Source organism: Ustilaginoidea virens, chromosome 1, assembly GCF_000687475.1.
Source record: "Ustilaginoidea virens chromosome 1, complete sequence".
In the NCBI taxonomy this organism is placed as follows: domain Eukaryota; kingdom Fungi; phylum Ascomycota; class Sordariomycetes; order Hypocreales; family Clavicipitaceae; genus Ustilaginoidea; species Ustilaginoidea virens.
In genome coordinates, this window is record NC_057316.1 from 2,919,325 (window position 1) to 3,164,049 (window position 244,725).

The 244,725-nt window shown below is 54.2% G+C and overlaps 60 protein-coding genes across 60 annotated transcripts; 32 read left to right on the forward strand and 28 right to left on the reverse strand.

Annotated features, from left to right (window-relative positions):
• Positions 1-1,506: 1,506 nt before the first annotated feature.
• Positions 1,507-4,634, forward strand: UV8b_00557 (uncharacterized protein; the record flags this gene model as incomplete). The annotated part of the gene is made up of 2 exons (XM_043138055.1): positions 1,507-1,723; positions 1,834-4,634. 2 exons carry the CDS (start codon positions 1,507-1,509, stop codon positions 4,632-4,634), a joined length of 3,018 nt encoding a protein of 1,005 aa, XP_042993989.1.
• Positions 4,635-5,313: 679 nt separating this feature from the next.
• Positions 5,314-5,952, reverse strand: UV8b_00558 (uncharacterized protein; the record flags this gene model as incomplete). The annotated part of the gene is made up of 1 exon (XM_043138056.1): positions 5,314-5,952. The coding sequence occupies one exon, from the start codon at positions 5,950-5,952 to the stop codon at positions 5,314-5,316; it is 639 nt and encodes a 212-aa protein (XP_042993990.1).
• Positions 5,953-7,134: 1,182 nt separating this feature from the next.
• On the forward strand, positions 7,135-10,419 carry UV8b_00559 (uncharacterized protein; the record flags this gene model as incomplete). Its single annotated transcript, XM_043138057.1, has 4 exons — positions 7,135-7,187; positions 7,256-7,360; positions 7,455-7,804; positions 7,856-10,419. The coding sequence occupies 4 exons, from the start codon at positions 7,135-7,137 to the stop codon at positions 10,417-10,419; spliced, it is 3,072 nt and encodes a 1,023-aa protein (XP_042993991.1).
• An 866-nt stretch (positions 10,420-11,285) lies between these two features.
• Positions 11,286-13,189, reverse strand: UV8b_00560 (uncharacterized protein; the record flags this gene model as incomplete). The annotated part of the gene is made up of 3 exons (XM_043138058.1): positions 11,286-12,526; positions 12,645-12,944; positions 13,105-13,189. 3 exons carry the CDS (start codon positions 13,187-13,189, stop codon positions 11,286-11,288), a joined length of 1,626 nt encoding a protein of 541 aa, XP_042993992.1.
• Positions 13,190-13,600: 411 nt separating this feature from the next.
• Positions 13,601-14,469, forward strand: UV8b_00561 (uncharacterized protein; the record flags this gene model as incomplete). The annotated part of the gene is made up of 4 exons (XM_043138059.1): positions 13,601-13,729; positions 13,831-14,106; positions 14,193-14,239; positions 14,349-14,469. The coding sequence occupies 4 exons, from the start codon at positions 13,601-13,603 to the stop codon at positions 14,467-14,469; spliced, it is 573 nt and encodes a 190-aa protein (XP_042993993.1).
• Positions 14,470-18,840: 4,371 nt separating this feature from the next.
• Positions 18,841-20,231, reverse strand: UV8b_00562 (uncharacterized protein; the record flags this gene model as incomplete). The annotated part of the gene is made up of 2 exons (XM_043138060.1): positions 18,841-20,047; positions 20,185-20,231. The coding sequence occupies 2 exons, from the start codon at positions 20,229-20,231 to the stop codon at positions 18,841-18,843; spliced, it is 1,254 nt and encodes a 417-aa protein (XP_042993994.1).
• A 2,082-nt stretch (positions 20,232-22,313) lies between these two features.
• UV8b_00563 (uncharacterized protein) lies at positions 22,314-24,336 on the reverse strand (the record flags this gene model as incomplete). Its single annotated transcript, XM_043138061.1, has 3 exons — positions 22,314-22,782; positions 22,863-23,867; positions 23,963-24,336. The coding sequence occupies 3 exons, from the start codon at positions 24,334-24,336 to the stop codon at positions 22,314-22,316; spliced, it is 1,848 nt and encodes a 615-aa protein (XP_042993995.1).
• A 9,116-nt stretch (positions 24,337-33,452) lies between these two features.
• On the reverse strand, positions 33,453-33,739 carry UV8b_00564 (uncharacterized protein; the record flags this gene model as incomplete). The annotated part of the gene is made up of 2 exons (XM_043138062.1): positions 33,453-33,498; positions 33,603-33,739. 2 exons carry the CDS (start codon positions 33,737-33,739, stop codon positions 33,453-33,455), a joined length of 183 nt encoding a protein of 60 aa, XP_042993996.1.
• Positions 33,740-38,267: 4,528 nt separating this feature from the next.
• UV8b_00565 (uncharacterized protein) lies at positions 38,268-38,579 on the reverse strand (the record flags this gene model as incomplete). Its single annotated transcript, XM_043138063.1, has 1 exon — positions 38,268-38,579. The coding sequence occupies one exon, from the start codon at positions 38,577-38,579 to the stop codon at positions 38,268-38,270; it is 312 nt and encodes a 103-aa protein (XP_042993997.1).
• Positions 38,580-40,751: 2,172 nt separating this feature from the next.
• UV8b_00566 (uncharacterized protein) lies at positions 40,752-41,354 on the reverse strand (the record flags this gene model as incomplete). The annotated part of the gene is made up of 1 exon (XM_043138064.1): positions 40,752-41,354. The coding sequence occupies one exon, from the start codon at positions 41,352-41,354 to the stop codon at positions 40,752-40,754; it is 603 nt and encodes a 200-aa protein (XP_042993998.1).
• A 2,190-nt stretch (positions 41,355-43,544) lies between these two features.
• UV8b_00567 (uncharacterized protein) lies at positions 43,545-46,531 on the forward strand (the record flags this gene model as incomplete). The annotated part of the gene is made up of 3 exons (XM_043138065.1): positions 43,545-43,640; positions 43,830-46,169; positions 46,328-46,531. The coding sequence occupies 3 exons, from the start codon at positions 43,545-43,547 to the stop codon at positions 46,529-46,531; spliced, it is 2,640 nt and encodes an 879-aa protein (XP_042993999.1).
• Positions 46,532-47,205: 674 nt separating this feature from the next.
• UV8b_00568 (uncharacterized protein) lies at positions 47,206-55,866 on the reverse strand (the record flags this gene model as incomplete). The annotated part of the gene is made up of 2 exons (XM_043138066.1): positions 47,206-52,410; positions 52,504-55,866. 2 exons carry the CDS (start codon positions 55,864-55,866, stop codon positions 47,206-47,208), a joined length of 8,568 nt encoding a protein of 2,855 aa, XP_042994000.1.
• A 2,477-nt stretch (positions 55,867-58,343) lies between these two features.
• Positions 58,344-62,749, reverse strand: UV8b_00569 (uncharacterized protein; the record flags this gene model as incomplete). The annotated part of the gene is made up of 4 exons (XM_043138067.1): positions 58,344-59,099; positions 59,802-60,458; positions 60,519-61,982; positions 62,081-62,749. 4 exons carry the CDS (start codon positions 62,747-62,749, stop codon positions 58,344-58,346), a joined length of 3,546 nt encoding a protein of 1,181 aa, XP_042994001.1.
• Positions 62,750-64,182: 1,433 nt separating this feature from the next.
• UV8b_00570 (uncharacterized protein) lies at positions 64,183-66,700 on the reverse strand (the record flags this gene model as incomplete). Its single annotated transcript, XM_043138068.1, has 2 exons — positions 64,183-66,553; positions 66,687-66,700. 2 exons carry the CDS (start codon positions 66,698-66,700, stop codon positions 64,183-64,185), a joined length of 2,385 nt encoding a protein of 794 aa, XP_042994002.1.
• Positions 66,701-68,368: 1,668 nt separating this feature from the next.
• UV8b_00571 (uncharacterized protein) lies at positions 68,369-71,257 on the forward strand (the record flags this gene model as incomplete). The annotated part of the gene is made up of 4 exons (XM_043138069.1): positions 68,369-68,428; positions 68,490-70,725; positions 70,792-71,162; positions 71,231-71,257. The coding sequence occupies 4 exons, from the start codon at positions 68,369-68,371 to the stop codon at positions 71,255-71,257; spliced, it is 2,694 nt and encodes an 897-aa protein (XP_042994003.1).
• A 1,772-nt stretch (positions 71,258-73,029) lies between these two features.
• On the forward strand, positions 73,030-82,699 carry UV8b_00572 (uncharacterized protein; the record flags this gene model as incomplete). The annotated part of the gene is made up of 2 exons (XM_043138070.1): positions 73,030-79,481; positions 79,549-82,699. The coding sequence occupies 2 exons, from the start codon at positions 73,030-73,032 to the stop codon at positions 82,697-82,699; spliced, it is 9,603 nt and encodes a 3,200-aa protein (XP_042994004.1).
• A 2,635-nt stretch (positions 82,700-85,334) lies between these two features.
• UV8b_00573 (uncharacterized protein) lies at positions 85,335-87,603 on the forward strand (the record flags this gene model as incomplete). The annotated part of the gene is made up of 2 exons (XM_043138071.1): positions 85,335-87,212; positions 87,313-87,603. The coding sequence occupies 2 exons, from the start codon at positions 85,335-85,337 to the stop codon at positions 87,601-87,603; spliced, it is 2,169 nt and encodes a 722-aa protein (XP_042994005.1).
• Positions 87,604-88,908: 1,305 nt separating this feature from the next.
• UV8b_00574 (uncharacterized protein) lies at positions 88,909-90,696 on the forward strand (the record flags this gene model as incomplete). Its single annotated transcript, XM_043138072.1, has 1 exon — positions 88,909-90,696. One exon carries the CDS (start codon positions 88,909-88,911, stop codon positions 90,694-90,696), a length of 1,788 nt encoding a protein of 595 aa, XP_042994006.1.
• A 561-nt stretch (positions 90,697-91,257) lies between these two features.
• Positions 91,258-93,595, reverse strand: UV8b_00575 (uncharacterized protein; the record flags this gene model as incomplete). The annotated part of the gene is made up of 2 exons (XM_043138073.1): positions 91,258-92,639; positions 92,722-93,595. 2 exons carry the CDS (start codon positions 93,593-93,595, stop codon positions 91,258-91,260), a joined length of 2,256 nt encoding a protein of 751 aa, XP_042994007.1.
• Positions 93,596-94,905: 1,310 nt separating this feature from the next.
• On the reverse strand, positions 94,906-97,641 carry UV8b_00576 (uncharacterized protein; the record flags this gene model as incomplete). The annotated part of the gene is made up of 4 exons (XM_043138074.1): positions 94,906-95,487; positions 95,588-97,003; positions 97,145-97,290; positions 97,389-97,641. 4 exons carry the CDS (start codon positions 97,639-97,641, stop codon positions 94,906-94,908), a joined length of 2,397 nt encoding a protein of 798 aa, XP_042994008.1.
• Positions 97,642-102,521: 4,880 nt separating this feature from the next.
• Positions 102,522-103,871, forward strand: UV8b_00577 (uncharacterized protein; the record flags this gene model as incomplete). Its single annotated transcript, XM_043138075.1, has 1 exon — positions 102,522-103,871. The coding sequence occupies one exon, from the start codon at positions 102,522-102,524 to the stop codon at positions 103,869-103,871; it is 1,350 nt and encodes a 449-aa protein (XP_042994009.1).
• A 577-nt stretch (positions 103,872-104,448) lies between these two features.
• On the reverse strand, positions 104,449-106,315 carry UV8b_00578 (uncharacterized protein; the record flags this gene model as incomplete). The annotated part of the gene is made up of 2 exons (XM_043138076.1): positions 104,449-104,794; positions 104,895-106,315. The coding sequence occupies 2 exons, from the start codon at positions 106,313-106,315 to the stop codon at positions 104,449-104,451; spliced, it is 1,767 nt and encodes a 588-aa protein (XP_042994010.1).
• Positions 106,316-107,245: 930 nt separating this feature from the next.
• UV8b_00579 (uncharacterized protein) lies at positions 107,246-108,985 on the reverse strand (the record flags this gene model as incomplete). Its single annotated transcript, XM_043138077.1, has 3 exons — positions 107,246-107,611; positions 107,683-108,792; positions 108,872-108,985. 3 exons carry the CDS (start codon positions 108,983-108,985, stop codon positions 107,246-107,248), a joined length of 1,590 nt encoding a protein of 529 aa, XP_042994011.1.
• Positions 108,986-111,551: 2,566 nt separating this feature from the next.
• Positions 111,552-112,950, forward strand: UV8b_00580 (uncharacterized protein; the record flags this gene model as incomplete). The annotated part of the gene is made up of 2 exons (XM_043138078.1): positions 111,552-112,494; positions 112,607-112,950. 2 exons carry the CDS (start codon positions 111,552-111,554, stop codon positions 112,948-112,950), a joined length of 1,287 nt encoding a protein of 428 aa, XP_042994012.1.
• A 226-nt stretch (positions 112,951-113,176) lies between these two features.
• UV8b_00581 (uncharacterized protein) lies at positions 113,177-113,863 on the reverse strand (the record flags this gene model as incomplete). Its single annotated transcript, XM_043138079.1, has 1 exon — positions 113,177-113,863. One exon carries the CDS (start codon positions 113,861-113,863, stop codon positions 113,177-113,179), a length of 687 nt encoding a protein of 228 aa, XP_042994013.1.
• A 918-nt stretch (positions 113,864-114,781) lies between these two features.
• On the reverse strand, positions 114,782-116,744 carry UV8b_00582 (uncharacterized protein; the record flags this gene model as incomplete). Its single annotated transcript, XM_043138080.1, has 2 exons — positions 114,782-116,150; positions 116,293-116,744. The coding sequence occupies 2 exons, from the start codon at positions 116,742-116,744 to the stop codon at positions 114,782-114,784; spliced, it is 1,821 nt and encodes a 606-aa protein (XP_042994014.1).
• Positions 116,745-118,893: 2,149 nt separating this feature from the next.
• Positions 118,894-119,676, forward strand: UV8b_00583 (uncharacterized protein; the record flags this gene model as incomplete). Its single annotated transcript, XM_043138081.1, has 1 exon — positions 118,894-119,676. One exon carries the CDS (start codon positions 118,894-118,896, stop codon positions 119,674-119,676), a length of 783 nt encoding a protein of 260 aa, XP_042994015.1.
• A 796-nt stretch (positions 119,677-120,472) lies between these two features.
• Positions 120,473-122,278, reverse strand: UV8b_00584 (uncharacterized protein; the record flags this gene model as incomplete). The annotated part of the gene is made up of 4 exons (XM_043138082.1): positions 120,473-121,219; positions 121,328-121,812; positions 121,872-121,907; positions 121,984-122,278. The coding sequence occupies 4 exons, from the start codon at positions 122,276-122,278 to the stop codon at positions 120,473-120,475; spliced, it is 1,563 nt and encodes a 520-aa protein (XP_042994016.1).
• A 1,052-nt stretch (positions 122,279-123,330) lies between these two features.
• UV8b_00585 (uncharacterized protein) lies at positions 123,331-124,959 on the reverse strand (the record flags this gene model as incomplete). Its single annotated transcript, XM_043138083.1, has 2 exons — positions 123,331-124,228; positions 124,280-124,959. The coding sequence occupies 2 exons, from the start codon at positions 124,957-124,959 to the stop codon at positions 123,331-123,333; spliced, it is 1,578 nt and encodes a 525-aa protein (XP_042994017.1).
• Positions 124,960-126,201: 1,242 nt separating this feature from the next.
• UV8b_00586 (uncharacterized protein) lies at positions 126,202-127,103 on the forward strand (the record flags this gene model as incomplete). Its single annotated transcript, XM_043138084.1, has 2 exons — positions 126,202-126,204; positions 126,378-127,103. 2 exons carry the CDS (start codon positions 126,202-126,204, stop codon positions 127,101-127,103), a joined length of 729 nt encoding a protein of 242 aa, XP_042994018.1.
• A 199-nt stretch (positions 127,104-127,302) lies between these two features.
• Positions 127,303-128,273, reverse strand: UV8b_00587 (uncharacterized protein; the record flags this gene model as incomplete). The annotated part of the gene is made up of 3 exons (XM_043138085.1): positions 127,303-127,884; positions 127,946-128,016; positions 128,141-128,273. 3 exons carry the CDS (start codon positions 128,271-128,273, stop codon positions 127,303-127,305), a joined length of 786 nt encoding a protein of 261 aa, XP_042994019.1.
• Positions 128,274-138,104: 9,831 nt separating this feature from the next.
• UV8b_00588 (uncharacterized protein) lies at positions 138,105-139,162 on the forward strand (the record flags this gene model as incomplete). The annotated part of the gene is made up of 3 exons (XM_043138086.1): positions 138,105-138,315; positions 138,419-138,824; positions 138,904-139,162. 3 exons carry the CDS (start codon positions 138,105-138,107, stop codon positions 139,160-139,162), a joined length of 876 nt encoding a protein of 291 aa, XP_042994020.1.
• A 401-nt stretch (positions 139,163-139,563) lies between these two features.
• On the reverse strand, positions 139,564-140,226 carry UV8b_00589 (uncharacterized protein; the record flags this gene model as incomplete). The annotated part of the gene is made up of 2 exons (XM_043138087.1): positions 139,564-140,037; positions 140,092-140,226. 2 exons carry the CDS (start codon positions 140,224-140,226, stop codon positions 139,564-139,566), a joined length of 609 nt encoding a protein of 202 aa, XP_042994021.1.
• A 1,178-nt stretch (positions 140,227-141,404) lies between these two features.
• Positions 141,405-142,722, reverse strand: UV8b_00590 (uncharacterized protein; the record flags this gene model as incomplete). The annotated part of the gene is made up of 2 exons (XM_043138088.1): positions 141,405-142,289; positions 142,348-142,722. 2 exons carry the CDS (start codon positions 142,720-142,722, stop codon positions 141,405-141,407), a joined length of 1,260 nt encoding a protein of 419 aa, XP_042994022.1.
• A 1,565-nt stretch (positions 142,723-144,287) lies between these two features.
• Positions 144,288-146,200, forward strand: UV8b_00591 (uncharacterized protein; the record flags this gene model as incomplete). The annotated part of the gene is made up of 3 exons (XM_043138089.1): positions 144,288-144,484; positions 144,571-144,858; positions 144,949-146,200. 3 exons carry the CDS (start codon positions 144,288-144,290, stop codon positions 146,198-146,200), a joined length of 1,737 nt encoding a protein of 578 aa, XP_042994023.1.
• A 3,910-nt stretch (positions 146,201-150,110) lies between these two features.
• Positions 150,111-151,065, forward strand: UV8b_00592 (uncharacterized protein; the record flags this gene model as incomplete). The annotated part of the gene is made up of 2 exons (XM_043138090.1): positions 150,111-150,896; positions 150,982-151,065. The coding sequence occupies 2 exons, from the start codon at positions 150,111-150,113 to the stop codon at positions 151,063-151,065; spliced, it is 870 nt and encodes a 289-aa protein (XP_042994024.1).
• Positions 151,066-151,522: 457 nt separating this feature from the next.
• UV8b_00593 (uncharacterized protein) lies at positions 151,523-152,777 on the reverse strand (the record flags this gene model as incomplete). The annotated part of the gene is made up of 4 exons (XM_043138091.1): positions 151,523-151,828; positions 151,961-152,130; positions 152,205-152,283; positions 152,373-152,777. The coding sequence occupies 4 exons, from the start codon at positions 152,775-152,777 to the stop codon at positions 151,523-151,525; spliced, it is 960 nt and encodes a 319-aa protein (XP_042994025.1).
• Positions 152,778-153,395: 618 nt separating this feature from the next.
• UV8b_00594 (uncharacterized protein) lies at positions 153,396-155,654 on the reverse strand (the record flags this gene model as incomplete). Its single annotated transcript, XM_043138092.1, has 3 exons — positions 153,396-153,556; positions 153,709-154,667; positions 154,861-155,654. 3 exons carry the CDS (start codon positions 155,652-155,654, stop codon positions 153,396-153,398), a joined length of 1,914 nt encoding a protein of 637 aa, XP_042994026.1.
• Positions 155,655-156,241: 587 nt separating this feature from the next.
• Positions 156,242-156,511, forward strand: UV8b_00595 (uncharacterized protein; the record flags this gene model as incomplete). Its single annotated transcript, XM_043138093.1, has 1 exon — positions 156,242-156,511. The coding sequence occupies one exon, from the start codon at positions 156,242-156,244 to the stop codon at positions 156,509-156,511; it is 270 nt and encodes an 89-aa protein (XP_042994027.1).
• A 3,332-nt stretch (positions 156,512-159,843) lies between these two features.
• UV8b_00596 (uncharacterized protein) lies at positions 159,844-161,490 on the forward strand (the record flags this gene model as incomplete). Its single annotated transcript, XM_043138094.1, has 3 exons — positions 159,844-160,839; positions 160,900-161,019; positions 161,080-161,490. 3 exons carry the CDS (start codon positions 159,844-159,846, stop codon positions 161,488-161,490), a joined length of 1,527 nt encoding a protein of 508 aa, XP_042994028.1.
• A 15,774-nt stretch (positions 161,491-177,264) lies between these two features.
• Positions 177,265-177,983, reverse strand: UV8b_00597 (uncharacterized protein; the record flags this gene model as incomplete). Its single annotated transcript, XM_043138095.1, has 2 exons — positions 177,265-177,538; positions 177,700-177,983. 2 exons carry the CDS (start codon positions 177,981-177,983, stop codon positions 177,265-177,267), a joined length of 558 nt encoding a protein of 185 aa, XP_042994029.1.
• Positions 177,984-179,491: 1,508 nt separating this feature from the next.
• On the forward strand, positions 179,492-181,516 carry UV8b_00598 (uncharacterized protein; the record flags this gene model as incomplete). The annotated part of the gene is made up of 1 exon (XM_043138096.1): positions 179,492-181,516. The coding sequence occupies one exon, from the start codon at positions 179,492-179,494 to the stop codon at positions 181,514-181,516; it is 2,025 nt and encodes a 674-aa protein (XP_042994030.1).
• Positions 181,517-183,191: 1,675 nt separating this feature from the next.
• Positions 183,192-185,046, forward strand: UV8b_00599 (uncharacterized protein; the record flags this gene model as incomplete). Its single annotated transcript, XM_043138097.1, has 2 exons — positions 183,192-183,574; positions 183,723-185,046. The coding sequence occupies 2 exons, from the start codon at positions 183,192-183,194 to the stop codon at positions 185,044-185,046; spliced, it is 1,707 nt and encodes a 568-aa protein (XP_042994031.1).
• A 550-nt stretch (positions 185,047-185,596) lies between these two features.
• UV8b_00600 (uncharacterized protein) lies at positions 185,597-187,255 on the forward strand (the record flags this gene model as incomplete). The annotated part of the gene is made up of 1 exon (XM_043138098.1): positions 185,597-187,255. One exon carries the CDS (start codon positions 185,597-185,599, stop codon positions 187,253-187,255), a length of 1,659 nt encoding a protein of 552 aa, XP_042994032.1.
• A 1,178-nt stretch (positions 187,256-188,433) lies between these two features.
• UV8b_00601 (uncharacterized protein) lies at positions 188,434-192,641 on the forward strand (the record flags this gene model as incomplete). The annotated part of the gene is made up of 3 exons (XM_043138099.1): positions 188,434-188,790; positions 188,871-191,917; positions 192,104-192,641. The coding sequence occupies 3 exons, from the start codon at positions 188,434-188,436 to the stop codon at positions 192,639-192,641; spliced, it is 3,942 nt and encodes a 1,313-aa protein (XP_042994033.1).
• Positions 192,642-193,333: 692 nt separating this feature from the next.
• On the reverse strand, positions 193,334-194,625 carry UV8b_00602 (uncharacterized protein; the record flags this gene model as incomplete). The annotated part of the gene is made up of 3 exons (XM_043138100.1): positions 193,334-194,172; positions 194,386-194,503; positions 194,575-194,625. 3 exons carry the CDS (start codon positions 194,623-194,625, stop codon positions 193,334-193,336), a joined length of 1,008 nt encoding a protein of 335 aa, XP_042994034.1.
• Positions 194,626-195,426: 801 nt separating this feature from the next.
• Positions 195,427-197,088, forward strand: UV8b_00603 (uncharacterized protein; the record flags this gene model as incomplete). Its single annotated transcript, XM_043138101.1, has 1 exon — positions 195,427-197,088. One exon carries the CDS (start codon positions 195,427-195,429, stop codon positions 197,086-197,088), a length of 1,662 nt encoding a protein of 553 aa, XP_042994035.1.
• A 1,755-nt stretch (positions 197,089-198,843) lies between these two features.
• Positions 198,844-200,384, forward strand: UV8b_00604 (uncharacterized protein; the record flags this gene model as incomplete). The annotated part of the gene is made up of 2 exons (XM_043138102.1): positions 198,844-199,290; positions 199,407-200,384. 2 exons carry the CDS (start codon positions 198,844-198,846, stop codon positions 200,382-200,384), a joined length of 1,425 nt encoding a protein of 474 aa, XP_042994036.1.
• A 1,315-nt stretch (positions 200,385-201,699) lies between these two features.
• Positions 201,700-202,794, reverse strand: UV8b_00605 (uncharacterized protein; the record flags this gene model as incomplete). Its single annotated transcript, XM_043138103.1, has 1 exon — positions 201,700-202,794. The coding sequence occupies one exon, from the start codon at positions 202,792-202,794 to the stop codon at positions 201,700-201,702; it is 1,095 nt and encodes a 364-aa protein (XP_042994037.1).
• Positions 202,795-209,327: 6,533 nt separating this feature from the next.
• Positions 209,328-211,076, forward strand: UV8b_00606 (uncharacterized protein; the record flags this gene model as incomplete). Its single annotated transcript, XM_043138104.1, has 1 exon — positions 209,328-211,076. One exon carries the CDS (start codon positions 209,328-209,330, stop codon positions 211,074-211,076), a length of 1,749 nt encoding a protein of 582 aa, XP_042994038.1.
• Positions 211,077-212,324: 1,248 nt separating this feature from the next.
• UV8b_00607 (uncharacterized protein) lies at positions 212,325-213,754 on the forward strand (the record flags this gene model as incomplete). Its single annotated transcript, XM_043138105.1, has 2 exons — positions 212,325-212,442; positions 212,514-213,754. 2 exons carry the CDS (start codon positions 212,325-212,327, stop codon positions 213,752-213,754), a joined length of 1,359 nt encoding a protein of 452 aa, XP_042994039.1.
• Positions 213,755-214,238: 484 nt separating this feature from the next.
• On the forward strand, positions 214,239-215,081 carry UV8b_00608 (uncharacterized protein; the record flags this gene model as incomplete). The annotated part of the gene is made up of 1 exon (XM_043138106.1): positions 214,239-215,081. The coding sequence occupies one exon, from the start codon at positions 214,239-214,241 to the stop codon at positions 215,079-215,081; it is 843 nt and encodes a 280-aa protein (XP_042994040.1).
• Positions 215,082-215,202: 121 nt separating this feature from the next.
• On the forward strand, positions 215,203-216,703 carry UV8b_00609 (uncharacterized protein; the record flags this gene model as incomplete). The annotated part of the gene is made up of 3 exons (XM_043138107.1): positions 215,203-215,683; positions 215,746-216,474; positions 216,576-216,703. 3 exons carry the CDS (start codon positions 215,203-215,205, stop codon positions 216,701-216,703), a joined length of 1,338 nt encoding a protein of 445 aa, XP_042994041.1.
• Positions 216,704-217,404: 701 nt separating this feature from the next.
• Positions 217,405-217,776, forward strand: UV8b_00610 (uncharacterized protein; the record flags this gene model as incomplete). Its single annotated transcript, XM_043138108.1, has 1 exon — positions 217,405-217,776. One exon carries the CDS (start codon positions 217,405-217,407, stop codon positions 217,774-217,776), a length of 372 nt encoding a protein of 123 aa, XP_042994042.1.
• Positions 217,777-219,204: 1,428 nt separating this feature from the next.
• On the forward strand, positions 219,205-220,071 carry UV8b_00611 (uncharacterized protein; the record flags this gene model as incomplete). The annotated part of the gene is made up of 1 exon (XM_043138109.1): positions 219,205-220,071. One exon carries the CDS (start codon positions 219,205-219,207, stop codon positions 220,069-220,071), a length of 867 nt encoding a protein of 288 aa, XP_042994043.1.
• An 883-nt stretch (positions 220,072-220,954) lies between these two features.
• Positions 220,955-223,746, reverse strand: UV8b_00612 (uncharacterized protein; the record flags this gene model as incomplete). Its single annotated transcript, XM_043138110.1, has 5 exons — positions 220,955-221,250; positions 221,375-221,572; positions 221,664-221,818; positions 221,968-223,339; positions 223,515-223,746. 5 exons carry the CDS (start codon positions 223,744-223,746, stop codon positions 220,955-220,957), a joined length of 2,253 nt encoding a protein of 750 aa, XP_042994044.1.
• Positions 223,747-225,643: 1,897 nt separating this feature from the next.
• Positions 225,644-226,113, forward strand: UV8b_00613 (uncharacterized protein; the record flags this gene model as incomplete). Its single annotated transcript, XM_043138111.1, has 2 exons — positions 225,644-225,931; positions 225,994-226,113. The coding sequence occupies 2 exons, from the start codon at positions 225,644-225,646 to the stop codon at positions 226,111-226,113; spliced, it is 408 nt and encodes a 135-aa protein (XP_042994045.1).
• Positions 226,114-226,740: 627 nt separating this feature from the next.
• UV8b_00614 (uncharacterized protein) lies at positions 226,741-227,793 on the reverse strand (the record flags this gene model as incomplete). The annotated part of the gene is made up of 2 exons (XM_043138112.1): positions 226,741-226,835; positions 226,923-227,793. The coding sequence occupies 2 exons, from the start codon at positions 227,791-227,793 to the stop codon at positions 226,741-226,743; spliced, it is 966 nt and encodes a 321-aa protein (XP_042994046.1).
• A 176-nt stretch (positions 227,794-227,969) lies between these two features.
• Positions 227,970-228,341, forward strand: UV8b_00615 (uncharacterized protein; the record flags this gene model as incomplete). The annotated part of the gene is made up of 2 exons (XM_043138113.1): positions 227,970-228,240; positions 228,331-228,341. 2 exons carry the CDS (start codon positions 227,970-227,972, stop codon positions 228,339-228,341), a joined length of 282 nt encoding a protein of 93 aa, XP_042994047.1.
• Positions 228,342-228,481: 140 nt separating this feature from the next.
• Positions 228,482-230,372, forward strand: UV8b_00616 (uncharacterized protein; the record flags this gene model as incomplete). Its single annotated transcript, XM_043138114.1, has 4 exons — positions 228,482-228,585; positions 228,783-229,327; positions 229,415-229,560; positions 229,836-230,372. 4 exons carry the CDS (start codon positions 228,482-228,484, stop codon positions 230,370-230,372), a joined length of 1,332 nt encoding a protein of 443 aa, XP_042994048.1.
• Between the last annotated feature and the right edge of the window lie 14,353 nt (positions 230,373-244,725).

Genomic DNA, 244,725 nt, shown 5'->3' on the forward strand with positions numbered 1-244,725 from the left:
AGCACTGAATAGCGCCAGGCCAGGTTGACGTCTTTGCCAGAGCTGACAACACCAGACAACATTGAAAAGGACCAGACCGACCACAAGCAGGCTGGGCACGCATACAAGGAGGTAGCTGCGACCAGTCTACCGCTACGTCTGTACGGAGTGCTGCACCGTGCCAAGCAAGCAAGCAAGCAAGCAAGCAAGCAAGCTAACAAGGTTCGTTGCTCGGCTTGCTCTTGTACTTTGTCGCGATTGCATTGCCAGTATCGCGTCAGATGGATGGCTCTAACCTTTGGGAAAAGCCTCGACGGAATGCTCCTTGTTTTTTTTGCCCATGTCATCCTGAGAGCAGACCTGGTCACGCCATTCCCCAAACGCTGGGCTCTATTCCGGCCGGGAGTCGCAACGCCGCCTTGTCGTAACCGCGCGGAAACTGGGCGGATTTAATGGCTGCCTCGTGGCAGGCAACCTGGTTAGTAGAGCCAGCTCCGCGACACCGTATGCTTCCTCGGCGACTGGACCGATTAAACAAGTGGCCCGAGGGTATTTGAAACAAGGTCAAGGAGTCGTCGCAAACCGGGAGTGCAGTGACATCCCATCCCCGCCCATGAGAACTGTATACAACCCGTTCTCTGGGTTGTTTTGTTCACGCGTGCAAAGCCGGCTACTGCTTTCATTGCCGCCAAGCTTGAGTGGTTGGAAAGATGTCAGCATTCATTTCGTGCGTCGGAATCAAGGCCGTGGAGGCCCGTTTAAACTTGGGGTTGTAACAGCCGGCCTTGACCAGCAACGCCGTCTTGGACTCTTGTTGGTTCTTTCTAATATCTTGACTTTGGCAGCTCAAGACGTTTTGGAGGTCTGACGCGGGGGGCCGCCACCAATCAGACGCCGCCTCCGTGTCGGCGCCTAACCAGAATCAGTGAAGCACCAAGACGCAACTCGCATGCCGGTCAACTGCCAATCACCTGCCTGCGCCTGCCAGTCCCCCCCCCCCCCCCCTCCCCCCACCTCACCTCTCCTCACCTGTCAAGTCTGGTTGGCTCGCCCTCCCTCGTGCCTCTCTGTCCATGCCAACCTATTGCCATTGTAACCCAACTCCATCAGCTACTTTGCCAAACCGTTGCAGCGCCCCCCCTCCCCCCCCCTCCCTTCCAGACTGCTCAAGGTCTGCCATCGTCAGGACTCAGGACCCGTTGCCATCTCCTAGGGTGAGAGCAGCCACCCGCGCCCGTTGACTCTGCCTCTGCATCGGGGGTCAAGTCACTCGGTCCGCTCCGTTTCCAACTTCGCAGCGTCTAGACTCCCAGAGTCCTCAGCGTACAAACACCGGATCACCGGATCCTGATGCAGCTTCTGACCTTTGGTAGACGGCTGACAGCATTGCCTCGACTCCCGACCTACGCGAGATCAACGTTGGCGAATATTGCCGCCAGCATCTCTCGTTGGCCCCATGGTCTTGATTTCGCATCCAGCCTAAAACATACCAGATCCTAAAACACTTCTCGCCTACCTAGCAAATCAATGTTTGGGCCACGACTCATGGCGAAACACGAGCAGCCGCCGAAGATGGATACCTTCTCTCCAGCTCATCAGCCAGACGAGGGTTATTCGGAAGACCCGTTAAACCCTACCGTTCACTCGAGTTTGGCTGTCGCTTTGGCAGCTTTACAGTCACCTGCTGATCTGCCGTCATGGCTCGCAACCTACGCATCTTTGCTGCCAGTATCGGTCAAAAAGGGTAAGGCGCAAGCATCAACCTGGGGTTTCTCGGAAACTTTTTCTTCTTCTTCTTCTTCTTCTTTTTCTTCCCCTTGTTTTGAAACGAAACTTACTCGAGACTTACGCCAGAACTTACACTCGTACTCCTCAACGACTTGCCCACTTCTGCCATTGCTGAGATTGTTCAACGCCTGAATCCACGACTTTACATCGACTTTGTCCAGTATCTCCCAGTCGAAATCTGCCTTAAAATACTGGGTTATCTGGATCCTGTTTCCCTAGTCCAAGTCGCTCGGACCTGCCGAGCGTGGTGTGAACTTGCGCTGGATCGAAAATTATGGGAGAGGTTGTACTACCTTGAAGGGTGGAAAGCCGTTCCCAGCGAAATCGAATCGTCGGAAAGCAAAATCAACGCAGGCCTCAACGTTTCCATCGGCCATCCCCATCGAATACAGAATGCCGATGGCCAGACCAATAAGATTCGGGCCATCAGCAATGATGACTTTGATCCGTGCCACGGCGGGCAAGACCATGTCGGCCTAGGTGGCAGAAGCATCTTTGGAACGCCCGCCTCGTCCTTCTCCCCAACACGACCTCTCATGTCTCTCAATGGAGGCCATGCTGCCGTGGACGCCGACGCCGACTTTGCGCCAAGTCCTGCGTTGTTCAAAGGCAAAGGCGTCGACAGAAGCTCTTACCCTTCAAATGTGATACGTGTCAAGCGTAAGGAGCCAGGCGGGACTCCAGAGCCGTCTCTCCCTCCCGTGTTACCAACAGACAACCCTAGAATCATGACGCGATCGACGTTGTGGGCTTGGGATGCCAACAGCTCTCGATATCGCATGAACTGGAAGTATCTGTACAGCATGCGGCGACGACTCGAGTCCAATTGGGAGCTCGGAAAATTCACCACGTTTCAACTGCCCCACCCTCACTATCCCGAGGAAGGACATCAGGAATGCGTTTACACTTTGCAGTTCGACGCTGATTACCTAGTGAGCGGCAGCAGGGACCAGACAATGCGCATCTGGAACATCCATACGCGGAGGTTGGCCCGCCCGCCCCTCATCGGACACTGTGGATCAGTTCTCTGTCTTCAATTCGATGCGAGTCCTGAAGAGGACATTCTCGTCTCAGGTAGCAGCGACTCAAACGTTTTCATCTGGAAGTTCTCGACCGGCGAATTGGTCCAACAAATTACCAAGGCGCACCGTGAGTCGGTTCTCAATGTCCGTTTTGACGCAAGGATCCTTGTCACCTCGTCCAAGGACAAGACCATCAAGATCTTCAATCGACGGCCGCTCCGGTTTGGGGAGCTGGGATATACGACGAGCGACTTGGCCTTCAATCCCGCGGGCCAACCTGTCAAATCCTACGGATACGAACCCGATCTCGCGCAGGAGCTGCCTCTTAAGGAGCCTTATACTATAATTGGACGCCTGGAGGGACACAGTGCCGCCGTAAACGCCATTCAAGTCATGGGCCGTACAATCGTTTCCGTGTCGGGAGACAGAAATATCAAGGTCTGGGATTGGCCGGACCAGCTGTGTCTGCAGACCATCCCTGCCCACGACAAGGGCATTGCCTGTGTCGAGTTTGACGGGAGACGCATCGTCAGTGGCAGCAGCGATTATGAAGTATGCATTTTCGACGCCCTGACCGGCTTGAAGGTTGCTCAGCTGCGCGGACATGCCCACTTGGTGAGAACTGTGCAGGCAGGGTTCGGCGACCTGCCGTATAGCAGGTTTGAGGATGAGGCGGTGGCAAAGACTGTGGATTCAGACTACTTCAAGGCTGTCGAGGCCGGAAATATTCTCCAAGGCGCCGAAAGAAGAAATCGGCGTGCCAGGAGGGCTAACGCTGGAAGTTCCAGGCCATCTGATGTGCAAGCGTTTGGGGCCAAGGTGCCTCCGGGCGGCGGTGGCGGACGCAAGTACGGGCGGATAGTCTCCGGTTCATATGACCAGAGCATCATTATTTGGAGACGAGACAAGGAAGGTGTCTGGAAGCCTGTCCACCATCTTCGCCAGGAGGAAGCTGCCGCAGCGGCGCAAAGAGACATGGCCTCGAGAACGCTTCAGCCCACGCCCCAACCCCTCGTGGCTCAGCCCGAGGCCAACATCACGCTGCACCCATCCGTACTGCCTTCCACCGCTGGCTCCTCGTCGTCATTGCCCAGAAGTAGAAGCCAGGCCTCGACCGGCTTTGCTCAGGTTATGCGGGATCCCTACAACGGACCCCAGGGATCTAACGGAATGTACATGCACTTGATCGATCAAATCATCCCGCTAGGCCCGGAAGCACTGGAACAGGCCCTGGCAAGCTGTCCTGCCCTGCTCGGCCATCACAACTACATGCAAACTGTCATTGATCGAGAAGAATCCTCCCTCGTACGCGCCCAGCTCAGAAGAGTGATAGCCGCATCACTGGCATCCGTTCAAACCGGGGCGCAGGTGTCAAGAACACACCCGTCCAGTATCTCGGCTGTGGCAAGCTCATCCGAGGCTGGTCCCTCTGTTGTCACGCCTGGTCCCCGGCCTGGATCAAGGCCCGCGGACAGCGAGCCAGCGAGCGTGGCGTTGGGAGATGGCTCTAGACCAGGAGCTTCGTCAGCTGCTGCTGAACCTACGACAGGGTCAGCGCCGTCTCTGGTGCCGGCAGCCGCGATGCCGACAGCCCCGATCCCTATTCCACCACCCCTACCAACCCCGGTTCCTGCAGCCGCTCAGCCAACTCAACCACTACCGCCTGCACATCATCACCCGCACATAGCGGCGGCTGAAAATGCCCCGGCGAGGGTTTTCAAGCTCCAGTTCGACGCTCACAAGATCGTATGCTGTAGTCAAGCACCTGTCATTGTGGGCTGGGACTTTTGCAACGGAGATGCAGAACTCGAGGAAACAGCACGACTCTTTGGCACAGTGGATTAAAACCCGCTGTACATGGAAAGTCTCTCTTTGGCAAGATACATGTAAGATGCCGTCTTTTTTTTTTCTTCTTTTTCTCCCCCTTCACGGCGCTTGATTCTAGAGAAAGTCTGTTCGACGAAATATATGTAAGATACAGTTCTTTTTCCTTCACGGCACTTGCTTAGGACAGTCAAAGAAACATGACGAAAATGGACCTGAAAACAACGGTACCGCGACATCAGATTGAGTGGCGTTTGTCCTCTTTTCTAGAGCCACACGGGGCATCGAAACTGCCTGCTATTACTTTTACTACTACTCCGTACAGCTACTACTACGGTGGGGGCAGCAGGGGGTTTTCTCCGGGCCTTGTGTTGACCTTGGCGACGCATGGAATATGGAATGGGGATGAGGTCAACGAGACATGGTGACGGGACACAGCACTCACCAGACACCTCATTGCCAGTAGACTCTCTTAACGCATAGTGTATTGAGGCTGATAGCACAGCCTCGCACGCAAACATGGGATAGTGGATGCTATGATGTAAGACATGACCTCTGCACAAGACTATTGCAAAAAAAAAAAAAAAAAAAATCTCCAGCATACGACTGAAGGAATGGAAAAAGTTTGCGGTTATCTAGTGTATATCCATCCATCCACCCGCCCGCCCGTCCGCCCGCCTGCCTGCCTTTGTGCAAAGCTTCAGCCTGCAGCCTCCTTGACCTTATCCTCCATCTGATGCGGCTCGTCCACAAATTCAGGCGCCACTTCATCTTGCAGGAATCCCGGAACGGCGCCGCCCATGTCCATGTCCAGCTCCTGCTCCAAGCCCAAGGCCTCGAGCTCCGCGTCCAGCTCGGCTTCATCCACCTCCTCGGGTACGTCGTAACTTCGGGCCAGGCTCTCCTGAATCTCGTTGCCCACGTCCAGGAGATCAGCCATGTCGTCCTGCAGCCTCTCGATCTTGTCAATGTCGATTTTGCCGTACTGCCTCCTCAGCTCCTTGTTGGTCGTCTTCATGGCGTCCACCTGGGTCATGACGTTTTTCAGGTTATCCTGCATGCTGGAGGCTTGCTCCATGTTCCAGACCTGTCCCTCGAGCTTGTCCTTCTCGGCCTCGTAGGCCTTGCGGCGCTGGAGGACCTTGAGGGCCTTCTGCTTGAGGGCCTGCTTGCCGGGGCCTTCGCGCATTTTGGAGAGCTTCTCCTGGTAGGATGACAGCTCGCCGTTGAGGGCCTTGAGCTTGGTGTCGATGGACGCTATGCGGGTGTCGATGCTGGAAATGGCTCCGGAGAGGGTGGGCTTTGGAGCAGTGGTTCTGGCGCCGAAGAGGCGGTTCATGGTGGCGACGAGGGCGGGATTTCCTTTCTGCGCGCTGGGGGGGGGGAGAGGGGCGGGGGTCTTTGCAGGTATACAAGACGTTTACTTGTTGTTTTGATTTGCGACAGCCTGCTAGGATGATGGAAGGAGAGTTTGATGACGTTGACACCCGACGATGGGGACGTCGGCGTGATACTGCGTACTGGGTACTGCTGCCTGCAGAAGTTCCCTGTGGTCAATGCCCCGCGGCATAGAGACCCCACAGGCACACGCTGGGCCTTTGTGCACCAGGTTAGGTACCTAAGGTACCTGGTAGGGCAGACAGGGATGAGTCAGCTGGGAGGTGCAGCAGCTGGTACGAGGTACCTAGATACATTAGGTAAGGTACGCAGCTGCAGCGTGCAGCGTGGGATGACGATGCTTGGCTTCAATGTTGCTGGCTTCAATGTTGCTGTGACTTGGAGATATGCGCGTCGGCTGGCGAGAGATGAGGCTGACGCGGATGAAACAGAACCAACTTTTGTTTGACAGAGTGGCCCACGACCTTGGCCGAAGCGTCGTCTTATTTCCAATAAGAATCGGATAACCTTGCATCGAGTTAAACCCATCTGGTAGACTGGTGATGGCTTCAGTGACTGCGGCTTGTTGCGGTGAGCCTCGATACCCTCGATACCCTCGATACCCTCGATACCCTCGATACCCTCGATACCCTCGATATCTTACAATAACCCTTTCTCTCCATCAGATCAGACTCTCTCACGGGAGGGGTGGAGGCCGTGAGTCGCGCGCGTATTCACGTATTCACGTATTCACACTTCCATACGGAGGGACGAGGGAGCATGAGAACTTTCCTCTGAAGGGGTGGGGTGAAAGGGAGGGGGTGTGGATGGGGGTGTGCGTGGACGGAGGGGGTGTGTGGTGATTACACGTCTTGGCAGCCTGGCTGGTATAAACAAATGTCCCCGGCTCGCGGCGTTGGCGAGCCTCTTTTTCCCTTTTTCCCTCTGCAAACTACATTTCACCGGCTACGAACAACTTTGCAAGCACTTTCAAACAAACCCAAACGCTTCAGATTTCCATGCTCTTTGCACGGTTGTCGAGAATTTTTGATCAGAGAACTTTTGGCAAGAACAAACTACCCGTATTCAACGCGCATCGCTCGATTTGCTGTCATCGTCTGCTTTGCAGCAACCGCGACTCACCATGGACGCGCCCATTCCCCTGCCCTGGGGACTCGGGCTTGCTCCAAGGATCAGGTATGACTTTCCCGAAACCCAAAAATCATCCGGGGCTCATCGGAAACTAACGAGCAACGCGTCTTTAGAACCCTTCCCCCATCCTTCATCGTCTTCTTTCCCGCATTTCCTGGCGGTCGAGCCTTCTCTGGAAACAATGGATGGAACCTGGCCAACACGCCTCCTATGAATATGTATGAAGCGGCTTGAAGCCTTTTTTTTTTTCTCATTTCTTTAGATGCTATCATCTTGATACGGCGTGGGATATCTGCTAACTTGTCGAAACAGCTCTTGGACCAGCCACTTGGCAGCCCCCAGACCCATTCGACGAGAGCCAGCATGGCATCGCATTGCCACAGAGGCATTTACATCCAAGTATCATGGAGCCTCGACTCGTATTCTCATGAAACGCATTACACATCACTCCCCCCATTTCAATAAACAAACCCCGATTTCAGTGTCCCCTAAATTGTCACCGGAAGATGAAGTGGCCAGATGGACCACGGTAGACAAAGTCGAGCTACCCAACGCCAAGGCTCCAAGGTTGAACTTTTTCAAGGCTTCCAAGGACATGCATCAAACCGCTGGCGGGCCAATGACAGTAGCGGAGATAGCCAGCATGATTATGGAAGCAAAAGGTACGCATCGTCTTTTCTCCATTCAGTCTCGTCCATCTAACTGGGACGTAGTGGCGCTTGTGAATGGCATGCTGCAGCTGGATGAAACCTCCATCACCCGGGAAGTGGACCTTCTCAGATCTCGCAAGTTTTTTCGGCACGTGATTCCCATGAAGAGAAGCATCGACAAGAATGACCGCATCGAGGTCGATGGTCTTCTTGGCGGTCATCGGATCGCATCGTACTTCCAGGTTCTGCACATTTACGCAAAGGCCAAGGCAGACAGGAAAGACTCGACCGACTTGCTCTCTGCATCCATTTCAGAGGTGTCCGTCAACTTTGGCAGATGGAGACGGAAACGCAGCCTGCGTCAGCGGCTCAGCCTTCAGGGCGCCCCTAACCTGTCGGATATCAGTGATCATACTGAGCCTAAGAGCGAGGCATCACCGACCAAGACATCCCCCCCGGCTGCTGAGCCCCTCCAGTCACCTGTCGTGCGCTTGAGCGATAACATGGTCACACTGCCTCCTGCCATTGATCGTGACGTGGAACCTTCTCCAACCAAGTCGCCCGCAACCCCGTCGACGCCTTTCATCACTTCTCCTTGCGGATATTCCGCACAGGCGCCATCCACACCAGGTCTCAAGTCAGAGTCCTTTCAGCCTACTGTTCCTGCTCATGTTTCTCAAATTGAATTCGGACCCATCGCCTCTTTCTTTCAGTCTCCGAGCTGGTTGAACGAAAGTGTCGATACTAGGCCTAGACGGCCTATGGAAAGGACACATCGACGCAGAAGCGAGCCCCTACTTCGCCAAGCTTACAGGCAGCAAGCTTCCCGTCGCCACACTGCCTCTCCGCTTCGGTCTTTTGTCCATGGCCACACTCTGTTCTGCGGCTCCGCTGCTACTGAAACCAATCTTCTTCCGACCAGCCCGGCCACTCTAGCTGGCGAAAACACTGCTCCACCTGATATCGACCGCACACCAGCCAAACCTGCCTCGTCTGATGCTACAACGACCCTGATGACGCCTGCAATCTGCTGGGGCAAGATGACAGGTCGCATGTCTGGCGAAGGTGTTCAAAGCACACCCACTCCTGCGCGGGCCCGCAACACAAGCGGCGTTCGCACCGTCGACATGCGCCAGAATCTTGATATTTTCGGAGCTGCTGCCACGTCTTGCATGCCTTTCGCCAATCCTTTGGCTGGCGCTCATGATCATACTTTCTCTACACCATGCGCTCCCCCTCCTACCGTCCTTCTTGCCGCCACACCTTTGGGTGTGTCTTTTGGTGCGCCTTCTGGTGCGCCTTCTACCTCACCTCTGGCCAACCTCTTGGCCCGTCCTTCGGTCGATCCCCTTTCCACCTCACGCGTCATTGCTCGTACCACGTCTTCCGCGACTCCTGCTGCGGTGGATCGCCTTGCTACTATGGCTCAGGAACGTTGTGACGGCCAGGCCAACGTCCTCGTCACTGAGGAGAACGGACGGCTTTTTGTTCGGTTTAAGCTGCCAACCAAGTATGCGCATCTGTTTCCTAATGGTCGAGGCGTGGACGACTCTCGCTTTACCGTGACACCTTCGGCCATATCAACGTCACCACGCATTACATTCAAATACCACCAACCGATGCTGCCGCCTGTGGATGACCTTGGCGAGGCCCGGCTTCTTCAGATGAGGCCGTATGATGACAGTCCAGGACGAGACTACATGAGGGACTTTATCAAACGGTCAAACAAGAAGCAACTCTCGGCAACAGAAATGGGCTCGCCCATTGCACCAGAACGCAAACGGACTCCTCTTGTGGCTAAGAGCTCCAATACCCCAAGCCCACAAAAATCCAAGCGCAGGGCAGAAAACCTCAGCTCGGGCTCAGACTCCACAGTTGGTGAATTGTCTGAGCCTCTGATGAAAAAAGTCCGTCTACACTCGGAGGACGGGTCTGAGGACGGGTCTGAGGACGGCTTGCCGGACGGCTTGGAGGACCCGAAAGCACGCGCTCAGCATAAAGAGCAAGCAAGCTCTGGGATGTGCAGTGTCCCTACAGTTCCCAACACTACTGCTGCAATTGCAGACCATCAAGAGGACGCTGAAGGATTGGACAAGACTGGCACCCGGCGATCTACCAGATTGCGGAGCCAGAGACTCAACTCTGGAAGCAAATCTTGTATCCCAACCGCCATCATCAGGCTGGGAGCCCGGCCAGGCACCGCACGCGGCGGCTTGGTCTCAAAGACCCGAAATGAGCAGCAAGACGTGTCTCACCAAACTCGTATGAACACTCGCAAGAATAAGGGCAATGCGGAGTATCCTGCGCAGGTCTTGGCTAGGTATCAGGAACAGCGGCGTCGCGAGGGGTCAAGCGAGGGGGGAACCAGTGAATCCGACACAGCTGTCAAGACGAGCGACGGCGGCAAGACGGTGGTGTGGAAAACCCCGCTGGAAGCGCACCAAGAGGGCGGCAAATGCCCCAAGGGGCGGCGCATAGCCGTGCCCAAGAGAAGAAACCCGTTGAAGTTGCCAAGCCCAAAAGAGCAGCACGCGGCCAAAGTTGCAGCAAACCTAGGTATGACTCAGAATGGAACCCCGGCAAAGCCAAGCCGGATCACACGATCATCAGCTCGAGCACGAGCCTAAGCGGCGTTGCTTTTTTTTTTTTTTTCGGTTTTACTCGGTTTAGCACATTCCTCTAAGAGGCAGCGTTTTGGATTTCATTCTGGGAGTCGTCTATCCATCATGGATGCAGCGTTTTGGGCTTGTTGTTGTTTTATTCCCTCATCATGGCAGCGTTTTGGGTTTTTTTTATTTTCTTCTATCCATCATGGATGCAGCGTTTTGGATTTCAATCTTGTTTTATTCCACCATCATGGATGCAGCGTTTTGGATTTCATTCTTGTTTTATTCCATCATGGATGCAGCAGCGGTTTGGATTTGCTTGCTGCTTTCCTTCTTTTGGATCAGCGATGGCGTTGGGATAGGAGTTGCACGGGAACAGCAAAGGCGCGGTTTGGACTGGGCGAGATACCATGGCGATGACACAGATGTCTTGATTGGGAACAATGATGAAAGGGACATGAACATTTGCCTGTGCCGTAGCCGTTGTCTGTGAAGATGCCCATGCGTTTCCTTTCGCCGTTGGGTGTAGTGCCTCATCTCGATGCTGCTCAAACGTTGGCATTCTACTTGTCCGCTCCGTCTCCGTCTCCGTCTCCGTCTCCGTCTCCGTCTCCGTCTCCGTCTCCGTCTCCGTCTACGTCTCCTCCCTTGGCTGCCACCCGACCCAGGTTGCCGGCAGTGCTCTCTCGTTCGGGTAAGAGATGCTGCACTGGAGATGCTGCACTGCCGTAGAGTCATCCATCCATTGCAGATGCAGGCATCTGTTGCAACGCGGACTGCACAAGGGAAGGACAAGAAAAAAAAAAAAAAAGAAGACAAAGGGTGAGTGAGAGGCAGCACAACGCAAAAACATTGTCATGATTGTGTGCGAGGATGCGGCGACAGGACTAGATGACGTCAAACTTTTCCGGCGCGTCCATGTCGTTTGACATGTGGGAGTGTCGCCCCGACGCACCTGATCTTCGTATGGGAACCTGGGCTAGATTGTCCTTGACAGCCTCTACTTTGAGCATCTTGGCGGGCTTGGCGGGCTTGGCGGGCTTGGCGGGCTTGGCGGGCTTGGCGGGCTTGACTGGCTTGACTGGCTTGATGGGCTTGATGGGCCTCGCTGGGTGCGAGGCCGCCTCGAGCTTGACGTCGACTGTTTCTCTTTCCGCCTCCTCTTGCTCCCCTTGCTCCTCGTCGTCTTGACCGTCTTGGTCGACGTCCTCGTCCTCGTCCTCGCCATCTTCCTCGTCGGCTTCCTCTTCCTCGCTAGAGCCTCCTGACCCCTCGCTGTCGCCTTCGCTGCCCGGATCGTAGTCCTCCTCGGCCTCGTCCTCCTCATCCTGCAGCTGCTGCTCGGCTTCCAGACGCGCCTTTTCCAATTCCGTTTGCTCGTCGTCGTCGTCGTCGTCGTCGTCGTCGTCGCCGCCGCCGCCGCCAGCCGCCCCGGGTTCCCCGGGTTCGCATACCTTCTTGGCGCCCCTGTTCTGCGCCAGCTGCAGCTTCGCCTTGCGCTGCTCCGCCATGCTCCGGTCCTGCAGGCCGTTGCGCCTGACGTAGTCGTCTATGCCGCCGTAGTCCTGCTGGTCCAGCATGCCAAACTCGAACTCCTCGTTGGCCTCGCCGTCTCCCGTGAACGTCTCCACGACCATGTTGAACGTGATTTGCAGCACGTTGGTGTAGCTGATGGCGGCGATGCGGTTCAGCGGCATGAACAGGAGGGGCTTTTTGAACCCCCACAGGATGCCGTTTCCCAGGAAGAAGAGGTAGCCGTCCTTGGAGCCGCGGAAGGCGCTCACGTGGACGGCCTTTTCGCGCGGGCGCTGGGTCTGCCGCACGGCGCTGTGGAACTCGGCCGGGTCGGCGGAGACGATGGCCACGGGGTTGCCGGCGGCGCGCAGCCTCGTCCCCAGGGCCCAGTGGAAGAGGGACGGGAGGGCGTCGGACACGGCGGCAGCGGACGGGGCCTCGGAGCCGCCGACAGCGCCGGGCCGGGGTGCCGTGGCGGGGACCGTGAAGACGAGCGGCTCAGCGGCGGAGGCGGGTGGGTTGGACCTCGACGGCAGGCTGGTGCCTCGGGGGAACAGGACGTAGTTGTGCTGCGCGTGCGTCTTTTCCGGCACAGGCAGGAAGAAGGCATACTCTGCGGCGCGGAGCTGTCAGCCCTTTTTCTTCTTTTTCTTCTTCTTCTTCTTCTTCTTCTTCTCCTTCGTCGTCGTCTTTGTTATATATATGTAAATGCATCCCCCCCTGGGTCTTACCGATGTCTCGCCACGCGTACGCAATCTGCGGGACGGGAGCTGCCGCGCCCGGCGCCCGGGCGTACAGGAAGCTCTGGGTCAAGCACAGCTCAAACTTCTTCCGCTGCGGGACCGAGGTCGATATCTCCTGGACGGACAGCAGGACGGGTTCCCGGGAGGCATCGTCGGGCTGGGCGGCAGCGGGCTGGGCGGCAGCGGCTTCGACCTTGCGTCTCTTCAGGGCCGGCTCGCCGCCGCCGTGGAGCTGGGCGTAGACGTGGCTGGCGATGTCGTTGAACAGGGCGATGCGGCTGGGCGAGTCTGCGGGCGGCAGGCACACCAGGTCAGCGGCAAGCAAGGAACAGCAAGCAGGGCCAAGCGCGGCAAACAGAAGCCGGCTGGGCGGGCGCAAGTCCATCGATGGGGGGGACGACGGCCGGGGCCGGGGGCCGGGGGCGGGGGCCGGGGGCGCTGGGCTTACCTGCGGCTCGTTTGATGCCATCGAGTATGTCGGGTCGCGACCGGAAGATGATGTCGAGCGTGTGGGAGTGGAGAGCTGCCGTCATGGCGGACGCCGGCGGAGCGATGAGAGCCGCGGCAGATGCAGTCGGATCGGGATCGGTTTCTCGTCGTGTTGCCTCGCTGCCTCGCTGCGTCTCGCAAACATGATGCATCAAGCATCATCAAGCATCATCAAGCATCTCACACGGGCGGCGCGATAGGCGATTACGTAACATGTCCTGTTTTGGCTCGGGGATTAGTCAGGCGCCCCTGCTACTGCTGCCCAGACCCAGACCCTGGATCGATTAAAGTCCAAAATAACGTCATATTTTAGTGCAACACCCGGCGGCATCGTCGACATTCCTCGGGCTCGGCGTGCCAGCTTCTCCCCGCCTCGAGACTTTCCAACACTCGACGTCGTCGGTTCGCATCCCGCATCCCGCAGGCGGCAACCGGGCGGCAACCGGGCGGCCACAATGGCGGCCACAATGGCGGCCCCGTTTCCCAACCTCTATGTCCACAGGAGGGTTGCCGATGCCGCCGCCAAATCCTGCGACGTGTGCTACAAAACCAGCAGCTCCGTCCTCATAACACCAGACAGCAAGGTAAAGGCCGCCGCCGTCATGTTTATCCCCTGCACTGCACGGCCTGCTGATCTGGACAAACAACCTACCCCTCCCCACCCCCCCTCGGCGCCCGACGGCAGGACTTTTTCTACGTGTGCCCTGCCCATCTAAAGGACACATACTTTTGCACGCCGAGGGTCGACGCCGCGGCCGTCGAGGCAAGGCGGGAAAAGGCGCTCGCCGAGGAAAAAGAGAGGCTGAAGAAGGAGTACGAGGAGAAGCTACGCAAGAAGACGGCCAAGAAGGCCAAGGAGGCCAAGGAGGCCAAGGAGGCCGCGGGCAAGGCGGAGCAGGAGGACGAGGAGGAGGCCAAGGACAAGAATCGCGACGCAAAGGACGTCGAGTCAGCTGCCGAGGTATCATCCATCATCCGTCGTTTTACCGACTTGCCACGGCTCTCTAGAGCGTCATCTTTCAAGACGAGCTTAACCACTGCCGCTAGGGATCCCTTGCTTCGAATGAAGAGCCTCGACTATTTCAACTTGGAAGGTCTGCGCGCTTTGAAACGAACAAGCTCCCGCCCCTGCCCTCCGCTCCCTTTTTGCTGTACTTGCGACCCAACAACCCGTCTTTGGCAGAAGTGCTAACGCCACCTAAGCGCGTTCTATCAGCAACGGCTGCAACGCAAGCGTCAAGCCGAAGCGGCGAGGAGAGACAGGGAGCGCGCTTCCCAGCCTGGATACTTTCCCTCGGTGCCGTCCGAGCCCCCGACCAGATGACATTCATCATACATGCGCGACGAAAGCGTCGCAAGTCTCCCAGCTGGCACAGCTCACACTGCGAGAGAAATCAAACTGCGAGAGCGAGAGAGAGATTGGCTTCTACGAATGGACCGCTGTCGCCACTAGACCATTCCCACTTGGCATGGTGGCATGCGAGCCGATACGTGGCTCTGCCAAGGACATCAACCGTGGTCTGCGGCCACGCGGGCAGCAGAAAACCCTTGATGGGGCGAAAGACAAGGCAGTTTGATTTCAGAGCACCAAGCGAGAAAAGAGCCAGCGTGTCGATGGAGGACGCATCGGGGAATCCATTGCTGTTTGAAGCGAATCTTTCTTCTTGGACTAGGTTTTCTCGTCACGTCCTGGCGGCGGTCGAATATGATGGATGCCAAGGTGTTTGTTGCTCCTTGTACCCTTGTGTGTGTGTGTGTGTGTGTGTGTGTGAGTGTGTGGTTTCGGCGCTGGCGATTCAAGAAAAGGGCATGATGAGATGCTGCAAGCTGCGTGTAAGTAATGTGAAGCAAGGCTGCTGCTGCAACGCCGTCGTCGCTTCGCCGCTTCCCAAGAGTACAACATGGGCTTCGGACGTGGCATGTTCTTGGCGCTAGACCAGGCTGACCAAAGGGCTGTCCTGCCATGGCGAGAGACAACAAGTTGCCCAAGATGGCTTACCAACCCCATGCCGACTAGGACCGACCCCGGCTGCCTGCCATGAGCACCCGACTCTGAACACGCTACATTGGTACGGAGTACGTTCCTGGGTGCAAAGTTAACCGATGTCCACCCTCGCCAAACCTGTTTTATTAGCCACGCCTGTGTATCGATGAGGTTGCGCCAACTGCCGACTTCCGGTAGATTCCATCCGAGGCTCTTCTTCCTCTCCCGGTCGTTATAGGTCCGTCGAGTTCCTCGCAGGACAACTCGGGTTGCGTCCCATTCGACAGTTTGACTGGTCGCCATCTTTCCTGCATTCTTTTGCACCGTCGGGCTGCCAAGCCCAAACCATGACCAGACCTCCAACGGCCCGCTGCCATGGCAGACTCGGACGAATCCCCCCCCCCCCCAAAAAAAAAAAAAAGAAAAAAAAAAAGAAAGAAAGAAAGTTGTCGCGTTTCATTGCATGTTGCCACTTGCAGTCTTCCCGGCTGGGGCAACATGCGGACTCGCCAGCTTGTTGCCAACGCAGCGAGAGAATGGTAGGCGAGGCGGGTTGTTTGCCAAGATGGTGGTATACATGGGGATTGTCTTCTGGCCCCCAATATCAAAATCGAGCCTGACGATTTGAGCCCCCATGTAACTGAGCAGTCCGCATGCAGAGCCCTGTCTTACATGTTACGCAGATGGCAACTCCTATGCGTTTGGCGCAACAAGGGCTCTCCGGCACAGCCTCTCTCTGGTTGTCTTATCGGGTGCGTATTCCAACAGCGACTACCCTGCCGGAGGCGCCTTTGCTGGCATCGCTTTTTCTTGCGCTCTCGATCGGGGCAAAAAAGTAATGGCATGCGGCATGGCCACCACAGCTCTTTTGCTGGATGGATGCCTGTTCGTGTTCGGCTTTCCTCGGGGGCTGTCGATGATCAAACTGGCGTACTAGGTACTGCTTAACCCGCTCGTCTGGCGGTTCTGGCGTTGCCGGCATTCTGGCTGGCTTGAAAATAGAGAGCGAGGGGGGGTAGACAACCCAATCTCTCGAGGGATGGCAAATGATGGCCAATAACCCCCCAGAGGTTTAGGTCGGGCACGGTCTGAACGAGCCGGCACACCATCTTCTTGATGCCGTTTGACTGCATTCAAATGCTTGCTTTTTTTTTTTTTTTTTTTTTTTGGTTTTTTTTCCCGACGCGAAAGCCAAGGCGATTCGTGAGGTAGGGGCGTGCTTGTGGAAAAGCAGCAGCCCTGGCGGTACTCGGGCATAAAGTACCGTCCGCGAGAGTTTGGCTGTGATGCCCCGGTTACATTTCGCGCCGACGACCTGCGCCGACTCTTGGGAAAGAGCCGGCAGCCTTGCTGACATGAAAAGGCGCTTGCCAGACCTTGCCGATGATGGAAGCTTGTCCGTGGATGATGTTTTGTGGCAGGCAGATGGATGTTGGCCGACAGCTGAGCCCAACGCGCATGGCTCCTCGGGGCGGGGAAGAGTGCCCAGTATCCGAGCAGGGCTGCTTACTGCAGGAGATTCGCCGGCCCTTGCTTCTTCTTTCGATAATCTGCTGCGGTTTATTTTTCCTCTTCCCTCCCCCGCCCCCTTGTTTTTTGGGCAAGACTGCACTGCACGTTGTTGAGGCTGCACGTTATTGAGGCTGCGCGTTGTCGAGGCTGCACGGAGTTGGAGGACTGGCATGCTGCTGCTGCTGCTGCTGCTGCTTCTGCTGCGGCCGGATGGCATTAGTTCCACGCTGAGCCAGGCCGCAGTTGACGGTGAAAAAAATGTACGTCCCTCTTCCTTCTCAGCCTCGTCGTGTCTTGCTCCTGCAGAGGTCAGTGGACAGGCACAGCAACGGCAGCGAGGGACATTTGCTTACTACAGCGGAAGGATTGCTGGCACCGCCTCGCGCTTAGAAAGGAAGGCCGTGCCGGACGATCCCTAGTGTTTGTTCACGAGATGAGCTTCTTAAGCGGCCGGGAAATGCCCGTTCCGACCATCGTGCTTGCCGCAGCGGCAGGGGTCTTGATCTGGTCTGGTCCAAGGGGCCCGTCGGTACCCGGCCGTTTCCAAGGCCCCATCGGGACGTTGCGTGTTGGAGATGATGCCCCCCTTTTCCGAAGCAGCCGCATCAGAATCCGCCGGGGAGGCGTCGTAAAAACAACATGCGACGAGAGTCAAACCCAAGCATCCATGAAGCCCGTTTCCGCAGAGGTTTTTCGCCTTCCTTCTGCTGGAAGCAACTACGTCTGATGATGATGACGGATGGAGAGACCCGGCTAGACGGCTGCCTTTTCTTGCTTTTCTCGTCTCGTGCCGTTCCAGGGCAGGCAGCTTACGAGCGATGTGGTTTTCGCCGTTGCTGCTGCCCGGCTTGTTTCCTGTTTCATTCGGGAGGAAAAGAAGGAGAAAAGAAGAACAAAAAAAACAAAAAAACAAAGAGAAAAAAAAACACCTCCACGTCGACCAGATGGGTATCGTACAATACGGGGGATGCGAGGTTGGCCGCCAAGCTTCCTGCGCAAGGGCAAGGCGGTTTCCCCGGCCCAGGCGTGAAATCAGTATCCTCGCGGGCAGCATGGGATGAGGGAGTCGGTGCTGTGCCAAAGATGCCGTTTGGGTACGGAAAGCATTGCCCCAATTCTCGGCAACATCCGATGGCTGCGTCTGACATGACATGAACGAGCTGCCGCCTCCCCTTCCATTCTTTTTAGGTGCATTTTCCTGCATCGATCCCCAGTTGCAAGGCCCTGAGCAAGCAATGCATGAACGGGGAGACTTGGAATGCAAGCCTCAGGAGCGGGACGCGTACACCGGTTTGACAATCCCTGGACAAAGGACTTCAAGGGCCTATTCTTGCATCCCTCGCCCTTCTTCTCCTCCCCCCCCCCAAATACACACACTCGCACCATGTGCCCGCAGCAGCGAACCATGTCCATCGGACGGGAACTGTCTTGCATCGGGCGAGCAAGCAGCAGTGCCGCTGCATTGCCGTGCCGAAGCGTCACGTTGAGTGGGGGAGGGGGGAGCGCCATTCGCCGGGCCCGAAACAAGGCCTGGCATCGCCGGGTGATCCGGGGGCGTGTGCCGTGGTGCAACTCGCGGACGAGCCCGTGGCGAGGCGGCGTCTACCTCTTCTCTCGGCGTAGTAGGGGTTGTCTGAGGAGCAACGAAGCGACGCCAGCGTGTGGCACGTCCAACGTCCACGGGGAAGCGGATGGGGTTTACGGAGTACATCTTGCAGGAAGGAGCATGGCGGTAGCAGGGAGAGACAAAGATCAGAGATGCGTGTCTGAAACGCCCGCTAGAAGACGTCCGCGTCGGTGAACGCAGTCCAAGAAGGACAGTTTTCCCATGATGCCTGCCACGGCCAAAATCAGCCAGCTCTCACAGTGAGCGGCAATCACTGCGACGTGAACGAATGCCATGGAGGTTTTTTTGCCTTTCCTGTTTCATTTCTAGATCCTCTTTTACCTTTTCCTTTTGCCTCGGCTGCCGGTTGCTGGGAAAATGCTGTGCAAAAATCAGGCTTGAACATTTGGACTTTTGAAACTTTGTTTGGACGAGCAAGAAAGTTTCACCGCCTCGAGTAAAATCGACTATTTGAGGGCCTTTTTTGTTCCTTCTTCTCCTACTTGTTGTTGTTGTTGTCGTTGTCGTTGTTGTTTTCTTTTTTTTTTTTTTTGCCCTTTAATGAGCGGCGCTCTTTACTCCAGCATTCGCCTTCACAGGTTCCCGCCTCGTCCCGGAGGCATCCGAATACCCAAGCTCGCAACCTGGGCCTGGCCTACCCCCCCGGCCCTGGGCTTCCTCTCCTCGTCTACTCTCGCCCTTTGCAGCGACAGCCCTGGGGTGACCCAGCCACCGCAGGCGCAGCGGATGCCCTTCCAGTCGTAGCGTCCGACGGCGGCACAGCATCGTTGGTTCGGGCAGCTCAGCCGGCCGTTGAGCTGCCCCTTTTCCAGCTCGCTGCGCATCCAGCCGAGCGGCTCGATGAAGTAGTGCGGACACGGCTGGCCCGGCTGCGACCCAGCAGCAGGTTCGTGTTGGCTGATGAATGGCGACGCGGCCAGCGTCCATCTGCATTTCTTGCACCGCAGAGCGACCTGCGCGTCTCGTCCTGCGGATGAGGGTGGCGGTGATTCTTGCCCGTGCTGCTGAGACGCAGGTGCCGGGGCTGGGGTATCCTGCTCGTCCTCGAACCGTAGCCGGCTGGGGGCTTGTCCCACAGCAACGTGCTGCTCGACCTCGCGCTGATATGCCCATCTTTGGTACAGCCGATGCGACTCGACGTCATCTGGACAGCCCATTTCCCACCACAGTGCGAGCTGCTGCATGAAGCCGTCGTTGGGCTCGGCAATGGCCCGCGTCCTCCGGATCAGGGCCAGGGCTGCCTCGACGGCTTGCCTGGCCGACTCCTTTCGCGACCGTGGTGCTTGCCTGGGGCTGCTGACACCGTACGCCGCGGGTGGCACGGTGTTGGGTTCAAATCGTCGGGGGTATCGCCACAAAAGATAGGCGATGACTACCGACACGGATCGCGACTTGCCAGCGGCGCAGTGCACAAAGACGCCACCACCACCACCACCACCGCTGGTGCTTGTGCTGCTGCCGCCGCCATCCGTCGTTGCATTTCGGGAGTTTGCAGCATCACCCCCGAGGGTGTCTTGTGCGGCTGCCTTGCCCGGCGTGGCACCCGACGCTCCCTGCAGACCCTCGTGGATGAAGCTCACTGCCTTTGGGAGCTCGACTAGCAAATCCGACTCGTCGACGTCGTCGACGTCAATGACATGGTGGCGAAACTGCTTCCCGTACTCCGACCAGGGCTCATCCTTGAAGTTTTTGAGGCTGTCTGGGCTGAAACCCACTACACTGAGAACATGCGTGATTTTCTTTTCTGCGAGCGTGTCCGACCGTCGTAGTGCCCATATCCTGTTGACGAGAGGACGAATCCAAAAAAGGCAAAAAAGGAAAACAAAAAAAAGAAAACAAAAACAAAAACAAAAGAGGAAGCAGTGTGTGAGCAGGCGCAGTAGTGGAGAGGGTGACGAGAGGGAGGAGGGACATACCCCCCGACGTATAGATTATCCTGGCCGTCTATTCTGCTGAGCGCCATTTCCGCAATGCCCGTTCGGGCGGGTTCTTCAGATGTTGCTGATCAAGCTGACGGGCCAGGATTGCTCCCACTGGTGCAGGGGACGGGGTGGTGAGGAGGGACCCAGCTCAAAGAGTGCCCAGATCGGTCAAGGCGGAGGGAGTCCAATCGGGCCACGCATCAAAGTGCCATCTACGTCGGTAGCGAGAGGATGTCGAGGTTGATGACTTGAGCAAACTTGGTGGTGCGGTGTTGAAACTTTTCTGTCGAGGGAAGGGATGAAGAAGGACTGGAGGTACCTGGGTAGTGGCTGTGTAATGCGTGGGTATATATGTACCTGGCCCTTTACATACTTTATCCATCGCCTTGTTGCCCCGCGGCGGCAAGCCCCAGGCGGCAAGCCCCTGCTCCATAGCCCCCAAATGCACCGTCACCGCCACAGCTGCATGCCAACAACCCTCCGTCCGTCCGTCAGAATCTTGTATCGAAAAAAAAAAAGAAGACAAAAAAAAAAAACAAAAAACAAAAAAACAAAAAAACCCAGCAACAAGCGATGCAATCAAGTCCGCACGCACCAGCTGCATGCAATCCGCCTCACCATCCCATCCGTCACCGCAGAGTCGAGTAACACGGCGCGGCCAAGACGCGCAGCCCCCTCCCTCGGCCCCATCCTCAAAATCTTCTCGACGTCGGGCAAGGCAAGCCTCGGCGGCCCCCCCCCCCCCCCCCCCCCCCCCAAAAGAAAAAAAAACATGCCGAATCACGAAGTACACTACCCGTTACAGGATGAACATCGCCGCGGCAAAAGAGTGCCTGTATCGGTGCATCACAGGTAGCCAAGGTAGGAGGTAGGAGGATGTAGGTACCTTGGATACATTGCTGAACGAAGACGTACATCACGTGCTCAGATATCATCTTGCCTGCGGAAAAAAAAAATCAAGCTGTAGACGACAAAAACAAGACGAAAAAAAGACGAAAAAAAGAAGGAAAAAAAAGGGAACAAAAAAGCCTGTTTAAAATTTCCCATTCTCGTGTTGCTCAAGTGACCATGACAAAAAGCAGGCCCTGCTCGCTTGGGTATATACCGCATATATCGTGATGCTCCTTTTTAAAACCTCCGCTCCCCTTATTCAAAATGATGCTGCCTTGTCGACGCCGCTAATACATGACAGGTACGTAGCCCAGGTGCCTGGTTCGCAGTCCGAGTGAAGTACTCCGTAGCGTTCTTGATACTTGCCCCCCCTTCCAAGACCCGTCACCCGACGGACTACGAGAGTAGGTGTGCCTGCTTACCCCGCTGCCTGCCATGCGTGGACCAGGATCAGCGCCTTCAGCCCACCTGCACTGCAACTAACATTGAAGCCACCAGACGCCACGCCACACACACCAGACGCATCGACTTTGGCTTGGCTCAACTGCCAGGAAGGACATCCGGCCCAACTGCCGGCAAATATTTCCATGGATTGCGGAATGCATCAAGTCCTTTGCCTCGCGCCACAAGGCTGACCTTGGCCTGGCTCTGGGGTAGGGCTAGGCAAAGCCTGCTGGCTCTTGCTGTCGGATGATCCAAAAGGAGCCAGCGCCAAAAGTCGCCCCAGGCCTGCTGCTTCTCACCGACTCAACTCTCTCCGGACAGAGAAGTTGAAGGCCTGTCCTTGCCTCCTCCACGTCGTAGAAAGCTTTCTGCTGGGCTGGCCTCCCCATACCATCCTACCGGCCCATGCAAGCAAGCCGAGTTGAATCTGCCAAAAACGAGATGTAACTCATATCAGGAGGCGACCGGGGGGGATGGAAAAGAAAAAGAAGAAAAAAGGCCGCCGAGGACGCGCGCGCGCGCGCGTGTGTGTGTGTGTGTCTAAATGCAGACTACAAACTCCGTTTTGCAGCCCGGCAAGATTTGCTAGCATTTCGTCAAAGCTTAACAAGGAAAAAACCGAAACAAATGTCGTAACTTCGTGCCGTTTCCGTTTCCAACACGTAACTGTGCATGTATCGAATCCCCTTATCCATAACCATCCATTGTCATTAATGATTTGGCGTTGGCAAAGGGCAAAAGACTTTTTCCTCCTTCATCACTCATACGACTTCATGGGGTTTCCCCCTTCATCGGGGTGCAGCGTCTTCCTCCAGCATGCAGGCGTTTTCGAGCATGTTGGTCCACTTGCCGCTGGATCCAGCATGACTGTGTTTTAAATGTTGTCGAAAGTGGTCGGCCCTGTAAAATTTCTTGGATGAGTTGCATTCTCGGAACTTGTGCACCTCTCGAAGATGTCGAATTCGCTCATCCCAGTCTTGATACGTAGCGTGCTTTGGCACGATGCCTCCGCTCAAGGCTCCAGTCCCAGGGCCTTTGCCAGATCGAGAGAACTCGTTACCGCAGTAGCCACACGTATCGGCTTCGCCAGGCTGGCTTGTTGAGTCATGGAATGCTCGGTCATAGCCAGATAAAGCGGAACATGACCACGAATGACGGCGTACATGGAGTGAATTTTGATGTCGCTCCGCCTCGTTCTTATTTTTGAAGCGGTTGCCGCAGAACGAGCATTCATACTGCTTTTCCGCCTCGTGCGCACTAGACGGAAAAGAAGCGCCGGTAAGTATAAACCAGCAAAAAAAAAAACCTGCGTCGTTCGACTTCGTAACCCCACATACCTTAGTTCTCCGGCAGTCTGGAATTTTTTCGGCTTCTTGGGGCAGCATTCGCACATGTAGACGTGCTGCACCTTGGAGCCAGTTGGTTTTTGCATTTCCGACATTTTCCTGGGGCTGGAGCCAGAAACCGTGCGCCCGTGCGCATTGGCCCTGCCTGATATGGAGTTGCGTGGGCTCTGGTTAAGAGATGCAGGCGTAGCATATGGGGAGTTGCAAGACGATGGAGAGATGCCGCCCGGCGAATTGGGAATAGGTGATCTACGGCCGAAAGACTGCGCTGTCGTCGCGCTGCATGGAGTTATGGACATGGTGGAAATGTACGAATTGGATCTTGAAATCGCGGCAGACGACATTGACGACACCGACGAGGCTTGCGGAACAACGGTTAGGCGTAGCGTCGGGGATCCGCGCGAGCCCAAATCTCGGCGACGAGCATCGGTGCTACCGCTGACTTGAGGCACATGACTGCCAGCCAGCGGACTGGCGGCTCTTCTTTTGTGGCCAGTCATGGCATACGCCTCGTCGGCTTGAAGTCTCTTTGGCGATGTAGCCTCGTCAATTTCCATGTCGTCGGCGCCAGAGAATTCGTGCCCGCCGTAGATGGAGGCGTCATCGCTATTGTTCCGGTGCGAGCGACTCCTCGGTGAACGGTCATAATCCGACCCGTCCTTGGGAAACCATGAGTCCGCAGCAAAGTGCCGAAATGTCGCACGTCTGGGAGAAACTGCAGAGAAGACGGCAGTATCAGAAAGCCTGACTGGCGAATCGACCGCGGAACGGCTATGTATAGGCAGTTGAACGGGCATGCTCAGAGTTGTAAGCCGAGGGTCCCCATGCCGTCGGACTTGCTCGCTCAGGGCCGAGACGTTCATCGATCGCGGAGACCTCTCGATTGTGCGGATCGGATCCAACTTCTTCTTCATGCTATCGCCATGCAGGTCGGCAGCTGTCTGGAAGTGGAATTTGCTGTGATGCAGAAACTCGGTGGGTCGGGACTCACGGATCCTATTGCCCAGAGTCAGCCTTTGTTCCTTTTTTTCAAGGTTGAGGAATCGCTGGAACTAAGCAGCGCCGGAGGCCTTTTCTTAGGGCCGACTTACCTTTCAGCCGCGGTATAGCTGGCATAGCCCTCATCGGCATTGTTGCTACTTGCGGTGTCCCTTCTTTTGACACGAGGTCTCTCGTCCGCGACTGAGGAGCACATGCTGCCGTAACCACTGCCAATTGACGGCACGAAATGCCCCAATTCTCGAACCCCCTTGCTGGAGTCTTCAGCATGAGCAGAGTCCAGGAATGGGTGGCGAGGTGGCGGTAATGGGGGAGGAACGTCGTCTTTAGTATCTAGCCCTGGTATCGAGATTGCAGGACTTCCTGAGAACGCCATGTCGTGGTGACGACGGTAGTGTCCTGGACCAGCGGACAGTATGCTCGGCAAGCTAGGAGGCGTTTCCCGGTACTGAGGTGGGAATGCCATTGCGACGTGACGTGGTTGTATTTTGCCTCTGACTCCCGCCCTTGGTTTTTTTCTACTTGTGCTTCTTCTTGTTCTTCTTCTTCTTCTCTGGAAAAAAAAAATACAAATAAAATACAAATAAAAAAAAGTAGGGGGCAAAGAAAAAGGAGGGTAAAATCCTTTGTATGTTTCGACTTAAGGTACTTCTTGTACAGTACGGGGAGCGGAGGCGACTGACAAAGCGGCTGGCTGAGAGCGTAAAGAGGCGGACGAATAGGCTTTTGTGGAGGACCGAATTAACACGGAAGCAATGTCATTGATGAGTGAGAGTGATCCGCCCACGACAGGTGTAGCTGAGTCGTGCTATGTATTGCAAAACCTCGCAACCTATGACTCGGATGGAAGACGAGGCTTTTTAGGTGGCGATGGCAATGGGGTATCCGTTTGGCTGAGGTCCTCGGTTGGGGCTGCTGTGACACGACGGGCCAAAAGTAAGAGCATCGGCGGCGGAAAGGCGAAGACGACAAGGCGGGAAGGCTTTTGGAAAGGCGGGCCAAGCAGAAACAGGTCAACTCAACTTGGAAGGAAGGGTGCAAAGGAGGCAAACCAGAGGTGAATTGATTTAGCGAGGCAATGCGTGGGCAGGAGCACTAAACAAGAGCATTTGCTGCGGCAGGTCACACCAGACTCGAGCCAGAATTCAGTCGACTATGCCGATGCTGATGCTGATGCTGAATGCTGATGCTGAATGCTGATGCTGATGCTGATGCTGATGCTGATGCGGATGCTGATGCTGATGCTGATGCTGATGCCGATGCTGATGCTGATGCTGATTGCTGAAAGGCGTGGGCATAACTAATAAGTAAAGGGACGTACGAGGAACCAAGACAGTAGACAGTACTGTACTGTAGCCAAAGGCGACCCAAGTTGGCCGCCGTGCCGCCGCGGGCTGTCGACAAGTTTTTGTTGCCTCCGTGTCGCATCTGGAGGTCCAGCCTCCACTCCAAAGGCCAGGAAAGCCTAGGGAAAGCCTACCAGGGTGACGAAGACCCCCTCGACGGACAACAACAACCAGACTCCAGGCAAGCTGGGGAGGGGGGGCGTGGGCGCATCCGCCAAAAGGGGACCAGGTGGTGGTCAACCGTCGAGCACGTCGGCCAAGGAGGGTGGGAGGGGAGGGTATCCAAGGGCAAGTACAGGCTACCTCGTACCTCCACGCCCCCCTCCGAGCTTGCTCCTTCCTCCTCATTGCCATGGAGCCTTGGGAAATGGTCAGCGGCATAGTACCGGGCGATACGTACTGCGGGCTGCGGGCTGCGGGCTGCGGCTATGGGGTATAGGCTACGGGCTACGGGCTACGGGCTACGGGCTACGGGCTACGGGCTACGGGCTACGGGCTACGGGCTACGGGCTACGGGCTACGGGCTACGGGCTACAAGCTTCACCGCTACGAGCTACAGGCTGCGGAATACAGCGCTTCGCAGCTTCGTTCAGGACTGGAGGTTTGACTTGCTTATCCTTATCCTGGCGTGGGCCATTGACAAGGCAATTGTTGCTCTTGTTTTAAATTGGCCCTAGTGCACGTGTGGCCAGCCAGCCAATGCGACCCTGGATTCGTTGGACCTTGGTTGCAGCGTTTCGGCGAATTACCCCTCCCAAGTCCCTTGACTCCTTGAGCTCGATGATTGTTGACTGATTCAGTAGTCCGTACGTTTGCCATGAAAGTTGTGCAGTGAAACTTGACCTGTATTCAACCATGGATGGAGACCGAGTTGAAGAATGGACAAGTGGAGGTTTTGTGTCGGTGAATGAATGGCCTGGAAGCCAGCTTGCTGCTGGAAAACTGAACTATGCCTCTGTCGAGCGTCAAGGCGACGGGTGACTCGCAGCTTGCGATTTGCCCGTCCATCTGTGATCTGTCTACCTGAAGAGGAATCAGAAAGCTGTGCTATTGTTGTACAGAAAACACCAGCACGCCGTCTTTCCATCATCGTCGTCGTCTTCATCGCAGGCCGCAGCGTAGGCGGCAATGCGGCGAGGGGGGCATGCAACAAATGCGACACGTATATCAAATCGTACCTTTGATCCCATACTACCGCGTAATGGATCACGGAGCCCACGATGAGCGGATACCCATCATCCACAAGTAATGATACAGCCACGCCTTCGCGGGCACTTGAAGGTTCATCACAAGGTTACTGACTGGTGCAGGGCGATCCCGTCCATGGTCTGGCATGTCCAGAAATCTTGCTCGGGCGTCGTTATTCACCAGGTAACGGACGCTTTTGGGAAACAATTTGACACGAATCGGTTATGCCGTTTTTCGTGTAACGGCAATCAGTATGTTGTGTGTGCGAGGTCGGCAATGGTCTGCAAAAGAAGATTTCCGTCTGCTCTGCTTTGTTCAGCACAGCACTGCACTGCACTGCACTGCACTGCACTGCACGCCAGCCAACCCGCGGCGACGGCGAGAGTTTGGATGGAAAAGAGTCAATTGACCAGACGTCAAGTGTCCAATGCTGCAGTGCAGTGTACGGACTACGAAGGAGCGAGATGGCGGATGCCGTTGAATTTGATGCTTGCCTGCTGTGGCTGGTTGCTTCGTGCTGGCATGGCAGTTGTCTGGCCTACTGGCAGCTGGCAGCTGGCCGTCAAGTCTGGGTCAACCCAGCCAGCTTTGACTGCACCGTGGTGGTTCTTGGCTGTTGCAAGATCAACCCAGCCAGACTTCAACTCAACCGGTGCCCGAGTCAGGAGCAACCAACAACACCAACACCCATTCAGCGAGTGCGCGAGGTCGTGCATTACCCCGAGGCCCGCAATCCTAATGCTAGTGCCACCAACTCAAAATTCCAGGCTGATTTCGAGCATTTACCGCCAAAAGCCGCGCTGGCGTTCCGCTCTTCGTCGGGGTCCCTGACAAGTGCCCCAGCCCAGCCCAGCCCAGCCCAGCCGTGGAAGACGACTCGGTGCCACCTAATCATTCAATGTTTGGTCCTTCAGCCTCGCCTGGCACTTGGTCAACGTTTTCGAATCTCGGCTGCAGCATTTACAAAAGTAAACTCCTGCTCCCCTTGGGCCACGGCTAGGATAACGGCAAGGCGCCCGACGGCCAAGGTACTTGACCAAGCACCCAAGAAAACATGGAAAATACTAAAGAACCTTGTCCCTCGTCCGGGTGCCGGGGCCAGGGACTCGTTCGGTGTCTGAATCTGGGTATCTGGTACCCACGCGAGCCACCCGTGTTTCAGGCCCGATCCTGGGGGTCTTGTAGGCGACTTGGCGACTTGATAGTCGGCCTTGTTACGGAGTACAAGTCGGCCAACTACCAACCCTTCTCGTGCTATGGTTTACAATTACAGCCAAAAAAAAAAAAAAAAAAAAAAAAAAAAAAAAAAAAAAAAAAAAAAATAGAAGGGAGAAGGGCAGTCAAGGCAGTGGTATCCTGCAAGGGATGAAGCAGGCAAGGTACTGTACGTGGTCGGAATAAGTAAGATCGGAAATAGCAAGTGCGCGGTTACTTACTCCCAAGCATGACAGAGGGATGCATCATCTACAGCCGCTATTGCTCCTCCATCAGGACCGTCACGGGCGTTATTTATTTGGATTCCCCATACCCTGACTAACGGTAGAAACAAGGAGCCGGGAGGTGAAGTTGACTTTCCTTCAGCTCGTCATGCCTTCACAGATATCCCCGTTTGCAGCCACAACGAGCAGGCAGTGTTTAATGTCCAGTTTTTGCAGAGCCTAGGCAGGGATTTGAATATTCGAGTATTAGTCTACCCACCGAAGGCCATCAAAACCTAGCAGGGGTATGAAGTATCTACACTTACACTATCGTATAGTATATACCGTATAATCGATAAATCTTTGGGACCTCGTGACCTGCTGGTCCTCTTAATCCTCCTCAGGCTTTCTGTTTCGGCCCGGAAGCTTGGCCATGGTGACGGACGAAATAAGAAGCGTCAAGGCGGTCATCAAGCGACGTAGCCAGCCGGACTCGAACGACCTGGTAAAAAGACAACGGCAGTCGCAAATGCCCTGCAGCCGATGCCGATGCAGAGTCTGGGGTCTGGGCAGGTGCATCGTCAATTCCTCCTATATCCAAGGTGGAAACTCCTTCAAAGGCCTGATCAAGGCTAGCACGAGACGCAGCCATTCCAGCCCGGAAAAGGGGGTCTTCAAGCTCGCTCGGCTTGGTAACCAAGTAGACCCGATTCACCGTCCCAGCATCTCGGGTCCTCGGCTCCTAGGCTCCTCGCGCGTCAACAAACGAGCGGTTGGCACTTGACCCAGCGGTACTCCCATCACAGAGCGTCAGTCACCAGATAATGTTTTCCTATCAGCTGTTTGACACTCGTTAGTTACTGCATCAAATGCGCGGCGTGGAAATCCCGACATGTAGGAAAGGCCCGCCTGGGTTCAAAAGCACTCTTGCGGTAGAGCCAGGGTTCCCCGCGCCATTCACGATCCGAGCTCAACTCAGATTGCCCGCATGGCTGCCCCTTCAAGCTGGCTTTGAAGTTTGAAACAGTCGTTGGCGCACTAGAAGGCGGCCGGCGTCCCCTACAATCATCTCGGCAGCGTTGGGTACTAAGTATTATCGTCGGGTTCATCCTCTCCATATCACCCCCAGCGACGCAATTAGGAGCCACGGTAGCATTCGGTCTCCCGAGCCATGCGGCTATGTAAAACAAGAGGCGACAAGTCCTGCGCCAGGCTCGACAATGGTTGAAGCATCCCATCAAAGCTGCGAATCATGAGCGCCGAGTCAAGGTCTGGCCAAGTCACGAATGGAACATGGCATCAAACGCCAGCCCCGACACAAGTCCCGTGGCTCGTCTTCCCACTTGACTCCCAAGCCGCATCAAGGGTTCGAGGAGCGTCGGATGACCAGACGAGGCCCTTGCGTGGTAACGTTTGGCCACCTCCATTCCAGTGGCAAATGCAAGACGAATGACGATGCAGGGAAACCTGTCATGTGCGCCAGTGTCGACGGGCAACGTACGCCCTGCATCCCGGAAAGCCCAAGTCATAAGCCGCTCTCTGACAGTCTGACCACTGGCATCAAGCGCTGCTGGTGCAGGCTGAAAATCAATAGCTCCCAGCTACAGACCAAGAGGGCGTCCTCGTCGTGGTCGTAGTCGTGGTGTGTGGGAAGATGCTGAAATGGAATGATTGGAGCTTGGTTCCTGCAAGTTTGCTCTTCACTTCAGCGCAGCCCATGCCATTTATCCGCGGACCCGCATGGTACGTGCTCCATGCTCAGCCCTACAATCCAGTCAAGCCCACGAGCTTACTTCACCAGACCTTCTCGCACCCCACTGCCTAAACAGGTCTGGGGCGGGTAACGGCGTGTCCCTATACCTCTGGGCCGGAGCATAACGTACTGGATACCTACCTACCTAGCAGAGTACGGAGTGCCGCGTACAGAAGCCACCTGCCTATGGCGGGTAACCGAGTTACCAAGAGGTACATACCCATGGTTTCGCCTTTTAATATTTGTTTGCTTCGGAAGGAGCGACGCTTTCTACCTACCTACCTTACCTACCTATACAACCAAGCACACCCTTGGCCGCAGAGCAGGGATGAGGCGAAAGGAAGGAGCCACTCTGCTTCTTGCCTCGGAAGAGTAGCATGGTGCGACGAAACGGAACGCAAACCACTCCTCGAGACATGCACAATGACAAAATTATTACTTCGTGTCCACGGAGTTGCCAGCGTTTGGCTCGCCGCCCAAACATGCAGCTGCTCGGCATCGACTTCGCTTCGCTTCGGTCCCACCCAAGGTCAGGTCTGTTATATCGTCCCCCCAACTTCTTGGCGTCATCTGCAATCCCGCGCTTGCATCAAGCCTCCGGGTAGATGGCAAGCATCGCCTGAGCTTTACCAACGATGGTCGTATGTCATGGCAACATCCTGTTTTCTGGGCCGACCACTGGACGGCTAGTGTCAACCCTACCATGCTCCGTGAAGGAATCATTACTACAATACTATCGCCATGGCTGCCAGCCTTGGTAGGTGTCTCAACTCTGGGTTCTGGACTCTGATCGCTTGGCCAGTAAGTACCTGGTTGGGGGGGCCTGGCCACATGGCCATGCAGATATTCGGGCGGCACTAAGGTAAGGCCAAGGCTGCCCTTCCGTCTCTGGGAAAAGTTTTCCCATCCAATAGTGCTGACCACTAGCCGCAGTTAGAGCGCTCGGGCACGGCCTACGTTCCTACGCCTCGTATATTCTGCTAGGCGCCGTCATGTCAGCGTCGACAAACTAGCAAAGAGCCCCCTTGCTACATAAGAGCACGCCGTCTCAGCTGCTGGTTTCCCCATGGTTTTGCGTTTTCAGCCGCCCATGTTGTTGGAGTCTCCACTCCGTAGGATGGATGGGCTATTTTCGCCTCAAATCCCCGCAAGGTAGGTCCGAAACGAAAGGCCATACATACAGTCTTCGTGGTAGTTGGGCATGTGGGTTTTGCTTCGTTCTTTCGGGACCGTCTTGGCTGACACCACCAGATCAAAGTGTTGACTTGATCGCTATTATTGACGCCCGAAGCCCACACCTGGCAATCCTCTCTCCAATCGAGGCTCAGGAATGATGCCTCGAGGCCGGAAGAATTCCTGGTGTCCATAGGCAAACTAGCGGCTACGGCGGACAAGTTGTCCGTCCACCTGTCCGGCCGGCGGCAAAATGGCCGCAACTGACTGGCCGCAACTGACTGGCTGCCACTCATGAGTGGCGTACATAAGCGTGCCAGTTTCATTTCGCCGCCTGTTGCACACTAAAATGTCTTGTGTTTGCAGGCATTGGCCCTCCAGGGTGCTCACTGCGGCCATGTCGGCCGGCGTTTGAGAGCCTGATTTCTGTGAAAGCAGTTGCACAGAGGCTGAAGTTCTGTTGCGCGTGGTCTTCAGCGAATTAGCAAGCACCCCTTGGCTAATAATGGTCGGCCTTGAAACCAGTCCCTTGACAGTCTCAAGATGCACAAATAGAGATTTTGCTTGCCCGGGTCCACGACGGTTGCACTTGTTGCAAAAAGTGTGAAAACTGATGGGGTGTAACCGGGTAGCATGCGATACCGTGCCGGAGGGAAAAATTAACACATGTGAGGTTCATCCGTTCAGCCCCTTGGCTGCTTAAATCCGCCGCGGGAAGGGTTAAGCGGCTGCAGAGCATGCAACATGCAATGGATGCTTCCGTCATAAGCATTCAGTTCAGGCACTGTGCCAGATAGATAGTCTTTGGGCTGGCAACATGGTTGGGAGGTAACGCATCATTCTGTTGCGTTTCTCAGGCGAAAAGGTGCGCTCTTGAGTCTGCATACTGCATGTGCAAGGGCGGCAGGGCTCAAAGCGGTTCGATCCACCGGACAGGTAATGGATTGTGATGCAGTAAGTTCATAGTCCTCCGTGCGCTGACATCTGTCGCATATGTGCACAACTTGCCAGCGTAACAAAGGTGGGTTTTGTCAGCTTACCTTACCGCTGCTGTTGCCAGAAGTTGGAACACGATAGCATCACTAATTCGTTGTCTGATGCAATAAGATCGATCAGCGTTCCTGCGAACGGACTGGTTGGCCTTGACTTGGCACTCTTTAGGCCGGTTCGGTCCCCAACGATCGAAGATTCAACTGACAATAACCTAGTGCGCTAGAAGTCGGAGGAATCTCTAACCAGCAGGCTAGGACAATAATTGGTGTACTACTCCATACTTGCCCGAGAACTTGCAAAGCTTGATGATGGAATAATTCGAACATTGCTCTTCGTTGTACAGGGTACGCAATTGCGGAACAGTCAGCCATGCATGGTGCGATGACCAACTTATCGATTGCTGGCCTCGCAAAAGAGATGGAAACGATCGAACAAAGTCAACTGGGCCGGCTCTGATCTCTTGGTATTCGTACCTAGGAGCCAGCAACGACTTTTTACTTTTGCACCTGCCGCATCGAAAGCCAACACCTCCCTGGGTTCTTGTGGCGCTGCACCATGCAGGTACGTTTGCTTTGGAGGCATCGGAGGCCATCAACGACGCCACGTTTGAAACCGGGACTGGGGGCACGAGCGTCAGCGGCTTGATCCTTGAATCCTTGGTCGCCCTAAGGCGAAGGTCAAGGGCGAGGCATTAGTGGCAAGCTACGCGAACTGATGGCGCAGGAGCTGCCGATATCTGGCCCGAGACAATGCATTGAGCAAAACGCTCTTTTTCTTTCTTCTTCTCCTTTCTTTTTTTGTCCTACGGAGTACGGAGTACCATGACATCCGTTGGGAAAATTTACCCAAGATATTTTCAACGGCAGCTTTGGTAGGGGCGCCTTTCATAGGCGATCGATCCTGGTCTGCACTGAGCAGCCATGGGGGTGACGATCACCGCTAGCCAAACTGGGCGCATCAATAGACGCTTTTGACGACGAAGAGTCGCGGGCCCCATCCCGACAACCCATGACAAACCACGACAAAAACCATGACAAAGAGAGGATCCCTGGCGTGGCTTTTGCGGCTGGCGCTTCGAGCAGCCGCCGAACGGATTGCGGTGGGCGAAACAGATGCCAAACACGCCTGCAGTGCAATGCAGATCGGCTGTGTTGAGGGTGCATCTGCAACCTGGCATCTGCAACCTGGATGCTTGGACGTTCAACATCGCTTGGTTTCCCGCCGCCCCCCCCCCCCCCCCCTACCTTCACCTAGTTTATTTTGCTTTGCCCCCCTCATTTCTTTTTCTCCCTTTCCCGCCTTCTCTCAGGCACACGTCCCTAGCTGCATGCCACCATGGGATTCTCGCGCAAAGCGTAGTACTCCGTAATGAAACTGCCGCTTGAGTACGGAGTACTTGCTCGTCCGTCCTGTCGCAAATGCAGTACGTACCGCAATCTCCATGTGCCGGCGGCAAGATTGACAAGGAATCGAATCTCATTTTCTTGAGCTTCTTTTTATTTCTGCCACCCGACCAAGACCCCGCGTCGATTGGACAGGTCGAAAGGGCCACTGTGGGAACTCTAGCATCAAAATATTTATTTCGGGTTAAATGCAGAGCTAGTAAGCCTGCAGTGTTTGCAGCCGTCTCTCTCCGGACCAGTCTAGAGAGTTTGGCGCGATGCCCGCTTCCGCATGGCCTGGCGGAACTTCCCGTCATCCAAGGCCACATTCACATTGACTGGGGCCCCGGTAGCGAGAAGAAGAGGCTCAAGAGCCTGGCTTCAATGTCAGTGGCCCACCATGCCACGGAGCTGCAAATCACAGCTTGCGTATCTTGCATTTGCCACTGCGCTGATAACGACAACAAGACGCTACTTACTGGCAAGGTGTGGCAAAGGGCCATTGAGAAATCATGATGCCGCCCATTCTGACGGCCATTGTGGGCTCCTGGAGGCGGACCGAAACAAGGCCATGACCAATCTTCAGCCAGCGGTTCAGTTTCCCGTTGGCAGCCATTACATTACATACATGCTAACCTTCCCCCCCCCCCCCCCACCCCCCAAGCCGCCCACAAAAATAAAATAACTTTGCTCTCAGCCTAGCCATGTGCTTTTGCCGTGCGGCGTGCACCTTCCCGGGTCCGCATCCTAGGGGAGAAACAGAGCGCGGGAAAGAATATGCGTCCGACAGTGTCCGCCATTTACTCCCGTCACATGATGCGACGCAGCAATATATCCGACATGCTATGCCCTAGACCGCTTCTTTGGGCAAGCCGCTATAAAGCATGAGCATGCGATATTGTGACGGGTGCAGAGGCAGTTGGTGCAGGCGTTTTTGCGTTTGCTTTTGATTTCGAATCCTCTCGCCGATGTACGGAGTCAGGAGTCGGTCGGTCGGAGCTGCGGATAGACGGGGCTGAGAATCTGATTTTGAGCAACAGCCAAGACGCAAAGCGGGCTTTGACGAAGCGTTTGCCAACCAACCATCCATGACTTCAGCTTGGGGGGAACACGACAGTTGGCTTCCTGATCAGGAAGCCTTCTGGAACTGGAATCTGGAATGCGCATAGATGGACTTGGGAGCCAGCCCAGTCGGTCCTTGACAGCGGGGCCGGTAGACTCTGGCCGGCCCTCTGCCCTGGAGGGGGTGGAGGGGAGGGGAGTGTCGTTAGCGAAGTATAAGAATGACGGGCTGCGCGTCAGGAGCACAGGTCAGGTACCGGGTACTTTGCCCCCTCCCGTCAAGGGACGGACAAGCCGCCCCTCCCCCCAGAGTCACCCACCTGTCAAATCAAAATCATCTTGTCCGCCGCGCTCTCTGCAGCCCGCGCTCTCTCTCTCTGCAGCCTGCCCAATGCTCAATATTAATCAATACGGAGTCACGGCCTGCCTGGTGCGGTGTCGCCCTGTGCGGTGTTGCCCTGTGCGGCGTTGCCCTGTGCGGCGTTGCCCTGTGCGCCCCGCCCCGCCCCGCCCCGCCCCGCCCCGCCCCGCCCCCTTCACCCCCCCCACTTTGTGAAATTGTCTCGGCCGTGGGAAAACTTTCCACTTTGACCCGATCCCTTGATCCTTCCCTTGAAGACCAGTTTCTCCAAGTACGGAGCCACGGGAAAACGGAGTACTGCGTATGCGTCGGTATGCGTCTGTTTTGCGTCGGTATGTGTCGGTATGTGTCGGCATGCGTCGGTAGCAAGGAACGTACTTCACGGTACATGGCATGCTACCCATCCAACGTCGGCGCATGCCTCTTTTCTTCTTTTCTTTTCTTTTCTTTTCTCTCCCTGCGGGCTTCTGGTCTTGTGTTGTCTGTTGTCTGGCTTGGTTCATGGTGGGAGTAAGAGCAAGAAGAGGCTAGCTGGCCGTCATCCTTTTGCGCACATACATAGGACTTGGACTGCTCAGTACGGCGTACTCGGCACTGCTTGGAGAGCGAGCGCCGGGAACTTGAAGGACTCACTCTCACCCTCTCTCTCTCTCTCTCTCTCTCTCTCTCTCTCTCTCTCTCTCCTCCCACTTCCCGGCCGAAGCATGCAATCACACACCCCCCCCCCCCTCCCAACACACCAACAAACAACAACAACAACTTCCCCTTTCCCCCCCTGCTCCGCTGCCCGGGAGCTCGCTCGTCTGCGTTGGCTCTGGGGCCGGCGCTGCGTTAGCAAACGTTGACTCGGGAGTCGGTACCCCCGGTGCGCTCGTTACCGAGCTGAGCTGGAGTGAAATCGTCCCGGGCTGCGTCTGCGCTGCAACCTGCGCTGAATACGGAGTACGGAGTAACAGGGTGAGTACTCCGTACTGACCTGCGCTCTTGGTTTCCCGAACGACAGACGTACGTCCGACCCTGCCCTTTCCCTTGCCTTGCCTTGCCTCGCCTCGCCTCGCCTCGCCTTGCCTTGCCTTCTGCAGCCCTGCGAATGGGCTCACGGGGCGGGGGGGGGGGGGGGGGGGGCTGAATGGCGTGCGCGGCGCGCAGTGCGCAAGTGCCCAGTGCGCATGTCGTGCCACGGCGGCGACCAGGACGATCCGACGTTGCTGTTGGGAGACTATCGCCCTTGCCCTCGCGTCAGATTGCGTGCTCCACGGATGTGCTCGACTGCCCCGTCGGTTCTGGGGTCTTGGTGGCACGGCATCGGAAACGGCGGTCGCCAATTGGCCCTGGCTCCGTGTTTGGGGTATTGGCGGTTTGGCGGTTTGCTTGGGATTAGGGATTACGGCGGCGGGACCTGCGGACAATGTCTTCCGACGCGAGGCGACGTGCTCTGTCTCTGCTCTGTCTGGTGCGTGGCCCGGTCGGGTCCGAAGGGGGGAGTCTGCGGGCGAAGGAGCCTGCGGTGGCGCAGAAGAGGTACCTACCTATCTTGGGGGTAGGGCTACGGACGGATGCATCACGGACGGATGGACGGATGGATGGATGGATGGATGGATTGGGTGTGTTGGTTCCAGCTGGCCCATCCAGCGAGCGCTTGCGCTTGCTTGGCCGCGAGGGGCCTCGATTTCCAGCAGCCTGGGTGAGTTGACCCCGTTTCGTCCCGTGTCCCGTGTCCCGTGTCCCGTGTCCCGTGTCCCGTGTCCCGTCCCTCCTCCTGGGGGGTTATTGTTGTTGTTGTTGTCGTCGTCGTCGTCGTCGTCGTCGTTGTAGTCATTGTCGTTGTAGTCGTTGTTGTTGCTGTTGTTGTTGTTGCCGTCATTTGTTCTGCCGCGGACATGTCAGTTTAGCCTGGGCAAGTTTCAGCTGCCTGCCAGCCCGTCGACTTGCGGAGAATATCGGCCAAATAAGAGGGTTGGGGGGGAGGAGGGGGGGGGGGATTCAGGTCAGCGTGTATCTCGGGCCGCCCATTGGCTCGGCCTGGCCCTGACTAAGTGGTGGTGGTGGCTGCCGGTTGGTCCTCGGGCGTCCTCGGGAGCCTGTTGGTTCACAGGGCACGGGGCACAAGGGCACGGGGCACGGGGCACAGTGCGCGCTGACGACCTGCCCGGGCTGGCACCCAGACACCCAGACACCCAGACACCCACCCCCCGTACGGCAGAGCAGGGGTGGTTGGCTGCATGTCCCATTGTGGCTGGGGGGTTGGGATTCCCGGCCGGTACCGGGGCCATCTGCCCGTCCGGGACCGGGGGCAAGCACCAAGCAAAGCTCGCATTTGCCCACTCGTCTCTCTCTCTTTTTTTTTTTTTTTTTTTTTTTTTTTTTTGTTTTCCTTTCTTGGTCAAAGCTTTGCCCGCAAAGGCTGGCTTTACCTGGCACCAAAATGGCTCGGGGACAAAAGCCGGGCGGTTGCCGACGAGCAAGTCGCCCGGCGAGTTTCAATGCCGTGTCAAACAAAGAAAGTCGCGCGGGGCGCCATTCAAAAGACCGCCGGTACCGGTCGCCCCCCCAAAAACCTTCCCTTGGCCACAAGGCGGCCACAGGAGGCCACAGACGGCCGCAGACGGCCACAGACGGCCACAGACGGCCACAGACGGCCACAGACGAGAAAGCTGATGATGGCTGCGCGCGCGCCAATTTGATGTTTGCGCTGCACCCACGCGCGCGCGCATCGGGCAGCTTCCGGCAGGTGGGGCCGGCCCCTAAGCCCCTAAGCCCTGCTGGGCGAAGCGAACAAAACATGTCGGCCCGGCCAAAAAAAAAAAAAAAAAAAAAAAAAAAAAAAAAAAACGATAACAACAGCAACAAGGCAAGATGCAGGCTCCTTCGCTCTTGCTCAATCTTGCGGTCCCCACCCGAGGTGAGACGCGGTGACGTGCCGGCGGTTACCGTGCACCACCAAAAGTCACTGGTGCTCAGTGCGTGCCCCGAGCCTCAGGCGGCCCGAGCTCGACCGACGACAAGATGAGAGAGAGCCTTTATTGCCGCGATTTAGGCCGATTCCTTTTTTTTTTTTTTTTTTTTTTTTTTTCCGTTTCGCGAACGGCCACGGCTATCACCACCCCTCTCCCCCGCCCCCACCAGCCCCACCAGCCCCACCAACCCCGGTCAGCCCGGCGCGGGATGTGGATAAACGTGTCGGTGCAACGTTGAACAGAATGCGACATTCCGACCTTGTTCGGAGTATATTAATCCATTGCCGGGGTGTTTCTTTTTCTTTTTCTTTTTTTTTTTTTTTCTCCCTGCATCTCCTTCCCCCCCCCCCAAACCCCTTTGGCGGGGCGTGGTTGGGGAAAACGGCCAGTCGCGCTGTCTGTCGTATGACGCCGTCCTTCGTTCTTCGTCCTTCGGGGGTGGATAAAGAAAGTCGTCATGGTGCACGAGGGCAGCCAATCCGGCCTTTTTGTTTGGCGTTTCATGCTCCCCCGGCGGAAGGGGGATGCGGCACATGACAGGAGCAAGCCTGGCAGTGACGACTTCTGTATCTGTAGCCTGCCTGCCTGCCTGCACTTCCGTGCTCCGTACTTCCGTACCAGGGACCGGCTGGCTGCTATCGATGCAGGTTGAGGTGCAAAGTCCGTAATCGTACGGGCAAAACAAAAAAAAAAAAATGAAAAAGAAAAAGAAGCGGCTCGGTGCCCGGTCCTGGCCAAGCCCCATGCCCCATGCCCCATGTGCCCTATGCAACCGCCAAGACGCCCTCGCCTCGCAGGGCTAGCCCAGCCAACCCTGCTGAATGGGAATGAAACCCACAACCCCTGCTGTTCCATCTCTTCTTACGCGGTATAAAGAACCCCTCGTCCCGCAATGTGCAATGTGTCGATAGTTGGTTGCTTGGTGGCAAGAACGAGAAAGCACCGACGGGATACCGCTTCTCGTACAGGGCAGCAACCCCCCATCCCGGGGACGGGCGTGGCGTGGCGTCTCTGCTGGAGTCTGTGAACCTGTGGCCCACGGCCGGGAAGCCGGGGGCCCCAACTCGCCGGGTCATCATCATCACCAAGAAAAACAGAAAAACAGAAAAACATTTGGCAAGGTGGGGGAAAAGAGGGGGGTGGGGGAGGGGAGAGGGGGGCTCCGACGGCCCAAAACGATGGCATCATGCAGCGCGCACGGTCCCCGATCTTTCTTCCCCCCCTTCCTTGGCTGCATCTGGATTCCAAGCAGCCCGTAGATAACTAATCACAGCGGAGGGCCTCGGCCCACGGAGCCAGAGCGGCCAAATACGTACCATGGACCTGGTTCTACCTTTCCGGTGAGGCGAGGTGCAGTTGTGGCGTCTCTGAGGAACCGCGAAGCTGGCAGGCCGGGCGTTTTATTTCATTTCATGGCGTAGTACATATATATATATATATATATAAACTTGCGTGCTTGCTTGCGGGAGAGAGGTCGTGGAGCAGAACCCGCCATCGTGAACAAGACCCGTTGCCGCCAAGCATATCCGTTGGCAGTCATATCCGTTGGCAGTTGCAGATGCAGCATTTGGTCGGATAGTGGGGGAGGGGGCGGGCAAGGTGGGCGTTAGCTGACGGGTGGTTGGCATAGGTTGGCATTATCCGTAGTATGTAGCTGCCACGGATCACACGGCGCATGTTGATCCTTTGTCTGGCCGGCGACGGACCTAGGGGGGACTGTGCCATGTTTCTTGCCGTGGATGCGGCCAGCTGTTGCGCTTCTTTGTTCCCACCGTCGTGAGGCTGGCCCAACAACGTTCACAGGCAGCGTTTGCGAGATTCGAGCGAGATTCGAGCGAGATTCGAGCGTCCCGGTTCCGCAGTAGACTGACTGACTGGCCGCGAGCTCCACCACTACTAGCAACTGGATATCGCCAACACGTTGCCGCGAGTTCTCTTGGTACGATGCTTGGATCCGACCACGTAAAAAAACAACATGCCACGATTCCGTCGGCGGTTGCTTCAGCCTGGCGGGCGGTGTAGGGTATTTCCATCCTGAAGGTGACCTGTTCGAACCGGCGAGTCATGCGGAGCGAACCCGGCCTTGTCAACCAACACCCAGAGAGGCCCTCAAACTGTCTGTCCCCTTGCGTGTTGCGCCAAATCGGGCTCAACCAGCAGCAGCAGCAGCAGCAGCAGCAGCAACAGCAGCAGTAGCCAGCAGAAAATGGCCCGCAAAAGACCAACGAGGCCAACACCAGGCAACTCCTCGAAGCCGTGACCGATCGACCCGGTTCTTCCATGATGGGACCTGGGACCTTGATCATCCGTCCAGACGCCGAGAGTCCGCAAGGTCTGGGAACGAGCATTTGCCGCTCCACCTCTCCCGAGGCCAGGACTGCGAAGCATTGCATGGCAAATTCTCTGTCGCAGCATTGCTGACCCTGCCGGTCACGCCCCGTTAGCCCTGTAGCCCTACGACAACTCGGCTTGCGTTACTGGGAAACCCGGCAGTTGACTACCGTCTGCCGGTTTCCATCTTGCCTTTGCCGCTTTCGCCAGATGACCCCTTCCCCCCCCCAAAAAAAAAAAAAAAAAAAAAAAAAAAACCGTGCCTGCATGGTGGGCCGGAGGCACATTCGCCAGAGTCCAGGTTGTCGATCCTGGTTGTCGAGTTGAGCAAATCACTCCGTACTGCCCCCGACTCACGCCTGCTCGTGGAAGACGGTGTGCCACAAATCTCTCTCCACGTTTTCTATTTAGGTTGGGAGACGAGAAAGCGCATAAACTCAAATTCGATCGACGTGAAACAATGTCTTTGATGTCGAGAATGGCAGGCTTTCTTGCCGGATCCCCTGCTCCGGCCAACATCCCACCGGGAGGGGCAGTGGGCAGCGGGCAGCGGGTGGCGGGCGACAGGCGACAGGCGACAGGCGACAGGCGGCGGGCGGCGGAAGGGAAAAGGGGGGAGGCTGTTTTTCTTTCTCGTCCTGTAGTTGACTCGCCTTGTTCGGTAACCCTGCGAGTGTTTGGTGGAGGAACGGTAGGGTCTTGCGAGGACTAGGCGCGCCTTGCTTGTGGAGACGAGTCGTGTCCAGTGACTTGAGACTGAGGAGACCGAACGTTTTTTTCCGGGTGGGTTCTGGACCCTTTTTTTTTTTTTTTGTTCTTTTTTTCATAACTCTCGAATCATGAAGTGTCGTGGAAAGCGGATGTTACCGGACAGCCTGGCGTGTCGGCCATTCTTCTGGCTCCCATCATCATCATCATCATCTTTGCGGAAGCAATGAAAAAACAAAAAAAAAAAGAGTATGCTCGAGTGGCATCATGTAACGTTGACCGGCGTCTTCCAACGCCCATTCTGCGTAGTAGCATGTTTTCTCCTCGGACCAGTTGGGGCTCCAAGTGTCGTCTTGGCCGTCCCGATTGACCATAGTGATGAAGGAAGGATGACGCTTCGCCATTTCCATCTGCGCATCGAGGGGAAGCCCTCGGGGGCATCCACATGCAGAGTCGGTCCGTCCTTGGCCACGCCAACTTGGGCTGGTCTCGTTTCCCTCTGCTCTAACCCCGGCCACCTTGTTTCCTCGGCCAAGGCAGCCTCGGTGGCGTTCCATGACACTGCTGGGCCGCCCAGGCTGGTTCTCTCGCTGCGTCCCCCCGAGTTGCAAATGCGTGACGGCAAGACCGCCGTTGATGGCGCTGCTCGCTTCCAGAACATGATGTGGGCGTGTTGACTGGGTGATTCTTGTGAATGGGGGAGAAACATGCCGTCCATGCTGTGTTTTGTTTCGCGAGTGTGGTGTCTCGTCAGCCGGAAACGTCCAGGTTTCAACCGCATTGACGCTGATGACGACGAACGCGGAGCCCATTCGTCTGGCCGATTCGCGGAGGGCGAGCCCAAGGCGCTGCTGCTGTCATGCACTCGACGGCACGCGAGCCACGAGCCACGAGCCACGAGCCATGCCGAGCCGTCTGTCCTCGTAGACTTTGGGAGCTGCGATGCTCGAGTTCACAGAGAGCTTCCAGAACACGACGACCCGGACCTCCAATGGACAAGACGCGCCTGAAGGTTGGAAACCGATCATTGATCGCCGCACGGCTTGCGACGCCAACGTGCTTTCGAATGGATGCCGATGGAGGACGGATCAAGTTGCTGTGGATGGACGCGAGGTTGGGCTTGGACTTGGCGGAGCGTCGAGTGCAGTCGGTCCTACTTGAGGAGCTTCAACGCTGAAAGCGGTCACATACGACCATAGCCGCCTGAGAATTCTGGATCCCGTCCGATCTCCGATAGAAAAACAGGCGAGCGCCGGATTAGTAGTTGGGTCGGTGACGACCAGCGAATACCTGGTGTTGTATGTTTCAGCTTTTTTTCCCCTCTTTTCTTTTCTTTTTTTTTTTTTTTTTTTGGATCCTTGCTTTTCGATTTAGGTACCTTTTTTTTGGGGGGGGGGGGTTATTTTCCTTTTTATTTTTTATTCTTATTTTTTTTGCTCGTCCCTTTGTGTCTCCAGCATGTCCCGTGACTCGCAGGCATCCCCGCCAGCAAAAGTCGTATAGGTACGTACCAGACTGCCAAGCCACATGCACCTCACACGCAATTGTTTCCGTGCCGGTTGAGCCGTCTTGGCCTTGGCTAGGTACCTCCTAGTGGGGGTGCTTTGCTGCAGGCTTGGTCAATAAGGCAAAGACGTCTGTCTACTCATGGCAGCCGGCGACTAGCGAGCTTTGTTCGGCCTGGTTTATAGCGCCTGTCCGACAAAAGGACGAGTTCCCCCGAAGATGCTCACCACAGCGGGGCTTCGAGGCTTTGGGCTTCGAACGTGCTGGTCTGTGTGCCGGTCTCTGTGTCGTGAAGCTGTCGGCGACCCACCTGAAGTGAAGACGGACGAGGAGGGATCAATGCCAAGGAACGGGTGGCTTTGCGCTTTGCCTTTACGGGGCAGGCCCTGAATCTCGACGACTGCTGGAGGGTGGGGCGGGTCACTGCCAATCCTGGCGGCCAGTCCGCCAGAGACTACGGAGTAGTGCCAGTTGGCAGACAACTGGTTAGTGGCGCGACTGCCTAGCAATGACTCGTGGGCATCAAGCAAGCCACATGCATCAATCCGTCAACTAGAGACTAGAAATCATCATGCCCGTGCCAATGCGTACGGCTCAGTGCGAGCTTGCCCCGTGCCTGAGCCGGATTACCGCGGCAGAATTGCCACCAGGCCTGGGCCTGTTCAGCGCCTTTGGGCGTGTTGCCGTGTGCGGTGCCGGGTTGCCGCGGTTGCCGCGTGCCCTGTGACGGCCTAGTTGTGGCGTCCTGGCTGTGGCGGCTTGGGGCTGGAGGGGGGGCAGTCTTGGCGCGTTCCAGCTGGAGGCGGCTCCTGGCACCTGCCTGGGCTGGGCCTTTGTGGTCTATGTGGTCCATGTGGCTGGTGGTGACTGTGACTGTGACTGTGACTGTGACTGTGACTGTGACTGTGACTGTGGCTGTGGCTGGTCTGGTGCAGTCTGGTCTGGTGCTAAGCCTGTATAGCCTTTTTTTGCTTGTACTGTATGTAGATTGCCGGCCCCTCCTCTCTCTCTCTCCAATCATCTCTCAATCAATCAATCCCGTCCGGACTTGATTCCCTTCTTCTGCGCCCATCTCGTCCTCCTCCGTCTCCTGATCCGGACCCGGCTTGGCTCGACTCGCCCCCTCTGGAACCCATCCGATCCGACGACGAGGCACCGATCCATCCATCCATCGACAGCGACAGCGACAGCGACATCGACATCAACAGCGACATCGACAGCGACAACGACAGCGACAACGACAACGACAACGACAGCGACAACGACAACGACAACGACAGCGACGACGCCTGCCTCGTCGTCACCACCGGGGTTGGGGTTGCCTTTCCCGTCCAGCAGTGGGACGTCGACACCATTGCGCCCGTCCCGCGAGCCCATCGAGGGGCTTTCCCTCGTCAATCCTTCTCCTTGAAAGGCCGTCGTCTCCGCACTTCTAGGCCGTCGTCGTCGTCGTCGTCGTCGTCGTCGCCGTCGCCGCCGCCGCCGCCGCCGCCGCCATGGCCGTCGAGGAGAAGCCGGGTGCGGCAGAGGCCGCCGACCCCATTTCGCCGTCTCCTTCTGCCGTGCCGAGCGAGAAGCCCAAACGGAATCTGGTAAGAGACGGCCGACGCGCTTGCCATTCGCTGTGATGCTCTCCCTTCCTGCATGCCTGCCGTCGCCATCTCCACGCCTCAACGCCCTGCCCTGCCCTGCCCTGCCCTGCCCTGCCCTGCCCTGCCCTGCCCTGCCCTCTGCGTTGTGCCGAAATGCTGACCCGACCCACGCTTCGTGCCCGCCTGCAGGAACCCTTCACGTACAATGAAGACGACGACGACGCTCTTGGCGCCCATCCCGAGCAGCCGCACACCCCGACCGCCACCGAACACGACCTCAACGTCACCGAGGATGATCTCCTCGAAGCCAAGGAGCTCGCCTCCCAGTACACCCTCGAGCAGGTCCGCGACATCATGATTCACGTCCGACGCATCCACGAAAAGGACCCCAACTTCCCCACCATTGTCATTGAAAAAGTAAAGACGTTTCTCGACAACGAGGCCGTGTTTGAAAACCCCGACCAGCATCAGCACCTCATCCAAGAGATGAAGCTCGAGGCCGCCCTCGTCACCAGCAACAGCCCCTACGCCGAGGTGCGCGCCGTCGTCAGCAACAAGGACGACCCGACCACGCCGTGCTCCACCGTCCGCAGCTGGTCCATCGGCCTCCTCTTCTCCGTCCTGCTCGCCTTCATCAACCAGCTCTTCGACATTCGCCAGCCGGCCATCCGGGTCATGGCAAACGTGGCCCAGCTCCTCGCCTACCCCATCGGCAAGGCCGCCGAGAACTGGCTCCCCGACAGGGGCTTCACCCTCTTGGGCGTCCGGCACTCGCTCAACCCCGGCCCCTTCTCCAAGAAGGAGCACATGCTCATCACCATCATGGCCAACGTCGCCTACAACACCCCGTACACAAACTACATCATCTGGGTGCAGTACCTGCCCCAGTACTTCGACCAGCCCTACGCCTCCCACTTTGCCTACCAGCTCCTCATCGCCCTGGCGACCAACTTTGTCGGCTACGGCATCGCCGGCATCTGCCGCCGCTTCCTCGTCTACCCGTCCTACTGTGTCTGGCCGGCCTCGCTCGTCACCATTGCCCTCAACTCGGCCTTTCACACCGACGTCAACCCGCCCGTGGGCGGGCCCTTCCGCTCCGTCTGGCGCATCTCGCGCATCCGCTTCTTCTACCTCATGTTCGCCGCCATGTTCGTCTGGTTCTGGTTCCCCAACTACATCTGGCAGAGCCTGTCCAAGTTCAACTGGATCAGCTGGATCGCGCCGGGCCACCGGGACCTCAACATCGTCACCGGCATCAACAACGGCCTGGGCCTGAACCCCTTCCCCACCTGGGACTGGAACGTGCTCCTCTGGGACTCGGCCGACCCGCTCATGGTGCCCTTCTTCAGCACGCTCAACCGCTTCATCGGCGTCTTCTGCTCCTTCTGGGTCGTGCTCATCTTCTGGTACAGGAACGTGTACAACACGGGCTACCTGCCCATCAACACGAACCGCGTCTACGACCGCTGGGCCAACCTGTACAACATCTCCCTGGCGACGGACGACCACGGGCTGTTCAACGGGCAAAAGTACGCCGGCTACTCGCCCCCGTACCTCGGGGCCGGCAACGTCGTCATCTACATGTTCTTCTTCGCCATCTACACGTCGACGCTGACGTACGCCGTCCTGTACCACCGCCACGAGATCAGCATGGGCTTCAAGGCCCTCTTCTACAGCCTGCGGCTCAAGAGGAAGCCCGTCAAGGACGAGCGCGACCTGGACGTGCACAACAGGCTGATGAAGGCGTACCCGGAGGTGCCCGAGTGGTGGTACATGGTGTGCCTGGCCTGCGCCATCGCCTTTGGCGTCGTCGGCATCGTCGCGTGGGACACGCACACGTCGCCCGGCGTCGTCTTCTGGGGCCTCGCGCTGTGCGCCATCTTTGTCATACCCGTGGGCATCATCAAGGCCATGACGGGCATCGAGGTGACGCTCAACGTGCTCGCCGAGTTCGTCGGGGGCTCCTGGGTGGACGGCAACGCGCTGGCCATGAACTACTTCAAGTCGTTTGGCTACGTCACCTGCGCCCACGCCATCTGGTTCTGCAGCGACCTGAAGCTGGCGCACTACGTCAAGATCCCCCCGCGCCAGACCTTTTCCGCCCAGATGATTGCCACCTTCCTGAGCACCATTGTGTGCATCGGCGTGCTCAACTTCCAGATGAACAGCATCCAAAACGTCTGCACGCCGCAGGCGCAGTACAAGCTCACCTGCCCCGGCGTCAACACCTTCTTCACCGCGTCCGTGCTGTGGGGCACCGTCGGCCCGGCCAAGGTCTTTGGGCACAAGGGCCAGTACAGCCAGACCCTGGTGGGCTTCCCGCTCGGCGTCATCGTCGTCGTTCTGGTCTGGGGCCTGAACAAGAAGTTCCCCCGGTGGACGTGGGCTCGCCAGCTGCACCCCGTCGTCATGCTGTACGGGGGGATCGTGTGGGCGCCGTACAACATGTCGTACGTCTGGCCCTCCGTGCCCATTGCTTATTTTTCGTGGATCTATCTCAAGACGAGGTTTCTTGGTCTGTGGTCCAAGGTATGTGTTGCGTGTGAAGCCCAACCGGGCCCAAGAAAAGCCGCACCCGTCCCGCTCTTCTCGCCTTCTTCTTGCCACTGCACCTTTTTTGTTGTTTGTTCATGCTTTGCGACTTGGACTTTGTTTACTGACCTGGTCGATCTCCCCCACTCCCCCAGTACAACTTTGTTCTTTCCGCCGCATGGTCGTGCGGCATCGCCATTGCGGGCATCATCATCTTCTTCAGCCTGCAGTACACCGAAACCGACTTTGACTGGTGGGGAAACAACGTGTCGGAGATGGGCTGCGAAGGCAGCGCCTGCGCCCTCAAGACGCTCGCTCCGGGCGAGTCGTTTGGTCCGCAAAAGGGGCAGTTTAGCTGATGTTTACTTTTTTATTTTTTTTTAAATTTTTTTTATACAAAAACAAAAACAGACAAGAAAGAAAGGAGAAGCAGAGAAAAAGTAAAAAAAAAGACAGACGGGGAAAGGAAAAAAATAAGAGCAGTCTGGCACCCGTTTTTTTTTTTTTTGCCATGCTGTTTTCTTGATATGATTTCGCGCAATCACAACATGGTCCGGCATACTAATTAGCTCAAGCGATGATTTGTTATTATTAACCCAACCCTCCCCCAACCCGGCTTTCGGGGCCTGGAGTGATTATTGGGGACTGTATACGGGGGGGAGACGGATTTGCGCTGTGCGTTAGGCATTGCTTTCTTGTTCCCATGTATGCGACATGTTTCTTTGTTTTCTGCGAGACATATTTCTTGTTCCATGTGACATAACATATTTCTTTTGTTTCTGCGAGACATATTCCTTCTTCAATGAGAGAGACATGGGGTAAGACGACGTGGAGACGATGGGAGAGAGATGATGAAAAAGAAGCATATAATATATAGGAAACAGTGGACGGATATCTGTATATAATAAAAATGCAACGATGATGCAAAAAACTCGCAATGATGCAGACACACGCACACACGCACACAAACAACACAACACAACCACATCAAACCAGACGACACTCGCAAAGACAGCACCAAAGACCCGCAGCTTCACTCCCACGGGCCGCCGCGGCAACTCGGGCCAATCTCCACCGCCGCCTCTGGCACCGTGTCGATGCCCCTGCTCTCCTTGCTGGCTGTGGGTGTCTCGTCCCTGCCGACGACGACTGCGCCGCCCGGCTCGTCGTGCGGCGTCGCCACCGCCTCAGCCGCCGCGGAGCTCTTGTCCTTGCTCGGGCTGACGCGGGCCTTGACCCAGTCGCCGGCCCGGTTGGAAAGAAGGTCCTTGACGGACCCGTGGGGCCCGTGGGACCCGTTGCTGGGGCGGAACCGCCGGAGCCCCTTGGCCTTTGCCAGCAGCGCCCAGTTGGACGACGACGCCGACGCCGACGCCGACGCCGACGCCGACGCCGACGGCAGGCTGCCGCCGAGGCCCAGGCCCAGGCCCAGGCCCAGGCCGGTGTGCATGTTGACGGCGACGGGCTTGTTCTTCTTCTTCTTCTTCTTCTTCTTGCGCGGTCCCGCCGGCTTGGAGAGCACGCTGGCGGCGCGCATCTTGCGCGCGACCAGGGCCATTTGCTCCGAGACGGTGGGGTTGGCGATGAGCTCCGCGGCGGTGACGTGCACCGTGTGGATGCCCTCAATGTCCAGCTTGCGGAGGTCGTTGTTGAGGCGCTCGGCAAATAGGTGCGCCGGCAGGACGGTGCCGCCAACGTCGTAGAAGCGCGACGACGAGAGGAGCCTCGCCTCCTGCGAGAGGCTCCGCGTCGACGGCGGCTGCATCTCGGTCCACGCCGACAGCAGGAACTGCTGGAGCGTGGCGCGCTGCTCGCCCGACAGCCAGCTCGTGTAGCAGCTGCCGGGCTCGGCCGCTCCGTCGGGCTGCTCCGTCGTCGTCTCCTGCGCGGGCGTCGCGGCACCGGCGGCGGCAGCAGCACCGGCAGCACCAGCAGCACCAGCAGCACCGGCACCGACCGGCAGCTGCGGCTCCAGGAGCGCATAGTCGCTCGACGAGTGCAGCAGAGGCTGGCTGACCGTCTCGTAGCACGCCAGCGACCGGACCGCGCCGGCCAGCAGCGCCAGCGCCTTTTGCGCAACCTCGTCCGGCACCCGGTCCGGCGGATACTCGATGCACAGCGCCACCCGGTCCGGCGCCGTCATGGTCGAGCCGACAAACAGGTCGGGCGCGTCCCGCACCGGCGGCTGCACCAGGCTGTACGTAAACGTCGTGTCCTGGATGTTGAGCGTCGTGGTCCCGTCCACCGGCACCTGCGACCGATGCCTGACCACGGTGCTGAAGCTCGTCCACTTTGCCCAGTCTGTGCATTCCTGCACAATCTTGCGCGCCCCCATCGCCTCGTACGGCAGCGACGCCGCGCCGTCCCGCTGGATCATCTGCAGCACCTGCAGCGCCGAGCTCTCCACCACGGGGAAGCGCACCCGGGCCGGCACAACGTTCTCCATGGGCCCCGCGATCGACGACACGTCCACGCTCGTCTCCAGCTTGAGCCGCCGGCCCTCGACCACCTCGCCAAAGACGACGTCTGCGCTGGCAGACAGCGTGGCCAGCGCCGTTGCCCACGCGCCCTTGAGCACGCTGTCAAACGTGATGCCCAGGTCCGTCAGCGCCGACACCTTGACGTCCTCCTTGACGGACCTGACCGCTGCCGCGGGCGGTGCTGGCGCCGAGCGGGCAACCACCTGCGTCACGGCCGACTTGTCGAGGCGCCGTCTCCAGTACGCCCGGCTGTCCTCGCAGCGCGCGCCTCTCAGCGCGCGCGTGTAGTCGAAAAAGGATGTGCGCCGGAGCTCCGTGCCTGGGTGCTCGTACAGCTTCACAAAGTCCTGGACGAGCCGCGGCACGGCCGACTCGCTGACCTGCGCGTGGCTGAAGCGCATGATCAGCCTCCCGCCCTGCTGGCCCGCGTCCAGAAAGGTGAACTTGGTGGCCGGCTTTCGGAGCTGCAGCGCTTCCTTCTGGTACCCCTTGACGACCAGGTTCGCCTCGCGGGGCAGCGACGCCGCCGCCGCGACCAGCTTGCGGTCAAACTCTGCGCGAAACGAAGCAATGGCGACCTGGAACAGGTTGGAGTCGTGCACCACGAATGCCGTTCGAAGGCTGGGGTGCACTCGCGTCAGCGCGGCGCAGGCGTCTTGTACTCGATGATGACTGAGGGCGCCGTTCAGCTTCATCACCAGGCAGCGAATGTCGCTTCTTGTTCCGTACACGCCCGTCTCCAGGCTCTGGAGCTGGTACGACGATGCTTCGGCAACGTCCAGGACGTCGCTCCAAGGTATGCCGAGTTGCGGAGCGGCAACGAGCTTGACAAACCCGTGGTCGCATTCGTCCGGTAGCTTATGGCCGGCCCCGCCGGGCTTGGGGGAGCTCTTGGTCCTCGGCGACGCCTTGACTGCAGCAGCCGCAGCCGCAGCCGCAGCCGCAGCCGGTGGCGGGCCGTGTCCGTCGTCTCCTCCGTCGATGGATTGGCAAATCTCTGTCAGGGTCGCTCCTCGCAGGATCCTGGAAATGGGCACGTCGAAACCGTTCTGGCGGCACGACAGGACCAGTCTTGTTGCGAGCAGCCCGTCACCGCCTGCATCGAAGAAGCTGTCGGCTGGCTTGATGTCCGCAACCACGGCGTGCAGGACCGCCGCCCAAATCAGGCGCATCGTCTCCTCCGTCTGCGTCAGGGGCAGCGGCTTGCTCAGGATGCCCGTAAAGTACGGCTGGTTGCTGCAAGCCACGTTGGCCAAGTCGGACAACTCGCTGTGCGAGAACGGCGAGACTAGCTTCTGAAGCTTCCTCCTGTTGATCTTGAGCGAAGAGGACAAGGGAAACCTGCGCACAGGAACAAAGATTGTCGGCATGCACTGCAGAGGCGTTCCCGGCGGGTCCCATCTGGAGCATTGCGCCAACGTCTTTTCCGCCAGCCACTTTGCCGCCGCCAGTTTCGATCTCATGGGCATGGTCAGCTTTTCCAGCTCGGACGGCCCCACGAACTCCTCGTCTCCGAATTCGAGGAACGCCGCCAGGCAGCTGACGGCGTCGCTCGTGGTGATGGGCTCGACAGCCACGTCCACGTCACCACCGAGGCACTGTCGGACTTGCCTTTCCACAGCGGCAGTCCTGACCGGCAGTCCGTTGACCACAACCTCATCCCTCATGGCACCGAGGAAGCGGATGTGTCCGCGATCAAGATAGCGCGCGCGGTGGCCAGTTCTCAAGTATCGCCATTTTCTCTGGCTGCCCGGCTTCTCGAAAGCGGCCGGGTCAATGAGCGACTTACCGTGGACATACCTGTGAGGGGTGACGATGGGGCTGTCAATGGCCAACTCGCCCACGGCTCCGAGCGGCATGAGCTTCTTCGCATCTTCCGGATTGAGAATGAGGAACCTGCCGAGCAGAGGTGGTGCGACGACGTTGGTGTCGCTCTCCCGAGAGACCTTGAACACGGAAATGGCCAGGGGGCATACATCACCAGCTCCGTAGGCGACAAGGACATCCCTGTCGCCCAGCCAAGGCTTGAACGTGTCCTCGTCCAGGGTTCTTGTTCGGAAGCAGATTGTCTGCAGATTCGGCAATGTCGCGGGATTAATCTTTCGCGACAGGGCGGTCGTCATGTAAGTCCAAGTAATGTCCATCCGGACAATGGTGCCCTCCAGATCGTTGATCCTTTCCAAGGCGGACGGGATGCATACGCAACCTCCGTGAAGCAACGTTCCCATAATCTCCACCAGCGCCGTGTCAATGGTGTACGAGGAGAGTTGAAGCACCCTGCTTCCGCTGTGGATCTTCAAGGCCGGCCCCTGCACCGAGAGGATGGAGCACAGGGACTCGTGCGTGAAGAAGATGCCCTTCGGGGTCTGAGCGCCGGGGGCGAGGAAGGCGCAAGCAGCTTGCTGCGGAAGGGGCTCTTGCGTGAAGACGGTGATTTGCGGTGGCAGGGAAGAGAGAAAGGTTTCGTTGACGAGCACGCAGTTTCGGATGAACTGGCTGACGTGCTTCCACGCGCCCTCCGTGACAACCACGAGCTGCGGCTCCACCTGGCTGATGATTGCTTCCACCACGGCCATGTCTTGAGCGTCCAGGCAGACGAAACAGCCGCCGGCCTGCATGACGGCCAACATGACGACGGGCGACCACCGGCTCCTCTCCAGAACAATCGGCACCAACACGCCGGGGCCGACGCCGAGATTGACAAGATAGGTTGCGAGTTTTGTGACGCTCGTCTCGACTTGCTGAAACGACAGCTCGCCATCCCACGCATAGATGGCGGGGGCGTACGGCCGCCCTTGGCATTGCGTCAGGATCAGCTTGTGCAGGCACGCCGGAATCTTGGTGTCGGTTTGGTCCGGCTCCCAGTCCGGGTTCATGATTTGCTGGAAATCATGCTCTGTGAACAGGTCCGTTTGCGAGAGTGGCTGGCCTGGCGTGCTGATGATGATTTGCAGTGCCCGCTGAAAGGTGTTCATGACGTTTTGGAGTTGATCTGGAGAGAGGCACCTGTAGCTCACGTCTGCCTGGATGCGGTCATCGCGAAGCGTCAAGCAAAGCGAAACGTCGCAGTTTCCATCAATCGCGCTGGACAGCAGCACCGGGTCCCAGATATCGCAGTCGGAGTCGGAATCGCTCAGAATAGCGTCGTGGACATCCTGACAGGTGACGCAGGTATTGAAGAGCCTCTGGCCCCGAATGCCAAGCGAGTGCTCGATTTCAGCCAGAGTTGGCACCTCGGTGACGGTCGAATCCATAAACGTCCTCTGCAGTCGCCACAAGGTGTCGAGCACGGTGCCTATGGGGGAAAAGTCGACCATGCAGGGAACAAAGGTGGACGGACTGCTCGCATGTTGTGCCGTGTCTGACACAAGCGCCTGTTTTCTCTCGGCGTACTGATATCCGAAAATGACGCGATTCTCACCGACGTAGGTACGGAGCACAAGCGCCCAAGCCAGCTGAACCACGGTGGATATGTTCAGCTGGCTCTCTGCGCAATACTGTGACAACTGGTTGCGACCTATATCCAAGCTGATGCCTCGAGACTCGAGACGTCCTTGATCCCGTATGATGAGGCGCGGAAAGATGCACGGCGTCGCACCGTCAAGGTTGCCTCTCCATATGTCGAGATTGCGGGAAGAATCGGGAGAAGAAAGGTGCCGATAGTGTCGGCGAGGGAGGGCCTCGGAAACGCTCATGGACACGTTCCTGGCCATGTATAATTGTCTCAACTGGGCGACTAGATTGTGGATACCGTTCAACTAGATTGATCCAACATTATTATGACGTTCTGTTCTCTTCGGAGAGGACGGTGGGGAGCGGCTTGGGTTAGCGGAAATCAAGGAACCACCTACATCACAAAGAGCTTGGCTGCAATCAATCCTCAAATACGTTTTGCGGCGTGATCGGCCAACCGAAATTCTGTGCCGAGGCTGAGATGACGATGTCTTCTTCATTGGCGGCAGAGCGCAGAGCGTCTCCATTGGATCATCTGAATCGATGAACAGCATGGCAGGCGAGACCTTCTTCAGAACAAGCTGGTCGAACAGACCGCTTTCCGAGACACTGTCGATGAAAATGCTGCGCAAACCACTGTGGGAGGAAACAAGGGCCTCCCACGCGGCACAAAGTCTGCCCTGGTCGACCAAACTGCCATCAGGTGTGGCGAGCTCATAGGTGCGGCTGACATGAAAGCAATTTTCGTCAAGAGTTTGCGCCACGAGAATCTCTTGTTGCGTAGCATCGACAGGGTAGATTGTTTCAACGTTATCGACTCCGCTGATGCCAATGTCGACAAACCTTTTCCCCGACAGCTTGAAAAGTTTCTCATAGGTTGTCTCCAGAAGGGGGACATCGGAAAGGGTCAGCTCAGGCTGCATGCTGCCCAAACAGGAGATGGCTGTGACGAGGCAAAGTTCAAAACCGTGCATCCAGGAGACGATGCGGTCCTGATGCTTCGAGTTGACATTGTACAACAAGTCTATTCTGGCCCCATGGCCATCCACAGCAGCAGATACTTCAAAAAGAGCGATGCGTCCAACCGCGGGACCAATGTCAGAAGCGAGGGAGCAAGCGTCACGGCCGGGGGCGGCAATGGGCTCCAAGATGCCATTCTCCCGTTGAAGCAGATCAAGCGTCTCGACGCAGTTGAACATGATTTCAACGGGGACTGGGGTTGCCGGCGCGCCCTCGGCAGCCAATCTGGACTGGAAAAGGGGGATGCCGCCACGGGGGATGGCCTTGCGAGTGTCCTTGACGACCTTGATCAAATGGATCGGGTCATTACCGGCGGAAGCCGGGATGCTGATGGGACACAGGCTGGTGAACAACCCAACCGTCTGCTCAATGTTGAAGTCGCTGTTCTGCTCGCCACGGCCGTGCTCTTGGTTCCAGACGGTAGGGAGGTTGCGCTCAGGAAAGGTTTGCCGGAAGGAGTGAAGCAGGGCTGCGAGGAATATGTGGGCAGACTCGGTTCGAAAAACCTTGTTGCAGCCCTTGCGAAGAGCCAGTGCTGCTTGGGTCGGCAAGGAAAAGGTCAAGCGCTTGGCATCGCGGTACAGGTTGGATTGAGCCTCCAAGCCCCAAAACGCAATGTCCGGTGGGGTGATTGTAAACGGCAGCACGGGATCGACCAGGCGCTGGCTGTTTTCGTAGCTCTGATAGTCAGTCCAGTATGTGAACGGCATTGAAGGGTCGGAAAGCAAGGTTCCTGCACGGAGCAACTCGTCCAGGTCATGCAGGAGAATGCGCCACGAGATCAGGTCGACCACCAGGTGATGGGCGGCCAAGTACAGCAACTGCTGGTTCTTGGCGCTGCGGAGATGCTTGACGGCAAAGACAGGACCCCTGAAAACATTGAGAGTTCGTTGCGCGTCTTCAATGGCAGCCGGCAAGTCATCATGGCCGTCTTCCATGTACTTGTGCTCGAATCTGTAGGCTCGGCTGGATTCTGGCACAATCACCTGTGCCCATCCTTGCGAGGTGAGTCTGAAGCGAGCTCTCAGCATGGAGTGTCTCGACACCAGAACGCTCACTGCTGCTTCAATCTCGGCCAATTGAACATGGGTTTTGATGTTCAAGAGTATGCCCTGGCTGAAGCGGTAATCCCGGCCAGACATGGCAGCTTGGTCCAGGCCGTGACTTAGCGAGGTTCTGAAGAAGAGCTGCTGCATGATGGCCAGAGGGAAGATGTCCTCGTCGGAGCCGCCGCGGACGGGACTTTGAGGCTGCCATTGCTCCTCGTGGTCGTCGCGGTTGTTGGCGTTGGTGTTGGCGTTGGGGTTGGCGCTGCGGTTGGCGCTGCGGTTGGCGTTGCAGTCGACATCGTCATCGTTAGTCTCAAGGATGCTGCCATGAAGCCAAGCTGGGCCGGTCGACGTTTGCGTCAATGGTTGCGTCGATGGTTGCACCATGGACTCTGGTCTGCCCAAGTCATCGGGTGGGGTCTCCCTGGGCTGGCGGACCACGTTGGCGCCGGCAGAGGGCCGGTGGACGTAGACTTGCATGCTCATGATGTCGGCCTCGGCCGTCTCGCCCAGATTTTGCACCCATGTCTGCAGCCTCCTCGCGTCGGGTTCACCATGAGCGTTGGTGGCCATGGACTGGAGCACGATCCAGACATCTGGACGACGGGAATCCGAGCCCCACTCGGCCACGGCGGTTTTCAGCGTGTGTATCTGCTTCCTTGCAGCTTCATGGTCGGCCCGGTCTGCCAACGCGACGTCTGGGTTGTTTGGAAAGGGCACGGCTGTGGCGGTGATCAGTGCGACGAACAGACCCTCGAACGGTCCGGCGCGGGGGCGCACCAGGCACACCTTGGCGACCTTGGTGGTGGACAACAATAGGTTCTCGAGCTGCTGCTCCGGCCAGTTGTTGGCCCAGGCTCTGCCAGGAGGCAACGCCGGGGCGCAGCGCGTAGGGGAGGACGGGCTGGACGGCTCGCTTGACGAGGAAACAAAGACGGCTGCGTCAACGGTCATGTCAGCCAGCAGATGCTGCTCATGGTAGCTACTGTGTCGAGAACTCGGCGTCCAGCGGGGGGCGGCAGCAGCAGCAGCAGATGAGGCGGGTGACGATGGCGGCGACGGTGACGATGGCGACGATGGCGACGATGGCGACGATGGCAACGGTGAGATGGCGTAAGACTGATCGAGAGCTGCGCAGTGAATGCCGTCGCTGTCGGTGCTGGTCTGGATGGAGACAGACTTGAAGAGGGTAGAGGCGGGGGATGAGGAGGACAGAGGGGAGAAGGAAGCTGCTGATGCAACGGAGGAGGTGTGGGTGTCGTCGTACTGCGAGTCCGCGTCGAGGTCGTTGGCGAGGCTCTGCTTTCGAAGCGTGTCTGCCACATTGACCTGCGAGGAGCGGTTCAAATACCTCTCCAGTTCTTTGTGGCTGATGCTCAGATCATGGAACAAATCCGACAGTCGACAGTCTGCGTATCTGCCTCTGCCTCTGCCTCTGCCTTTGCTTTGGCCTCTGCTTCGGCCTCTGCTTCGGCCTCTGCTTCTACCTCTGCTTCTGCCTCTGCGTCTGCAACTGTCTCTCTGGGGGCTTTGCGATGAAACTGATCTGCCGGGGCCGAGGCCGAGGCCGAGGTTGAGGTTGAGCTGCCGCTGTTGTTGGCTGGTCGTATTTGCAAGGCGAGCCAGATTCAGCGGTGCAACGTATGGAAAGTCGCCCGAGCGTGGCCGCTGATGTGCGTGGCCGCCGTCCATGTTGGCATCCTAGAAGTGTTGTGTGTTGTCTGGTCGAGGTCGGCATGAGAAATGAAGCTGACGGCGACGAGATTTTCTTGCTCTCAGCTACTATCTTTCTCTTTCTCTCTCTTCTTTTCCCATGTTTCCTTCTTTCCCCCGTTGGCCCCCCCCCTCCTTTTTCTTTTTTTCTTTCTCTTTTGGGGTCCTTCTTATCCTTCCCTGGTTATTGTGCGCGAGCTTCAAGAAACCTGCCGGCTGTTCATGTTTTAGTATTGTTGGTTATTGTACCAGATCTTGCGGCGGCATTTAACTGCTGCAAGACACTGCGTTGAGAACCTAGGGATCCGGCATTACAGTAATAGATGCAACAATGACAATAGATACGGAAAAGCTCAGACTACAAACCTTGGGAAAAAGAATAATAAAAATAAAGACGAAAAATAAATAAAACCCCTTGCGGGAAAACCACAGCTCGAGTCATGGATATCGAAAGCCAACGACGATCAAGCCCCCCGTGGCCTATTCAAGGAAAGCCCGCAACGGCGCAACGGCGAAACGGCGCAATGGCGCGACGGCCCGCTACTACTCGAGCAGCATGCAACATTGGAGCTGACAGGAGAGGACTCGCGAAAGGCGGCGGATTGGAACCATGAGCTGCACACTGCCGAGCGCGGACCACAGAAAGCCGGATCCGTTACCGGGACCTGGGTAAATCAACAACGGTTCGACATCTAGGGGACCTGGATGAGACGAGGCAAAAAGTAAAGACACTCATCTACCAGAGACTCAGCTTGGTCAACAACGATATATCCGGCCGCCAGCGACCGCTGTGGCTAAAAGGGTTACAAGGTGAGGAGGGTTCATGTAAATTGGCCCTGTTCCCCACAGCTCGATGATCCCCTCTTTTTTTTTTTTTTTTTTTGCACGTAAAACAAGTGCGTGCAAACAGGATCCAGCAAGACAAAGTGTGCTTGCTTGGATTCGTATGGGAAATCCTGCTTCTCTGTGTTGTTGCAGTGGTTGTGGTTGTGGTTGTGATTGTAATTGTTGTGGTTGATGCCTTGAACACTGCAAGATCACGATGGCAGCCAGCAGCAGAAGGAGCTGGAAATGGAAAGAAAGATACCGTCAAGTACTCCGTACCCTGGTACATACAGTAGGTACCAGAGGCAGGTACATAGAGCTACCAGCCAGGGCTTCTCGGCGGCACCGAACGGTAACGTGTACGGAGTTCCCCCCGCACACGGTACTCCGTACTCCGCACATGTGCAAGCAGTTCCCAGTTTCAACTTTCCTCCAGTACTAGCAGATGCTAGTTGACTCTATATTAAGACAAGGCTAGTGAGGTGAGTGGCCGGTCCGCTTTGTTTGCTAGGTTGGTTTACTTAGGTGCCTACCTTAGGTACCTACCTACCTTAGGTACCTACCAGGTAGGTAGGTAGGTACCTGTACTTGCCTTTCTTGCCAGGTACTACTCCGTACAGTTAGTTACCTCAGTCTTCCGAAAGCGGGCCCCCCGCAAAGGTTTGAGCGCGCTGCGCGCCAAGCCGACAGCAACAGCCAGCCAGGTTGCGAAAAGGCGCCCTGACCAACCAGACTGTTCAGGCCATACCGAGTACCCAGCGCCTGGCGTCAACTTGCTGCGCCCCAGCTGCAACCAGACAGACAAGACAGCGGCTGCTTTGCTTGCATGTGGACTCGCAGACTTTGCCCGCCCCGCGCGTCATGCCTTGGCCTCTGTTCTGCTGCCAAGGAAAAAGAAGCTCGGCCAAGGGACCAGCTTGCTTTGCTGGCTGCACGTGGCTCGCTCGCCGGATTAGTTTTACCTGCCTGCCCAGTGCCGACCACGTCGCCGCCGCCCTCTCCGCAGTCCCTTGCTTCGGAGCAACAGCAAATCGATCCTTTGCTGTCACGTTTCACGCTGGCTTGGACGAGTCCTTGAACGCATCCAACACTTTTGGCAACCAGCCAGCCGGCCATTCAGGTGCTCGAGCTACAAGCATGACCGTGCTCCCCTGAGACGGAAGGGGAACTCCGGTCCTCATCAGAGAGTGCGGCGTCTTCTCTTCCCAAGGTTGGTAGTGACCTTGGGCGCCTGCTGCCGACAGTCATTGCCTCCCTGAATTTGCCCAGGAACAAGAAAAGAAGCGAAAGGAATCCCATTGCCGTATATGGTAGTTTTACATAGCAGGTGGTTTGATCTGGTCTGTGGCAGCAACAAGGAACACCTACAGCAGCGGGACTCGCACGGCGGAGAAGGGGGAAAAAAGAAAAAAAGAAACGGCAAAAGGGGCACAAAAATGAAAAGAGGAAAAAAAAAATGAAGAAGAGAAAAAAGCAAAAGAAAAAAAAGGAAAAGAAAAACAAAAAAAAAAAAACGAAAAGAGAAGAAACACCCATTGATAGGATTACACTTTGATATCGTTGATATCAGCCACCATAGCCCAGCCCAACGCAGCCCGTTCCAGAATCCCTCTGAATCCATCTTCAAAAATTCATCTCCCGTCCTGCTTCTTGCCTGCTGCAGCCCCAACACCAACCATAACTTCATCATCATCCGGCTCCTCGATGCTGGTCCTGCTGACTGCCTCCTTCACCTCGATCGCCTTCCTGCCTTCGCGCTGCTTGTCCCCTGCAAACGTCATGTCTTCGATTTTGTGTCCTTCGCTCTCGTGCTCTCGCTTGGCCCGGCTGTCGCTCTTCGAACCAAACGGCCATAAACCACTGAGACCTCTGCTGCTTTCTTTCGCAGGATTGATCGGCAATGGCCTCAACACCAAGCTGTCCGCACTCGCCCCTCCGTCCGTCTTGTTGTCCTCTTCTGCCATGGCAAAGTCCCCAAACTCATCCTCGTCCTCGTCAGCTTCGTCCGAATCGTCTCCTTCGTTGTTCACTTTCTTTCCCACCATGCTTCTCCACCATGACCCACGACTACTGCCTCGGCCAATATTCACCTGGAGCTCATCATCCTCAACATCGTCGTCATCATCGTCGTCGTCGTCAAGGTCGTCATCGCCATCTCTGAACGGATCCACCGTGTTGTCTTCGTCATCTCCACCGCGGTATAGAGCTTCTGACGATGGCTGAAAAGATTGGCTCTTCTTCTGGTGCATCGCCAAACGTGCGGCAAGTTGGAGTCTGGCCCTTGAGGGGGGAATGTTCAACGGTGGCGGCGGCGGAGGCGGCGGAGGGATTGAAGGCGGAGTCATCGACGCACTCGTATTGTTGAGAGGATCTGTGTAGGACCGGAACTGAACAATTGTTCACATTAGCGCTTGAGTCTTGCTTTCTTGACACGTGCAGTCAAGAAGTGTCTGGACTGAATGAAAACAACTTGGGCTTGGGCCCGAGACAACCACGACTGCACACTTTCTATGCATCTCTTCAGCGTGCAAAATGTGTCTTTGCCAATGCACCATTGATCCGTCAATACAACGAGTGTCGTCATCTTGCTGCTTCAAAACAAATCTTTGCTTTGTTACGTCTTCATCGTGATCAAAACCTTGCTTTCGGCGAGAGCTTGACGGAATCGTCAACATCATAATACTCGAATGCTTTTCAACTCAGTGAAGCCCACTTGCTCCATATTGGCACGTGTCCCATGGCAGAGTTGAAAGGTGGCGCTTGCCAAACTTCCCCAAGACAAAAAGAGTCACAAGTCCACATCACTTAATGACGTGGCTCGTTCTCTTGTGATTTCGCCATAAATGCCATTCAGTCGAAAATCGGGCGGGGAGCTTTCTCCCGCCCAGTCTGCATAGTCCATTTCCGATATGAAGCGCACGCACAGCTGACCCAAGAGTGGCATGGCCGTCCACGCTTGACCCTCCTGTTTGCGTTTTGACGGATCCTGGGCAAGTCATAGTGACAATCTGCGGGGGAATCGGAGCTCCTTTTTTTGCGACTGTTTCGGGGGATCCAAAGCTTAAATTATCAAGAGAATCGCCACTCACCTCGGAGTTGACATCCTCCTCCTCCGCATCTCCTTCTTCATCCTCTTCGTCGCTACTGCTTCCAAAGCCCGACATCAAGGTTCCGGCGCTGATGGCGAAAGGACCGATGCTGTTGTTGCTGCCTTCGTTGAGATCTATGCCTCCATTCAGGCCAGCTTCCGCTAAAACGTTGGATGCTGCGGAGGATCCGCCTCCGAGACCAGAGAATCCTACCCCGGCCAGACCGCTTCCACTTCCAATGCTTCCCCGATGTCCAAGAGCAACCTCAGGACGGACACCTCCCAGAATGGCATTGTCTCGCTCGCGCGTCTCTGCTAGAGCACCCTCCACGTAGTTGATCCACTCTTGACTCATCACCTTATCAAGAACCGTTTCGGAAAGTAACTCGGGGGGATGGCGTTCCGTAAACTTGACCACTTCCTCGGCAATGAGAGTCAAGTGGCCCATGTAGCCCATGCGTGTCTTGGCCTTGGCCTGAGACACATCGCTGGCCTGTTGACCGTTGATAATGGCCGTCGTGATGTCTGCAGCCTCGAACAGAGATACGGCCAGGGTTGAGTTATACCCACGGTCCATAGGACCGTTGAATACCTGTTGGACAATGTCATACACCACATTGTGCAGAAAGTTGTTCCATGGATATGAAAAGAAAAATGACTATCCAGATGTCGTTAGCTTGATGGACAACCTTGAGGTGAGATAATGCGTGGATCATACCAAGATTGCTGGCACAACACGATGTTCGACGAACTGCATTTTGAGGTAGTCTCCCACCACGGGTCCTGGTGAAACAATCGTCTGTGGCTGCTCATGTGCCACAGGGATCTCTTCTCTGTCAGTGAAGTCTTTTGACGCTGTTTCTCGCTCTGTTGATGAAATTCCGGGAGCATTGGCCGTTCCTTCAGCCTCGTTCTTTTCGGCGGACTGTTCTGCAGCGGGCGACGCGGCACTGGATGCCGAAAACAGCGGTGCGGGCGTGTCCTCTGGATGAGGTGACAGGCCAGCATGCTGGCTGTCGTTTCTCAACTCGTTTGGGTCTAGCACAGAGGCAGGAACTTTTGCTTCAGCACCGGTAACAGGGGGGATAGAAAGACTGCTTGCATGTTCGCGGGGATTGAGATGCTCATCTATCTCCTTGGCAGCAGAATCCAGATCAGCCAAGATAGCCGTTGCCGTATTGTGCGGCGTTGTAGAGTTTTCCGTCTCGAAAGTTTCGACGCATTTGATTTTGCTGGGAGACAATGGCGCAACAATGAGATCTGGATCCTCAAACTGCTGCTCATTCATCTTGTCAACGCCGACAGAGAGGCGGGGGGAGCTAAGTGGCTCGTCGACAAAGTCGTCTTCGTCCTTATCAAGGAATGACGAGGGAGGGCCTGCCGCGATGTCGTCTTCTGCTTTGACAAACTCGTGCGACGTATCTTCACTCATTTCTTTGCTGGGTTCTACCTCTTCAAAGCCATCATCATCAGCAGGATTGATTACCTCCAAACGTCGTGCCTCATCGTGGGTGCCGTGGGGCATTCGCATGGTAAGATCCTCAGTGCTGGGATTCTCGTCCCTGCGAGGACCGAGCTTCCCTTGGATCCGCAAACGATGACGCTCGGCATCTCTGCTTGCTATCAATTGCTCCGACCCGACTTCGTTGAGAAGTCCCATGTTGCTGCAGTGCAACAATTCTGCCATCAACTCGCAGGTCTTGAATCGGTCAAAACCGAGGGGCTCCAACTTTTCCCCAAACGTAGACTCGAGATCATGTTTTCGCGAAGGCCCATCCATGATGAGGGTCATGAAGTTGGGTACGTTGTCAGCGAAAAGCCGCAGCAACGTGCCCAGGTAAATAGGGTCCCGGCTAGAAGGCACGGGGTTTGCTTCGGAGCCCACGTCGGGATCATAATCGGAGTTGTTTTTTCTGATGACTTCAATGACAATCCCGACGCCGACAGTGAGAGGATTGCCGCCTCGGAGCATGTAACCAATGAGTTGTTCGACGCAGGGTTGCGACACGAGCTGACGGGTGAGTTCGTTGGGACCTATGCACTGCTGTTCGTTTTGCGAGGCATTTGCAGATATGGTGATGATTGCCTTGATGAAATCTCCAGCAGCCGTTTGCATAACCCAGCTGTGCTTGGGATCGAGGCAAGAAAGGAGCGTTGGTATGATGTCTTTGGAGTAGAGCCACTGGATTGAGACGTTTTTGACAGGTTAGTGGCAAGGAACATGAGATGCACAAAAAAAAAAAAAAAAAAAAAAAAAAAAAAAAAGGGCACACCACTGACCTCTACGATGCCTTGACCGCCTTCGTTGCGATCTAGTGCAATGATTTTGAGAAGCAGATCCATAATCATGGGACATTCGACGTGGTTCAGGAGCTGAGGAACCACGGAGGGAATGGTGCGGAAGAGTTCCATCATGTCGTCCGTCTTCTTCTCGAACAAGGACTCATTGACCTTGGTGAAGTAACTGGCTTGAAGAGGGTCGAGGGGGGCGGGCCGGTCGAGAAATTGCCAGAACTTGCGGACCAGTTGACGGTTTTCTGTCAGGGCCTCGTAAATTGACCAGGTGTCGGAGCTCAAGACCTCGGCGGCGACGAGAGCATATCGGTTACGTCGCTTCTCTTGCTCCTCCTCATCATTGTTGGTCAGGTCGGTGGCCCGAGACGAGGCGCGAGGTCGCGAAAAGGGCAACAGGCGACTTTTGCCCTTTGCTTCTTCGTCGGCGGCGTCATCGGGGGTTGCGAAGACTTCGAGTTTGGAGGCGACGACATACTCCAACAGTCTCTCGAGTATCTTGTCCTCGCGGAGGTACTCGATGAGTTTGGAGTTGTGCTGTTTGAGCTCCTGGATCAGGTCGGTCTCGTCCAGGAGCTCCTCGAGAGTGAAGTCGGGCTTGTCGAGGATGGTGTCGATGGTGGAGATGTTGGCGTAACCGCCAAATCTCCAAAACATGGCGGGCGGGTTCTATGTCACGGCGCCGGGCGACGAACAGCACCGGCGACGGAAACGGATGGAGCGGAAATATGCGGGCTCGATAAACCGGATCATATACTGAGCAGCTCGCAAAAAAGGAAAAAAAAAATTGAATGACGTTAGGAGCGTTGATGTGGCATTCGGCTGGAATGAAAAGTGGCAGGCAGGCCAAGCAGGGAACGAGGGTCTGCGTGCGGGTCTCGAGGGTTTGGTTGAGGGTTTTGGCTGTGGAGGGAGGAGCAAATAGGAGCAGCAGTCAGCAGTCAGTCAGTCAGTCAGTCACAGTCAGTCAGTCAATCAGTCAGTCCGGCGCGGTCGGCATCGGCGAATGGTGATGCGACGCAATGTAAGATTCGGAATGCCAGATGCCAGATGCCAGATGCAACATGCAGCTTTGAGGACGAGGAGCCCCGGCAAGGAATCAGATGCTTCCGGCCTTTTAAGGGATCCCGTTGGGCTGTTGATTTCTTGGTTGAGTCGAGTCTGGTGCACGACTGGAGTAAGCCAGCTGGAGCTGGGTTGCTGTTGTGCTGTTGTGCTGTTGTGCTGTTGTGCTGTTGTGCTGTTGTTGTGCTTCCCAGTTGGGTGTTGAAGTTGGTTGGGCACTGAACAGGCACTTGACTGACGACTCGGCTTTGGGGAAGGCGCGGCCGCGGGGGTTTGGATTGATTGGTGAAGTCAGTCACTTCATGTCTGGTTTGTTTCAATCAAGTCAAACGTCTGGTTATGCTGGCACTTGGTTTGCCCTGTGCAAAAAGGCCCGAACCACCTGGCTGTGGGAGTGGAGTGGCTGGCTGGCTGGCTGGCTCGGCTAGCCGCCGGCTGACTGCCAGCACGACCTCCGAGCCTGTAAGGAGGTACATAGGCACGGCACCTACCTGGGCAGCCTTGGCAGGGAGAAGCTGGGAGAAGCTGGCTGAAGCTGGCTGGACTCACATGTCATTCGATGGATTGTTTCGTGCGGTCGGGTTGCTATGAGTTGCCGTTCTTAGTAATAATGCAAAACATCACCACCGTCGTCGGCCTGCGGCAACTTGCGACCTTTAACTTGCATGCATCAACCACCACGCTTACCCGTCTCGTGTCCCGACTCCCGACTCCCGACTCCCCAGAACTACCACGAGGCCCGCCGTGTGCGACTTCACTTGCACAAGTCCAGAGCTCAGCTCGCCGTCTCGGCTTTTCCCTCCTCGTCGTACCGCCGCCCTATGCGGAATATGGTGGCCACTGGCCTTCCAAAGGGGACTTGTCCAATGTCGGGCCATGTGGAGGATGCGCTACACCAGACTTGACTCTACTCCGTACTCCGTAATGCTGTCACAAGTACGTACTGCGGAGCTCGCGCAAGGTGTCAATCATCATGCAAGTGATGCCAAGTTGCCCCCCCCCCCCCCCCCCCCCCGCCAGAAGCACTATACAAGATTCATCATGTGCAGCCCTTTATCCAGTTCAGTTCGTACGCCCTTGATTCCAGTCATGTCTCTCAGCAACACCCTTCGCCACCAGGTATACCACTCTGCCACCTCGGACAGGTCTCCCTCGGCGAGTGCTAGCCACTCCCGAAGCTTTTCATACCACATTGGCAAGACATCTTGGATAAGCACCTCGGCGACCATGGCATCGCCTAGCATGCCGTTCCATTTCATGACACCTGTCAAGATGGGAAGGTAGGGCTCCTGGTCTGCCGGGTCAACCCGGAAGTTGGCTCGCAAATAGCGACCCATTGATGGTAACACGTGAGACATTATCAATGGTTGCCATTGACTGCCGAGCACATCCTCCCACTGTTTCAAACCAGGAACGATCCCGCGCTCAAACTCCCACACATCAATCAGTTGTCGATATTTTCTCTTGACATCTGCCACTAAGCCAGTGCCTTTGGGATCCAGATGATAGGGCGGGAGGTGTTGTAGCCAGGGGAAGAGCCAAGTATGCGGCAGGTGGTGGCTCTGGCGTTTCCTCTTGGGGTTCCAGTCGGAAACAGCAGTCTCCAGCTTTCTCGCGATTTGATCCATGACCTGGGCCCGGACGAAATGGGGGAGCAGGTCGTTCCAGTTTTCAACAATATCCAACATGGGGGTTGGTGTTAGTGGATCCCACTGTCGTACCGCGGCGACAACCCTCGGCAGCCATATCTTGTACATCATGCTTTCGTACGGCGTTGTGGCCTTTTGGTGCCTCCGGTAACTGCCTTCTGGATGAAAATCGTTCAGTTCCCTCTTCTTGACTGCGCGCGCGCCATCCTCCGACTTGATCAATAATTCAAAGAGCTTTCTGATATTCGAAGCAAACGTTGACGGGTCGGCAAGGGGATCCCAATCTGCATCTTTCAAAAACGGGTGCATGGCAGCAACAGCTAGCTCGGCTGTTTCTGCACTTGGGACATGGCCCTCGAACGCTTTCTCAAAGCATGCCGAAACACCAGTTATATCCGCATCTGCCGTGACTTCTTTCGACACCAACTCGGCAAACGCTTGAAGCCTCTCAAAGTCGGATCGTAAATCTTCTATTTCTCTTTCCCTTTCTTTCAACTCCAGGTCCAACCAAGCTTTGCGCTCTTCCAAGTTCCTCCATTCTCCAGAGAATGCCTGTAGGTCGGTCTGTGCTCGCTTAACAAGTTTCCGTGCCTCTGTGAGCTCCGTTGATTCTGGTGTACCAGAGGTAGGCGTCATGATTCCGCTGGTCGAGGTAAGCATCTTACTCCTTGGCCCAGTCATATCCAGAATTGGTGTGAACGCTTCAGGGATATGTAAACCAGGGGCGGAGGCTTTCAACTCCTCAACCGTTAGGTACTTTGTCTTGGGACGTCGGGGAGTGCTTGAACCACTACCACCACCACCACCACCACCACCACCTAGTCCCTTTCTTTTCGCCCCTTTCCCTTTTTTCGGTTCTCCGTCCGAGTCGACGATTTTTTCGCCGCGCATTTCGGCCTGCCTCCTCTCTTCTCGGCGCTCTTGTTCCGATTTTTCCTTGACGGCTCCTAAGCCGATGCCCTGGGGTCGTAAGTTTGCCTCGATAATAATATTGCGCCCTTGCCCTTCTTTGCCGAGACCTTTGCCCTCTACATATCCCATCTTGGCCATCATCCGCGCACCGAAACCCTTGGCGTTCACTTTTCCTTTGCTTGTAAACGTACTGTGTTGCGGTCGATTTTGGGGCGGCGCCGTAGCTTCATCCGACTCCCTTAGAACTGGCTCATTTGCAGACGAGGGCACAAACCCCATTCCGAGAACGTTGCTCCCATCGAAATATGACTCGACCTTGGGAACAGGTATGTTTGGAGCCACACCGTCATCATTTGGGGCGGTTCCGTTCAAGGCGGATCCGATTCCACTGCGAAATCCTAGCCCGACACCAGAACCTTGACTGTCGGTTTCGTCTTCGCCCTCGCTTCCGCTTTCGTCCTTTTGCTCCTCGCCCCAACTTCCTTTACCGCCATTTCCTAGCACTGGCCGATTATCGTCATGGTCCATTTCTTCGTCTGTATCGGTCGATTTCGCTGCCGAGGAAACAAAGCTCATTCCCTTGTTCCGCAAGGTCTTTCTTTTCCAGCGCGAATTGGGGCCATCGTCATCACTGTCAGAACCGAAGATTCCCAACGCAGCCTTCTCTTTGGTGTTTTTGCCAACACGCCGTTTCTTCCTGGGGTTGAAGTCGCCAAATTCATCATCAGCCTCTAGGCTTGGTATTCGGTGGTCGTCTTCATCTTCGGATTCTGATGACGAGAACTCTGCGGCTGAAGCCTTTGTAATTCGGGAGGGGTCAAATGGAATATTTGTCCTATTTTCCATAATTTAGTTGCGCCCTGAAGGTTGTGGGCCTTCTATAGGAGATAGGGGTGAAAGGGGAGGTCCCTGATCCATATTCGAACATGATGTTACGAGATGTTGAAGGGACCAAAAAGTGACATTACTTTTTGGGAGTCATTGCGGCAGTGCCACGTGACCCGCCCGACTCGGAAGGTTGGCACCTTGAACAAGGATGATTGGACGGGGAGGCACTACTCCGTACGGAATTTCCTCTTCCTCGTCACTTTCTTTATTTATTTATCTTTCCTCTTAAGAGCTCTTATTCTTCAACCTTGATTTTCTTCCTTTGACAGTCGACCGATGATGGGAACAATGAACATGTGGATGGAAAATGGTTGAGGTTCTTTTGTTTTTCTCCAGCGATGGCGGGGGCTGAGGTGCAGCACCAGAAGGCAATGCCACCTGCAGTCGACCAACAAACCCTCGAATGCAGCAGTCTGTCTGTGGGTCTCAGACAGACCTCCAAGAATAACCCCATAACCACAGCAGATCAATTAAAAAACGCTGTTCTGTTCTTGTCCCCTATTTTATCACACCACAAAAAAAAAAAAAAAAAAAAAAAAAACAGTTAGATTATGTTGGCTGAACAGCTCCAGTTATCGCTACCTTGCCGATGGTGACAGTTACATAAAGGGACTGACTGGTGCTTGCTCTCTCCATTCCTACCCGTGCTTATCTGCCCTGTGCGCGGTGTCAGAACCTATTGACATCGCTCAAGCTAATTCCCAATTCGTTAGTGCCTGGCAGGTTGGGCTTTGATTGGGTCACTGGTCTGTTGGGCCTGCGCCAGGCCGTCGTCAAGATAGGGGTTCTAACCAGCAGCGAAAACAACATTGAAGAGAACAAGCGGCTGGTCTCTTGTCATTCTCGTTTGGTAAGTATAGCGTCACCGAATCACCCAGGTGCCAAACAGCTTTACCAGACAGGAGGGCGATTGCTGGCTTCGTTTACTCGGCATCCTGGGCCAGGCCAAGTTAGGCTCAATTCAAATTCAACTGAAATAGGTTCCTGGTATGTACGGAGTATGTACGGAAGTATGTAACTTGAGGCTTAGCCCCGCCAAGGCTCGAGCTGCTCTCCTCTCCACCCACCAGCAACCCATCTTTCTGCTGCTCTGGTGATGATGCTTGTCACCAGACACCAGCACGCACCTGTTTAACAAAACTCCTCCCCATAGCACGCGCCTTACTTTCCCCGTCTCGAAGCTATCGCGCCGACATCGCCCCCATTTAACACTCGCTCGCTCTTTGTCCGATCAACGTTAGCGACTCTCCATACCACTCAAGGCATTTTATAACCTGTTGTTTTCATTTTCGATTCCTCCGCCGCCGCCCTCTCGATTGGTGCATATGGGCTTGACGCCAAACCGATCATCAGACAAGTATTGAGCGAAGGAGGCTACGGGTAGAAGCACCTGCTTTGATTCACCCGCTCCTTCCAGTCGTATCCCAACTACACCGGTCGGTGGATCCAGCTTGCTTCGTCCCAGCTTTCGCCGTTTGTTAGCGAACCCCGTTTCCCGTTTCATAGTATGTCTGCTACGCTCCTTCCCAAATTCTGCGACTTAGACTTCGGAGGCCAGGATGCGTCCTTGCAAAGATGAATGTAGAACTCAGCAGAGTTCAAATGGACCATGGAAGGGCGTCATCGCCGCCCGGAAGGCATCCAAGGGCTAATCTCAAAACTAGTCCGCTCCGCGAAGCCCAAACTACAAAGGTATCGCCGCCAGAACACCTACCGTTTCTGTAGCTCAACTGGTTACGGTGTCGGCTGTGATTATCCCAAAATGGCCGACCAGGACGAGGATTATAGTTCATTACCACTCCCCGAACGATTTACTCACAAGGTTCGATCTCCTACCGTGGTTCCTGTCCCCGCATAAGTGAGTGTTGACTCGTTCACAATAGATTTGGAAAGTCAGAAAAGCAGCATACGAAGATGCTGCTAAACAGTTTGCTTTGACTCCTGACGAGTCCCATCCATGTTTTCGCCCCTTTCTAAACGAACCAAACCTCTGGAAGTCGGCCGTGGCAGATTCGAACGTCGCAGCACAGCAAGAGGCCATCGCTGCTCTTTGCGCCTTCTTGAAGTACGGCGGGCCAGATTGTGCGCTACGAACCCGCGGTTTGACCATCACGCACATGGTTGAGAAATGCCTGTCTTCAACCAGAGCGGCTACGAAACAGAATGCTCAGGAGGCCTTGCTTCTCTACATCGAACTCGATGTTGCTGGCCCTGTTGTAGAGGATGTGCTACCTGGCCTCTCCAACAAAGTACCCAAAAATGTCGCGGCTACATTGAATGCGTTGGCGGCGATAATTCACAACTATGGTTGCAAAGTTGTGGACCCCAAGCCCGTTCTCAAGGCTTTGCCCAAGGTCTTTGGAGCTGCTGACAAGAACGTCCGCGCCGAGGCAACGAACCTCGCAGTCGAGTTGTACAGATGGCTACGTGAGGCCATGAAGCCCATGTTTTGGGGCGATTTGAAACCAACGCAGCAGGCTGATCTAGAAGCGCAGTTTGAAAAGGTCAAGGCCGAGCCGCCACCGAAACAAGAACGTCTGCTTCGATCCCAGCAGGCAGCAGCAGATTCGGCAACTGCTGGAGGAGATGAATATGATAATGGTGAAGCAGAAGGGGACGAGCCTGCTGAACTGGACGCGTTTTCTCTCGCCGAGCCCCAAGATATTACTAAGAACGTTCCTCCCAACTTTACTGATTTGCTTGCTTCCTCAAAGTGGAAGGATCGCAAGGAAGCTGTCGATGCCTTGTTTCAAGCCATCAACGTTCCTCGCATCCAGGACAGCGACTTCAACGAGGTAAATCGAGGTCTTGCCAAGTGCATGAAAGACGCCAACGTTGCTGTCGTCACACAAGCTGCCCTATGTGTTGAACAACTGGCTAAAGGCCTGCGTCAAAGCTATGCAAAATATCGAGCTATTGTGATGCAGCCGATCATGGACCGGTTGAAGGAGAAGAAGACGTCTGTTTCTGACGCACTGGGTGCAGCTCTTGACGCGGTTTTTGCATCAACGAGCCTTGGCGATTGTCTCGAAGACATTATCGCATACCTGGGCAACAAAAACCCGCAAGTCAAGGAGGGAACGATGAAGTTTCTTATTCGTTGTCTACGTACTACGAAAACAGTTCCTTCCAAACCTGAGATTGCTACTGTCTGCGAATCAGGGAAAAAGTTGCTCTCCGAGTCTAGTCCGACCCTCAGAGACGGCGGTGCTGAAATCCTAGGGACGGTGATGAAGATTATTGGAGAGCGAGCAATGTCGCCTTATCTTGAGGGTCTGGATGATATCCGAAAGACAAAAGTCAAGGAATTCTTCGAAGCTGCCGAGGTAAAGGCCAAAGAGAAGAAAAAGCCGGCACCGGCCGCAAGGGCTGCTCCCCCTTCAGCCAAGAAGCCATTTGGTGCCAAGAAACCAGCAGCCAAAAAAGCAGCCCCTCCAGTCATGCCGGCCGAGACCCCTGCTGCAGCTTTACCGACGGGCAAACCCGTAGCTGCAGGAGGCAGACTGGGGACCCCGAAGCCGTCAAATTTGGGAAGCTTGAAAGCTCCCTTGAAAAGAACTGTCGCTGGCCCGGGAGCAGCATCACCTCGCCGTCCAGGTGCGGCACCACCCGTTATGCCCTCCGAGGATGAACCTATGGCAGCAGCAGCACCTGCACCTGCACCTGCATCTGCACCTGCAGCAGCGCCACAGCCTCGACTTGGCTTAACCCGGGGACTTGCTGGACGTTCCCTGGTGAAGCCGGTAGCTGCCCCCATTATGCCAACAGTTGACTCTCCGCCTCAGTCCAGCAGTCTCACTGCCGTCGAAAGAGCAGAGTTGGAGGAGCTAAGGGCGACGAACGACCGCCTTTCGCGTCAAGTAGATGATATGCGTCAAGAAAGAAATAAGTTCATGGCAGAAATACAAGAGCTCAAGAATCAAAACGCTGGGCTCATTGAGGATCATACTCGAGATGTTCTCAGCATAAAGGCCAAGGAAACGCAGTTGGTACGAGCGCGAAGTGACGCCGAGGCGACAGAGCAAGTAAATGAGCGCTTGCGACGGGAGTTGGATCGTCTGAAAAAAGCGCTGAGCCGCGCCGAAGGTTTTGGAACATCTCCAGGGATGGGAAGCCCAGGTACGTGACCTTTCCAATCATCTTGCGAGGCCAAGTAACCGTGCCGTTCTCTTAACCATGCTGCAGTAACATCGCCAACATACGATGAAGTGGGCATATATCGCGACTCTGAAGCAGCCTCAGGCAACCGTCATAGAATGAGTTTCAACAGCACCGTGTCAGAGGAGAAAGAAAACGGTGGTCTGGCGTATCCCAGGAGCAAACTCAGCCCGGAGCTTCGCTATACCGGCAGTGGAGCCTCATCAGGGCGTGGTTCCCCCGCAAGAGGCTTCCGGAACGCGGCGTACTCAGCGTATGAGTCTACCGAGTCAAGTTCGCCAACGACAAGAGAACGGCCCATATCTTCACTGCCCCAGCCTACCGGTGGTGGTGTGGAGAGTTGGAAACGTGCGGCTGAAGTGACGAGCCAGCTCAAGGCCCGTATCGAACAAATGAAGGCAAGTCAAATACCTACCCGTACCGCCTTACCGCCCCAATGACCTTCTCCTGACACACATGATGTTAGGCCAAACAAGGGTTTGCCCGCCCTTGAATCACGAACATGTGCGGCAGATGCTGTAGACGGCTTTGACATCATTCGAGTTTTCATTTGCACAAGCATCGGCGAACATTGCCGAAAACGTATGGTCTTGCAATCTGGTGTACTGGGGATCCTGACGCTTGAGAGACTGGTTCTTGTTCTGCATTTTGATGGCGTTGAATGACATACCCCTTGGTTGTTAGTGTGGGAAGATGGATGCATGTGACTTGCAAGAACTTGTACAAGCCCCCTGGGTTGGCCGGTGGAAAGATATAAGAGGGCGAAAGGACTACTAACAGAGAATCGCAGAGGCGCTTTCTATTGAATTTCCAGTTTTCAATTTCAAGTGTTTGTTTTTTAAATGCACCGTTGATGATCTTATTAGACAACGACTCTCGAGTTGAAATGTCCCCACCCATGATGTTGAATATGGTCAATGGGAACCCAGTCCCGTTGAACAAGAGGGAGAAAAGAAAGAATAGGCCTGCTGTTGTCCACGTCATGTCACGGTATCGTGCTGGCGGCTTGCCTCTTTTTTTTTTTTTTTTTTTTTTTTTGTCTTTCTTTTTTCTTTCTTTTTTCTTTTTTCTTTTTTCTATTTTAAAGACGTGGACATGTTAAAGTGTTAGGTATGAGGTACCTTCTATAATTATAATATAGGTCGTCTGACTACCACCTACCACCAGGGACCTAACCTAACCTAACCTAACCTAACCAGCCTAACCTGGTACGAGGAGGTAGCCAAGGTTGTTGAATAAAGCCTGGTGCTTACTTGCCGTCATGTATAGAGAGGCAGGTACCTACGATATAGACACGTAAGGCAGTTTGCTCCGTTTTACGTGCCTGGTTCTTATGCCCCTTTTAGTGGCGGAACGCAGCAGCCAGTAACGTACATAATTGCTAGGTGCATGCCATGTGTGACGTAATAGATTAATGTCTGGTTAGCTCAAATCTTCTGAATAGGAGGTATTTAGGGTCTTGGCCAAGTGCCTTATGTTAGGTTAGGTACCTTAGATATCAGGTACCTAGAGGCTCTGAGCTAGTGCAGGTTGGGCAGGTTGGGCCAGCGAAACCGAACTGTCAACTTGGACACGGCTCATCAACGGCGCGACGACGTTTTGGTAAAGTAGTGGGGAGACCCAGGCAGGTCGCAGCTGCCCACTTGGCACCAGACTTGCCCTACGTCACAACCGATTGCAAGCTGGCCGCAATCCGCAATCAGGTCTCGGACCTTTGTCGCTGACATTGATGCCTACTTTTTTTTTTTTTTTTTCTTGTTCCAGAGCGACTCCAAGCCAAAGGTTCAAGCTGGGCTGGAGCTCGCCAGTGCAACTTTGCTTCTTCCCGCTACCTATCCTATCCTCTATTGACACCTAGCTCTTGACTTGGCCAGTCATTTTATTTCGCTTCAACCAATCCAAACCACGTTTCTCCCTCGTCCGTTTGTTGATGACCTGATCCAATCCGCCGGACATCTATTTCGGCTCCTTGATTGCTGATAACTAGGAACTGGCTACCATTATCGAAACAAACCAGACCGACCACTCACGTCGTGTCGTTGTCCCTGTCCACCGCAAAGTGGTCTTCATCAACCGAGGCGATCGAGTAAATACAATTTCCCTGGCCATCCGTGGCGCGCGCTGAGACTGGCTTTTTCCAAACGCACGTAGCTTGTATCGCCGTTCCCAAACAAACACCCATGCGGCCTTGTTAGAAAGCCAGGCGCCTCCAGCATCCACCATCTTGGCATACCCTGCCCGGGTCACGGCAAAACAACCCTCGAGATGTTGGAGGGATTAGTCGCTGGCCTGCTTAACCGCTTCTTGGGCATGTACGTTAAGAACTTTGACCCTACACAGCTGAAAGTCGGCATCTGGTCTGGCGATGTCAAACTTCGCAATCTTGAGCTTCGCCGCGAGGCTCTGGACCAACTGAAAGTTCCCATCAATGTCGTGGAAGGCCACCTTGGGGAGCTCACGTTGGTCATTCCGTGGTCAAACCTTCGTAGTGCCCCCGTCAAGGTGCTTATTGAGGATGTCTTCCTCCTGGCTAGCCCAAAGGAAGAAGCCGAGTATGACGAAGAGGAAGAGGAGCGTCGGCGACAACGACTCAAAATGGACCAGCTGGATAGTGCCGAACTTCTTAAAGAAAAGAGCCGTGAAGGCATGAGCCAAGAGGAGCAGAAGAAGAACCAAAGTTTCGCTCAAAGTCTGGCCACCAAGATTGTTGACAATCTACAGATAACAGTCAAGAATATTCATATTCGATACGAGGACTCTATTTCTGCGCCGGGACATCCCTTCGCTCTGGGGCTTGTCCTTCAAGAATTCAGCGCCGTCAGCACTGATGGTCAATGGAAACCAACCTTCATCCAAGAGTCAAGCAAAACAACCAATAAGCTGGCAACCTTGGGCTCATTAGCCGTGTATTGGAATACAGATTCAGACCTGTTTGGAACCGGGCGGGAAGCACCCTCCGAACTCTCCAACCCCATGACTCATGACGAGATGGTGGACAACTTCAAGAGCATGCTAGGCGAAGCTGATGCTCTTACCTCCCATCACCAGTTCATCCTACGACCTGTGAATGGCCAAGCGAAAATTGAACTGGACAAATCTGGCGACATTCGCGCCCCGAAGCTTAAAGCAAATCTTCTCTTCGAAGAGATTGGTCTCGTCCTCGATGATGACCAGTATCGTGATGCGCTAATGATGGTCGACTTATTCCACTACTTTGTAAGACATCAGGAGTACAAAGCATTGAAGCCGAAGGGCGTCCGTCCAAAAGAGGATCCCCGCGCATGGTTGTTATTTGCAGGAAACGCGGTGTTGAATAAGATTCACCAAAGGAACCGGAAATGGTCTTGGGGCTACTTTCGAGAGCGACGTGATGACCGACGAAGATACATTGAGCTATTCAAGAAACGGAAACAGCAACAACAGCTCACGACTGAGGAAAATGGAGATCTTGAAAAACTGGAATGGAAACTGGACTACGAAGACCTGCGCTTCTGGCGGTCTCTTGCGCGGAACCAGTTGAAAAAGGAGAATGCGGAAGCCTTGCGGAAGCAGCCTCAGCAACCGGAGCAACAAGGCTGGCTGACATGGATGTGGGGATCGAGACCTCAAGGCGAAATACAAGAAAATGAAGAGAATACTCAAATGACTGAAGAGCAACGCGAGGAGCTGTACCACATGATAGATTGGGATGAGAAGGCGGCCATCGCTGAAGAGGTGGACACTCCAAGGGAGGCGGTCAACCTGTGCCTGGAGGCATCTCTCAGCACTGGAAGCTTCACGCTGAAAAAAAGCCCTCATGATAATCCAACCGACCTCCTGAGCCTCCACTTCGACGTATTCAAGGCAAAGGCTTTGAAAAGAACGGATTCCATCCTAGCAAACATCAGCCTCGGTGGCCTGCGAGTCAATGATGGCACCACTCCCGATAGCCTATACCCCGAAATTGTTCGCGTAAAGGATGCTCCTTTGGCGGGAAAACGAAAGAGCCTGTCCTTGAAGGAGCTTGAGAACGACACCGAGGAACCGTTTTTCGAGTTTGAAATTGAGCAGAATCCAATCGAACGAGAAGGCGACTTCGCCCTCTTGGGTAAGCTGAAACCCTTGGAGATAGTCTGGAACCCAAACTTCGTCGTGGGCATTGTGGATTTCTTCCGGCCTCCAGAAAGACATATGGAGTCCATCACAGCTCTGATGGAAAGTGCTGGCGCGACGGTTGAAGGGATTAGAGAGCAAACTCGGGCGGGCCTTGAATTTGCCCTTGAGGAGCATAAGACTGTGAACGCCAAGTTGGACCTTCAAGCGCCCTTGATTATTGTTCCCGTAAGCATCACGACAGAGAACTCAACTTGCCTAATTGTCGATGCTGGTCACATTCATGTCAATAGCGAACTGGTGGATGACAAGACCATGAAGGAGATCCAGTCAAAACAGAGACAGTCGTACAGCGAGGCCGACTTCAAGCGCCTGGAATCAGCCATGTACGACAAGTTCATTGTGAAGCTCACATCCACTCAGGTACTTATAGGCCCCTCGATTGAGGAATCCAAGAAGCACCTGGTGAAGAGGAGTACAGACTCCGAATTACACGTCGTTGAGCAAATCAATGTGGATTTTGTCGTCGAGATCTCTATACTACCCAAAGCCCCCAACCTTACGAAACTGCGGGTCTCGGGTCATCTCCCTATGTTGCACGCTACGGTATCAGATTCCAAATACAAGAACCTCATGAGGCTCATCGACGTAGCCATCCCTAGGTTTGATGCCGAATCAGCCAATAACGACATCCAGGATCAGCCTAGGCGTCCACGGCCATCGACCGCCAATTCCGCAAGATCGCGCCGAAAATCTCAGCGAGAGCGCCGCCAGTCCTTTGCATTCCCCTTTAGTCAGCCTCAAACTGCTGTGGTCCTTGAAGATATCGATGATGAAAATGAAGACTTTGAGGATGCCACAGATGGGGGTAACGGACAACATCTCAAGATTCAGCAGAGGAGCTTTGAGTTCAACTTCAAGGTGGACACTCTTAAAGGGTCACTTTACAAAAGCGACCCAGACCGGGTCAAGTCCGACACCCTTCTGGTTGAATTAGTTGCCGAGCGCTTCGACCTGATATTCTACACGAGAACGTACGACATGGCTGCCGAGGTTTCCCTGGGATCTGTTGCGATTGAAGACTTTGTCGAAAATCCCTCTGGAGATTTCAAATCGATCGTGTCATCCGGCGACAGTGAGGATTTAAAAGCCGGGAGAAGTCTTGTTCATGTCAAGTATATGAAGATCAATAAGCAGTCGCCAGAGTTCATGCCCGTGTATGAAGGTGTCGAAACGAACATAACTGCCGCCATTTCCACCATCAATGTTGTGGTCACGCGTAAGACGCTTTTGACGCTTCTGGACTACATCTTAACCACCTTTACCGGGGGAGATAACGACCAGGGTAGCCAATTGCTTGCGATTGCAGAGGCGGATGATGGGGTCCTCGAAGATGGTTCGGGCGAAGCTTCAAAGCCTAGTGAGAACGCAGGGTCGATCCGTGTCAAAGTCGACCTGAAGGCCATCCGACTGATTCTGAACAATGATGGCATAAGGCTGGCCACTCTATCATTCAGCCATGGGGATGCTGGAATCTTCATCAATGGAAAGACCATGCGTGTATCGGCAAAGCTTGGTGATTTATCTCTAGTTGATGATGTCAACCTTGGCGTTTCGGCGGATTCCAACCTTCGCAAGTTGGTTACAATTCAGGGGGATGACCTTGCTGACTTCAGATACGAGACCTTCGACTCTGGAAATGAAGAAGCATATCCCGGATACGACAGCTCAGTTTACCTTCGAGCGGGTTCTGTCAAAGTAAATTTTGTCGAGGAGCCGTTTCGCAAGATTATAGATTTTCTAGTCAAATTTGGAAAAATGCAAGCCTTATACAACGCTGCTCGGCAGGCTGCTATGACGCGAGCGAACCAAATCCAGCAGAGTCCCAGCAAGATCAAGTTTGACGTCGTCATAAAGACGCCGATTGTCGTATTTCCTCGACTTTTCGTATCTGATCAGCACCAGGGAGATGTCATAACTGCCTATCTTGGAGAGATTTACGCCCAAAACAAGTTTGTGCCGCTGGATGATAGGAAGGATTCTGATGTTGCCATGAAAATTTCCGCTGGTATCAGAAATGTCAAACTGACTTCTGACTTTCACTACTCTGATGGCCGATCGGAGGAACTTGAAATGATAGATCATGTGGATCTAGGTTTCAACATCACGTATTCTGAGCATAAGGAAGGCGTACAAAGACCAGATATGGATGTCGAAGGCTCTCTTTCGGACATCAAACTCCGCCTAACGCAATATCAACTCAAGTCCCTCCTAGAGATTTCCAAATCTGTGCCTGCCGCATTTGCAGGGGAGGGAGACAACTCTGACGAAGAGGCTGCGCGGATGGTGGATGAAGGGACATTGCAGCTCGCCAGATCAGGATCTGAAGGTGATAATCGGGATTACAATCAGAATCTGGTTGATCTCTCACCTGAACTAAGCTCACTGCAGAATGCCTGGACCAAGTTCGATCTCGTCTTTTGCGCCAATGCTGTGGGCCTCGAGCTCATCATGGCGGAAGAGGATGAACCAGTCGGGGATCTGGCCAACTCTAGCTTATCAAGGTTCTCACTGGACGAAACTAGATTGAAGACGAGGGTGCTTTCTGACGGCTCGCTGGAAGCCGAGCTGCTCATTCGGTCCTTCACAATCTTCGACAGCCGGCCCAAAGAGAGCAACAAGTACCGGCGAATCATGGCATCTTCCAACAAAGAAACCCAGCAATTGATGGCCAGCGTGACCATGTCTGGCGGGAAAGAGCGAAATCTAATTGCCATGGCTACTATTGACAGTCCGCGCATAATTTTTGCTCTCGATTACCTTTTTACGTTGCAAAGATTCGTTACCGAAGGGCTCGTTGTGGATGCTGTCAGTCCAATTGATGATGAAAGCCTTGGGGACGCAATCGATGAATCGGACAATGACTCGACACAGGTGACCTGTCAGGATACTTATCAATCTGACAGGCAACAGTCACAAGTGTTGCGGCAACGAGATAACGCGCCTTTGGTCGAACCTCAAAGTTCAAAAGAAGAGCCATCAATGTCCATGGCGTTCCGTGTCAATCTAGTGGATGCCCAAGTAATACTCATCGCCAATCCGCTGGCATCAAACTCGGAAGCTATAGTTTTGAGCATTCGGCAGATGCTTCTGTCCAAGCAGCATGCCCTCACGTTTCAAGTCTCAGAGATTGGTATGTACTTGTGCCGAATGGACAAGTTCGAAAGCTCTCGTCTGCGAATCATCGATGACTTCTCCATTCAATTGAGTATGGACAGTTCGCAGGTCGGTGTGGCAAGTTTCCTCATTGATGTGCAACCATTGATCCTCCGTCTTTCCCTACGCGATATCCTCTTGATCTTGCAAATCATCACCAGAGCCAGCGAGCTCTCCGGGGGCGAATCAAAAGACCCCAAAGAATCCGCCGCCGAACAAAAAGCACAGCAATTGCGCAATGCAGGGCTGAAGAGCAAATCCGCGAGTGGTCGTGGCCAGTCAACAATTGCAAGGACCAGAGGCACGAAAACTATTACAGCAAAGCCCGTCAAAGCTCCGGCGAAGCCACAAGCGGCTGCGGCACCTGCTCGGGAAGAATTATCTGTTACTGTTGAGGGAGTCCGTATTGTCCTCATCGGCGACTTGCACGAACTACCCATTCTAGACGTTGGTATCAAGAGCTTTACAGCAGGAGCGCAAAATTGGTCTTTTAATCTAAAAGCTGAGTCGGCCATTGAAATGTACTCCAGCGTCTACAATTTCTCGAAATCAAGCTGGGAGCCACTATTGGAGCCGTGGCAGGTTGGCCTTGGTGTCGCCAAAGATCCAGTGTCGGGACTAATCTCTGTGGACGTCGCATCCAAGAAGACGTTTGATATAACAATCACAACAGCTTCTATCGCACTCGCATCCAAGTCTTTGACGTTCTTAACCACGGAGCAAAACGTTCTAGACAAACCGAGAGGGGTTGAAGCCCCGTATCGCATCAGGAACTACACGGGCTTCGACGTAGTCCTTCACTCCAAGAGTCCCAGCTCAAAGGAACCCATCAGTTTGCGTCTTGAAGATGGCGCTGATTCACCTTGGAGCTTCGAACACTGGGAGAAGATGCGGGAGAACCTCTTGACCGAGTCGAGCCAAAACGACGTGGGCATCCAGCTGGAGGGCAGTGGGTTTGACCCTGTGAAAAATGTGAGACTTAACAGAGAAGGCGAATTTCTGTACAGCCTTCGACCAAAGACTGAGAATGTGCTGCATCGGCTGTGTGTCGAAGTCAGTCTCGGCGCAGACAATATCAAGTATGTGACATTGAGATCGCCCCTTGTCGTGGAAAACTCGACAGGGATCCCCGTCGAACTCGGCATATACGATGCTCAGCAAGGCCACCTCCTAAAGATTGAAAAAATTGCTCCTGGAGATTCACGACCAGCGCCCGTCGCCGCAGTGTTTGAGAAACGAGCGTTGGTTCGTCCCGATGGCGGCTTTGGCTATCAATGGAGCAGGGATCAGATTTGGTGGAGGGATTTGCTGCAAAGACCCACGAAACAATTGGTATGCAAGGGAGAAAACGGCGATCCGTTCTATTTCCAGGTGCACGCACAGTTTGATAAATCCAACCCTATAACCAAGTAAGCCCCAGTCTCTCGTTTCCCTTTACAAGACCGTTGCAAGACCATGCTTTGACCGATTTACCAGGATATATCCGTGTATGAGGATCAAGTTGTCAGCGCCGCTGACTCTTGAGAACCTCTTGCCCTACGACTTCAAGTACAGAATATACGACAAAAATACGAAGAAAGATTGGTCAAACTTCCTCCGAAAGGGCGGCGTGAGTCCGGTACATGTTGTGGAGCTCTCACACCTACTACTCTTGAGCATTGACATGCAGGATACGGTTTTCAAACCCAGCGACTTCTCCATCATCAACTCTGGAAATACCGAGGATTTCCGCAAGGAGAGTCGAATAATTGTCAAAGACGAGCAGGGTCTCTCGCTGAATCTCGCTTTGCACTACTTCAAGATTCCTCATAGCGGAGGAGCTTTTAAGGTTTCTGTATACAGCCCGTACGTTGTCCTGAACAAGACGGGACTTGACCTTTGCATTCGCATGAAGGGCTTTCTGCAGCAGGCTAAGCCGGCTGCTGGCCAATTTTCTCTTGTTCACACATCGCAGCGCCAACGACCAAAAGCCTTGCCCTTCATGTTCTCATACGGCAACGACGACAATAGGAATCGCGCGCTGTTGAAGATTGACGAGTCGGAATGGAGCAAACCCCAGAGCTTCGACGCCGTTGGCAGCACTGCGGAGGTGGTCCTGAACTCGCGTTCGAAGGACAAAGAAATCCACATTGGCATCGCAGTGAAGTCTGGCGAAGGAAAGTACAAGATGACCAGAGTTGTCACCCTGGCCCCGCGTTTTGTGCTTGTGAACAAGTTGGGCGAGGAAATACTGGTGCGCGAGTCGAGCTCCTCTGGCTACATGTCTCTCGAGCCCGGAGCGCTGCAACCGCTGCACTTTATGCAAAAGTCACCCGTGAAACAGCTATGCCTCTGCTATGCTGGCGTCGAAAATCAGTGGACCTCTCCGTTCAACATTGCTGACGTGGGAACGACCCATGTCAAGATTGCCAAGGCCGGACAACGGCAGCGTCTGGTGCGCGTCGAGATTCTTCTCGAAGACTCGACAATCTTCCTGCACCTCAGCATGGAAACCAAGAATTGGCCTTTCTCGATGCGCAACGAAAGTGATGCGGAATTCACCTTTTACCAAGCGAACCCGAATGTTGACGAGGACGACGTCGAGGACCGCAGCGGCTGGCGCCCCATCAAGTACAGGCTGCCGCCTAGGAGCATCATGCCGTACGCGTGGGACTTCCCAGCGGCCAAACATCGCGAACTGGTCATAGCCACCAACAATATGGAGCGCCACGTAAAGCTGGCCGAGATTGGTAACCAGATTCCCATGAAGTTTGTCACGCCTTCTGGGCAACAGAAAATCATCGACATCAACGTTGCCGCAGATGGCCCGACGCAGACGTTGATCTTGAGCAATTTCCGGGCAAGCAAGAGCATGTACAAACCGAAAGCCCTGTCCAGGACAAGCACCGGCCACGAGGCATTCGAGGTGAAGGACCGGGACACGGGCGCAACCTTTCGAGCGCAACTCAGGCTCTCTGGAGTGGGGGTTTCGCTCATCAACGCGCAGTTGAAAGAGCTGGCCTACATTACTTTCCGGGACGTGCAGTTCCGGTTCAGCGACTCGCCTTTTATCCAGACGGCCTCCCTGGCCGTCAAGTGGATGCAGATTGACAACCAGCTTTACGGCGGCATCTTCCCCATGGTTCTGTACCCCAGCGTGGTACCGAAGAAGGCTCACGAGGTGGACGCGCACCCGTCACTGCATGCCATGGTCAGCCGGGTCAAGGACGATTCCTACGGCGTCACGTACATCAAGTACGCCTCGGTCCTTGTGCAGCAAATGACGGTCGACCTGGACGAGGACTTTGTGTTCGCGCTGCTGGAGTTTTCCAATGTTCCAAACGCCAGCTGGAGCGCGGTTGAGGAGGAAGGCAAGCTGTGCGACGAAGACTTGGACATTCCGGAGCCATCGCAGCAGGCAGGTGGGCAGGACCTGTATTTCGAGGTGCTGAACATTCAGCCGATGCAGCTTGACCTAAGCTTCATGCGAACGGAGCGCATCAATGCCGAGGACAAGACGTCGTCTCGGAACCCAATCATGTTCTTCCTCAACGTCATGACCATGGCCATTGGGAACGTCAATGACGCACCGATCCGGTTCAACGCCCTCTTACTGGAAAACGTGAGGGTCTCGATGCCGGTGCTGATACAGAACATGGCGAACCATTACAGCCAAGAGGTAATGTACCAGGTGCACAAGATTCTCGGGTCGGCGGATTTTCTGGGCAATCCGGTGGGCCTGTTCAACAACATCTCGTCTGGCGTGACGGACATCTTTTACGAGCCGTACCAGGGTCTGATTCTCTCGGACAAGCCGGAGGAGTTTGGCATCGGCATCGCAAAAGGCGCGGCCTCGTTTGCGAAGAAGACGGTGTTTGGCTTCAGCGACAGCTTTTCCAAATTCACGGGCAGTCTCAGCAAGGGACTGGCGGCGGCATCGCTCGACAAGCAGTTCCAGGACCGAAGGCGCATCGCCAAGGCGAGGAACCGGCCGAAGCACGCCTTGTACGGCGTCGCGGCAGGGGCCAACTCGCTGTTCACGAGCGTGGCATCTGGCGTGGGCGGCCTGGCTCGAAAGCCGCTCGAGGGAGCCGAGCAGGAAGGAGCGCTGGGCTTCTTCAAGGGGGTCGGCAAAGGGGTGCTCGGTCTCGCGACGAAGCCGGCTGTCGGCGTGTTGGACATGGCCAGCAACGTGAGCGAGGGAATCCGCAACACGACGACGGTTTTCGACGGCCAGGAGCTTGACCGCGCACGATTCCCGCGGTTCATCCCCAACGACGGCATCGTGCGTCCGTACAGCAGCCGGGAGGCGATGGGACAGTATTGGTTGAAGCAGGTGGACAATGGACGGTACTTTGACGAGCAGTACATTGGTCATCTGGAGCTGCCCAAGGAAGACATGGTGGTCATGGTCACGTACGCGCGGATACTGCTTATTAGGTCGAGGCGGCTGACGAGCGAGTGGGACGTGTCACTAAAGGATGTGCAGACAATTGCCAAGGAGCGGACGGGTGTCAGCCTTGTGCTGAGAGGAGGAGCGAATGGGCCGTTTATCCCGGTGGGAGGTGGCAGTGAGAGAGCCTTTTTGTACAAGATGATTGGGGTTGCGGTGGAGGAGTATAATCGGAGGTTCAGGGGAGGAGAGTGAGTAGAGTAGAGCGAGAGCGGAAAAAGAATGAATGAATGAATGAATGAATGAATGTATCGAGGTAGTTGATTCAAAGACGGCTCACGGGTGGCATTTTTTGCGGCTGAGCTGTTGAAAAAGAGACGAGACGAGTTGGGGACGCTGTCATGACCTCCTTTCTTTGTCCGGTTCTCCTCTCCTCTTGCCGGTAATCAGTCAAAGAGCCATGGTGTTGACGGTAGGACGGCGCACGGCGGAGTCTTGGGAGGCTCCATGTCCTGTGCGCTGCGAGCCACCTCCGGCAACCTCTGGGCGCAGAGCGAGGCGGGGCCGTTGGAACTTGCTTGCTTGTTTGCTTGCTTGCTTGGCTGGGGTCTGGGGAAGCGCGGAGGCTGGAGTGGTGGAGGCTGGAGCGATTGAAGCCTGCGTGCGACTCGCGAGGAGGTCTACGGAGTATTGTCTGAGTCAAGCTTGCTTGGCTGTCGAGGATGCATTGGGCCCGCCTTTCTGCGGGGGGAGAGCTGCTGCCCTGTTGCCCACGTGCAGCGAGGTAAGCGCATACCCACAGGTACCTAGGTACTCCGTACGGTGTACCGTGTGAACACGTAAGGTACGTATCGGGAACACTCACCGGAAATAACGTACCGGAAACATGTAGCCTGCACCGCTGCAAAAGGGCTTTCTTTCAACGTTTTGATCTCCGGCGGGGGAGGGGGCCGAAGAAATTAAAGAACAAAAACAAAAACAAAAAAAAAAAAAAGAAAAGAAAAGAGAAAAGAGAGATGGCGGCGGCGGCGGCGGGTTGGGTTCCTTGCAGTTGGCAAGCCGCGGCCTCGTGGCGAAAAGTTGAAACCAGGCCAGAGGGAAGCGGCGTCGGCCCAGCCAGCTTAGCTTGTCAAAAGGTCACGAGGTCGCCCCGCTTGCTGTCACGGAACAACGGTTGCGGGGTGGTGGTGGGGGGGGGGGTGTTTTTTTAGGTGTTTTTTTAGGCGTTGTTTTAGGCGTTGTTTTTCTCCTTTCTCTTCTCTTTTGGCCTGGGCCTCGTTTTGGTCGCTGAACGCTTGGGTGGCTTGGTTTGGGGTTCGACGGGGCCGCCAATCACAGCGTCTGCCGCGCCTCGTCGGGCTATGCGGACGGCGCACGGCGGGCGGCGGGCAGCGGACGACCGATCCGAAGCAGGAAGGAGCAGAGCAGCAAGTTGACAGGTTCTGGGGTCTTGGTGGCTGCGTGAACATGGTATGATGGTAGGTGCGGCCGCAGCGAATCGCAGCGGCCGGGCCCTGGAGGCTCTTTCCCCTCTTGAACCGGAATAATCGGACGCCGGCGCCACTAGGCTACATTTGATGTTGCTCTGGGTGGTGTGGGCGCTTGCCCTTTTCCTTTTTTTTTTTTTTTTCTTTTTTTCTTTTTTTTTTTCCCGCCCTGCCTGCCTGCTGCGGCGCATAGAGCTTTGCTGCTGGTCTGTCTGTGCTGGACAGATGCGACAGATGCGACAGATGCGGCATAATCATATGGCGAGGTTGCCGCGACGCAGCCGGCTGCAAGCAGCCGCAGCATGAGAGGGCAAATTGCATCCATCACAATGGCACGGCACCCTGGTCCTCGATCGGGCCCCCGAGGCCAGCCGCCACAGGCCGCCACAGGCCGCCGCCGCCCCAACAGGCGCGGGCGATGCCTCCCACCCACCCAACTTTTGGCCCTTGGGGTTACACGGCGCGCGGTGTATTGCTGCTGCCCGCCCTGCCTGACGCTGCTCGCTGCATCGACGCTGCGCGCTTCATTGACGCTGCTGCCCACATACATGCATGCACCCATTCGACCAGAAGGACCGCATTAGGGCCTCAGGGCTTCCTTCCTTCCTCGCCCGCGGCTTGAAGCAGGTCTGGGGCACCCACCCCACCACCCCCCCCCCCCTTCGTTCCCCCCCGCCTTCCACCCGCCTTCCACCCCCCTTGCCAAACTCGTGAATCGCGACGTTTGCAGTGGGCACTTGCCATCCACACTTGCCATCCACACGCGTGCCGCTTTTTTTCCCCTCTCGTCGGCCTTTTTCTCCACACTGACAAACCTGTCAGCAAGTGGTCCTGGTTGGGGCTTGTCCCAGTAAGGCGGGCATGCCGAGCGGGTACGGAGTACAAAAAGTTGCTTGGCCTCTTCCCCCCCCCCCCCTTTCCCCCGCGGCCGCTCCTCCCGGCGTCTTGCGATGCGCGCCCGTCTGAATTCGCTCCTTTCCTTCTCCTCCATCTGCATTGTGTTTCTTTTTTTTTTTTTTTTTTTTCCCCTTTTCTCTTCCTTTTTTTTTTTTCCCTCCCTTCTTCTCGATTCTTGCTTCTTGGCTCTCTCGTCTTGACCGGTTGAGTCTGGTCGGAAGCCGCAGGAAGGGGGGCACGTTGCATTCGCCGTACCTGCCTGCTACCTGACTTTTGACGTGGCGCCAGCGAACAACAACCACCACCAACAGGCAGGAGGGAAAGAAGAAAGAAAGGAGGGGGAAAAGAGGCAAAGGTGAGGAGTGAGGCTTTAGAATTCAGAGGATGATTTCAATGGCTCCTGTTTGCTGACGATTTTTTTTTCCCCCGGCAGTTGGTCGCCTCTATGCTACACGAGCTCAACTTGATTCGACAGCAACACGACAGCTTACAGCGCTCCTCCAACCATGGCCATGGCTGACCCTGCCGCCACTGCACCAGCACCAGCACCAGCACCAGCACCTGCCGCCGCTGCCGCTGCCACTGCCACTGCCACCGACACCGGCACCGAGCAGCCGCACCAGCCGCACCAGCCGCACCAGCCGCACCAGCCGCACCAGCCGCACCAGCTGCACCACCAGCATCACGCTCCCGTCGCCGGCTTCGACTACAACCCCGACCCTGCCCTGGATCCCGCAAACCAACACACTCATGCCCACACCCATCACTCGCCCCGAGTCGACGCCGCCGGCCACGACGACGCCGTCTACACCGTAAACACCACCGCAGATCCTTCCCTGATTCCGCACCAGGACCACGCGCACAGTCACAGTCACAGTCCCAGTCACTGCCCGGCCCGCCCCGGCCCCGGCCCCGGCCCCGGCCCCGGCCACGGCGTCGAGAAGCACCATCCCCTGCACTCGCCCCCCGAGTACAGCGGTCACGAAAAGGTCGAGCACGGCCATGTCAGCGCTACGCGGGGCTCCAGCTCCACCGACGACGACAATGACAACTCCTTTTGGAGCAGGATCAAGCGCCTCTACCGGCGCTATCGCCCCTTCTCCCACCTCGTCTACTTCCTCTTCTTCACGGGCTGGTGGATCGCCTCCCTCGTCCTCCACCGCAATGACATGAACTGGGTCGTGCCCTTTCTCGTGTGGCTCTGCGTCTCCCTGCGCCTCATGTTCTACTACGTCCCCGCGAGGCATCTGTCCTCCGCCATCCGCTGGCTCTGGGACCGTTCGGCCCTGTTCGTCTACCGCAAGATTCCCGGCGCCTGGCGCACCCCCCTGGGCGCCGCCGCCGCCCTGGCCGTCATCCTCGTGGGCACTTTTGCCTCGAGCGAGGCCGCCGACAACACGCGCGCCAACCGCGCCGTCAGCCTCTTTGGCATGCTCGTCATGATTTTCGCCTTCTGGGCCACCAGCGCCCATCGCAGCCGCGTCAACTGGCGCACCGTCATTGTCGGCATGCTGGCCCAGTACATCATCGGCCTCTTCGTGCTGCGCACCGGGACCGGCTACGACATCTTCAGGTTCATCGCCGACCGAGCCGGCGACCTCTTGGGCTTTGCCGGCCAGGGCGTGGCCTTCCTGACCAGCGACGACATCCCCGACAAGGTTCACTGGTTCCTCACCGGCGTCATCCCCGCCATCATCTTCTTCATCTCCCTGGTCCAGGTCCTCTACTACGTCGGCTTCCTCCAGTGGTTCATCAAGAAGTTTGCCACCTTTGTCTTCTGGGCCCTGGGCGTGTCGGGCGCAGAGGCCGTCGTGGCCGCCGCCACGCCCTTCATCGGCCAGGGCGAGTCGGCCATGCTGGTGCGTCCGTTTGTGCCGCACATGACCAAGGCCGAGATCCACCAGATCATGACGTGCGGCTTCGCCACCATATCCGGCTCCGTCCTCGTCGGCTACATCACGCTCGGCCTCAACGCCGAGGCTCTGGTGTCGTCGTGCATCATGTCCATCCCCGCCTCCCTGGCCATCTCCAAGCTGCGGTATCCCGAGACGCAGGAGACGCTGACGGCCGGCCGCGTCGTCATCCCCGACGACGACGAGCACAAGGCCGAGAACGCCCTCCACGCCTTTGCCAACGGCGCTTGGCTCGGCATCAAGATTGGCGCCACCATCATTGCCTCGCTGCTCTGCATCATTGCCTTTGTGGGGCTGATCAATGCCTTGCTGACCTGGTGGGGCCACTATCTGAACATCAACCAGCCTACCCTGACCCTGCAGACCATTCTCGGATACCTGCTTTTCCCCGTAGCGTGGCTCTTGGGAGTGTCCGAGGACAAGCATGAAATCCTCTTGGTTTCGAGACTGATTGCTCAAAAAGTCATCACGGTACGGTAGCGCGCTTTCTTTCTGTCTGACCTGGGTTTTGATATCAAGTGTGCTTGCCATCCATCTTGCAGTTGCTGACAAAAGGGTGTCCGTGGCGTAGAACGAATACAAGGCCTTTGTGCAGCTTACCAAGGACAGCGACTACGCCAACCTGTCGCCTCGCGCCAGACTCATCGCCACCTACGCCCTCTGCGGCTTCGGCAACATTGGCTCGCTGGGTATCCAGATCGGTATCCTGGGGCAGCTCGCTCCGTCGCGCGGCGGCGACGTGTCCAGGTTGGCGCTTTCGGCCCTCGTGTCCGGGGTGACGGCCACGTTGACGTCGGCTGCTGTTGCCGGCCTGGTCGTCACGGACCAAATTGCCCTTTTTACGGCCAAGGCCAGCTCGTAGGAAGGGGGGGAGTTGGAGTTGGATATGGGGGGGGGGGGGGGGGAAGGGAGGGGGAGAAGGAGGGTGATGCTGCTCGTCTGTCTTGGTCTTGTTCCTCTTTTCCTTTTCATGGATGCATGCATATTGGCTGGGGTGGGCTCTTTCCACGACACCTGGAGAAAATGGACACGGCAGAGAAATCAAGGGAGAAAAAACATTCCATCGGGCCCTGTACGATTCTAGTTTTCTAGTTTCCGAGCATGGCCATGCTGCTGTTGTTGTGCACACAGGTCCGGTATTTTTTTTTTTCTTTTCTTTTTTTTTTGGTGGCCCCCCCCCCCCTCCCCCCCCAAAATCATGAAGGAGAGATACATGTACCCTGCTGCTCTGTCTCTCCGGGTTGCTGGCATTCCGGCGCGACTCGCTCTTTCCCCGTCACGGCAGATGACAGCTGTTGCATGCAGTGCAGAGAGGGGACGATTGAAATGACGTCGACGTCAGGTCAGCCGCCGCCGCTTCCCAGAGTTCCTTCCCTACCGCCGTCGTCCGACTCCAGCCAGTGCAAGTGCAAGTGCAAGTGCAAGTGCATGTGCAAGTAAGTGCAAGTGCAGCCTGGTACAGTAATACATCCCCGAGCAAAGTTTCAACGACTGGTTACACTTTAAACTTTACAAACCCTCAACGAGCCAAACGAGCCAAACGAGCCAAACGAGCTAAACGAGCCCAACGAGCCCGCCTGCTCTTCAGCAGACAAAGAGCAGGACCGCCATGCGCCTGTGCAATCGGCCGAATCTGCCTAGCCGGGTCCCCAAGGTTTGAGCCTCCGTCATGGCTGTCAGCGCCCCTTTTTTCAATTGTTAGCCTCTGCAGGAGGAGCTGGCTCAATCTTTGGCTGGCCGTCCCTCAACCCAACGCTGTTTTTTTTTTTTTTTTTTTTTTCCTTTTTGTTCCTAGCCAAGCCAGCCCAAGCCAGCCCAAGCCAGCCAACCACACGTCGCACAAATTGGACCAGCTCGACTCGCTCTCCCTTGGCGCCAGCTTCTCCGTCGCCCTTGGCCCGCCGTACCTCGCCGTACCTCGCCGCACTCGCTGCCGCCCCTCGCAGTACCCCCAAGGCCCAAGGTGGGCAGAGCTTCCCCCCCCCCAAACCAAACCAACCAAGGAACAAATGTATGTTCCTTTCTCTTATGCCCTTCCGTCTCGCATTCCGCAGACTTGCGTGCTTTTGTCCTGACGTTTCGAATCTCGAATCCCACGGGCCCAGCAATCCTCCTACAGTCCCAGCCCAGCTGATGTGATTTCTTGCGCAGGCAGAGAGCAAAAATCATGTTCACCCTCGGCCGCCGGAGGATCCTCTCCACCTTTCTCGCCTTCTTCGCCGTGCTGACCGTCTGGCGGGCCTGGGACCTGGCCTCGACCAGCTCCGGCAAGGTGCCGACCAAGCCCATGACCGGTTACACAAAGTACGAGCCGGAAAAGGACTTTCTGTGGAGGACCATCAGGCACAATTACCCCGTCACCTCGTTCCGCCCGCTGCCCACCGCGGCCGCCGACACCCTGCCCTCGGTGCAGGCCAAGTTCCCCGCCGAGAGCGCCGCCGACAAGAAGGTTCGGCTGTCGCGCCAGCAGGACGTCCGCGACACGTTCCTCAAGTCGTGGAAGGCCTACAAGGACTACGCCTGGCTGCATGACGAGGTGACGCCCGTCACGGGCAACGGCAAGGACCCCTTTGGCGGCTGGGGCGCCACCCTGGTCGACTCGCTCGACACCCTCTGGATCATGGGCCTCAAGGACGAGTTCGACGAGGCCGTGTCGGCCGTGGCCGCCAACGCCGGCTTCGTCGACACGCGCGACGACGAGATCAACGTGTTTGAGACGACGATCCGCTTCCTCGGCGGCCTGCTCTCCGCCTACGACCTGAGCGGCGACAGGCGCCTGCTCGCCAAGGCGCACAACGTCGGCGACCTGCTCTACAAGGCCTTCGACACCCCCAACCACCTGCCCGTCGCGCGCTGGAACCTGCACGACGCCGCCTTCGGCCGCAAGCAGACGGCCGGCAGCAACACGCTGCTGGCCGAGCTGGCCTCGCTGACCATGGAGCTGACGCGCCTCAGCCTCGTCACCAAGGACCCCAAGTACTACGACGCCGTCCAGCACATCAGCGAGCTGCTGGCCGCCGCCCAGCCCAAGACCAAGCTGCCGGGCATGTGGCCCATCGTCGTCGACGCCGTCAACGAGCACTTTGACGCCGGCTCCACCTACACCCTCGGCGGCATGGCCGACAGCGCCTACGAGTACCTGCCCAAGATGATGGCGCTTCTCGGCCAGAAGCGCGGCCTCTACCACGACATGTACGTCGCCAGCATGCAGGCCGCCAGCGAGCACCTCCTGTTCCGGCCCATGACCCCCGACGGCCGCGACATCCTCTTCTCGGGCTTCGTCGACGTGCGCGACGACGGCCCCGCCCGCAAGACGGAGCTCAAGCCCGCCACGGGCCACCTGACGTGCTTCACCGGCGGCATGCTCGCCCTCGGCGGCCGGCTCGCCCGCCGCGACGACCACGTCTCGCTCGGCCGCAAGCTCACCGAAGGCTGCGTGTGGGCCTACCAGGCCTTCCGCACCGGCGTCATGCCCGAGTCCTTCTACATCACCGCCTGCCCCGGCAAGGACCCCTGCCCCTGGGACCCGGCCGCCTGGCACGCCGAGGTGCTGCAGGCCCACTCCGCCGTCGCCGGCGCCGAGTCCATCGTCGCCCAGGAGCGCCTGCCCGCCGCCTTCACCAAGGTCACCGACGGCCGCTACATCCTGCGGCCCGAGGCCATCGAGAGCGTCTTCATCATGTACCGCATCACCGGCGACAGGGCCTGGCAGGACAAGGCCTGGGACATGTGGCGCGCCATTGACAACCTGACCTCGACCAAGCTGGCCAACAGCGCCGTCCACAACATGAACCCCCCGCAGGGCGAGGACGTCGTCCTGGCCGACTCGATGGAGAGCTTCTGGCTGAGCGAGACGCTCAAGTACTTTTACCTGATCTTTGCCGAGCCCCACCTGATAAGCCTGGACGAATGGGTGTTTAACACTGAGGCTCATCCGTTCAAGAGGTTAAAGTAGTGTTGCACGCCTGTTTCTTTTTTTTTTTTTTTTTCAACTTTTTATTTAATCCTTTTACTTTGTCTTATTTTATTTTATGTGGGGTTTTTTTTTTTTTTTTTCGTTTTTGCGCTGCCTTTGGCCTCTTGTAGAAGTAGGATGCAATGATACCAGGAAAAAGCGGGGAAAGCGGGGAAAACCGAATTACTTCTTTTTAAGCAAGCTAGAGGGAAGATATAGAGTCCTAATTCCTATATCGAGTGAGTACCAGGTAGGTAAGTACAAGCAAGCGCGTACCGTACAGTACAGTGCAGTACAGCAAGACGTACACGATAACCAAGGTCATCATCCATGCATCTGCCTAGGAGGCAGCCAGCAACAAATTTAAATTAAAATCAGCCATAATTGAAAAAGCCTTATTGCCCAAAGAAAGAAGAAAAAAGAAGATGGAAAAAAAAAAAGGGAAAAGAAAACGCCTGATGCCCCTTCATCACCATCATCATCATCATCATCATCATCATCATCGTCGTCGTCGTCGTCAAATCTCGTGTTCAATTATCGTTTTTTACCCCCATCATCCATCTAGTTGTTCGCACCATTCTGCCCCGTCAGAAACCTCTCGCTGTCATTGTCCGTCTCCTGTCCCTGCTTTCCCCTCTTCTTCTCCACCTTTTTGATGGCGTCGCCCGTCAAGGCCTGCCTGTTCAGCAACTCCACCACGTCCTTCTTGCGCGTCTTCCTGTCACCAAACATGATGACCAGGCCGGCCGTCAGATTGCACGTAATGCTGACACACAGTATGACCGTGGTCAGGGCAAACGGGCGATGGTGATAGTCTATCCCCCATGTGCAGGCGCCCAGTGAAATCTGCAGACAGGAATGGCAGTCCAGCAAGATGATGATGGCAACGAGGCGGCCCAGAGGGAAAGCGTGGTGAGTAAGGGTTTCGTGGGGTTTGTAAAACGAGTGGGACTTGGACAGCTTCTTCTGGTGGTGCTGCAGGGACCTGCGCTGTTTGGGTGTGAGGTAGTCCATTTCCGGGGAGTGTGAGCTCACCGTCGACTTTGCGTCTTCGAGGTCCGAGGCGATGGGGAGGCTGTCAGGTTTGTCCTCGTCCACGGCGACAGATGGTGCCACCTGGGTGTTGTTGCCCTGTCGCAAGCCAGGCCATTGACTAGTGTCTTCGCCTGGCTTGTCTGGCTCCCCTTGCGTTTGGCCTGCTGCTCCCGCCCCTGGCTCGGGCCGAGCCAAACCCTTGGCCGCCTTCTTCTTCGCCTTGGCAATGATGCGACAATACCGGACAATGAAAATCATGTGGTAGGTGTCAATGGCCCTGAACGGCGCCAAGCCATCACCCATAATGGCAAAGAGGGCCACCAGAACGCTGTCGATGATGTGAATGGCATACACTTGCTCTTCACCGACGTAGATCCATCCGATGAGGAACAATACCCAGGCGAGACCGAAGAGGGTAATCAACGTGGCGTAGAGGGTGACGAAGAAGCCGAGCGGTCGTCGTACGTATTGGCCGAAACCCTTCATCTGACGTTTGAACTTGGACCGTCGCGAGTGCATCATGTGGCGGACATGGTCATCGAGTTCCCATTTTTCTGCCGCCGTCCAGCCTTCCAAAGTCTCACCGTGGGGAAGGGCGGCATAGTGGGAATCGCTTAATCGGGAAGAAATGGTATCTGAACGTCCAACACGTGGTTTGGGAGCTCCCTCCACTTCCCGCGGCCTCGCTTCTTCTTCTTCTTCTTCTTCTTCCTCCCTGCCTCTTACGTCTCCTTCGGATTCCTGCTCTTCTCTGATGGAGGGCTCCTCTGGCGGTGGGACCACATCGCGCCTCGGCACAGGCTGGGACAAGACATAGGTAGGTCTTCGGTTGACCCAGCTTCCCAAATCCGGAACGAAGAGAGAATTTTGAACATTTGTCAGGGTGGACAGAGTCTGTACCTCGGGGTCTGTTTCCTTTGATCAGCAATGCAAGGCAGCAGACATGGTAGACGGCACGGCGCGGCGCGGCGGGTCCACTGTTTGCCATACCAATGATATCCAGCCAATCCACCAACTGCTCATTATACTCATCAGGATGCCTAGGATCAGCATAGACACGAGTCTCTGGTGGGGGATGAACAACCATTGACCGTCTCAGGTTGGGTCGGAAGATGCGGCCCACAAGACTCGATCGTTGCGGCTTGTGTTGGGCCTCGCCTATCCCAGCTTCCCCTGCACTACGCCTCCGGCCCAGAGGCGGTTCCAGAGGCATGGCGGCAGCCCTCGGCGAGAAAGGCAATGTGTCCGCAGGCCCTGCTCCCGCCAGTCCCAGCTCTGCCATGGTTGGCCGCGGTCCCTCTTCCGTCAATCGCGGAAGAGCCGTGTGCGGTTGAGCCCGCCATGAGTTTCTTGCTCCAAGAGAAACATCCCTCGGGACGGGCGGAGGTGCGGGTCCCGGCTGGGAGATGCTCCTCGGCCTATTCCCGCTCGACGGCTCATGCTTCGGACGTGGCTGTGCTTGGGGAGCGTCAACAGGTGCCGAATCGGGCGGCGGGTTTTGACCTGTCAAGCTGGCGGTGCTTGGTCGGATTCGAATACTTGGGCGGCGTGATCCTTCAGAGAGTCGACCTTGCTCGTGGTTGACGTTGGAGGCAGCGGCGCTGACTGGTCGGCTCAGGGAGGCGAGTGATGCTAGCGAACGTCGCGAAGGTGCAGTGTTCAGGGTTCGGAGACCATCATCTTGCGGACGATGCGGTTCCGCTGGCGTTGCTGGCGTCGCTGGTCTTGCCGCATCGTCGTATTGGCGACGTGGGTCGAGGGATGCTTGCTGGCTGCGGCCAGGAGCGGTGGCGGCCGTAGCGGAGTCGTGGAGCAGCTGCGGCTGACGAGAAGGCGACGACGAGGGCGGCGGATTCGGATCCATGAGGATACAAGAGAAAGCAAAGCGTGCAGCGAGAAGGGGACGGTGACGGGGACGGTGACGGGTGAACTCGACAGGACCGCCAATGAGAAGGGAATCCGGTTTCTTTAAACACGCACACGAAAAACGACATTCACAAGAAACAAAGCAGAAGAAAGAAAAAAAAGGGGGGGGGGACAAAAGGCAAAGGAAAAGGAAAAGGTAAAAGAAAATAATAATAATAAATTGAAAAAAAAAAGGTACAAAGGGGAGGTGAGGAAGGGAAGGATCAAAGCGTTGGGGCCAGGGACTGGGGCAAGAGACAATCATGGCAGGGCATATGGCCCAGCCGTGTGTTGTGCGCCTTCCGAGAGACGTTCGTTCGGCGTTCGGTCCCGCCTGGTTGGTTATTCGTTATTCGGCTGGTTGACAGATCGCCCATCGCGCCTGCCGGAAAGGCCAGGGATGCAGCTGCAGGCAGCAGCTGGCAAGCAGCAGTGTAGTGTGCAGTGCAGGGCAGCTGGTGGTTCGCCGGAGCTCGGAGCTTGCACAGGCTGACGGACAGGATGCAGAGTGAGGAGTGAGTTGCTGCTTCGACACGAGACGTGACTGGTTGGCACTTTGGCAATCTCCGAGTCCCGAGGCAGAATAGGTACTTGGTAGCGCCATACATTTGATCCATACAAAGAGGTATGTAGGTAGTAGGAACCTAACATACAACCCCACCAGACGGCTGCCGAGTCGACAATCATCAGTCACCATCATCAGTGACAGTCCATCAGACGCCACGGCGTGGCCCGTGTCGTCACTGGCGCGTGGCATCTCCACTTCCATCTGGCACCCCCTGGCACCAAGCAAGCAATTCACCGCCGAAGAAACCGAAAACAAGCAAAGCAGTACGAGACGACTGGAGCCATCATCTTCAAAGGCATGCACGCAATACCATGGATGACCCGTAGGTTTTTTTTTTTTTTTTTTTTTTTTTTTTTTTTTTTTTGGCGACGTCACAAACAACCTCGGCGCAGCTTGCTTGTAGAATGACGACAAATGCAGTCAAGCTCCAGTCTCCAGCTCTCCCTAGCAGTCCACTCACTACCTACCTTAGGTACCTCGCTCCAAAAAAAAAAAAAAAAAAAAAAAAAAATTGAAAATTCGTGACATACAAGAAAATGGCTTGCGGAAAAAAGAAAAAGGAAAAAAAAAATTCCACGTTTAAATCGATGCGCCAATCCCACTCTCCCGTGCTGCAAGTAGTACTATATGGATGGACTGTAAGAAAAATAAAATCACGTCCGGGTATGTTTGTGCCTCGCCTCCGCACCCGTAAAAAGGCTTCACCATCGCTCAGTGTTGGCAATAGCCGCCTCAACTGCCTCTTGCAGGTCGAAATGGAAATAAGGTCTATTTAATCCGTGAACCGCCACCAGCTGTGCGCTTCCCGGATTCCGAGGCGCATCCTTTTCCGACAAGTGTGACACGTCGGATCCATCATTCTCGGCGTCGACCTCGCCGAGTAACTTGTCCGTCTTTTCACTCTTTTCAGTCGTTTCGGCCAGTTCGGCAGCTTCGGCAGCCTTGGCTGCGCTGTCGGATCCTCCAAGGTCGGCAATGCTGAAGATGGTCTTCCAGTGCTTGGCGCCTTCGCCGGGGGCAGGCTTGGGGGAGCGGAATCCGAAGCCGGCCGCGGCGAGGGCGCGCTTTGTCCATCTGTTTTCAATGTGGGCAAAGTGCCAGTCGACTGTGTTTGGTGCGGCATAGCGGTCCAGTTGATTCCGCACGTCAATCAGGGTCTGGGCGGCTGTGACATCGATGTTGTTCACAGAAGAAAAGTCGAAAATGATGGCTTTTAGAGTCGGACGATTATCAACCTCGTCAACTCTCTGCTTGCGCGGCGAATAATCATTCCATGGCCGATCCTGTCCATTGTTATTTTTGTGAGTATCATCGTGATTTGAGACAAGGGGGCTGCCCAGGGGGTTGAGAGGACGAGGGGGGGGGGGGGGGGGGTGGACTTACGCCTAGCCTGCCCAAGAGACCTGCATCAGTTCTCCTGGTCTCCTTGAAGATGAGGTCGGTGAGATGATTCATATACCGCCCGGCATTGGGGTAATTGAAGCCCTCGGCGAATCTGTAAATGTAAATGCCGGGGTGCGGGCTGGACACGACCACTCGAGGGTTGGAGCCATCTTCATGATCTAGGGGGAGGAACCCTGTTCGCAACGACTCGTCTGACTCTTGTGCAAAGGCTTCAGCTTCCCCGCTAGATTTCTTGTCGCCAACAGCCAGCTGCTTGGCGCGAGCAGTACGAATGCGGGCAACTCCCAAGACTCGGCCGCGACTAAGGAAGAGTCGCCAGAGCAGAATGGCAAATGAGACCGACATGGTGGTGTAGATGCCATTCTCAATGGAAGAGAAAACGGTTACGAGCACTCCAGCCAGGAAAATGGGCACCTCGAGCGGCGAGACGCGCCAAAACTGGAAGACGACTTTCGGGGGAGTAACGACATCGGCGACAGCGTGGATAATGACGGCCGCGAGTGCCGCGTTGGGGATGTAGAAGAAGACAGCCGGCAGGGCGTAGAGCGCCAGCAAGACGACAATGGCGGTAATGACACCAGCAAAGGGCGTTCGGACACCAGCCTTGGACTTGATGGCGGTCCGGGAAAAGGATCCGGTGGCCGGGTAGGCGCCGAGGAAAGGGGCGAGCAAGTTGGTGACGCCAATGGCCACGAGTTCCTGGGACGGGTCGATGACATAGTTGTTGATCCGGCCAAAGGATTTGGAAATGGAAATGTGCTCAATCAGCATGACAATGACGGCAGCTGGGAGGTCGGGGGAGAAGGAGCTGATGATTTCCTTGTTGATTTTCGGAACAGAGGCGTGCTGGAAACCCCTCGGGACGTCCTTGATGATGCTAAAGCTGGGCTTGAGCTTGTGGTGAACATTGACGGCGGCACTGATGGCAGTGTACAGAAGAATGACGAAGACGGTGCGGAGAGTGGAGAGGAAAAAGTATGTCTTTGCACGCTGTGGCTGCTTCCTTGACATGAAGGAGCAGGTGCCGCGGATGAGATAGAGTATCAGCAAAGCCGACAGGCCAAGCGCGGCATCGACCCGGGCGGTTGGGAGATTCTTGAGAGTGTTGATGATGACCATGTAGGGAGCATCCCGGGTGTTGACGCCGGTGATGCCCATCAACTTGGGGACCTGACCGGAGATGATGTTGACAGCGGAGCCGGTCATGAAGGCGCAGATGGCTGGAAGGGTGATGAACTCGACGAGCCAGCCCAGGCGAGCCAGACCAATAAAGAGGATGATGGCACCAGCTATGATGGCCAGAGCTGAGGCAATGACATGGCCGGGGACATCGGGGAGCTTGTCCTTGGCCCTGAGGACGACATCTCCGGTGACCTGGGACATGACGGCGACAGGCTGCGAGTAGCAAAGTTAGCTCGGAGAAAGGACAGGCAGCCAGCCATTGCTTGGTTCGTATGGTTTAACTGGACAGCTCGACAGCGGGACTCGGATGACGTGATGCTCGTTGGCGCAGTGGAAAAAGAGGGCGAGCCTTACCCCAATGGTGATGTCTTTGGAAGTAGCAAAGAACCAGTAGATGAGCACGCCCATGAAGGATGTGTACAGACCATATTCCACGGGAAGCTGAGCCAACTGGGCGTATGCCATGCCCTGAGGAACGACAACAGCACCGACCGTGATTCCTACAATGTCAATGCGTGAGTAATGAAGAAACAAGTCGCGTGGCGACGCATTCGTTGGGTTCCGCATCAGATCAGGGTTAACAGCGCCCGTCACTCACCAGCGATGAGGTCTCCAGTCAGCCATATCCAGTTGTACTTGCCGATCCAGTGGACAAAGGGGAATAAGTTGGAAAGGTAACGAGCAGCACCGCGGCGGGTGGGCGCAATTTCGGCGAGGAACTCTCTGACGGTGGGCTCACGCTCGATAAAGACGTCCGTGTTCGAGATGGGGGGAACGTCGTCTTGGGGCCCGTCGGAGTCGTAGCCAACGGCCTTGGCGAGGCGGTCCTTGATGGTCGGCGTCGGGGTCATGCTGGGCAGAGGAGAGGGACGGAAGCAGGAATATGCAAAGAACGAGGGAGTAAAGGATACAGCAAATACAACAATGTTGGCTGCTGTATAAGTGAAGTCGATGCCGCCTGGTCTTGCTGGACCCTGGTCCCGGGCTAAAAAGACGAGGGCAGCAGCGGTGGACCAGATAAATTCAAACGCTGCCAAAGGCAATGCTGCCAACCTGCCAACCTGAGATGATGCCTGGTTGGAGCTATTCGAGAGAGCAGCCCGAATGGGAACCAGACGGACGATACCAACCCGGGTCCGCAGAACGGCAGAGCAGCTGTCTGGTTGGACGACGCCGGCTGTCGGATTTTTCTGCACCTGCTTGCTGGGATGTATCAGCTGCTCAGCGTGCTGCAGCTGTCAACTTGGATGTACCGCAGATTGAAAAGGCAAAAAAAAAAAAAAAAAAAAAAAAAAAAAAAAAAAAAAAAAAAAAAAAAAAAAAAAAAAAAAAAGTAATCCCCCGGACGGCACGCAAGACTGGTTTAAAAGCCTGTGTCGGCAGCAGGGCGTTGTGGGTTAGACGAATGCCAACATTTTGGCGTTATGATGCCATAAGGGGGGAGCAGCCTAGTGGTGCGGTCTACCGATCTGGCTGTGGCTGGATTGGTACCCCCAGGTGGATTACATTAGGAGGTAGGTAAGGTAGGTACCTACCTACGTGTAAGATCTCAGATGATGAAAGAGAGGTGGAAAGATCAATGCTTGCTTGCTTCAATGTTGCTTGCTCGCGTCCTGTTCGTGTTTGGCTTTGACACGTGCTTCGGCATCAGCCCGAGTACCACCAGATACAAAGCACCAGGAAGGCGTCAAGGCCAGCAGCGGAGCAGCTGCACCGCTGTAAATTCTTCAGCGGGTCCATCCAGTCCATCCATCCAGTCCATCCAGTCGTCTTTGTCAAGCGAGCCACCAAATTGCGTGCTTTCCGCTGGGGGGATTTGGGGGCCCTACTAGGCTACTACTATTGACACATACTACTTACTACGTGGTTCGTACACACCACGTACATAACGTGTACTTTGCGGAAAGACTGCCGTCTGCCGTCGGAGACTGCTTTCGAGGGATTCAGGATCGAGACAGGGCTTATGCAGCAGCCACGTCGACCAGGACAGACTATCATTTAGCCGCAATAATGGCAAAATCCCTGCATGGAATCGGTTAGCCTCATGCAATGCACGCGTACGGAGTGCTCCGTACACGGGTACGTAGCGGCGTTACAAAGGGCCAGGCAGCCTACATGTATGTCTGCGACGGGCGGATGATAGTGGCGGCTTCTAGGCTGGGCCTGTGCTGTAGTCTGTTCCTGCGTTTACCGCGGCTGCTTGTTGCCAACTGCTACGGCAACGGCACATGCAACGAACGTGTTGCCTCTTTCCTCGATATCCGCCGTCTCGGCTTTACCCTTGATAATGCCGTCAGTCATGGATGATGACGCCATATCCTGGCTGACGGCCCACGGGGTACCTGGGTACCTAATGTACTGTCTGGTGGGTCTGGTGGGTCTGGTGGCGGACCTGGCGGGTCTGGCGGGTCTGGCGGGTCTGGCGGTAGCTGCAAGTTTGTTGTTCGTCCCTTCTTGCTCTTCGGCGCAATAACTTCCCCATTTGCTCTTTCATCACCACGCCAGCCCAGCCCATTCGCAAAGTATTGACCTTCGAATCACCTCTTCTGCATTCCTTCCCCTGTGCCAAAAGCGAGAGACCCCCCCCCCTCCCCCCTACCCAAATATACGCACCTCGCTGCTCTTTGTGACAAGTACAGTATTCTTCCCGGTCAACTTGGTGCGGCTAGCCCTAAATCGAATCATTAGGGAACGGGTGCTCGCACCGTTGGAGACGAGACGAGGCGCTGCCGACGCTCCGTGGGCCTGCAGATTGCATATTTACACTCGAAACCGTCAATGCCGTCTGGCCCGCGGCGACCCGGATTCGATACCGACCGCGCCCTGCCCTGTCCTGCCCTGCCCTGCCCTGCCCTGCTGGACCTTGCCAAAAGGCATTTTTAAAAAGTCGACGGAGCCACCCCGTCGTCGTGTTGGTGTTCTGTACGCTTCACCGCTGAGTAGAAATACCATTGTCTGTAATATTTCAATGAAAACCACCCGAGTTCCATTTTGGTAAAGACGAGGGGGCCGAGTTCAATGGCAGCAAGGAGGGTGATGATTTATTTGCCTCAAGCGTTTCTCATCACGCCATACTCTGCCAAGACCCATCCATCACTTCGGTCTAGTATCTTCTGGTTGACGTCTGGTGCGCCCCATCAAAATACAGGCGCACGAGACCCCTATTTGACGCCATCTCGTTATTGAGCATCGTTTGAGATGCCAAGTGTCAGCTTCATGATAAGACTTTGTGCAGCATGGGCTTGGTGGTGATGCCCAGCTCCAACGCGTTCCATATCAGTCACCTAATGACGCATAGAAAAAAAAATGCCTCTACTTCACAGTCTGGTGCCGGGGATTGTGCCGGCTGGCGTGCCAGAGCTGATGCGGAAACTCTCGACTTGCCAAACAACAAGTTGTGACCGCAACAAGATCAATCGTGTCGACTGTTTTTGGAAAGCGATGGTATTGAAAGCTTCCGTCCGGGTCAATACCTCGTGCGCTGGATGAGAGTAACCATCCTACAGTAGCAGTCTCGGTGCCGAAAAACCCAACGCTTGATTGCGTGAAATTCTTTTCTTTGATGATTAAAGGTCCCGGTGAAGTCAACCTTCGGATCATTGGATTCTGGCCTCATTATTATGCTTCCTTGGAACCCCAACTCCCTCAGCACACCTGGTTGCCGAGATAACGGCTGAGCTTTCGCTTTACCTGACGAACAGAGCTGCTCCGGCTCCGATGTTTTTTTTTTTTTTTTTTTTTTTTTCTTCTTTTTTTTTTTAACAAATTTCCCCACGATTTGGTGGTGAATTACGAGTGAATGAGACTCTTGAGCCTGATGTATTGATTCGCTCGGGTGATTCACAAACTGGTTTAGGCGGCAAAGCACAATGGCCCGGAGAAATCTCTTCAGGAGCCTCGACTTTTTCCTTCTTTTCCATCACATGTTCCCCCATCTACCAGGTAGGTACTCGGTTACTATGTCAAGCTTCAAGTGCCTCAATTCGCATCCCCCCCCCCCCTTGTAACGTTGTTTGCCCGCTTTACCATTGATCTGGATCTTTTACCCGTCATATGGCAACCTGCGCGCCAGTCTATTGTGCACTTCTCGTGAGCTCTGGAGTATACAGACTGAAATGCCTTCATCGCTTACTGATAATAGATGGCTGGCGCTACGCGAAGCTGGAGCAATCCTCGTGGCACCCTCCAACGTACAATTCGACAGAGTTATCCGTAGATTCTCACAACTTCCCATGGTTGCCATGGGACAAAGGCTTTGCACGTCACGTCACGTTGCGTCCGTCGTCTGACTGCCCATCAGGACTTGCCGAGACTTTTTAATTCATAGCCGGGGCTGACCAAAGGCCCTTCGACTTGGCAAGGTTTGGCATTTATTGCTTCACTTCACAGTCATTCGACGTACAGAATGGCGCAAGCCGATTTTCGTCGTCAACGTCTTGACGGTTGATGAGCTTCAATGAAGACCATGGCTGCACACATCAGCAATGACGACTGTCTCAGGCCGCCTGCTGGAATTTGATTCATCGAGCGGCGTTCGGACAGGCAACAAACAGTGCTGCTTTTTGTTTGCTCTTTGTTCCTGCCGCGGTCAATGGACAAGCCTGAGGTGTATTGAATATTCCACAAGGAGGTACCTAAGGAGGTAGGTAGGTATGTGCCGAGACCGAGTACCTTGGGTACCTGGAGGGATAGGAAGCCTGGAGTTCCGTTGGTATTGATGCAAGGTAGCCACGAACAGCGTTTCGTTTCAGCTCTGGCTTGGTCGGCGAATCACGGCACGTCGAGCGAACCTGGTTCACAACGAGGCGAGCAGCGGAGGTCGACGCATTGCACACCGGTTGCTTCGATTGATTCGTCAAGGGCCGCCCAAGCACGCACGCACGCACGTCCCTAATAAAAAGCGGACAAGGGGAGCGAAACGGACAAGATCAGACAAGATTCAAGATGCATTTATCGCGGTGTGCGAGGCTCACTAGCGAAGGTGCATAATAGTTCTTGATTGCAACCTAAGAAGGGGCGAATTGTGCCCCTCTATATATAGTGCTCTATAGCATACATACCTAAGGTACCTAGGTAGGTATGTACTAGCGCACATAAAATAAGGAGAGCTGAGCTAAGGCCTGTCTAGGAGAGACTTACGCACAAGTCTTACGTGGCCTTTGCTACGTATCATACAAATGAGTGGAATAGCTCTAGTGGAGCGTTGGTAGTGCCACTGATATGGTGCGAGCATTGGCCGCGCCAGCAGCTTGTGACTGGCCATGGACTGGCCAGAATGTAAGCCGGCCCCCCTCTCCCCCCCCCCCTTTTTTTTTTTTCTCAGCCAGCTTATACCTGGCATGAGGCTGTGCATCCCCTCCAGCCTGATCACGTGATACCTGGTCAGGGTCCTTGTCCAGCTCAGCTTCGCGTCTCAAAAGGTCTCTCTTTTGTTCCTCCTTTTTTTTTTTTTTTTGCACATACCATATCTCTTCGTTTGAGTCGTTTTGGCTTTTTCTCTTTCTTTTAAACTCTCGGGCATCTGGACTCTTCTGTGATTCCAACCCGATACACTCTTTTCTTCAACCTCACACGTCGGAGCTGTCTTCCTTCTCTATCACGTCTTCCTGCACTCTCTATTATAGTCACGAGCCCCCTTTTTTTTTTTTTTGGACTTTTCCGAAGCGTTCCTTGAAAATTCTCTCGACTCAGAAGAGACTACCTGACAGCTCCACTGACAAAATCAATTGAAATGCATCTGCCATCTGCTCTTGCTGCCGGCACCCTAGCCCTGGGTGTTTCGGCTGGTTCCAACTACCTCGGATTCAACTCAGGAGCAACCCTTCCCGACCGATCTGCCAAGTTCAAGAAGGACTTCCTTGCCGAGTTCAACACAGCACAGAATCTTGAGGGCGCCCCTGGTGACTTCAACTCGGTCCGACTTTACACAAACATTCAGGCCTACTCCCAAGATGACCCAATCGAGGCCTTCGAGGCTGCCATTGAGACCAAGACCAACCTGCTGTTGGGAGTGTGGGCCTCTGGCACCGACAACATCAACAAGGAAATTACCGCCTTGAAGAAGGCCGTCACCAAGTACGGTTCCAAGTTCACCGACTTGGTCATTGGCATCTCCATTGGCAGCGAGGACTTGTACCGCGACTCTCAAACCGGTCTCCGGAACGACGCCGGTATCGGCAACAGCCCCGCCAACATTATCAAGTTCATCAAGGACTACAAGGATGCCTTTGCCAACAATGCCTTGGGCTCGGTCCCAGTTGGCCACGTCGACACGTGGGATGCCTGGACCAACTCCTCTGCCCAAGCTCTCATTCAAGTTGTCGACTGGGTCGGCGTCGACGAGTACCCCTACTACGAGAGCGGCAAAAACAACACCATCAAGAACGCGGGCCATCTCTTCGACAAAGCCTACAATGCCACCATTGGTGCCGTCAACGGGAAGCCCGTCTGGCTCTGCGAAACTGGTTGGCCATCCAGCGGTCCCAAATGGGACGATGCCGTCGCTTCTGTCGAAAACGCCAAGTACTACTGGGATGAAGTTGGTTGCCGCAAGCTGTTCAATAAGACGCCTACATTCTGGTACACTCTTCGCGACTCCAACCCGGATAACAAGGCCAAGTTTGCAATTACCAAGGACCTGTCCACCAAGCCTCTTTTCGACCTGACCTGCCCCAAGTCATTCGACACCAAGCCTGAGACTTCGAGCGCTGCCAGTAACTCCACCGCTTCTGCTACTGCTACCGCTACCGGTTCTGCCTCCGCCTCCGCCTCCGCTTCCGGCAATGCTTCAGTAACCAGCGCTACCAAGCCAACCTCCACCTCCAGCTCTGATGGATCTAGCGGATCTGGTTCCTCTAGGGGCAATGGCGGCAATGGCGGCAATGGCGGCTCCGGCTCCTCTGGCAACAGCGGCAGCGGCAGCGGCAGCGGCAGCGGCGGCAACGGGGCCACTTCCAGCACTTCTTCTGCCAGCGGCGCCATCAACTCTTCCAAGCCTAGCGCGGCTGCCTCTTTCGAGAAGCTTTCCGGAGCCGCCTACCTCGCTCTGGCTGCTATTGCCGGTGTGGCTGTCTTGTTATAGGCGTCGCATGCGTTGCGATTCTGAGCGGGAAGTGTGTCGTTTTAAGCCTTGTCTTGTAGCCTCTTTTTCTCTTTCGCATGGTCGGTCACACATTGTTTCGATGGGAATAAAAATGGATGGATTAGACACAGTATCAAGACTTTTTGTATACTGCTGTTGTTTGCTCGCAAGCTCTGCCATTGTCTGCTGGCTCAGCTAGATGTTTTTGCTGGGGAATTGCCAATTCTCTGCCGTACATTCTTTTTTAATGCTACCATTGTCTTGTCCCAGCCCATGAGCGGGTTAGCCATCGTTGTTGCTGCATGTAGACTAAACTATATCAAACCATTGATGCCATTCACACTCATCCATCATCATCAACCGGTGTTCGCACCCTTGATAGGGAGGGGAATGTTCATTCATGTGCATGTTCCAAGTGGCTACGTAAAGAATACAAGACGTATACAAGACATGCATATTTGGGATGACGGTGTTGAGATTTTGGCTCGCGTGCTCGCTCGCTTGCAGACTCGGTGGGGTCTGAGCAGAAACCTACTCCGTAAATGCATGGTAGTCATTTGAACCGTTGCTGCTGACCTCACATCTTCGCGCCCTGTTTCTTCCGCTTCGCCATTTCCCGATCGCGAACAAGACGTCTCAGGATCTTACCGCTGGGGCTCTTGGGCACCACGTCGATGAATTCCACGCCGCCGCGCAGGCGTTTATAGTCGCTCTTGTGGCGCGCAACGTGCTCGAGTATGCTCTGGGCAATGACGTCGTCGGATCCCTTGGCGCTGGGGCTCTTGACCACAAAGGCTTTGGGGACTTCCCCCTCGGGCTCGGAGGGAACCCCAATGACGACGCAATCGTTGACATCTGCGTGAGCCAGGATGTGGCCTTCCAGCTCGGCGGGGGCAACTTGATGGGCCTTTACTTTGATCAATCTAGAGCCGTCAGATCGTGGGAACAGGTGACGGCCATGATGACGGCAAGAGTGCGACAATGAGATCCGAAGGGAATAAAATAAAAAAAGAAAACTCTTACTCCTTTATTCTATCAGTGATCAAAACGTGCTCGTAGCCTTTCTGGCTCTTGGCAATCATGCCCTCATCACCAGTCCTCATATATCGCAAGCCATCGTCGGCTATCACAAACGTCTCGGCTGTAGCCTTTTCGTTGTTCAAGTACCCCGGCACCACGGAAGGCGAATGCACCCAGATTTCGCCAACCTGGTTGTAGCCTGTCACCTCTTGGCCCTCGGTTGTGAAGAGGCGAATGGTGGCGCCTGGCAGAATCGAGCCAGATGTCCCAAGCCAAATGTCTTGAGGGGCGGTCATGCAGACGACGGTTGATGTCTCTGTCAGGCCGTATCCCTGCAGCAGCTGCAGTTTGGGCAGCACCTTGAGGAGCTCGTTTGCCGTGTCCTCCTTGAGGGGCGCGGCTCCCGTGAAAGCTGCCCTCACGGAGGAGAGGTCGTATTTCCGGACGATATCCAGCTGTTTCGCCATGTGGATGACCATTGGCGGGACGAGATAGAGCATTCGAATCTTGAAGTCCTGAATGGTTTGGAGGAGTTGCTCGAAATGGTATTTTGGCAGAACAACAACTCCGTCGCCGCGATAAGGTCCGACATGGCAAATGACCACCAATGCGTAGATGTGCGACATGGGGAGCAGTCCCAGGCACAGCTCTGTGCAAGAGTCCACTCCCTGGCCTTGACGCAAGAGCCGGCGATTCGGTTCCTCAAACGTGGCAATTTGGATGGTGTTGGCGATGACGTTTCGATGGGATATCATGACGCCCTTGGGGAGACCAGAGGTCCCACTGCTGTAGCAGAGGAAAGCGATCCTCTCTGCCCCGTCTCCCTTGCTCCAGCATGAATCGGCGGGCTTGAGCGCGGGCAGCTTGGCGCCGGCCTGGATCAGTTGGTCGATGGTCTTGCGGCCAGGGTTCGAGACGTCTCCACCAAGTGCAGGGGGAAGCTCGTGAAGAAACACGCGGTGACTCGGGATTGCCAGTCGCTTGCTCGCTTGCATGGCTGTTCCCAGTAGTGGCAGACAGGTGAAGACTGCTTTGGCCCCAGAGTCCTTGAGCTGGTACTCGAGCTCGCTTGCATTGTACGAGGCATTGACGCAAGACAGGATACCCCCCAGGCGGTGAACTGCCCAGGCTAGAGTCAGGTAGTCTATGTTGTTGAGACTAAAGCACGCAACCACCTTGTCCCACCCGGTCCCTTGATCGGGTTTGAAGCCCAGTTCGCGGGACAAAGCCCGTGACAAGTAGTCTACGCGTCGTCTCACTTCCGAGACACTATATGATTTGCCGCTGAGGCCGTCGATGAATGGGGCCCGAGAAGTTTGCACTGGGTGGCGGCCATATCGCTCATCAAACATGAACGTCTCGATGGAAATGGAATCTGGAATCTCGGGCAAGTCTGCTGCCCAAGACGGCGGGTAGAAAGGCATATAGGCGTAGGCGGGAGGATCGGGCGCTTGATATAGTACTCTCAAAGGTGCGTATCACAAGGAATCGTGGATGACTCCTGGGCCAATTCCGATGGTTCGGCTAGGGTTGACGGATGGGAACGATTTAGGACAGAAAAGAAGGACCTTGGTCCCCATGGGGTCCTAGTGCAGTTTGCGGTCTCTTATATGGAACCAGGACAGCCGAGGTTCCGGCTAGTGACGAACAAGAAGCTAGAGCTGCAGCTGCACGAATCGTGGCGTGGCGTGGCGTGGCGTGGAGGGAAACGTGGGGCTGGGCCTGGCTTTTGGTGGTGCAGAGTATAAAAGATATATGTATCCTGGCATCACGGAAGGCGGATAGGCGTAGTACGGAGTACGGAGTACGTAGTTGCATCCTTCTCCCGGTGGACAGCCGCAGCGCAGCGTTCATTTCGTTCTTGTCGTTGTTGCGTACCATCGCTCCAGTTCGTGTTCGCTCTAGAAGCAACCAGGCATCTTGGGCCTCAATCTGACATTGCTCTGCAAGATGATTTGAGAGTTGAAAAGGGCGAGGGGACAAGGAGACAAAAATCAATGAAATACGCTAGACGTGGGGGATTAAAAGAGACAAACAGAGGGAGAGAAAGAGACAGAAGACGGAGAGAGAGGAAAGAAAAGAGCACGGTAGCACAGTACAGCACAGTGTTCTGAGACACGGTGACGCAGTGTGTATCTATTTTTATTCCTGGCTCGAGCCCTCATCTGACCCACCAAAGGTTCCTGGGTATGTACCTAGGTAGATATCAGGTAGGTAGGGAGTCAGAAATTCCATGACTTCTACGCCGCATTGTCCATTTTCAAAAATCGCAAAGTGCTTTTGCCGCTTTTGCCGCTTTTGCCGCTTTTGCCTACCCCTTCCGATGGCCCTCAGGACAGGCTGGCCGGGGCTTGTCACCATGAAGCTTCTCCAACCGTCATTTGGCGTTTCTTGAATCGCACCATCAAGGGCCCCTTATCCCACATGAGAAACGCTCGCTGCTTGGTATGCCAGTCATCCTGACCTTCTGACAACTCATAATCAAACTTGAACAGGATTCTGCTGATGATGAGTCGCAGCTCATTGAGGGCAAGATTCTTGCCGATGCAGTCGCGAGGGCCAAAGCTGAACGGCTGGAACACAGCATGGTTCTCGTCCTTGAATCGCTCTTCATAGTGAGGGTGTGAGGATGACAGCCATCTTTCGGGTATGAAAGAATCTGGTTCCCTAAAGTGTTTGGGATTACGGAAAGTGGCCCATTGGAAGACGGTAATAAGAGTCTGAATGCACGAATCTTGTCAGGACTAGTCTGGCAGGGAGGAGCTGATCCTGATCCGCGGGATTTACTTACTCCGCGTGGAATATAGACTCCCTCGATTAAGGCTCCGGGAGAAACTCGACTCGGCGTCTCGGCCGCTGGCGGATACACGCGCAGAGCCTCACTAATGCATGCCTGCAGGTACTCGAGCTGAGAAGCCTTTTGCATTCTTATTTCGTCCTCGGACGGGAATGCACGTCGAATTTCCTTGGCCAGCCGTTCATAAACACGAGGGTTCTTGGCCAAATAGAACCAGAATGCGCATAATGCCGAAGACATGGTCTCGCTCCCTGCAACGATGAGACTGACCGAGTTTTCCAAGACTTCTTCTGGCCTCATGACAACTTGACCATCCCGCGTCTTGCGCAGCATATACGATACCATGTCTTTGCGACCCTGAGGTCCTTCCTCTCCCAGATCCATGCGTTTTTGCGCCTTTTGTTTCGCATGGCTACGACCTGGACTCTCCTTGCCCCCAAGCGTGCTGACGAACAAGGAGGCCAACTTTCGCACGAGAGGATAGTAATCCAAGAAGCGCTGAAACGATATATACCGAACCGACTCCATTATTTCCGCAAACCACGGGTGAGCCGCACTGTTTCTCAGGCTGCGGAAGGATTCGGTAAAGACGAGGTCGCCGGCAATATCGAATGTTGTGCAGTTCAACCAGTTGACCATGTTGACTGGCTCGCCTTTTTCGGCTACTTTTTGGAGGCGATCCATCAGCAGATCGATGTAGCCTTTGACAACAGGTTCTTGCTGCTTGATGGAGGCGTCGCTAAAGGCAGGACTTATATGGCGGCGTTGGCGTAGATGAACGTGGTACCGAGCGTTGGTCATGGAGTTGCCCATGACTGGCTGAGTAGGCATCATCTTTTCGAACTGGCCTTGATCTGCCTTGCGCCTGCTGAACACTTGTGGCCATGCAATCTCGCCATCGACCAGGATGCGTTCGGGGCCTATGCGGACAATAGGACCATATTTGCGGTGGACTTGCACGCTGTCAAACACGAAGAGTCCTCGAATATTGTTCCGCCATATATAAGGAAAGTTGAAGACGGAATTCATCACTGGACCGGGGATTTTGGAAAGGGGGTGGAGCCAGGCACGGTATACTACTAGTTGAAGTGTGAATGCGAGAAACTACGACAGACACAGGGAAGCATTAGCAGGCCAGAAGAGGCGACCAACTATCTTGGCTGACAAGAAATGCATTCCTTACCAAACCAGCGGCAATGCTCAAAACAGGCATGATTTCAAGACCCTTCCATCCGATTCCGAGGGCTGCAAGGCGAGTCTTGCACCCCAGGAGAAGGGAGTCGTCGACCCAAGACATGGCTTGGATTCTGGCTAGATGAAGCGGCGTTGAACGGTGTGAACGCTCAGGGAGAAAGGTGATGAGGAAACAAGCACGGGGGTTTATTATTTATCTGCCGACTCATCGCTTGATGCTTGGAGAAGCCCCCCCCCCTTTTTTTTCTTGAACCAACCAACCTGTCTCGCTCCACCGAGCCGACAGGATTTAGCAACCAGGGCCTGGTCTAAGGCAACCTCAGCAGAGCAACGTGCGTGGGGAATTCGCGGGTATTGTCTTGGGCGTCCATCCGCCGATGACCTTGTTCCCATCCGGAGGCCGATGCTGGAACGATGGGGTGGCGTGGATCGTGTCCACTTGTTTCCCGCATTTTGCCTCGTCGGCCGAAGCCTGCATGACATGATTTTTCCTAAAAGACTGGTGCCAAAGGAAACCGCGGATCATGTCAATCTACCCGGGAAGCGGGTGGCGTCGCAAACTCATTGCTGCTTGAGCAGATATAGAAGCCATACGACGGCATATTCTGGGGTCTGTCTGGACTCTGGGGTCTGGACTCTGGACTGGCAGTGGAAACGGAAACTTGGAGAGGTGAAGTCGGGCCTCGGCATTTCAAAAAGGACCGAGTGAGCAAGACGTTGTAAGAATGGTGCTGAATCCTGATGCGTTTGGTCCAAATCTATCTATCTAGCCGTGGACAAAGGAATGCCAGTACGGATCGGCATTGGGTTGATGAGACATGAACCGACGTGGGATTGTTGGACAACACACACACCTGCACAGTCATGCATATGCGCCCAATGAGATTTCGCAAACGACAGAGGGCCTCTTGGCCACATAGTACAGCAGGCCGTGTTCCCGTGCAGAATGACTCTGATCCGCGTTGCGTGTGGCTGGCTACCATGGTCTAGTTGGTGAAGTCCTGGTCTCAAGCAGGCAAGCAGGCAAGCAGGCAAGCAGGCAAGCAGGCAAGCAGGCAAGCAGGCAAGCAGGCAAGCAGGCAAGCAGGCAAGCAGGCAAGCAGGCAAGCAGGCAAGCGAGAAAGCGAGCAAGCGAGCGAGCCGGGTACCTCGACGTTGACAACTCTACAGTTCGGCCCGATGGTTTATCACGGACGGTGAACCCCCGGTGCGGGATTTTGGACGCAGGGCATGCAGTGGGCGGTCAAGATTCGGATGCGATTACGGGCCAGAAGGCAGGAAAAGCAAGCTTGATGCCAAAGGATCGGCGTTGGCTGTGTCGACAGTGCCGGCGGCGTTGGCTGTTTGTTGTTGGCGAAGGGCAACCTGACGGGTTACAGTGCAGCAACTGATACCACCGCCGCTGCTTTCCAGACTGCCGTGGACAGGGTGGCAAGATTCGTGTCGCTTGGTAGTATTGGGCCGGCCAATATGCGGGTGAGCGCGGATACTAGTTGGCGGCATTTGTCTGCGTGACGAAGGACCGACACCAGGAGCATTGATTTGGCGCCCTTCATGTTGTCTCAGAAGTCGCGGGTGTCGCAGTGAGCGAGCAGCGCCGCTTACCTTGGCAATCTTACCAATGCAAGCGTCGCCGCTTATCGTTCTTATTAGCGCCGCATACCATTTCTTTTGTATGCCATGATAATCACGGAAGGCTGGGAGCTTTGCCCGGGAATTTGTGAAAAGGTCGGCGGACGAGCAGGAAAAAGGGCGTAAGCTCTTTTCCCGCTATTCCCTCCGGTCGTTTAAAATACAATGAGGCCCGCCCGTCTGGTAGAGACATTAAAATCGCCTTGCAGCTAAGCTACCAGGTAGGTACAGTAGCGACCACTTGAAAACCTCAATGCATCGCTTTGGGAAAGAGTTCGGTAAGAGAAATAGTAAAGCAGCAGGGCGCTTTGATTTTGCCGCCTAAAAGGCGGTAAGGGTAAGGTATTGGATCCTGCCATGCGTTGTTGAGCAAAAGCCCGCTGCACAGCGCAGGCGAAGAAGCTTGCTTATCGCAGGTAGAAGCTCGTCGCAGATGGCTCGCGACAAAATGATGAAGAATCAAAAATCAAATGCATTGCATAAGGAATGTATAGGCGAGGCCCACGTGATGCGCCCGCGGCGCGCCACCCAGGTGCGCCACTCCAGCCCCCGTGGTTGATGCCTTCAATGGTGGCTGGATGTAAAACACCAGACCACACCGCCCCAAGCGGGCCCGGTAAGCCGACCCCCCCGCGGGGTTGGGCGGGGGAAATGGTTCCGTTCCGCTGCTCCTATCAATGCCTGCCGGTTTGCGACGGCACAACACAACCCACAACCGCGGCGGGGCTCAAGGACGGAAGGGACGACCGGCTGGACTTCCTTGGTCCGCGTTTCTCATCTCCAGGCTTGCTCAATGCTCAGCTGCTCGCCCAAGCCGACGACAACATTAAACCCCTTGCGCTTCCACCGGACCGGTAGTGCTCGCTGAACTCAATCTGTCTGGTCCTTCCCTGGCAGAGACGCCGTTTTACGAAAAAAAGCGCAGGCACTTCGAGAAGAAGAAGCATACACACAAAGAAAAAAGACCAAAAGAAAAAAAAAACTTATCAAGAAGAAAACAAAACACCGTCTCGTCGGGGAAAAAACAAAAGAAAAAAATGTCGTGGCTTTCCATATCCCCCGACTCGCACTTCTCCCTCGCCAACCTACCGTTCGGCATCATCTCCACCGCGGCAGACGAGACCAGGCGCCCGGCCGTCGCCATTGGCGACTACGCCCTCGACCTCCGGGCCTTCGCCCTCGCCGGCGGCTTCTTCGCCTCGCCCGAGATCCAGAAGCACGTCGCCGTCTTCTCCGCCGAGTCCCTCAACGCCTTTGCCGCCCTGGGCCGGCCGCTGCACCGCCTCGTCCGCCAGCACCTGCAGTCCGTCCTGAGCGCGCGCACCGCGGACCCCCACATCCTCCGGGACAACGAGCAGCTCAGGCGGACGGCCCTGCTGGAGCGCGCCCGCGTCGTCAACCACCTGCCGCTCGCCGTCGGCGACTACACCGACTTCTACGCCGGCAAGAACCACGCCTACAACGTCGGCGTGCTGTTCCGCGGGCCCGCCAACGCCCTGCAGCCCAACTACACCCACCTGCCCGTCGCCTACCACGGCCGCGCCAGCAGCGTCGTCGTCTCCGGCACCCCCGTCCGGCGGCCCTGGGGCCAGATCCTCCGGGACCCCAAGGCCGAGCCCAAGGTCCCCGTCCTCGCCCCCTGCGAGAAGCTGGATCTCGAGCTGGAGCTGGGCATGTTCGTCTGCCGCGAGAACCAGCTCGGACACCCGGTCCCCATCGCTCAGGCCGACGACTACGTTTTCGGCTACGTCCTCATGAACGACTGGAGCGCCCGGGACATCCAGGCCTGGGAGTACGTGCCCCTCGGTCCCTTTACCGCCAAGAACATGGGCACCTCCATCAGTCCTTGGGTCGTCCTGGCCGACGCCCTCGACGGCAGCAAAGCCGCCGGCATCCCCAACCAGGAGACTCTCTTGCCCTATCTCCGCGAGGAGACCAAGGAAAACTGCCTGGACATTCAGCTCCAAGTCGACCTAACTAGTGCGTACCCGTCGGGGACCCCTTGCCTCCCGCCGCCGCCCTTTTTTTTTTTATTTTTTTTATATATTTTCATTGTCATTGTCATCTTCATCTGCTAATGGAACCTTCGCAGCTGCCAACGGAGACACGACAACAATCTCAAAGACCAATTCCAAGAACCTGCTGTGGTCGTGGCCCCAGATGATCGCCCACCACACCATCACAGGTTGCAACCTGCGCCCTGGCGACTTGCTGGGCTCCGGCACGATTACCGGCGAGACGGCGGGCACCGAGGGCAGCCTTCTCGAGCAGACCGGCGGCGGCAAGGATCCCATCAAGCTGCAAGGCGGGGAGGAGCGCAGGTTCCTGCACGACGGAGACACCCTGACAATTCGTGGATGGGCTGGCCAGCAGGGAGCCCTGATTGGATTTGGCGAGGTCACTGGCACTATTCAGCCGGCTCTGCCCCTCTTTTAGAAAAGCATGGGAATACTCTGGACGATGTGAAACAGGGTCAAAGTACGCGGGGGGGACAGCAGGATAGAATACACAAAAAGAGGAGACTTTGCTTTATTCCTTTGTCGTCCTTTCCCCTTGTAGCAGCAAGAACGGCCTGAAGGGAGGCCCCCCCCCCCCAAAAAAAAAAAGGAGAAAAAAAAGTATATAAAAAAAAACATCCCATGCTGTTCTGTGATTTGCGACACTATGAGGCCAGGTTGTCCCGTGGTTGCAAAAGGTCCGCCGGACAGTCGGGCTGCTTGAAATAGTCGGCCTTTTGCACGGCCGGGTGCTCGCTCAGATTGCCCACGACGCGGCAGACGGTGGGAAAGCGCGAGAGGTCGACGCCGAAGCGCCGCGCGTTCCAGACCGCGGGCACCAGGCAGGCGTCGGCCATGGTGAGCGCGTCGCCCACCGAGTACCGGCCGGCCGAGCCGCTCGCCACGGCCTCGTACGCCCGCAGCCCGTCGGCCATCAGCTCGCGGTTCCAGTCCTCGGCGCTGCCCCCGAGCGCCCGCACCCGCCGCATGATGCGCAGGTTGGTGACGGGCTGCGTGTCGGCGGCGATGATGGCGCACAGGACGCGGACGGTGGCGCGGCCGCGGGCGTCGCCCGGCGGCGGCAGGCACGGCGCCTCGGGGTGCATCTCCTCGAGGTACTCGAGCGCGGCGAGCGACTGGCCGATGGCGAAGCCCGCGTGCGGGGGGGCGCGGCAGGCCAGCAGCGGCACCGACGCCGACGGGTTCAGGGCCGTGTGCTCGGGCGAGAGCTGCTCGTCCTGGAGGAGGTTGACGGCCACGTGGTCGTACGGGATGCCCTTGAGGTGGAGGATGATGCGCAGCCGGGCCGAGCAGGATGAGCGAAAGTACGCGTAGAGGGTGTAGTCGGCCATGGTTTTTCTTCTTCTTCTTCTTCTTCTTCTTCTTCTTCTTCTTTTTGGCTGGGGCGGGGCTCGATGGTTGATGATGGGTCGTTGATGGATGACTGATGGATGTGTTGATGGGCCGTCGTCGTCGTCGTCGTGTTGCTTGTGCTGGCTGTGCGATAGGTACCCGCTACCTTGGGCAGTTTAGGGCCGGATCGGTAGCCATGCTGCCCCCTCGGCACATGGATGATGCCGATGCTAGCCTCGAGATCATCTGGAACGGAGTTCAAGTTTCAACCAACAACCGCTAAAAGGAAAGGCATTGTTGATTGCAGGCCGCAAGAGGCGGGCCGCGCCTCTGCGGCACGCGGAACAGTTTCCGAAAAGACGAAACCGAGCGAGGTGGCTTGTTGTGGTTGGCCTTGAGCCGGGGGTTGGCGGGGGAAAGAGTGGATACACAGTGTGTACATTAGGAATCCGCGCACTGTGTTGTCTGTCGTCGTCGAGACAAATTCACCTCCAGACAGAAGCAAAAAGCAGTGTGCATCCCCTGAATGGCAATGGCTGATATCCATCACGTCTTGTTTGCACCTACTGGCATCTCATCGCATGGCATCTGCCGGTTCGTGACATGTAGACACCCTAGTCCCCCAACATCGGGACCACTTTCCCAGCACAGAGCCCCAATTGTCGCATGTATTCGTCATTGCAGCGGCAAAAAAAAAAAAAATTGTCAAAAAGTCAAAGAGCCGAGCAACAGGTGGGCTCGGACCATCAAACTGTATTGGATATATATATAAACACACACACACACACACACGCACGCACGCACGCAAAAGGCTTCGTGTCCGGCCACGGCCGCATGACATCGACATCATGGGCTGCCTTAAACACCATGGCCCATAGTTTGTTACATTGACTCGTCATAAATATAAACAACTCGCCTCAGGCAGCCTCGCCGGCTTCGTGGGCCTTGGCGACGCCGGGCTGCTGCTTGCCAATAAACTCCGACTTTTTGAGCATGTTCCATTTGTCCTCCTCGGAGTCGAGGTGGCGGAAGCAAAGCCAAAACACAGAGCCTCCTACGACGGCAATGCAGGCAATAACGGTGTAGTTCCAGATCAGGAGCGGATCTCCCGACAGGGGAACAAAGGCCTGACCAATGGCAGCAGAGAGAGCGCTCATGAACAGGTTCACGCTCATGACGAGGGACTTCATGTTCTCGGGGGCCTTGGAGTAGGCGTACTCCAGCGAGGTAACGTTGGCAAAGATCTCGGCGATGCCAATCAAGATGTAAGGCAAGCTCTGGGCCCACACGTTGATGGGCGCAGGGCTGCAGTCGTCCTTGTTCGCGTACCAGCCACAGGGGCTCTTTTCGTAAATGTAGTACTGCATGACCGCAGATGCCACCATGGAGAGAGCAGCAATGAAGAAACCAAACGTCATTCGCTTAATGGGCGTGAATGCGAAGCCAATCTTGCGCAGGCCGGGGTAGAGCAGGTGATCGACCAGAGGGATCATGATGACAATGGAGATGGGGTTGAGGTTCTGGAGAATGTCGTTGGGGACCCCATGCCGCTCCATGGTGCTGGCCTGGGTGGTCAAGTTGGCCGTCATCTGGTTGTATGACAGGAAGAAGATGGGCAGGAAGAGGAATACTTTGCAAGCCATGAGGCCTCGGCGCACCTCGTCGACCCAGGCATCGTCATACGTCATCCAGCTCGGTCGCTGCTCGGGGAGAGTGTGAGACGGTTTGGCAACATCCCAGTTGAAGTTCTTCCAACCAGAGTGCTTGCGGGCAAAGAAGAACATCCTGAGAAACTTGGAGAGAACGGATCCGGTAGGAGGCTTGAGCGTGTACTTCTTCTTCTGCGACCAGAGGACCAGGGGCGCGACAAGGAACAGAGCAGTGGGGATGAGGAAAGCGAGCCAAAAGCCGACGTATTTTTCGACATAGACCATGCTAATCTGGCCCATCAAAGAACCTAGGTTGATGCAGAAGTAAAAGTATAGAAAGATTCGTGTGTTGGTGATGGCGGGGTCGACAATAACGCGCTCGCCCTTGCGAACTTCGACGCGTGGACGAACATCACGGTTCTGCTCAGCCAGCAGGGGCGACACATTGGCCTTGAAGAAGCCAGTACCGACGCAGAGGCACAGCAAGCCGATGATGAAGGCCCCAAAGGCCGATTTGTTGTGTACAATGACGGACGGAGCCGAGGCAGCAACCAATATGGCGTGAGCGCAGGTGGAAATGGCAATGGCAAGGTGAAGAGTCCAAAAGCGACCCATACGAGCGTCGGCAATCCAAGCACTATTGAAGATTTTTGTCGGTTAGTAAAGAAGGGCCAACAAGAAGGCTGAAAGAAAAAAAAACAAAAGAAAAAGGTAGCCCGCGGAATTGTGGGAAAAATCGACAAAAAAGATGCTTGACAGGCAGAGAAGCGGCTTCCTACCCGACAAGGGGCATAATGTAGGCGAAGAACTGGTTGAACAAGCTAATGCCTTGGGCGGCCTTGGTGCCCATGCCCAAGGCGCCTGGGTTGCCACTGTGGTCGAGAGGAGCACCCGTGTTGGAACCTGGAGGAAGAGGCTTGTTGACAAAGTTTGTGTATAAGACGGCGGAACCGTAGTATGAGAAGCGCTCGCATAGTTCGACAAAGGCGATCGTCCACATGGCCCACATCATCTTTCCGGACACGCGACGAAGCGTCTTCATTTCCTCGTCGGTAGGCTTGCCCTCGTAGTCGTCGTCGTCGAGCATGACCTGGTGATGCTGTAATGAGGCCTTCCGGACATGAAGGTCAACGGACCCCTTGTTGAGATGGTTATGGATGCCGTGGTGCTCGGCGTCGGCGAGATGCGACTGGACAATGGCGTCATTGTCCAGATTGGCCGTGCTCGTCATTGCGGAATATGCGACTGGGCCTTTGGTTCGACCTTTGGTCCGACAGCACCAAGAGGAAAGGCAAAGCGCAAAAGCAAAAGCAAAGGATAGACAAGACGGCGCAGTGACAGCTTCCCGACTCAACCAGTTACCAGACGAGGGGATGAGGTCTTCAATCGCCAGACGGGGACGGCGGAGAGGGCAGGGAATGCGTCTGGGTCCAACAAGCGTTTCCCGACTTTGACTGACTGTCTGGTTGGAAAAAGACCAGCACGGTTCCCAAGCTGTCTCGGCGTCATGGTGAGACTGTCAGCGGATGTCTGGGGGGCGTTCCCCCATTTATCAGACGGCAATCCTCCCAACCGCTTCCCCAAATGACGACAGCCGTCAGCCAAAATAGGATCAAGGACGGCCGAGAGGCGATGCATGCCCAAGAAGGAAGGCTGCGCGGGCAAATCAAAAGATCCCGGGGCAACTATACCAGGGCCGGCAATCTGGCGGATTCTTGCAGAAAGAGTGGCGCTCTGCCAAGGCCTGACAGGTCTCCGCACGACTGCTGCAGCCAGTCATGTCATGAAGGAAGATGACAATACTTTGCCCCGGGGTCTTTTTGAGGGGAGGCTTGTTGTTGATGATTGGCGCCAGGCATGGTAGGTGACAAGAGAACGCCCGAAGAGGCATCAGCATCAGCATCAAGCATCATCAGCGTCATCAGCATCAGGCTTGGCGAGCCGAACTAGCCTGGCGGGGTTGGTTGTTGGCTGTTAATGCGAAGGGCCGTCGGCCGGGTGCTGCCCGGCGTGTTTCGAGTAAGTCGTGTTTGAGTTGTTTTTTTTTTTTATATAGAATTCCTCGGCTCCTCGTATCCCAGCCACGGCAAGGCGCCACCATTATGCTCAATCTCAGCCCATGTGGGGGCAATCTCGACGTCGCAGTCCTGGCCGTGACTTGTGCATTTCCGAGATACAAGTAGTCCGTAGCATGCTGATGCTGACAGACAGAATCCAGAAGCAGAATGCAGGGATCCCGGCCCAAAAAGCAAATAGGAAACAAAAAGCAAACACGCAGTTTTGAAGCCAAAAGAGATGCATGCATGCTGCTTCGCTTGCCTCTACGGAAACAAGTCTGCAGCCCACTTGCCCAAGTCTGATGATTGATCCCTGCCTGCTCCACAGCTCGCAGTAATGGACCTGCCATTTTTGCACATGCAAGTTGACATGTCGTGCCTTCCCTTGCGCATCACGCAACCGCAAAGATTAGATACGCCGCTGAGTCGTCTGTAGTCTTGTCATTGTCATGACTTGCTCTTGTTGGCTGTGCGCTTCTTGCCCTCGCTTCTTGCCCTCGCTTCTTGCCCTCGCTTCTTGCCCTCGCTTCTTGCCCTCGCTTCTTGCCCTCCGTCGCGCAGCGATGGTTTGCAGAACGGGACTGGAGCTTCTCGTTTCTCTGCAGCTCACATGCAGTTGACCCTTTTCCTGGCTTGCATCTTGGCGCCGTTTCGTACGGGGGGGGGGCCCGTGCCCATTGTCGTTTTTGAGCAGTTCAAATACCAGCGCTCTCGACTCTCCAGTACAAGTCGCCACCCCAGCGGTTAAACGGAGGCTATTCCCAACCCAAGTCGCTCTTTTGCATCTACAAGGGGTCATTTTCCCTCTTCTTCCTTTTGCAACAGCAACTGTAGCCGCCGCTAAAGCACTACTATTGCTCTTGAAGCCCTCAGCCATCCCTTCGGCGTTGTTATTCATGCCGTCTCCACCTCAATAGCTTAAACAATCGAGATCCGAAGTTGCCGGAATTTGGGCAGTCTGGTGGCACCAAGAGGAAGGGTCTCCAGCTCGGGTCATTTCAATCAAGGGCTGATTTCATTCCGGCCATGGCTGCCACCCGGCCGACTCGGCGACAGACAGTTCCTATGCGCCTGCCCGATTAACGACATTGTCTTTTTGTCTTCAAGCCTGCGGACGCGGAAGAAGCGCAAAGCTGTACTGTACTGCTGCCTGTCAAAACAGCGCCGTCTCATCCTCGGGGTAGCAAGTCGCGCATCTATGCATCACCTTTCAATTAAGCTTCAAAGGATGGAAAAGCGTTATTATTTCGTCTGCACTATAAATTGCTGGTACCCGTCCAACTCATGACGGCTCGCTTCTGTCAATACCTGTCCAACTCCAACATGTTACCACCTCCCTCATTACTCGTCTTGGCCTTTGCTGGTCTTGCGCACAGCATCTATGCTGCATCCAGCACTCCACGGGGTGCGGTGAACAGCGAACCGTTTCATCGCCCGGAATCCATTTCCAACCTCTCGTTTGAAGAGTTCCTTGCAAAAGTAAGCCGCATAAACAAGGCAACAAGTCCCGCGCGTTATAGACGCCAGGATGGTGATGTTGTGCTAGGGGAAGTTCACAATAACCCCGAAGGAAACGAGATGCTCCGGGAGTTTCATAAGGAATGCAGAAAGTTTCGCGGGTACCGCGCCATGAGCGGCGTGTGTGCCGGGAAGTCGCTCATGAGAAGGAGCATATACTGCGGCAAGCCGGGAGATTCGTCGGCAAAGCGGAAAGCTACGAGTCTGTACTGTCCCGAGGGCAAGAAATGCGGCTTACGTTATGCCTTCAACTACCATGAAAACTACGTCCAGTGGCCGGTCTGTGTCGATACCGTCAAAGTCGACAGGCCGACGAGAAGAACCGATCCAATCCCTGGATTCTCGGCGGATTATTTCGCTTCTGTGCCGGGTTCCTTCGATGGTGTACCGCAATCTCCAGGAACCCGGTATTTCCATTTTCAAATGGACTCGTATGTGAAGAATGGCGAAGCTGCTCCGTACGGCTTCTTCACTGACACGGCCGGCCATTCGGGCTGGGGGCTGACCTGGTCCTGTTTTCATTGCCCACCTGGGTTGGTCAAGATTCATTCTAGGGAGCGTGCGCTCGCATACGCCTACGTAGATTAGAAGGGGATGCATATGCGCCGTGGACAGGTATTTGCATGTGCCTACCCAAGGCTGTTGTCGCGGGCGGTCGCGCGACCTACTGCTAGTTACCCTCGTTATGAATACAAACAGAAGAATTGGTTTGCCTCATGACTTCCCACGTTCAGCAGCATGCGCGAAGCAAAAGGCCAGTCTTTACCAACCCCAGCCCCCACTAGCAGGCTGCATGAGAGAACAAGTAAGCAAGCAATCCAGCTTCAAGACGCAGTCTGTTCGCCGTGCCAGGGTCCGCGGGAGTCAGTCGGCGAAAGACAAGGAACGAATCGAACCTCGGCAGGGACGAGCCGGAGCCAAATGCCGCCGAGCCAAATGAAGCTGTAGATGGCTTCAAGGCGTCATGGCGTTGGCCGCGACCGCGACCGCGACCTCGACCTCGACCTCTGGCGCTCGAACCGCAAAGGGAAGCTCAACTGCTGCAAGGAGAAACATCCGGCATGCTATCCATTCCTTTGCCACAAGTCGTCATGCAAGGCAGGGGCGAGTTCGGAAAACACCGCCTTGCATCTTCAAGCTCTGCGGTATCCAGAAAAAAAAATTGCATTTCCCATACGTGCGACGAAATCCGTCGTCGATCCGTCTGTGACGTGTTCTAGAGGCCATCCCTTTAGGCGACATCACAGCCCCCAAAAGCAAATGGCGGATTGGTGCCGAATGTCCGCATTTCTCCTTCCGCAACACATGCCCAAGAGGGAGGTAGGTAGGCACCTACTGGGCAGGAGATAGCTACATCAAGTATCCTTCCCGGCTACACGTTCCGCTAGTGCTGACCTAACGGGCAGAAAAACCGTACTTTGACCCCAGACAACATGGAGAGGAAATAAGCCTCCTTGTCTGCGTCGCCTGGGATCGACACCTCGACATCAAAGTTGGCAAAAAGCGTGGCAACGACTTTAAACACCATCAACTCTGCCAGGTTCCGTCCGGGACAGCTTCTTGAGCCGCCACCCCAGTTCAAGCTGTACTTTTCCATCGCGCGCAGTGTTCCCACGGTAGGGCCGTCCCCCGGACCGGTCGCCGCCTCGCCGCCCAGCCAGCGACTGGGGATGTAGCAATCCGCCTTGGCGCCGTATATGTCCTCGTTGCGGTGCAGCGACACCGGGCTGCAGCCCACCGTGGTGTTGGGTGGAAGGTAGAATCCATGAAGGTGCAGTCCGGGTGAAGGTGTATTTCGGGCGAGCGACATGGCCACCACGGGGTGAAGCCGCATTGCTTCACGGATAGCCGCTCTGGTGTAGGGGAGTCGGGAGCCGCCTGCGTACGCGAGTGCTTCGTTGGTTGTCCGCAGCTCGTCCTCGACGCGTGTCTGCACGTGTCTGTGAGACGCGATCATGGCAACTGCTGCCGTCAGAGTGGACGCCATGGTTTCGTGGCCGGCTCCAAAGTTTGTCACGGCCATTTTTCTCAAATAGTCCTCGGTGAAATCCGGCTTGTCTCTGTGCAGCTGGATCAGGTCGCTCAACAAGTCGACCCTTTTATCCTTGCGTGGGTTGGGGCCGAGAACTGCCTTGATCCGACGCACAATCAGTTTGTTGACGGCCTATTTTTTTTGGGGGGGGGGGGTCTGTGAGCTGGCCGTGCTGTGTTGCTGTACTTGGATTGGAAAGAAACCCACGGGGAAAAAGGTCTTGAAATCTCGAGGAGTTTTGTACGTCACGCCCCATAGCGAGGAGAAGTGCCTCCCCAGGTCTGGCGACCACCGCTCCAGTTTCTTCGCAGTTGGGAAGACACCAAACAAGCTTTTCCTTCTCCAGCCCCGATAGCTATGTGTTAATGTTCCCCAGTCGGTAGCGTGGCGGAGCATGCCAGGAGACCATGAGAGAACGGCAGCGCCGAGACATTCCACCGTAATGATATGCATCCATTCGCAAAGGTCGATTTCCTGTCCTTGAAACGAAGAGACTCGCTTCACTGCTAGCTTCAACGTGGAGTCGATGACTTCCTCGTACCTTGACACGTTGGCGGCGCTATAGACGCGTCCTATTAAACGTCGCTGAAGACGATACCGCTTCATGTCTCGTTCCGATAAAAGATCCAGTGTGTCCGGAAAGTGCGCATTCAACTTCCAGTCTACGTATGGCCTGCTCAGAGCTGTGCCTACTGTACTTTTGCGTCAGGATCTTCAAGCGACCGTCTTGGGCAGGAGGGAAGCAACTTACAGTAGAAGTCGGATTTCTCAAATCCTTTGCCAGCACCTACGCCATGATTGATCAACACATCATCAGACAACCACGCTCTTTCCCTGATGCGGAGGCCCTTTGCTCAACTTACAATATATCTGGTCAAACGCCTCTTTCGAATTGAGCCACACTTCATTGGGTCCTACTCGGACCACGTCGCCATACTTTTTGTGCAGCTCTAGTCCCAACTGAACCGCTCGACCCTTCGTTATTTGGCGAGCATACCAAATATTCGACAAGCGGGCTAATCTGGGACCGGGAACTCGAGCAAGCGGGTGAAGAGTAACGCGGTACAAACCCACAGTGACAATAATAAGGAAAAAGCCGAAGCTGGCATAGACAGCCATGCGGCACAAGGGATGGAGAAGGTCGGCCAACATGGCCATGGCACATCTAGCAGCCCATGTCGGGTTTGACCAGAGCATGGAAGCGAGTTGACCGTGATGTTGTTGGGATTGGACAACCTTGCACTCGAATGGCACACCTTTGCCTGCTCCTGGCGACGGCTCGCGTATTGTCAATGGGGGAATCCGAGATGGGCAATGTCAGAAAAAGTTGAGCAGCATTGAGAAGCACCATACATATCCTACAACTCCGGCACTTCTACGGCCATGGTTGTCTGTCGAATATGTAAGTTTCGGAGCTGCTGTTCGTGATGGAAAGAAAAAGTGTTGAAAGAGGTAAAAGTCAAGTCAAGTCTGGTCAATGTCTGTCTGGTAATGGCGTCAGGTTCTTTTTTTTTTTTTTGGTTGGTTCAATATTACCTGTTTGGGGGGGGGGGGCTGTAGTGGGGAGTTGGGGGTCTGGTGGGGGGTTGGCAAGTGCTACAGAGTACGGAGTACAGGCTAGCCGCTAAGGTACATGTAGGTACATGTATGTACCGGACCCCTCTGACAACCCCCCCACTCTGCGGCTGGGAGTGCGCACGGAGCACGGAGTACGGAGTACGGATACGGATACGGATACGGAGTACTGACTGACCTCTGATCCGTGGCAACTTACGGTTACATGATGAAGTGGCCAGCTGCTGCTGGAAATATTGAGCATCATTATTACTCAGGGTTCACTACCTCCCAACCTACCTACCAGGTAGGTACCTAACGCATGTCTTTTACTCCGTGCCAAGGTCTATCATTTCTCTCCTTCCTTGCTCTTCCAAATATATTTCGTCCCGTTTACTTTTTGGAGCATATCATCCTATCCCAGAGTAATGTTATTGGCTCAGATGACTACGACCCTCCCTAGAGTAAGGTAGTCAGTCGCTGGTGGCCGATTGATCGCATCTGGGGTTGCACAACACTCTTTTCTTCTGCCACAAGATTTCCGTGATGGCGGATTCATCATTCTGTACTCCGTCCGTAGCAGATTACGAATGCGCTCTGCTGAACCACGGGCGTCGTACTGCAATAATCAACAGCCATATGGGCAAGGCGTCAAGCTATTGCCCTGTTTTCTCGTCATCTGATACCTGTTCACCGCCAGACTCAAGCCCTTTGGCCTTGCCGAGCTTTCCTCTCTCGTCTGTTCCTTTGCTTTCGGCTCTCCACTTCATGCCACACTTGACGAGTATCAACGCGGGAATGATGGCGACGAAATACAACGAGCCGACGAGCGTGAATGCCGGCCCGACACCAATGGCGTCTATCAAGGGAACGATTGCCGCACTGGCCCCTGCTCCGACCAGGCATCGAGCGAGGTTGTTTGCCGCCGTGGCGGTACCAGCTCTCCCTGGATGGACATCGGCAAGCAGGATGTTTGTTGTGTTGTTGTATCCGATCAAGCCAACCCCTAGGACGAAACTAAGCGCACAAGGTACAGCAACATGACTTTCTGCATGCATCGCCCAACCCCAACTGATAAGGCCCCCCCCAGTCAAGCATAGTAATGGCACTCCAATCTCCATGCGAGCTTGCTCGATCGGCATGTTGGACAGGTCTTGCTGTTGGCCCTGATGGTAGGGTATGCCGCGCTTGATGCAGTGGCGTTTGAAGTTCCTGTTGAACAGAGGACCGACAATCGTCGCTGCGGCGACGGAGCCGACAGCCAGAGGGATGTACATCAAGCCAACCTCGATTCCGTCGTAGTCGTACCTTTCCGCGAAAAGGCTAGGAATGGCCGTTCCGATGCAGTAGTACCCCATATACACCACACTGCTGGTCCAGAGCAACACACCAGTCTCCTTCTCGAACAGAAGAAACAAGGACCCAAAGACGGTCCTGAAACGAATCTTGTTCTGCCCAGTTGCGCTACTAGCATGGTCGGGCGCGGCCTCGGCCATTGGATCCTTGCTTCCAAGTTCCTTCCGACGTCGCAGTCGCACTGCCTGCCAGACAGACCTATGCGAGGGCGGAGGAGTGACGGATCCATCCCCGACTATGCGGCGACACGTCTCTGGGAAAAAGAAGACAAAGATGACCATTGCCACTCCGGAGAATATGGCCAGGAACCAGAATATGGCTCTCCAACCAAGGTGTTGGGAAAGAAGACCACCCACGAGAGGCCCAATGGCTGGGCCGAAAACCGTGGGCACGACCGTGAAGGCCATGTACTGTCCCCTCTCGGCGGATGTGATGACGTCGGCCACCACTGCGTAGCACAAAGCCACAGTGCTACTGGATCCTGCCGACTGAAGGCATCTGAGGCCCAGCAGAGCATCGTAGTTGGGAGCGAGGGCAAGTCCAACGTTGGCAGTGAGGTAAATGAGGAAACACACCACGTATGCTGGACGTCGGCCACCATTATCGGCCAAAGATCCGATGAACATGGGGGCAAGGCCTTGAAAGACCATAAAAGTGGTAATGGTCAAGTTGATTTGCGTATCGCTGACACCCAGGTCCTCTGATATTAGTGTCGAGGCCGGTAAATAGATTTGAGCTGTCAAGGGGGAAAAGAAGGCCGCCACAGAAGCACCGAGAACAATGCCTCGCTTCTGCCACGGCGTGAAGATGGAATACAGGTTTGCGGCATCAGCAGGCTGCTTTTCCGGGTCCATGTTGACGGTCGCATCCGCAGGCCTCGAAGCCTTTTGATGCTGCGCATCATCTGGCCGACACTCCGGTGCTGCCATGATGAGATGTGTATGTACAAGAGAAGAAAGATGTGAAAAAAGAGAGAACAAAAGCCGTCTACAAGAGCGAGCAACCCGGATCTAGACCGGATCTTGATGGGCATATGGAATAGAAAGGACCTGGCGTACCAGGGCGTTGAAGTAAGAAAAGAATTATGGTTGTCTTTTGCCCCCTTGCCTCCACCCCCCAACCTGCAACACAGATCGGGCATTCTCCGTCACTAACATAGTGAGAGAACAAAAAGTCTTTGTACAAGAGCATCCCGGATCAAGTTGGTCGGCATAGGGAACTAAGAAAAAAAAGACAAACGTCAAGTCCCACTATGTCCATCAATTAAGGAAAAGAAATATGGTTATCTTTGGCCCCTGTAGCACACAGATCGGGCATTATCCGTTATCTACATCATGGAGAGAACAAAAGTCTTGTACAAGCGCACGCACCTTGGGTCGAAGTCAGTCGGCATAGGGAATAGAAAAGCATGTAGAGTACCACCTGGTCGTTGAACCAAGTAAGATTTATGGTTATCTTTGCCCCCTGCAACACCGGGTTCGGACAATTATGCGTGATCGACATTATGAGTGTCCAATATCCCTGTTGATGACGTTGTCGCATATCGGCGCTTCATGTTTTAGACGCGGCAATGCCTAGTTACAGTTTCTTGTACTCCCTACTCCGTAACAAGCTCATCCAGAGTTCCAGACTGGGGGAGACATGTTGACAAGTCAATTCCGAACGGGACGGGCACAGTCTCATCGGCATGAGATTTGACTTTTGGTGCTGGCAGTTGGTTGATCTTTGACTGTCGAGGCTTTTCAAGTTTCGAGTGTCCCCAGGAGGCTGGATGCGGCAGCCAATGGGGAATCATGGTAGGCTAGCGAGCAGCCCCACGACGTTTGTGTTCCAGATGAACGGAGTAGAGAGACTCATGAGACGAGCGTCGTCATACGAAGTCACCGCGGAGTAACTGGGTAACTGTGCGGAAGTTGGACGGGATGTTCAGCCAGGGGTGGTGTGGGGTAAAATACGAAGGCCCAGCCGGATCCTAGATATTCCGTTTCTGCCGCTGCCGCCCTTGGGCAGTTGCAAGCTTTCAATCCATCAATGATACATACCAACCAGAACGGGCTTTCGTGCACGGAGGGAGAGGACAGTAGACCAGACCGTACTCCGTACACGGGGCACATGCATGTGGCCTCTCCGTACGATAAACCACCAAGCAACGCCCAGAAGCACGTCAAGCCATGGTATGTTTTTATCTTTTATTTTTATTTATTTTATTTATTATCATTATTATTATTATTATTATTATTATTATTATTATTATTATTTATTTTTTTTTCTTTTTTGCCCCCTCGCTCTCTTCTCTTCTCCCTTTCAGCTTGCGAGTGAGCATACACTGTCTGATCCTTGCCACCAGAATGTCCAGTACAACGCTGCTTTGCGGCAGAGCAAATCAATCCGCGCCGAGCTCGAAGCCCTCAGCTCCAAGGGTGCGCCCACACCCGGCCAGATTGGCAATGTGTCAGCCTCGCTCTCATCATTCTCCAAAGGCATCGACGAGTACAAACGTCTCGCCAGGCAGGAGCTTGTGCCCAAGAGGCAGGAGGAGGCCTTTGAACGCGTGAAGCGATTCCGAGAGGACCTGACTGATTTCCGGTCGCAAATCGACGGGTTAAAAACGATGCGGGAAGAAGCCCAGCATCAGAGCAACAGAGCCGAGCTTCTCGGGCGGAGGCCGTACAACGCGACCCCGGAGAATCCTTACGCGAATACGTCGACGACCGCCAACTCGGCGTTTCAGCCTCGCAACCCATCGCAAACAGGTGGGCAGCTCTCCACTGGCTCTGCCGACGAGATGCGGGAGGCGCATGCTTTCCGGGAGCAGGCCTTTTTCGCAAGCACCCATTCGGCATTGGATGATTACATTGCCAGAGGACAGGCTGTCTTGGGAGACCTTGGCCAGCAGCGGGAAATGCTCAAAAACACGCAAAAGAGGCTTTACAGCGTTGGCAACACTCTGGGCATCAGTGGGGACACGATTCGCATGGTAGAGCGACGAGCTCGCCAGGACAAATGGATCTTCTTTGGCGGCGTCGCTGTCTTCTTCGCCTTCTGTTGGTTGGTACTACATTACTTGCGGTGAAACATAAGATGGGCATGGTTCGGGCTGGAAGGAAGCACGGCGTTTTGGAGTCTGGTGTTTGTTACGACGCTCCTGAACAACCTCAAAATTTGAACATTTTGGTTTTATTTTTTTTTTTCTCTTTTTCTTCTTTTTTGTGTGTTCTCTTCCTGTTTTGTTTGTGCATGGACCCGACGCTAAGCTCATCAGCAAAGCTTTGTCAGGATTCGTCCTCGCCATCGAATTGGCGGAGCGCTATGGTGAAGAGCACGTCATTCGTGGTATGAACCTCGACACACTTAGTTTGAGGCAGTACGTGGTTGCTCGTGCTCAGTTGTCCTCCCACTCGGGATTCCCAGTCGACAACATCCCATTCCAAGCCTTTCGTCGTGATGCGGCTAGGTCCCTGCAAGGGAATAATCCCCACGTGCTTGCCGAACAGCACGTCTTCCCCTTCTTCCTTGACATTAATCCTGTGACTTCCTGGTTTCAGCAAAAACGTCAAGCTGGAGCCAGACAGCAGGTATATGCGGCCCGTGCCATAGGCAGGATCCTGTTGAAACAGGTGTAGGTGATGCAGCTGGCTCAGGCCTTGGTCCACGCGACCGCCTATGCCCCCCAATGCCACGATATCCAGAGCCTTGGGCTGCGCTTTACGAATCCAGTTGATGGCCTTGCCGAAATCCGCCGACTCTTGATCTGAATCGTGGATGACTTGAGCGGGGGTTGGCTGCGAAGAGTAAAAATCCCTCACAGAGGGGGAGAGGGAATCCAAGTCGCCGATGATGGCTTGTAGATTCGACTAGTAGTGGGTTTTAGAGACAGGTCAGAGGATTGAAATCGCGGGGCATGACTCGACTTACAAACTTTCCCTGGAAAGAAGAAAGCTCAAGCAGCCTGTTGGCTCCGCCGTCAGCGGCGACCCTGAGCTGGGCTTTACAAGCCGCGAGTTAGCACAAGAGTTTTTCGTCGGTCGTCGGTGACAGTCAGTCAAGACGACAAGACGGATGGGCTCATCTGCCTGCGTAGCCGGGAACGAGATTACGGATTTCACGCACCATTCCTCCACAGCCTGCGTAGGATTGCGCTGGTTTTCAGGGGTTGGTTGAGGACCAACAATGCAAACTCGTGGAAGTCGTCTCGAGCCTGGAGCAACTTGGCAGGGTGCCACTCAAAGACCGAGGTCGACATGTTGTTTGGGGACGGGGATGAAGCGAAGAGACGGAAGAAAAGAGAAGAAAAAATGAAAAAAAAAAAAAATAATTGATGAGACTGGGTGTTTGAGTCTTGATTCTTGTCAATCGGGTCCTGTTTCTGTAAATGTCAAGAGACAGCGATTTTCCCTTCTTCACTCGATGCGAAACGAAGGAAGATGAAGCCAGAGCCGGAGCGGTCTAGAGCGCGGAGTTTTGCTTGCGTCTGGCGCGAATGAACGGACCGGACCACATCCAGCACACGCCGTGAACTCGAGCCCGCCCTAACAATCACTCGCATGTGGTTTTGCATTAGACCGTCTGGCTAGTTGGCTGAGAGCATGAAATACGTGGCTGCTGCATGGTCATGGACACTCTTGTATTGTCATTATCTCGCAACATGAATCCTCGGCCTGCGGCCTATAAATAGCGGGCGGGCATCGGGCGAGTAGTGTAATGGCACGCAGTTGGTATGAGATCGATGACTCAAACGTACGTGCCTCGGATGCCACCGGCTGAAATCGAAATAAATATGTAAATAAGCCGACCGTCGGTTCGGGGGAATCCAAACTTGCCTACATACCTTCAAGATGGCAGATGACAGATAGCACAGATAGCTTAGAGGTGGGGATGATGGACGCTTAAACACCGGCCGCCCACGTCCACGTCCCACCCATCAGCCACGCTGGAGTACCAGGTAGGAGGTATCTGAGGTACGGAGGTACCACGTAGCTCCGTAGTGGCAACCGGGGTTGCTGACCAATCGGTTTCTTTTTCGTTTTTTTCCCCCATTATCACGATCAATGAGGTCAGAGTGTGTGTTATAATAGGCTTGGTTCTTCTCTCTAGCTAATGTCTACGGGGAGCTAATCTATGCATATATATATATATAGGTATTATCACATGAGGGTGTCACGTGAGTGACATATGATAAATGCCGCCCATCAAAAAAAAACAGTATCCTCGCTATAACTCAATTATCTTTAACGCCTGAATTCCATTCCTATCTATTACCCCACGCCTCGTCGAAGTAGGCGTTATCGTATAGCAGTAGGGTGAGGGATATAGTAGCGGCGGGTGGTTAAATCGATTCTATCGCGGTTGCTAACATAAAGGCTGCATAGGTCGTTCGTTTTATTATATAAGGTCTCTTTTTCGCTAGCTTAGGAGTTATAGATTTTATTGGCTTAGGTATCGAAGATGCTAATAATAGCTTTATAATACTAGTAGTTAATATACGGTAAGTCGCATCGGTAAATTATAGCTCTGCAATATTGGTGGTTAATATGCAGTAAATCGCATTAGTGAGTTAGTATAGGGCCGATGTATTACGATTTAAAGCCTCAATAAGCTCGAATATTTACTATTTCTATTAAGTTATCTATTCCTCAATAAGTTTTAAGTAATACTTAAAGGCTTCCATATATTAGAATAACTGCTTAAATTGTTTCTCTAAAGCAAAAATAAATCGAGGTGCTAAATAGTTAAAGTCTACTATTTCTTTAATAGGGTTAGTTTAGGCGAAGTAGGTATAGACGGCTTTTAGCAAGTCGGAAGCGATATAAATCAGCTTTACTAGTTTTTAGGCTATATCGGCGGCGGGAAGGCCTTATACGAGCTTAGAGATATATTAGGTTAAATTTATTAATTCTTAGAGGATATCGCTAGAGGGTAAATAGGACGACGCTAGAGGGGGCATAGGCTATAAAGGTTGCTATTAATTAATTGGGGTGAAAGAGGTGGTTGGTATCGGGCTAGAGGGCATTATTTCTATTTTAGGCTTATCTAGGTGGAAGTATTACTACGCATCGATAATAGGCATAGGATATAAAGGAATCTAATCCAAAAGGTCCTAATAGTATCGGTATGCGTTTTAATATTTAGTGTTTCTTAATAAGGCGGGTCCCTAGATTATTTTAGAGATAATAACTTAGAGGATATCCTATAGGTCCTTAGGGACTTAAGGGGCGGCTAGGAGTTTTTTAGTTAAAGTATTATTTAATGGGGTAGTATATATACCGGCGAGATTAAGTAAGAGAATAATATTCGCTAAAGAGGCTAACTCAATAACCTCCCGCAGTAATACCTATCGATATACAAAGAAATATCTTACGAGGATATATTATAGCGAATTTAGGCCGTATGTTTAGATAATACTAATGATATTCCACCGGGATTATAATGCTAAAGGTTGTATAGACATCGTTAGAATAAGATATAGGCTAAACAGACTGTGGGATCGCTAATATAGAGGAAGTTATAGGTATTAAGTTAGGAAAGATAAAGAGTATAAAAGAGGCGAAAAGGAAATTATATATATAGTATATAGTAAGGTTAGGGTAAGGTGGATATTATTATATAGTTTAGGTTTTTTAGTATCTCGCTGGATATGCGATTAGATAACTTAATAGTTAAATACTATATTATATTAGGCTTTAAGTGAGGTCTATTAGGTGATTTAATCCTACTATTCGTATAGCTAACGACTCTTCTATATATTAAATAGGATTCCCTATCTCTTTTAAGGCTATTAGAAGAATTAGTCGATAGAGTCAAGCAATAGGCCGTTTATTAAATAGATAGCTTTCCAATTACTAATATAGGAGAGGTCTCCCTAAATTATTTTAGTAACTATAGCATAGGCAACGCTATAGTAATCGTTAATCTGGAGCGGGATATAAATTTATCTAACGAAGAAGCTATTTTAGGGTAAGGCGATTAGTCGGTAAAGGTCGAAATAAAGAAAGACTTATTTTAGAGGCAATTTATCGAATATATAAGATAGAATTTTATGCTTTTAGGACAAAAAGTAAACGGCTAATAAGGTATAGGGCGTATTTAGACTAAAAAATCGTTAAAACTTATCGATCTCCTAATGATTATAGGTTAGCTATAGCATTCTATATGAAATATTCAGTAGATTATCTATATCTATAGTGGAGGCTAATCGAGTAGGTCTAGTGCTTATTAGGCCAGAAGTTAGAGGTAGTTATTATAATAATTATCTTTTACTAATAGAAAGGTAAATAAAAGAGTATTATTCTATTTTTAAAGTAACTTTAGGCTAAAGGTTTTTTTTAGTAGTATATTAGTCGTTAACTACTAATTGTATAAGCTATCGAGGTCGATAAACTTAATATAGTACTATATTCCGTTTGTTATATACCGGTGGTCGATTATTAGCTATATATTATAATCGGTAAAATAGATTGGTACTACTATTAGTGCTAGTCTATTAAATATATCTAGAATAAATAGTTTAAGGTAGTCGACTGAAATAACTAGGTGTATTCGCTAAGTATCTAGAAGGTTAAGCTTATAGGCGGACCTACCTATACGTTCTATTACCTTAAATGGGCCTGCGAATTTAGCTGAATACTTTTAGCTGAGTTATAATAAAATTAAATATCCTTTCTTATCGAGATAGATAAATACCTTATCTCCTAGTTGGAAGAAGGTGGAGCGGTATTTATTATTATAATATAATTTCATTCGTATAGCAGTAATAGCTATTGCGTTATAGGCCTGGAGTCGTTCTGCGATACGGTTAAGTAAATCTAAAGGGGGGTATATAAGCATACTAATAATATTATTAGGGTTGAAACTAAGAATAATTTAGTTTAGTGAAGCTCTAGTCGATGCATTTAAGGTATTATTAAATTCAAATTGAAGTTTAGGCAGAATCGTCTCTTACTACTGTGGGTCTTCTAGGTAATAAATATAAATTCGTACTATTAATTCAACTTATTAGATTATTCGTTCAGTTTGGCTATCTATTTGGGGATAATAGGCTATCGAATAGAGCAATTTCGTGCCTATTAATTTCCAAAAAGTAGACTATATAATAGATAAGAATCTCCTATCTCTATCGCTAATAACTACCTTTAGGATCCCCTAATTGCAGGATAGCAGTCTATTATAAAGGAGGGAAGCGCATTAGTATGCAGATAAGGCGTCTTTATAGGGTGCCATTATTAGCTATTTGCTGAATTTATCGACTATGACTAATATAGAGTCGTTACCGTTAAGGGAGGTTAGCAATAATAGCAAAAAGTCGATAGAAATCATATAATAGGGATAAGGTAGAGGTAGTAGGGGTTATAGATTGCTATATCGTTAATAACGTTGAGGGTAATAGATTTGGCAGAGGGGATAGCTTTAAAAGTAATCTCTGAAATATTATAATCCCTTATGGATGCAAAACTATTAGACTGCCTCACTCAATTTTAAGTAACTTAGATAGTTTCCATTATATATAGCGGCGAAGACTTTAGTTATTACATTCTTAGGTATATATAACCTAGGCGGGCAGTCTAGGGATATTTTCTAGAGTAAATCGTCTATCTATTCGAAGGGGAGAGAGGCCCTATCTTCTATAGGTAATTAACTATTACCATCGATTATAAATTTAATGCGTGATTATACCGGGTCTTTATTATATCCTTTCTATAAGAGTCTGCGAAATTCTAGAGAAATACTAACTAAGTTTATTATAGGCTTTTCGGTAGTAGCGATAATATTAGAGGGGATAGGTAATAGATAAGTAGGATTATATTATACATTATAGGCAGAGGCAGCGGGGAAATCTATCTAATACTTTAGTCGATTATCGGGAAGTTATTTAAATTAACTAGGTATTATTAACTTATAAGTCGGTAAGATAGTCGGCAGACGACTTAATATATTAGGGATAAGGTAGTCCTTACCTAATTTATAAATAGCTTTAACATTAAATTGGCTGATATATTCTAAGGTATAGATTATTTTCTTATTAACGGCGTATCGGCTGGAAGTATTAGCTATATCGACCTATCGCGCTAGGTTAACAATTAAGTAATAATCGGTAAAATAAATAATAAGAGGCTTCTTAGTCGCCTCAATCCAATATCTAGCCTTTCTCAGTATCTATATATATCTGTAAATTTTAAGTTCGGTAGACTAATATTTCTTTTTAATATCTAAAAGTATCCTTAAGAGGAAAGCTATTAGTTATATACTAGTGTATAGGGGATATACGGTAATAATGCTATCTATTCTCAGTTTAGGAATAATATCGTCTTTAACGTAGTAGACTATAACTCTAATTCCTTTTCCCGAGATATTAAAGTCTACAAAAAGATGCCTAATAGGGGAAAATAAGTAGAGGATCTTATTATCTGTAAGGGCCTTTTTAATTGCATTAAATAAGTCAACCTTTGCTCTAATAGGCAGCAATACTCTAATACTAGCAGCCTATTTCTTTTTTACCGGTTTTAAGTTCTTAGGAGGGTCTTTCTTTAATCGAGTAAGTCATAAAAGGTTAGTCTTTCGTTACTATAGTGGTTCAATAATAGAGGCATAACCTAGCACGTTATATCGAAGTAAGCCTATAAAGCCTAAAAAATGCTTAAAAGCATATAACATCTTAGGGAATTATAGATTTCTAACTGCCGTGAGTTTTTAGTCGGTAGTAGCTATACCGAGTAAGTCGATAAGCTTATCTAATACCACCGCTTTAGGGAAAGCGATAAATATCTTAGCCAGGCCAATAGAGATATTATTTTTTAAAAGTCGAGTAAATAAGTCAACTAGGTCGAGTATATACTATTAAAACGAAGAGGAGGCAATAACGATATTATCGTAATATATATCGGCGTTTAATCCCCTTAGGATATTATCCATCCTATACTATATATAGGCGTTAGAACCCTTATAGCCTAGAATGGGGATATAAAAGGTATATTAACCATTATAGGTTATAATAGTAAACACCCATCTAGAGTCTGGGTGGATAAGCCATTAGTAGTAGAAACTCATAGTATTGATAACGGTTATATAAGTAGTATTAGCTAGCTTTATGATAATATCTTCCTATTTTCTCATCGGGTAAGCATCGAGTATTATTATTAAATTAAGTCTTTAGATATCGACTACTATACGACCTTTTCTCTTATTAGCTATACCCTACCAAATAATAAAGACTAGGAATGCAAATAGGATATAAGAGGTAGTACAGTATACTTTATCCTTTACGACTAGACTATATATAGTATCTTCGACTACTTTATAGTCGTCGGGGCCGACTAGATAAACTTTATACTTCTTAAGTATTATATCTTTTTATCTAGGTTTCATTTAGATATATATCTACTCTTCTAGTAGGACATAAGCAAAACCTTTATCCTTAAATAAGTCGGCGAACTTATCGATAAGTTTTTAGAGTTAATTAAGTTCTTCTAGATTACCTAAATCGTAAATATTAATACCTATAGAGTAAACGTAGGTTAATATAGCATTAGCGGCTATATATTCCGGTATAAGTATTCTAACCTTAGGGTTATAGGTTAAGATAATAGCTAAGTCGGCTGCTTCTACGGAATTCGCATAGTCGATAAGAAAAGCTTAGGCATAATGATCTATAGGGTATATCTATCCTATAAGTTGATTTTTACGTATTAGAATATATCATAGGGAGGTATTATGGATGATAATATACGCTATTTTATAATTAACTACGGAAGCGAATTATTGCAGATTTAGAATAATAGTTAGCTTAAAGATTATTTAGTAATCCTTTAGGACTTTTATATTAATTAGTATTAGCGCATACGAGTATAGAGGGACAACTATAGTACTAGATGCCTTAATTAGGTAGATAGTAGGAGGTGACTAATGCTAGGCGGACATTAGGATATATATATCCTCGCATTTAGTAAGGATAATATATCCTTTGCTATTAATAATATCGATTTATTCAGGACTAAAGCAGTCTATACTAATCAATATATTAGCTCGGAGTAAGTCGATAATTACTATTTCGCAGGTAAATACTATAATAGCTAGACTACCATCCGGTTTCTTGCCTAGGAAGTTCAATATCAGTACTGTATATCTATTTGTAATATGCTTATCTGAACTAATGCCGCCGATAGTGATTAGCTGAGCTCGAGTTCTAATTTAATTATTAGGGAAGTTCTTTATAAGCTAGGTAAAATCGATAAAACTAATAGAGCATCTTATATTAATATATATATCGAACTGGTTATAAGGATTATTAAGGTTAGGAGAAATCTAGAATCTCAAATAGGTCTAGGACCTAAAAGCAAATCTAAGGCCTATATCCTTTTATATATCGATAGAAGAGTGAATAACTAAGATATTTATATAATCGGTATCAATTAGGTTAGGTTAAGAAGATCCTATATAAATAGTATAATTAGATGCTTCTACTTTATAAGTAGTCTAATCCGTCTAATATAAGGGGGGGATAAGGTAATATAGCCGATTTATTAGGGAGTGGCTTGCCATTATATAAGCATAGAAGGCAGAATTATCATATATAGGGTCGATAGGGCAAATAAAAGAGTCTTTATTATCTTTACAGTTAAGGCCATACTCGTTAACTAAATATTTAAATAGTGTATTACGAGAAGTGAATATCATATAGCATATTCGATAGGCGGATTATATTCTCTAAGCAAAACGGGGTTAAGTTATTGCGACGAATTGTATATCCTAAATATCGGCAGTTAGGGGAGGCGGGTCTACCCATAATTCCTACTAGGCAATATCAATCTAATCTTTATCTGGATATAGTTGCTTATTAGGAGGGAGAGGCTCCTTAAGTTCAATAAGGTCATCCTTATTAAGTTCTTCCTTATCGATATAGTAGGCGATGGCTCTCTATAGTCGATGCTACTAATTATTATTAAACCTATTTTACCCATATTAGTTATTTTATAGAGGGTTATTTAGACCTATAAATGGCTAGCGCCTATTGGATTAACTCGGCTGCTAGTTGGGATTGCCTAGTGCCGATAGTCCAGCTATAGAAGTAGGTGGAGGCTAATAAGGTTGACGAGCCTACTGCTATTAAGGGGCGTATAGCTGGCGGTACGGCTTTTAGTAACTATTATTATACTACTGCGGGAAAAACCTAGGTTAAATAGGTCGGAGGGGTTATTATCCGGCAGAATATAGGGTAAGTTATTAAAAGCGTTAAGTTACCGCGGTTTAAGAGATAAAATGCTCTCTAGCCAATTGCTAGATTATAGGTTCCCTATTTCGGATAGAAATAAGGAACTTATTAATAGATATATAGGCATCTAGAGGGTCTAATAAGGCCTAGATAGATGCTTCAAAGCCTGAGTAGACTATCTAAAGCTAAGAGAGTATATTACGCCTAGCTACTCGAGCATTATAGAGAAGATTATATATAAAAGAGGTAAAATCTTCTTTTACTGCGTATTTACAGAAGGAGTAGTAAGCTTTTTTAATGCAAGCTAATACCTTCTATTAGGGTTCTTTAAAACGTTTAGTAAGTATATAATACAGCTCGTCGAGTAAGGCGTTATCGAAAAACTGCCTATCAGCTTCTATAATAAGTCTAGTATACTAGTTAAGGGTATATCCTTAGAGATAAGCTATCTAAACTCTCTTAATAGCGAATTTAGAGTCAACTCATACTAAAGTCTATAGATATTAAGTAAAGGCAAAAACATAGGTATAAATTATTACCTTTAAGTTAGATATAACCCCGAATCCCTTAGGGTCCTTTAGGCCTAAATCGAAATATCTAACATTAACTGCTCTAAGAGTATTATAAAAGTTATTAGTAATATTAGTATTAGAGGTACTATCCGAGCTAGAGGGGGTAGGGGTAATAGCCTATCGGTTAAGTAGAGTCATTAAGCTATTATTCTAATAGGCAATCTGCTTATTTTATCTTACTATCTATTCGGCTAGATGAAGGAGGGCGGCTATTAAATTTTAGGGCGCTACTAAGGGCTATCGAGATTAAGAAGTATTAGACGATATAGTTAATTAAAGTGGTTCCTAAGACTATTTAGACTATTCAGATGGGTTTTGCTCTATTAATAGGGACTACTAGGGAGTAGTTAATAGAGACCTTTTAATTAACTACATAATAGTAGAGAGTAATCTAGCTCTTTCTCTTCTTAATAGGTAAATAAGATAAATTGACTTATCGATATTAAGAGTTCTACGTAAATTACATAAGTAATCTGACTTATTAAGGGAGTAGTCTAATTTTTCGATAGATAGATTACTTAATATATCAATAAGGTTATCGATTAGAGTATTAGTGCCTAAAGTTAGGGAAGGAGGTTGGGTATCGATAATATTACTTATCGTTAGGGCAAATTACTAGGCCTTCTTAGTCTACCTTTTTAGGAAGGAAGTAAAGGAACGGCATAATTTAACCTATTCAATAGGGTAAATAGTATCCGCATCAAGTAGCGAGAAATTTTCTGCTAAGTATAAAGTAGTGTCTCGTTAACGTTAAGTGAGTTATATCGACCACGGATGACTCGTCTTATAGAAGACGTAGAGACGCTACGAGTCTAGAATTAAGTCTTTGCTAGGGAAGTATAAGGATATAAATGGCTTTAAGATGATGCTGCCTTTTCTTATGAATAGCTTTAAAAAACGAGGGAGTTTGAAAACTTATTTATTTCGTCTGTCTAGATGGCTGCAGGGAGGAATATCGCAGGAAAACGGCGGCGGGGCTCTGCGGTATTATTAGCGTTGAAAAGAAAAAAATAAGAATGTGTTTGGTTCTGGTTCTGGTTCTGGTGCTATGCAATTGCTACTAATTGTTACGATTAATAAGGTTAGAGTATGTGTTGTAATAGGCTTGGTTCTTCTCTCTAGCTAATATCTACGGGGAGCTAATCTATGCGTATATATATATATGGGTATTATCACGTGAGGGTGTCACGTGAGTGACATGTGACACCCGTGTGTTCGGATGAAATGGACGGCCCAGCTCATCCGTCGTGATGAACTTTCCTCGCCATCGACGACTGGCACTTTGCGCTTCACACGCAACATGTATCGCCCAAGCCTGCGCTCTGTCTTGGGACAGGCCCTGCAGGTTTCCCGCTCCCAAGCTTTCCGATCAGCACCCCGTCGTTTCGCATCGACGGCAGCTCCTGCAGACAGGCCTCGATCATGGAAGAGCTCCGGGTTGAGATGGGCGTTGGCCATCGGCGCTGTATACTATTACAACACAAGCTCTGTCTTTGCAGAGGAAACCGCCGGTTAGTATCTCTGGGGACAAGAAGCACACCCACTCTTTCACTTTGTCCCTACTGACGCTCTAGCGAAAAAAAAAAAAAATATTTTTTTTTTTTGAATAAAAAGAAGCAACGCAATCAACGGCTGCTCCGCCCTCCTTCTCCGAGTCCGATCTTCCCACTGTCGATTACGTCATTGAGCAAAAGCGCAAGCAGCTCAAAACAAAGGCCGATCAGGAGGAACAAGGCCAAGCCGACTCAACAGCAGATTCCGCTTCCGCAGCGGCGAAGAAGACAAAGCAACCCGCAGCCGAATCACAGCACAGAGCTGTTTCCGAATCACCAGAGATGCTCGAGGAAGAAGCTGGCCAACAAGGAGCATTCAATCCGGAAACTGGCGAAATAAACTGGGATTGTCCATGCTTGGGAGGAATGGCTACCGGTCCTTGTGGCGAGGAGTTCAAGACGGCCTTCAGCTGCTTCGTTTACTCCACCGAGGAGCCCAAGGGAATGGATTGCATTGACAAGTTTCAGTACGTCGCCGCGCCAGCTATGCTATACTGGCTTTGAAGAGAATGGCAAGACTGATCTTTCCCCCTTTCACTTCAACAGAGGCATGCAGGAATGCTTCAGAAAATATCCCGACATCTATGGCGCCGAACTTGCCGACGACGAGTACGGTGGAGAAGCCACCGCCGAGGGACATGATGCCCCTCGCCAAGATGAACTGGAGACAAATACCCTGCCAGGTACCAAGAAATCGCCACAAGGCGGCGTGCCCCAAGAAGGGGAGGATACCGCAGGTGCAGTAGAAAAGGCTGCCCACGAAGAACAGCCACCGAAGAAGGCCGAAGACGAAAAGAAGGAATAGAGCTCGTGGCGAGAAAGCAGCGCCGAGACGAGGCACTTGCCACGCTGCAGAATTTGGCACCAATGTATGGCACCACTGTATGGCACCTACTGTGTACCATTTGGTATGATGCCATCCATGTCTGTAATAATATAGCAATGTACGATCAGAAAGACGACACTTAAAATACACACGAACCGGGAAATAGACGTCTCGTTATCTATGCTTACCTATCCCGCCTTGTTTCTTCCCCATTCAATCAATGGTCTGTACACTACATTTTATGGCCCTGGGAATGGAAAGGCAGAGACTGAAATGCAACCAACACCGCCGATGTAAAAGAACACACACCAAAAGAAGAAACAAAAAAAATAAACAGTCATCGGAAAGGGTGACTCAAAATCAATCAAAGGGATCCAGTCCTAAGACGAGTTACACTTCTTACCCCTGTACAGATACCGTCCAATTACAGCCTCCACCACGCCGACACCCGCAATGATTCCGATGCCAATGCTGGCATTCTTCCAGTTCAGGTTGCCCTTTTCGTACAAACCCCACGCCCTGTAACCCAAGTAAGAGCTGACGCCGACGATGGCAGCCAGGTTGGTGACAGCCAAGGCACCAGCGCTGCTGTCCGACATGCTGGAAGCCCGATTGGTAATCCAGGCATCCGACTTGTGCGCCTTCTTTTTCGGCGCGTTCCTCTTGGAGTTTTCGGCCTTGACGTGGGTGGCCTCGGCCTCGCGCGCTAATCGCTCAGCCTGGGTTTCTGTCTGGACATCCTGCTCCAGGAAGTCGGCTGGCACGGTTCGCACACTGGGGACGTCAACGTCGATGAGAGAAGCAGTAGAGGCGGACTCGTTGGTCACAGCCTCGACAGGTTGAGGAGCAGCAGCCTACCGCCAAAGATTGCAGTTAGCTGGACGTCCGTGTGAAGACGCATCGCATACCATGCTTGAATTGGCGACGGGGCTTGTGCGACGAGCAGATTTGTGACGCGACACTTGCCTCTTCAGGTGTCTGTTTGGGACCTCTGGCAGCGACGTCGGCGTAAGACACTTGGACGGAGACTCGTTAGCGTCCATGGCAGGCAAGAGGGACGGTGATTTTTCCAAAGAGGGACGACTCACTTTCGGCGAGTAGGGAAAGGGAGAATTGGTGTGGAGTTGGTGATGTCTGTATGGGCTTTTCTGCGCCTGTTGGAGGAGAGAAAGGTTCAAACTTGGTTGTGTTGGCGGAAAACGATGGGTGGGTGGGTGGTGGGCTGACCCAAGGCTAAGCATCCCATGTCCGCCTATGGATGCAGATTGCACATGTGTGGTTATGGAACGGTCCATGTCCTCTAAAATGCAAAACCTGGCACGGCTAGGGCAGTTCCAGTTCCCAATAGATGACGTATGTATTCAAAGGGCGGTCGGTATGGTAGTATGTACCTTGGCCCACCAGACCAGTCAGTTGCTTTTCAACGTTTTGCCCAGAACCTTGCCCGGCGCTGGGGCAATGGGTGCGTGGATGGACCTTTCAACCAATTGTCCGACCAATGCTCGTTGCCCTCGACTCCTTCATTAGCTGGTACAAATGAAACAATTGATGTCTGCTGCAACGGCCCAGCGCCAGTCTTTTGCTTTCTTTCGCTTTGTACGGACTGGTCTGTACCTTCCTTCAGGTGGCGCCTGCCAGGGCGCGAGTGAGTGGGGCAGGAGCATATGTGTCAAGCTACGGAGTAGTCGTCGTCTCGCAGAAAACGATGGCAGCCTGCTTTCGCCGCGCCACTAGGCGGAGCATTTCGACCATCATCCTGACGAGTCAACAGACGATGCAAACTTGGCTGAATAAGGCTGTTGCTTTCATCATACTCTTGCTTCTCAATTAGACAGCGAAATTCACTAGCCTTGTCGACTTCTCAACCTCACGCCTGAACCTCACGCCTGAACCCGACAGCCAACTCATCAATCATCACTGCTTCTCCAACACCGGGAACGCTCGTAAATCAACCAGACCCTGTTCCCATAGGAATCCAACGCTACCCCAACCCAAACTCCCATATCGAACGCCTCGCCGACGGGTATCGCGAAATCGAAGCAACTCTCTGCTGCCATCACTCCGGGGTATCGAGTCCTGAGCCAACACTTTGTGCTTCATGCATAAGCTTCAAAGGAACAGAAGCAAAAGAAAAGTGCCAAGAAAAACCCAAAAAAACCCAAAAAAATAAAAAAATAAAACGGCACCGTTTCTCAAACGCCCCTACCGAAAAACGGGGATGTCATGGCGATTTCCGAAAGCTTTCGTCGAGTTTTTTTAGCCAGTATTGCTTCAGACACCAAGGCATTTTGCAGTACACCAATGCCTTGTTTTCGTTAACCAACACGGTTTCGGCAATCCGTATCTGTAAATCCATATTCTCGTCTGCAAAGTCTTTAAAGAACTGCTCTAGGGCTAACTCGCTCCACCTTGGACCGATGGATGCACCTGCAGTTTCCGGAATCGAGTCCCTTGAGGCCGTCTGAGATATGGCCCGCGTCAACGGAACAGCGGGACGTACACAACTTGGAGTACTTGCAACGGCAGCGGCAGGGAGATCGGTACCACAAGAAGATGAAGGATGCACAGAATCTCTCTGGACAGACCTCCGTTGTCTTTTGTCAGGGAGGGTGGTAGTAGGCAAAGCACAGTCGGACTTTATCGATGCCGGCGGCGGAGGCGTAGGCGTTGTACCGGATGTGTTCTCCGCCTGAGCGGGAGGCAACGCCCGTTTTTTCGACTGACTCGCCAACTCCTCTGGAGGAGTCAGCACCGATGGCTGCGCAGACGCAGTTCTAGGAGGCAATGCTGTCGACGTCGTTTTCGCATGCGTCCCGAAACCAGGGCTTGAGGCGTTGGCCGGGGCATTGGGGGTCATGCCGGAAGACGATGGTGCCTGTACTGGGCTCTCCCGGCCAATGCGGCAAATCGTGGATTCCGTCTTCAGATTCAGCACGCCAGTTCCGGGCATTTCTGGCTCGTCGCCCGGCTGCCCGTCGGGCCTTTTCCGGGGTTTCAGGATCCTTTTGGGGGCACCACCAGATCCAATCACATCAGGATAGAGAATCTCCATGAAGACCTCATGGTCAAAAGGCCGACCTCTTAGAGCTCTTGAAAGAGGCTCTCTCTGTCCTACCAGTCAGCAGATTCCCCTTCCATAGGCATGGGGCTAGAAAAGGACCAACCTCAATATGGGCTCGCCAAGCGTCCTCGGAAGCAGTCACGGTTTTGGAGACGAAATTATACGTAAACTCTGGGTCCTCGCGGAGGCCGCGCCATAGGCGAAAGCGTTTCCGCGCATTATCGCTCTTGTTAATGAGATGGCTCTTGGCAGGATAGGCGCCGTGACTTTCCTGAAGAGCCACGGCAGCACGTTCCCAAGCCTCGGCTTTGAAGGTGCTGTTTTCGCGCAGACCAAGATGGACGCTGTCGCATAAACTGCGAAAGAAGGTTGCTTCGTACGCCGGCGTCCAGCTGAACCTCGGAGCGCGGCGATCACGATCGACACGCGAGGAGCCTTGGCCGTCAGGGCCGAGCATGTCGACGTCGTCTTCGGACATGGCGCGCAAGAACGAGCAGTGCAGGGCCGGTGATCTCTCCAAATCAAGTGTGACGGAGTAAGCTTCTTAGTTGTCCAGGCAGCAGGGCCAACGATCAGCGACCAAAACGCTTGCATCAACACTGCATCAAGGCGGCGACAACAGGCCTTGCAAGGTTTGGTGCGATGGGTAAAGAAGGGCTAAGCCAACGGCAAGGCAAGGTGGTTAGAAGGACCCTGGGGAAGTGTAACCTGCCGAATATGGATTCCAGCCAAGTACTCCGTACTATGGCGGGACCCAATCACACGTTCCGATTACTGGAGACTGGAAGCGAGAGCGGGAGGGGGACGAATGGGACACGATGCCAACGTCATGTGATCTGACAGTGTAGCCTTTGTAGTGTCAACTGGAACAGCTCACACTAAGCAAGTGGGCGGATGGTTTAGTGGTATAATACTCCCTTAGCATAAGGTCGGCATCTGGCCAAATGTGGGAGTGGTCCGGGGTTCGATTCCCCGTTCGTCCAACTAAGGTAGTTTGCTCCTACCATTATACCCAAGCAAATGTTTTTTTTTCCATCATTTTTTTATTTATTAATTTTTTTTTAATTTCTTTGTAATCTCTCTGTCTGTGTGTACTTTTAAGATTTGCCTTTTTTCTTCTTGGCCAAGCTGGGGAGTTATGTTTGGTGACTGAAGCCACATCTGCTTTCAACTGCGTTGCACCCTGCGTTCCACCATTATTACCGCGGTCTTGCTTTTCCCCCTCTCTGCCTGCTCCTACTCCTACTCTGTTTATTATTGGGAGCGCTGTACTCCGTACCTCCTGCCCTGTCAACGATATTTGCAGCGGGCCAAGTCCCAACCGCTGCTAAGCCAGATGAGGCAAATAATGCAAATGACAAATGACACTGACGGAATAAATGGACCCTACAGGGGCATGGCCCGCTTCCGGGCTTTTTCGAGAGGTTAGTGATTGACTGAGGCGGGCAGACAAAGCGGAGACAAGACGGGGCAGCAGACTTAGTTGGAGTTAGTTGGAGTTGAGCGGGTTCGGCTGAAAATTTTTATCTGATCATCAGATAAGCAGGGTAGTAAAAGGTGCGACGCGACGTCCCCCAATATCGGCGCCCCATGCCTCCTCCACCTGGGCGAGTTGTGGTATTCTTGGCGAAACTCCACTTTTGAATAAAAGGGAAAGAATGGGAGAAACCGAAGTTGGCAGGAAAGAGTTCTTCTTCCTTTTGCCTTCCAACGAGAGAGGGAGATGGGAGAAAGACAAGACTTGGCGCGTTGGGTGACTGCAAATTATCCAGAGCAACGCCTCCCTAGAGCCTGACAGTCGGTCCAGCTGGCGGGCGGGCTGACAAGATCATCAAATGATAGAACGAGCCTGCCTGTCAGGGTTTGCGCAGCAAAGGGCCAAGGCGTAACCTGCAAACCCCCCACTCAGCCATGTACCCGGTGCTATAAAGGTGCCTTAACTCCCCTTTGGTGCGGCTCTCGGTCTTTTCCTTCTCATCATCCCTTGCTCTCGCCCAGCTATCGCCGCTTTCAGGCTCTGATCGAGGCTCTTCCCCCTTCAACATGGGACTTTTCAGCAAGGCCCAACCGCCCGACATGGCTGTCACCGGGACATCTGAAGCCTTTGACAAGGAGGCCGCGGAGTCAGTAGACGCCACTGGGAATCGGTTCAATGCTGGCAAGGTCCAGTCCGGCGTGGCTCGAGTCGAAGCCATCACCAAGGTCTGGTCGAGGGCGCACTTGATGGTTGCCTACGCAATGTAAGTTGAAGCCTGTTTCCTTGTCAGGCCTCCTCCTGCCTCTGTGAGCAAGGCGACTGACTGACTGATTCCGCTCGTTGGACTAGGATTTGGTTCATATACTTTGTCAAATCCATCGAGGAGGTTGTTGTTTTCAGCATGGATCCCTTCGTCACGAGCAGTTTCGAGAAGCACTCCATCACGCCAGCCATCGACATTGTGGCCATGATTGTTGGTGGCCTCAGTTACATTCCACTGGCAAAAATCCTCGATACGTGGGGAAGACCACAGGGTTTGGCTCTGACAGTGGCAATCTGGGCTGTCGGCCTGATCATGATGGCTGCCTGCAACAATGTCCAGACTTTTGCGGCTGCCAAGGTTTTTAATACTGTTGGGTAAGTTGTACAATCCTGCATCTCTCCCGGCCTTTGTTAGACTGCCGTTTCCTGTATCGTGCCAATTCAGCTGCTCATAACCTGCACCAGTTCACAGGGGGTTTCGTACTGCCTCACCATCTTCATTGCAGATACCTCCTCGCTTCTTAACCGACCCCTCATGCTCGCCTTTGCCACCTCGCCGTATATTGTGACGACGTGGGTTGGCGGACCTGTGGTTGAGGCTGTGTTGGGAGGGCCAGGATGGCGCTGGGGCTTCGGCATCTGGACCATCATTACTCCAGCCGTTGTTCTCCCACTGTCGCTCTTGTTTCTGTACAACGACAGGAAAGCCGTCAGAGCCGGCCTTGTGGAGAGGCGTACTACTCGGGTCACGCCAAGAGACGTGTGGGATTACGTTGTCGACATCGACTTGGTTGGAATCCTTCTTCTCGCTGGAGGCATGGCCCTCTTCCTCTTGCCCTTTAGCATCTGGTCGTACCAGGAAGAGCAGTGGCGCTCCCCACTGATCATCTGCATGTTGGTCTTTGGCGCCGTCCTTCTCGTCCTCTTTGTTGTTTGGGAAAAGTTCCTAGCCCCTTGCAAGTTTGTGCCCTACGAGCTGCTGCTGGACAGAACAGTCTTCTCGGCCGGTATCATGTTCATCTTCGTCTTTGCCAGTTCCTCTATCTGGGGCGGATACTTTTACTCCATGCTGCTCGTTGTTTGGAACACTGGTGTCACCAAGGCAACATACATCAGCAACATCTACCGCGTTGGTTCGTGCTTTGCGTCGGTCGTTATCGGCGCGCTCGTGCACAGAATCGCCAGGTTCAAGTGGGTTAGTACTCTGTATGCCCTGCCTCTCACCATTTTGGGTGTCGGCCTCATGATCAAGTTCCGCCAAGCTTCGCAAGACATAGGCTATGTGATCATGACGCAGATCTTCATCGCCTTTGCAGGGGGCCCAATGGTGGTCGCCGGGGAGATGGCCATGATGGCTCCATCCGATCATCAGCACATTGCTGTCATCATGGCCATGCTGAATCTCTTTTGCAGCATTGGATCCGCTGTTGGCAGCACTATTTCCTCAGCCATCTGGACGGGCACCTTTCGAGACGAGCTGATCAGGAACCTGCCTCGTGATTCCCCAATCGACGCCATCTACGGCTCAATCGGGGAGCAGACCGGGTATCCCTTTGGGTCGGAAACGAGGGCAGGAATAGCAGCCGCCTATTCTCAATCCCAACGTTACATGCTGATAACGAGCTTGTGCCTGCTCTTCGCTGGATGGGGCTGCACGTGGGCTTGGAGAGATATCAAGCTCAGCAAGATCAAGCAAGTCAGTGGTACAGTGGCGTAAGAGGTGACCATTGCCGGGGGGGTGAATGGACCATTTCGTGCCGTTTGGCGTAGGTTTAGTCTTTTTTGGAAACTGAATAAATGGTTGCTACGTGTTTGGAGACCAGACGGTGTCTCGCGCTCAGTATCTGATCCAGGAGTCGTGCTGATTCATAACCACCTGGGTAGTTTCATCCTTGTCGACCGTCATGGACAAGTTTGCCTCGTGCCATATATTCGTCTCGGACATCGTTTGCCTTGTTTTTTTTTTCTTTTCTCTTCTCCTCTTATTCTCGCAAAAAGTATGTACAGCTCGGTCGGCACGATTCATTTTTCGACATCAGGTGCGGCAATACGGGCGTTGCTTGCCTTGCCTTGCCTTGCCTTGAAACGCGCACGATGCCGCCCGGTACTATTCCAGCTGCGCAGCCTCAGGAGGGAGCATCCCAAGATGAAGTCTGTCTTCTTTTGTGCAACGAGGCTCGTACGGTAGATGTTGGAAGCGAGGGCGTTGTCTGCCGTTGTCGATTTGGCTGGTTTCTTGTTTTCCGGTTTTTTTTTTTTTTTTCTTTTTCTCTTTTTTTCTTTTATTTTCTCTCTCTCTCTCTCCTCCTTTTTTTTCTTCTTTTCTTCTTTTGCCTTCTTTTTCATTCCATCCTGGTTCTAAACTTTCTCAGGATCTGACCCCATGGATGCGACATGGACAAACAACCGGACGAGAGTCCGCCGCACTGTGATGCAAGTTGAGTGGGGAAAAGGAAGGAATTAAGAGCCCCCATGCACACCTCTGGATCTGGCTGGTTTCCCGTCATGTACAAGGCGTGCCGCGTGACAATGTATGATTACTTGGCAGCCGAGGCCGTGGGGCCCAAAGTTGTCCCCTATTCCAACAGTCAACTTGCCCATGTCAGCATTTCCCCGATGGGCTCCTGGTACCGCCGCCTCTCTCGTTAACAAAACTTGGTATTGGCCAGAGCCAGAATGAGGCAAGTCATCTGGATGAGTTAGGCGGGGGAAAGGAGATTGACCACCAATCAATCCCACGTCAGCCACCAAATGCAACCATGACCACGGACTCGGGGCTCCGGCTCGGGCTGGGGGAGAAACTTGAGAGAAAGCTTAGCTACGGGACGGGGCACCTCCAAGATGCAGAATGCTGGCATGCGGCGAGTTACCCCAGACGGGTTCCGGGGATCCAGCTCCTCGGAGCGGGCCCTTGCTGTAGAAGGTTGGATCACGATGAGGTTCGTTGAAGTCGGGAGCGTGTTTTGGTTGGCAGGGGAAAGAGCACCAGCATGCCCGATGCCCGATGCCCACTAATGCCTCGGTCAGGTCTTTCCATTTGCTGTTGCAACGCGGGGCCAAGAAAGGCCGTTGAGTTGGCCTGGCATCTGCACCGTGGGACTTTGGCACTTTGTGAAACAGACGGTCCTGGCCCTCCTCTGTCCTCCTCATGACGTGGACAAAGGACCTAGAACAAGGGACAGGGGCCAAACCACAACTTGTACGTAACGACTGGACACAACCATGCAGGGCTCAAAGTGATCGTGATAGGGGCCGAGGCCCGGGGTAGACTCGGCAGCTGCAAGGGCACAAGATGTCGAATCGTCAGGAAAGAAACCCAAAAGAGCGCCATGACTGGCTTACTAACTTTCCACAAGGGGGGGGGGTTGCGTCAGTGTCAGATCCGCGTGGCCACAGACGATTTGCTACTCAGCCTTGCCGGCTTTTCTGATGCTTGGGCGTAGGAGTTGGAGGGGGATGGATCGGTGGGTTTCAACTTGCTGTTGTTGGATGGCTCCAAAGCGAGGGCAAGGCGAGGCACGTCAACGTCGCGCAGCCTGGTTTCATGGGTCACTTGGAGGGTCCATTGATGGCTTTCTTTCACGCGCCTCGCCCAATGTGACCCTCGGTCCTGCTTTAACTTTACGCAGGGCATCTTCCCACCCACCGGCCGGGGAGCACAGCGTCGGCCAGCGCCAAAGGGGCAGTGCTACACAACACATGACCGGAACCAAACGCAGCAGCGCATCTGTCAAGTTGGCAGCTTCAAGTTTCATCAAGGACAGCAATATGTGACGGCTCATATTCTCCCTCACTTGCACCCCTTGCTCCTCTGCTCTCGATTTGCCAGTACATACCAACACATCTTGACTTGGCTTCCTCACGTTGTCGAAAATCGGTCAGTTGATCTCACATGCCACACAATCACCGAGCAGACGACCACAAAGCCTCGAGCCCTGGGTTGTGATGCTGTGATGCATGATACCTACAACGATATGCTGGAACAAAAAATGGCCAAAGAAAAAAAAAAAAGAGAGAGAGAGAGTCAGAGAGGGAGAGAAAGAGAAAGAGAAAGAGAAAGAGAGGAAGAATTCAGCAGGCAAGACTTACGTGTACGTGGCTGGCCTGTTTGATCCGGTCTGCAGTGTGCACGCCACTTGTCGCAAAACGTCGAGTCCGAGCACGATTCCGCGGGGGGGTAAAAAAAAAAAAAAGGAGAAAAGGGAGCCGTAAAGCTTGAGGAAAGATGAAAAGGACGGGGACTATGCCATTTGGGCCGCCCGGTGGCGCTTCTCAGGCACCGGAGCCATCGCGAAAGGCGGGCCGAAAGCTAAGAAAGACCCAGATGCCCGAAGAGGCAAGCCAAACAAAGACTCCGCTCGCGTCAGTCCGGGGCTCCTGTACAACGCCCACCCAGGTGTCGAATAACCTTGTTTCCCCGTGTTGGTGGACTCTCTGAGGCTTGGCTCCGTTTCGTTCCCGTGGGAAACAGAGTCGAGCCATCGAGCCAAGAGAAACACGCCCATACTCTTTCGCGCATCACGTTCGGACCCCCATCGGACCTACTCCCCAGCTAGATGGGTAGAGTAGATGGCCAAAAAGAACTCCTTCCCCAGATGACCGGGCGGGGCGGAAGAGACAATCACGTCCCCCAAACCGAAATCCGCATTTGACGCCAAAGCCCCCTTGCGCCCATTTGCACGTGGTGCCCATTTGTCTGGATTCGGCCCTTTCGTCAGGAGGCGCCCAGGTGCTGCGACAGCGTCGTAATCGTCTTTTCTGGGCGTGTTTTGTCAGCAGAAGAGAAGAGAGAAAAATAGCCAGGCTTGCCACCAATGAGCCCGGGTTTCTGAATACCCTTGTTCGTTCCATTTCCCATTCTCATGTTCTTTTTTACTTTTACTGCTTCAGCCCACCCCCCCCCCCCCGGCTAAAGTTGAAGACTTGACAAGATTGCGCCGTCGGCCCAAGTACAGCAAGGAGGCGAGCAACAGTGGCAGGAAAAAGGGGGGTGGGGGAAAGGCGCTCATGGTTCGTCGTCTGGCAGCAAGCACAAGCTTGAGAATCATGATCATGACCCTCGTTACATCATGCGGCCATGTACAAGCCTGGGATGCTGCCTCCGCCAGTGTGTATCCCATGTAGGCACAACCTACGTCTGTACCTTGCCCTGATGAGCTTCTCGGTCGTGACTGTCGTGATCACTTGGGGAAGACTGGGGGTTTCCTGTTCCCTTCTTCTTTTCCCTAACTGGTCTTGTTGTCTTGGCATTTCGACTGGCGTTATTCCCACGTTTCGTCCAATTCGCTCCTGTCATCGCTCGGCCAGACATATATAAGTTGCCGTGTCCCTGCTGCAGATGCACATGGGGAATGGAAAGAGAGCCAATGTACATCTCTCTCGCCTTTTCCTCTGACCGAGCCTTGCCAGGCATTTCTGTACCGTTGTATATATCACGGTCAAGACAGCCCCCTTTCCGGGCTTGCCCCTATACATACTCAGTTGACTCCCTATTTTATCGCTGCCCTATGCGGTTCATTGCAGAGAGAAATTAAACAGACATAGGAGGAAAGAAAAAGAAAAGGAAAAGCAAAAAAAAAAAGAATAAAGAGGACAAGACGAAACAAAACGAAACGGAACGGCAAAGAATGGTCAAGTTCCCAGCCGTAATCACCGCCAGCCTTGTGGCTCTCGCTCCTCTCATCCAGGCCTGGAACGCCCCCCCTTACCATGGCTTCAGCCTGCGCTGGCAAGACCCCTTCTCCGGGGGAAGCGGCCGGTCCCCGGACCCCGGAAACTGGAACATCATCAACGGGTTCCTCAACGTCAACAACGAGCTGCAAACGTACAGCTCGAGCACGCGGAACGTGCAGCTCAGCGGGGGCAGCACCGTCCAGATCGTCCCCTGGAGAGACGAGTCTACCATCCAAGGGTGGACCTCTGGCCGCATGGAGAGCAAGTACGTCTTCACGCCGGACTCGGGCAGGCTGACGCGGGTCGAGGCCTCTCTCCGCTTCGGCCCCAGCCACCAGGGTGCCAAGAAGGGCATATGGCCGGCCTGGTGGATGCTGGGCGACTCGATCCGCCACGGAAAGCAGTGGCCGGCTGGGGGCGAGCTCGACATCCTCGAGGTGGTGAATGGGCAGCCGGTCGGCCACGGCACCGTCCACTGCCACAAGTCCCCCGGGGGCATCTGCAACGAGCCCAGCGGCATCGGGAGCTCCGTCAACATCCCCAACAACGACTACCACGTCTGGAGGCTCGAGTTTGACCGCCGCAGCGAGGACTGGACTCGGCAGTCCATCACGTGGTTCCTCGACGGGCACCGGTTCCACCAAATCACCGGCTCTGGCATCGGCGACCACGGCACCTGGGCCACGCTCTGCCATAGTCCCACCTTTTTCATCCTCAATCTAGCTGTTGGTGGTGACTGGGTGAGCAACCTCCCCCTCCCCCCCCCCCCCCCCGGCTTCTTTCGTACCGCTCAAAGTTTACTGACAAGTTGTTGTCCTTGGCTAGCCCGGAAAACCGGACGGAGCCACCCAAGATGGCTATGGTGCCATGATGGAGATTGGCTACGTTGCCCACTACGTGAGCAGCTAGACGGCCATGACTATAACAGCATGTGCCTCCAGACTCCGGAATCGTGCTCTTCTCTTCTTTTCTTCTGGTTCCAGTTTTCATTGTGCATATTGCGTGGTATCCAAGTACATATCTTTCTATTCTTTCTGTATATTTTATTCTTTTGCTCAGTCGCTTCCACACTTGGCTGTTCATACTTGACCTTTTCCTCTCGCTCCACGACGCAACGACTGTACATGCTGTTTATTTTCTTTTTTTCTTTTTTTCTTCTTTTCTTCTCTTCTTCTCTTCTTCTCTTCTTCTTTTCTTCTTTTCTTCTTTTCTTCTTTTCTTCTTTTCTTCTTTCCCTGGAAAGTTGTTGAACGGAGGCACATGTGCTAGAGCAAAGCCCCAAAGAACTTGGCTTCCGTGTCCTTGGCACACTTGTCGAGAAGGAAGCCGCAGCTGAAGCTAGTATATCAATGACACGCGCATTCTATCAGAAGAGTCTATCCTCTATGGCCTGTATGCCTTGATGCAGCTCTTTGACCTTGTTTTCGGTCTCTTGCCGGTTCTTTTCCTGCAACTGGTACACTCTCTGCAACTCGTCCACCATAAAGTTCACCAATGTCGCTCGCTTGCCGGCCCTGTAGTTGTACACGGCAATGTCTTCGTAGCAGCGCGCTGCCACACGCCCATGTGCTTCGGAGTAAATCACTGCGTCGAGAAAGATGTTCTCCGAGGCGTAGCTTGGTTGCCGGGCGAGCTTGTGAATGACGGTGATTCTGTCGGGATACGCAACTGGCTTTTATTACAACCCCCGGAAAAAAAAAAAAAAAAAAAAAAAAAAAAAAAAAAAAAAGGTAAAGTGAAAAGAGGAAAAGGACGAGTCAGCATCCTGAAGCAGCACACAAAGGGCGGCACAGAGCCTACGCACCAGTTTGTAATCGGTCTTGATGCTCTTCAGAATGAGCCCCGTGCCTCTAGGACTAATCAGGTCAATCCATGCCTGGCGCTGGTCGGGTGGCGCGTGGGCAGCCAAGGATGTGAACCAGTTCACACGACCGGATTCGGCGTAGCGATTGTACATGACGTTGTTGACGTGGCCTGTTGGTGGTCGTGAGCTTCATTTCATGACAGGGCGTGCTTTGAGTTGGCAAGCTGCAGAAGATTCGGCTTACCCTGTCTCGAAGGAATTAGACCACATGTAGCCACGAGAACATGCACCATTGCAGCCGGACCCCAAGCCCACTCACCATGCTGTCCTGTATCCCACGAACCGCACAAAGGCGAGATTAGCTGGACTAGAACAGACCCCCCTTTTATGGTGCCAGAGAAAATAAAGGTACCATGTCACCCCAGGCAACACCAAACTTGTCCAAACCCCTCCATCGCTCATCTGTAAGGAATCCCTCTCGACCTGCCGACAGTTCCAGCCAGTTGCTGGTCAGGTAGTCTCGGTACTTTTTCAGTCTCGCGCCATGGTCTGCTGGAGGATTCGTCTCTAGGCACGCACTGATGCGGCTTTGGAGGTTTGTGAGCCACCGCGGATTGAGTGTGGGAGCCGCTTCGGCAGGACTCGTGAGCGAGGCGGAGGAGGCGGCGGCGCTGAATTGGCGCGACGCCGTGCGCAGCGCGGGCCGCGACACGGGGCGCATGCTTGGACAAGGCTGAGGTGCCAGGACGAGAGGGGACTGAGGCTGGGGGAGCTTTCCTTCCAGATGTTGGAGAATCTTGCTCGGATCTTGGAACATGGATGGATGGCTGGACTCGTTGGGGGTGGCGTCGGCCGCGACCGGGCTCGCGCTTACGTCATATGACATACTTTGGGGGAGATCTCGGGGAATCTCGGGCCCGGGGAAATGCAGTTCACGCCACGCGGGGCCAGTCGGGCCGAGCCCGAGAAGGGCATTCCCGAAAAGGCAACTGCCGCCATTGGGGCCAATTCTGGAACATAACCGCATGTCACTATCAACTGCGTCTGGGTAGTGGATGGATTGTCTTCTTCTTCTTTGCTTTTTGAATCTTTCATGTCTTCACCTGCGAGGCTTCTTTCTATCGATGAATCCGATCCTGTCATCTTGCTCTTGCCTAAGCCGCTCTCCACCGTCACCAAGCACCGGAAGAAAAAGGCAATTTTCCAACAGAAGATGGTATCATTCGAGCTTGTGCAAGCAAGCAGATTGTTGGCGAAAACAAGCACGCAACATCGGAACAGGCAAATAATCCTTGGCGCAGAACAGAATTTCATTCGTTGTAAAAAGCAAGAAAAAAGAAGACACAAAACAAGGCTAGCAAGGTAGGCAGAAGACAAGAACAGAAACTGCTTGCGCAAATTGAACTTTTGTCTGGTTCCTTTTCCCTTCAGATTACTAGGAGGAAGCATTCACAATGCTGGGACGGCGGCTTGCTGAAGGCGTGCCGCGAGGAGTTCCTCGGGGCGTGACACGGCTCTCCCCAAAGAAGCGGCGTTGCTGGCTGAATCTTCGCTCGTCCATGGGCGGTCTGCCGCCAGTGGCGGAGGCAACAGACGCTGCAAGATGTCGAGAATCAGCGCGTGTTTTCTTTTTCTTTTTGTCTTTTCTTTTAAAAAAAAAAAAAAAAAAAAAGAGAGGGAGAGGGGAAATCAAGGACGATGCTGGAAAAAAAAAGAGAAGCAGAAACAGGCTCAAAAGGGGGACTCACCTCGGCGTTCCTGCGCATCGTATGCCGCGCTGCCTCGGCGACCTTCCTGAGTGTGCTCGATTCGCGCATTTGCCAGCCTCTGAGCAAAGGGAGACCGCTTTCTCAGCTCCGGGCCCTTCCAGTAGATGACGTACACGGCAATGACGAGGACGAAGGAGATGCAAAAGAGGATGGTGCTGGCATACTCGAGGTTCATGCCGGTCGACGCGCCAATGTTTTGGAAGAAGGGCATGGCCGGGACCGTGAGCACGCCGGCCATGAAGTCTCTGGCCCAGCCGTTGCCGCCAGTGGCGGAGGCAGAGTACGGCCCGTAGGCGCAGACCATGTAGTCAATGGTGGCCATGTAGATGGCGTAGTTGGCGATGCCGACAATGGCGACGAAAATCATGGACCCGATCCAGTGGATGGGGGGACCTTGGATGGTCCAGGCGAAACCAATCAGCCCGATGGGCAGGCAGGGCGCGGTGTAGAGGAGGAACCAGAGGCGGGACTCGTACTGAGCCCGCTCGTCGTTTGGCTTGGCGGCCCGTTCCTTGACGTTGCGCCGGATGGCGGGGATGAAGAGCATCCAGGCCACTACGTACCCGATGCCGACGGCAATAAAGCTCAGGCCGATCTCGACGGTGGTAAAGTTCCACTGGGCGTACACGAGCGCAAAGGACTGGATGAACATGAAGATGAGGGCGTCGGAAAAGCCGGACAGCAGAGACAGGACCAGGACGATGGGCTCGGTGAGGAACATGCGGAACGGTCGAACCCAGGTGGCGAGGATCTCCCTGGCGGAGAAGCGATCCTTGAAGGGTACGAGCTCGTCGGGGCCCCAGACGTTTTGGCCGGTCTCGCGTCTGCGGCGCTTGGCGATGCGGTTCATCATGATGGTGGTCCGGGTTTCGGGAACCGTGGCGGCATGGAGAATCTGCACGAAGCCCCCGAGGATGAGCTGAATCCAAATAGACCATCTAGGTAACGTTTGGTTATTTTTATTTTGCTTCTTTTTTTCAAAAAAAAAAAAAAAAAAAAAAAAATCGATTCTTTGCTGTACTTGCGTTTTTCACACGGAAATAAATAAAACAACAAGGAAACAAAGATAACATGGGCGGTAGGAAGGCTGCAAAGGAAAAGGAACAGAAGACGAAAGAAAAGAGGACCCACCTCCAGTCTAGATACTCTTCGGTAAAGCCTCCGACAATGGGGCCGAGGACAGAGCCTCCCACCGAGGAAAACACCACATAGGCCACCGCGTATTGCTGCTTGTCCGACTCCCACATGTCGGCAATCATGCCGAGCGTGACGGACCCGCCGGCGGAGGAGAGGCCGCCCAGCGCGCGGCCGACCATGATGGAGGTGAAGCTGGGGGCCAAGGCAACAGGCAGCTGCCAGAGGTTGACGAAGAACAGCGAGAGCTGCAGGACCGGCCAGCGCCCAAACTCCTCGGACCACGGAGCCCACAGCTCGCACCCGAAGGCGTACATGACCAAGAAGATCATGGCGCCGCACCGGGCAGCCTGGTGGCTGACGCCGAACTCTTCAGAGATGCCGGGGATGGCATTGGAGTAGAGAGACGTGTTGAAGTTCATGGAGACTTGGACCCAGAAGATGACGGTGAGGATGTACCACTTCTTCCACTTGGGGAAGCCGTAGCCCAGCTCGTGGTAGCAGTCGTCCTCGGTGATTTCGTACTTTTCGCTGGTGACTAGCTTCTCCAAGGCCGTGCCGATGCCGATGCCGTCGCCTTTGCTGCCGTTGCCGTTCGAGGGAGCGCTGGCATCGACGGAGCCGGAGCCGGAGCCGGAGCCGGCGCCGGAGCGGGAACCACTACCAGAGAGCTCGGCCGTCTCTTCGACATGGGTCAAAGTAGGGCCCTTGGGCTTTTTAGCAGTGAGGTCTAGATCATTTTGTTGTTGGGCGACCTGGGGAGGGTCTTGAGAAAAGCGGGTATGAGGCATTCCGAGGGGGGTAAGCCGAAGGCGTCTTTTGTTCCTGGTTCTTTCCTTTTTCTTTTCTTCTTCTTCTTCTTTTTCTCCCTAGTTTTCACTCTTCTTTCCCCCCTCTCAAAGACAACAGCTTTTTCTTCTTTCTCCCCCGCGCTGGGAGATGTCCAGGACTGGCGGAAGGGGGGGGGGGTGGTGCGGAATGTGTGCGATTGACGGAGAGGAAGGGAGGAAGGAGCAGAGAGGAAACGAGACGGGAACGGGGCAACAGGCGATGGCTGTGCGGTGTTTTAAAATAGAGCTGGGCGCCCTGTGTTCTTGCTTTGATCTGATGGGGCCTTGTGCGGTAGTTATGGTTAAGGTTCCTGAGCCAACTGTAAGTGTAATAGGGGGCTGCGCCGATGGCACGGCTTACATGGTTGCGGTGCTGGTGGTTTGAGCCGGGGGGGGACCCTTTTCTCTCCGTTTGCCCATTTTCTTCTCTCTCGCTCCCTTTTCATTTCATTTCATTTCTTTTCTTTCCCTCCCTCTTGTTGTTAATTGCGCGCAGATTCTCCAGTCCAACATTTTGTTTTTACTTCGCCCCGAATATCGACCATGCAATGCAGCATGAGGAGGGCAGGCAGGTCAAGGTCGAGTCGCCAAAATGCACCAAATGCACCGGCCGAGGTCGGGGTTGGCGCCCACTGCCCGCTGCCCGCGCCGCTGTCGGCCTCGACCCCGGATGGCGACTAGCCAAGCGCAAGCCAAGCCAAAGCCCTGCTGCCGGCGCCGCGGAAGGAGTCCAGGGGCCAGGCCCCCCGGCCTGCGCCTGCCCTTTTGGCCCCAAGCCAAGCCAAGCCCAGGCCAGGAGCCGGAATGGCAAGCCATGACGCAGTCGCGGAGTCTGCAGCTGTAATGACACTGCCGCCCGCCGACTTCATACTTTTGGCCGGCAGGGGCGGCGCACACCGCCACGGCCACCCCACAGTGCAGCCAGTGCCAGTGCCAGTGCCAGTGCCAGTGCCAGTGCCAGTGCCACGTGCCAAGTGCCAAGTGCCAAGTGCCAGCTGCCAGCTGCCAGCTGCACCAGCCCAACAAAATCGAATGTCCGCCGTTCGCCGTGTTCATGTGGGCAGAAACTCAAACTCTTTACTCCTTCCTGCTGGGCAGCAAGCTCGAGCTCGCTTCCTCCAGTCTGGTCGTTTCTCTTTTCCCCTGCTTTTTTTCCTTTTCGCTCCCCATGGGCAACAACGTGCGATTCGCGTGGGGTTCTCCGTGGGGAAATCCGAATTACCATCCCCCATCTCGACCTCCGTTTCCGACTCCGATCCTGTCGATGTACGGCCGATGACGGGAGTTGGAAGAGCCTGGTTGGACCTGGGCAGTTGCTACGACATTTCTCGTCAGCGTCGCGATTCCCACTTAACCAACAACCCCTGGACCTGATCCTTGGATGCCCCATGTTCGCGGCCCACCCGTTCGTGCATATGGACGTCATACGCCTGCCGGGTCGTTTCTGGTCGCATGATTTCCAATCCGCCTGCAAATTCCGCCGCCTGCGAAAATCAGGCTTTTGGGGCATTAGCCAGCTGGTCAGCATCGTCATGGCCATGTAACAAAGCGCGGGTCGCGCCTGGTCTTTACATTCTCGCGCCAGAGCCGAGCAGGGGAAAACATGGCTTTGCTCCGCCCGAGGTATGTAGGTGCGGGTCGCTCTTAGCGGCGTCCGACGTGTTGCATCCACGCACCGACGCCCGCCGATCGATCCATCCCGCTCATCTGCACATGACGGAGAGTCATTTATCTGGCCTTCTCTTTCTGCCTACGCCCTGCCCTGCCACCCGGTCGGTGCCTCGTGTTCCACGCCGTGTTGCTGTGGTTGCCGTGGCGTCTTGTTAGTGGCTTGCTTCATCCATGGCTTGTGCCCATCCCTTCCGACTGGGTCTGCAGAAACACGCCCCCCTGCTCCTCGTTCTTTGGCAACACTCTCTGGATACGCACGCACGGGGGAGGGAAGTCCCGAGTAGTGGGAAATCATCTCGAACCGCACAAGGCCCGTATAGCACTCTCCATCCCCCATCCGTTCGTTGCTTGCCGCTTGTTGTCATGCAATGATTGTCAATGATGAGAGGCATTGTATATTGGCATCCAAGAGGGTATCAGAGGTTGTTCCACATCGTGCGAGGCCCCCGGTCTTCTCAAAACAAGCAGAAACAACCTTCTAGCTCCCCCAGTCGGCAAACGCAGAGACCAGCCCGGCTGAAACCGCACCCCAGTCACCCCTTCCCTGCCATGGACTTTTCTTGCAGTGGAAGCATGACCAATTCCTCCGCGCGGACACGTGCCGGCTACCGTCGACCCAGAAGATTTTCGCCGTGCGGGGCGTGACAGTCCAAAACCAAAGTGATGGGCACGTAGGCATTTGACAAGGTCTTCTTCATATCCGCCACAGTTGCCAAGGTGCAGCGGTCTCGTCGTATCCTGCTTTTCCACAATCGCCAGACATGACTGGGTGAGAAGACGAGGCTTCAAAAACCGCGCACCTTGATAAGACGTGTCAAAAAGACCCAACATCGTCGCAAGGTCTGCCCCGTGTTCTTTTAGTCAGTAGATGAAAGATAAACAAGAGACACACAGTAGATTTTGCTAGGCATGATCTACATGGTGACAGAAAAGAATGAGCCTCATGGAAGAAATGAACAGAATTACTGGGCATCAGAAATCCCCACGATGCTTAAATTGACGTTTTTTGGCAGTCAATGGTATCGCAATAATCATCTGACACATCCCTCCTTGGCATAAGAGCGTGGGTCATTCATTCCCTCTAGGATCTTGAACGGGCAGATGCGTCTTTCAACGTCGAAACATTGTTATTCACGTCCTGGCCAGCCTAGCCCAGGACGTCGTACTGAAAAATCAAATCAGTACAGGACGGATCTCGTCCGGCACCAATTGCTGTACCAAAAACATGACTTTAAGGGCAAGGCTGCCCTTGCAATGGGGCGTATTTATTTTTATTTATTTATTTTATTTATTTTTATTTATTTTTTCCTTCAAAACCAAGAGGAGGAAGAAACAAGAAGTTTGCAGATACTCAAGTTTTTTTCATGGAGTCCCCGCAAAACACGCCTTGTACAAAGCTATACAACAAATATCTGAAATGCAAAAGGAAAAAAACAAAGGAAAGAAGACGGACGGAAGAAAAACCATACAGAACAACCTTGTCCGGGACACCACCTCGCCCGGTAAACTTCCAAGTCTTAAAGCTAGGCAAGATTCCCGTTATAGATACAAGGGAAAAAAAAAACAAATACACGCACCGCAGCCGCCTCTTGGTCCAGAAGCCTTCTCCCTGAACCATTGCATACCCAGCCGCCTCCTGGGAAAAAAACCACCTCAAGAACAGGCAACACTGCCGCTACCTGTTGCCAGACCAAGGGATTGGAGGAGACAGCTAACGACATCGTCTCCCTGGGTCAGCCCCTTTGTAAAGCATTGCGCAGTTGTTCCAAGAGCAAATGGACCCAGCGCCAACTGGCATGCGCCAACGTTGGTGACCAGGCTCACACCGCTCAATCCCGACAGAGCGAGGCATGCATCTGGCAGCTTGTAGATGCATAAGCTCTTGTTTAAACAGTTCACCAAGTCGATGCCACGCGAGAAGATAGTGAGTGCTGATTTTGCAAGACATGAGCCAGCCGGGCCAGAAGCGAATGGCCCCAAGTCTAGCAAGCAGGCTGGGAGGTACAAGCCCAGAGCGAGTCCATTGACGTTGGCCAGATTATTGCAAGAGTCGGGGAGTGTAGAGGCGCAGACTGCCTTGGTCGGCACGCACGTGGTGGTTGGCTTGGTGCTGGTAGGCCGGACAGACGTGGATGTCGTGGCTGGACGGCTCGATGTGCTAGAGGGAGCCTGGGTTGACGTCGAGGTGGTCCGGGAGGTGCTGCCAAGAGTCGACGAGCTTGTTCCAGCCTTGGGAGTGGTGGATTGAGCACCGGGGCTCGTTTGACGGCTGGTCGATACTGGCGCGGAGGTAGAAGCTGGCTGAGAAGTGGAAGTAGATGCAGCTTTGGAGGTCGAAGGCGAGCTAGAGCTAGCTGAGCTTGAGATACGCATAGAGCTGGATACTAGACTCGAGGTAGATGCGGTACTTGAGCTCGAAGTTTGGGAACTCGATGAAGATTCAGGTCTCGAGGGACGGCTAGTAGCTGAAGTGCTCATGATGAGACTTGAGCTAGAAGCTTGGGAACTCGATAAAGATTCAGGTGTCGAGGGACGGCTAGTAGCTGAAGAATTTATAAGACTCGAGCTAGAAGCTTGGGAACTTGACGAAGATTCAGGTCTCGATGGATGGCTGGTAGATGAAGAGCTTATAATGAGACTCGAGCTAGAAGCTTGGGAACTTGACGAAGATTCAGGTCTCGAGGGATGGCTGGTAGTTGAAGAGCTCATGATGAGACTCGAGCTAGAAGCTTGGGAACTTGACGAAGATTCAGGTCTCGAGGGATGGCTGGTAGATGAAGAGCTTATGATGAGACTCGAGCTAGAAGCTTGGGAACTTGACGAAGATTCAGGTCTCGAGGGATGGCTGGTAGTTGAAGAGCTCATGATAAGACTCGAGCTAGAAGCTTGGGAACTTGACGAAGATTCAGGTCTCGAGGGATGGCTGGTAGATGAAGAGCTCATAATGAGACTCGAGCTAGAAGCTTGGGAACTTGACGAAGATTCAGGTCTCGAGGGATGGCTGGTAGTTGAAGAGCTCATGACGAGACTTGAGCTAGAAGCTTGGGAACTTGATGCAGTTGCATGTCTCGAGATAGACGTACTGCTAGAGCTAGGACCTGGAGGTAGCCTCGTAGAAGTATACGTGGAGCTGGTAGCTCGGGAGCTCGAGGTGTATGTTGGTCTCGAGAAAGATGTACTGCGAGAGCTAGCAGCCTGGGAACTCGAGTTAGATCCCGGCCTTGAAGTCGATGTAGCTGTCGAGCTAGTAGCTGGAGGACTGTGTGATGGTCGTGTAGAGCCAGACGTGGAGTCGGTAACTCGGCGGCTCGAAGTGGACGTTGGTCTCGAGATAGGTGTAACGCGAGAACTAGTAGCCTCGGAACTTGACGTAGATCCGGGTCTTGGAATTGATGTGCTTCTTGAGCCAGTAGCCGAAGGGCTAGGTGATGGTATTGAAAAAGCAGACGTGGAACTGGAAGCCCGGAAACTCGACGTAGGTGCTGATCTCGAGGTGGACGTACTGCTAGAGCTAGTAGCTTGAGAACGTGAGAAGGATGCTGGTCTCGAGGCGGATGTACTTTTGCTGGAAGAATGGGAACTAGAGGTGGATGCCGGTCTTGATATTGAAGTACTTCTGGACATGGATGCCGGAGGGCTGGATGTTGGTCTCGAGGTAGAGGTACTTCTTGAGCTAGTAGTAGCTTGAGAACGTGAGGATGATGCTGGTCTTAAGGCGGATGATGTGGTGCTGCTAGAAAAATGGGAACTAGAAGTGGATGCTGGTCTTGACATTGATGTACTTATGGACACGGAAGCTGGAGGGCTGGATATTGGTCTCGAGGTAGAGGTACTTCTGGAGCTCGTAGCTTGGGAGCCTGAGATGGATGCTGGTCTTAATATCGAGGTACTTCTGGACACGGAAGCTGGAGGGCTGGATGTTGGTCCCGAGGTAGAGGTCCTTCTGGAGCTAGTAGTAGCTTGGGAACTCGAGGTGGGGGCTGATCTTGAGCCTGATCCACTGCTGCTGATTACTTGGGATTTCGAGGTAGATGCTGATCTCGAGACAGATGTATGCGTGGAGCTAGTGGCTGAAGAACTCGAGCCTGGTCTAGAACTAGAGGCTGATCTCGAGACAGCGACGTGAGTGGAGCTGGTGGAAGAACTCGAGGCTGGTCTTGGACTAGATACTGATCTTGAGACAGCGACGTGAGTGGAGCTGGTGGAATCACTCGAGGCTGGTCTAGAACTAGATGGTGCCCTCGAGATAGACGTAGCACTAGAGCTTATGGGTTGAGGACGCGATGAAACTGGTCTTGAGCTGGATGCGCCTCTAGAGCTAGTACGTTGGATGCTCGAGGTGGATGCTGCTCTCGAGATAGATACATGAGAGGATGTGGTGGCTGAAGAACTTGAGACTGGTCTAGAACTAGATGCTGCTCTCGACATTGATACACTGCTGGAGCTCTTAGAATGCAAACCCGAAGTGGAGGTTGATTTCGAGCTAGACGTGTTTCTAGAACTTGTAGGATGGGAGCTCGAGCGCGAGGTAGATGTTGGCCTTGAGATGGACGCGTTCCTCGTACTAGAAGCGTGAGAACTTGAGGCAGACACTGGCCTGGAGATGGACGCGTTCCTCGTACTAGTAGCATGAGAACTTGAGGCAGATGTTGGCCTCGAGATAGACGTGTTCCTAGAGCTAGTGACTTGCATATGCGACGTCGAAGTTGTTGATGAGCTAGCAATATTCCTAGAGCTTGCAGGGTTGGAGCTCGAGCGCGAGGTAGATGTTGGCCTTGAGATGGACGCGTTCCTCGTACTAGAAGCGTGAGAACTTGAAGCAGATGCTGGTCTTGAGATGGACGCGTTCCTCGTACTAGTAGCGTGAGAACTTGAGGCAGATGTTGGCCTCGAGATAGACGTGATCCTAGAGCTAGTAACTTGCACGTGCGACGTCGAAGTTGTTAATGAGCTAGCAATATTTCTAGAGCTTGCAGGCTGGGAGCTTGAGTGTGAGGTAGATGTTGGCCTCGAGCTAGACGTGATCCTAGAGCTAGTGACTTGCACGTGCGACGTCCAAGTTGTTGATGAGCTAGCAATATTCCTAGTGCTTGCAGGGTGGGAGCTTGAGCGTGAGGTAGATGTTGGCCTCGAGCTAGACGTGATCCTAGAGCTAGTGACTTGCACGTGCGACGTCGAAGTTGTTGATGAGCTAGCAATATTCCTAGAGCTTGCAGGGTGGGAGCTTAAGCGCGAGGTAGATGTAAGTCTTGAGATGGAGCTATTCCTAGTACTAGTAGCGCGAGGGCTCGAGGCAGATGCTGGCCTCGAGCTGGACGTGCTCCTAGAGCCAGTTAATTGGGCGCTCAATGTCGAGGTTGGTCTTACGCTAGACTTATTCCCAGAGCTTGCAGGACGGGAGGTCGAGCTCGAAGCAGATTCCCGTCTGGAGATGGACGTGATCCTAGCACTAGTAGATCGGGATCTTGAGCTGGATGCTAGAGTCGAGATGAACGCTTTACTGGAGCTAATAGATGGAGAGCTAGATGATGGTCTTGGGAAAGAGGTGATGCTAGAACTTGTAATACGAGAAGTAGATGCGCTTTTAGAGAGAGACACGGACTCAGAGCTGAATATTCGTCTGGAGCTAGAACTATACATAGAGCTAGTAGCTCGTGAGGTTGGAGTCGACCTAGCGCTTGACTTGGAACTTGAGGTAGAGCCGGGCCTGGAGTTGATGGCTTGAGAGGTCGAGGCTGGTTTGAAGCTAGAACCGAAACTCGAGGTGGAAGTAGGCCTAGAGTTGATGGCTTGCGAAGTTGAAACAGACCTTTTAGAAATGGAAGTCGAGGAAGAAGCAAGCCCAGAGCTAAAAGCATGAGAGGTCGAGGTCGGTCTTAAACTAGAAATGAAAGTTGAGGAAGACCTGGAGTTTCTCGCTTGAGAAGTTGATGTTGTAGCGCTGGAGATGTGGCTCAAGGAAGAGGCATGCCTAGAGCTAATAGCATGAGAAACCGAGGTTGATTTCAAACTGGAAATGAAGCTAGAAATGAAACCCGAGGTAGGCCGGGAACTTGTAGCATGAGAAGTTGATGTCGTTTTAGCGCTGGAAATGTGACTTGAAGATGTGAGCCTGGAGCTGATAGCATGAGAAGCCGAGGTCGATTTCAAACTAGAAACAAAGCTAGAAATGAAACCCGAGGTAGGCCGGGAACTTGTAGCATGAGAAGTTGACGTTGCTTTAGCACTAGAGATATGGCTTAAAGAGGCGAGCCTAGAGCTAGTAGCCCGAGAAGTCGAGGTCGACTTCAAACTAGCAATGAAGCTAGAAATGAAACCCGAGGTAGGCCGGGAACTTGAAGTATGAGAAGTTGACGTTGCCTTAGCGCTGGGGATGTGACTTGAGGACGAGGTGAGCCTGGAACTAATGGCCCGAGAAGTCGAGGTAAGCTTAGAGCTAGACCCCAGTCTTGAGGTAGAGGTAGATCCGAACCTTGTAGCCTGTGAAGTTATTGTCGGCTTAGCGATCGATTTGGAACTTGTGGAAGAGGTAAGCCTAGGGCTTGTAGCACGAGAAGTCGAGGAAAGCCTAGAGCTAAGAGCCTGAGAAGTGGACGTATGCTTAGAGCTAGGCGCGGGTTTAGAACTAGATACTGGTTTAAAGGTAGAGGTATACTTTAAGCTACTAGCTTGAGAGATTGACAAGGGCGCAGGGCTAGAAACTGGCCTCGAGGTAGAAGTATACTTGGAGCTTGTCACTTTAGAAGTTGAGATATGTTCAGAGATGGAAACTGGTCGTGAGCTGGATGCATGTGCAGAGCTGGATGCATGTGCAGAGCTGGATGCATGTGCAGAGCTAGATGCTGGCCTTGAGGTGGAAGTATACTTGGAGCTTGTCACTTGAGAAGTTGAGATATATTTAGAGCTGGAAACTGGTCGTGAGCTGGATGCATGTGAAGAGCTAGATGCTGGCCTTGAGGTGGAAGTATACTTGGAGCTTGTCACTTGAGAAGTTGAGATATGTTTAGAGCTGGAAACTGGTCGTGAGCTGGATGCATGTGAAGAGCTAGATGCTGGCCTTGAGGTGGAAGTATACTTGGAGCTTATCACTTGAGAAGTTGAGATATGTTTAGAGCTGGAAACTGGTCGTGAGCTGGATACATATACCGAGCTAAATGCTGGCCTCGAAGTGGAAGTATACTTTAAGCTACTAGCTTGAGAACTTGACAAGTGTGCAGAGCTAGAAACTGGCCTCGAGGTGGAAGCATACTTGGAGCTTGTTACTTGAGAAGTCGAGATATGTTTAGAGCTGGAAACTGGTCGTGAGCTGGATGCATGTATAGAGCTAGAAGATTGTGACGTCGAGACGGTTCTAGAGCTAAATTCTGGCCTTGAAGAGTTGGAAGTATATTTGGGGCTGGATGTAGGCCTTGAGCTGGAGGTGTGCATAGATCTAATAACCTGAGAGGACGAAATGGGTCCGGAGCTGGATGCCAGCCTTGAGCTAGAGCTGTGTATAGACCTAGTCATTTGAGCGCTTGACGTATGTTTAGAGCTGAACATGGGCTTAGAACTGGGTTCTGATTTTGAGGTTGAAGAAGTATGCATAGAGCTAGGAGAAATCGAAAGAGGTCGAGAGCTAGATACTGGCTTTGAGCTTGACGTATTTCTGGAGCTAGTGGCTCGAGAACTGGGAATAGGTTGAGAGCTGGACGTTGTTCTTAAGCTTGAAGTATACTTGGAGCCAAGAGAATTCGATGTACGTTGAGAGCTAGAAACTGGCCTTGAGCTTGAAGTGTGCTTAGAGCTAGTGGCTTGGGAACTCGACATAACGTGAGGGCTGGATGCTAATCTTGAGCTAGTAGCTTGAGGACTCGACGTATACCTAGAGCTGGATACGATACGTGAGCTTGACGTAACTTGGGAAGCCGAAGCAGGTCTTGAGCTAGAGGAATACTTGGAGCTTGTAGGCCGAGAACTCGAGGTGGATTTAGAGCCAGATATTAAGTGTGAGCTGGTCGTGGCTTTAGAACTCGAGGCAAATCCGGAGCTAGATACTAGTCTCGAGGTAGAAGAATGCTTGGAGCTTGTAGGTTGAGGACTCGAAGTATGTCTAAAACTAGAGCTAGACACTATACGCAAGCTTGACGTGGCTTGAGAACTTGAAAGATGCCTAGAGCTAGACAAGCTAGAAGAATGCCGGGAGCTTGTAGGCCGAGAACTCGAGGTGAATTTAGAGCTGGATGACAAGTGCGAGCTGGAAGTAGCTTGAAGACTCGAGGTATCTCTATGACTAGAACTAGATACTCCGCGCAAGCTTGAAGTGACTTGAGAACTCGAAACATGTCTAGAGACAGATACTGATCTTGAACTAGACGATTGCCTAGAGCTTGTGAATTGAGAACTAAGGGTAGGCTTGGAGCTCAGTACCATATGCGAACTTGAAGTAGCTTGCACGCTCGAGGTATTTCTAGAGCTAGGTATTGGCCTTGAGCTATAATTAGAGCTTGTAGCTTGAGAAGTCGAGGAATATCTTGAACTAGATATAATATGCGAGCTTGACTTGACTTGAGGACTCGAGATATGCTGGGAGCTAGAAACCGGCCTTGAGGTTGAAGCGTGCTTGTAGCTAGAGGTTTGAGAGCTTGCACTAGGTCCCGAGCTGGATATGAGCCTTGGGCTAGAAGAGTATTTAGAGCTCGTAGCCTGAGAACTTGAGGAACGCCTAGAGCTGGATATAGTATGTGAGCTTAAAGTAGTGAGAGGACTCGAGATAGGCCCAGACCTGGATAAAGTGCGCGAGCCTGAAGAAGAACGGGAACTTGGGCTTGACGGAGAGAAGGATACCGTTTTGCGGCTGGAAATAGGATTGGAGCTTGTAGGGTCTCGAGACTTAGAGGTAAATGTGGTGCTTAGGACTAGTTTAGAGTTTGAGGCTTCCACAGAAGTTTTGGTAGAAATTGATACCGGCCTAACGTAGGACGTTGTGAATGATAAAATAGAACTCGAGGCAGTCCTTTTGCTGGATGTTGGGTTCGATCTTGACGCTGCACGACTAGATGATTGTCCAGTCGATAATACGCGGCTGGTTGACACTAGGCTGGAGCTGGAAGCCGGCTTAGAATTAGACACGGAGCGAGAAGTGGACGTTGGATGGGAGCTAGATATCGGATGGGAGCTAGCCGTAAGGCGAGAACTAGATATCGGGCGAGAACTAGACATCGGGCGAGAACTAGATATCGGATGGGAGCTAGATATCGGATGGGAGCTAGCCATAAGGCGAGAACTAGACGTCGGGCGAGAACTAGATGTCGGATGGGAGCTAGCCATGAGGTGTGAACTAGACGTCGGACGAGAACTTGAGCGAGGTTTAGATGATGCGGTGCCAGACGAGACATGACTAGTGGGCGATGCGCTACGAGACGAAGCGGATCCAGGTGAAATAGTGCCGGAACTAGCCGACTTAGAGCTCGATCCGGCATGACTGGACGCAAATGTACCGGTTGGAGCTGCGGTAGATGCGACATGAGTGGATGAAGCATGAGCCGAGTTTGCTATGCTTTTAGAAGAAGATCGACTAGAAGATACCAGGCTCGAGCCAAGTCCACGACTAGATGATGCCACGCCGGATGATATCTGGCTAGAGCTCGCTAGGGCCTTGGAGCTTGAGACGTGACTAGATAATGCTGTGCCTGATGATGATGCTCTAGACGAGGAGTGGCTTGAGGAAGTAGACCTTGATGAGATATAGGTGGATGTAGCGCGAGTCGAAGTTATTATGCCTCTAGAAGTAGCAGAGCCAGAAGATACTCGACTAGAGCTAGTTATATGGCTAGAGGAGGCGCCTGACGATATTTGACCCGAGCTTCCTATGGCCTTAGAGCTTATTGCGTGGCTAGACGATGCTGTACTTAATAATATTTCTCTAGACGAGGAGTGACTAGAGGAAGTGTACTTCGATATAATATAAGTGGAGGTGGCGCGAGTCGAGGTTACTAGGCTTCTAGAAGTAGCTGGACTAGAAGATACTCGACTAGAGCTAGTTCTATGACTAGAGGCGGTGCCTGAAGATATTCGACTAGAGCTTCCTAAGGTCTTAGAGCTTGTTATGTAGCTTGACGAAGCTGTGCCTGGCGATGATGGTCTCGATAAGGAGTGACTGGAGGAAGTGGACTTCGATATAATATAAGTGGAGGTGGCGCGAGTCGAGGTTACTAGGCTTCTAGAAGTAGCTGGACTAGAAGATACTGGACTAGAGCTAGTTCTATGACTAGAGGCGGTGCCTGAAAATATTCGACTAGAGCTTACTAAGGTCTTAGAGCTTGTTGCGTGGCTCGACGATGCTGTGACTAGTGATGATAGGCTCGACGGAGCATGAATTGATGAATAATGACTTGATAAAGCACGACTTGATGAAGCATGGGCTGACGAGCCGTGGGTTGAGGAAGCAGTATGAGCTAACGAAGAACGGCTAGACAAGGCGTTAGTTGATGAAGTATGGCTTGATAAAGTGCGGCTTGAAAAAATATGGCTTGATGACGAAGCTAGGCTCGGTGACGTATGGGTTGACAGAGCGTTAGTCGATGAAATACGACTTGATAAGACCTGACTTGATAAAACATGACTTGACGAGACATGAGTTGGTAAATCACGGGTCGATGAGGCATGGGAAGAGGAAGGACGATTTGATGAAGCACGGCTTAATGAAGAACGGCTTGGCGATATATGGGTTGATAAAGTATAGGTCAGTGAAGCATGACTCGACGAAGCATGGCTCGATGAGGCATGGCTTGAAGAGTCGTGGGTTGAGGAAGCATGAGTTGATAAAGCACGACTCGACGATTTAGAGCTTGAAAAAATATATATTGATGAAGAATGACTTGATGACGCATGATTAGACGACGTTGACTCAGATTTCGGTGCAGTTGTACTCGCTGATGACGTTGAGCCAGAAGCACGACCAGACGATAAGGTCCTAGATGAAGTGCGATGGGATAATGTAAGGGTTGAGAGCGATGATTTAATTGAAGAAGGAGCCCCTGAAGAGGCCTGGCGTGACGTTGCAGAAGACGCCGTGGACCCAGACTTGGAGCTGGGGTTATGGCTAGATGAGGTTGAGCTATGAGTCCTAATTGTACTGGAGGTGGACGAGTGTCTGGAGGATGCTGAGCTGGTCTGCTTTTGGCTGGACGACGCACGGCTGGAAATAGCGTGGCTGGATGATGATGCATGAATAGATATGGAGCTGGACGATACAGTTTTGGAGGAGTCAGAATGACTAGATGAAGTATGACTGGGCAATGTAAAGCTAGACGATGCCGGTCCAGCAGATGGTGAATGGCTAGACGATGCCGATCTGGATGATATTAAATGGCTAGATGACGCCGATTTAGATGAAGCTGGATGGCTAGATAATATTGATCCAGTAGATGCTGAATGGCTAGAAGATGCCGACCTGGATAGGATTGAATTGCTAGATGATGGTAATCTAGATGAGGCCGAATGGCTAGATAATATTGACCTAGACGATACTAAATTACCAGATGATGTCAATCTAGATGATACTAAATCGCTAGGAGATGCCGACCTAGAAGAGGTAGAGTGGCTGGATGATACCGGTCTAGTCGATGCCGAATGGCTGGACGAAGTACGACTAGGTAATACAGAGCTAGATGATGTCGATCTAGATGCGATCGAATGGCTAGATGAAGTTGAATGGCTGGATGATGTCGGTCTAGTCGATGCTAAATGGCTAGATAAACCCTGGCTAGATAAAACAGAGCTAGGTGATGTCGATTTAGTCAAGACTAAATGGCTAGACGAAGTACGACTAGGTATTACAGAGTTAGATGATGTTGATCTAGATGAGACCAAATGGCTAGATGATGATAATCTAGTTGATGCCGAATGGCTGGACGAAGTTGGACTAGGTAATACAGAGTAAAATGATGTTGATCTGGATGAGGTTAAATAGTCAGATGATGATAATCTAGTTGATATCGAATGGCTGGACGATGCACGACTAGGTGATGCAGAGTTAGATGTTGTCGATCTAGATGGGATTAAATGGCTAGATATTAATCCAGTCGATGCCGAATGGCTAGATAACGCCGACCTAGTTACTATCGAATGGCTAGATGAGATCAAATGGCTAGATGATGCTAATCTAGTCGATTCCGAACGGCTAAATAAAGTATGACTAGATAATACAGAGCTAGATGACGAAGATCTAATGAAGACTGAGTGGCTAGATGAAGATAGTCTAGTCGGAGCCGACCGGATGGACGAAGTACTACTAAATAGTATAGAGCTGGATGATGCTGGCTTAGATAAGACAGAATGGCTGGATGAGGCTTGGCTAGATATTGCAGAGCTGGCTGATGCTTGCCCGGATGGTACTGAATAACGAGATAAAGTATGACTGATTGATGTTGCCTTTAAAGACAAGATCGAATGACTACTTGAAGTATAGCTGGATAATGAGGATTTGGAGGATGCTGGTCCAGACGATACCGAATGGCTAGATGAAATGTGACTTGGTATTATCGAGGTAGATGGCGAGGGTCTAAGCGAGAGTGAGCCGGAGGTGCTTCTGAGTGACGAATGTCTGGATCCTGATCCAGATATTGCAGTGCTGGAAGATAATGTGCTGCTGTATAATGTCAAGCTAGTTACCAGACTAGAGGATATTATCCTAGATGATGTACGGCTAGGCATTTGCACAGATGATGAGGGCCCAGAAGATACAAAGCTAGTTAATATTCCAGATAACGTCGTCCTAGATAATAAATAGCTAGATGTTTTCCCAGATGATATTTGTCTAGACGATGTATAGCTCGTTACCAATCCAGATGACGTTGTCTTTGATGATGGACGGCTAGATGTTTGCCAAGATGATATTGGTCTAGATGATACAAAGCTAGTTACTAGTGTAGATGGCGTCGTCTTAGATGACGAATGGCTAAATGTTTGTCCAGATGATATCGGTCTAGACGATGTATAGCTAGTTAGTAACCCGGATGACGTTGTCCTTGATAATAAATTCCTAGACGATGAATGGCCGGATAATGCAGCGCTAGATATTTGTCCAGATGATGTGGTCCTAGGGGACGTAAGGCTTGACGATATATGGCTTGAATGGCTTGATAATGCAGAATTGGACATTGCTTGGCTAGATGTCGCATGGCTAGATGTTTTTCTAGATGAAGTGGTCCTAGATGATTTATAGCTTGAAGATGTATGGCTAGAAATTTCATGGCTGGAAGTCGCATGGCTCGATGATTGTCCAGATGGTATGGTCCTAGATGATGGATGGCTCGAGGATGTATGGCTAGGTGCTTTCCCAGACGATATCGCACTAGAAGATGTACGTATAGACGCTATATAACTGGTTACTAGACCAGAAGATATAGACCTCGATGACGCGTGGCTAGGTGATGCACTGCTAGATATTAGTCCAGACGATATACTATGAGAGTTTTTATAGCTAGATGATGCAAAACTCGATCCTCCGGAAGGCATATGGCTCGATGATGCATAGCTAGTTACGGGTTTGGATGATATTGGACTAAAAGATATATAGCTTGATGTTAACGAAATATGGCTGGATACTCTAGAAGATGCATGGCTAGATGACGTATAGCTAGATGCTGGTCTAGGCGATATTATGCTGGATGATGCTGTGCTAGAGGCTGACCTAGACGATATCGTGCTAGATACTGCATAACTAGGTGTCGGCCTGGATGATGCTGTGCTAGATACTGCATGACTAGATGTCGGCCTGGATGATGCTGTGCTAGATACTGTATGACTAGATGTCGGCCTAGATGATGCTGTGCTAGAGGCTGACCTGGACGATGTCGTGCTAGATACTGCATGACTAGATGTCGGCCTGGATGATATTATGCTAGAGGCTGACCTGGACGATGTCGTGCTAGATACTGCATGACTAGATGTCGGCCTAGATGATATTGTGCTAGAGGCTGACCTAGACGATATTGTACTAGAGGCTGACCTAGACGATATCGTGCTAGATACTGCATGACTAGATGTCGGCCTGGATGATGCTGTGCTAGAGGCTGACATAGATGATATCGTGCTAGATACTGTAGGGCTAGAGGCCGACCTAGACGATATCGTGCTAGATACTGCATGACTAGATGTCGGCCTGGATGATGCTGTGCTAGAGGCTGACATAGATGATATCGTGCTAGATACTGTAGGGCTAGAGGCCGACCTAGACGATATCGTGCTAGAGGCTGACCTAGATGATATCGTGCTAGATACTGTATGACTAGATGTCGGCCTGGATGATGCTATGCTAGAGGCTGACCTAGATGATATCGTGCTAAATACTGCATGACTAGATGTCGGCCTGGATGATGCTGTGCTAGATACTGCAGGACTAGATGTTGGCATAGATAATGCGGTGCTAGAGGCTGACCTAGATGAAATTATGCTAGGTATTGTATAACTAGATGCGGATGTAGACGGTGTCGCACTGCTAGATGACATATCGCTAGATACTGGTTTTGATATTATTATGCTAGATAATAGTGTAGCCGATATAGTGCTGGATAAAATATGACTAGACGCTGGTCTAGATGAGACTGTACTGGATAGTGCATGACTAGATGCTGACCTAGATAGTATCGTGCTAGTTGATATATGACTAGATGCTAATGTAGACGATATCGCGCTGGAAGATAGATGACCAGATAACGACCTAGATGATACTGTGGTAGATAATACACGACTAGACATTAACCTAGACGATGTTGTCCCGGATGATGCACGGCCAGATACGGACCTGGACGAATCCGTGCTTGATGTTGGTTTAGACGATATTGTTCTGGATGTTATATAGCTGGTTACCAGTCCAGATGATGTCATAGCAGAGGATGTCTGGCTGGAGGATGACATAGAGCTAAGTGATGTAAAATAGGAAGATACTTGGCTCGACGATATAGAGATAGAAGGTGCTTTGCTAGAAGATGCCTGGGAAAGTGATAACTGGCTGGAAAATGTCTGGGTAGACATTAAGGATGATGTTTGGCTAGATAATAACTGACTGAACGATGTCTGACTAGACGATAGTCCACTAAGAGATGTCTGGCTAGGCGACATCTGGCTAGAAGATGACTGATCCGATAGTATCGGGCTAAAGTATGTCTGACCAGACGATATCTGGCTAGACGATAATTGCCGAGATGATATCTCGCTAGAAGCTGCCGAGCTAGGAGATAACGGGCCAGATGATATAGAGCTAGATACTTCAGTACTAGAGGGTAGTTGGCTAAACGAGAATGAGCTAAGGAATTCAGAGGTGGAAGATGTACGGGCTGCTGTTTCGGAGCTAACTACTTCAGAGCCGGACGATATCGAGCTAGTTGTGTCGGGGCTAGAATACGTTTGGTTTGATGAGGACGACGACGATGCATAGCCAGACGATCCAGCGGTAGATGACGCCGACATCGACAATACGGGCCCAGAAGCCGCAGGCCCAGAAGCCACAGGCCCAGGAGCTGCAGATCCAGATGACCCAGATCCAGACGACCCAGATCCGGACGACCCAGACGACCCAGACGACCCAGACCCATAAACAGATAATACAGAGCCGGAAGCTGCAGACCCAGACGACGCAGGCACAGACGATTCGGAGCTAGGCAGTGCAGATGCAGACGATGCAGAGCTAGATAATGCAGAGCCAAACGATACCAAAGTAGTTACTTCAGAGGTAGTAGATTCCCGGCTAGAGGCTATCGGGCTCGCTTGGTCAGAGCTGGAAGATGCTTGATCAGACGGTAGAGACTTATATAATATAGAAGTAGGCGATGTTGAGGCGGGTGTCTCAGAGGTAGAAGAAAATTGGCTGAATAGTATGGAGCTAGATAATTCTGTGGCAGACAAAAATGAGGTAGCGGGCTCAGAGCTGTTAAAAGCTGCTTGTGTAGATGACATAGAATCAGACGATACGGAGACAAATGATGCTGTGTGAGTAGACTTAGAGGTAGAGGGTGCTTGATTTGACAATATCGAGGTAGGCGACAAAGAACTAGATAACATAGAGCTGGATAGTGCAGAGGCAGAAGATGTTGTAGTCAATTCAGAGATAGAGGATGCCTGGATGGAGAACATCGAGCCACTTGATTCAAAGCTCGATGCTTCACTAGGCGATGCAGAAACAGGTGCACTGGAGGAAGGCGATATAAAGACGGATGTTCCAGAGCCAGTAAAAGATACTTGGCTAGACGGCGCAGAGCCAGATAATGCGGAGTTGGATGGAGTTTGGCTGGATACTGCATAAGAAGATAGGCTAGAAGTCACTTCGCTGGATGATAGTAAGGTTGAAGATGCGGACGCAAATGACTCAGAGCTAGAAGATGCTTGACTAGACGACGTAACACTATAAGACGGAGAACCAGACGATAGAGAGCCAGACGTTCCAGAGCTAGTAGACAGTGTTTGACTAGAATTTGTTTGGCCAGATATTGTAGAGGCAGATAACGCGGAGGCAGATAATAGAGAGCTCGACACCGCAGAACTTGTAAGAGGAATTTGAATTGACGATGTAGAGCCGGATGAAGCAGAGCTACGAGGTGCTTGACTAGCCGATCTCGTGTCAGTAGATGATGACTGGCTAGAAGCTTTCTCGCTAGACGATGCGGAGGCAGGCCACAGAAGGGTGGACGATATTAAGCTAGCAGAAGATTCTTGGCTCGGCCAGGTAGAGGTAGATGATGCCGACCCGATAGGTGCTTGGCTGGCAGGCGCTTCGCTAGACAATGAGGAGCGAAGGGTGTGGCTAGATAACTCGCTAGTAGAGGATGGCTGACTGGAAGATGCCGAGCTTAACACCTCAGAGCTAGACGATGCTTCGCTAAAGGACCAAATAGTAGAGGATGAGCCGGAAGATGTAGGGCTAAATATTGCAGAGCTAGATGATGCGGCTTCGGAGACCACAGAGCTAGAGAATACCTGGCCAGATGATTCAGAACTAGAGGATGAAACGCTGGACAATCCAGAGGTGGAAGATGCTTGGATAGGCGATGCATAGCTAGATGATGAAGGCGAGATTGTACTAGAAGATGTGTAGCTAAAGAACGCTTGGGGAGATGACATTTGACTGGATGGTGTAGAGCTAGTCGAAGCGATAACGAAAGATGCAGAGCTAGATAGCATCTGGCCTGACGATGAATTAGGAGATGGATCAGGCGATGCTGCGCCAGGTGATACGGAGCTGGATAATGTGTAGGTAGATGATGCCTGGGTATAATACGCAGAGCTAGATAGCATATGGCCTGACGATGAATCAGGAGATGGATCAGGCGATGCTGCGCCAGGTGATACGGAGCTGGATAATGTGTAGGTAGATGATGCCTGGGTATAATACGCAGAGCTAGATGAATGAGACAACAATACACTGGAGGATGGATACCTAGATGACGCCTGGCTTGGCGACGTCTGGCCAGATGCAGGTCCGGACGATGTTATGTCGGAAGACACAGAGCCAAGTAGCGATTCTTGGCTAGACGTTGCATACACTTTAGGTACAGGTCCACCTAGTATTGTATCGGAAGATATATAGCTAGACGATACTTGGTCCGATACTTGGCCGGACGGCACCTGGCTAGACGTTACATAACTTGACGCAGGTCCTGAGGGTATAATATCGGAAGACTTGAAGTCTGACAATACTTGGTCAGACGACACCGGGCTAGAGAATGACTGACTGGAGGAGCCAGAACTAAATGTAGGCTCAGGCGATGTCGTACCGGAAGATAAATGGCTGGACAATGTTTGGCTAAACGATGCATAACTGGTTATAGGCCTAGGCGATATTGTATTAGAAGACGTATAGCCGGACGACGCCTGGCTCGATGTTGCCAGACTTGACGATGTCTGGCTCGATGAAGTCTGAGCAGTTGATGCCGGGCTAGATACAGACCTATATGATGCTGCATCGGAAGGCGTATAGGTAGACGATGCCTGGTTTGAATTCAGTTGGCTTGATAATGCCGGGCTCGACGACGCTTGGTTTAAAGATGCCTGGCTAGACGATGGCTGGCTAGATAACGCATTGCTAGATGACGTCGGGGTTGATGATGCCTGGCTAGACACAGACCCATATGATGCTGTATCGGAAGATGCATAGGTAGACGATGCCTGGCTCGATAATGCCTGGCTCGATGATTCCTGGCTCGATGATTCCTGGCTTAATGATGCCTGGCTTGACGATTTCAATATTGTATCAGAAGATACATAGCTAGAAAATGTCTGGCTTGACAATGCTTGGTTTGAAGACAAATGGCTTGATAATGCCGGATTTGATATAGACCCATATGATGTTGTGTCGGAAAATGTATAGCTAGACGAAGCCTGGCTTGATGGTGTTGGGTCAGATATAGGTCCATATGATGTTGCATCGGAAGACGTATAGCTAGCTGCTGCCGGGCTAGACGACGTCTTCTCGGAAGATGTATGGCTGGATTCAGGTTGAGACGATGTTATGCCCGATGAAGTGTAACTAGATGACATGTAGTTAAATATCGTGGGCCCAGTCGATGCAGTTCCAGACGAGACCGGACGGGAAGAAATGGAGGTAGTTGATGTATCGCTAGATGAACCAGGGTTGGGCGCTACAGCGTTGCTAGAGGAGGCATCGCCAGATGATGCAGCCGCGCCAGAGGAAGTAACACTGGATAAAGAAGGGCTAGAGAGAGTATAGAGAGAGGACGCATAAACGTGTGACGAATCCTGGGTCAGTGAGGCAGAAGTTCCTGACAATGTATAACCAGAGAGGCCGGAAGCGAGAGAATTATCCGCCGAGGAAGCATATGTAGTTGATGCTGATATGGTCAACGGGATGTAATCAGAAGTAGAACTAGAAGATGCACGGCTGGGCAAATCGGGCAAGCTTGATAAAGTATAACTCGACGAATCAAAACCAAAGCGCGTCTGGCTCGGTGAGGCGTAGCTGGATGACGCAGCTATGCTCGACAGAGTATAACTTGACAAAGGAGCATCGGAAGATGCCTGGATGGATGAATCACTGCTAGATGAAGAAGCTATATTTGATAAAGCATAACTAGATGAGGCGAAGCTGAAAGACGCATAGCTGGTTAGAACACGACTAGGATTCGCTGCTGTATCCGATGGCGTTTGACTAGATAAAAGAGAGCCAGAAAATGGAAATCTAGTCAAGATAGCGCTAGGCATTGCTGGTGTGTATGATAAAGTTGAACCAGACGAGGAAAAGATAGAGGGCACATTTGTAGATGATGTACGGCCAGGCGAGGAAATAAAGCTGGATATTACGGCAGTGTCTGATGACGTATAGTTGGGTGAAATAGAGCCGGAAGATATATCCATAGACGATGTTTGGCTCGGTTGGGAAGCATAGCTGGAGAATTCAGCGCTAGACGACGACTGGCCAGGTATAACATAGCTTGATAGTGTGGAATCAGAGGATGTCATGCCTGATGAAGTATTGTTGGATGAAGGAGAGCCAGCAGATGTATAGCTGGGCGAGGTGTAGCTAGTTGAGGTGCGGTTTGGAGGTGTCGCTGTGCCGGATGGAGCATAATCAGACAAAGTCGAGCCGGAAATCGTGGAATCAGCCAATGTATGGCTAGAGGAAGCAGCGCCATATGTCGCCGGGCGAGACGAGGATGGGCTAGATGAAGCGTAGCTAGATGGTGCTACGGCTGATGAGTTCTGGCTCGACAAAGTAGAGCCGGAAAACGCCTGGCTGGAGGAAGCAGGGCCGGACAAAGCGGGACTCAATGAAGCCGTGCGAGCTTCCCCGGAGTCGGATGTAGAGGGCGTCAATGGTTGCGGGTTGGACTGGGTATCTTGCAACAGGATATCTGTGCTTGTAGGATTTGGATCGCGAATCGTGCTGGAGGAAAAGGCATTGCCATCAGCAGAGCTTGCCACATTGTTGGAGCTCTGGGCGGCAACTATGCTGGTGCCAGGCTGTTGAGCTGACGAAGAAGTAGCGCTGGCCGAAGCGCCCGTGTTTATTGGAAAAGCGGTGTCGGGGTCGGTATCGGCGCCGCTGCTGGTGCCGGTGTCGGTTCGGGTTTGCGAGCTGACGGAAGCTGGTGATGACGGTGATGGCGGTGATGACGATGATGATGGTGATGGTGATGGTGATGGTGCTGCTGACGGCAAGGACGGCGCGAGAGGAGGCGCTATGACAGCAGTGGTACCGGCAGTCTCGGCACGACACGGCTCGAGGCTTATTCATAGACGAGTTGATTAACCATCTAGGATGGAGGAGAAATCCCGCATGTGTTCTTTTTCCCTGTCTTCCTCTTTCCAAGCTCTCACTACGCGCCCGGGGAGGCCTTACCTTGAGATTGTAGTGCTTCTCGTCCTGGTGATTGTCAAGACGGTGCTGACGGCCGACGGCCGGGTTATGCTGATGGTCAGGCCATCACAGATGGTCAGCTCGGTGCTCGCCGCAAAGTACGTCTGGATGGCAATGGGGATCTCGGTGAGGATCCACACGGGCTGGAGTTTCAGCGTCGCCGTTGCATTGACGGCGCGTCTGTAGCCGCCCAGCAGGGGTTTGGCCGCCGCGAGGCCGTAGAAGCACGTCAGGACGGCCGCAACCCAACCGGGGCCGGATGACATCTCGGTGGTCGTGGTCAGGCAGGCTCGACTGCCTTGCCGGAACTCGAATGCGAATGGACCAAGTACACGGCTACTGGCGGGAGGGGATGTTGCCGGCTCCGTAGGACATGAGGTTTGAAAGGCATGGACGGCGTCGCTTGCTGCGACGACTTCAAGGACGGCAAGGTCACCGAGTCGATGTGCCTCTATACTTGGGAGATGCTGGGCGCATGACGCCAGAGTAATCTGCTGGGACTTGAAAGCCAAAGGACGGATAGGAAAGGGATGAAAATGCTGCTTCTCATCTCTGGCCCTGGCATGCTATGCGACGGCGTTTGTCTTTCTCGGTACAAAAGGGCATGGCAATGGCGCGAAAGCATCCCCAATTCGGCCAATGCTTGTGCGCTGATGACATGTTGCCGCTTGCGTGGGAGCTTTTGCCATCTGTTAGCTTGTACTGGGTAGACTGACAGGGTCGAGGTCTAGATGACAAGGGCTGTAGCTTGCAATCGGGACTGGCTCGTTCGGGAGCTTCTGCCTCTTGCGTCCCGGCCACTTGGCTAGCCGCATTAGACTGCAGCTAGCTAGAGACTATAAGTGCGCCGCGAGCCGATCTTGGGTTGTCGGGCATCCCTGTTGGGAACGTCTGAACCACATCTGGGCAGATAGTCCCAAGCCCATGGCGTTGCTGCTAGTGTATTCTTGTAGGTATCCACTGTGGTTTGTGTACGGTCCAGCCAGCTGAGCAGGGATGTGTTGATCCATTGCAGCCAAATCGTGACGCCACACTAGGTGCGGCTCTCTTAAGCCAGGCTTCTTATAGCTTCCCTTTTTCACATGACGTGGGGTCTGGATGTCGCTGCGAACAATGTGGATCGGGATTCTAGAACCGGCGGCGCCGACTTGACAAGCCCAAGAACCCTACAGTGATAGCAGCGACTCGGCAAAGGGCGAGTGCTCTTGAATCGAGGGCATAGACTCTGGAAGGCCACCTGTAGTTCTAGCCAGGTACCTACTAGTGCCAAGATCTGGCGGGGAAGCAGAGGAAGAAGCAAGAACGAACGGTTCGTGGGCCATGGTATGCTGGTTTCTCTTGTTGCGCGCAAACCAGCTAGCCCTTGTGCATAGATCCACGTGGCATTACGGCCGGCTTTAACGCGCTGCTTATCATCGAAACCGGACCCCAGTTTCCCTCGGCAAGCAGGCAAACAGAATCGTCATTCCCTTTCTATTTCCGGTCGCCAGAGGCTCCGATCCGCTCGGTCGCTTGCGTTGACCATATAAAGTTAGTGCTGCCCGTCAGCAGCCCTGCCACGATGTCCCGCTGTTGAAGCCTGGAAGCTTGCTAGAATTCACGAAGAAGTTCTGACACCCTCTTGTTTTTTTTTTTTTTCCTTTTTTTTTATTTCTTTTTTTTTTGTTCCTTTTTTTTGTTCCTTTTTTTTTTTTTTTTCGTTTCTGTTGCCCCATGACAGTTTTTCACTCTCTCCTCTCCAGCATACCTCTTGCACGAGCGAGCTCCCACCGCAATGCGTTGCAAGGCTACTATTGCCGTCCGGTCACTGCTCGTCGTCGGCGTTCTCATTGCGCTTGCCGCGGGTGATGGGTGCTCGACAACGACGATGAATATTCTTCCGGAGAGCACGTCGAGAATCATTGGTGCAACCGTCATTTGGTCCGCCGGTTGGGATTTTGATTTTGCCTGCGTTTTGCCCACTGGAACAGCAGGTGGCAATGGCGGAGACGGCGGAGAAGTCCTCGGCAAAAACGGTAGCGACGGAACTAACAGAACCAATGAAACTGATAGGGCCGACGGGCAAAACGGACAAAACGGGCAAAACGTAGCTAGCAGTCCTAAGGAACCTAGCGGCACCAACGGGGCTAATAGTGCTAACGGTGCGAGTGGAAATGGTATTGTTGGGGAAAGCAATCCAGGAGCAAACAGCGGCAGTGTAAGTGCTGGGGGTGCAAGTGATCCTGGAGCAGGCGGCAGCAGAAACAGTTCCGGAGATGGACTCGGGAACGGCGGAAGTGGAAGTGGAAGTGGAAACGGAGCCGGAAGCGGAAGCGGAAGCGGAAGCGGAAACGAAAACGGAAATGGAAACGGAAACGGAAACGGAAACGGAAACGGAAACGGAAACGGAAACGGAAGCGGAAGCGGAAACGGAAACGGAAGTGGAAGCGGAAGTGGAAGTGGAAATGCAAACAGCCGAATCGGCACCAGCAGCGGCAGCGGAAGCACTTCTACTGGAAACGGCCCAAGTCGAAACGCTGACGGCGGGAGCAATAATGGAAACAATCAAATCGGCAGTAGCAGTGGCGACGGCGCTTCTGCAGGAAACAGCCCAAGCCAAAACGATCCTGACAGGAGTAGCAGTGGAACTGGAAATGGAAATGGAAATGGAAATTCCGGCCCGGGGGGGAACAGCCGACCCGGCGGTAACAATGGCGGCAGCGCTTCACCCAGCAACAGCCAAAATCAAAGCGATCCCAATGGGAGCAGCAGTGGAAATGGAAACGTCCATTCAGGCTCTGGCGGAAACAATCGAATCGCCGGCAATAGTGGCAGCGGAGGCGCTTCTACCGGAAGCGGCTCTGGTCAAAACGGTCCTGGTGGGAGTAATGGTGCAGATGGAAGTGCAAATAGTTCCGGGGGAAACAACCAAATCGGCGGCAGCAGTGGCAGCGGAGGCACCTCTACTGGAAACAGCTCAAGCCAAAGCGACCCCGGCGGGAGCAAGAATGGAAACGAACATGAAAATCCTGGTTCGGGGGGAAACAGCCGAGTCGCGGGGAACAGTGGAGGCGGCGCTTCTACCGGCCACGGCCCAAACCAAAGCGATCCCGGCGGAAGTAATAATGGAGATGGAAATTCCGGTCCTGGAGGAAGCAGCCGAGTCGGCGGCAACAGTGGCGGCGGCAATTCTACCGGCCATGGCCAGGATCAAAGCGATGCCGGCGGCAGCAGCGTCACTGGAAATGGAGATGCCCATTCCGGTTCTGGCGGGCATAACCAAGTCGGCGGCAACAGTGGTAGCAAAGGTGCTTCTACCGGAAGCGACTCTGGTCAAAGCGATCCCGGCGGGAGCAAAGATGGGAATGCAAGGGCAAGTTCTGGTCCCGAGGGGAGCAGCCGAATCGGCAGCAACAGTGGCGGCGGCGCTCCCGCCAGCAACGGCCAAAACCAAAGCGATCCCGGCGGCAGCGGCGGCAGCAGCGGCGGCAATGGAGATGCCCACGATGCACACGCATCCGCAAGTCACGGTCAAGGCGGCAGCGACGCTGGCAGCGCAGTCAGCAGCGCCCCTCCTACAAATGGCCATGGCCAAGGCGAGAGCCCTTCCGGCGGGCAGGGGTCGCAGGCCTGGATGGCAAGTCACGGCCCCGGCACGACTTCTGCGCACGACGGGGATAGACTCGCTTCAGGCGCGGCGTCCACGGCCCAAGACCCCGGGTCTACGGTCGCCACGGCGGGCGCTTCGGCCGGCAAGTCTGCCGCGGCGCTGTCCTGCCTGCTGCTGGTTGCTGCTGCTGGCGTCGTGCTTGCGTCATGAGCCACAGGCGACTGCTGCGTGGCAGAGGAGATATCCCGACGAGAGGGCATGTTGTCCCTCAGACATGGCTGCGAGGGGGGCCGCGTGGGTTGCTGCCTCGGATCATCAAGCCGCGCCGTGGATAGATGCCTCGTCGGCAGACTCGGTCGACGATGGATGTGTTGTTTCTGCACCCAACCAAACCAGGAGAGAAAATCTCCATCGTTTGTTGGAGTCTATTGGGAGCCTGGCTGATTTCCTCTCTTCTCGGGCGGGTCACTCACTTGGTCGCGCCGTGTGCCTCCAAGCAGGCGCAAGCAAGCGGCCGTATCCGTGGTCGCACATCGCCCCGAGCAGCCCATCGCTGTTTGTTTGTGCATCGTCTTACTGCACCGCGGCTGCGGAATTTCTCTGGAGTCTGGAGTCTGGAGTCTGGAGTCTGGAGTCTGGGACTCGCGAGACTCTGGAGCGATTCAGTTTGCACTTTCAAATTTGTGCGTCATGCGTCGGCAAGTGGGCAGCACTTGCCAAGACAAGCAAGTAGGGCCCAACGACTCAGCAGGGGCTAAACCCAAACCAGAAGTGTGAGGTTGCACTACTCGTTCTGGTACTTTGAACATGTAACAGAAGGTACCAAGCTACCTACCTCTAGGTACCTAGGTACCTAACCTAAGGTACCTTACCTAATATCTCTCTTCTATACATCTCTTCCATTTTAGGCCTACCGAGTAGCAGCGAAAGAGAAATTGCCCAGGAACCTGCACGTGTGAAAACGTATAAGAGATGCCTCCTTATTTCATGTTTAATAAATCGCCGCTGTCAATGACTGGGATGCGTTTAGTTGTCACGTCAGCGCTCATGACAGGTACTGTGGACCTGTGGCTGCCCCACAGCGACGTCAAAGGCGGCAAGAATTCGCCAACGCCAAGCAAGCGTACAGAGGAGTACGGAGCTGTACGGACTATCAAATTCCCCTTATAGAGGTATGGGCCACTTTTTCCGGCCGTTGCAACCTGTGACTGGCCCATTCGCCTGCCCTAATGGTTGAGCAGCAGCACCTGCCGCCCCACTGGCGCGCTTATACGAGAGCTGCTGCGAGAGCTGCTGCGAAAAGTCGCTGCGGGAGTCGCCGCAAGAGGGATGATGGATGGTGTCGGCTGAAAGGTGGAAATGGGAGCAATGGCGACATCGGGAATTGACTCAATGGATAGTGGGGGGGCGCCAACTGGGGTCAAATTTGGGCCTTTGGGCCTGGCGGATACGGAGCACCGAGTCAACGTGAATACCTCTTGGCAGCGAACGCAAGACGTCTTTCGGTACCAACCCGGCAGGCAGGCAGGCAGGCAGGCAGGCAGGCAGGCTTACATGTCCGGAGTACTCCGTACTCCTATTGACTTGACAGCCGTTGGAAAACTTGACAGCAGACCAGACCCCCAGCCCCGTATCCCGTATCCCCATCCGCATCCGCATCCTCATCCCCCGTCGCCCGGCCAGATGAGAGAAGAAGAAGCGAGTAAGCGACTTCTTAAATGAGGCGCGGCCGGCCGTCCTCGTGCCCTCCGCTCCGGCCCCCTTTCTCCCATTACACTCCCTCCCCGTCCATCCGCCCAGGAGGCCTGCCCCGTGCCAGTCGCCCCCCGACCCCCAAGCCAAGCCAAGCCAAACCGACCCCCCCAGCGCTCGCCATCGGACCAGCATGGTCGCGGCTCGTCTGCGCCTCGCGCCGCCTCTGCTCCTCGCCGCCTCTGCGTGGGCCTCGCTCGCCTCCGGCAGCGAGTGCAGCGACAAGCACGGGCCCCGGCTCGGCGCCGTCGCCTCCGAGAGCGGCATTTGCAGCAGGATCGGCGCGCGGCTGATCCAGGATGGCGGCAACGCGGCCGACGCCCTGGTCGGCACCGTCTTTTGCATCGGCACCGTCGCCATGTACCACAGCGGCATCGGGGGCGGCGGCTTCCTGCTGCTGCGGACCGCCAACGGAACGTACGAGTACCTCGACTTTCGCGAAACCGCGCCGGCGGCAGCCTACGAGGCCATGTACAAGGGCAATGTCAAGGCTAGCATGTACGGCGGCCTGGCCAGGTAAGGGAAGCTGACGTGCCTTAGAGGTGAAGAGGCAAGAAGACGAAGAAGAAGACGACGAAGAAGAAGCAGAAGATGATGATGATGATGATGGCGATGATAAAGAACAAAGACCAGCGGGCCACGGCTGACCTTTCCTCCTCGGCAGCGGAGTTCCCGGAGAATTGCGTGCCACCGAATACCTCCACAAAACGTACGGCAAGCTGAAATGGGCCGACGTCATCGCCCCGTCCATCAAGCTCGCTCGCTACGGCTTCACCGTCACCGAGGACCTCGTCAAGTACATGGATTCCGTGTCGCCCAACGCCTTCCTGACCGAGGACCCGACCTGGGCCATGGACTTCGCCCCCCGCGGCTGCCGCGTCGGGCTGGGCGAGACCATGACGCGCAAGCGCTACGCAAACACCCTCGAGGCCATCGCGGAGCAGGGCGCCGACGCCTTTTACACGGGCGCCATCGCCCGGGCCACCATCAACGCCCTGCGGGCGGCCAACGGCACCATGACCATGGACGACCTCGCCAACTACACCATCGCCCACCGGAACCCCATCAGCATCAACTACCGCGGCTTCAACATCACCAGCACCAACGCCCCGTCCAGCGGAGCCGTGGCGCTCAGCGCTCTCAACATCCTCGCCGGATACAACAGCGGCCAGTTCCAGGAGCCCAGCCGCTCCAACCTCTCCACGCACCTGCTGGTCGAGGCCATCAAGTGGGGCTACGGCCAGCGCACCAAGCTGGGAGACCCGTCCTTCGTCTCCGGCCTCGACAAGTACACCCTGGACATGATCTCGGCAGACACCGCTGCCGAGATTCGCTCCAAGATCCTCGACGACAAGACCTTCAACGTCTCGTACTACGACCCCCAGGGCATCGAGTCCTTGGAGACGCCCGGCACATCGCACATTGTCACGGCTGACGCCTCGGGCATGTCCGTGTCCATGACCACCACCATCAACCTGCTGTTCGGATCCAACCTCATGGTCCCGGAAACCGGCGTCATCATGAACAACGAAATGAACGACTTCAGCATCCCCGGGGAAAGCAACGCGTTCGGTTACATCCCCAGCACCGCCAACTTCATCAGGCCCGGCAAGCGTCCGCTGTCCTCCATCTCTCCCCTCATCGCAGAGACGCCCGACGGCAAGCTGTTCTTCTCCATTGGCTCCGCCGGGGGTAGCCGCATCACCACGGCCAATATCCAGAATGCCATCCATTTGATAGACGGCAACATGACGACGGCGGCAGCCCTCAAGGAGCCCAGGCTGCACGACCAGCTGGTGCCAGCCTACGTCACCTTTGAGACGACGTACAACAACGCCACCGTCGACTTCCTCAGGGCCATAGGACACAACGTGACTTGGGTGGCGCCAGGCCAGAGCACCGCGCAGGCTCTGCGGCAGTTGCCAGATGGGACCTTTGAGGCGGCTGGTGAGCCGAGACAGAAGAACTCTGGTGGTTATGCCGTGTAAAACTGCTGCGCTGCGAGAAGAGACGAGAGAGAAAAGTAAAAGAAAGTCCACCATTTCACCGAGGCTGTCACTCCCGTAGTAATTTAATCATCCAGATTCTCGGCGTCTGCTTCTGCCGCCCAGTGAGTGAAAATCAAACAGACAAGAAGCTCGACAATGACGGCTGGCCCAGTCGGCAAGTACCGAGTACCCGTTGCACTCATGCACGCCCATGCAATTGACCCGTACCATTCCGAAAGCTCCCGGTTCTTTCCATTGAAATCTAGGGCCAAGTTGAGGGGACCGGACCTCGGTTCGGAGCGCGGCTTAGTGATAACGAGCCAAGCCAAGTCGTCATTGGCGAGGTGACGCGGCCGACTCAGCGCCGATCCGGCCTGGCCTTCTTCTAACGTCTTCCCCACACGGACTGCCACAAATGAAAAAAATTCCTCGTGCTAAAAGTGAGTCAAGAGTAAGTTTACCAGGTCCACTTGCCGTAATTCTTCTCCTCTTGTAAAAAGATCACCATGCTTTCTTCCATTCGTATCCGCGCCTGCAATCGCTTGTCATCATGGGCCGCGCTTCATCGCCTTGGTCGTCGACCTCGCCCGAGCAAGGCAGACAACGACCGTCACGGCCAGAAATGATCCAGGTATCCTGGTCCCAAACCGCTCCATCGGAAACGACACCGAATGGGAGCAGCCCGACACCCCGGCAGAGACAACAGGCTTCTTCCGAGTATAGCACCGTCCACGGCCAAAGCGGCAATGAACCGGGCGGCAATGCCCGACTCCGTCGGGCCATCAGGACCATGAACGCTGCCTTTGACTGGGCCGGCCCCGACGACCCGGACAACCCGCGAAACTTCCCGCTCTCCGTTCGTCTCTTCAGCGCAGTCGCCATCACCGGGCTCGCTTTCGTAGCAACGGCTGCCGGGGCCATGTACGCCCCAGCTCAGCCCGACATCATGGCCAGGTTTGCCTGCAGTCGCGAATCAGCCGTCCTTCCGCTGTCCATGTACAACCTTGGCCTAGCCTTCGGGCCACTGATTGGCGCCCCCCTGTCCGAGACGTACGGCCGAAAAGCCGTCTTCCTCATTTCCGGCCCTATTTTCGCAGCCTTCATGATAGCGTCTGGCTTTAGCACAACGCTCAGCAGCCTTACCGCTTGCCGGTTCTTTGCGGGCATGTTCTCGTCTTCTCTCATCAACAACGCTCCGGCGACTATACTGGATTCCATGTCCGGAAAGCTGCGAGGCATCAGCCTGAGCATATACTATACGTTGCCTTCCTTTGGAGCCGCCCTAGGTCCGCTCATAGGAGGCTTCATCGTGCAAGCTGGCGGGTGGCGGTGGACGCAGTGGACCGCCGTCTTCATGGCAGTTGGCTTTTATATCCCCGTCTGCTTCACGCGCGAGACGTACAAGAAGGTTATTCTGCGGCGACGTGCCATTCGCCTGGGCCTGGACGCTTCGTCCCAGAGGACATCCCCTGGTCGTGCGTTTCGGTACTTTGCCACGGTTCTGGTTCAGCGACCGCTGCACATGTTGTTCACGGAACCGATTGTTACGCTCATCAGTTTGTACAACGGCTTCTTGTACGGGCTGCTGTACACCTTTGTCATTGCAGTGCCCTGGATCTTTCGAGAGTACTATGGCTTCAGCCAGACTGCCCAATCATTGTCGTACTCGGGCCTCATTATTGGGGCACTGGCAGCCTCGACGCCTCTTGTCCTGATTGACTTGCAGTATTATCAGAAGCGGCTCGCGCAATGGAGAAACACTCACCCCCCGGATGAAGACGGCGCAGAAGAACCTCTGCCGTCGGAACACCGACTTGTGGGTGCCATGATTGGCAGCTTCACACTGCCCATCAGTCTCTTTATTTCCGCGTGGGCAGCTCAGTTCCGCGCACATTGGATAGTGCCCATCATTTTCCAGGGCTGCGTCATGTTCAGCTCCCTTCTCATCTACGCCAGTGCCACCATGTTTATGATGGACGCATATGGCCCCTTGTACGCCGCGTCGGCTTCAGGGGCAATGATGCTGAGTCGCTATCTGCTCAGCGCCGCATTTCCCCTGTTTGCCTTGCAAATGTACCGTGCCCTTGGTGTCGGATGGGCAACCAGCATACTCGGATTCATCACAGTTGCCATGGCGCCGATTCCGTGGTGCTTCTGGATATACGGAGCGAGAATAAGGGAACGCAGTAGATACGAAACCAGCACATAGAAACGCTGGCAGACAAGACTGAGGAGATGGCGCTCACCTTGGACCGTCCAATGGGGGCGCAGGAGTCAATTGGGGCTACCTGCTCAGCCGCTCCAACATGCATGCATGGCTTTTGCGCATCTGAGGCTCGACGACGCTTCCTGCGAGCTCTGCCAGAACGGCTGGCATCAGGGCGTTTCGCGCGATCGGGCACGGAGTATGTGAAAGGCAGTTCTGTGGGTTGAGGAAAGAGCTGACGGATAAAGAGGAAGCCGTGATGTCAAGCCAGGCACCCGCGGAATGTGGCACCGTGCCTGCACTGTAATGGCACTGTGGTGGCACGGTGGTCTGTCTGCCAATTAAAACGGGCCTGGTTTTCTGGACTCCGTGCTGCGTGCGACGACGGACTAGTCGGGCGCGGGTCCCAGGCCGAGGATGTCGGCATAAAGCCCAAGTTGCTGATCCCTGCACCTTTAAGAAACTTCTTTGAATGAAACAGAGCTTTTCCGGCATTGTTAGATCCCCGAATTTTCTTGGATTTCTGCAAATCCTTATGATTCTGATGATAAACGTCGGTCGTGCAGTCCAGTTGACCTTATCGGTGCCCAGATAAGCCTGGGTGTGTGTGTTCTGACACTGTGTGCAGCAAACAAGAACCTGTCGCTCCATAAGGTACTGTACCTACCTAAGGCTGGTACCTACGAACCTGCCTAGGCCCTCACCTAGGAATGGGTACCCTGGAGCTGTGGGTTACTTCAGTTGGTCTGAAGTCCCCTGAAGTCCCCTGGCGCAACCGCCACACCAGAGCTGGCAAGGCACGGGGCACTGCTGTACGGAGTAACCTGCCTGCATGGCTGCATGGGGCTCTGACAGGGCAAAAAACTTGAAGAGTACAGATCGCGACTCTCCAAAAGAGTCGTCGCCCAAAAGAGTCGCACGAGGGTCCAGCTCGGCCAAAAATTGACCAGAATCGACCTTCGCATTCTCTTCTCCCCTCATGGTCACGGCCACGCAGCCTGGCCTCCTTTCATCCGTCTTCACCCTGGTGGATGCTTCGCTCCCTGTCTTGGCCTCGTGACTTTCCCACCAATCGTCTCTAGCTTTGGTATAGAGAGATCTTGGGCTCTTCTCTTCTCCTCACCCCCCTCCCTGCCCTGGTTCGTTCGAGATTGCGACCCAACGACGTCGTTATCGTCGCCATGGCGCCGTTGGTCGACAATGCCCAGATCAAGGAGGCCGAGTTGCTGCTGCCGCTTCCCTTGCAGTTCCACGCCTACGTCTGGCCGTTCGCCATCATCTGGCCCATCTTCCTGCGCTACTATCTGACCAAGGAACTCTACGACAAGTACATCGGTGCGCCAGAATGGACTTTTGTTTGGTGTGGCACCATAATCACTTTGCAGTCACTTGTCTGGCTGAGCACCCACTGGAGTGTCGGCCTGGACGCACGCTTCAGGGCCACCAAGGTCAAAACCGTTGACGAGGCTCAGCTCATCAAGGTCCTCCCCGTCGCCAACTCTGGCTCTGGCGAGATATGCAAACTGGTTCGAGACAAGGTAGGGCCAAGAAGAGCGTCTTTCGATCTCATGCAATACCCGTCCATCTTCACAGCTAATGGGAACGTCTCACGCAATAGACTGGCGGCAAGGTCAACACATCCTTTCTCTTCCAAAAGCGCCGATTCCTGTTCGATACCACCACGAGATCGTTCTCTACCCTCCAATATGATATCGACAACGAACCCAAGCCCACCGTCGGGCACTTCCAGTCCTCTAGGGGCCTGGAGAAGCAGTCGGACATTTCGCGAATCGAGCAGCACTACGGCACCAATACCTTTGATATCCCTGTTCCGACCTTCACAGAGCTCTTCAAGGAGCATGCTGTCGCGCCCTTCTTCGTTTTCCAGATTTTCTGCGTCGGTCTTTGGCTGCTCGATGAGTATTGGTACTACTCGCTTTTCACGCTATTCATGCTCGTCGCCTTTGAGAGCACCGTTGTCTGGCAGCGCCAGCGTACGCTCAACGAATTCCGCGGCATGAGCATCAAGCCGTACGATATCTGGGCGTTTCGCCTCGGGAAATGGACTCAAGTGCAGACGGATCGTCTTCTCCCCGGCGACTTGGTGTCTGTGGGACGTACCAAGGAAGACAGTGGTGTCGCCTGCGACATGCTGCTGGTTGAGGGAACGGCGATCGTTAACGAGGCGATGCTTTCCGGAGAGAGCACACCCTTGCTCAAGGATTCCATCCAGCTACGTCCCTCGGATGCCGCCCTTGACACCGAGGGGCTTGACAAGAATGCTTTCCTGTGGGGAGGAACCAAGGTCCTTCAAGTTACCCACGGCAATCCCGACCAAGAGAAGCCAAAACTTGCATCCGGCGTCCCCCCGCCGCCTGATAACGGAGCCATGGCCATTGTCACGAAAACCGGGTTCGAAACCTCCCAGGGCAGCCTCGTTCGCACCATGATTTACTCTACCGAGCGCGTTTCCGCAAACAACTTTGAAGCCCTGCTTTTCATCCTCTTCCTTTTGATCTTTGCGCTTGCCGCCTCATGGTATGTCTGGGACGAAGGTGTGCGCAAGGACCGCAAGCGATCCAAGCTTCTGCTTGACTGCATCTTGATCGTCACCAGTGTCGTTCCGCCGGAACTGCCCATGGAGCTGAGCCTTGCCGTCAACACCAGTCTGGCAGCGCTTTCCAAGCTGGCCATTTTCTGCACCGAGCCGTTTAGAATCCCTTACGGTGGCCGCATTGACATTGCTTGCTTCGACAAAACCGGAACCCTCACCGGGGAGGATTTGGTGGTGGAAGGTATTGCGGGGCTTGGCTTGGCCAATTCCGAGATCAACGACACCAAAGAAACTGACGGGGCTCACTCCACAATGGTCTCTGTGGTGGATGCGAGCCTTGAGACGCAGCTGGTTCTGGCCACTGCCCATGCCCTGGTCAGGCTCGAGGAAGGCGATATTGTCGGCGACCCGATGGAAAAGGCAACCCTTACGTCCCTCGGGTGGGGGCTCGGAGGCAACGATATTTTGGCCAGCAGAAGCAACAACGGCACTCAAGGAACAGTTCAGATCAAGCGTCGTTTCCAATTCTCCTCGGCGCTCAAACGCCAAAGCTCGGTCGCCCTTGTCAACGGTATCTCCAAGACTGGGAAGAAGATCCGCGGTACCTTTGTCGGTGTAAAGGGTGCTCCGGAAACGATCATGAGGATGCTGGTTGATGTTCCTGCCGGCTATGAGGAGACGTTCAAATACTTCACCCGCAAGGGTTCGCGTGTCTTGGCTCTGGCCTACAAGCAGCTCACGGTCCAGTCTGAACTCAGTTCCGGCAAAATCAACGATTTGAAGCGTGAACAGGTTGAAGCCGGCCTCACCTTTGCTGGCTTTCTGGTTCTTCACTGCCCCCTCAAGGAGGATGCCAAGGAGGCTGTCCGGATGCTAAACGAGAGTAGCCACCGCGTTGTCATGATTACAGGAGACAACCCTCTGACCGCTGTCCACGTCGCTCGCGAGGTAGACATTGTTGATCGGGACGTTTTGATTCTGGATGCACCCGAGGATAATGCGGGCGGGAAAAGGCTGGTTTGGAAGAGCGTCGATGACAAGATTAGCATCCCTGTCGATGCAAGGCAAGCCATCGACTCTGAAATCCTCCGCACCAAGGACCTCTGCGTTACCGGGTATGCGCTGGCTCAGTTCAAAGACCAAGCCGGCTGGAATTCTTTGCTGCGCCACGCCTGGGTTTATGCGCGGGTATCGCCCAAGCAAAAGGAGGATATTCTGCTCGGCTTGAAAGACATGGGTTACTACACTCTCATGGCTGGCGATGGTACAAACGATGTCGGCGCTCTCAAGCAGGCGCACATCGGAGTTGCCCTGCTCAACGGTACCAAGGAAGATTTGGCGCGCATCGCCGAGCACGCCAGAAACACAAAGATGAAGGAAGTGTACCAAAAGCAATGCGACTTGATGAAGCGCTTCAACCAACCCACGCCGCCCGTTCCTGTCATGATTGCTCATCTCTTTCCGCCCGGTCCAACCAACCCCAACTACATGAAGGCTGCCGAACGGGAGGCCAAGAACAAGAAGATGACGGTGGAGGCATACATCAAAGCGCAGGGCCACCCGGTCGAGACCATAGTATCGCCTGGTGCTCGGAGCCTGGTCTCTGCCGAGAATGCCCGACAGGCCGAGGTTCAGAAGAAGGCTGCCGGGTTCGCTGACAAGCTTGCCGGCGGGATGCTCGAGGCAGAACTCGGCGACGACGAGCCTCCGACCCTGAAGCTGGGTGATGCATCGGTTGCCGCCCCATTCACGTCCAAGCTGCGCGACGTCATGGCCATCCCCAATATTATCCGGCAGGGCCGCTGCACACTCGTGGCCACCATCCAGATGTACAAGATTCTTGCCCTCAACTGCCTGATCAGCGCTTACTCTCTGTCAGTCCTCTACCTCGAGGGCATAAAGTTTGGCGATACCCAGTACACCATCAGCGGCATGCTCATGTCCGTCTGCTTCCTCAGCATTTCCCGCGCCAAGGTTGTGGAGGGCCTGAGCAAGGAGCGCCCCCAACCCAACATTTTCAACATTTACATCATTGGCTCCATCCTAGGACAGTTTGCCGTGCACATTGTGACGCTGATTTACATTGCCCGTCTCTGCGAGAAGATTGAACCGTATGTCTGAGTTTGCTTCTGTTCTTTCTTCTTTTGTTCTCTGTTTTTTTTTTTTTTTTTTGCCATTTCTTTTCCCCCCCCCCCCAAAAAAAAAAGAAAAAAGAAAAAAAAACCCAAAGAAAGAAGGCAAAAGCAAAATCCCGCACTACCAAATGAAGCATCCTGCTAACCTCTTTGTCATTCTAGTCGATCTGGCCTCGTCGATCTGGAAGCCGAGTTCGAACCATCCCTTCTCAATTCCGCCATCTACCTGCTGCAGCTCATTCAGCAAGTGTCCACCTTTGCCATCAACTACCAGGGGCGTCCGTTCCGCGAGTCCCTCTCCGAGAACAAGGCCATGTTTTACGGCATAGTCGGCGTCTCCGGCCTCGCCTTTGTGTGCGCTCTCGAGCTTGTCCCCGAAATCAACGAGGGCATGAAGCTCGTCAAGTTTACAGACGAGTTCAAGCTCAAGATGGCCATCTGCATGGCTCTCGACTACACCGTCTGCTGGGTCATTGAAAGGGGCCTCAAGGCCGGCTTCAGCGACTACCAGGCTCGCGATATCGCCGAGCGACGACCAGATCAGCTCGACAAGGAAAATGCCCGCAAGAAAATCGAGGCCGAGAAGAAGGCCGCCGACGAGGAGCGCAAGAGGATGGAGAAGGTGGCCGAGTTTGAGCGTCAAGTTGCTGAGCGGAGGAGAAAGCTGGAGGAGTGGAAGGCCGGCCGACGCGCTCAGTGAGGGGTTTTTTTTTTTTTTCCTATTAAAAAAAAAGACTTAGAACGTTTGATGATGGTGTTTTGGTTCAGGTGCTGTTACAACCTGTCATATCCTGGGCTGCGAGACAGGGGGTGGGGGCGGCGGTGTCCATACGTAATGCGAAAAAGAGCAATAGAGTTTTGTCCATTGGGAGACACGAAGCAACGCGATACAACGGAAAAGAGAGAAAAGCTATGGGGGGAAGGACAATACATACAACGTACCAACGGCGTTGCGGATCCGTCGGGACTGGCAGAGTAGTGTCCTGTTATGTAGACTGGAATCGTTTCACAATAACTTTTTGTACTTGGATGCAAATGACGAGAAGAATGTCCAAGACAAGAGGAGTGGCCTATGGTACAGTAACTTGTATTATTAAAGTACTCTATGGCATTCGTAAAAACGCAGGGGAAGAATAAATCCTGCCCCAATTCTTTTACCATTTGTTGCGTCAGATGGCCAGTTCACGATTGTACACGCTTCAATAATCGCCGTTTTTCATCATGTTGGTACATTGCCAGAATCCTTGACCCAGCACAGCCCGCCCACCCCCATATTGGCTTGGTAGGGACGACTAGCCTCTCCAGGATGATACGGGACTAGACGCCATTTCCCCAGTTAGCCAGGAGTCCGGGGTTGGAGGCTATTCAGGGCATGTGGTTCGCAAGATGCATTTAGTTGCCTGGATTTTGGGCGACGAAAGAGATGCCCTTTTCAATATTTTTCTTGAGGTCGCCCAGGCATGCCTCGAGAAGCTTCTGCTCGTTGGCGTCGATCTTGCCAATGGGCAGGATCTTCTCGGCACCGTTGGGGCCTAGCTCCACTTGGCTGGAGAAGAAATCGATGCCCTGGTCCTTGTACAGAGGAGAGTCGACGAAAGTGGGCTCAACAATACCCTTCTCGCCAGCAGCGGCACGGAGCAGAGAGTCGGCCATGCGAGCACCAGCCATGGCCATGGAAAGGGTAGCAGAGCCGGCACCGTCCTTGGCCTTGACAACCTCGTCACCGCCAAACTGGACGCGCTTGACTAGCTCAGCGTTGGAACTTAGGTCGGGGTGTCTGCTCTGGCTGAAGAGGGGGACGATGGTGACACCGGAGTGGCCACCGATGACGGTGATGTTCTCCTCCGCGGGATTTGTCTTCTTGATCTCCGAGACGAAGCGGCTGGCACGAACGACATCCAGGGTGGTGACGCCAAAGAGGGTCTTGGGATTGTAGACACCGCGAGCCTTGAAGACTTGGGCGCAGATGGGGACGGTGGAGTTGACGGGGTTGGCAATGACGAGGAGCTTTGCCTTGGGGGCGCTCTCAGCAACAGCCTTGGCAAGATCACGGACGATGGAGGCGTTGGTGTTGAACAAGTCGTCCCGGGTCATGCCAGGTTTGCGAGGAACACCGGCAGGGATGAGGACGATGTCGGCGCCCTTGACACAGGCGGCCAGGCCGGCGGCATTGGGCTCATAGCCGGTGACGGTAGACTTGGTGTTGATGTGGGAAAGGTCAGCAGCGACACCTGTTCGGAACGAGCCGGGTTAGCATGCATTCGAACGGGATGGTTGGTGCTGGGATAAAAAGTGCGGGAATGGGATTCGTTGCCAGCTTGCCCGGCAGCAAGAAAATTGGCGCATCCGCTGGGCGGTTGGTGTTGTTGGTGCTGTTGATGTTTGTTGATGTTGTTGTCGTTGGACAAACTGTACGACTTGACAGGGGCTTGCATTCAACATACCGGGTCCGCCACGGATATCGTACAGCGCCAGGTCAGTGACCTTGGGGTTCAGCTTCAAAAGCAAGGAGAGAGGCTGGCCAATGCCACCGGCAGCACCGAGGACAGCAACCTTGGACAGCTATCAGGGAAAAAGTCGGGTTAGCGCAATGGCGAGGCGAGGCGAGGCGAGGCAAAGAGTTACAGACGCACGTTGCGAGCCGAGGCGGAGAAAGCCCTTCGCTGAATACCAGAGGCCAGCATGATGAATTGGGTTGTGGACAGACGGAGGTGGTGACAAGGCAACAAAAAAGGATGATTTGATTGGGGTGACGGGATTTGGAAAAATGAAAAGGCCAGAGCAGGCAGAGCGTACGGAGCGGAGCGGAGCACCTTCCTTTGGACTGACTGACTGACTGACTGGACTGGACAAAACTTGGCCTTTCGGGTATAGCTCGGGTCTTCGGGGCGAGGCGAGGGGGAGGCGGGTTACAGCCGCCAGCTTGAAGGCTAGGCTAGGCTAGGCTACAGGTAGGTACAGTAGGTACAGGCACGACGAGGTAAGTAAAAGAGTCAATTGGTTGTGGCTTGGCAGCGTCAAATGTCGATTTGCGAGGCAAGATCGGCTGAAAACATGCAAGCGACCAAGCCTTTGAGCCGGGCTGTACCGGAGAACGGAGAACGGAGCACGGAGTCGAGCAAGCAGCAATCACGGCGTCTGGAAATCGGACAGGTCATCTCAATTGTCTCCGTCTCGCTCGTGCTGCTTTGCGGAAATCGGGTGGGCCAGGGGGTTCGCCGGTCAGGAGGGGCCAACTTGGTTACTGCAGCAGAGGCTGGCGGTACCTGCCCTCCTAGAAGCTACATAGCAGCTTATTAATAGAGGTCTGGTACCTCCTGCCCGGTACCTTGGATTGGAGAGTCAGAGTCATTGACCGAGTCGTCGACCTCAGACCTCAGACCTCAGACCTCAGTCCTCGGATACCCAGGCAATTTCTGGACCTTTTGAAAGCTTCTCGTGATTTTCAACCAACGCATCCCCAAGCCCACTTAACCCGCTCGCTCATGTCCCTCGCGCAGCCTTCGCAGCTGTCGCAGCTGTCGCAGCTGTCGCAGCTGCTCCCCCTTCCAGAGGAAGAGCTCCAACAGGTTCTGCAATATGCCTCGACGCTTTCGAAACCGGACGCCGCCACGCACTTCAGCAACCTGCTAGGCGACTCGCCATTGGCCGTGGACTTTATTGCATCTTTCAACTCGCATGGAAGAGAACCGCCCGCCCAGGTCCCGACCGCACACCAAAGTGAGATCGAAGCCGTGCCAAAGGCGAAGAGGGCGCCAAAGAAGAAAAAACCGGCCATCCATGTGCCGCAAGCGAGAAAGGTGGACGAATACGCTGGCCCGGCAAGCAAGGCATATAGCAAGACGGATTCGGATTTTGAGTACATTCCTCGGCGTGCAGGCACGCCGAGCGGCAGCAATCCCGCCTCCAGAGCAGCAGGGACACCGCCGGTTCAGCAGCAGCCACAGACAAAGCCGAAGCAGCATGCGCCATCGGCGGGATATCTCATCTCGGACGGCCCGCCAAAGGCCAATGCCAAGGTCAAGGCCGCGCCCAGGGCCGCCTCAACCCCGGAGCCACCAGCCGAAGGCGCCGTGGCCAAAGTATCGATAGCAGGCGGCACCCCCATGGCCGGACAGTCGGCTGCTCTCGCGGATCTGGACGCCGCCATTCGAGCCTTGGAAATCACCACAAACCCCACGCTGGACAATGGAAAGCGGCAAAGGTGCAACTGTGTGGCAAAAAGGCATCCCCTTCAGGCAGCGGCGCCCAACTGCCTGTCCTGTGGCAAGGTTGTATGCATGAGAGAGGGATTAGGCCGCTGCACGTTTTGCGCGTCCCCCTTGCTAAACCCGGCCCAAGTTCAGGCAATGGTGAGGGAGCTCAAGGATGAGCGAGGAAGAGAGAAGATGGCAGCCAACGCAGCATCGCATCGAAGAGCCGAGGTAGCCAAGAAGCCGCCGCCTTTTACGACGGCACGAGGAGGAGGAGGTGGTGCTGACGCCTCTTCCTCCTCCTCTGGCGAATCACTGACCGAGGCTGCCGCCAAGGCCCGAGAGCATCGCGACAAGCTGCTCAACTTTCAGGCGCAAAACGCGAGACGCACAACGGTGCGCGACGAGGCTGCGGATTTCGACGTCTCTGGTGCCATGACTGGTTCGGGGAGCATGTGGGCCAGCCCGGAAGAGAGGGCCAAGGAGCTCAAGCGCCAGCAAAGGCTCCTGCGAGAGATGGAATGGAACGCGCGGCCAGACTACGAGAAGCGACAGCAGGTGATGAGCATTGACCTCGCCGGGCGCAAGGTGGTTCGAAAGATGGCTGCCATGGAAAGACCGGTTACCCCCGATGACTCTGACGGCGAGGCCGACCACCAAGGTGTCCTCGAGGAGAGGTCAGGCACCGCAAGCCAAACGGGCCGCAAGGCTGGAGGAGCGTTCAGCGGCAACCCACTACTGGGGGCCCTGCTAAGGCCTGTTTTCCGGGCAAGCGGCAAGGAACAGGACGCCGATGCGGCCAGCACTCGACAACAAGGCAAAACACGCTGGAGGCGAGTGCAGGACGACTTGGACGACAACGAGGGCGTCATTCTTGACGGAGGCGCACGTGGCCACACAAGGAGGGGTGTGGGCGTAGGGGGTAACATGGACGAGCCGACGACCTGTGGTTAGAATCACGCAAGCAAAGCACATTGTCACCATGGTCGTCTTTTCGATCTAAATGGAGGTTGGGAGCAGAATTCGGGAGCCGTCAGAGGAAGGAAGGAAGCAACATAACATGAAGCATTCATAGCAGGCCTCTAGAGCAGGCCTCTAACAGGGAGCGACATGGCTTTCCAGGCTCGTAGATTGCGTGCCCCGGGCACCCAAGGCTGGGGGCACGTGACGACGCGTTTCGTTGGCGACGTGACGGGGGACGGAGCTGCTAGAGGCCCCAAGAGCCAATCAGGGCCCATCCAACGGCCCAGAGACGAAAACGGCGCCCACAAACGAAACCACAGACGAAAACCACAGACGAAACCAACCATGGGGCCATTTGTTCTCGGGCGGAAGATTGTCGTCCTCCCGCACCCGGGCATCGGCAGTAACTTTTCGAGGGACAGCTTCATTCAAGTGGCCATTTTTATTCCATTTAATCCCGCACGCACAACGCCGCGACAAAAGCTGGTCGAGAAGATTGACGGCCTGGTCACGTCACGCTGTGGTTTCTGCCGCCGGCGTGGGAAGGGGGGAGGGGAAGGGGGCGCGCGGGGCGATGCGCTCGCTGATTGGGCCACGCGCCAAGTTTGCCAACCAACCAGACCAGACCAGACCCACACCCACACCCACACCCACACCAGACCCAGACGAGAACTTCTTTTCAGCGGAGAGCGCCAGCCAAGGTACTCTGTGCAAGCACAAGGTCACAGGGCCCAAGCCGTGCCGTTTTCGGTGCAGAGTAGGGTAGGGGTAGGCCCGGTAGGTAGGTAGGGGGAACGGAGTACAGAGTACGGAGTAGGTCGTGCGGAACTGCGAACTGCAGCGCAGGGGGGGTACCTCGGCCGGTACATGCGCAGCCGCGCCCTGCACGGCCAACGCTTCCAGGTACCTACCTAGGTATAGGTACCTAACCCAACCCCCCCCTGAAGACTTGTGCCATGTACCAGAGCCAGACAGGTTAGGTACCTAGGTACCTAAGGTAGACCAGGCTGGACCAGAAGCCCAGAAGCCCAGAAGCCCAGAAGCCCACGCACACTGGGCGCCACCGCGAACCCTGAACCGTCTGCGTCTGGTCTGGTTTCTTCCCGCATCCGTCGCGACCCGACCGCGTAACCATGCAGCAAAGGCAAATGCCCCTTCTGCTGGCTGCCGGCTCCCCCGACTCGCACCTCGCAACCTCCTCCCTCACCTTGGCATTTTGGCTGTGGCGATTTCCGATGGCACGGCGGCTCCTCGGGCTGACTTGACTAGAGCCTCGTCTGCAGAAGCAGTTGACCCCCTCCTCCCTCCACGGGCCAGTCGCAGCCGCAGTCGAATCGAAGCCGCTGTCGCTGTCGCTGTCGCAGTCGCAGTCGAAGCCGCAGTCGAATCGAAGCCGCGCCCGCGCCCCCCGGCCATCCGCAGATACGGACACGGACACGGACACGGACACGCCTCCCGCTTCTCGCCGCGAACCGTGCTGCAACACCCCCGAGTCCGGCGTCCAGCAGTGCCCAAGTCACGGCCCCCTTCCCCCGGCCCTGCTGAGCGCCCCGGACAGACGACCTGCGCCCCGGCCCGTCAATGCTTGCACCGTACACACACGTCTTATTGGCGAAAATAACCACCCAGGAAATAAAACAAAGAAAAGAAAACAAACCCAACCCCCCCCCCCCCCTCCCAATGGATATCGATATCGACCCTGAACAGGCGCCTCGCCCGGCACACCCGCAGCGCCAGGCGAGAATCATGGCACCGGCCAACGGCACCAACTCGTACTCCCAGAGCCAGAGCCAGACCCAGTCCCAGTCCCGGTCCGTATCACACCTGCCATCCTCCCCCAACACCGGCCAGCTTGGCGCTCCCCCGGCCAGCGATGCCGCCGCCGCCGCCGCCGCCGCCGATGCGCTCGCAGCTGCAAACGCAGTCGCCATGCTGAAGCAGAGATACGCGACGTGCAGCCTGGCAGAAGCCGCTGGCGCCTCTGGCCGAGGAAGCCAACTACACCAGCTGTCCGCCATCGCCGCTGCCCAGGACAGGATGGGCGTCGATCCCGCCGCGTGCTCGAGGAAGCGAATGGCCGACGGAGAGGTCAAGCCGCGCGGCAGAAGCATCAGCCCGCTCAAAGCCCACTCTCGGACAACGAGCGCAAGCGCGGCAAGCATCACTTCGACTCCTGGCAGTACCCTCGGCGAGGTTAGTCCCGTTTACCCCCCTCCCCTCTCTCTGTTGATATGCAACCCCCCCCCTTTTGATATAAACCCGCTTTGTTTTGCAAGTGGCTGATGCTTTTTGCTGCCTACCCCGAACAGCTTTCTGCCGAGTTGAAAACACGGCTGTCGTACGCCATGGTCAAGGTGAACCACGGCTGGCAGACCAGATCCCTGGACGAGGTGGAAGGCCTCGCCTCGCAAGCTTCGTCTCCCACGTCGAGCACCTCTGCCGCTTACCGCAGATCAGGGTCTTCGGCCAGCCCGCGCCTTGCCCAAAGCGCCCCCGCGTCGCAGGCTCGCTTTGCCAACCCCGACCCGACGGCCGCTCACCGGTGCAAGTCAACGTCGCCACCGACGACGGCCCTGTCCCACAAGCCGAAGCTTGCGCCCCCCGCGCCCGTACGGCCGTCCGCGCCCGCGCCCGCGCCGGCCCCGCGGTCGAACCCGCGGTCGAACCCGCGGCGCAGCTCGAGCCCGCCGCGCTCCACGCCCACCATGCTCTCCCGTCCACACCTGGCCTCGTCGTCGTCGTCGTCGTCGTTTCACGCCACGCCGCGGAGCAGCGCGGATCCCGTGCTCTACTCGCCGCACAAGAACGTCCGAGAGCAAGACGCCATCGAGACTCTGCTCTTCATGAGCAGCCCCGGCAACTCGGCCAGCTTGAAGCACGGCTTTTCGCCGTCCGGGTCGCCCGGTCCGCACTCCGCCGCCCCTCTGCCCGGCGGCGCCGGCAACCGGCACGCCCTTCCGTCGGGGCCGCGAAGAGGCCTGCCGTCCAACAGACCCTCCCTGCCCGGTGCGACAACAAGAGGCTGCTCGGACAAGTCCCCACCCGGCCGGGGCTCTCCTCAGCAGTACCACACGCCCAAGCGTCCCGCCGTGGGATGCCACCGGACCACGCTCTCGCTCCCCAGCGGTCTGGGCATCGGGAACGGCACGAGGAGAAAAGTCCCGAGGGACGAGGACATTGAGCGTATGCTGGACTGCGCCGGAGCCGAGCTGGCCGACAGCTCTGACGACGAAGAGATACAGCTGCCTCCGGGGCGCAACGGATTGGCGCGTGTCATGGGAGCCTGAAAATGAAATATATATATATATATATGTATGCATGTATGTATATAGACGCGAGGGGGGCCATTACTAGGGAAGTTTGTCCAGGCACTCTTTTTTTTCTTGGGCTCTTGCTAGAAATGGTTTCCAGGTCGGTTAGCTCCTTGGTCGGCGCATATGGGCTGGGGGTTCGCCCATTATCATATTTTACGAACCTTGACGAATTTCTTCTTCTTCTTCTTCTTCTTCTTCTTCTTCTTCTTCTTCTCTTTCTTCATCATCTTTTTTTTTCCTGGCTTTTTCTTTGGGGGGGTTTTCTTTATGCATAGTCGACGCTATTAAACGCTGGAGGACCATCATGACTCTGATTTCTAGCTGTACTTTGGGGAGGCATGCTTAATTGGGTGGATTTGGCGCTGTTGGCGTTTGTGCTCAAACTTCCGCCTATCCAAGGCCTTTATAAAGCCGTCAGACGGCATCTCTGACGTACCCAAGGCAAAGCCTGTGAGATAAAGATACCAACCATACCGCCTGCTTTCATTCACATATTGTGTACGTCAGGGATGCCGTGTGAACGACGGGCTTCACAAGGGCATCGGATGGACGGAAAGTTACGCATAAAACCACACGCAATTTCTTTGCACATGACGTCATTGACTATCCAAGACAGGGCGAGTTGCGCCTCTCTATGTAGTGCTCTATCGAATATAGTAAACAGACATGGAGCCTTTGCTCAGAAAAATAAAAAGGAAAAGGAAGAAAGCATCCAACTAAAAGCCCGGAAGGGAAGATCTACCTACGCATGAGTCTTGCGTGGTGTATGCGTCATCATCATAGATGCAGAAGAAACAGTATGCGGCGCTCATAGATTGGTAAGCGGCCTGGCGCTACAAGTAAATGTATATATATATATATATATATATTTATAGCGACAGGACACTTCCCCCAGTTGAACCACAGGCAGACGAATTTTCTTCACGTCATTTTTGGTCCATCTAGATTGTTGCGGAAAAACAAGGAGAATGCCAAACGTGTTTGGGGCACTATATCCACGCCAGGTGTCTGGGCTACAAAGAAAAAAAGAGAGAGTATGAAAAAAAATAAAAAAAACAAAAACCAAAGGGAAAAGAAAGACATAGCGAGTGCTGGCCTGCAAAGCATGCAACCGGTGTATACCTGGAAGCTCATGATATCATGACTCGTCGCCCAGACAAGTCTAGGCAATGTGACTCGTGCGTTTATCCATGGATGAAAAGGTCCCCCCTTGTTCTCCCCCAGACGAGATGAAATTATATACCTGTGCTTTTTGCTTCCTTTGCCGCATAATCGCACCAGACATGTGTCAGCCCATGATGCCAACATGACCGCGTTGTGCATGAGGAGGCTTGAAATATTCCGATACACGACGGACCAAGGTCTTGCTAGGCTTTCTCGTCAAGACAGGAGAAACGGGCAAGGGCTGGGGGAGCGCGGCCAGGTTCTCTTTTGTCGTGCATGGAATTGCACGATTATGCAGTGGGTGGGGTTTGCCGCTCACTGTGCTGCTCCGGGAGGCAGTCGAGGAATAATAGGCGCTGTCTCGCTGAATGGCGGACAAGTCGTGGGAAAAGCCAGGAGGGTTGTTGGCAGCAATTTGGTGGCAGCTGGACAGCCACTCGCGCTCTTGCTCGCAGCGTTGACGAGCCATTCTTGTGCGAAACGCATGATCGTTGGCTTCTGCGTCGGCCAAGAAGCTGGCGTAGTCTGTCGAGCGAGCTTCATGACGGCTCTTGGCAGAGGGCGAGGGGGGGGTTGAGGGGAAGGCGGGGAAGGCGGGGAAGGCGGGGGAGGCGGGGGAGGAGGGGGAGGAAGGGGTGGCGATTGCGGGGGACTGGTGAGAAGCGCAGTTGCGTTTGTGGTTATTGCTCGTGTTGGCGCTGGCTCGGTGGTGCGTGTTGCATCTCTTGAGGGTTGAGGCGCGCGTGTGTCTGCTGCCACTTCTCGTACCCGGGCCGCTTACGCCGTCTTCCGCGGCACATGCCTCCAGCTCATCCCTCTCGTCGATACGAGTTGTCGACAAGGGCGAGACCGTCTTGGCAAAACTGGAGGCTGCATGTGTAGGAACGTAAAACGTCCTGGAGCCAGACGCTTTCCCGCGAGACAAGGATGATGACGATGATGACGATGACGATGACGAGGAGGATGATGCAGCATGTTTGTTGCCACGGAATAAATTCGTCAAGGAGGCCATGCGGCGAACCTGCGGCTGATGCGGCTGCGGCTGCGGCTGCGGCTGATGCTGATGCTGATGCTGATGCTGATGCTGATGCTGATGCTGATGCTGATGCTGGCGGTGCTGGTGCTGGTGCTGGTGCTGCTTCTCTTGCGGTGTCGACGCCGTGGCTGGGCGTGCATGCGTCGAAGAGTTGTGCCGCCTCATACTCCACGATTGCTGCATGTTTGAAGACTCAAGAGCCGGCATACAGGCGGATACTGGATGAGAATGAGAAGATCGGGCCAGAGGTGGATGGTTGAAAGAGTAATACACTCCATCAACAACGGGGAAGTAGGGGCCAAAAAAAAAAAAAAAAAAAAAAAAAAAAAAAACACCAGGTGTGGCGCTGAAACGACGAACTTATAGAAAGCTCGATGAGTAGAACAAGTTATCGTTTTTCCCTGCTCTTCCTGTTTTCTCGTCTTCTCGTCTTCTCGTCCTCTTTCCCTCTTTTTTTTTTTTTCCTCCCCCGTCGATTTTATTCCTTTTTTTTCGTCGAGATAAAATATCGACGAGATTCCCGTTTTGGTCGGGCTGCAATGCGGCCGGTGTGTTTGAGGCAAAACGCCAACCGTATGGGATCTGATATGGGTTCGAGTGTAGTACCGCGTCGGTGCTGTAGTCGGTGCTGTAGTCGGTGCTGTACGACGATGAGAGCAGATCTTGGTTCGGACTGGGGCAGCTCGCACGTGGAGATGTGTACGTTTCAGGAAGCGATTTGCAATTGGGAAAGAGGGAACGAGGCCCGACGGGAAAGTGAAGCTGAGCGGGATAAGGCAGTGAGGGATGGGTTTCCTGTTTTGCTGGCCAGTTGTGGCAAAAGGTCAACTTTGTCCCATGACAAAAGCAAAGCCCAAAGGCAACAACAACAACAACAACAACAACAACAACAACAACAACGAGAGCCAGCGGGATGAGAAATGGACCGGGGCTTGGGGCCTTGAACCAGACCAAGTCCTATCTGAAGGGAGGGAGAAGAGGGAGGACAAGGGACAGGCGAGAAACGGGGGGTCGGTCGGCCCAAATAAGAAGAATCCGAAAGACCCAAAGACCAAGAGACCAAGAGACCGAGTGCTCGAATAAAAAAAAAAAACAGGAAACGCTCAAAAAGCACGGGGACACAAGCGAGCTTCCTTCCAGTCTTCTTTTCCACGATGGCAACGCGGCATGGACCCAGCCATGTATGTCTCAATATGCCATCAAATGTCTCAATATGCCATGCCTCAATATGCCATGCCTCAATATGCCATGCCTCAATATGCCATGCCTCAGTGGGCTGATGACGCGCACCAGACCTGGAGGAAGCCAGATGGTCCAGCAGCATAGCATCATGGGATATTTGCACCAGCTGGGTTGACACGACACGACCAGGTTTCCAGGTTTCCAGGTTTCCCCCCTCTACCCCCCAAGCCCTTCACCCCACAGGGCCCGGGCCCCACCCCATCGGCGCTGTATACTCACTAAAAACACTGCCTGTAGAACCCAGCCAGATACATGTACACCCCCATCCACCAGCGACGTGACCCCAGCATCTGGGTCCGTAGCGCCACGCCAGGCAGCAGGTCAGGTCAATAACATGTTCAACTCAATACTATCAATACTATCAATGCTATCAAATGCACTACACCGATGCACCGCGGATGGCGCATGGGGCTGGAACTGCCCTGCCAAAGCCGCCTCCCTGCCGTTACAGATTGGTTATGCGTGCACGTAGCCTTCTCAACAGAGTCGACGCGGCCCAGATTCAAACATGAAGCCTACATAGTGAGAAGAAAAAATCCATCCCACGTATTGATACTGATGCATCCTAGCATCCGGCATTTCCCTACCTGGTTATTTTTTCTCGGCAGTGTACCAGACTTCTGCTTTGTAGGCACGAGACATCATTCCCAACCGCTTTCGGTCACAGTAGCTCTTTCCCATTGCCGGCGTCTTTCCTTCCTCCCTTCCCTCCTTCCTTCCTTCCTTCCTTCTTTCTTTCTTTCTCTCTTTTTCTCTTTTTCTCTTTTTTTTTTTTCCTCTTTTCCCCTTTTGTTGTGCGCTGTCAGCCGGCGCGTTGTCTGGTAGCAGCATGTCAATTGCCAACGACCCCCCCTGCGCCAACCTTGCTTCCATGTCAATTCAATGCTTGCGAGTCTCTGCCCTCTTCTTCCTGTTTCTCTCAACATCTTTTTTTCTGCACGTCAATCCTATTCTTTCCCGGATGCGCACCTGCGAAACCCCAAGTCCATGGCGAAATTGGCTCAAGGATGCGTGCGTTTCACCCTCATCGCGCACTCGTTTGGATCACCAGTGATAGTGATACCTTTCGGAGCCTGTCTCAGCGACGGACTTGGCATAGCGTCTCGACGAGTCAAGGCGAAGCACATCCATGTACGGAGTGGAGTAGTCTTGTACGCAACTTCTCAATGCAGGGATGTTTAGAGTGCCAGACTACGGACTAGACCAGGCACCACGTAGGCCTCTGTTCCATCTAAATAAAGAGTACTCTGGATGACCGCAAGGTTGGCTGGCTGGCCATGTACGATGCGTGGCCAAGCCATCGCGTTGCAACTGCATTCAGCGGAGATGCACGACCTGGCTCTTACTAGACTAGACCACTTCACCGCTACCTTGTTTACGCCTCGATTGAGGGAGGACTGCGGACGACGCCTCCGACAAGCCATGGCACGATAAGCCATGGCACGACAAGCCAGCCAGCCCTCTCTTTACTCGATTCTCGAGCATACCAAAGTTAAATAAACCCATCTTGGATTCCATCTCCTTCTCGAATCGGACAGGGCGAAATGAGGCGGGGCTGCAGGGGTTGAGCTCCGCCATTGCCCCCTGCTGGACTAGAGTTTATAAAACTAGTCCGTACGAGTTTACCACTACGGGTTATTATTTGCATGGGCACCCCGAGCTGGCAAAATCGCTAGTCATCCAACTACCGGTTCTCTAAATGACTTGTTGTTCTAGATTATCGGCCCCACCGTGGTGTCATTGGACCAAGAGAGTACGTTGAGGGCTCCAGCAGTAATTCCGTCCATTGCATAGTTACATCCACCGGGGAACGGCTCAGTTGAGCTGCTGCCTCGTGCGCATCCGCCGGCCAAAGCAAGAGTTGTCTGGGTCCCAGGCCAGGTATGTAATTGTATCCCGACAGGGAATTGGAGGTAAAGGGGAGGAGGGGTCTGGTACTGACTGAGTCGGTAAGACCTACTCCGTCGGGCGGCGTGACGATAAGCGAAAAGCAAAAAAGCCCCCTTCGGACGAGGCTTCAGCCACGAGCCAAGCGGGACAAGAAAAAAAGCCACAACCCAAAGTTGGGCATCCATGTTATTCGCGAATCGCAACAAAAGGGAAATGGGCGACTACTGTATGAACTAGACTGTTTCCCCAAAGTTCATACCGTTGGGTCGTTGGCGGTACCTGATGCTGATTCGAATTCTTTTACATGCGAAAGTCGATGAATTGAAAAATAATAATAATAGTAATAATAATAATAATAATAATAAAAGCCCGTCCCAGAAGGATCCAGAGGTCTAAAGGAAAGGGGAAGGACGTATCGTATCGCATAATGTCTCGCTTCAGCCAAACGCCTTCTGCGCGTCCTGCTTCTCGATGATGTCCGACTCGCCACTCTTCTCCGTGTCCTGATTCACTGAAGTTGGGTTCAGAACCGGCTTCCCCCTTTTCGTCGTGCCGGATTTCCTCCATCAATGCGAGGCATTTCTATGTAGCGTTGGACTATTAAAAATGCTAGCGCCAGGCATCCGCGCCCAGGCTCCTTCAAACACACCCCAATTCAATAATTGCGGACCCCGAGGGGAGAAAGAAGAAGAAAAAGCTTTTCAGAGGACAAGGCAACGGTAAAATGATAAGTAGACTATAATAAAACAAATACAACGCAAACAGAGTCACGTCTGGGTAACCTGTCTCGGGCAGGAATCACATCGAGACGAAGGAATCAAAGCTGTAACCATTTTCTTGTCGTGTTGTATGCTATGCCAACGGACAGAGCATAGAAAGCAACAACTCTTTTCCCGATTTTGCTTATACCCAGCCATCCGAGCTACCGTGCTTTTTGTTGTTCCAGCTTGCAATATACACTGGAGATGCGGCCGGAGTCGGTTTGGCAATAGCAAGGGACGGTGACGGTTCAACAGTTGCAGTCGGACGCAGGCAAGTGCGGAGGTACATACCTTGGGTTTGGTTTCATAAAAAAGCATTAGGAACAAGGCATCTCTGTGCATCGGGTGCATTGGGTGGGTACATGTACGTTGGGTGCCTCAGGTACCCGCGGGGTAAGCAGCGGGGCTTATGGGGCTCGTCGTTCAACGGATGGCATCCAACCCATCCACCCAACCCATACATATCTTCAGGAAACCAAACCGAAAACAAAAACACCAGGGCAGGCATAGAAGGCCGTCTCAAAAAGACGCAAACCCCCCTTGGCAGAGTTGGAACTCCGCGCCGGAAGTCTCTACGTCCATCTTACGCATGGCAGGCCCTTTTGCTGCAACGGCCAACTGAATCGTGCAACAGTCTTTGTCCAGCACACACATCCGTCGTCAGTCGCCGCTAGATAAAGACGCAAAGAGTCGGAGCAGCCTACCCTTTTTCCCATGACGCTCCGCTCGTCCAACGCCGGAAAGTCTCAGCGTTCTCGACGAGCTCTTGCTGGGATCAAAGCCATGGGCCGCGCGGCCTTGTGTTGGTGGCCGTCTTGGCCCCAAATCACCAGCAGCGAGGGGAGCAGTTTCGCTCTGCATCCTCAGACAACCTAACCGCAACCATGTCGGTCTCCCGCAACATGCGCATGAAGATGCGATGCATTCACGGCATTTCCCCCCCCCCCCCCCCCGGGCCACAATGCTGAGGGTGACGCTGCAAAGGGCAAACGAACCAAGCCATGAGGACGGAACGCAAACCCGCCAAAGTCCTCCCTTTGGTTGGGGAGTCGCCTCGGTAGTCCCATTCGAACCCGCAGCAGTGGCAGTGGCAGCGGCAGCGGCAGCGGCGTCTGTGCCTTTTGCTGTGCCCGTGGTGTCACTTTCAGATGCGGGTTTTCGGGTTTCGACGGCACTGTTCGACGGTGCTACGATGGGATGCCACTGTGTTTCTGTGTGCGTCTCGTACCGCCATTGCTTCATCACCTCACGCCCTTGGATCAATCAGGTCATCAGGATGCCAGTATAGTTTCAGCCAAGGCCTCGAGAGCCCGCCTCGTCAGTAACCGATCGGATCACTCTGGTGTGGTTGCACATCTGCCGGCTATTAGGTTCTCCTGCATATCGCCACATCCGCAGATGCATGCCTTTCATTTCCTGCAAATATCCTTCCCCTCGTCAGTCTTGTATGCAGCGGAGTAAAGACCCATCAAAAAGGCAGGGGGCTTTGTTCCGTTCTATCACTTTTTTTTTTTTTTTTTTAAATACCCTTGACAATACCTCTCCTCATGCACAGGATCGACGGAGGGTAATATGCGACGGGAAAAAGAAAGAGAGTAAGAAAAAGAAAAAAGAAAGAAAGAAAGAAAAAAAAAAAAAAAAAGGCCCATGTTCCTCCCCAGCTCATGGCCCCGGCTCATGGCTCTGTGCTCATGACAGATGGTCGGTCTCAAGAGGAGCGCGCTGTGGCACCCGCTCACCCGGCCAGATGTTTGACGGAACGATCAAGCCGACAACTGCGTCACGAACCTGCGTCACGGTCAGGCATTGCTGGTCAACAAGTCTGCCGCTCTGCGCACGTCAACTGCGGGTTATGGGTTGGGGAAGCGGCCAACCCCTGGCAAGTTGGCGTGCCATGTAGTCCGTACTCCTACTAGTCCGTACGGAGCGGAGCATATCATATGCCGTACTCGACTTGATAGAATTCAGTGCTCACGGCTCACGGCTCACTGCTCACTGCTTCCTGCCTTGGGTACCTAAGGTACCTTAGGTACCTACCTTATCTACCCGGTACCTGCCTGCCTGATACCTCCTAGGTGTCGGAGGTCGCGCGACGCAGTGAGCCGTGAGCAGTGAGCACGGTGCTCTGCTCTGGGCACATCGACAACAAACCGACCAGGCTGGGGCCGAAATGGCAGCGCTGCTGATCCCGCCGCTGTGGCGCAAGAGACCAGCACATAGTGATCAAAACCAGCAGCATCTGGGTTTGACATGTAATTGAATGTTCTGCTTATGTCCTGAGCCAACGTCGACATTGAGGTAAGCAGCCTGGCATTGACCAGACATTTGCCGACACACAGGCGGACAGGACAGCCAGTCCAGTGCAGTTTGCGGTTTGCGGTTCGGGAAGGCGCGACCCTATCTGTCGCTGGCGCTGATGCCGCTGTGGTGGTTGGTTGTAAGGGACCAGTGACTGGAGCAAGCAGCCTGGCATGGCAGCATGACAGCATGACGGCATGACAGCATGACACAGACCAATGAGCTGTCCGGAAAGACCAGACGCAATTTGATCCCCATCTGTCGTGAGACAGCAGGGGAGGAGACAGGGGGTGGCAGCTGTCAACGCCAAGTCATTGGTAGCCCGGACAAGACTGGACTGGAAACACCTGCCTGCCTGCTGTTGGGGTCATCAACTTATAACAGGGGAGGAAGGAGGCTGGGGGTTCCGGGGGATGCCTCAAGCTTGGACCGCGCATCCAATCTCTCCTGCACGTTTCTGGACAGCCTCGCTCTACTCCGTACCACGGGTCCAACGCCAACGGCCTGGCAGCATAGATAGCCATCATGGTCCTGAACCTGCTCATGACAGCCTGGGCCTTTGCCGGCCTCGCCTTGTCTGCTCTATGTCTGGAAAATGCCACAACGATACCCGAGGGATGGCAGATGCTCCGAGAGATTCCCGACCCGTCGACACCGATGCGGTTCTCCGTCGCTCTCCGACAGCCTGATGTCCACCAGCTGGCGTCCAAGATCCTGTCCGGCTCTTTGCTTGACCAAGCCCATGTTCTGCCTCTCCGAAAGCCGGCCCAGAAGGACGTCGAGGACGTCATGAGCTGGCTCTCAGGCAGCGGCATCACCAAAACCGAAGCCGACCTAGATTGGATTCACGTGTCAACCACCGTGGGCCAAGCCGACAAGCTCCTCGACACGCAGCTCAGACGCTACTCGTTTGCTGGCAGGCCACCAATACTACGCACCACAGAGTATAGCATTCCGGACCAACTCGCCGACGCCATCGACTTCATTCATCCCATTGCCAACTTCATGACCCCCGAACACGAAGTCTCGCTCGCTCCCTCGCAGCCAAGACACCGGAGCTCGAAAAAAACTCGTCGCGGCGGCCTGGCTTGTGTGTCCTCCACCACGCTGGACTGCATCAGTAAGCTGTATGGAATAGATTATCGCACGCCCGACGGCAAATCTCCCATTCGCTTCGGCATAGCGGGCTTCCTGGAGCAATGGGGCAGCCACGCCGACCTGGACCAGAGTTTCCGGACATGGCGGCCAGACCTTGCCAAGGCTCGATACAACTTTTCCGAAGAACTCGTCAAGGGCGGCGTCAACAGGCAAGATGTCGGCGCGGCGGGAGCAGAAGCCAGCCTGGACCTTCAGTTTGGGATGGCTGTTGGTTATCCCACCAACGTCGTGTACTACTCGACTGGCGGGCTAGGCGAGAAGCTGAACGGCAACGCCACGCCAGTGACTGGCGAGCTCAATGACAACGAACCTTACCTGGACTTTTTCCAGTACCTCTCGAGCAAGCCGAATGACCAGCTTCCTCACGTCATCTCCGTCTCGTATGCGGACGATGAGCTCTCGGTTCCCAAACCGTACGCCATCAGAGTTTGCAACGAGATCGGCATGCTCGCCGCGCGTGGCGTGTCTGTCCTCAGCAGCTCTGGCGACGGAGGTGCCAAGGGCGCAAGGAGTGCCACGTGTCGCACCAACGACCAAAGCCACAGAGACATGACTATGGCGACGTTTCCGGCTTCCTGTCCCTGGGTAACTTCGGTTGGGGCCGTCAACAACGGCCGAGATCCGCCCGAAGGAAGTGATTTCAGCTCTGGCGGCTTCTCCCAGTACTTTGCGCGACCAGGTTGGCAGCGGAAGGCGGTCAAGGAATACGTCCGTAACCTCAACGGACACCTCGGGGGCTATTACGACCCCAAGATGCGAGCCGTGCCCGATATTTCTGCCATTGGCACCCAGTTCGACACGATTATCAATGGCGCCTCGAATAGTCTTCAAGGTACCAGTGCCAGCACCCCCGTTGTGGCCGCCATGATTGCGTTGATCAACGATGCAAGGGTGCGCAGAGGGAAGAAGGTGCTGGGCTGGCTGAACCGCAAGCTCTATTCCGACCGAGTCCGCGAAATTCTTCAAGACGTCACAACGGGACAAAGCATATCCTGCGTGTTTTCCGATGGCAAGGCACCTGGTGGATGGCCGGCGAAGCCAGGCTACGATACCATTACTGGTCTGGGCGTGCCCAACAACTTTCAGAAATTCATGCAGGTGCTGGCCGACATGTAAGAATGTATGTAGTCGCGGCAGGGAATCCCGGGCGTTTTGGAACAAGTCACGGCGGGCTTGGGATTTTTGGCAGAAGAACACATTTAAAAAAAAAAAAAAGAGGGCATAACCATAGGCGAGGGCAATACAAAATCATGTCTGCTATAATAAAGTAGTAGTCGTTGTTCAGATGGCCGCATTTGCCACGTCTCTTGCTTTGCGTGAACAATGGTTGCATGTGGCTTGCGAGATACTATGCGGCTTCAAGCGCAGACAGCCATAGCATTCCATGCGCAGGGTCTCATCGACACGGCAATGACATTGTGTAGCAACAAGTGGACTCGACGGCAGAGGCAGTCGCCCTCAACACATGTTGCGATGCCCCAAGACTTGAGAGAGGGATGCGTTGAAGTTGAAGCCGTCCAAGTTTCGGACAAAAGGATGCTGATGCTGATGCTGATGCTGATGCTGATGCTGATGCTAACCACATGCAATTTCAACGGGGGAAGCCGGCTGGCGGCTAGACGCGGCTTCCCAGGAAATGCTGAGGCTGGCAGCCAGCTGGCATCTCGGCGATGGAACGATCTGGCAAAGGCGTAGATGACATTTGATGTACGTACTCCGCAAGTCGCGATGGACTCTAGCGTCAGCCCGGTCGCCCCGCTTTTCCAGTTCCAGGTTTCCCATACTCCGTACGGCGTACCGTTGATGGAAGTACTGCAAACGATGTTCTGCTAACCAGGGCCAAGTGGTCTTGGCGAAGCAGCGTAGACAGACAGGGCTGCTTCGCGATGGATGCCTGGGGAAGTAGTTTAGTTGCCTATCTCGTTTCTCGGGGACTTGTTACTCTCCAACAGGTACATAGCATTGACTTCGGTACGTGTATTGACGGCTTCTCTTGCCCCGCTCGGCCTAGGACGCAGAGTGGGCGGGGCGGGGCGGGGCGGCAGCTGCTGCTGGCTTTGCCGGCCGTCAATACATACTTTTGCTCTGAGTCACTTTGGCGGCCGCTGCGCTCTTTTTATAGCCGAGCAGCAGCAGCGGCAGCATGGACTCGCCTTTACCGCGGACATCGGACGGACAGACTGTATATGCGTATATGCGGCTGACAAGGAAGAAAAAAAACCCCGTTTCATCAAAAATACTCGGCACACAGGCAAAGTCTAGAGACGCACCAGAGCCCTCTTCTCTTTGTCACTGCTGCCTTGTTCGAGAATCCTCCCCCCCAAAACTAGCCCAACGACGGGAAAACCCTGAATCAGAGTCATCATGGGCCTGCAGAATGACCTTGCCGTGAGGGAGAAGCCGGGTGCCGAAGCCAAGCCGTTTGGTGGTGAATGGAAGAAGGAGTTTCTGCTTGATCCGGAATGGCACAACTTGAACCACGGTACGTGTGGCCGGCCCTGCTGTCTCGAGAGGGAAAGAGAAAGGAGGATGAATGCACTGACGCCGTGGCAGGCTCGTTTGGCACGTACCCGCGATACGTGCGCGACAAACTCCGCGCCTACCAGGACCAGGCCGAGGCCCGTCCCGACCAGTTCATCCGATACGACCAGGGCAAACTGCTGGACGAGGCGCGCGAGGCCGTGGCCGAGCTGGTCAACGCGCCCCTGGACACCGTCGTCTTTGTCGGCAACGCGACCGACGGCGTCAACACCGTCCTGCGCAACCTCAAGTGGAACCCGGACGGCAGGGACGTCATCTTCACCTTCTCCACCGTCTACGAGGCCTGCGGCAACGCGGCCGACTACCTGGTCGAGTACTTTGAGGACAGGCTCCAGCACCGGACCATCGAGCTCGCGTACCCGCTCGAGGACGAGGACATCGTGGCGGCGTTCCGCGGCGCCGTCGAGCAGGCTCGCCGCGACGGCAAGCGCGCGAGGGTCGCCCTCTTCGACGTCGTGTCCTCGCGGCCGGGCGTCGTGTTCCCCTGGGTCGACGTGGTCGGGGCGTGCAAGGAGCTCGGCGTCATGTCCCTCGTCGACGGCGCCCAGGGCATCGGCATGGTGCACCTGGACCTCGCGGCCGCGGACCCCGACTTCTTCGTCTCCAACTGCCACAAGTGGCTGCTCGCGCCCAGGGGCTGCGCCGTCTTTTACGCGCCGCGGCGCAACCAGCACCTGCTGAGGACCACGCTGGCCACCAGCCACGGGTACGTGGCCAGGCTTGCGCGGACCAACCCCCTGCCGCCGAGCGGCAAGAGCGTCTACGTCAACAACTTTGAGTTTGTGGGCACCAGGGACAACGCGCCCTACCTCTGCGTCAGGGACGCCATCCGGTGGCGGCGGGACGTGTGCGGCGGCGAGGACAGGATCGTACGGTACCTGCTGGAGCTGAACAAGAAGGGCATCAAGCTGGTCGCCGACGCCCTGGGCACCGAGCACCTCGACAACGAGAGGGGGACAATGACCGACTGCGCCATGGGCAACGTCGCGCTGCCCCTGTGGGTTGGCGAGAGGGGTCCCGGGGCGAAGGACACGGATGCGCTGGTTCCGCTGGAGCACAAGGCGACCGTGTTTCAGTGGATAGCCGAGACGCTGGTGACGGACTACAAGACCTTCATGTCGCAGTTTATGATTGGCAACAGGTTCTGGATGCGGATTTCGGCGCAGATTTATCTGGACGAGAGCGATTATCAGCTTGCCGCGAGGATACTGAAGGAGTTGTGCGAGAGGATCGGCAAGGGGGACTATCTGTGATGGACAGAGAGAATACATACATACATACATACATGCATACATACATGTAGCCCCATCTTCAAGTCGCCGTTATCCGCATGGAGCCGTTCGTATATCGGAACCTTGACCGGCACGGCACATTGCAGCTCCGGGCCACGATTCGGCAACGGCGGTTTGTGCTCAGCAAAACTGCCATGACCAATGTTTCCATGACGTTTATGAGTTGGTCGGTCGACCCAGTCTTCCCAGCAGCAAGCTTATTCCAAGTCTTTTTTTTCGACGCTTTCGGATCAAAGGGGGCCGCCGCCTCTGGCTCCTGTGCTTGACTGACCTGCACCGCACAAGTCTTTTGGCCAGCCGCGACAAGGGGCTCGAGCGGTTTCACAATTTGTCCCTGGCGGGAGAGCCATGAGGGCGTTGTTTACCCGCATCGCGCTGGCGTTTGCCCAAAGGGGTTCCGGCCGATCCATCGTCTCTGAGCGGCCGCTTCTGCTGCTGGGGTTTGATGGCCGGGTCGGATCGAAAAGTCGGCGTGCTTTGTCCATTATGCCGGTGCAAATTTGACAAACAGGTGCGAAAGAAATCCATGCGAAAGAAGTCGATGCGAAAGAAATCCATGCGAAAGAAATCAGCGCGAAAGAAATCCATGCGAAAGAAATCCAGTGGGGAAAGCCGGGGTGGCAAGCCAAGGCCGGCCCCCAACCAAGCTAAGCCGTTTCTGAACCCTGGACACGCCGGCGTGGCTTGCCGTGCCGCCTCCTATTCGCCAGAGGCCGCTGCAGCTGGCAGCTGCAAGTTGGGCAGCTGCAAACGCCTCGCCACCCCCGTCGCCGTGCCTGGCACAATGTTCGCCTGCGCTGCTTCGAGCCTTCATCTCAGCCCTTCAGCCAAACCAAGTTGGCCTCTACACGGCGGCAAGCTCTCACCTGGTCTGACGGACGACTCTGACCTGACGACAACCCATGCTCTGGGATTGGAGCGGTCTGATCCAATGGCTCTCCGTCGCGGATACCTGCGTGTGCCAATGCTCGGTGCACTCGACGGCCGTGTCTTTGCCGTGACTGGGCGGCAGCCTTGGCCAACGGATGGCTTCAAAGAGCGTGCGACGCAAGGACGGGACTCGGATCGCCGCAGCTTGCTTTTGCTTCTCCCCTGCTTGGCCTCGGGCTTGGATGGCCCTCTGTGTGTCTGTCGGCCTGCGTTGATGGCTTCTGGGGCCGGACAGGGCGATGCCCGAAAGTCTCTCTGCTCAACATTCTTGCATCACGCATTACTCCGTACATGCCTTGACTTTTGTGCTTTCGGTTCTTTCTCATCAGGGCCAGCTGGAGTGATCCTCTTCATGTAGACACAGATTGCATGCTGACTCATTCTTCCTTCGCCCTTTTACCTGTCTTTTCCCCCCTTTTTCTTTTGCTTTCCTTGTTCAAGTCCTTCGTTTATCCCGCAGCTGGTCCTTGCCGGGCATGATGCATCATCTCGTCTTCTTCTGCGCCATCTTCTCCCTACTGCCCGGCTCGGTTGCCGAGCTTCACAGACGTTCCTTTGGCGTGGACAGAGTGCGAAACCCCAGCTTCACAGGACGCAATGGACCTCGAGCCCTGATCAAGACGTGCAGGAAGTTTGGCATGCCCCTGCCACAAGGCCTGGTGGAAGCCATGGCTGCCCAGAGTAAGAGAGAAGCCGTGGCTGGCGCCAAGAGAGAGGCCAAGAGGCCCTCTAGATGCTCTGGCTGGGGCGAGGCTGCCAGACGTCGTCTGCCGGATCTCGCCCACACCCTGGACGGAGCCGAGCTCGGCGGACCCGGCGCGGGCGAAAGCCGTGACAGAGGCAATCCAACCGATGGCGGCTACGGGCAGAGCTGCTACGACAAGTCTGCAAACCAGGCTGGAAGCGTTCCCGCCGTCCCGGAAAAGAACGACGTCGAGTTCATCTCCCCCGTCAAGATCGGTCGGCAGATGGTCAAGCTGGATTCGACACGGGCTCCGCCGATCTCTGGGTCTTGAGCACAGGGCTCGGCGTCTCCGTGGCGGCCGGCCACGGAGCCTACGACCCGGCCAAGAGCGCCTCGTTTCGGCCCATGAACGACTCCCGTTTCAGCATCAGGTACGGCGACGGGTCCGGCGCAGCGGGCATCGTCGGCACGGATGCTGTAGACGTGGGGGGTGCGTCGTTTCCGAACCAGGCCGTCGAGCTCGCCACCGCCGTGTCTCGCCAGTTCATGCAGGACCAGAGCGGCGACGGCCTCTTGGGCTTGGCCTTTTCCCACCTCAACACGGTCAGGCCGCAGAAGCAGAGGACCTTTTTCGACAACATCAAGGCCTCGCTCGCGGAACCCGTCTTCACCGCCGACCTGAGAAAGGCTGCCGCGGGGACCTACACCTTTGGCTCGATTGACAGGTCCAGGTTCCGCGGGCCCCTGGCTTGGATCCCCGTCAACACCACCCTGGGTTTCTGGCAGTTTGGCAGCGAGAGGTTCGCCGTCAACCGAGGTCCGGTGCAGGCTTCGACGGCGGGCAACCAGGCCGTCGCCGACACGGGCACCACTCTCATCCTCGCGGACGCCAAGGTCGTCACGGCCTATTATGCGCTGGTGAAGGGTGCGCAGAGCAGCCCGCAGGTCGGCGGCTTTACTTTTCCTTGCGACGCCAAGCTCCCTGATCTCGAGCTCGATGCTGGCGGAGTCTACATGGCCAAGGTTTCCGGCAACGACATGAATTACGCCGAGGTGGGCGACGGCAGTACGTATTTTCTGAGACTATTTCCTTCTTCTTCTTCTTCTTTTTCTCGCTCTTCTTCTTCCCTTCCCCGTTTCGTGGGCTGACTCTGACTCTACTTATAGCCTGTTTCGGCGGCGTGCAGGCCGCGCCACCGGGTCAGTTAAGCATCTACGGCGACATCTTCTTCAAGTCCCAGTTTGTGGTGTTTAATGCTGGCAACGATACGCTCGGGATGGCCGCTCATGCGTAGAAGAGAGCGTGGGCAGTGGGACGTTTTGTTGTACGTTCGGGCACACGCACCACGTGTTCTCCCCCTTTTCTTTTATTTGTTAATTTTACCTTTGATTGTTTTTTTGTAATTTTTTTCATTTTCTGTTTTGCCTGCCAGAACACTCCACGAATGAAAAAGATTTAATCTTTGGATAGCAGGCTCGAGTGACGGCCAGAGAACATGACGGTAGAAAAAAGGCACGGATGAATACACGAAGAGACACAAGAGTAGATGGATTGGCGTAGTGCCAATGGCTCACTGCCAACCGTTAGAGTCATCCAGCTGGACAGCAAGGCCAACCAGACGTGGGGATCGTCTGCCTAAATCCATCGCGACGGGGATGGCGCAGAAACTAGTCCATCAGGTGACCCGGCCGTGACGTGCCATCTGACCAAGAACACCAGGGTCCATCCAGCCTATCTGCTGCTTAGCAGGGCGGTTCTCGCAAGACCAGCTGCTGACACGGCAAGGCCAACGAATCCACGCCGACGAAATACAAATACTCTGCGCGGCCTCGTCTAAACCCGATGATGCAGCATCCTGATGTCTTGTTCCTCGTCTCCGAATCCACGAGTTGCAGGACGACTAAAAACACGAAGCATATAGCCCCGACGTCTCTCTCTCGTTCTGTCTCTCTCTCTCTCTCTCTCTCTTACACACACCCACACGCACACACGAAAATGGGCTCTTCGCAAAGCCACGCAGGCACCGACGCCAAAGACAAATCCCTCTACCGGAAGTACCAGGACGCCAAAGGCCCCAAGCCCATCAAAGACGAAGACATCCTCAAGTACACGGGCAAGACGCGCGACCAGCTGCACGCCTGGGCCGACGAGACGCCCGGCGTGGGCAGGAACCAGCTCGCGGGCAAGCTCGCCCTCGGCCCCGCTTCCGGGCTAGGGGGGGCCGCGGCGGCAGCGGGATACGGCGGCTGGGGAACAGACGCCGAACCACGGGGGCCGAGTCGCGGCATGAAGTTTCCGCCCGGACGCGACGGCGGGGAAGAGGAGCAGCAGGAGTCTTTGAGGGGAGTGGTCAAGCCAAAAAGGTAACCCGGGTGTAAAAGAGAGGGAAAGGGGGGTTTCTTGGCTTTGGCCTGCGCCGCGCGGATTGTTGGGCGTTTGTTTTTTTTTTTTTTTTTTTTTTTTTGTCTTTTTTCTTTCTTTCTTTCAAAGTAACCGGTTTTGCAGGCACACGCACGGTCAAATTGGGCTGCTTGGCGCATAGCAGCCAGGGGCAAAAGAGCAATCAATGGCAGCAAGTTGAACAAGTTGAGCAAGTTGAGCAAGTTGAGCAAGTTGAGCAAGTTGAGCAAGTTGAGCAAGTCGGGTTCCAGGCCTCGCCCAAGCTGATCCACGATCCAACGTCGCGGCCAAGGCCTGTTCCCGAGGGGGTTGGTTTGGGTTTGGCGTTCCAAAAACCGGCATCCCGGAAACCGGCGTCCCAGAAACGGCATCCCCTTTGCACGCAGGCTCAGAGTCCCGCCGCCGCGATGCCTGAAGCAGGTGGCTGACGGAGCGTATACGGATAATGTGATGCGATATGGCGGCGAGCATCAAGCGGTACGCACAGGCATCGGTTCGTCGGCGACCCCAGGAACCCTCGCGGAAATGGCGGTCGTGGCTTGGCTGGCTGCTGCCCTGGCTCGCTGAGCGCCCACCTCGTTGGCTGGTCAAACGGAAGCTCTGTCGCATCTTTCCGTCTGTCGCATTCTGCTCGGCACACCGACCGCTGCTGCTCAGCTCATTCATTGACAAGGGGGGAAAGCAGGGAGTAGACAGATTATGTATACCTTGATCAAAGCCAACAGTGACGGAAGTTACAAAACTACGGGAGGAGTACGGAGTGCGGAGTGCGGAGTGCGGATACCGTCAATGCTCAGCCTCCCTCCCCCTCATCCCCCCGCCTGCCCGGCTGTCCGCCAGCTGGCGGCAGCTTGACACGTCTCCCCGACGTGCCCGAAAAGGTTCGTGGCATGCGCTGGCAGCTGGCAGCTGGCAGCTGGCACTGGCCCCTCTGCAGCCCCTTCCTTTGTTGCTGCTCGGGTACCATGAATGGCCTCGGGACCGGCCCAACTACATGCGTCGTCAGCAGCTAATCAATCTCTCGGCATGACGTGAGCCTGATCGTTGGCCTCCTGCCTCCTGCCTCCTGCCTCCTGCCTCCTACCATCTTGCCCCCTGCCTCCTGCCATCTCGCCCCCTGCCTCCTGCCATCTTGCCTCCTTTTCTTCTTCTTTTTCTGGGTTGCTCCTGCTCCCGTCTTGTCCAAAGCTCCCGGCCGTGAAAGTACATATATAAACCTTTCGTGACGCTGCTTCTGCTGCTGCTGCTGCTGCCCTGGCCATTCCGTCCTCCAGCACCACCAACTCCGGGCCAGAAACCTCCCAAATCCGCCCACCGGCATCCCATTGATCCAAACCCAAACCCAAACCCAACCCCCCCCCCAAAAAAAAACAGAAAGAAAACAAACGTCCCGCCATGTCGCCGCCTCGAGGACCCCCCAGCGCCATCGACTTCTTCGACATGGCCGCCCCCAAGTACGAGTGGGCCTCCGGCTCCTCCACCCGCGAGGTCGGCCAGCTCGTCCTGCAGCTTCCCCAGCTGCAGGACTTGCAGGGTCCCGCGGCCGTCGTGCTCGACAACGCCTGCGGAACCGCCGTCGTCGCCGAGGAAATCATTGCCCAGTGCAAGCGGACCGGCGCCCCGCTGCCCCAGATCCACGCCGTCGACCCGGCCAAGAAGATGCTGGCCATTGCCCAGGACAAGATTGCCGCCCTGGGCGCCCAGGCCGGCTGCAAGCTGGCCGTCATGCCGGCCGAGAAGCTCGACTTCCCCGACGCCACCTTCACCCACAGCATCACCAACCTGGGCATCCTCTTCTTCGCCGACGCCCCCGCCGCCGCCAAGGAGATCTACCGCACCCTCAAGCCCGGCGGCGTGGCCGTCGTCACCTCGTGGTCCGACATGGGCTACGTCAAGGGCGTCATCCAGCCCGCGCAAAAGGCCGCCCGCCCCGATGACAAGCCCTTCAACCTGCCCATCCCGCCCGAGTGGTTCAGCGCCGACCACGTCAAGGCCGTCCTGGAGGACGGCGGCTTTGCCCAGGTCCAGCTTGTGCGCAAGCCCGCGCACTTTGGGGCGCCTGCTCTTCCCGAGCTCAGGGACATGCTGCTCGAGGCCTTCATTCACTTGTGGAGCAGGACCTGGTCCGAGGACGAGCAGGTCAAGTTCAAGGAAGCCGTCCTGGAGCACCTGGCCAAGGTGACGGTCCCCTACACCACCCCGAGCGGAGAGCCCGGCGTTGGCGTGCCCATGGAGGCCATCATTGCCGTCTGTCGAAAGTAGATGGAGGGGAGCATGGAGAGGGTGGGGGGGTATTCTATTCTTCGGGTTTCAACAGACGGAGGTGGCGGCTCCTTTCAATTCTCAACAGATCTTCAATGAAAAAATAAAAATAAAAATAAAAATAAAACAAGATGCAATGAACCAAAAGAGAAAGAAAAAAAAAACTTGCCTGTATATACTCAGCAACTCTCCGCAGAAAACCGTATGCAAAGACGACGGCGTAAGATATATACTGCCAAGATGTGCAAGATGCCATGAAACAAAAAACTTTGCCTGTCTCAAGACTCAACTCTGCAGAAGACTGTATGTAAAGACGACAGCGTGACAAGTATACATACAAGATGCAAGATGCAAGATGCAAGATGCAAGATGCAAGACGCAGTGAAACAAAACTTGCCTCTCTATACTCCGTACATATTCGACTCTGTGCAGCGTATTCCGTGCAAAGACGACGGCGCACCAAAAACACAGCAAATCGTTTACTCTGGGTCCCCGAGATGAAACGGCAAAAGAAAACAAAGCCCCGAACGAACCATTTTCATGTCAACGAAGCAAACAACGCACACCCCTACCCCGAAAAGTTACATCCAGGGGCAGGGCAGCCAAGCAATCCCAGTTACCCAGCCACAGCGCGTGCAGATAATACTCCAAAAATCCCGAGACCAGTACCAAGTGAAATATCCGGAAAAAGAGGACGGAAAAGAAAAATCAAAAGCAAAAGAAACAGAAAGAGAAAGAGAAAGAGAAAGAGAGAAAAGGCAAAAAGAAAAAAAAAAAAAACGCGCTAATACACCAGATGATCCGAGGGTATAGGTTTCTGTGGATCCATCACGGGGGCTGCTGACCCCTGAGATTCCAAAAGCATGAGCTGAACCACTGTCTGTCAAGAGGCGCCGCCTAGGGGACCGTCTGTCCCACACACCGTAATAGGCTCCCGTATTGAAGCCTCCGGGCCATGACGCATCACAGACGCCGCCTGGGCAAAGAACGAGTTGGTGCGGATCGTTGTCGCTCGTAGCAGAGCCTTTGTTGGCACATGGTCCGTCAAGGACATTCTGTTCACCTTGAGCCGGAAGTCTTCCAGCATCTTGTGGGCCGCTTCAATGTGTTGTCTCTCGGCCGCCATGAGGAAGAGATAGACCAGGAAGTTGCCGCACAGTATCAGCTGAGAACGAGCATCTGTTAAACCGTCAGTCAGCAAAGCAAAGCATATATTTGTTTTGCATGCCAGCAATACGGGCTTGTCGACAAAAACACTCTTTGTCATTTGGACACGGCCGTGCCTAGAAAACGAGCCACTTACGACGACCCCAAAAGCCTCTCAAATCTCCAGCGCTGATGCCGACGAGATATTCCGTAAAATGCGTAAAGTCTGCCAGCGCATAAGGAAACCATTGCCGCAGGTTGGAATCCGGCATCGATTTGGACGCCTTTGTGGCAGGATGCATCAGGGCTCTGTATAAAAGGACCTTGGTGGCATAAAAAGACAAATGTAGTGAACCTGACAAAAAAGAACATGTCTCGTTAGAATGTTGGGCAAGGACATGTCGCCAAACTGAACCCGTCATCCAAAAAACATCGGGTCAACTCACAGTTATAGCTTGCAATGGAGGGATCTCGGTTCCGAGGAATCACCAAGCACGTAGGAATCAGGCTGGGCCAGTCTTTGAGCTTGTCCTGAATGTCAACAAGCTGGGCACGGGCTTGTGCTCTGCCAAATGTTTCGGATAGCTTCATATTCACTTGGCTGGGGGGTGGCAAGAGGTGTCAGTAAATGAGTCAGTCGTTTTGCGCCTTGCGCCTTGCGCCTGGAGAAACAAGGGGGGTTTAGGGGGAGGGGCCGTGAGAGGGATGAGGGATGAGGGCAAAGATACAGGGGCATGCATTCCGACGTACAAGCTACAATCCAGCACGCCTCGCAAATGTCTCGTGATCTTGACCAATTCTAGAAACCGAGCTCCCGACGAAACGTCAAAGTAAGCGTTTGGTAGGTCGACCAGGTAACGCAGATCCTCCGGCACTTCCTCGTCGCAGCGGAGATCGTCAATGTCGACCACGACCGTGTTGAAGGAGCTCTCGCTGATATGAGGAGGATTTCCCAGCGAGATTGCCGCCCAGCAGTCGGTTATGAATACTGCCCACCAAAGCTTCTTGCGCAACTTCTTCTCCACGAATTCCAGGTTCCAATCGCTGGAGTCCTGGTGAAGACCAATCAGCTGTGCACAAGCCGTGGCCTGAGCCGCCAGGGTAAAGGTTGACGGTGCTTCCATGGCGTCTATGGAAGGTGGCTGGACATGTATCAGGAGTAGAAAGGCTTGTACGACGAACAGGTTCGGATTCTCTAGCTCCCTGCGAAGCGCTCTGTGGGCTTGATCTACAATCTCATGCTGGTGAAAAGGAAAAGGGTCGGCGTTGCGTGCGGCAGGATCCTCGTTCCAAAACACACAAGCAAGCGCGTACACAGCCCCGCGCAGACATGCAGGCAGCGACTTTCTGTTGCTCGAGTACCGGCGAAGAAACCGAACTTTGGAAAGGATGGGCAATACGGGATGCACATGCCTAAAGTAGAGCCGAACCAATACGTCTGCGTGCGGCCAGACCTTGGTCTCCATCGCATCCGAGGCTTCTTCCCTGGAGAGGTTGGTGTGCTTGGGATGTCCCATGGACAGGAAAAGGAAGTGTTGAGGCAGGTCATCGACGTCGGAACCTCCGCGATGCAGTTGAACCACGTTGGCGTCGACGGTGGATGACTCGCTCAAGATGCCGTAGCTGAAGGCGTCGAGGACAAAGGGATCTTGCTCGGCTGTGCCGCCCAGAAAGTAGGTTGCTCTCCCAGGATTGTCCTCGAGGGTGTGAGCTGCGCTGGTGACGGAAGATTCTGGGGAATTCAGGGCTGGTTGTACAATATCCATGCCGGTAATGCACGCGTCGTTTTCGCAGTTGCCCATGTCTCCGGCGAAGCCGAAGGATGGGTAGCCGGCTGAGCTTGTGTTGGCATCACTTCCGAAACGAGGAGAGTAATCACTTGCCGCGGAAGGCGAGGTGACGACGGGGGGACTTGATTTGGTGGTGGTTGGACTGCCCAAACTTCCGTTTAGCTCCCGCTCCGCTAGGGGTCCCGAGTTGATGGAGGCATGTTGAGCCTGACTGGGGCCTCCTCCTCCATGATGGCTGGTGCCGTGGTCAGGGTGCGAGTACTGGCGTGATACTGGCCCATCGGTGGATATTGTCGACTGGCAAGTAATGCCTCTGCTCTTGCAGAAGGTGCCTACAGCGACAAGATTAGCGATCGCGGACGACCTCAGGTCCCAGGCGGGTAGCAAAGGAGAGAGAGAGGAGGAGGAGGAGGTATCGCGAAGCGTCGTCACGCAGCGCAACAACCCGTGGCAGCCCGCGGCAGCCCGCTGCGGCCCCGTCTTGATTTCGGGTCAAACAAGACTCACATGGAGGCTCGGTGGTGATGATGCAGGCCGTCTTCCTTCGACGACAGGCATCACACGGTCGGCTCTTGCGACTTCGTCTCTCTCTGGGCACGCCAAACGTGCTTTGTATCACAAACTTGCGGGGACGGCTCAGGCTTCCTGGGTCAGGGCCACCTTCGGACCGGCCAGCCGGAATGCGAGCATGATCGGGGGGATGGCCCGGGACATTGGAGCCGAAGCTTCCACCGTCCATGGCCGTGACGTTCGGCAAAGTTGTGCTTCAAGACAATGAGCGACGCAGGCGACACTTCGGCCTACCTTCTGAATCGTTTGAAAGTGTGTCGGCGAACATTGTCGGCAAAGCCTTGAACGGGGGGAGGAGAGCCAACAAGTTGACCGACAAGGTCGCGTAGGACATAGTGGTTCCATGGCGGGTGTCCATTTGTGGGCGCATGCGGGGGGGGGCGAGGGAGGAGGGGGGGGGAGGGAGGGGGGGAAGAGGGAGGGGGGGAAGGGGGAGGAGGGGGGAAATGGGGGGAATGGGGGAAGGAGAGAGGGGCGGTCGTCAGGTTTGCAGGAATTCTGTTGGTTGCCGTTGCACAAGCCGCCGCTTTGGCACTAGCTGAAACGCAATTCCTGGGCTTTGATTGGCTGAGTCCGCCCGTTGGCGCGTCTACCCCCGTCTACCGTTGCAGCTGACAGCCGGCAGCGCAGCTGGAAGTCCGTGTAGCGTTAGCGCGGCATGGCCTAGCGTAGCCCCTTGGTCAAGTCAGGACCGCTCGGCGATTATTATTTTGGGGCTATTTCACGCCTGATAGGCAGGCGAAACATTGTCGCCACGTGGTGCTTACCGCCCAGGTATCTCACGCATTGCCTGTGCGCAAAAAGAAAAAAAAAAGAAAAAGGAAAAAAAAAAAAAAGAAAAGGGACTTGCTGGCGCTGCATCATCCATCATCAGTGGCAGGCAAGTGCTCCGACCGCGGAACCGGGAAAACCATCGAGATTCACCAAGACTCGTAGCACATGACATGCTTCGCTTTGGCAGCCGGGGTTTTGCAAACGATATCCTTTTCACCTTTTGACAGTATGACGCACCTCAAAGGTAACCCAACCCCCAAGCAGCCCCAGTAAACTCATGCCCATGTTGGACAAGAGAGGATTGCGGACATGGGGCGGGAGACGTCAGCTTGGATGCAAGCGCGGCAAGGCAAGTTCAGGTACGGAGCAGGTTGCCTGAGTGGTTTCGGGGTATGTAAATAGAGTAATCCGTATTCTGTACTCCGTACTCCGTACTCTATACCGGGAAACGGGAAAGTTGGCCGAAGCTAGACCGTTCTTTCCATGGCCGCAGAAGAGAAAAGCATAGGCGATCGATGAGGCATATCCTTGTCAAACGCAAAACCCAAGTCGCGTCGTTCCTTGCCTTGTGTCTGACTGGGGTCATGAAGGTGTCGAATTTCCGATAAAGTAGGGAGGGTTTGCCCCCGTCTTGCCGCTTCAGATATCTGAAGCCAGCCGTCCGCGACTACTTTCGACAACCCACGAATCAGCCAGCTCTCTGCGTGGGTCAAAGTTAACTCGTCTGCTCAAATCTGGCATCCGACGACGGAAAAAAAAAAAAAAAAAGTGGAAAAAAAAAAAAGAGAAAAAGAAACGGGTTCCATTCCTTTGGGCGCGGCATGGCGTGTTGTCGTAAGCCAGCCCGCAGCCCAACAACTATGTACTGTACTGTACTGTACGGAATACTGCGGACGAAAATGTGCCCTCCCTCCTCCTGTCCGGATTCCCCTTCTTCGGGAACAGACCGACGCCAACACACCGCAAGCCTTCTATGCCGACGTGTAGAGACGCAGGATGCCAGGCGCAGGAAGCAAAGCAAAGCTTGAGGCAAGCGTTGGGGATCCCCAGAGGAAACACGCCGACGAGATTATCTCCGGGCCATTGCGTCGGCTAACTTTGATGGGTGTCGACGCTAATGCAGATGGACGCAACAAGCTGAGACGACGGGTCCCGAGTTGTGCAGCGTTTCACACGAACGTTCCAGTCGTCCGTCTCGTCCGTCTCGTCTCGTCTCGTCTCGTCTCGTCTCGTCTGTTCTGTCCAGCGGGACAAGAAGAACCATTCAAGGTTGTTGTGGACAGCCATGCATCATGCGGTTAGCATTTGCATTGGGTAATTTGGGTAATTTGGGTAATGGGCGACGCGACGCAGCTCGCGGGGTTGCCGTGCATGAAAGCAAGGCAGGAGCCGGGGAGTCAGCCTCCTTCCTCGCAATTGATCCTCTCTCGCCTCCTTCCCAGCCTCCTGGTTTGTCTCCCTCAAGCCAAGGCCGGTTTGATTTTGATGCTCAATTTGCCATCAGCGTCACGTCTTGTCACAACACCCATGTCCCAATGACCATGGACGGACCAACTCGGAAAACCACCTGCATCAAGGCAGTTGAGGAATATTGAAGCAAAGGCAGGAGAATGAATGAGTCTTCTTCCGTGCTTGCTTGCAGCCTTACGGAGTATTGAGTACTCCGTACACAACGAAGGAACAGTCTCGAGAGGTGTGGCTGACACTGCCTGCCGCTGCAAGCGCCTTGGGACATTTGCACAAAATACAATGCTTGCTCTAAGATCCAATAAGTGTTTGCATGCATGATTTGATTGACTGGAATCATGTGTCATGCGCCAAGCCAAGCATCAGCAAGAATTTCCATATGCAAGCATCCGAGGCATTTAGTTGCTTCTTCTTGTACGTTTGCCATGCCCTCCAGCCGGGAAACTAGCCGCCCTGATTAGCTTCGGTACCTACTTATACCTTCCAAAGTCGAAATTGAACCCCTCGTTTCTCCCGGAAAAACTTACCTACATACCTACCTAGGGAGGTAGGTATGGAGCAGAGAAATGGACAAGTACCAGGCATTCCGGACGCCCATTGTGTCAAGAACGTCTACTCTACGTCTGACTGCGACAGCGCTGACCGAACCGAACCGAGCCAAAGACAAGCAAGCATTGAGACAGAATACACCAGTTGAGCGGGATTTTTCACCGCTGGCTTGAACGAAGGGCATTACATTTCAGTCTGGGTTGCCAGCTACAGTTCTTCCTGTCAAATTTTGTGCAACAATTGTCGCGTTCCCGAACCGTTACCCCCCCCCCCCCCCCCCCCCACCCTTTCAGCACATTCTGTTCCTCTTCTTTTGACTTTTGACCAATTTTTTTTTAAACAAATCTCCCTCGTGTCATGACGATGACGGTCCCTAGACGGCATTTTGCTTGGCACGCATGTCGAAAACCTTGAGCGCCTCCTCAGCAGCCTTCAGGCCGCTGAGAGCCATAGCGCCAAAAGTAGGACCTAGTCATGCGATGAGCGAGAGTCAGCGGAAACAAGCAATTACGTGGGTTTACAACCGCTTGGTCAACGTGGGGGGTTCTATCTTACCCATGCGGTTGGCGCCATCGACCTCGGATAGCTCCATCCCACCGACAATGAGACCGGGAACAATCTCGCGGGTGTTTTTGACAATGGCATCTTCGGCAGAATTCATGTCGAGACCACGCATGCCACCCAGCTTCTCGATACGCTGCATGCTCACGAGACGCTTCACAGAAAAGGCACCCATGGGACCATCGTGACCAGTGGTGGAGATGACGAGAGGAGCGTTGATGGTATTGGGGTCCATGCAGGACTGGTCGTCGTGATGCATGGAAACCAGGGTCCAGTTGGTGACGACGCCCGAGATTCGGACGCCCTGTTCGGAAGGGCGAGTAATCAAGTCTTCAACACAGGTGGCGTTGAACATCTTGACGTTGGGCAGCGCCAGCACCTTGGACATGATGGTCGAGGTGAAGAGGGCCGCATGCTTGACAACCACATAATTGCCCTCATCCTCGTAAGGAACGCCGATTTCTCGGAGAAAGGCATCGGCCGGCTTTCTCATCACCATGGCAGAAAACAGTTGCCCACCCAGCCAGGCACCACCGCCCGGGGAGACGGACGCTTCGATGATGCAAATTTTCAGGTCGGGTCTATGCTTGCCGAGGACATACGCGGCACTGAGGCCGCAGGAACCAGCACCGACGATGACAATGTCAGACTCGGCATAGGTGTCGAGATCCCGGAAGTAGCGACGAGTCATGGCCCGAGAGACCTGGCTTTCGCGGATAGGGGCAAACTTGAAGCTGTCCCACTGACCCATCATCTCCTCGAGCGTCTTTGCTTTGGCGCCGCCGCCACCCACGGCAAGTTTGGACGTCGGCGTCACAAGCTCGGAAACTTGCTGCGGAGGGGAAACGGCAGCCGGGGGGCTCATGGTGGATCTACGCCAGTTAGGGATGGGAAAAGGCATTGGCGTGGTTTGGGGGCGGGGACGGGGACGGGGAGCATGATCCTTTCGCTGGTATTATCCAGATCAAGTTCAGGGCCGTGTAATCTCAGCCACACTCGGCCTATCCGCTCCCTTTTCCCCGGCAATGCTTCGACAAGGAGATGCCTCGCGCGATTGGAGAGGAGGAGGAAGCAGATGGGAGGAGCGGGCACCGGCTCATGCAACGGACATTACCTGAGGTGAGACCAAGATCGGATAGAGTACCACGAAAAGGAGCCATGATTGCTGTGAAATCACGGGGGTCTGTGTACCGTGTCTCTATCGGATGGTGGAGTGGTTCTGGGAACGCGGTCAGTGTTGAGCTTGTCCATCTGTTCGTTCACCTGCAGTCCCAAGGGGCGTGGGGAAGGAAACATGGAGCATCACAGACGAGTGAGTGTTTTAAACTTGAATGTCGACCAGACTGGTTGATGGTTGATGGTTGATGGTTGATTGACGGTTGATGGCTGACCGTTGAAGCAGTGTCAAGCTAGAGGGAAAAGCGCCAAGACAGAGGGGGGTTGCGTGAGGGGTTTTTATATTCCCCCAACCCTCCCCTCCCCTCCCATGGTGGGCGGGGTTTGAGTTTGATACAATATGTAACCAAGATACATAACCCACAGCGAGAATCATCATGCCCAAAGTCGCCGTCACATGTTGGCGCCTGTTTGGTCAAGGGCTCCTCGTCCGTGTCCATCGGGCCCGCCGCCAGTATCCAGTACTTGGTGCGATGCATCGGTGGGCGACGTAGAATTGACGCAAGGGCTGGATGGATGCTTTTGCCCCTTCCAATCGGGCCGAGTTTGGCCATTGAGTTCTGATGGTGGGGTCCGACCACTTTTTCACGCTTTGTTTCTTCTACTCTTCCTTTCCTTGTGTCTCCTTCTTCTTCGTCTGGTCGTCTGGTTTTGTTCACCAACCAGCCCCAAACACAGAAACTCGCCGGCCTTATTTACGACACCCTGCCACGACTGCCACGACTGCCACGACTGCCCTACCCTCTCGGCATGTTTTGCTCAGCAAGCGGCCGACACCCCGAGCAGCGGATCGCAACAGTCACGGGCCATCCAGTCCGACACGGTCCTGTTTGATCCCTCGGGATGTGGCCCCGGCCCCTCGGCTCCCGAACGGCCAGTCGGCCTCCTTCGACCAAGAGAGTCAAGTCTAGAGACGGAATCAACCTCTTTTAAAACCACGTCTGTCTGTCTTGGGAACACTTGTTCCCCTCCCAACGTAGCTGCCATGGCCCGACCCTCCAGGTTTGGCCATCTCATCCACCTTGTGCGCCGGCGCTCTCTCGTCATCCATACCCATCTCCGCGAGTCCTTCGACGCCGGTGGAATCTCATCGCAGCCCCATCCCGGCTCTCAGTCTGGCATCCTACAAAAGACAGCCTGCGTCGCGGTGTCTTTCGTCCCAAACAGGGGGTGCCAGTATTGTCATTCATCAGTTGGTTTTCCGGACCGGAGAATCCAGCCAGGTAATCAAGACAACGGCAAGCTGCTACTAGATGCCGGGTCCAGATGAGGGCTAGGTGTCATGCGACAGCGTCGCAACGGTCTCCCAGCGGGCAATAACGGGTCATCGGCCGCGAAGCACCCTATCCACGACAAGCAAAGCAAGCCATTCTCCTCAAGACGTGGAAGCTTGTGGAGCGTCGTGTTTCCCGAAGCGCGGGGACAGGCCCGTCGGTCCCCGTCTTTTCACTTCAGAGTGTGCGCTGCTGCCGTGGTACCTGCTTCTGCGCACCGCAGCGATTTCGAGACGCTCATCCTGTAAACACGCCTGGCGGCGGGCGCTTGTTGCCGAGGCTCCGAAAGAGTTGGCGAGGCGAAATCCCCGGGGTCTGTCTTGCTTGGATGAAGCTCATTCACACTCAAGCTAGGAACGAGACGAGTGGGGTGCAGAGTCAGCATGATCAGCGGCGCTGGTCAAGGACCGGGGCCTGCCCTCGGCATACATACACATGCTCGCTCGCGGCTTCGTAGTCGCAGAGAAGCAGCTCCGAGAGAAGCCTAGGGGAAATGCTAGGCAGCACCTGGGAAATCGACCCCGACATCCTCGAGGGGGGCATCCATGCAATTCTCGCAGCTTGTCCATGCCCAGGCAGTAGGGTGATGCAGCCACCGGAGACGGCAACTGGGCTGGCTGGAAACACGCCCGACGCGACCGGCATGGCTTGGATGGGCAAAGAGTTGTCCTGGCACGAGCGGGGATCGTGGAATCCAACGCAATCTACTCCGCAGCTGGCAAACGGACCCGGTTCCCCAAGGTCGAGCTGGAAAGAGACCCCCCGATGTCGCAGCAGGGTCGCCTGGTTCCCTCGAGATCACTTTTACTCCTCGTGTGCGGTCACCAAGGGTGCCTTCAAAGGCCCCCTTCAACGACCATGGAAAAAACGCCGATGGGTTGGAATTGCCTCCACAGCGCATGCGCCAACGGCTCTGCGGGAAGGAACATCTATAAAGAGAGTCGGAACTCTTGTCAGGCAGTGGAAAACTCGCACGTCGCGGCAAGAGATGTAGCGGCGCGGCGGCGACAGATAGAACCACCAACACAACGTGCAGGCAGGTCTTGTCGCCTCACCGTTCCAGAACTCCCTAGAGCATCGTGTGTGGTGTGATGTAGAAATCGTATCCCATTGCCATTGAGCTTGTCACGGAGCTTGAGGCAAGCCTGGCCTTTCCGTGCCCAAGCCTCTTCCTCTTTGATGGAGCCTTTTCCACCGCTCCCTTGAGTCGAGCATCAGATTGCTGTTCCTTCGGTTTGCCATTCGGTTTCACATGTATGCATTTGCGTTGTCCCGTCACGCATCTGCCTAGCAAATGAACCCGTTCGCCTTACAAGCCGAGCCATTCAACATTGGGAAAATGGTTGAACCGCGACGCCCGTTTCTTTTCTTTTTTGCTTCTCTTTTTTCTTTTTTTTTTTTTCCTTGGGATAGCCATGATAGATGGCCCATCCCGAGTCCAGCTCCCTTCTTCATGCGGCTCCCATCACGACTTACTCTCCTTGCAGACCTGACAAGCCGACGCCTCGCAGTGACGTAGTGTAGTGCGTGTGCAGGAGAAACGCCAAGCCAGCCACCGTCAAGTTCGGCGTCCTCCCACCGTCCGTTGTCGCCCTTGTCCTTGTGCTGGCTGGTCCATAGCAAACCCCTGTTGGCAAAAATAAATAAATCAATAAAAAGGTCCCAAAAAAAAAAAAAAACAAGTCGAGCAAACGTATCCAATCCCCGTAACGACGCTGGAAGCGCAGCGCAGCACGCAAATCCCGTTGACCTTGGGTTTCCTTCAGCCCAAAAATATATGGCTCTGTGAAACACCATCACGGTCCGCCCCGCTGGATACCTGGATCATCAAGGCCATTCTAGGGAAAGAGCTGGAAGCCAAGGAAAAGCTGCGACGAGGGTTTTTTTTTTTTTTTTTCTTCTTTTTTTTTTTTCCCTCGACGGCAAACCTCCAGACCAGGGTGGTTGGCTGCTTGTCTCGGCCCAACCTCTCTTCTTCGATATGGTCGTTTTGTCTTAGACAAGACGCATCCACCAACGATTCCCGGCTTGCAGGGACGATGTCGCCAGCTACTGATTGATTTGTGGTGGACGACACGACATCCGCAAGAAACAGGGGTCGTTTAGCCCACAAAAACTGCCAAACGCAACCCGTCAGACTCAGGTTGCTTATGCGGGCCATGTAAGCCAAAGGAGGCGTCGACGGGGGGTGGTGGTGTTTAGACAGAAACAGGCCTGGCTCCGGCCAGCATCTCTCTCTTTGGCGCCAGCCTAGTGTGTCCAACTCCATATTCCGTACTCGGCATTTTCCAGCAGCCCAAGCGGGCTCCCCTCCCCCAGTAAGTGCTTGACGAGTCTCGTATCACCATCGCAGCCACGCCCCTGTCGTACTGTGACGGCGAGCGGCGAGCGGGCGGGCACTAATCATGGCGCGGACCCATTCGCCATGTCGGTAAGCCTTGGGTGCATGCACTCCATAACTGTGCTGTGCGACTGTCACTAACAAGTGTTGGTACTGCCTGGTACATATGGAGTAAACCGTTCGGAGCGATCCCAGAGCGATTGCCCCGGGCTTGCAAAACGCATGGATCATGGGGTACGGTACTCCGTACCGACTGTAAACCATTGCAGCATCACAATCATATCTCTCATTTTTGGTCGGCAAATCTTTCTGTTCAACACACCCCTTGGTTTGGTCCGACGCCTCAACTGACAAAGTCCGAATCGGCCTTGCAGAATGAATAGGAGAGTGGCTCAACAGCTGGGAATGATGACCGGAACATGTCCGCTGCCCGCGTTGGGTTGGCCACCGACAACTTTTCAATCGTAATCGAGAAGCAAAGCAGTCACGTCAAGGAACAGCCATCGAGCCTCGCAGACGGGACTTGCTCTTCTTTGACCTTTGTTTCTTACTCGTCTTTCCTTTCCTTCCTTCTCTCCAAAGCCCTCGTCAGGAAACGAACACGCTGTGCTCTTGCGTCTCCACGTCCACGCAACGTCTTGAAGGCGCGTCGAAATACGACGAGGATATGGAGACAGAGGAGAGCAGTAACCGCCTCGTGCTGTCATCTGCACCTCCACCATTGCCTGCCACAGGCCGACTATGCGGGAACGAAAAATCTCTCACTTGGTCCAGGCTCCCAGTCGGCCACGTTGGATTGGAGGTGTCACCACCCGAGGGTTTTCGGGCTTCGCTTGACACACAACGGGGAGCGAAATCCGTATCATATTGATGTAGGACATGAGGTCAACTGGTGTTGGAAAGGATGGACGGTATGAACGACGCAAAGTCAACAAACCTTGATCGACGAAATGGTAAGGTATCATACATGGCCATTCCCACCCAACAAGCGGAAATACGGTAGCATCTATCTCCCCTGGCTTTTCCCCCTTGGCCTCGCTGCAACGTAGCTGCGAGGGCCGAGTAAGCCCCAAGATAAAGAGAGAACAAGATGTTGCAAAAACGGAGTCAGTGCTCCGTAGTCCGTAGTCCGTAGTCCGTACTCGTCGCAGGAAAGGGACGGTTCCCTCGGCCGAGACTAATGAATGCATGGGCGGCTTCGTCATGGTCTGTGTCCGACTGATCGAGCTCTTGAACAGGGGTCACCCTTTTTATCGGGTGTCGGGCATACGTCAAATCCAGAAACAACCCGTCCAACAAAGGTCCGCACGTGTTTTTTTTTCTTCAAGCTGACAGCTGCCAATCTATCCGCATTTATGCTTAGGCCACTTTCCTTCTAGAGCGGCGAATCAAGTCGTGAGTCTGCCTACCAGGATCTCAAACCGGCGAGCGACCAGAGTAGGGGAAACGGGATAGCTTGTATAACTGCCTCCCTGTCTTTGCGCGGTGGCTGATACCACGAATAATAATAACAACAATAACAATAACAGCAGCAGCAGCCGCAGCCGCAAAGCAACTCCATTTCTGGACGACTCCGTATTGGCTTTCTCTTGGCCTTGACGTTGATAGGCAACCTCGGACCGGATGAGGGGCGTGAGGGTGCGACTAGTGAAATAACAAGGTGGTTTCCCTTTGTGGCAGATGGCTGGCTGAATTCAATATGACGACACACCAACAAGGGCAGGGCGCGATACGTTTATTGTTGTGTGTGTGTGTGTGGCACGCATTGGGCGTTTGGGTGGCTTAGGAAGAAGTGAGGAACAGCCCAAGGTAGAGATAGAAAGGGGATAAATGGCACTTTTGATTCAAGCCTGCCGCACAGGACAGCGGATGAACTCCTGAGATCCGACTGTAGTGGATGGAAGTTTCGGTCGAGTGCTGCACAGCGCACATGGCCGGCCCAGGGGCCATCCCGATGCTTGGGGGGTTATCTCAAACCCTTCCGCAGAGATCATCATAGTGCCAATGAGCGTCACATTTTTCCGGTGACCTGACGGTTGAAGAGATTGTTATCGGCATATGGATGAAGCAGAAGCAATGAGGTCGCCGACCATGGCTATTCTGGTGGCACTCTGATGTGACCCCGTCAAATTTTCCAGATCGCCGAAGACACTTCGGTGTACGATAGCTCGACACAAAAGGTAGGGAGGGCAGTCCCCTATCACAGTGGGTGGGAAAGTTGAGTGGTTCACCGGTCAAGACGGCCGGAGAATCCAAGCATAAGCTGAATTTGGCCGGTCCTCCACTGGGTAAGATGTCTTTGCGTACACGGCATGTGAGCGCCTTAGTTGTGGCTGCTCCGGCCAGGCAGTCGCCTGGTTGTCATGGTGCAATGCATATGGGCCGTTAACTTCGCCGTGGCCGTCTCTTTCTGATACTTTGAGTCGTATGGGAATGTACTCTGTAGGTGCGGCTTAATCCGTCTCATGTGGGCATTAAACGAAAGCGAGGTGAATGGCTGAGCCAGCCAAGCCTTGCACTAATCCATCCTGGAACAACTCACCAAAGCCCATCATTTTGTGGCGTTTCCTGCTCTCCCCATATCAGGGGTAGTTGAGAATGCATGTTCGCCTGAAAAGCTTGTTGTGAACAGCATTCACTGATTTAACGTGAATAAATCTGAAGGAAGCAAAAACTCATCATGAAGCTTCGACCTGAGTAGGAGTTGGGGAAAGACCTTTAATGTCGCCGTGGAAAAGCGGGCTCTGAAACCCTTTTTTTTTTTTTTTTTTTTTGGTTTTTCCGCGTTTCCTTTCTTTTTGAAGCACACACGATATTTCAATGGTGCTGCCTTGCTGGAACTTGAGGAAGTCCTGCCTGTCCCCATGATGAGTATGGGGACCACGATACCGAGTTTCAGTAGACTGCATGTGGTTTCTCTTTTCTCTTTGGTGACTCGACTTGATTAAGTTCAGTGCCATTCCAGGGTCAGAATGCACAAGCCTAAGCGATTACGGAGTAGTGCCGATGAGGTTGGGGCCAGGCTATAACCAATCCACAGATGCAAGGGCACGCCACGCTCACTTTGCTCTTTCCACGATCCTGGTCAGGACGAGGGAGCTAGGCGCAGTTTTTTTTAGTCTGCTCTCCTCGGGGAAGGAATGTGCCAATGGGACACCTTTTCGGCCGAATGGCTTTTTGCTCTCGGACTTTGTCAACTTGGTTGTGACTTGTGGCTTCGACAGGGCCACAGACCCAATGCCTTCGGTACCTACCTACTCCGTACCTGCTAGACCTTGGTTGCTTGGACGCTCTGTGACAAGGTGTTGCATTTCTAGCTACTGTAGTTAGTGCGGAATCTCCAATTGTTAATCCCTGTGCTGGGAAGGAGAGGGGGGGACGACCCATGCTTACGCGTGCCCCTCAGGACAAGAAGGACGTGGTGATGCTGCCTCCCTCATGGGCCCACGCTGGTCCTCGAAATTAATGCGTGGGCGATGGCTGCTACGCTGCATGCTGTCCTGTCCTAAGCCGAAGTGCTTTCCTATTTTGCGCGTCAAGCCAAAGCAAGGAGGCAGCGGCAGTGGACCTAGTTGGCAACAGCCGAAGGCCGACAAATGACAGCCAAAGCGGATGGAGTCGCTGATGGTGGTGGTGGTGCTGCTGCAGCGGTGCATATGTATGTACGGAGCATCCATCTGCTGCATGCCTGACAGATGTGATTCACCATCAAGCAGCCAGACGCACCAGGCAGGGACTCACCCGCTTGCGCCAGGCTTCATTATTAGTCAAAAAGGTGATGAGCATCGTACCACAGATTTGGGAATCGTCTGATTGGCCATGGGGACGGGAATTGTCGAGATCAGAGAAGGATTCGAGAGGCGGCCTGCACGAGAACTTGCTTTTGTGACATGTCGAGGGAAAGAGAAAAAAAAAAAAAAAAAAAAAAAACTTCCAGATGCCTGGTGCTGTCTGTCACTGCTGTGCTGTGGGAGCTGTACTCCGTACGCATCACCCGCCACGTCCTTGTGTAACAGGCGTTTGAATGGATATCACGGATTCCGTTCTTGAAAAAGGTCAATTGGCAGCCTTCGGTCCTGCAGGGCGGTGGACACAATGAGGGATCAAGCAAGCCATCAAGGAAGCCAACCAGACGACATGCCATGCGCGGAAAGAGCCAGGCACCCAGACTGTTATGTACTTACTGTACGGAGTACGGAGTATTGCGGAGTATTCGTGGCGACTTCCCCCAAGAAGTCATGATTGATCGCGCCTTCCAGTGGGATGCACTGGAGATTGGAAAGCGCCAGGCAGGCCTGCTCCTCTCCACCTCTTCTGGGATGCCAACGCAACGGGGGCCAATGCCGTCTGGTTGTAAGCGCGACCTGGCCTAGCCAAGACCACCAGACCACAGTAACCACAACCCCAGTGACTACACCCTACTCCTTAGGGTTGACCACATACCAGACATAACATGGTTGACTCCGCACTGCGTCAGAACCCAGCACTAGCTAGGGGTACGCATGACTAGGTACCTACCAGACTGTACCTAAGCTAGATTGAACCTCCATGTCACCATGCCGCCATCGAACCATTGAATACTGAACCAACCAACCAAACCAACCAACCAACCAACCAACCAACCAATGTTGCCATGATTATCCGAAAGGGTAACCTGCGCACCGCACTGTAGGCCCAGGTAGCAGACGTCGTGGGTTATCCCCGCAACCAAGGAGTGAATATGTTTGGCCAGGGCCCGATATCTCGCATGATATGCATTTCTCACCATTTCCCCTCATCAACTGTGCATGTGGGCTAAATAGAAGATGGCAAGTCAGAAGACGATGGTGGGAGTTGCCTTGGCAAGTCGGGGTTTGCGGCTATGGCTGTTCGCCAATTTCCCTCCCGCCCACAGCCGCAGACACGAAGAAGCAAATCAGATCGGTCGCCCTACTTCTTGGTTATCCCAAAATAATTGCTTCCATATAGCTGTTGTGCTGCTGCTGCTGCTTCTTCTTTATTTTTTTCTTTTTTTTTTTTTTTTATTTATCTCAAAACTTCAGCCCGAAGCTCCCATTTGATCTTGGGCTCATTTCCCACCTTTAGCGTTTCGATTTCGTGGCATAAACTGCATGTGGGAACCGCCATCATGATAGCAGGTTGTACGATCGCGTTGTCTCGGTACATCCGCTGAAGGGCCTCGAGATTCATCTGCCACGTTGTCGACAGCCTTCCCCAACTTTGTTCCAGATGTCGATGCTGTTTCTGCCATGAAGAAAGACCCTTATGTCGCCGAAGAGCAAGGGCGCAGTAGCTAGAATAGAATAAAGGGTCATAGGCCAAGTAAAACAGAATGCAGCCCCAATATATATATTTCTTGACCAGCAACATTGGACTCGAGTATCTCCTCACTGCTTACCTGATCCGCTCCACCCGTTCTACTCCGTACATAGGGGGCGGAAATGGCTGTCCAGCCTTGAGTAATGGGACGCTCAACTTCGCACAGTCACAGTCTATGAAATGGCCACAGCACGGCAGAATTCTTGAGCACCCAAGTTCATAACGTGCGTCTTGGTTTCACTCCATCGTAAGTTTCTCACCATGTATCTGAAACGTCTTGTAAACGAAATCCGATGAGAACCAAGTCATTATTATGGGTGAGGAGCATTGCTCGTCCGTCCGCCCGTCACTTGGCGCTGGTGAATCTGGATGTGTTTTCCAAGGTTGACCGCGCAAGGTCTTGGAGCTGTGATTTAAATGCCAAATATTGTACTCGCACATGTCGGTCGAGAGCTATGTAGTGTTTTCGCCGTTACCACGGGGTCCCGTCCCGATTGTACACGGTATTCCGCATAGCCTAGTTGGTTGTCTCACTGGCACAAGATCAATGATCATGAGGCTTTGTATGGCCAATCCGTGTTGACCCTCGCTCCAGGGAGAAAAAGCAGTCAAGTTGCCTTTGAGAAACAAGCAGGCAAGAGAGTCGCCACGCAGCAAACTCATCGATGGCTGCGCTGCACGTTAGCTATAGGCTAATTAGCGTTACCGGGGATTTGGGTCAACCAACGATTCACGAAGCCGTGGCTCCGCAATTCCCCTGATCCCGGGGCTCTGGGTTCCTGGGTCTACAGTGCTACACTCCAAACAGGGGGCTTGCCGCTGATCGCCATGTTGTGTGAGTTTCGGATACATACATGACTGGTAGCCACTCGCTTCTTGCCAATCATTGTTGGAGTGTAACAGCAAAGTACTCCGTATCTGTCTTGGTGATGGTGCAGGGCACAATCGACTGGTGCAACGCGAAGAGGCTTGCTTCTCTCGCGCCAGTTTCGCCAACAACACGAAGAAGCCCTGGTTTGCAGACATTTGAGGCATCATTTCTTTCTACAGGGGAGTTGAGTCCCTCACAACTGGCGCGTCGCGTCTCGTCTTTGATAAAAGCCTGGATGCGGCTGGGCTTCGGCTCCATCCGACGGACTAGTCAGCTGTTGACGTTGATGTCGGTGCCGGACGCTGGAGTATCTTGCCAACTTGCTTTTGGTTTGCTCTGGCGTTCGGAGAGCAAGGCTGATTGATGCAGGACCCATTTCTTGTTCCCAACACTGACTTGTTGAGTAACGATCCAAGGGGAATTTGTATTTGTGCGAGACGAGACGAGACGAGACGAGACGGTCGTGCCAATCCAATTTCCGAAGGCGTTGGATTGGGTCTGCTCTGTCCAGGTCCTGCATCCTCCGTACCAAAGGGAAAAGAAGGCCTTGCAGTTGGGTTGACGCGTGACTCGGCGTGAGGTTTCGAGGTGGGTTGAAATTGGTCGGTGGTGTGGCTGGCGGTAAGAGGCCTGTCCGGTCTGTCTGTTTTGGTCATGGTGGGTCAATTCGGTTGAACATTGCAGATGGCAAAAATATTGACCCGACTTTCTCAGGATTTGCTTTGCAGCAATGGCACAACCACCCTTTATTTTGTGGACGCGTCTGAAGGGCAATTTCGGCCAAATACCATGAAATACCGACCTGGATACTATGACCATCTCCGGTCCAATTACGTTGCTGGCGTGACAGATTTCGATGGCTCCGTGCCAACAGGAGCAGCCACGTATATACTCACTCATCCATGTCTTTCAGGATTCAGAGTCGTGGAAGAGGTCTGGTCCGTCCGTCCGTCCGTCCGTCCGTCCGTACGTCCGCTCGCAAAGGTTCGCTAACCTCGTTGCAACACCTTGCGAACTGTTCTCAACGAGAAACCCCAAAGGGGGGATGTGGGGTGGGGGAAGGGGGGGGGGGGGTTTAAAAAAAAAAAAAAAAAAAAAAAAAAAAAAAAAAAGAAGCGCCGGGGGTGGGACAAATAAATGGAGGGAATGAAGGGCCTCAATTGCTGCCATTTTCCGCATACTCTGCTCTCACAGAGGCAAGTGGTGGACCATGATGCAGGTTGCAGGTACGGTTGGCTCTCCCGAATCCTCCTTTCCCTCTTCCCTTTCAAATAAATGATGTGGGCGTGGCCAGAAGAACCCAGAGCTCCTTCGCAGGCGGACTATGTGAGCTACTACTATACACCACCTGTAACCCAAGTACCACGTCGGTACTCCAGACTCCGTAGTCCGTGCTCGGTGGCCTCGCATTTAAAAAAAAATCCCATGGCCATCAGAGTTTCAAGCAATTTATGTGGCATGAGGCCCTTGTGATTGCAGCGTTGTACTGGGATAGACCAGCCATGCAGGGTGGACAAGCAGATTTCTCATCTCCACGGCTGATCATTCACCCTGGTCATGCCCGAAAGGGCGACCGCAGCTAGGGCCATGTGAGGAGGAGTGATGGCCCCTGGCTATACTGAGGAGTCAGGCGTCGGGATTGCTACTCAAGAATTCGTTCGTATCTGCTCGAGCGCCCGAAAACTGAGGTTCCGGGTGTATACTTCAACAGCAGGTGATGATGGTGCATGGTGCGGTTGCAACCAGACCAGCAGAGCAGGGAAACGAGGTTGGCAACCCGCCATGGTCTGGCGGCATATGATGACTAATTAGAAAAGCGACGGCGTAGCAGGCAAGTACATACATGTAGTCCGTACATGGCGGCGCAACATGGAAAGACGAACATTGTATTGTGTCCATCCAATCAGCGTCAAAAACACCATTCTAGTACTCTACGAGATGAAAACTCTGAACGGACCGTCATAATCGCAATCTGAACCACATGATGAGGCGACTTAAGCGAGCATTCGACCGCTAAATTGGTGCAACTGAAAAGACCTCGATGGGGACGAGCCCGTTCCGACGAGCCCGTTCCGGCCTGGCTCTGCTACTCCGTACTGAATGGGTGATTGCCAACCCGTTCGGCTATCCCTCCAATGCGGAGGACCATCGTGCAACAAGCACAGTTGGATTGAAGCTTTTGGCGGACATGGCCACCTGACGGACGGGTGTTTGTACGAGCCTGCCTACAGGGTGCTCCTTGGACCATTTCAAGATTCAACCGGGACACACGCCGAACGCTGCTGCATTTAGGGACATATAACAAGGAATACATACTCCACTCCGTACGTCTCAAGACGCCCCTCGGCCCCCCACCTTTCCTTCCAATGGTCCGTATCGGAATGAAGCCATGTTTGCAGAACAGTACTGTTACCGAGCAGGTATCTTTTGGTGCGAACCGCGAGGCCCACGAAGCCCACGAAGCCCACGAAGCCGACAAACAAGAGAGGAACAACGTCGAGCCAAGAGCTCATGTCAGTGGTTGGGAAAATCCCCTCTTTTGTTCGAGTCTCGCCCATCAGGGCTTCCCAATGCAGTCAGCCAGCCTTGTCAGAGACGTTGACGTGCAGGTAAGAGCATAGGTACGCAAAGGGCAACCAACATGAGTTTTTGCAGCTCTGGAAACAATGGCACGGCACGCGCGCACGACGTGCCGTGCAGTGGTGTGGTCGAATTGGGCCCGTCCGTTCTTGAGTGGTTGGCTGACGGTTGACCCCTGATAGCACAGTGCAAGTGCAAGTACGCAATTCACACTCACGACGATCCTGCAAGTTTCTTGCCTGGCGTCACCATCTAGAACAGCACTTGTTACATACAGCACATTCTCTACGTGACGCTTGGAGCTCCCGCGAACAAGCAGAAAGAAAAGAGGTGAGACACAGACGACACAGACAGGTACTAGTCGAGGCGATCTGAGCCAGGGAAGGCCCCACCCTGACCGCCCAGGAACCTCTTGCAGTCCCAAAGCCAGCAAGCACCCACCAGACTTGTCTGGAGACGAGTGTCCCAGACTCCACACCGATGCCCTGTTCCTTCCTGTGCCTTGCATCCGCCCGCAACTGAGTCCTGACGCAGCCAACACCCGCCTGGTGAAACTTTGGTCGCGGCATGTTGATGTACTTTCCTAATTTCATTCATGGCGGTTTTCTCTGTGGCATGGCAGATCATGCAAGCCAGGAATGCCCCCTTTGAGCCAGGTGAACAGAACAAGAACAGCCTTCTATCTACCCGCCAGTGCGGACACGGCTGCCGGGCTTGTCTTCGGCCCGAAGAAGACATGGCACAAGAGCAAGAGAAGTTGATGGGGACATGCATGCTGAATGATGCCGAGTTCCCTGCCGCCCATTACTACTACTACTACTGCTGCTGCTGCTGCTGCTACTACTGCTACCTGTCCTGTCATTCCGCAGTCCTTGCTGGAACCGAACGACGGCTTTCTTGGGAGGTCCACTGATCGATCTACCTGCCTCTCAACAAGTTTGCGAATCAGCATTCATTCCGCCGGATCAACTCTGAGCCTGCCAGAGCCGAAAACCCGCCGCGGCACCTCTCCTCTCCTCTCCGCAAGCCTTGTGCCTGCCATCAAACTGATAATCATGCGGCTTTTGGAGCCACCTTCCACGTTGTGTCCTAGGTTTGGTGTGACACGGCACCAATCCCTCTGCTTTACATCGATTGTGTGCCATCACACAATCTCCTTGGACCCAAATTCGTGATGTGGGGTTTGAGACATTTAGGGTATTGGACCTTTGGTAGCAGGACGAAGCTGACGGCAGTACTCCGTAGTGTGGACAAATCGAGCAGTTCGACTCGGGACGTCTGCCCGAGTTCCAGATGGTTCTCCAAAGGGTTCAATTGGCCCCGGAAGGAACATGCCCTCGCTTGCCTCTACCCGAAACAAGGGGGAAAAAAAGCCATTCTCACCAGCAACAGAAAAAGACAAGAGAGAGGGACAAGGAGAGGGTGAAGGGGAAATGATGACCTGTTCAACGTCATTCAACGACTCACTGAACGATTCCTATAGCTTCCGCCACGACGCTGTCGGATCAGCTGGCGGAGTGGGTGACTCCGAAAGCTGCGTAGCATATGCAGTGATGCACTGCACACTCCACTGGGACAGGGAAGAGAGCACAGGCAGGGCCCAGGCATTTGCGGTCGCGCGAACCCCGGAAAGCACACATGCTGGGACCGAGCAAAGACATCTGAGCGGGTACGGGACCGACCCAGACATAGTGTCACCGGCTCCGATCGCTGGAGCGAGCCAGGGTCCTGGTCACTTGGCGACTGCTGCTGACCAGTGAGGGGACCTCAAAGTTGCCATGGCGAAAACAAATTTGCGACCCGGATACACAGAGCCAGAGCAGCCAGAGCAGCCAGTGTGCGAAAAGCTTGCATGCATGCATGCATATCACCTCACCGGGGCTTTGAAGAAGGCTGCAGGCTCATGTAGCTGGTTCAAACTTCAAAGCAAGGCAACTCTGCTTCGGCCTTGACCAAAAAACATCGATAAGGAGAAGGAGAAGGAGAGGTGGGGTTGTCAAAGCTAAATGCTGTCAGCATTGTATCTTTTTGTTTCATCCGGAACGCGCCTCCCTCCATTGGGGACGACGCGGGAGGGCCGCCACAACTCGCTTCGACGACAAGCTGAGCGCTTGTGATAGCTGAGGGCGACGGTGGAGCTATCAATATTGGTCACATACGCCACCCCACGGGCGCCATCTCACGAGTTGGTACGGAGTCACAAGAAATGCGTTCCGTCAGCTTGGGAGAAACGGAGAAAGGCAGTCAGTCACAGGCCCTCCTCTCCTCTCCTTCTTTCAGAACCGAGGAGAGACGACTAAAAAAGCACAGGCCGCTGGGGGGAAAAAAACGGGCGGCAGGGGTAGAGGCGTGAGCTAGGAGTAAATGGCTGGCTAGCCAATGGCTTTGCCGCCGATACCTCACGGCCGAGAGGCCCGACAAAGAAAGTTTGAACAAGAGTCTCCTGTCTGCAAGACTCACCCTCGGCCGCCGTGGCGAACTGTTCCGACGAGATTTTGTCTAGTTGATGGATGAACCGAGCGGAGGCTGTAGTCGGTTGCCCATGGCTGCTCACATGAAATTCGCCGGACCTCGTGCGAAAAAAAGGAGGGAAATCGTTGGGAAACAGGCCAAAGTTTACCACAACCACAACCACAACCGCAACCGCAACCGCAACCGCAACCGCAACCGCAACCGCAACCGCAACCACAACTGCTGAGCGCCGAGCGCCGAGTACTCGGTACTCGTTACTCGTTACCCGGTACAAGCTTCGTCAGAAGCCCACGGAGTACCCGTCTGTCCGATTCCTGATCTAGCGACGCTTGGGATCTTGGCTACGGACCATTCCCTATCCACCTATCCTGCATCCGCATAGAGATGGCGGCAGAGAACAACACATGACAAGAATACCTCTTCCGTACCCAGCTACCCATCTACCCATGGGGGGGGCGCTCAACCAGCACGCACCGAGGACAAAACGCTCCAACGCTCCAACGCTCCCAAAGGGGAATCCATTGACTGCTGCGTTCACCCTGTGCCCGCCCACCCATCCAAGGCTTTAAGACGGTGGGGTGGAAGAGGTGGAAGAGGTGGAAGAGGTGGAAGAGGTGGGAGAGGTGGGAGAGGGGGGTGGGAGAAGGGGGGGAAGGATATCATCTTGCAAAACCCTCCCCCACCCTTCCACCCCCCCTTTTCCCCTTGCTTTTGTGCCCCCACGTCTCCCCGCCCTTGACCAATTTGGGCGTCGGGCTGCCATCCACTACCCTGGTCCTCCTGCCCACTGCCGCCGGCGACCCACCCATCATCACCTTCCCGGGTATCCAACAGCCCGCAGGCGCTAAGCCCTTAGCGTCGCGCACCTACCCTCTGGAGTCAGCGGTTCGGTTCTGTTGACTCTTGTTTCCTCGCGAGTCTTGCCTCGCTGGCCTTTTCTGGTATTCCATGTGGCTGAAAAGCAACGTTCAAGCCGCGAGCCCGGGGCCTGGTTCATCATGCCCTTGGATGATGAACTGGGCTGGCTGCGGCCCAGTCCAGGTCCAAAAGCTGGTTCCAAAGCTGGTTCCAAAGCTGGTCCAATCGCGCTCGGGCTGCTACCTACTTGGCAATTGATCGACCATTATGTGCTGGTAGGGACATTGCGCGCCCACATCGCCCGCAGCCCACCACCGCCTTGGGCACAGCTCGGGCTGGGGGTCGTGCTGCCGTGCCTTTGGGCTGTTTGGTACCGCAATATCTCGCAGACAAGGACGGACGGGGCCATGAACGGACAGGGCCACGGATGGACAGGGCAGGGCCATGGACGAACGGTGGAATTTACGGGCACAGCCTTGTGAAGTCGCAGCTCTTGAGCGTCTCCCGCAACAACCAACTTTGCCCATGCCGCCGCCGCCGCCGCCGCCGCTTATTTTTATTTTATTCTATTCTATTCTATTCTATTTTATCTTTATTCTTTATTTCTCCTTGGTTTTCATTTTCATTGGCCTTGCTCCTCCTTTTTTGCCGGCTGTTCCTCCGCCTCCGCCTTCATATCATCATCATCATCATCATCATCACCATCATCACCTTGGTCTTTTCCATGGCAGATCTGGCATCGGCTCTGGCCCTTTTGTCCTCATGCACCCCATTCTCATGGTGCCGAGTGCTACACCGCCTGGCTGTCATGATTTGGAGCGATGAGGTATGTGTGTGCGTCCTTGGCTTGCCACGCAACACCGCGAACACCGTCGACCGAAAAATGATCTAGCTTGACATCTCATC